At 34.9% G+C, this 230,387-nt stretch overlaps 4 protein-coding genes, 1 long non-coding RNA gene and 1 other non-coding gene across 8 annotated transcripts; 3 read left to right on the top strand and 3 right to left on the bottom strand.

Annotated features, from left to right (window-relative positions):
* Positions 1–8,118: 8,118 nt before the first annotated feature.
* LOC111505742 (juvenile hormone esterase) lies at positions 8,119–69,789 on the bottom strand. Of its 3 annotated transcripts, none has more exons than XM_074185166.1 (10): positions 69,665–69,789; positions 48,682–48,822; positions 47,281–47,409; positions 41,763–42,093; positions 38,842–39,038; positions 30,578–30,755; positions 27,725–27,888; positions 17,259–17,391; positions 16,974–17,103; positions 8,119–8,363 (listed from the first exon to the last, which is right to left on the bottom strand). In XM_074185166.1, the coding sequence occupies exons 1-10, from the start codon at positions 69,743–69,745 to the stop codon at positions 8,168–8,170; spliced, it is 1,680 nt and encodes a 559-aa protein (XP_074041267.1). In that variant the 5' UTR covers positions 69,746–69,789; the 3' UTR covers positions 8,119–8,167. The 3 variants fall into 3 exon arrangements, with proteins under 3 accessions (XP_074041267.1, XP_074041259.1, XP_074041277.1); XM_074185158.1 differs by lacking the exon at positions 69,665–69,789 and adding an exon at positions 53,161–53,309; XM_074185176.1 differs by lacking the exon at positions 69,665–69,789 and adding an exon at positions 52,312–52,341.
* A 13,994-nt stretch (positions 69,790–83,783) lies between these two features.
* LOC141486681 (uncharacterized) lies at positions 83,784–87,935 on the bottom strand. The gene is made up of 3 exons (XR_012467984.1): positions 84,251–87,935; positions 83,925–84,131; positions 83,784–83,866 (listed from the first exon to the last, which is right to left on the bottom strand). It is a non-coding gene; the product is annotated as an uncharacterized lncRNA (long non-coding RNA).
* Positions 87,936–90,642: 2,707 nt separating this feature from the next.
* On the top strand, positions 90,643–127,428 carry LOC111512923 (trypsin-1-like). The gene is made up of 7 exons (XM_074185148.1): positions 90,643–90,796; positions 90,894–90,955; positions 96,603–96,694; positions 114,477–114,615; positions 114,992–115,105; positions 125,387–125,542; positions 127,195–127,428. The coding sequence occupies exons 1-7, from the start codon at positions 90,745–90,747 to the stop codon at positions 127,333–127,335; spliced, it is 756 nt and encodes a 251-aa protein (XP_074041249.1). The 5' UTR covers positions 90,643–90,744; the 3' UTR covers positions 127,336–127,428.
* LOC111512925 (U6 spliceosomal RNA) lies at positions 115,135–115,237 on the top strand. The gene has a single exon (XR_002723140.2). It is a non-coding gene; the product is annotated as a U6 spliceosomal RNA (small nuclear RNA).
* A 4,221-nt stretch (positions 127,429–131,649) lies between the features above and the next one.
* Positions 131,650–166,426, bottom strand: LOC141486691 (uncharacterized). The gene is made up of 3 exons (XM_074185142.1): positions 165,801–166,426; positions 133,560–133,737; positions 131,650–132,089 (listed from the first exon to the last, which is right to left on the bottom strand). The coding sequence occupies exons 1-3, from the start codon at positions 166,035–166,037 to the stop codon at positions 131,977–131,979; spliced, it is 528 nt and encodes a 175-aa protein (XP_074041243.1). The 5' UTR covers positions 166,038–166,426; the 3' UTR covers positions 131,650–131,976.
* A 31,188-nt stretch (positions 166,427–197,614) lies between these two features.
* Positions 197,615–229,833, top strand: LOC111515140 (trypsin-3). The gene is made up of 7 exons (XM_074185137.1): positions 197,615–197,771; positions 197,853–197,914; positions 206,144–206,235; positions 215,124–215,262; positions 215,678–215,791; positions 226,089–226,244; positions 229,592–229,833. Exons 1-7 carry the CDS (start codon positions 197,720–197,722, stop codon positions 229,730–229,732), a joined length of 756 nt encoding a protein of 251 aa, XP_074041238.1. The 5' UTR covers positions 197,615–197,719; the 3' UTR covers positions 229,733–229,833.
* The last annotated feature ends 554 nt before the right edge of the window (positions 229,834–230,387 follow it).

Genomic DNA, 230,387 nt, shown 5'->3' with positions numbered 1-230,387 from the left:
GCAAGCATTTTGTATACGTTGTAACTTCTGTTTGTTATATTGCGACAAAAAATTGTAATACACCGAACAACAATACTTGATATGGGGGTAAATAAGAGTTTTAAATAACCAGAGTTTCATTTCTTCTAATAACTGATACTTGAATTTATATAGCGATTTGAGTTTGAAGAATGATACTTTGAAAATGTTTGTCACATGTTCATGGAAAGACAAAGAGCTATATATGGTTATGCCAAGATTTTTAGCACTGTCTACCCAGTCAATGTCTGCGTTATCGAGAGTGAGCCTAAATTTACACTGAGTTTCTACTATTTGTTTTTGAGACCCTATGCATAATGCCAAAGTTTCATTTGGATTGATTTTCAGTCCATGATTCTTCGAGTATAGGAATGTTTTGTGCAAATCTGTGTTTATATTGGCCACGCAACTTTCTGTATCGGTGTTATGGGAAGACAAATATAACTGTATATCATCTGCGTATAGATGTACTTGACAATGTGATAAGGAAGTGGTGTAATCAAAAATGAGTTCCCTGCGGTACATCTAAGATTGTTTCTTTTAGGAATGACCATGAGTAATCATCCAGTTTGACCCTCTGTGATCGGCCTGTGAAATAGCTGGTCATTCATTTAAGAGAAATGTCATTGAATCCTATGAACTTGAGCTTGCTGATGAGTAAATCGAAATTAAGTAAATCGAAAGCTTTACTTTGATCAAGTAGTACTAAAATGGTGACTTTTGATTGATCTCTGAATCTCGCAAGATCGTCGATTACTTTCAAGAGGGCAGTCTGTGTTCCGTGTTTTTTGCGAAACCCAGACTGCTCGTAAGGGAGTATTCCATTTTCTTCAAGGAAAGCTTTCAGTTGACGGGAAATATTTTTCTCAAATATTTTAGAGAATGAGGGTAGAATGCTGATAGGGCGTAGGTCACTGAACGTGGTAGGTGCATTCTTTTTCGGAATTGGAATTATATTAGCAACCTTCCAAACACCTGGAAAAATACCCTGTCTGAAGGATTCGTTGAAAATATGTTTACCTTCATCAATACAGTGTGGTATCACTGAAGAAATCATCTTGATATTTAAATTATCAATACCTAAAGCATTAGATTTTATTTTTTTGATAGCAGTCAAAATATCATCACATATATCGGTGAGGGAAAAGTTCATAGGAGCGTTCAATTTATTATTATTATAGAATGAAAGAGTGTCATTATTTACTTTTCAATGTCCAGCCACGTTTGAAAAATAGTCATTGATTTCTTATAAATGAAATCTACCAGTGGCTTTTAGACAAAAGTGTTTTTTGCTTCTCAATTAATACTATAAATACTGATGATAGAGTTCCGGGAGGTAAGACGTTTTTTTTGAAATTTATTTCTATGTAAGGATCTTTTTTCAAATATTAAATATCTTTAATACTTTCCGAGATATTTGCAAAAAAACAAACATCAAATTTTTTTACTCAATTGTTCATATATTTTGGAATTTTTTCGAGCCCCTTTTGAAATTTTTCAAAAAGTCGGTCATTCCGAATCGAATGGGCCCTGGATCATAGTTTTCGGCGCCCTTCGACAGAAGTTCCAAAAAAAAGACCCAGACTACTAGTATTGTGAATTCACATATCATTAACAACGTTGCGGAAAAGTGGGACTTGAGAAATATTGGGCGAAATGCATAAACGTGAGGAAATGCTATTACTCTATATTCATCTTTTTCTTTCAGCTATACGATATGTATGTTTGTTAAAAGAAGTCAAATCGAGGCATTCACTTACTTTTATGCATAACTAACATTGTTCATACTTCCATTTAATTTATATCATTATCATTATTCAATTCGAATTGGAATCAATTAGTTCATTATTGCTTTAGGTTAGGTTTCTCAAAACACAAATATATTTATTTTTTTCATTACTTACTTCCGATTTCGAATAAAATCAGATAATAATCCGAATAGACTAAACATAATTGTTGCAGATCTATTGAAAACACTTTTTCTCTACCAGACAAACATGCTATCTCTCGACGCCCGTTTCTTTTCCATTGAAAATTTTGAGTTAGTCATTGGTTCAGTCCATTCATATGATTACCTACAATTCCACCACAACCCTTTCCTCAATGAAACAATTCAAACATTGTTCTTTCGAAGATTTATTTACTGAACATCTACTATCCTATTACCCATCAAAAAAGCAAAGTTTGATTTGGTACGAAAATAATTGGAAATGAAACGGAACAATTCGAAATTTTTGGTGTTAACAGGTCTTTTATCAATTTTTATCAACCCTATTCGTACCCCCAGGCTGAAAATTTTAAAAGTTTTGTCCGTTTCCATGAGTCTACTTTGAACTGTAATATCTCAGTTAATACACATTGAATTCATTCAAAATGAGCGCAGTTTGAATCAGTGCACTGTTGCCAACGTAAAATAACTCGAATAATTCCGTCAGCTTGACAATTGTGTGCTCGAGATTCGATGAAGTCGACGAATGACGTTTTTGTCTGGTCCTGATTGACGAAAATTTTATCGGTGAGAAAGTTATCGGAGTGCTTCAAAAGATTGTAGTAGGTTGGAGAGAGGATTAATTCGTAGTTTTCGGACGGTAATTTGTGAAACGTGCGAACGAGCGTTGTCATGTAGCAGAATCGGAACTCTTCTATTGACCAGTGCCGGTTGCTGCCGACGCAATTTTCGGTAAATTTCGTCGATTTTCTGCTGTGATGGTTTGGCCCGGTTGCAGAAATTCATAGTGAATCACACCAACCGCCGACCACCATACGGTAACCATGGTCTTTTTGGTGGGGAAGTGCCTGAGTGGCTCATCGGTGACCAACTACTGTCCTGAACCTTCCCTGTTTTAGAGGATACACTCCGAAACATGTGATGATGGTTCAATCGTTAATAAATGTCTATTAAAATTCTCAATTTTTTTTTGTTGGTTTAATTGAAAAATCTTGTTAGATATTCAGACTGTATTTTGGCAAAGATGTTTTATGACTGCTATATGGTAAGTATACAGTTTTTCCGAAGTTTATTGAAAATAATCTTTTGTCGAATCTGCCGTTGATTTTCCATAGAGCATTTTCAATGTTCAATTTGAGATTGTACCAATCATTGAGTTTGTAACGAAACACAGTGTCATCCGCGAAACTGATTATTTGACCGATTGTTTTCTATTCAAATAGGTTGTTCAAGTAAATAACAAATACATATATAATATTCAGAAGTGAATTGAAACATTTCTCATCTAATCAGAATCACCTTTTCACATAATAAATATACATTTGTTATAAAAATTGTGAGCACATGTCATTTCAACACCCAGTAACTCGGAAACTGATCATACGATTGAAATTCATTTTCAATCATTGGAACGGACACACTTAAAGACCGGTTTTAGGCTGTTTAGCCTCTCGTCAGTGCAAGGTAGTGTCCATCATCTACATGAAGTCGATTATTTCCCATAATTGAAAATCAATCTCCTCGAACTAAACCAAAGCGAACGACAAACAACATATTTGTTATCGCCCCGCCGCCCGTGAATGATGTTGCCAACCGCATATTCGAATCGCTCAATTCCTTGTATAAGGAAAAAACTTCACATATAGTAAAGGGGCATACTAGAAAACTGGCTATAAATCAAATAATGTTGAATAACAATTCGTTCGGGCCAGTCTCAACTCACCTACACTGTAGGTTAAAGGACTGGAACCAATCAGAAAAAACTACTTTCCTGGCCAATTCCACGAAGGGCGTTGGATTATGTCCGACAGGTGTCAGATGAGAAATCATCGACTTCACTACTTTGCACTAACGAGAGGCCAAATAGTCCAAAACCGGTTTGCAAGTTGTTTTTAGGGATAGAACACAAGCACTACAGAAAAACAGTTGAGGCGCCCTCAACGATGCCTGTAAAGTTTGAGGTACACTGACTTGAACCTCAAAACGATGAGCAGCTACAGTCCGCTGACATGTACCGCTCTTGGTGTATACAGGGTGTAACTGAATAAGTGTAAAACATTTTAGGAGGTGATTCCTCATCGACAAAAAGATAGGATCTTTCATATGAAGAAACTTCATTGGAGCATCCTTTGTTGAGAAACAGCCCCTTAAAGGGGGTACATAAAATTTGTATAACAAATTTTTTTCACAAGCACTGAGAAAGTTACAATATTGAAATTAAGCTGACGTTTTGTACTAACGAAAACACACTTAGCCAGTGATTTATTTGGTTCACCCCATGATTGTAAGGGGTGGAAAACGCAAACCCTAAAATTTATTTCCAATGCAACTTTCAGTCTCATTATTCGTTTACGATTTGAAAATTTATTTCCGATAGCCTGTTTCATTCTAAACAAAAAATGTCTCTAGGGTTTTTTGCCCAAAATAAATCATTTTACGAACAACTACAGAGATACATCGTCATGAATGCGAACTGGATTTATTTTGTAGTTAGTACCTGCATTGAACGATTAAAGAGTAATGAACAAAACTAATTCATCAATAACAAAACACACAACATGTAGAAATCATAGTAAATGTTCAACATATCTACCTTCAGACATTACGCATGCGTCTAGACGTCGGCGCATTGAGCTACGTATTCGCTTTAATATTCCTGGAGTCTCCCTGATTACCCTGCACGCATGCGGTTTTTTAAGTCCTCCACATCGCGAACAGGAATACGATAAACCAAATGCTGTAAATGGCCCCAAATAGAGAAATCGAGAGGATTGAGATCCGAGGATCGAGCGGGCCAGTTCTGTGGTCCTCCTCGACCTATCCACTGATTTGCAAATGTTTCAGTTAAATGTTGACCTGCTACTTAACTAAAATGGGCGGGAGCCCCATCATGCATGAAAAACATATCCCTTCTGACGCCCAAAGGAACTTCCTCCAGCAGTACTGGATGCACTTCTCTTTAAAAATGAACGTATGCCTCACCATTCAATCAAAGAGGTAGAAAATGAGGCCCAATTACTACGAGCCACACGTTGAGAGAAAACTGTTCTTGATGGTTTGTTTCGACAATAGCGTGAGGGTTTTCATCAGCCCATATGTGGTAATTATGAAAATTAATAATCTTGTCCCGAGAAAACTACATTCGTCTGTGAATTCTATCGTCTTCAGAAAGTCACAATTTCTTCTAATCATTTCCAGCATCCAATTGCAAAATTCAAGTCTCACGGTAACAGTGCCTGTACTCGTTGCAGATGGTAATGGTATAAGAGTTGTTCCTTTAAAATTCGAAATACCGTCATATGATCAACATTTAGCTGTAAAGCAATCTTTCTAGTACAGGTAGTAGGTTGTTCTTCAATCAAATTAAGTACTGCTTCCTCAAGCTGTGGTGTTCGACTTCTCGATGGCGACCACAATCCTGCGTTCTTTTGTCGAATGAACCATATTCTCGTAATCGTTGATGAAGTCGAGCAAATATTCTATGTGAAGGATGTTGCCGTTGAGAATACATTTCAGCATATCTAGAAGCTTCCAACCCATTCCCCTGTTACAGACCGTAAACGTAATGCATATCAGCCATTTCCTCATTTGTGTATGCCATTTTATTAAAAAGTGAATTATTAAAGTAACAAATTGAGAACTGAACAACAACACCCAATTGATATCAATTCCATTTCGAAAATTCACAAACTGACAGCGTCATACCAATTTAATTGTCACTATCGCTAATAGCGACCTACTAGATAGATTAGTTTCGTATTTTCGCATTTATTACGATGTTTCTCTGTAGTGGTTCCTAAAATAATTTTTTGCTGCGAACTGGTTTATTTTGGGCAAAATACCCTAGAGACATTTTTTGTTTAGAATGAAACAGGCTATCGGAAATACATTTTTAAATGGTGAACAAATAATAAGACAAAAAGTTACATTGGAAAAAAATTTTAGGGGTTGCGTTTTCCACCCCTTACAATCATGGGGTAAACCAAATAAATTCCTGGCAAGTGTCTTTTAGGTAGTACAAAACGTCAGGTCAATTTCAATATTGTAACTTTTTTAGTGCTTGGAGGAATCACCTCCTTATATGTTTTACATTTATTTAGTTACACCCTGTATAGTGCTCCAAGCTTTTGAGAAGCAGCCTTTGTAATTCCAGCGACATGATTGTGCCAAGACATATTCGTGTCCATTTCAACTCCCAACAAACTTATCGAAGCAGAAAGCTGAATTGTCTGATCTGACATTATTATATCCGGTTCGGAGATATTTATCTTCTTGAAGAAAACTGATGCCTGGGTTTTTGTGGCATTGAATTGTACCTGATTACTCTCACCCCAATTCGAAATGACTTCTACATCCTCAATAAGATATGCAAACCCCCGCTGTCCTGGAATCCAAATGGAATGACGAAACAAGTGTGCTGTCGTCAGCAAAGCAATATTTTTCTGATTAATTCGACCATTACTTGTTGTTGATATATAGTAATTTCATAAACTACACCTCACGATTTGATCTCCACAAACTAAGTAGATATCAAAACGTTAAGTTTATTTCATGATATTAGCAAAGCAAAATATTGGATTCTTGGTTTTTTTTCCAATAAGTGGTTGATGTACAATAAACGTAGGTTTGGAGATATTTTGGATCCATGGGGAATACCAGCGTTGATAGTGTTCCCCAAGGAAGCTGGAGAGCCATATACAGAAATGATCCGACAAGCCATGGCATCGAAGTTTGACCAGCAAACCCTCATGCCACACACGGTCAAAGGCCTTAGAAATATTAAGCGCAACAGCTCTTGAGCCTCCATGTTTGTCGATTGTGTTATTCCAAATATGGGTGATATACGACAGAAGGTCGCCTGTTGATCTTTGTTTCCGGAAGCCATATTGATGATCGTTCAAGATGTTGAAGCCTTCCAAATATTTGAGGATAAGGTGGTTTACGACTTTCTTCATGAGTGGGGTATAGTTATTTGGAAACATTTTCTTGCCTTTTTTGGGAATAGGCTGAACACGAGCAATTTTCCAACAAGAAGGAGAAACCTCTTTCTTGTAAGATAAAGTCTGCAAAATACATCAGTGCCAGACGCCTTAGTGATATTGATCTGTTTCAGAATTCGCCTGTCGATGCTGTCGAAAAGTAATTTCTGGCAATGTGGATTATAGTGTGGGAATAGTGGGTGGTGCCTTTTCCAGAAAATCGACAGTTGAGTGAAACGTAAATTGTTCAGCTAGTACATTTGCTTTTTCTATGGCTGTTGTTGCAATTGAACCATCCTCTTGTGTTAGTGGTGGAATTGTGGATTTTGTAAAGTTCTGACTTTAGCTTCAGCTATCGACCAGAAGGATCTAGACCCGTTGGGACTGGCAAGCAGTTAATCCCTAATTCTCTGATTGTTAAGTTCTTTGCTTTCAATTATCATAAGTTTGCAGCTATTGCGAGCATTAACAGACCTAGACCGGTTTTCGGCACTAAGATTTTTGCGCCACTGTCGGTAGGCAAGATTTTTGGAGGTGACAGCTTGTTTGCAATTATTGTTAAATCAAGGTTTGGGGTTAGATGGTCGTTTCATTGAATAAGAAATATATGCATCCATAGATGATAGAATAACTTCCGTGACTTCAGAACCACAAGTTGATGGATCATTAGAGCTGAAACAAACATCTAGCCAGGAGAAATTCCGGAAATGGTCTTGTTGAATTGCCAACATCATATGCAGGAATTACTTCTGTAAAGAATCCTGCACTGACAGCTGTCGGATATAATCCAACCCTATTTTTTTGTCTGTTTTTTATCGGAAATTAAAAAAATGTTTAGTCCATACGAATTCAATCTAAACAGCTGAATAAAAGAGTAATGTACCGGGTCTGATGAATTCACTAGTTGATACCATATAAAATCTCTCATATAAACATAATTATTAGACCTCGTATGAATTTCTTACCTTCACTCGGACTATGCCATCTGGTTACTTACTTATCTGGTTAATTGGTTCGGTAACTATTTAGTTTATATTCGAATCGACTTCGTAATGTACTATATATATTCTTGTTCATTTCTTACGGTTAACAAATCAATTGATTGATTTATGGGTTATGAGTAGTAGGAGAAAATTGTCGAAGACGCTTTCCAAAAGTCAATGAGACCTGAGATTGATAAGTTTGAAATATTTAATTGATTCCATAAAATCGTATAACAATATCAATAAGTATCGTAAGGTGGTTGGCCATATTTTCCGTATATTTCTTTTTCATAAAACTTCATGTTATCGTGGAAAGGGTTTATTCCAATCTCCAAATTTGCACTGATATTCAAGTAAACAAGACTATTTGAAATTGATGAAGACAATGGCCAAATTACATTTTGAAGCACCGAATCATTTTGATGAGTTGGATTTCTGAAAAAAAAAATAAATGAATAAATTTCTAGCAATGAAACTTGCGCTACTCATTCTAGGAATTCCACATATAACCAAACAGTTCAATTTACAGTTGTAATATTTAAAACACTGAAACAACTTGGAGAGAATATATTTTTAAACAAACGGTTTTACTAATAACAGAGCTTTGCTAATCAAATAGTAGTACACTTTGAAAACGATGCAAATTCAAGATGACCGCAGCTTCAAAATGGGGAATACATATTACCTTGTACCTGAGGCACTAAATGAACTGAATAGAATGAGAAGAATTGAGTAACAAAACTAGGAACTAAAAACATGACAATGGAATAAGAAAAAAAAATTTATGTTGAACAGTTTTTATAAAAGAAAAAGATACCAGTGATGTACTGAAAACTAAAGAATAATTCGAGAGGTCATAGATAGCAGTCATCAAACCACTCTCCTCAACAATCCATGTTAATGACCAGATAAAAAAATCGTTGGGTATAGAATTTTCATATTTACTCAGGTTGCACTACATCCAACTATTTCATTATTTTTGTATCTGATAAATATCGTAAAGTGCTGAGGAGAGTGGTGTGATTCCTGCTATCTAGGACCTTCCTAATTATTTTTTAGCTTTTAATACATTATCTACATCATTATTTCTTTCAATAAAACCGTTCAACATGAAATTTTTTTACTTATTTGATTTGTAGTTTAGATATATTTTGATAATGCTTGTTATCCAGAATACAGTGATAAAAATTTAACATCGACATTATTCAATGCTTTCAAGTGGCTTATCAAGTTACGCGTCATTAAAAACCGTGCGTAACATCATGAAATATGTGTGATTGTCGAAACAATGTTTTGGAGCAAAAAAATTAATGTAAATGGTTTGAATAATATTTGTTCAGAATGAGAATATTTTATGAAAGCAGACTCAAGTGATTCAACACAAATGGACTGGATGGATATCTTTCGAATACTTTCACCATCAACGCTGGTATTTCCCAGGAATTCGTTTTGTCTCTAACCCTCTTTTTACTGTATATCAAGGACTCATTAGTATAAACCAAAAATCTAATTTATTTCTTTACTGACATCACACTTGTCTCGTTATTACATTTGAATTCGGGGACATCGTCTGCGGATGCACATCTTCACCGGCAGCAGCAGGTTGAATATCTTAATGAGGATCTAGAAGTAATTTTGAATTGGGGTGAAAATAACCAGATTCAATTCAATGTCACAAAAACCCAGGCATCGGTTTTCTCCAGAAAAATAAATTTTTGCGAACCGGATATAATAATGTCAGGTCAGACAATTCCGCTTTCTGCTTCGATAAGTTTGTTGGGGGTTAAAATGGACACCACTATGTCTTGACACAATCATGTCGCTAGAATTGCAAAACCTGCTTCTCAATAGATTTGGAACACTGATTTGGAACACTGTTCCAAATCAGAAAACTCTACACAACTCAGCAACTTCTGATGGTTTATAAAGCTCAGATCTGACATTTTTTGGAGTATTGTTTTCATGTACGGAGCTCCGCCCCCAAACATACTCTGAAGCTGCTGGATTTCAATCAGTAAAGATCCATCCGTCTGATTGGAAACCCGAACATCACTTGAACCTTGATAGTCTGGAACATTGGAGAGCGGTTGAAGATTTGTTTCTCTTCTACAGATACTTTCCTGGGAAGTGTTCAAGTGACATATAAGTGTCATAAGTGGCATAAGTGGCATATTTGACTCCATCAAGAGCGGTATATATCAGAAATACGTGACGGACTGTGGCTGGTCATCGTTTTGAGGTTCAACGCAGTACACCTAGAACTTCATTTTTCAAGAACTCTCTCATTGGGAGAACGGCGTTTATATGGAATCTCCAGCGATCCGAATCCAATGTGAATCACTACTAGATATATGATGGAATTGGCCGATACTTGATGAAAATCCATTACAATCGTACTCAAAAAACACTTCATTGTGAGATTTTCACCAAAAAGTTTTTACAAAAACGCAACACGTGTTTCGCCATACAATGGCTCCTTCGGGCGTGTCTACTACTTTAGCAGATGCACCTGATCTCAAGATCAGGGTGTAGTGAATGCATTATTTCCCCTGAGGCCTTCTATAATCAGAACATACATTCCAACGGAGTTCGCAAAATAAATCCCGATATTTGAACATTCATCTCCTGCTTCCGGACAATATACCCTTCCCCCGGAACAGACATTTTTCCACAGGCCAACAATTCCGTGAATATATTCTTCATGACCAGTGCGCAATTCATTTCGTTTAGACACTCGAAGTTCTCAACAGGAAGCTTTGAACTGTGCTTGTGCCATAGTGCTATAAAACTATTCCACCGGTTCAGTCATTGGAGAATTATTCACAATAAGTGGGGACTCAAAAAAGTAGGAATATTTGACGGGATACTTCTCGCTTAACTCTCTCGGGCTCAACAGCACTCAAAGTGTGACGGATACATCCCAGCTCAGATATAATTTGCCGTCCTCTGTTTCGAAAATGATGAAACAGCAGAGCACATACTTTGTGCCTTCTCACTCCGGACCAAATCAGGTTTTCGGAATTTAACAGTGTCGCCCTCTTACCATCCGACCTGAAAGACTTATAAACTAATCGGCTTCGTCAAGAAGTTGGGTTTATTTGGTCGAGTGTGAATAGGTGTGAGCCACAATAAACCCTTGCGGATTGCGATAGATAGTTGAATAGACCCACTTTCATTGAACTATCCTGACCTATTATTTTCCTTACGTTCAGCTGGCGGCATTGACACGGGTTGCTTTTCTCTATAGGCGCCTGGATTCCCGGTCTTGTTTTGTCACCACTTGCTGCGGTAAGTGGTCGCGCAACACACCGAACACCCCAGACTAAGGATGGCTATTCTTATTTTCTTATATTTCTGAATTATTTTCAATACAATGAATATTTGGAAGGGTAAAATCGCAGAAGTAGGAATTTCTCATAATAGATTTAGTTAAGAACGCCGGTGAGCTGCTTAGAAGAAGTTTATTCTATGATTTTCACTATAAAGGGTTTTACAAAACCGCGTTACTTTACATTACTAAAAGTTACTTCTAAATTACAACCATTTTATACTCTAACATATTACTCGTATGCCTACTTTCTGATCAATGAATCTACCTGTAAAAGTCAGGTATGAATTAATTACCTATAATGATGAATTTCACGAAAGTACCGTAAATATAATTAACTATTTTTACTTGGAAAAGAACCGATTCAATAATGGCAAATTATTCAATTCAGTTTGATCGCGAATAAGATATTTAGGGTTTTTCAATTTTTTATTGCCATACTCTCCAACAGGTTAAGTTTCATACCTTTCTTCTGGAAATGGTGGGGCTCGTATTCATGGTTGAACTCTTGTCCCTCTATGATTAAATGAGTGGCATGTGTGGAATTCATTTTTCCATTCTGGAAACTATTTATCTGTTCCTTTATGCGGGATTTGAACTTTCTTTCAGTTTGACCTATATAAAACTTCGGAGATGACCCACATGACATGGTAGAAACAAACGTGCCAAGTCTCTTGAAGAAAGTATCTATAGAAGAATGTATCTATAGGAGAGAGACAAATCTCCAACCTTTCTTCGATGTCCCAGGCTATCTGTTCTGTCTGTTTAAATATGTCTGCTATCAAGGTTAAACGTAATGTCCGCGTCTCCTATCAGGACGAAACTGCACAAACGTTCGTAACAAATACAAGTGGTAAAAAACAGAAAGTTTTGTCCCTCATTTTTCATCATTCCTTTCTGTGGAAGATTTCCATATTTTTTCGTATGAAGATGGAGAAGCAGGAAGCCAAAACCCTTTTTCCCAAAAAAATAATTTTTTCTTAAAAATATAACCCCCTTTCAATTCAATGAATTTCTATGACTGGAAATCAAATAAACGATGAATGTCATCACGTACTGTCATTGATGATATAAATAGATATAACTCATTCGTGACATCAAGTCGACATATTATGATGTTATCCAAATAACTGATGAAAATGTAATGAGGAAAATGACTCATTCCGAAACATCGGAAGTCCGCCATTCAGAATGTCAATTTTCCAATGTGGTAAATTCGAATACCACCTGCCACTTGTGAGAATTGTACAAAAAACTGAATGTTATTTTCTTTTCTTGTTTTTCTTACGTTGGAAAATTTTTCAGAATTCGAGGTCGATTCTCAGACATTCGATATAATGTAAGTGTATGCGTCTTATTTAACACATTAAATGTTATTATTATACAAGAACGTTATGTATGTATGTGAAATTTCACCTCTTTCATATACTTCATTGTATAGCAATCCTGTGAATGATATCTGATTGAATTCCATAACGAAAGTTTGGAGTACGAACTGAACAGGAAAAATAATTTTTTCGTATAATTAATGGAATAAACGACTTACCTTAAGAAGGTTCAATCCAAATTATATGAACATGTTTTTTTGCAATATATAACACACTGTGGTATATTTTGGTTCCACGATCGTGTCACAACATTTTAAAGATAAGTTTTTTTCTTCAATATATATCTCACCAGCCCGTTTCTTGCCTAATCTGCCTCGCTTGACTCATTATTCGTAGAAAAAATATCGCAAACTGGATTGTGGGAGACCTATAAATCATTCCTAGGGTGGGAAGCTATATATTGGAGAACAAACATGTTCATATAATTTGGAATGAACTTCTTTAAGGTAAGTCGTTTAATCCATTTATTATATTTCACATGTTTGTTCTCCAATATATAACACACTGTAGCTGTTGAAAGTATCTAGCGATCTTTCAGAAAGTGTTTACCCAGTAATTTCAGACACAATTTTATATTTGCAAAATATTTATTTCCAATATATAACAGTGATGGGTAAATAACAATATCATTCTAAAAAATATTAAAGAAAACATTTGGATTTTCCTATATATAAATACTTACTCTTATATTACTAAGGAAATTATATCATTAGCAAAATTCGATTTACCACTTCTATCACAGAATTTGTTGAATATTTTCGATTTTTCTGCCAAACCAGCAGTTTTCTAATTGTCTCTTTATCTGTTCCAACACGAACAGCTGCAGAATTTGCGGCATGTCGGGTTGAATGGCTTTTGAAAATATTAAATGTCTATGCAACTTTTCTCTAGAACACTTTTAATCCCTTTTAATCCACCTACTTACGGTTTGTGATGAAGCATTGTGATAATCTTATGTGTTAGAAAAAGCATTTCATTTTCTTCCCTGGTTCTAAATGGTTTAGTTATTTGTAAATAATGTAATACGGTAGGAAGTTCATGTTTCTAGTTGCAATAGTGGTGTACTAATTTTCAAGACACTGGATATCAGAATTTCTTTGTTTTCATAAAATTGTATATCTGATATTTTGATTTTTGTTAAAGTCTGAACTCTTGCAGCTGAAGTTAATGCCATAAGCATTCAGAGCTTGAAGAAAACGTCTACTAGGGTGAGTTTAGGTAAGGGATATAATTTCTCAAAATATAACAGAACTTGACTGGATCCCAAGTATACGAGTACTTAGGAAAAACTGGCCTAATTTTAAAGACCCCTTTCAAAAATCTTCGTATAATTTTTCCATCTGTTTCCGAAAAAAAGAAAAGTAAAGATAGGGCTGAGCGATGAGTATTTAACGTTGGGTAAGATGCTCTTTTAATGAGTTCATTCGGTAAAAATTCCAAAACGTGCTTAACAGATGGTTTGAATTTATCAATTTCTGAAGATTTTGTAAATTGCCACCACTTTGAAAATGATGAATTTTAACAACATTTGAGAAGAATAATCGCCTCCCTTGTTTTTCAGAGCCAGATATTTTTGCTTTTCTAAATTGTTTGTATGCGTTAACCCATATGTGATAGCTGCACAGACCGATACGAGTTTGTCTATCAAGTGCGCCAACTCACGGATGTGACATATTGTCCTATTTTTATAATGACAGAGGGTTTTCATTTATTTCATTTTTTGTAGATATGGACATATCAAATGAGTTGAAAATAAAACCAAAAAACTGGCACTCCCTGGATGGCGTCAAACAACTTTTCTTAAAACTTATTACAAATCCCAATTGTTATAAAAGATTTTTTTGTAAATTTTGTAGTTAGGCATTCTTCATATGTTTTACCCAAAATAAGTAAATCGTCAAGATAACTGATTGATATTATTTTGTTCAACCTTAATGTCTGAATCATAGGCTTTAAAATTTTTTTGAATGAATAATCCAAAACTTGAACAGTAAAATTCGTACATCTCTTTATTGAATATGAATCATAGATATTTTCGATGTGTTTCAGATATCGGAATTGAAAAATAATTTAGAACTACTCTGTGATTTTATAATTTGAAGGGCGGTGGTGAAATGAATTCATTCAGATTTTTGAGGTTTAAAATAAATCTGAATGAACCATTAGGTTTTCTCCTCAAGAAAAAAGTTAATAAAGGAATAAATTGACATTTTTTTCAATTTACATTTTCTGATAACACCTTTTTGAAAAACTTTCTTCATTTCAGAAATTATCAGTTTTTGTTCATCTTTTGGTACAATTCGTTTATATGGATAACATATTTTGTGTAGGTATGTTCAAGGATAAGATTTTATAACCCTGAATACAATTCAAAATGAAATTGCTATTAGTTATAAATTCTTTATAAAAAAAATTTAGCCGCCCCGCAATTTGTCCTAACCTGGAGGTTTATTCGTTGAGATGTCGATGGGTTTTCTCCTTCTGTATTCCAGAAGTGTAGTGTGGCTGAACTCTCTTGATCTTTTTCTTTGTTTGAAGTTCTGGCGCCTTGAGTTTGAATTATTTTTATTTCTTCATTTTCAATTACTTTTTAGGCCATTTGTGATAATACAGGAGATATGGCGAACCACCTGCGCATGCTCATGGAGTGTATAGCGTCTGCTACTAGCTTGGAAGCGTCTGCGAGTTTTTTTGTATCTTCGCTGGACTCGTTTTCTTTCAGTTAGTTGGTGAGTATTTCTTCCATGGCGCAAAGGCCTCTATCCAAGGTATTTTGAATTTTAAATAGGTAGGTATACGTCCTTTTCTGACTTTCTGACAGTAGTGCGTCTACTTCAGCATTAGTCTCCGGAGCCCTAAGAAGATCAAAATCAGAAAGGATTTTGTATGTTTCAAATAACCTCTTTATATGATATTTGTCCACCTCTTTTGTTAAATAAGGGGTCCATTTCCAAATAATTTCTTCTTGCAAAGGTGGCCCATGTGGTTCATTCAGGAAAGATTCAACTCCTAACACGTTGGTTGCAGTTGTTTGAAAAATTGGTGGACTTGAAATAGAGCTAGGGTGCTCTTTCTGATATATATCGGTTTCTACCTGTATTATTGGAGAACCCTCGCCCTGTTAGTTCCATTACTTTTTCGTCGAGAAAGTCAACATGGACTATGACATCTCGGGGATACGGTTTCTATCGAGCAAATAACTGTTCAGTTGAAAAGAAGAGTCTTACGGCTGGCTTATCACTATGCTGCTGGAAATGAACTCAAATTGTTGATTAACCGTTTACTATTTTGAAAATATTTTGTTTCCCTTGCCTCAGGAGGTACGTAACATGTCACACAATATGTCACATTTCCTCACAAGATTCACATAAAGTAGAATCAACGCGTTACTCCTGCTATGATAGCTTAGAATGAGAAAAAAATTGTCAAATGGTTCACTTCTGAACTTGAACTATCACTGTCCATAAGCTTCAATAGTTTTCTTAGAATTTGTTTTCGTTTGGCTCTCTTCATTGATTTCGGCATTTTCCGTTAACAGATGTGAACACTTTCGCACAACAAAGAATGAGTCAAGCGAGGCAGAGCAGGCAAGAAACGGGCTGATGAGACATATAAAATTGGAGAAAAAAACGTATCTTAAAAATGTTGTGACACGATCGTGGAACGAGAATATACTACAGTGTGTTATATATTGGAGAATAAATATATGAAATATAACTCAATGTTAAATAAAAGTAGTTGTTAAAGTATGTTATCCTGAAAATTCTACATATATGTTGTTCAAATTATGGTAGATTTTTTTGAGCGTATACGGAACATCTGAAGTATATACAATTTACAACTGCGATTCATTTGAGAATCTGTGATTAACGAACAGTTCTTGTAATGTAATTACCCAAAGAACATTTCATAATATAATGAATAATTTCTAGAAAGTGAGAAAGTAGATGATTTTTTTACATCCATTGGAATATACCGAACTTTGTGAAAACACTCTCCGTTTCAGTTGTTTCGCTGGAACTACGATTTTTTTCTTCTTCCTACAGATTATGTTCTGAGGTGACTAGTGATGATGTGAATTTGATTTTCTCCAAGTTTCCGAACCTACTTTTCCCACTGAAATCTTCTTGCACTACATATTTGATTTCGTAAAATCTATAGATCATTCATTTTGAGTTTCTCTAAAAGAACATATTAACATACGTATTCATCAAATCTATCTGCCGTCAAAAGTATATTGATTATACTTTTTCTATCCCGATAATGTACGAAAATTCATTTCTTCGATGAAGAACTACTTTTCTTATGTTTATTGTTAACGGTTCTTACCCATATTTAGCAAAGTTCGTCCATAATTTGATAATTCTGTTGCTCGTTAATTTGTCACTTTCAGAAATGTTATTAATTCTTGTTGGAAACCCTCTGAATATATATCCGAGGTCTTCAGTATGACGTACTCCTAAAATGAATTTCATTTATTATGCTGCATGAAAGAATGCTGGTTGTCAGTTCGTGAACTGCGGACATATTTGTCTTACATTTATCACTTGAGGAAAATAATAAAAAGTGACATTGAACATCTGTGTGATTGATATTATTTCATTATTGCCTCACCTGGAACTGTCCGTTGTTCTACACCACCTAGACGTCCTTCATAGGAAAATACATAAAAATATACAGGGGAATATTTTGCCATATTCCCTGCTGTTCTAAGAACCGGTCTATTGAATTGATCATCACTGATGAACTGTAATGAAAGTTAGTAATAATATACTTGTGTTATTTCTGTCAACTGATATCGGGTTAATTATGGACCAGAATTTGGATATGTAAATATGTAAATCGACTTTATACTCCTATGTAAATATGATAATGAGATTGTTCAAGAGTATAATATTTCTTTTGAGATTGTTAATGGTAAACTCCCATTTTATTCTGCTAAAATTTCAAGTTCTCACATTATAGAGATTTTATCGAGTGTGCATGATATAAATCAAAATATATATATATATATATATATATATATATATATATATATTCTGGCTATGGGCCTCATCGGCGCGGTGCAGCCAAGTATGAAAATGAGCAACACTTGTTTGCCGAAAGCAGGAAACAACACATACACATACATATCAAAAGCAAGTGTGATTCACATAAAAATTTACGGAGGCTTTTCTGAAACAAAACTGAGACGCTGTTGAAATATATGTCAACTCAAATGTTCAGAAATTACAAGTTCATTCAAAAATTCCACGCTGATCTTAACATTCAGAAGTAGAGAAAAGACAAAATTTCACTACTTGAGGATGAATATTTTTACCATGACCTCGTTCTCTGACCTTTTATTAGTTTTTAATGAACTGATGTCTACTGGAGGTCCTTGCCGATTGTTGGACGAACTGGAACGAAACCACCCTTATGTCACTCATGATTTCTTCCCAACCTGAAATGAAGTATGGTTTTGATAGTTTGATTAGCAGTTTGGCTTGATTGATTGGATCACGGGGAATCAGACTTTTTCATTCTGTGCCGAATTCAAGTTCACTTACTTCAATTCGAAGTAGTGGAATGGAACTTTTCACTATTTTGTTTTTTTCTCTACCTCCACAATAACATTATCACCATGTCACTTATACACACACAGATGGCAGATGGCCTTTCCTCACACTCTCACTTTACTCACTTCAGGGGCGTATAAAATCAATGAAGTAATCCAGAAGCATCCATTTCCATTATCAAACCATAGGGAAACAGAGATAATAAAAACTATACAACAAAAAAATGAGAAAAAAAATCTTGTTCTCACGAAAGCTGATAAATTGACTGCCATCGTTATACTTGCAGGAGAAACATATATTCAGATAATCGAATCAGACATTCATAATAAAAATCTTACTGTCATCAAGAAAGACCCAACGAGAAATAGTCAAAATGAACTTAAAAAATCCCCTTCAGACACTGAACTCATTTTTACTGAATAAAAAAATTGAAAAATCACCAACCATGAACCCCCCTTGCCCTAATAAGAACATATAAAGAAGAAGAACCCCGTAAGACCAGTACAGCTTGTCAACTATAGGAAGAGCTTTCTGAATTCCGTTATGGTCCCGCCCACTAGATGAGTGTTCGTTAGAAGATTATAGTAGCGAGAGAGAGAAAGAGAGAAAGAGAGAGAGAGATACTTCTCAAGTCTCTGCTTGGATTTGACAAGTTGTAGTTTCTTTTATAAACAGTCCGGTAAAAGAACTAGGAATGCGTCTTAACAAGTTGTTATTAATAACAATATTAATAACTTCGTCCCACGTCACAGCATTAAAAATTCACTGACTTGAGGTGAGGTTGAGTTAGGTCAAGAGTGAGTGGGTCTATTCGACCCTCCACCGCAACCCGCAAGGGTTTATTGTGGCTCACACCTATTCACACTCGACCAAATAAACTCAGCTTCGTACGAAGCCGATTATTTTGTATGGTGAGTGGTCCTTCAGGTCAGATGGAAAGAGTTCGGCTCTGCTGAACTCTAAAAACCGGATTCGGTCCCCAGCGGGGCAGGCACAAAGTATGTACTCTGCTGTTTCATCGTTTACCAAACAGAGGCAACACGCACTGTCATCCGACAGTCCGAGTCTCTGCATATGATAATTCATATGATAGTGACTTGTGAGAGGGCATGTTCATTCCTACTGTAGAGTCACAACTTTTTGGTATCAAGATTCGAAGGGTGAGTAAACGCCTTGGAGTGAGCCAATCCCGGAAGATTCAGCCAGAAGTCCATGAATCTACTTGCCATCCAGGTGTTCACTCTTTGTTTGGAAAGCCTAAAGCGATGCCAATTACAATTTCTGGTATGATGAAGATGCTTGCAGCACCCTCCTTTACAAAGGAGTCAGCAGCTTCATTGCCTTCCAAGCCAGTATGGCCAGGAATCTAGACCAGAGACAATCTGTTGAGTCTTTCTATCGAGGATTGTCGTTTTGGCAATATATATATATATATATATATATATATATATATATATATATATATATATATATATATATATATATATATATATATATATATATATAAATAGAGATATTATCTAGTGTGCAAGATACAAATCAAAAATGAAACAATTCGTGGACACAACACTCCAAAAAAGGGGGGCAAACCGCGGACACGTGTTTCTGGCTATGGGCCTCATCGGCGCGGTGCAGCCAAGTATGAAAATGAGCAACACTTGTTTGCCGAAAGCAGGAAACAACACATACACACTCGACAAAATCTCTATTTGTATTTATATCCTGGACCCGGATGTCACACAGGTAGCTATAGCTGCCTACGTGGTCATGTTAGATGTAGCCTGGGAATTCTAGGTCTTTTAACTGGAATCAAAAATGTGCGGTTCGCTTCTGTTGTTGACTCCGTGCGTATAGTGGACACACATGTATACATATACAGGGTGTCCCTGGACTTCCTCTTTTCCTCTCGGGAATGTATAGATGGGGTCAAAATATCACCAGTACTTCATATAACTTTTTTTCCTAAAAGTCTTCGTAACCAAGTTACGGGCCCTCGAAGTTACAAAATGAAAAAGGTTTTTCTTTGATAACTTTTCAAGTGAATATTCAAAATGATCCAAATTTTGGTAATTGACTAAACAAATGAATTCCGTCGATGAGCTTTCATGCAGGAGTCACTTGTTTTGCTACAAAGTCAGGAACGGACTACCCCCGATGGTCCACACCCCAAAACTTTGAAATGACAGATATTTTTCAATATTTTTCAACAAAATAAGGTTACTTGGACAATTTTATGAATAAAAGTACTCGTGTGGAAAGTCGATCGGAGCAACGAGTCTTGATAAAAATGTAGTTCTACTCGACGACATCAAACCCGCTCGTCCACCATTATTTGAAATGAATAATTATCAAAGCAAAAATAATAATGATAACGTTAATTCAACAACATTTATAACAGGAATAATACAAAGTATGCTAAAATGAAGTCGTAAACAAAAAGTACAGTACCTATATGGAAGTTTAAGTCACAATTGTGATAGCAGATATTTTTTTAAAAAAAATATCAAGTTCTGTAGATTCGTGGTGTTTTTAAACTAACAAGCTACTCTACTATGAAATATCGAATTCATTCCATATTTTGTATGTACATAATACGTGTGGAATAATCACGTTTCGTGTTGATCAGTTATCTGAATCTCATGAAACTCAACATTCGAATGTTTCAAATTCTTCTTCACAGCTAAACTGTTGAGGAGTTTCACTGATAATTATAATTTTATGGGAGAAATTCTTTAACACGAATCTAAATTTAGCTGAAAAAACGCACATCGGAAAAAATATTTACTATACTAATAAAAAGCAAACGAATGAACTACAAAAACGGCTGCACATGATCAGGTGAAAAATATCCAGGGAATAATTTGTTCCATTTCTTTCACAGATGTTGACAAAAAAACCTTTTAGAAAGTTTTCATAAAAAATGAGAAACTGGAATGCGATTTTGTTTTGTTGAGTGGTGCGTTGTCATATGACTATCATTGTATTGTCAATATTCTATAGGATATTTTGAATTTTTTTGATATGGTCGAACAGTTCACATTCAATGAGTATGCAGATATGCATGTATTTTATGGACGAGCATTTTGTAATGCTGCAGAAGCTCGTCGTCTGTATTCCGAGCATTTTCCCAATCGAACGGTACCGTCAAGAGAAACATTCGAGCGTGTCGATCGCAGCTTGAGGGAGACAGGTATGTAATAATTGATAATTAATTTGAGCACGTTGTTTTATTTCGATATTATTGTAGGTACAGTTTTGCCAAAACGAGGTGGTGAGGGCGCTCCTAGGACTGTACGTACCATTGTATTGGAGGAAAATATTTTGGAAGCCGTCGCTGATGATCCTTCAATGAGCATCAGAAATCTATCAGAACAGTTCCATACTTCCAAGTCCACTATTCATAGAATAATTAGGGAACAACTGCTCCACCCATTTCACATCCAGAAGGTACATGCCATGACACCTCAAGATTTTCCAGCACGACTGGAATATGCCAATTGGTTCATGGATAGGCAAAGAGAGGATATGACTTTTATTAATCGAGTTTTATTCACTGATGAAGCAGGTTTCAGTAGAGATGGAGTTATCAACTCTCATAATCTCCATATATGGGCCGAAGAAAATCCCCATGGGATATTGCAAACCGAACACCAACGGAAATTCAACGTGAATGTTTGGGCTGGTATCATAGGAAACCATCTTATAGGACCATTCGTTCTACAGGACCGATTGAATGAAGAACGTTATTTGGAGTTCATTCAGAACGATTTGAATGGACTTTTGGAACATGTTCCATTGCAAACCCGAAGAGATATGTGGTTTATGCATGATGGCGCTCCTCCTCATTTTAATTTTATTGTGCGTGACCATCTGATCCATATTTTCCACAATAGATGGATTGGTAGAGGTGGGCCATATTCATGGCCATCGCGGTCTCCGGATTCAAATTTATTGGATTTCTTTCTGTGGGGGCATCTAAAAAGCCTTGTTTACGCTACACCTATTCACACAAGAGATGCATTGTTGAATAGAATAACATTACATTGTGAAGCCATACGAAACGACCCTGGAATGCTATTTCAAGTACAGAGAGGGTGTCTTCGCAGACTAAGAAAATGTATAGAGAGAGAAGGTGGTCATATCGAGCAGTTTCTGTAGCGGATTTTTCATTTCTGTTTGCTCTTGAGGCTCTTGAGTTTCGTTAGTTAAACGTGTTTGCATTATAAAAATTCGTTATGAACATTTTACCTATCATTTCCATTTTCCTTAAAAACTAATATTTTCGAATAATGGTAGACATCTCAGGATAAATGTTGTTGAATTAACGTTATCATTATTATTTCTGCTTTGATAATTATTCATTTCAAATAATGGTGGACGAGCGGGTTTGATGTCGTCGAGTGAAACTACATTTTTATCAAGACTCGTTGCTCCGATCGACTTTCCACACGAGTACTTTTATTCATTAAATTGTCCAAGTAACCTTAATTTGTTGAAAAATATTGAAAAATATCTGTCATTTCAAAGTTTTGGGGTGTGGACCATCGGGGGTAGTCCGTTCCTGACTTTGTAGCAAAACAACTGACTCCTGCATGAAAGCTCATCGAAGGAATTCATTTGTTTAGTCAATTACCAAAATTTGAATGATTTTGAATATTCACTTGAAAAGTTATCAAAGAAAAACATTTTTCATTTTGTAAATTCGAGGGCCCGTTACTTGGTAACGAAGGATTTTAGGAGAAAAAGTTATATGAAGTACTGGTGATATTTTGACCCCATCTATACATTCCCGAGAGGAAAAGAGGAAGTCCAAGGACACCCTGTATATGTATACATTGTATATATTGTATATATATTATATATATGTATATATATATATATATATATATATATATATATATATATATATATATATATATATATATATATATATATATATATATATATATATATATATATATATATATATATATATAAACATAGCATATCGGACATAGCACTCATGAAAGTGGCAAACCATAGACACGTGTTTCGGGCTTTTGGCCCATCATCAGTATGGTGCAGCCAAGTGTAAGGATGGGCAACACTTGGTTACCAAAAGATAGAAATACAAATGCACGGAGCCACCAACAGGAACCAACCGCACATTTGTGGTTTCAGTTGATAGATCTCGTGTTCACAAGAAAACTATCAAAATCACCACGGAGGCTGCTATAGCTACCTGCGTGACATCCGGGTCCAGGAAATTATACAAATATGAAAGTTATTGAGTGTCTTGATATAGAAACACAAGTTAATATCGGACATAGCACTCATGAAAGTGGCAAACCATAGACACGTGTTTCGGGCTTTTGGCCCATCATCAGTATGGTGTAGCCAAGTGTAAGGATGGGCAACACTTGGTTACCAAAAGATAGAAATACAAATGCACTGAGCCACCAACAGGAACCAACCGCACATTTGTGGTTTCAGTTGATAGATCTCGTGTTCCTGTTGGTGGTTCCGTGCATTTGTATTTCTATCTTTTGGTAACCAAGTGTTGCCCATCCTTACACTTGGCTGCACCATACTGATGATGGGCCAAAAGCCCGAAACACGTGTCTATGGTTTGCCACTTTCATGAGTGCTATGTCCGATATTAACTTGTGTTTCTATATCAAGACACTCAATAACTTTCATATTTGTATAATTTCCTGGACCCGGATGTCACGCAGGTAGCTATAGCAGCCTCCGTGGTGATTTTGATAGTTTTCTTGTTAACACGAGATCTATCAACTGAAACCACAAATGTGCGGTTGGTTCCTGTTGGTGGCTCCGTGCATTTGTATTTCTATCTTTTGGTAACCAAGTGTTGCCCATCCTTACACTTGGCTGCACCATACTGATGATGGGCCAAAAGCCCGAAACACGTGTCTATGGTTTGCCACTTTCATGAGTGCTATGTCCGATATTAACTTGTGTTTCTATATCAAGACACTCAATAACTTTCATATTTATATATATATATATATATATATATATATATATATATATATATATATATATATATATATCGAGCTGATCGAGCTATCATCATCAAGGCTCTACTCAATGTGTCAACCTTTTGTTTGTCCTTTTATGCGGTCCAAATGCCTTAGTGTAGGTACTTCAGGTACTTAAGTTGAATTTGCCTGTATTTGGGTTACATCAGGTAATATTCTTTACGTTGGATCTTCTCTAGGTTTACTGTTTCTAGAAGTGTGTATTGTTTTGAATAATATATTAAATGTTAGGTCTTGGTTTCATAAGTAAAAGCATGGGATTTTGCTGCCGTAGCTGTTCATAAATATGTCTGCTAAAGCCCATTGATAAACCTGAATTATGTTTATTGAATTCCTTGTTGAACTGTGAGTAATTCTGATTTGGGCATTCACCGAAAGCTGTCGAAATTTCAAAAGAAGTGATATGGTCTACTTTGGACAGATCTAATATATCTAAAATGAGAGGCTTACATTTGTTGTACGATATGTTGCAGAACACACTCTTTACATCGAATGAAACTGAAATTGGATTATGTGGCGTAGTTTGGTTACTTATTTCTTCCACTAAAGTCAGTGGGTAGCTTGGTATATCCTCCAAAGCACAATGGACTTTGTTCACAGTTGGTGCCTGAGGGAGCAGATGTCTGTCAACTTCAGCAAAACTGTAATACTCTCTTTCACCAGAAGGAGAAAATTGGACGATCTAACACCTTTTCTAAATGGTGAGGTCATTCCATTTGGAATAGTGGTGAAATATCTTGGCATTGTCCTTGATGAAAAACTCACCTGGAACCGTGTTAGGAATCACACGTTAAAAGGTAAGACCTCGTTAGTCCTTAGCTCGCACAAGTTTCTCAACTTCTGAGAGTTGTCGTTCGTATGGGGGCGGCAGTTGATTAACGGTAAAACAGATTTTTTTTTAAACTCTCACTTGGACAAAGTTTTACACTAAGCCATACTGTCTCTATGGACATGTCGAAGGATTTGTGTTGAAACTTAGTATTCAGGTCAGACCAATGATCAATTGTCTGTTGGCCGAAGGCTTCACAGAAAATGGCCCAGGCGAAGCTCTCTTGCTTACAGGGACAGGCATGTCTAGCCATCAGTGGTGCCATCATTACGACACCGTCAGCGGCCATGGAGATCCTTCTAGATCTAACTCATCTCCATATTTTTCTGGAGAGAGAGGCTAGATGAACTACATATAGACTTGTGGACATTTGCCAATTGCACGAATCAATTTAATGCAGAGTTTCAACAGACTGTTGGTTGACATTGAAAGTCACAGCATTCTGGAAATCACCTCTGATTATGCCTACAACTGTCAACTATGAGCTGCCTTATAAAGTAGTGTCCTCGAGTAGAGAGGACTGGATCCTCAGAGAGAAGGACATATTAAGAGCATCTGTGAAGCATATTGCTTCACAGATGGTTCAAAAACACCTTCCGGTTCTGGTGCAGGTGTTTTCAGTCGCAGATCCTATGCAACTATATTTTCGCTGAAATACAGTTGCATAGGCAACCTGCCTATACAACTGTATTTCAAGCGGAAAATCACGGTATTGAGTGTGCTGAAAGATTTGAAAAATCCAAACACATACACAAGTCAATAAAAATAGCTTGGCTCCTACCGAGCAACGTTTAAATTGTAGGAAATTGCCAAAAACGACAATCCTCGATAGAAAGACTCAACAGATTGTCTCTGGTCTGGATTCCTGGCCATACTGGCTTGGAAGGCAATGAAGCTGCTGACTCCTTTGTAAAGGAGGGTGCTGCAAGCATCTTCATCATACCAGAAATTTTAATTGGCATCGCTTTAGGCTTTCCAAACAAAGAGTGAACACCTGGATGGCAAGAAGATTCATGGACTTCTGGCTGACTCACTCCAAGGCGTTTACTTACCCTTCGAATCTTGATACCAAAAAGTTGTGACTCTACAGTAGGAATGAACTACGATGTCTAACATGCCCTCTCACAAGTCACTGTCATTTGAATCATCATATGCAGAGACTCGGACTGTCGGATGACAGTGCGTGTTGCCTCTGTTTGGTAAACGATGAAACAGCAGAGTACATACTTTGTGCCTGCCCCGCTGGGGACCGAATCAGGTTTTTAGAGTTCAGCAGAGTCGAACTCTTACCATCTGACCTGAAGGACCACTCACCATACAAAATAATCGGACCCACTCACTTTCGACTTAACTTAACCTCACCTCAAGTCAGTGAATTTTCAATGCTGTGACGTGGGACGAAGTTATTAATATTGTTATCAATAACAACTTGTTAAGACGCATTCCTAGTTCTTTCACCGGACTGTTTATAAAAGAAACTACAACTTGTCAAATCCAAGCAGAGACTTGAGAAGTATCTCTCTCTCTCTTTCTCTCTCTCTCTCTCTCTCTCTCTCTCGCTACTATAATCTTCTAACGAACACTCATCTAGTGGGCGGGACCATAACGGAATTCAGAAAGCTCTTCCTATAGTTGACAAGCTGTACTGGTCTTACGGGGTTCTTCTTCTTTATATGTTCCTATTAGGGCAAGAGGGGTTCATGGTTGGTGATTTTTCAATTTTTTTCTTCAGTAAAAATGAGTTCAGTGTCTGGAGAGGATTTTTTAAGTTCATTTTGACTATTTCTCGTTGGGTCTTTCTTGATGACAGTAAGATTTTTATTATGAATGTCTGATTCGATTATCTGAATATATGTTTCTCCTGCAAGTATAACGATGGCAGTCAATTTATCAGCTTTCGTGAGAACAAGATTTTTTTTTCTCATTTTTTTGTTGTATAGTTTTTATTATCTCTGTTTCCCTATGGTTTGATAATGCAAATGGATGGTTCTGAATTACTTCATTGATTTTATACGCCCCTGAAGTGAGTGAAGTGAGAGTGTGAGGAAAGGCCATCTGCCATCTATGTGTGTATAAGTGACATGGTGATAATGTTATTGTGGAGGTAGAGAAAAAAACAAAATAGTGAAAAGTTCCATTCCACTACTTCAAATTGAAGTAAGTGAATTTGAATTCTGCACAGAATGAAAAAGTCTGATTCCCCGTGATCCAATCAATCAAGCCAAACTGCTAATCAAACTATCAAAACCATACTTCATTTCAGGTTGGGAAGAAATCATGAGTGACATAAGGGTGGTTTCGTTCCAGTTCGTCCAACAATCGGCAAGGACCTCCAGTAGACATCAGTTCATTAAAAACTAATAAAAGGTCGGAGAACGAGGTCATGGTAAATTAATTCATCCTCAAGTAGTGAAATTTTGTCTTTACTCTACTTCTGAATGTTAAGATCAGCGTGGAATTTTTGAATGAACTTGTAATTTCTGAACATTTGGGTTGACATATGTTTCAACAGCGTCTCAGTTTTGTTTCAGAAAAGCCTCCGTAAATTTTTATGTGAATCACACTTGCTTTTGATAATTACATCGAACTTCCATACTTGGTGTGAACCTGAGCTAGCTCTCAAAGATTTTTTTTAATTCAGAAGTTACTTACTTTGATAACGGACTCAGTTTGTATGCTCAACGGAAATATGTTGAAGTAACGCGTTTTTATAGCCAATGCAGCTATTCTTCGATCCAGAAGATATTTTGTGAGATCCTCTGGGGCAAGAAGCTCAAACTGTATGTCATATTTCAATAAATACAATCGAATCAGTGCTGAAAATAAAATTTTATGTTATAGATCATGTATTCATTCGTTATTACCGAAAAAAAAGGAGCGAAGCTAAAAACATCAGCAGAAGCTGAGAGTGAATCTGAAAACTTAAGGAGATATACGTGGAGTAGAGTTATTCATGTTGAGAATATGATGTGATTCAACTTTGAAATTTCAGCGTCTGAAACCAGGAGCAAGTTTCTTTAAGAATTCGCAAACTTGGACATCAAGAACATTACAATAACGATTATTTTTCAGGATTTTAGAACACTCATTTCTGGAAAAATTCAAAATTAAGTTGTACTGAATTGGAAGTCAATGCTTCTTATCTATGAATATTCAAATAACAGTATGTTGATCTAATAAATCAAAATATTCATTTATACTTGCAAGTAACATGAATATAGTCTTTTTGGGATGAACTTTCCAGTTTGCACTTTAATATACTTCAGCAGATTCTCTATAGATTTATCTTTGTTCATTTTTCAGATTATGAAAGTTTGTAAACCCAAAAAAAGTAGGAAATATTGAGTTCTCCACAAAAAAATGTTTTTCACGTTATGGGCCATAATGTGTTGGGGACTTTAAAATCTTAGAAAATCTGTATCAAAAACTGTTGAACTCTCGCAATAGTTTGAATTTTTTTTGTAGATGTAGAGATAATAAAATAATTTTTAGGAACCTCCGATTGACAATTACTCATAATGGTTCACAATGTAGAGGAATTTTGGAAATAACTGGTCATGTATTGGTCAGAGAAAGAATACAGTTTCATCGTCACAATATAATAGTATTTGGAAATTAAATTATTAGTTGAGAATAATATATGATTCAACATCTTCTTCCGTCTGATCATAATTACATCTATGATTGCATTCATGGATGCATGCACGGAAAAACGCTGGAAAATTATCTTTCAGAGGAATAAATATGAAGAAAAAACTTGAATTACTGAAAGAATTGAATTTGGCAGTTGCCCCAAAAATAGTTCCAACTTTAGATCTAATTACCGTTATAGAATCCATAGCTCATAATTCACCTACAGAAATTGCTGGTGATATCAAATCAGATCGCAAAACCGTTTTTTCTCGATCATATCGAATCAAAAGTAATTTTGAAGAATTTCAAAATATTGAACCCAACTATCTCAGATCTGACAGTAGTATTGAAATTCTTCCCGCAGATAATAGTAATGCAACAGTTATAATGGACTCCCATGAATACGAAAACAAATTAGGACTTTATCCAAACACAAAAATATTCTTATAGAAATAGAACGTGAGCATTTGATTCAGTGACGAATGTAATTTTTTTCTCAAACGGAGATGTCAACCGCCAAAATGTTTGATATCGGTCAGATATAAACCTACATTTCTCAATCTGAAATATGAACAAAGTTGTATGAATAGAAAATCTCTTAATTCAATTTTGTTATTATTTATTTCATTTTATTTGCTTTGTAGCTCCTGACAGTAAAACGTATGTTAAAAGAAATACAGCTTTTCAAAATTGTGATGAAAGTTTCAAAGTGAATTTTGGGTTTTGCAAAAAAGATTTTTTCCGAAACGTCTAACATTCAAGAAAGCTAAGTATGAAAAACTTATTTTTTTCAAGTGAGTTTTTGAAATTTATGAAAACGACAGGTTGCTAAATAATTTGATTCCTCAGTGGTTTATATTACGTAATGACTTTTCGAAATGAACTTTCAGTTTGCCCGTCATTACTCTTCAACAGATTCTCTTTGTTTTTTCAGATTGTGGAAGGTTCAATACCAAAACATCAGTAAGAAATATTGTGTCCTCCGCAAAAACATTCTTTCAGAAAATAAACCCATATAGTTTTCGAGAAGGTCACATCCAAACTCCTGAACAGACATATTGTAGGGAGAATCTGACTGGCAATTTATACTTTAAAATTTTCCAAAAATTCTTTCACTGACGGATTCAAGATATGTTGCCGACAATGAACATGATTTCAAAAATCCAGTTGTTTTTCAACATAATGGTGCGTTCCCACCCTTTTTTTGGTTTTGTTGGGATTTGGTTGGATCAGACATACCCAGCCAAGTGGATTGGCGAACGCGGCCCACTGGAATGGCCTGCTCGTTCACTAGATTTTACTCCTTCCGAAACTTTTCTTCGCGGCTATAATAAATCGAGAGTTTATGTTACACAACCTGGGTTCTAGTATTACCCCAAAAACATTCTGAAATGTTAGAATTTCAGAATGTTGCAGATGAGTTCAAAAATAGACTGTTTCACTGTCAGGTGGTTCAAAGCAATCGTTTGTTGCCTTCGGAATGAACACTTATAGATCGAAAAAAATGTGAATGATTTATTTATCCTTCCGAAAAGTATATACTTCAAAAAATCTAATATGGGAGTTACGAAGTACTAAGTCCCAAATTCAAACACCAATAGTGAGAAAATCACATCGATGTACTTGCATATTTATATTCAGGAGGAATGAAAGATTTTACTGCTAGGTCAATGTTTATATAATATTAGTTTGATATCAAGTTTGGCAGTTTCATTTCTTGAATCTTTCAAGGAATATGTGGTACTTTACCTTTTTAACTTCCTGTAAATGAATTATATAGACTATTGATTGATAGGATAACGATCTACTAACTCAAAAAGATGAAAAATATTATAACACGAATAATAGAACGAGTAAAAATCATTGTTTCACCTGGTATCGATCCTGTTGCAGCTCCTTCATTCGAGTTCACTCCTATTATTGTAGGAACATGATCGAAATAACCTTCAGATAAACCTTTCTCACTATAGTTGTAAAAGAAAGCGCCATTGTGATATGGTTCTATGACTGGACCAAATTGTATTCCTGCTAGCGGATTCTCTAAGGCTATCTGAAATAAACAAATGAGTTGTTCAATGTAGCTTATTTTGATATGGGTACAACATATATTTGGATTCTTATCATATATATGTTAGACGTGCTGAGTTGAAAAAACAGATAGAAATTTAGAGCAAGTATATATTCATATTCAAATAAATGTGATGGGTTCTAATGAGAAGTGAAGTTGAATACGTTGAGCCGTGAAAACATTTGAATTATAAAACATATTGTTGATGTACGATGAGAAAAACCACTCACAAACGTGTTTAATATAGACGGATTGTTACACATTCGCAGAAGTTTTCCTTTTGGAACTGCGTATAGTTTGTGAGTGAAAATATCAAGTATCAAAGACCAACTCATCTGAAGTAAGATACAATTCAGCATACGGACTTGCAGTGGTGGAATGGAGTCGGTCTAGAAGAATTAACGATTTGGGAGTAAGACACACCTGGAGAGAATATGAAATGAGAGAGTATTATTTTCAGAATCAGGAATAATTGAAGCTGGTTGCTCGTTACGTGATATAACACAGAGGGTTAGTATACTCACGAGGATAGGCAATGGTGCATTTATGCGATAATCGAGGCTCCATAGAAAAACTGAGACATCTTCTATTATTGAATAGAACTGGCCGATACTTGATGAAAATCCATATTAAAAAACCAATCAATACAGTTTATTGTATGATTTTCACTATTTTTTATAGTTTTTTAATATGTTATATTTGTTTTAATATGTTATATTTTTTTAATATTTATTTACTTCAAGTCTTTCCATATAGCGTATGTTTCTCCAGTGAATACCGTGCTCTCTCTTGGTAGTTTGTACAAAGCTTGAAAACCTGCGATAGTGAAAGCTGATCCGACTCCGTCTATGGTCTTGGATGCATCTGTGCAGAGGAAATTGAAGTCTGCATATTTTTCTAGAAGATGATGAAATTCTGCATTGATCATTCCGTGGTTCATCTGACTTTTATCATATTGTGAAAGAGTATGGTCAATTTTGATTTTGGGGATCCTCCAGGGTGGTAGGTCTCTGGAGATGTTAACTAGATAAATACCGGTTCAGTCTCTCATAAAAGGGAATCTTGGCCCTCTTCTTCTTTTCAAAGACAATTCGAAATCTATTCGCAATTACGTTATGGTGGACAGGTTTTTGCGGAAATGATAATATAGAGGAGGCGTATGTTAGAGTTAACAATTGCCTCCTTGAGGATATTGATGACTCACTCGCTTCGCAGTGAATGCTGGTAGTTGGACTTGTGCAGTGAACTCCGAGTGCAATTCTAATGGCGTTGTTGCTGATTACATCGAGATTTTTCACTACCGATTTCTTGGAAGAGTTATACACTATAGATCCGTGATCCAATTTTGAAAGCATTGAAGATTTATAGATAAGCATGAGTGTAGCGGAGTCCGATCCCCAGTTTCTTGAGGCGATTGTATTCATAAGGTTCAGACCGTTCTGACAGGATTTTTTTAAATGTTGGATGTGAGATTTCCAGTCGAGTCTATGGTCGAATATCAGTCCCAAAAATTTAATGCTTTCTACGTACTCAATATATTCTCCAAACATCATCAGTTGAGGTGGGTGTTTTTTAGGTCTTTTCGATAAGTGTACACATTTTCTCTTTTCAAGTGATATTCGATGGCCTGAAGATGACGACCATTCCTCTAGATTGATCATGAATCTCTGTAGATTGTTATGTATTGAGAGTATTGAGTCTTGCTTTGAGAGGTTTTGAACATTTGTCAGTAATATTGTACATGGCTATAAGAAATAAAGTGACACTTAGTGAAGAACCCTGTGGAATCCCATTCTCCTGAATTTTGGAGGAAGACAACGCCCCATTGGCTCTGACACGGAATTCGCGGATTTTTAGGAAGTTTGCAATGAAACGCATAATGTTTCCTCCAAATGACCACTTCTGTAGGGTGTCTAGGATTGAGTACCGCCATACAGTATCATATGCTCTTGTGATGTCGAATAGTTTGCTGATGCTAGCATCATCGCACAACCAATAGAAATCGGTCTATATCCTTCCAGTGATGATTTGGGTTTACCTATTTTATATATGGGTATTATCACTGATTCTGCCCATCTCTGAGGGAATACGTGTTCATTCCAGATGCGATTGTATATCCTCAAAAGAATATCAGTAGCGTTTTCTGGTAACATACGTATGAATATTATAGGAATGTCATCAGGTCCAGGAGATGAGTTCTTAGTACAACTGAGGCAATCGAGGAGTTCATTGAGTGTAATTGAGCAGTTCAGTAAATCATGTTCCATATTTTGATATGTTATGTCTGTTTTTTCGTCATTCCTTTTTTTCAGTAATGAAGGCAGAGGTATAATTATTGTCACTTGAGTGCTGGTTATAGGTTGATGCTAGTACCTCTGCAATATCTTGTGGTGAGGTTGAAATTGTGTCGTTTATGTTATTTAAGTTACTTATGTGATTGTGAATATATTTTCCTGAAACTTTCTTGATCATATTCCAGACATCTCCTATAGGGGTTGTATTATTGATACCAGACACAAATTTTTTCCATGACTTGAGTCTGCTTTTTTTCATGATATACCTAGATCTTGCTCTCTGTCTTTTGAATTCTATTTGGTTTTGAGGCGTTCTGTGTCTTTTATAGGTAAATGCTTTCTTGGTCTGCTTGATAGCTTGGTTGCACTCGAAATTCCACCAAGGTGGTGTGGGATTATTTCGGATAGTTCCAGTTTTTCCATTGCATATTTCTGCTATGTCAGTTATGATCTGTGAGAATTGTTTGATCATTTCATCTATGCCAAGCGAAAACAATTCATTTTCTTCCAAGCCTGATATTCGTGATTCAAGGGTTGTACTAAATTGGGCCCAGTCTGCGTTATTGAAGGACCATTTTGAAGAAGGTGTGGACAATGGATGTGATATGATAGTGATCGCTACCATATAACTCGTTAAGAACATCCCATTCAAGCGACATGGACAATATTGCCTCGCAAATTGAAAGGTCAATAGCTGATGATTCGCCATTGCTTATATTGAAGCGAGTATTCCACCCTTCATTCAGCAAATTGAGGTTCAAATTATTCATGATGGTTTCAATTTTCTTTCCCTTTGTTGTGGTTCTTTTTGATCCCCAGATATGCTGATGTGAATTGAAGTCTCCAAATATCAAGCGGGGTGTGGGGATTTGATTGAAAAGGTCTGTAATGACATCAATGTCTGGATCCTGGTTTGGTGGTATATAAATATTACATATATGTATAGTTTTTCCGGTCCGTCTATTGACACTGCAACTACTTCTATGTCAGTTGTCAGTAGGATAGCTTGTGCTACCAAAGAATTCCTCACGTAAATGGCTACTCCGCCGCTGGCGTGTTGACTATCAGGTCTGTTTTTATAGTAGCAAGTATAGTTGGATAATTTGTGTACTGTATCATTCCGAAAATGAGTTTCTTGTAAACATAAAATTGATGGGTTATATTTTCATAGAATAATTTTCAACATTTCTATTTGGGTATAATACCCATTAAGATTCCATTGTATTATTGAATTGAATTTACGGTTTTTGATGTTCAAAAGGTTTCTTGGGATGTGTTGCTGTCCTCTATGTCACTTATTAGCTCAGATTGTAATTGTTTCTTTATTCTATTCTTTTGTGCATCTTGTTTTAATTTTTCGTTCAGTTAGAAGAGGGTAAATATTATGTAACTGATTTAGGAGGCCGGTAATATCTGATGTGTATTGTTTTGCAACGCTCAGCGAGTCAGCAGAGCCATGGATGTTTTCAAAAAAGTTCTTCATTTCTTCATAGGTCAATACATATTGCTAGGATTGGTCTTCAAACATCGGTTTGATGGGACCTAGTAGTTTTTCTATCGGTTGCTTCTCGCCTGTACTCATTCTAACTTTTTTATTTTGGTGTTCTACAATGGGTTTGACAAAATACACTTTTTCATCAGTTGTAATCGGTTCTGGGGTGGTAATTTCGTGTGTTGAAGACGAAGCTGTCATTACGTCATCATCTCGTGTGAGGTTTTGTGTGATATTCTGATCGGTAGTGGTGACGATTTGACATTGTGTTGCCAAATGCCCCTCTTGCTTACATTTGAAACATAACTTGTCAATGGATAGGTAAATACGGTAGGGAGTTTGATCGTATGTGATGATAACGGACTGAGGAATTGTTGAGTGATTAATTGGAGAAATGAAGGTTTGTTTGCAAAAGCTCAATATGTGCTTATATTCCGGATTAGAAGTCCCTTTTCTGAGGAAAGTGGAACTAACGTCAGTCCTATTTTATGGAGTTCATCTGCTAATACTTCATGGGAAATTGTGGGACACACATTGGATATAAGTAATTTTTCATTCGGTGTGATTAGTCTTCTGACGATGTGAATTTCTTGATCTATGGTGATTTTTCCTTCGTTTTTATTCATGAACTTGTCTACGATTTCTTCACTTGATAAGTATACACAGATTCTATTATTGGCAATTCTCGAGAAAAATAAAATATTTCTTGAATGAACAACATTTCCTAAAGTTATGAGGTAGTCCTCCAGTTTCAGGTTTTTGAAGGCAGTGAACAGAATTCCTTGTTTTTTAGAAGAGTGCTTGATGGTGTTCATTTGACTCACTATGGATGAGAATAGTCTGTTACTGGTACTTAGGGAATTGCTGTAGTCAGAAATGCCCAAATTAGTTTCTTCATTCATGATTGAGAGATTAATATCGAAACAGCCTCAGTGCGCCACTGCACATTTGCGCCAAGAGCACTGATAAGGCCTTGTATTTGGTCTTGAGTACAATTACGATTCCTGCTTCGCTTATATTCATAAGGATATTTGAAAACTTATAACAATAGACTCACAGGAATGCAGACGATGTCCTATGTTTGGAACTGATAGATGTTTCACACAAATTTGTTAACTTTTAATGTCGACGTAAAAATAAAAATTTCGGAGACTGATTATAAGTACACGTACTTGTTACTATGTCAGGGCCGAACTCTTTGTGAAATATTGCATTCACAGGTTTTGCAATTTCACGCTCTGAATCACTCCCGTAGAACCCATGTACTCCTTGAGATAAACGATTCGGTATTCTCCACAGCGGTAGTGAAACGTTCATATTTGGAACCCATGGGACAAAGTTATATTTGCCAATATAGTTGTTTTTGTATTTGTCTTTGGTTACGTGCAATTTCCGTAGATAATCAAGTTATCTTCGAAAATTTCACGTAAAAGAGATTCAAAATCTCTTTTACATTGCATGGCGAACAATGTTCCAAAATGTCAATAAATTGGTTATTTCAGATCTCACAGAAGAGCTGGACACATATATTACTCCTCTTTCTAGAGTATCTGCTATTCCTAATAGCAATGAAAATAATAGTAATGGTAATAAAAATTCATCACTAGTACATCATGTCAGAAGTTCAAGCCTCTATTGAATAGAAAGGTGTCAAGAGATTTCGAATATATGCGAAGGAGAATGGGCTTGTTTCATGCTATGGAAAATGATACTGGTTTGCTTATAGACTGATCGAGTTAGGGGTGTATTATACTTATCAAGCCTAATCGGTCTCAAGATCTCTTTATATTTTCAGAAAAAAGAATAATTCGAAAAGCAAGAATTTGAACTGGCCGCGTGTCTGTTGACCAATAAAATTGATCGTGTCTAGAGCGGAGTTGTCAAGTGTATTGGTTTTCAATACCCAACCACAGATCTGATGATCCAATTTGACAGACGCCATTTTTGTTGTTATTGTTGTCAACTTGGTGTGAAAACAACTGTTGAAATTATCTAATTGAAGAACATTTTTTTGTGAAAGGTAGCTCTCGGCGGATGCCTATTTTGCTGCATATTCCGTGTCATCAGATTACATTCCGAAAAATATTTTTTCAGGTTATTTTTGGATTGAATTTCACGATTACTACCTTGGCCAAGCTAAAATAAAAATTATATCAAAACTATCCATCCTTCGATAAAATACAAAGTCTGAAATGAATGTTATATAAATAAAAGGGACCTACTAAATATACCACCTACCGTTTCAATTTTTCATTCTTTCATGAGTTTAGTTTGTGTGTTTTAAAAGTGTTTTAGAGATATATTTGAATATTAATATGGTGCATTCTTGTGCTGATTTCAATTGTGCAGAAAGGCACAAAAAAACAGAAAGCGCATAGATTTATAGATGAGTTATTACATATAATGAGTTCAAGTTCCCAAAGGATAAAATGATGACAAAAAAAATGGGTGAGAGTATTGAAAACACAGAACTACAAATCCTTCTACTCTTCCAAGACTTTATAGAAATCATTTAAAAAGTGACTATAAATGAAAGGGGGACGAAAATATTGAATTTGATGACAGGGTTTTTTATTTCAACTTCAAGTATTCTCCACAGGAAGTATTATTTGGAGTTAATCCTGTTACTGAAAGTATGAAACAAAATTAATTGAATTGTATCATATGATTAATGGTATTATTACCTCAGAAGCTTTTGTTGGATCAGTTCGAGTACAATCATATCTATCTATACTTGACCTCATTCAACTTTCCTCTCAAGTTTTGAAAGATTCAACAGATTACCCAAGCGAGCCTATAATGCTTGAATTTAGTAGCAATATTAGAAAGAGGTATGTATGTAGGAATCTTTTTTTCATAATAAATTGTAGTTGTACAGATTGAGGATTGTAGAATAAATTGAATTTTTGAAATGATTCTATAATCCAGTTTGCTATATTTTTTGATTATCATAACTGTATATTATTAAATGATGCATGAAATTATAGTTTAGGTGAATATTTTGTGATCTGTTGACTTTGTGTACTGATGTTAGATATATAACTCATTTACAAACATGATTTTTCGTGTACATTTCATTCCATGTAGAGAATTTGTCAATAATTGGAACGATAACGGGTTCATATACACTTCCATAATTAAATTGATAATTATAGGCTTCGTAAATTTTACGATTTGGCAATGTCGATTATTTTTATTGTTCCTATTGGTCAATCGAACAAGAAGCGGGAATAGGGCCGTGACGTCATCGCCCTACCACATTCGATTTTCAATAATTGATTACAGAAAAACTACTGTACTCAGAGATCTGAAACAAAGTGCACTGTTTTTCAATTTAAATTTCTATCAAGTTAACTGAAAACCAAAAATGTTGAAACAAGCCCGTTACATAAAAATTATTGGATAAAAAGTCCAGTGCCGAATATTCTATGAGTTATTTGAAAGAAATAATAGAGAAAACTGGGAAAAAATAAACAAATAGTATGAAATCTAAAGAAATAAACTTTAAACGTTCAAGTCAGTCTCGAATATACCTACACAGTAGGTTGAATGGACTGACTCCTACCAGAAAACAACTCCTTTCCTGGCTAATACCACGAAGGGCGTTGGATTATATCCGACAGGCGTCAGTGCAACGCCCTTAGTAGTATTAGCCAGGGGAGTAGTTGTTTTCTGATAGGCGTCAGTCCATTCAACCTACTGTGTAGGTATATTAGAGACTTGCTTGAACGTTTAAAGTTCATTTCTTTAGATTTGTTTACTGCCAGTCTTCAAGCATAGCCCACTGACTAATAAGAAAATAGTATGAATTATGAAAATATAACAGTTGTATTCATAAAGAAAACAAATTATTGTAGCCTGAAATGAAAATGAATTGAATATTGAGTTGAATACGTAGAATCTCAATTGAATGCGAATAATGAGAATTGAATAAAGACCAAATGAAGATAAACAATGAAATAGTGGGAAAAAAATTTCCAGGTTAACCTTAAATCCAGTAGATTACTGAAATAAAATCGTGAACCATTATTTTCGAAAATTCACCTCATTCTCCACAAGACTCATAAGTTTTTTGTGAACCATCAAAAAATAACTAATATACCACTTTCGTATGATTTCTCCATTAACTGTTCGATGAGATTTTCTAGTGAAGATTTCTACTGGTTGAGTGGCCTTCTTCACCAAGATAAATTGAATTTTGAAGAATATCGAAAATGTGATACATGAGTATAATGCCATCAACCTATCGAATATATTTCGAGAAGATTATCGAATAACTTACTCTCGACGCTATTCCAATGGAAACTTGTTGTAAAGTTTTGTAGTCAACTTTCCTCAGCCCTTCAAGTATCTTACTTGTGTTCCATGAATCTACATGGAAAAATCTTGCAATGTCATGGGCTGTTCTTTTAGCTCTTCTGTGTAGTGCCCAGAGACATAAAGAAGTTCCACTTTGCAGAATGGCCCTGTTATATGCTCCTGGAAATAATATTATAAATATTTTCAGTACTCCCAGATACTATTCAGTGATTATTCACAATGTTGTTCAAAAATTTCTAGATATAAATATTTGAAGTAAGTAATAGGATGATAAATAGTGATCACAACCGTTCTGAATTAACTAGCGATACAAATTACTTCAGAAACAGAGGAAACAATACAGATGAGATATATTATGGAATTTGTCGATACTAGATAAAAATTCATAACTTTTTCAGTTTTCATTGAGAGATTTACAGAATCGTTCCACGTGTTTCGATATAAAATAGCTTTCTCAAGTGTTTTCATGTATGAAACCATTCCCATTTATAGATAGATAGCACTTCATTTCTAACAGGTACACCCAATTACAGGAAATGTTAAAAAACGTATACTGAAAACAATAACATTCTATTCAATTGAATTCACATATTACATATTCAATTGACATGTTACAAAAGGTATTAATACTATAAATGAAATGATATAATTAGATTCAATTGACATATTATACATGAATCAGCCTTCACAATGTTGACATAAAAAGTTGAAAATTATATAAAAAAAACTATAAATAAAAGGTTCTATATAAGATTCAATCCTTAATAATGTTCAAAAAGTTTCCATTAATGCCACACATGTTACATACTAAATTAAAATTATAACATATTAAATCAACTACTGCTTTGAGATTCACATTATTTGTTCCACTACTCTGACATGGAAATGTTTTCTCGTATCTCGAGTTGAGGCGTGCTTCAGATACCTTACTCTGTATGATTTGAAGTGCTTTTTCTACAGTAACGTTGATGTAAATGGTTTCCACGTCGAAACAGATTGATTGATTCTGCTCTGTGACTTCGATTGATCCTAGTAATTCGACAAAATGCCTTGAATTTTTCACAAAAGATGAAGTTTCTCTTTGTAGTGGTTGTATTATGGAAAGTAAAAATCTCAACAAGTTTTGAGTAGCTGAATCTCTGGAGCTAATGATCGGTCTACGAGCTTACATGAGATAGAAATGATAATTTCCAATAGATATACACTACACTTGGAGCCCTTGTCACCAGATGAATGACAAATCCTTCTACATAACAAAATAAAAAATCAGCTGGGTCGGACGAAATCCCGAACTTTCTTATAAAGTTATCACTGCCTCATATTATCCTTCCGATGACTTATTTGGTAAATTTGTCATTCGAAACAGGACACTTCCCACAAATGTTGAAAATAGGAAAAATTATCCCAATTCAGAAAAGGAACGATACTCGACAGCTCATCAATTATCGACCAGTTACTGTTCCAAGTAGCTTTTCCAAAATATTAAAATATGCTTTTCTTGATAGATTAGAGAACTTCTTGAACAAATTTAAAATTGTAAGCGAACAACAACATGGTTTCCGCCCTGGTATGTCTACCAACACGGCTATACAGTCTTTTGATTCAGAAATATTGAAATTCATTGAGGCCGGCGAGTGTCCGGTGGGTATTTTTTGTGATCTTAGTCGAACGTTCGACTGTGTCGTTCATACAAAGCTAGATAAACTGCATTCTTACGGATTGAGGGGTGTTTCTCAAGATTGGATAGCATCATTTTTGAGAAATCGTGTGCAATATGTGAGCATGAAGTATAAAAATCATAATAAAGTAGAAAATGTATCATCTTCAAACTTAGAAGTCAATGTAGGTGTCCCGCAAGGATCTATTTTAGGCCCATTACTATTTCTTCTCTACGTTAATGAAATCGATACAATATTTCCTATGATGAAATTAACATTATATGCTGATGATATATCATTGATTATTTCTAACAAATCTAACAATATCTTACAAAATGAATGCGAATTTATATAGAGTCTTTGATAAAGTGATTTTGGTCAAATAAATTATCATTCAATCCAGACAAAACAACTATTGAAATTTTTCAGGCAGCCCAACAACACAATGAGGACTTCAAAATCAAACTATCTAGTCAAGAAATTGTAACCAGTGATACTGTGAAATTCCTAGGTATTGAACTAAACAAAAATCTTAAATTCAAAACACATTGCGAATCATCAATATCTAACCTTAATTCATTTTATTACTTGATCTACAATATGAAGACTATTCTAACTCATGCACAATTAATGAACTTCTTTTGATTTTATTTCAATTGGTAAATTTGCAATTTTTTGCTTGATTTTTATTTTATTGTTATATCATTTCACGGTTGTTTCCGCTTAATATAGTTGTACTCTTTAGCTATTAATTTTGATTTCTAATTTTATTTGTTTTTTCAGAGTTTTCAAATCATAATATATCATATCAAACAATGGAAGTCCAAAGTAATGAAATTTATGAAACGCATTATTTCTTTTTTCAATTTTATTCAAGACTGGTGACCATAATTATTATGACCCTCTTTGGTTTATGGAATCAGCCATCTTGTAAAAATCTCAAACGAACAATTTCACATATCCAAAGTTATTCTAACTTCTACTTTTCAATCTACCTTAGCGAGATCTACGAAGAATGTTGAAATGTACAAATTTTTTTCAAAACCGAAATTGAGCATTCTTTAGGATGAATATTACTGTAGTTTTTTTCCGACACCAAACCGTTATTTTTAGCACCTTGACACGTGTTTCAATCACCACGTGTCGAGGTATTATAATAACGGTTTGGTGTTAGGGAAAAACAAAAACCAAACAATTTGTATCTGGAAAACAAAGTTATACATACCTCTTGCACAAGTAGATTGTAGTTGGTAAGAGACTGAAGCAGATCCAGCGCTTTCCCCAAAAATGGTTATTCTATTAGGATCGCCGCCAAAGCGATCGATATTATGTTTTACCCATTTCAGTGCTAGACATTGATCTTTGAGGCCTATGTTTCCAGGAGCTACTTCGTCGAGAGTACTAATGAATCCAAAAACTCCCACGCGATAATTGAACGATGCGTAAACCACGTCGGCTTCAAGTAACCAATCAGGTGGGTATTGAGAATAAGATGAATTTCCAAGGACGAATGATCCACCGTAAATGAACACCATAACTGCTTTTTTTTGAGTCAGCTGCAATAAATGAAAATATTTTACATGCAATGAAAAACTGAAAATGAAGTTTCTGTAATTCAGAATGAATAAAGTGACTTATTCAATATTGAATTGATTCATTTTGCAATAAATCCCATTATAATATTGAATCTTTTGACACTTCTGACCAGTATTATTCCCGATAATTTTAGATAACAATACTATTCAAAGAGATCATTTTTCGATATATCAAAACCAATTCAATATATTTCAAAACCATTAAACATACAAACATCAATATCAAAAACAAGCAATTATGTGTAAATGAATGAAATAATGAATATTGGATAGTTGTAGGATAGTTGTTTTCAAAACGATTCACTGGAGTAGACTCACGCTAGGCAAATATAGCCTGTTTTGTGATGTCTAAATCAGCATGGCATTTGTACAATTGTATATCTTATGTAATTGTAATCAAATGGCAAGTGAAGTTTACTTACATTTTCATATGAATATAGACAGAGGATAAGAGAGAGAATTAATTAAAAATTAGGGTCAAATGAGATTTGTTAATTTGAAATATTTCGATTGGGGTATATCCGCTTGGTGTGGTATTATTGTTAATTTTCAGTAGTGTATACAGTGATACACAAAATACAGTGTTGTCCACTAAGTGTGCAACATATGGGGAAATTTTTTGTTATCGATTACTCAGAAAATTTCTTTCTCGACAAAAGTTGGTACATGTTCCAAAACTTTACCAAGTGTACCTGAAATGACTTTATGACAAACACCATACAGGATAGGCCATAGAAATATAAAGTTCGTTCAATATGTAAGAATATGTATCATACGGGGGTAATTCAAAATTTTCCAAAAGGAAACAAAATTCGAATAGCAGGCCATGACTACGTATCTGAACATAACTTTCAATTCTAACAACTTTTCCCTTCAACATATTTCTATATTTTTGGAATGAGGGTACTTTACTCTTGAACGAACTTTATATTTCTATGGCCTATCCTGTATGGTGTTTGTTATGAAGCCATTTCTGGTACACTTGGTATAGTTATGGAACATGCACCAATTTTTGTCAGTAATGAAATATTCTGAGAAATCGATGATAAAAAAGTTTCCCATTTGTTGCAGACTCAGTGGACCACACTGTATACAATTATAAGTATTTATTTCAGTATAAAGTGATTATGTACATACTTTTTCGCCTCTTTTTTGAATAGTTTGAAGGGTGTTATATCTTTTATATTTTTAGGTAGGATGTTGAATATTTCTAGACCATGAAAGAAAAAAGAATTCTGGGTGACCGTTTTATTGAAGAAATACATTTTCACGTTCTGGTTCATTTTTGATCAAGTTTCTCTTGCATGTTTCTACGTGAAATCCGCTCGTTCATGGAACATTCTTATTAGGCAGTGATAAGTGTATAATGAATGAATGAATATTTAACTTGTTGGTTTATTGATAAAACTCTCTTGTTGAAAAGAGTCTATTTTCTTGTAGATGATTTTCAATAGCATGTTTTGAACGGTTTGTGATGGGCTGATAGCATTTTTGAAGGTTGCACCCCAAGCAAGAATACAATATTTTATTAGAAATTCGACAAGAGAGGTATAAAGTATGACACGTAGTTCATAAGAAGTGTTTCATAAGAAGTGTGCCTTAATACTCTGAGCCTTTTTGTAACAATGTTGATATGTTCCGTCCATTTTAGGTGCTGATCTAATATAACTCCTAGGTATTTTATAGATGTGGTTTGTTCTATAGTCTGACATTCACAAGTATTTTGATTAACACAGTGCGATATATGCATTTTTTTTGTAATTTGTGGGTTGATCAGGAAGGGTGGGGGAAAAGGTCAGATACTTCATCTCCTTCACATTAAGTGATAGTTTAGTACTATTCAACAACATGTATATTTAATTTGTTTCTACTGTCTCTCTTATTTATGGTATGGTATGACGCTCGTAGAGAATGTTTGATTGATGACGTTTTTGATTTCGTGAGAAATATTTTCATCCTTCAGTGTTTCAACTTCTGATGTGTGGGGAATTTCAGAAAAAAAATATAATGACGTTGGTGTGGAAATCAGAACGTATCTCCTCGTTAAAATTCAGTTCGTTAATTTTGAGGTTTTATACTAAAATTACTCCCTTTGCTACTTCGACTTTGAGTTGACATTATATACTTTATGACAAAATGGATATAAACCTCTGGTGTGATTATATGATCTTTTTTCCATTTGAAATGTTTGCTCTGGTGGTCGAGAAGGACTACATCAGGCTTTTTAGCTTGCATGAGCCTGAGGGTGGAGAACGAATAGTTCCAATAAATTCGGCACTTCTCGTTCCCCACAACGGATTCCATATCCCTTGGAGCGTAGGGCAACACCGGTGTCTCGTCAATACCGTGAGAGTGCCGTAGATGGTAATATAGCACTCTTAGGGCCGCGTTATGTCGATGGATATAGGCCGAGACTGCATACACAGGACATGCTGATAGCAAGTGCATTAGGGTCTCGAGCGCCTCGTGGCAGGCCCTGCACCTTGTGTAAGGAACCTTTATACCCACTACGCAACTGCGGTAGACCAAGATGTTGGAGACACCATTTTGGCAAGTCATGATGAGCCCCTCAGTTTCCGACTTCAGCCCACTCGACCTGAGGAAAGCGAAAGTCAGGAACTTTGGTGAGCTAAGGCCTTCAATGTTATTGAAGAAGACCCCATGCATTTGCTGATCCTTGTGTTTTCGCAGAAGTGAGGTGATCTCTGCGGCTTTCATTTGAGCTTATTGCTGAACGGGTTTCAACTCGGTGACAGAGTTGTGGTCACCTCGTTCAGTGTCGAAGACTAAATCGAATTCATCAGCTACTCGGACAGCTCCCTACTCTCTCATGGTCACTGACCATGCAGAGAGGGGGATCCGAGTTCCTGACGACTATACGGTTTATATCCAGTACCATTCTGTCATGTGGTCACTCCAAACTCAAAAGTCCACGGCCTCCCTGTTATCAGGGGAAGTGGGACGGGCGATTTTGGATGCAAACTCCTGTAGAGATGCATCACTTTCCGGGTCTTTACCTTGAGTTGACACAGCTTCTCCCGAGTCCACTTCACTACTCCGAACGAGTAGAGTAAGATTGGAATGGCAAGCATATTTGTTGCAGCAACTTTGTTCTTTCCCGACAGTTCCGATGACAAGATCTATCAAAGTTTGTGCTGATACTTGCCACGGAAGGAGTTCTTCACTGCTGTAACCTCTTGTGAGTGGCGTTGTTCCACCTCGAGGTAAGTATACTCTCTCCGGCATCCAAATGGTGTAGGTTGCTTCCATCTACGAGCTGCACATCTTCTCCGTAGTCCCCGTATCGTCCTCTTTTGAGATGGACCATTTCACATTTGTCTATCCCGAATTTCATACTCTTCCACCACCCTCAAGGACTGATGGAGATCCTTCTCTCCAGAGGCATAACGTTTAAGATCATCCATATAAAACAAATGGGTGACCTTGTGCCTCCGGTTTCCTGGGGTGCCACAGTTATACCCTCGAGTATTTCTGAGCGCAACGGATAATGGCAATTTTGAGATGCAGAAGAGAAGGGGACTGAGAGAATCACCCTGAAATTCACCCCTTCTGAAAGTGACCCACCCTGTTTGGACTCTTGCTTGACCGGATGTTATGGTGAAGCTAGTTCGCCAAAGTGGTATCAGTTGTTATGCATCTCACTATTTTGTCGGGTACCGCAAGGCATCTGAGCAAATGCAAGTTTATTATTATTATTAATAAAGCTCATGGAACCTCAAACATCTATTCATATTCATCATTCAATAGTGAGAGTATTTGTGAAACTGTAGGTAAGTTTCATCTTAGAGTATACTGAGTTGAAAGACACTTCGGTGATACTTTGCTCTGCTACATAAATTAAAATTATATCTTGTTTTTATATAAAAATGTGAACTAATTCGTATCAATATTATTATTGTCATCGTTCGAACAAATTATAAAGAATCTCAGGATCCTTGAAGCTTTTTATCCGATGAAGTATCCGCCATAAATATGAACCAGTTTGTTGCTTCTTCATAAGGGATTCAGTATATCCTTTTTAACGGCATAGTGATAGACTGTATGATTGACTTCATAATCATACCAACTTGTTTAGTCAGTTATTCTCAGGTGTTTTTCTACTATCCTTATTATTTTATGGATTAAGTGTATCCTTTCTAATGAAAAACCGGTCATATTTAGTCTATACTCGAAAGGATCTCAGAAGTTATTCAAATTACCTACAAAATATTCTTCCATATTTCGAAAGCTTCAACATCTTGAGCGTTCATTGACATGGTTTCAATAAACAAAGATGAACTGGAGATCGTTTTTCAAATATCAGACATTTTTTAATCGAAGCAAAGGCCGGGGCTGTTTCTTTTTATATTTTCAAAGTATTTTTTTGAACAAAAAATGAAGAGAGGTTGACTTCAGAAGTGAAATGGAATGATTTGAGAGCTAGGAGGCCATGACATCATATTCTGATAACCCATATAAATTGAACAAGTTTTCGAAATAACATGTTTCTGTTTCAAATCATCTAAAAGAACAATTCGCTCAGGCCAGTCTCAACTCCCTACACTGTAGGTGTAGACACCTGACACCTATCAGAAAACAACTGCTCCCCTGGCTAATACCACAAAGGGCGTTGAATTATATCCTACAGGTGTCAGTGCAGGATTTTCCACTGAAGTTTTAGGTGTCAGTCTATTAATCTACAGTGTAGGGAGTTGAGACTGGCCTGAACGAATTTTTATTTTAAATGATCTGATTTAAGACAGTCTATATGACTATAGACTATAAGTGAAATGTTTCTGTTTCTCAACTCTCAGATCAAGTGCTGATTTTTCATTCTCTCTGTGAAAATGAAAATGAAAGGATTTGATGTAAATTTTGTAGGTCAGAAATAAATTTTTTTTTTGACAAATTGATAATTTAAAGTTTTTCAATTATGAGGAACACTATATTTCACTCTGTATGCCAGAAATATTAACTCAGAAAGTTTTTCAGGAAAGCTTGAAGAGTAGTTATGTAGATATTCCTTTATCTGGTTCATCAAACTTTTCAACGAGATATAAAATAAAAATTTTGTTTTATAGTTACATGCCCAACATTCTACTCATTGAAAAGTAATCAACAGAATCAGCACTATGTCAGATTACTTACCGATGTTGTATATACATTTATGTAAAGACAATCTTCTGAACCAGTTATATCAAGTGTGCCTTGTACACATTCCGGTTTTTCTTTAGTAGCGTCTAGTATACCACTCCAATTAGAATTTTTTTCCGGCGGCTGAAATGAAAATAATAATAATAATAAATGGTCTTAATTGCACGGGGCGGAATTTAGCAAAGCGCTATTTTTCCACTCAACCACGTTTGAAAAAAAAAAAGAAATATTACCAAAAATAAATGCCAATTTCAGGACAATAGTAAAATGAAATACAAATGTTTATGTTTGGATCACTGTTGACTGAGCAATACAGTTTTAAGTTTACTTTTGAATAGCGGTATTGATGAGTTTTTGAAAAATTCACTGAATTAGTTATACATTGTTACAGCATGATACGTGAAGGGTCGTTCATAGATAGTACTGTTATGATTCGGAATTTCAGAATTACCGTGAAATCTAAGGTTTCTTGAGTGTACCTGATGTCTGGGAAGAGTTTATTTATCAAAATAGGGGGTTGTTATTTTTCTATCACTTTGTGAATGAAACCGGCGAAATGCAATTCTCTTCTGTTTTCCATTTTCGACCAATTCAATTGAGAGATTGAATCGATCACATGATCTCTGTAATTCAAGCTAAATATTAGTCTATTGCAGGCGTTCTGTACTTCTGAATTCTTGCAGAAGTTATGGATTCGATACAAATGCCATAGACGACATCGCAATAATTAAACATATATAGAAGCAGTACGTCTGAAAGGGTAATTTTGAGAGAACTAAGGTAGTGTCAGTTTTAGAGTACCGAACGATCTTTGAATGAGAGAATTGACTTGATGAACAAATCTGAGGTTGTGGTCTATATGAAGTCCTGAACATTTTATTTTGTCGAATAATTCCACAGGATGTCAATCAATATACAAATCGATATTATCTATGACCCTCTCACGATCTATGACTCTTCCAAAAATTATTAAAGATGATTCGCTAGGATAAAGGTTAGGACAGTGTTGCTGTGAAATCTGAACAAGATTTTTTATATCATCATTGAACGATGTTTCGTGATCAATAAGCTGATTTACTTTTTACTTTATCGGAGTAGTATAAGTTAGTGTCGTCTGCATATGTACATTGAATAACTTAAGAACCTTGGAGAAGTCAAATGTGTAGATGATTTAGAGTAGCGGGGCGTGAAAGAACTTTTCACGGGATTTGATTTTCTTCAGAAAATATTATCAGAATGATTCATTTATGGAACCGAGAAAGTAGCGAAATAGCTATTTCAATAATTCCATGACCGTTTGATACCTGAATTGTGTTTTGATATCTTATGCTAACAGTGTTATTACTTCCCTGAAGATTATTTTCTTCTGTATATCTTCATTCAGAAAATACTCACACTGAATCTCAAATTGCCCAAAGGTGGTTTTGCATAAGGTATTCCCTGGAATGTTATATATGGTTTCTTCAAGTCAACTGTTTCATCATGACGGCCACGAATTTTACCATCTTCAATTGTCACGATGGGGTCTCCCTCACTCTGAAAAAAATAATGATTGTCTACGGAAAAGCTACTGTGATAGCAAAACATGTGATATATTTTTGAAAATGAAGTTTGTGAAAATCAAATCGTAAGGTGAATTTCATGAATTTACTATAGATCTTCAGCAAGTGACGGCTAAATCAATCGGACAAAAAGTAACCATCGTGTGGAATTGAATGCATTCAATATATTTTTTCAATCTATTCAAAGAAGACAAGGATTTGAAGAAAAGAAATTGGAGTGAAAATACGAGAAAAAAAATCAGAAATGAGCACAGCAGGTAATTCTCATCAATGGGTATAACCTTTCATGTTTTCTGGTTGAACTTTATTTTCCGTCTCATTATCAGATGATAGTAGCTGACAAAACACTAATCAATAAATATTACTAGAGTTTTTCCCAACACCACACCTTCATTTCAACACTTCGACACGTGTTTCGACCACTAAATGAGCATCTTCAAGAGGCAGGTCAAACTACCTTCGTCTTGAAGATGATCACTTGGTGATCGAAACACGTTCGAAGTGTAGAAATAACGGTTTGGTTACCGCCAGTAATATTCATTACTACACCAAAGGTTCCAAACAGTGCATCACAAGTAGACCACTATTTGTTAGAATAGTTACAAAAGTTATTTCACATATTTTGTTTGTTTTGTAAATGTAGGCCAATATGAATCAGGGCGGAGAAGAGACTATAATTGAAGCTATAAAAACGTTTGATAGTAGAATAATTGACATAGACCAAAACATTTTCATTCTGAGAACCACCATCGAAAGAAATGTTGATATTACTGCAAATAAAAAACTTTTCTAAAACTATTTGCACAGAGTGGATTGTAAACAGAACATATCCTGAAATAGAAAATTGCAGTATCGAAAAGATTGGGTCTGTCGGCACAATGCTCAAAATAAAGAAAACAAAACAAGCAGCGTTAGGAAAAGAAACAGGAACTGCGGTGCCAAATTCTTTATTGAGGTTAAAAATAAAAACAAATTTTCTAGATGCAGGGATCCCTTGCTCAAGGAAGGCTTAAACACCATTGTAGAAGTAAGTTTGTTTGAAGTTGTAATATTATAACAACAATGATAATTTACTAACTTTTAGTTTCATCTTACGCATCGCCACAGAGTTACGATGGCAAAAGCCCATAGCTATCTAAGAGTAAGCGCGTCTACAAAAGATCAATTTTTGAAGTACTTCAGTGAAGAATTGACTCCTAGCGAATCCAAAAATTTCCATAAGTCGACACTAATGGCTGCCACTTCAAGTGATAAAATATGTGAAACTCTTGCCAATACCCAAGTAAATCATATTTGGAACGATCAATTCATCATTTGTATGAACAATGGAGGTACATACACTGAGAGAAATTTTTTGCTCCGATAGAGATATTTTTTACAGCACTGAAACCGTGATATATAGCAGAGTGGTTATCAGCCACGAAAAAGTAGTTATTCAATATCAGTAAAATTTGATACTTTTAGCAAAAAAAATGTCAGCAGCAGTTACTTTTCAAACAGAATTTTCTCAGTATATTTCTGTTAAAATTTGTTTCCAATTACAACTTTTATAAATATTCAACTCATCTCTGTAAAGAAAAATATAGTGAAAGAACAAGCGAAAGCGTTTTTGAATAGCTGATGGAGAAGAAGGCACATTTTGAAGAGAATGGAACAAGACGCTTATAAGCGAAGAGTCGTTTTGCTATCTTGTGGTAACGCCCTTAATGCTAAGAAAATCGATACTATCGAAAATATTGAGTCGTTTGCCAATATCTGCACAAGCGTTTGTCATGTGAAAAAAACGAGAAAGATAAAAGTCCAACCTACTTCTATTGCACGCCGGGCAAATAGAAGTTTACATGCTGGCCCTAGAGCAATACAGGCAGGTAGGCCTTCAAAGTTGAAAGTTTTGAGAAACAAAAAGAAGAGATTGAAAATGACGAGATCATTAAGCAAAAATATTGAGCTCAATCAACCAAGTGCTATCGGTCATGGAAGTAAACCTTAAAATGTGCTACCTGTATACATATTTCCGCATTTATTCATATTTATTAAATAAGTGTTCATTAAGTACCTATTACACAATGTTACCTATTATCAGAATGTATGTTTATGACACATTAAATTAATATTATACAATACAAATTATTACCCAGCTTGTTTTTATTACTTTTAGAAAAATCCTACTACCACTATGATCTACTGTCAGTTTCATTTGGAGTTATTTTCGAGAACTTGTTCACGCTTGGAAAATGAAACTCAAAGAAGAATTGCACCAAAATCAATGAGAGAAATGAAAATAATGAAAAATGATTCATGAAGATCAAAAAATAATTCAATGACATTTCGGTTTCTTTATATATGTTCTATAAGTTTTGTTTGATTTTTTTATTATGATTTCAAAATATTAAAGAACGATACTGATGAATCTTAAGTGACAATCAAATTTTTATGGGACTAAATCTCACGTTTCAATAACTATTAATTGAATTACTAAATTATTACGAGATATTTATATTTATATTATAGATATTTTTCCAAATCATATAAACAAAAAAATTCCTTTTAAGTACTTTCAGAAACTGGTTACATGAAGAATAACCTATGAATTGACACTATTTTGTATCTATATGGAAGCTGTGAAACGAAGTTTTTAAAATTTATGAACTGGAAAAAATTTAAGTTTTCATTTGTAGTTGACAATTCACTTCAACTTCGATGGAATGTGGATTTTTCACTTTTGATAAAATTTTTGCAAATCACATCTTCATTATTAACCTGATAATCCTAAAATTAGAACAACGATCAGTACTAAATACATCTTATTAAAAGTAAAAACTAATACTTTTTCCAAAAACAATGAAGAAAATCGGCGAATTGATAATAATTAATTGAACTACAAATAATCAGCTTTTTCTGATGTATTAGTATGGACATAATCCAACCAGAAATGAAAGAAAAGTGGTGGAGCTTCTGGATTCAAGATGGACTTCAAAGCAATTAGTTTTTCAATATGGATTTTCATCAAGTATCGGCCAGTTCTATTCAACAATTGAAAATTCTTCTGATGCATCAGAGGATGATTACTCTTTCATCATATAGGTCAAGGTCAGTGAAAAATAATGGATTTCATGTTCAATTGACTGAATTGAAAGTGATTTATTTTTGGACAGATCAATTTTTGAGAAGTAAATGTTTTGGCTCTCTAATTCTCCATCTTCATACAAAAAATATGGGAGTCTTCCAAAAAAGGAGAAGAGCAATTACTTTCAAAGAATCAACTCTATACAAAGATGGGTACATCATGCAAAAAAGTAACTTCCAGACACACACTGAAAGAAAAACGAATCTAAAAACACTTACTTTCAAAATGAACTTTTCTTTTTTTATCCAGTTTGTATTTAAAACATTCGTTATGAATTCGAATCAGGTGTCATTCACAGAATTGCCACACAATATGAAAAAGATGAAATTCACTCACATGGAACACTGTCATCCTCAATGGCGTATATCGATGTTTCAGAATAAGACTCTGGCCTTATTGCATTTTCAACACCAACCTGAATAATATTTCAAGACGAAGCACTCAATCAATTCGTAAAATTACGACTAACTGTCATGAATGACCCGAATCTACTAATGTCATCTATGAGAATACCTAATGACATTCATTCGCTCCTTTGATTAAATCCCAGCCGTAGAAATCTTGTTTCATTTGAAAGAGGTATATTTTTAGGATAAATTGATTTTTTGGAAAGAATTGAAGAAGTAATAACAACACAACAATAATAGCCCTCGTTTCTGATATAAGGTTTTGACATTTTGTCTCCATTATTTCAAAATCATAATGAGACAAATAATAATATCTCCAGAAGACATAATGTTCTGGAAAATACATTTTCAACTTTGACCCAGTGGAGTGGCTCAGTTTGAGCATAAAAAAAATCTAGAGCAGAAGAAAAATATCGTAATATTTTAGATTTGGAAAAAAAATCACAAAGAGATTATCCTAATTTCCAGTAGGTGGAACGACTTTAGATATGTGACATTGGTAATTTGGTTTAGGTGTCGGGTTTTTCTCAGATTCTATGTTTGTATTTGCAAATCAGCATAAGAACAAAACAAGTATCTGTTTTCTAAGTGGTAGATAGTAGATGAAATAAAAACCTTAAAAATGTCAACAAAGTTTTTTTTACTCCAAAAATGACTTATATTCAATATTTTCGATAGTTTTCACTTGGCCAAGATAATTCAAACAGATTCACAACCAGTCATTGATTAATTTTTATCAGTCTCCCATTTTTTTATACAAATTTGACATGTGACTTACCGACCTATCCCTAATATTGATGGATGATTTTTGCAAACTATTTACGATACATGTGACCAGTATGATAGTTTTCATGTACATTTTATTCATTTATTGTAAACAAATAGTAACATTGGTTTTTATATAAGAAAGCAATCTTATCAGTATATATTAGCATAGGATTCTGAAAAATATTATTTCTGAATATTTCACACCATACTCACTGGCTGTCAACAAAAAGGAATCCAAGATTTTTAGAAACATATCAATACATTGAAAGCATACCACAATAAACTGTTTTGAAGAAAACAGATAGTGAAACCTCGTCACAAATTCAAATTGAAATTCTAGTGCAGGGTGAAAATAAAGTTTATATATAGTAAAAAATAACTATGAGAAATGTTAATGATGTCAATTCTGAGCACGTACACATAAAATCAGAAAATCAGAAGTTGTTCTCTTCGACGATCTCGTCGATTATTGCTGCTTACTTAAATGTTTATGCTTCTCTCGCTTAGTTGGTGGAAGGTGAATGTTACAATGAACATTTTCATTAATATACTCCTGATATGAATTTAAAATTGAACTATGAAGAAGTTACCGTTGAAAGTTCGCAGAAGTATTTCATAATTTTTATACGTTACATAACCAGGGCTGTGTTTGTAACTATCTGCTATTTGCCAAATTTGCCTACATGGAAATAAAAGCCATGAAGACTTAGAGATAACTAACTGCGGCTGTTTAAACAGATAATGGTCACATACATAGTAACAAGTGAGAAAGTGAGGTCAATGACATCTCCCGTTACGAAGACCTCATCTATAGGATCGACAGAGAACTCAAGCTCTGAATATAAAAGATAAAGATTAACGATGCTCCCCAAAGCAGTCAGTGACAACATATCTTCGTCACTGCTTGAGAAAGCCATGTTGTAGTTCACAAAATCAACATACTGGTCAATAAGGGGTATTATCTTAAAGTTATGCACCGCCTGCGAAAAGCAATACGAAGAAAACGTGTGGTATTGTGGAAACACAATCATGGCTTTTGCATCAGGATAATGCGCCTGCTCACTTATAATTGCCTAAAGGTAATATGGCAATGTGATGCACTATTTGGAACCTTTGGTGTAGTAATGAATATTAATGGAGTTTTTCCCAACACCAAACCGTTATTTCAACACCTCAATACGTGTTTCGATCACCAAGTGATCATCTTCAAGAGAAAGATCTTCCTCGATTATAGGGAGCAGAATCAGTAAAATCAATACATTGGTGAAAGGAATTTCTAAGCCAGTGGTGCACATTTCCCAAGACTAGGTCTAAGCAGCACCCTATCTAGCGTCTCACTTTCCGGAGGTCACCTATGAAACTCTGCAATCCAAGAAGACGATGGATACAACAATTTGGGCAGAAGATGCCATACAACGTTTTTATTTCGAAAAAAATTCCACACGGCAACAATTTGACCGTATGTAGAAGCTTGAACTAGGCTATTACATCCTAATATTCAATGTCTAACAGAACGGAGCTTCTAGGACTATTTCTTGAACAAATTCATTTCAGTGTTATTTGCTTTAGTGATCATTGGCTGAACGAATCCAAACCTAAAAATGATTCATCTGTCTAATTACAAACTGCAATAATTTTTCTGCAGGACCAAAATAATACACGGGAATGTATGTATATTATCTGGAAATAAACTGTCGAATCTTAAACTCGCAGAACTTTTTTGTGGAAATACATGCTGAATTTTGTGGCATTGTGTTGAAACCTCTTAATATAGCTATTGTCGTGGTGTACAGGTCTTGCAGCCATGGCAAGTTTGAAACTTTCATTACCAAATTCACTGACATGATGGACTTTGTGACAGGTATATACACTAATATAGTTGGGGCAGGAGATTTCAATATAGACTTGAATGAAGACTTTCGCACTTTCAAATTTGAAATGAAGTCATAATTTCCTACGATCTCAAAATAATATTCGATGACATCGTTCATCTATATATAATGAACTGTGAGGGACCCAAGTGACTGCCTTGAGGTACTCCAGAAGGACAAGGAAACAATCTGGATTCAAATCCATTCACTATAAATTTTTGTTTGCGATTTGTTATACAGGGTGTCCCTGGACTTCCTCTTTTCCTCTCGGGAATGTATAGATGGGGTCAAAATATCACCAGTACTTCATATAACTTTTTTTCCTAAAAGTCTTCGTAACCAAGTTACGGGCCCTCGAATTTACAAAATGAAAAATGTTTTTCTTTGATAACTTTTCAAGTGAATATTCAAAATCATCCAAATTTTGGTAATTGACTAAACAAATGAATTCCGTCGATGAGCTTTCATGCAGGAGTCAGTTGTTTTGCTACAAAGTCAGGAACGGACTACCCCCGATGGTCCACACCCCAAAACTTTGAAATGACAGATATTTTTCAATATTTTTCAACAAAATAAGGTTACTTGGACAATTTTATGAATAAAAGTACTCGTGTGGAAAGTCGATCGGAGCAACGAGTCTTGATAAAAATGTAGTTCTACTCGACGACATCAAACCCGCTTGTCCACCATTATTTGAAATGAATAATTATCAAAGCAGAAATAATAATGATAACGTTAATTCAACAACATTTATAACAGGAATAATACAAAGTATGCTAAAATGAAGTCGTAAACAAAAAGTACAGTACCTATATGGAAGTTTAAGTCACAATTGTGATAGCAGATATTTTTTCAAAAGAAATATCAAGTTCTGTAGATTCGTGGTGTTTTTAAACTAACAAGCTACTCTACTATGAAATATCAAATTCATTCCATATTTTGTATGTACATAATACGTGTGGAATAATCACGTTTCGTGTTGATCAGTTATCTGAGTCTCATGAAACTCAACATTCGAATGTTTCAAATTCTTCTTCACAGCTAAACTGTTGAGGAGTTTCACTGATAATTATAATTTCATGGGAGAAATTCTTTAACACGAATCTAAATTTAGCTGAAAAAACGCACATCGGAAAAAATATTTACTATACTAATAAAAAGCAAACGAATGAACTACAAAAACGGCTGCACATGATCAGGTGAAAAATATCCAGGGAATAATTATGTTCCATTTCTTTCACAGATGTTGACAAAAAAACCTTTTAGAAAGTTTTGATAAAAAATGAGAAACTGGAATGCGATTTTGTTTTGTTGAGTGGTGCGTTGTCATATGACTATCATTGTATTGTCAATATTCTATAGGATATTTTGAATTTTTTTGATATGGCCGAACAGTTTACATTCAATGAATATGCAGATATGCATGTATTTTATGGACGAGCATTTTGTAATGCTGCAGAAGCTCGTCATCTCTATTCCGAGCATTTTCCCAATCGAACGGTACCGTCAAGAGAAACATTCGAGCGTGTCGATCGCAGCTTGAGGGAGACAGGTATGTAATAATTATTGATAATTAATTTGAGCACGTTGTTTTATTTCGATATTATTGTAGGTACAGTTTTGCCAAAACGAGGTGGTGAGGGCGCTCCTAGGACTGTACGTACCGTTGTATTGGAGGAAAATATTTTGGAAGCCGTCGCTGATGATCCTTCAATGAGCATCAGAAATCTATCAGAACAGTTCCATACATCCAAGTCCACTATTCATAGAATAATTAGGGAGCAACTGCTCCACCCATTTCACATCCAGAAGGTACATGCCATGACACCTCAAGATTTTCCAGCATGACTGGAATATGCCAATTGGTTCATGGATAGGCAAAGAGAGGATATGACTTTTATTAATCGAGTTTTATTCACTGATGAAGCAGGTTTCAGTAGAGATGGAGTTATTAACTCTCATAATCTCCATATATGGGCCAAAGAAAATCCCCATGGGATATTGTAAACCAAACACCAACGGAAATTCAACGTGAATGTTTGAGCTGGTATCATAGGACCATTCGTTCTACAGGACCGATTGAATGGAGAACGTTATTTGGAGTTCATTCAGAACGATTTGAATGGACTTTTGGAACATGTTCCATTGCAAACCCGAAGAGATATGTGGTTTATGCATGATGGCGCTCCTCCTCATTTTAGTTTGATTGTGCGTGACCATCTGAACCATATTTTCCACAATAGATGGATTGGTAGAGGTGGGCCATATTCATGGCCATCGCGGTCTCCGGATTCAAATCCATTGGATTTCTTTTTGTGGGGGCATCTAAAAAGCCTTTTTTACGCTACACCTATTCACACAAGAGATGCATTGTTGAATAGAATAACATTACATTGTGAAGCCATACGAAACGACCTGGAATGCTATTTCAAGTACAGAGAGGGTGTCTTTGCAGACTAAGAAAATGTATAGAGAGAGAAGGTGGTCATATCGAGCAGTTTCTGTAGCGGATTTTTCATTTCTGTTTGCTCTTGAGGCTCTTGAGTTTCGTTAGTTAAACGTGTTTGCATTATAAAAATTCGTTATGAACATTTTACCTATCATTTCCATTTTCCTTAAAAACTAATATTTTCGAATAATGGTAGACATTTCAGGATAAATGTTGTTGAATTAACGTTATCATTATTATTTCTGCTTTGATAATTATTCATTTCAAGTAATGGTGGACGAGCGGGTTTGATGTCGTCGAGTGAAACTACATTTTTATCAAGACTCGTTGCTCCGATCGACTTTCCACATGAGTACTTTTATTCATAAAATTGTCCAAGTAACCTTAATTTGTTGAAAAATATTGAAAAATATCTGTCATTTCAAAGTTTTGGGGTGTGGACCACCGGGGGTAGTCCGTTCCTGACTTTGTAGCAAAACAACTGACTCCTGCATGAAAGCTCATCGAAGGAATTCATTTGTTTAGTCAATTACCAAAATTTGGATGATTTTGAATATTCACTTGAAAAGTTATCAAAGAAAAACATTTTTCATTTTGTAACTTCGAGGGCCCGTTACTTGGTAACGGAGGATTTTAGGAAAAAAAGTTATATGAAGTACTGGTGATATTTTGACCCCATCTATGCATTCCCGAGAGGAAAAGAGGAAGTCCAGGGACACCCTGTATACGACTGAATCCACTTTGATACATTTTCGCTTACCCCACTATAGTTAGTTTGTTCATCAGGGTAGGGCAGTGTTTCTCAAAGTGTGCGCCGCGGCGCTCTGGGGCGCCGTGGAACCTTTACTATGGCGCCGTGGGCCACGGGTTAGTCTCGAAATACAACGTTTCACAACATAGATAACTGAGAGTAAAGGTTATACGTCGGTAGCGACGGTACCGGTTCAGACAGCCACCTACCTACTTTTATTAATTAAAAATATAAGGGAGCCGTGAATTCAAAAAGTTCGAGAAGCAATGGGGTAGGGTGATCTACCCTATCGAACGCTTTACTGAAGTCGGTATAGGTATATTAAATCAATCTGTAAACCACTCTTCATATTTTCTCTTAGGTGACCAGAATAAACAGTTAAATTGGTTTCTGTTGATCTTTTGGGGCAAAAACCATGTTGTTCATTGAATTTTTGCTTCATATAATATAATATCATAAATTTTTTTTTCCAAAAGTTTACCAAACGTAGATAGCTTGCTGATGGGCCTGTAGTTTTTGAAATTTGATTTGTCACCTGATTTGTGAGCTACATGAGCTATTTTCCACAATTTAGGTAATGTAAATGCGAGTGATACCTAGATTATCAAGTACTTGGTTTTGGGTTACTTTTGTGACTCGTATGAGAGTATCAGATAATGATAATGTAAGAGTTTTTGGTTGAGTACATACGGATTCAAAAAAATCTGCAAATGAATTACATGTATCACTGCCGTTGCTGGCAGAGGAGTTGATGTAATTGACCTCATTGGAAATGTACACAGTTATTTTCCTTTTGTTAGATAACAATTTTCAAAACTTTCTGTAATTGTTTGGTATTTCGAATTCAAGTATATCTATGTAGTCATAGTAATCCTACCGTATCAAATCTTTTGCGCGTTTTCTCAAATTTTTAAAACAATTATAGTCCTAATGGTTTTGATATATCTTAAATTTTTTGTGATAGTCTTTTTTCTGTTTCATTGTTTCAATAGTTTCTTTTTAAACCTATGTTGAATATAAACAGTGCATTGATTTTTTATTATTCAAATTGAAACCATGAAATTATAAAACAACAACAAAAATTAATGGGCGCTCCGGGGCGACTTCATTGATGCCAGTGGCGCATTTGCTTTTTCAGCTGCAGGAAAATCCGGAAAAACCTGCAGCACCACGTCATCTGGAGATCTTGATCTGCCAATGTCCTCTCTCATAAAACAAAATGTAGGGTGTCTCCAGAGGCTCCAATAAATTCAATACATCGTCAGAACACTTAGTGACATGACTATCGTCAAACTTAAACCAGTCCGTTTCGTCTTTGACCAATGCGTAATAATGACCAGATTCAACGCCAGAACCAGTGAAAAATGACTGCATGAAGATTATGAAAGTGGTCTGCTAGATTGAAGTATTCATCTATTTCAAACCTTCGTAAGAGTTTTCTGCTTTCGTCAGAGGTTGAGTCATGTTTGAAGATCATCAGTGTTATTATTAGATTGACAGGTGCCTCACCTATACTTATTTTCTTATAACAGTCACTTAGATTGGCGCATGTTTGGCAATACAATCGATCATCACCTCTTAAAAGTTTCATTTTCATATAATTAACAATAAGCTTTGCACGGACTGGTTATTAGTCATATTAGGAAACGTTAGTTGAAGTTCCAGAAATCCACATACGTTTTTGCCACCTCTTTAACATTTACTACAAAGTACACAAGTTAGAATTTTTTCAGCAAAATATTTACAAACACAAGACGAGATAGACTGTATGGAATCATTCAATCCAGAGCGATCAGGAGTATTGATTCTGCTATTGTTTTGCTCACGAATAGATTCGTAAGGAAGAACATTTTTCACAGAATCTGCATAAGAACCATTTCTCAAGCTGCAATCGATCTTTTCAAGTGATGCAGGGTTACGTAGAGCGATCGATTCGCCTCTTGCTTCATGGAGCTCTTCCACTGGAAGAGAATCAGAACCACAAGAACTTCAACTCATATTTGGGGGTCAAGAATAACCTGAATCCATTAACTGCACTAAAAAAGAAGAAAGTGGATCAATCACTTGCGAATTAACTTTGGTAGGAGACTAATGAATATCCACATATCTCAGCTTGTTTCGAAGAGATTTCAGTTCCGTACTGAAATAAGGCGATGCATGATCTCATCAAAATTATGTGAGGGAGGAATAGTTCTAAGGACAGAAGAAGCATTACTACGTTGAAAAGCAATACTAATTCTTTCATATCAAAAAAGAGGTAAAATGGTGATGTTTCGTTGCTTGGCCTATTCTCCTTCCGAGTTCATGAACGAATAACATTGACTCCGGCCCATAAACACCAACAATCCCAACCGCTAATGGATGGAACAGATAGTTGTTATCAAGATTTTGGTATTTTTTTCGTTTCAATTTTTTGCCAGAAAATAATGCTGCGGTTCCAGCAGACTTTGAACATTCGGCTAGATGGGAAACCGCGACCGTGTCAACGCAAGTGAAGTCCCATATCGCAGGTTTACCGTATTTCCAGACATACCATCTGGTCGACTGGTTCCTAAGGGTTCTAGAATTGCAGAAACATCCGCTGACACCATAGCTTGTTTCAATATGTCCTTCACCTGGTGATGTCATGATGTACGCCCTGCACTTCTCCTGCAGCTCAAACCATGTGTACCTTTCTCATCAACTATAATACCGCAAACACAAGTATGAGGCACACAAATAGATAAACCCATCCTAAGTCCTACTGCTAAAATTAAAAATTCATTGTCTAATAGTGTTCCAAGAGATGTAACAATATGTAGGGAATCTGCTGTCAGATCCAATGACTGGAATATTTTCATCAATAATTTCATTCAATTCCCTGTAGAAGACATAAACTGTGGATTATCAACCCCTTATTTCTCTTCCAATCGGTATTAATCAACAGTTCATGTAATTTTTCAAAATTTGCTTTGTTAAAGTTCTTGTTGGATTCAAGTGAATTTCTTAATGATTCAACCTCATACTCAAATGTGATATTTAGTGAAGGATGGTGCTGAGAGTCCTCTGGCACCAATAGATCATCGGAATGTTCAACGGATTTAATGTGATTTTCGTTTGATAACACAAGATCTTACAGTTTGTTGTTTCTATTATAAAGTTGCATTGAATTGCATGAGTTGAAGATAAGAGAAGGAGTCTATCAGTTCAACATATTTCTTTTCAAAATCCCAAGGCTCCAAGTATGAATAATTTTTTAGGAATCCATTTTACATCAGACATGTTGAAACCACCTAAGATAATCAGGCCTCCCTTCAAGTTACTAGACTAGGAACTCAAAGTAATATTCAAAAACTTCAACAAAGTCTCATAGAAACTGATTTGGATTTTTCCTCAAATACAGTAGAAAATACAGCAAACTCCTTTGCAGGTTATCTCACTAATAAACACTTTACACACTTTGGTATGTAAACACTTTCCAGAAAAGAAACAGAAAATGGTGAGAAAATCACCTGTACATTTTTTTAATTATCATGTTCAGGCCATGAAAGTTATCTCAGATTGCACAGGCACTAATGTAGACAAGCTTACTCTTCCTTTGGAAAATAAAACACGATTCAATGAGGATTTAGAAAAAACTGCTTCACAGTTAACAGGTCTCAAACTCTGTGATTCATCTATGGCGTTTGGTAATGTCTCCCATGAGATGCTGCTTGCAAAGCTTGAACACTTTGGGGAAAGGGTTTCCCACCGAACCTCATAAGGTCCTATTTGACCAACCGTCAACAAGTGGTATCGATCAACGGAACCACTTCGATATATTGATCATGACGTGCCACAGGGATCCGTTCTTGGGCCACTGTTGTACACCATTTCTGTCAATGACATATTCCATTACTTTCTTGATGATACTTCATTAATTAATTCGCACTATCGTCGACTACTGCATCTTATGCTGAACTGTGGTTTACGACAAATGAATTCAAAATGAATAATGATAAAATACAGCACATCATATTTCCTCTAATAACAATATTTCGGAAGGATTCACTGTTAAACTTCTGGGGATAACTCACGATGATGAATTGAAGTGAAATAGTCACATAAACCATTTTTGCAATAATCTGCCTAGCCAACTATTTTTGCTACGTAGGCTGAAAAATATTGTGGAAAAAGATGTGATATTGATTACAAACCACTGTTTTTTTCATTCGGATATATGCTATGGTACCATTTTAAGGGGAAATTCTAGTCAGGGATCAGGAGTATTCAAGTTGCAAAAGAGGGCATTGAGAATAATCGAAGGTACGCGTTACGACCAACCTTGTAGGCCACTTCTCATCAGAAACCAAATGATGTCACCTCCTTGAATCTATATACATCAAACTCTTATTGAATTGCACAGAAATAGGGCAAATCTAAAGTCGAACTTAGACTTCCACAACTATCCCACCCGAAATGATATAAAATTGCAATGCCCATAGTCGGTCATGTGTTCCACACAGTCAAGGTTCCACATTTTTTACTTATGTCTATATATTTTTCCATCTACATTCATATGTGTACTGTTACTGTCTATCTTGTGATATCTCTCAAATTTGACCTGCTACTCGTGTAAGTAGTTCATTCATTATGTAGTCGATAAAGTTTACTTCACTTTACTTTACTAATATTTTGGCCAAGAACAAAACCGTAATCATGCTTCAGCCACCATATTCATCAGATTTGGCCCCCGTGACTTCTTTCTGTTTTCAAAATTGAAGAGACCCATAAAAGAAATGCGTTTTGAGGCAACTGATGAGTTAAAAACCGAATCGCTGAGAGAGTTCCAAGATATATCAAAAAGTCAATATCAAAACTGCTTCGAAGATTGGTGTATTATAGATATTTGTGTATTATAGATATCTGAGGGGGACTTCTTTGATGGGAACGGAATAGAAATTGATGAATAAATAAATATTTCTTGAGAAAAATTGAAAACCATTTAACTTCTTGAACAAACCTCGTACACAAACGATATAGCGCTAATAGTCATATCAAATATTGGGTGTTAACTAAATCAGTTGATGAAAGATGAAGCAAAGGTTTCGATAATAATGAAGGATTTTCACTTTCCACTTCAACAATAAAAGTTACTTTTAATAACTATCGATTTATTTTCTGGAGTTGTTTACACGAAGGAAATGAACTTAATGAGTTTTATCAGTCTATCAAGAATATATTACCTATTACGAGTACAGATTAAAATAATTATGCATATCTTGACATTGTCTTTGATGTTTGATATGAGACAATTGTTCATGAGTTAGAAAGTAGAACAATCATTTATGATACCATTATTACTTTGTCATTCAACTTACTGTCCCGTTAATCAACATTTTATAACAATGAATATTATCAAATATAATAATAATGGAAAAGAAAGTAAATGATTCTATCGGTAATCTATGAAGTATTGCAATAATTTCAACAACTAGTTTTCAGAATCAACTGACCGACACTTGATGAAAATCCATTATAACGTATTCAAAAAATTGACTTCGATGTGGGATATCTATTATGAATTTATTGAATGCGGCAATAATAAAAATTATATTCAGAAAGAAAATATAGAGAATCGACTGAGAAGAATGATATATATTTATATATATATATATAGCCCTATATATATATATATATATATATATATATATATATATATATATATATATATATATATTAATATATATATATATATATATATATATATATATATATATATATATATATATATATATATATATTAATATATATATATATATATATATATATATATATATATATATATATATATATATAGGGCTATTTCGTTTCTGTACATGGGGATCTCGTAAACGATAAGAGAGTGTCGGTTGAATTATGGCAAAGTGGCGTATTTTAGAGACATATTCAATGATGTGAAGAAATCGAATATAGCTCTTTTGGTTCTGGATTTATACAGGAAAAACAAAAAAATCCCAAATTATTTTTTTGCCTATATCTTCTTTATTCGCAGTCATATTGGAAGTCTGTCCACATTTTGCTATTGGCACTTGATGTGTGCTCTCAGAATATATTCATGAATCTTTTATACAGGTTGTCATCTGACTTGGGCCACCCCCATCTTTGAATTTTTAAATACGGACCTGTATTTTTTGTTGTAGTTTTTGTATCGTAGACGTTCACTTCATACTGAGAAATTGAATTCAATTTTATATTTCGGGATTTTTTGGTAATATTCGATTATAATTGTGTGAATTATTCCCTTTCAAATTACGGCCCTGGAAATTGGTTGACTGAGTTGAATAAAAACACAATAGCAACTTTCACGTCTCCGTACCGTAGAGTTTTACGAGAGTTTTTTTTTTTTTCATTTTTAGGTACCTATTCATATTTTTTCCATTGTTCTGAGCGTTTTCCACAATGAACTTCGAATAAGAATCATATCTACAACAAAAATATATTATACATGTTTTGATGAGCAGAAAAAAAAATGGTAGCAATAATAACATTCGAAACGAACACTATAATTATTGAATATTACTGGAGTTTTTTCCCAACACCAAATCGTTATTTTTTTTTTATTTTTAACACCTCGACACGTGTTTCGATCACCAAGTGATCATCTTCATAGAGGAAAATTAAAACAGTTTTAATCTTCCTCTTTGAAGATGATCACTTGGTGATCGAAACACGTGTCGAGGTGTTAAAAATAACGATTTGGTGTTGGGAAAAAACTCCAGAAATATTAATTACTACACCAAAGGTTCCAAACAGTGCATCATAAGTACTATAATTATAATGAAAATTGAAATGAAATAAGTAATTTATATACATAAAAAAATTAATTGTGCAATACATGTTCGAATTGGAGTCCTTCCATATCGAGACAAATAATGGAACAATAAGATTGTTTGCAAGATCACCAGATCTTACTATTTTGGACTATTTTCTATGGGGGACATTGAAAAATAGGATTTACGCTGGCAGAGAGATAGAAAATGTGGAAGACTCGAGATTGAGGATTTTGGATGATTTCGCAAGAATGCAGCTAATAAGTGTATTAGGGGCAATAAATAATCGGAAAAACCGAGTTTAAAAATGTCTCGAAATGGAAGGACTCCACTTCGAACATTTATTGCGCCAATAATTTTTTTGGGTTTTACTTCATTTCAATTTTCATTACAATTATTATAGTGTTCGTTTCGAATGTTATTATTGCTATCATTTCTTTTTCTGCTTATTGAAACACATTTGATATATTTTTGATGTAGATATGTTCAACAACAATTTTTACTATATGTGTTCTATTAGAAAAGTAACTTTTGAATAACTCATAGGCATTTCACCGTATTCCCATATTTCCAAGTGTTTCTAGAAGCAGTTTATGATCGACTGTGTCGAATGCTTTCGACAGGTCGATGAAAACACACAGGCATGGTTTATTCTCATTTAGTGCGGAGGATACTTTAGATGTCACAGCCAATATCGCGTCTTGGGTGGATACGTTTTCCTTAAATCCATACTGATGTTCAGATATCAATTTATATTTAGAGACGTAAGTCGTGAGTCTTTTCTTGGGTATCTTTTTGAATATTTTGGACAGATGGGTGATGAGTGATATTGGTCTATAATTTGTTATTTCGATCAACTGCACAATAAAAAGTAAAAACATGTTCAATTTTACATAATTTTTTTGCGATTCTAGCAAATATTCTCTAAAAAACAATTTGTTAGCCTTATATCACTGTTGCCGAATTTCATCACAACGATCTTCGCTCACAATTTGGACTGTTAGCCTAATATCAGTATTGTAGTATCGTATTATAATTAAGTGTGAATAAAGACATATTATTATTATTATTATTATAAATGCTCATTTCCAATAATAACGAAAATCGAAATGAGTACCTACTAATCAGAGGTTTTGAATTTTAACTTCAAGTAACTATGAATGGACTGTCCCATTGCTTGATGAAAATCAGTAACACTATCCATGATGATAATAATCAAACTGTTATCACAAACATTTTCTATTTCTAGACGTAGTTTCCTCGGTACGAAACACAGCGGGGCCAGAAATATAAACATTCATTACATTCTTCCACATCTATTTTTAATCTCGATATGCGCATTTGTTGAAGAAATTCACATTTCCCTCTCTTTTTTTCATTTCCTGAATACTTTTCAACGATTGACTACTTCTCAGGTTCACTTTTCATGACCAGTCTCACCAACATTAAACCCATAGTGATTAATTATTATTGTACTACTCCATTACTACCCCCATTTCTAATTAGAGCCCCAGACTCTCTTTTTCTTCCATGTATTAGTTCATATCTCGAACGGATTGTTAATGAGTGTTCAAAGAGAAAATTCGAGTTACACAAAAAGTATCTCATGGGAGAAAAATACCTGCATACTTGTATCACGGTCTCACTAACCCCGTAGTTGAGAAGGTATTGATTACTCTTTCAAGTTCTCCATAGAATCATGAAATATAGTGCCGACAGAGAAACTACCGGAGGGTTAGTTCCGTTTTTATAGATTTACGTGGACTTACACCAGAAATTTTAGGGGTTCCACCTCGCAATTGGAGATAGTCATCTATGAACTTGCATGAACTTTTATTTATTTTGATACTCTAAAGTTTGTCTCAGAATCTACTCATCGTAGGATGTACGATACTTCAGATATTCCAAGGTCAAAGATCAAAAAATCGATTTTCCACATATTTATTGCAAATACCTCATTCATCATAATTACTGTAGAGGACCACCAACATGCCGTAATTGTAAATTGTTTGATGATGAGATAGGTTACGTCCAATTAAAATGACGAGTTAATTTATATCTTCTTCTATTATAACAGCAGTTTTTTGATGACTAGATTCATCAATATCTGTTTCAATAATGAAAACATCCGCATCATCTCTGCATGCCCTTTTTTCTTGTTTCAAAATAGAGGGCCCGCTCTGCCCTCTATCTTGAAAGGGTTCAATATATATATAAAAATATATACACAAAAGTTGTAGATAATTTGATCCTATATAATATTTATAATGAATACATAGCATTAAACCCATAAGAAACTAGATATTTTCAATAAATGAAGAGAAGAGAAATGGAACTTTCTGTTTTTTACCACTTTATTTGTAACTAACGATACTGCAGTGTCGTCCTATACGAACATTTTCAAACGTATGTAATGAACTAACAATGATTCATTACATTAGTCATTATAAAATACCCCTGTAGGTACTAATAGAGGTAGATACTTGGCTTGATTGTGTACCTACCTGAATTTACAGTTCACAATGCGGATCTGTCAATTAAAAAACCGGCGAGTAAACTAAATCGATTTGATCATTTAACAGGTTGCACACGCAATGTTTATGCTTGTGAATTTTTAAGGATTCTGAATAATTGAGTTAGTAACCCTTCCTTGCATAGTGCAAAAATTCCGTGTCGTTTAGATTCGGAAACTTGTGGTATCATGCCAAGGAATGGTTTGCAATCGTCGAATCATTTTTTCCTAGACTGAAGGACCTTTCACGTTCAGCATACCGTTTTTGGAAATTTCGGCCACATTGTCCCACATAAACACTATAACACTCCGGACACTTAAGCTTATAAACTGCAGATTTCTCCAACTTGTCCACCTTATCTTTGGCATTGAAAACAAAATGAGATAACCTGGCATGTGGTCTGAATGCCACTTCCACATTTTTTTTTCTAAAGAAACCCGCAATTATATCTGTTCTTTTTCTAAAATATGTTAGCGTTATCCATTTCTTGATTTCTGGTTTTTGACCTGAGGGTATATTAATGTGTAAGTAAATTTCCAGCTTTGTTTCCTGACTAACTTCTGGATAGTAGCGTTGAAACCATTATTATGACCCATCTGTGTAATTATAATCAATTTCCCTAGCTAGATTGTTGGCAGACAAAGGCAGTGAGAATGCTCTGTGCAACATTGAATTGTAGGCGGGTTTCTTCAGAAAAAACAATGTGGAACTGGCATTCAGCCAGGTTATCTCATTTCCTTTTCAATGCCAAAAATAAGGTGGACAAGTTGGAGAAATCTGCAGTTTATAAGCTTAAGTATCCGGAGTGTAATAGTGTTTATGTGGGACAATGTGGCCGAAATTTCCAAAAACGGTATGCTGAACATGAAAAGTCCTTCAGACTAGGAAAAAATGATTCGACGTTCATTCAATTATTCAGAATCCTTGGAAATTCATAAGCATAAACATTGCGGGTGCAACATGTTGAATGATCAAATCGATTTAGTTTACTCGCTGGTTTTCAAATTGGCAGATCCGCATTATGAACTGTGAATTCAGGTACTCAATTGAGCCAAGTACCTCTGTTAGTACCTACAGGGGTGATATATAATGACTAATGTAAGGAATCGTTGTTAGTTTATTGTATAAGTTTGAAAATGTCCGTATAGGATAAAAACTGTAGTAAAGTTAGTTATAAATGAAAGTGGTAAAAAACGTAGAAAGTTTCATTTCTCTTTTCTTCATTATGATTTTCCACCACGTAGTAACAGCTACATCCATCAATTTATTTTTGCAGTAAATGTGTGAAAAATCGATTTTTTGACCTTTGTCCTTGGAATATCTGAAGTCGCGGACACCCTACGCTGAGCTTCGAGTTCCTGAGGATGTCGGCAAAGCGGTTGGCTCATGAATTGCAATTTTGTCCGAAATTTTGGACATGAAGCACGTGGCAGTGAAGTTCGTTCCAAAATTGCTTAATTTTGACCCAAAAAAAACATCGCATGAGCATCGCTGAGGAATTGTTGAATGACTTCAACGGCGATCCCTATTTGCCTAAATGGGTAATAACGAGTGACCAATCATGGGTATCATGACATCGAAACCAAATTCCCATCGACCCAACGGAAGAGCCCAGGAGAGCTCGTGCGGTCAATAAGGAGTATCATCTTGAGGTTATGCGCTGCTTGCGAGACGCAATACGAAGAGACCCAAGAAAGAGAGCTCAAGGACATACCAAATAGTGCATATCTGCGTGGGACTACTTTATAGGGGAAAAATAGAAATTGATGAATAGGTAAATATTTTTTTGAAACAATCAAAATTCACCTTATTTTCTGAATAGTCAGTAACTTTCACAAGTATATAAAAGTCAGTCATCTCAATTATGGAATATATAAATGAAGTCTAAAGAAAAGAACTTTAAACGTCCGCCTGCCAGTCTCGGATATACCTACACAGTAGGTTCAATGGACTGACGCCCTTCGTGGTATTAGCCAGGAAGACTGGCTTGAACGTTTAAAGTTCATTTCTTTAGATTTGTTTACTGCCAGTCTGCAAGTCATAGCCCACTGACTGATAAGAAAGATATAAATGAAAGCTTGTTTCTGAGAACTTTTTTTTACTATACATTCATCCATACTCGATTTAAATTCTACTCACTTGATCATTTTCAATATTGGCAGGTGATTTTTGGAGAATAGTCGCTAGAGACGCGAACAACAGAAATATTTTCGGATGCATTCCACTTTACTCATCTGTTATGAATATTGGCGAACCATTGTTTCTATATGAGGAAGCATTTTTATCAATCCATATCAGCGTAGCTTTCAAGGAAAAAGTATTTATTTATGAATAGTTACGACATTATACCGGTTGTCAGGAAAAAATTGAAAATTTCCAGAAACGTATTCATCTATTTAGGAAATCCACAACCGACCCCGAAGACTGAGAGAAAAAGGCAAGACAAAATTTATTGATATAAATTCTATTTTCGAGATGAATCTATGTAATTCCAAATTAGTCCGGCTTTTTGTTTCCAAAATGATGAATAACAACATCATGACATGTCCATAACACTTTTCTCTTGGGACACAAAGACCCAATTTCCGCCGTTGTATAAACACAAAACCTATATTCACTTTTCAGTGAATACCATACTCAAAATGTTTCGAAAATTTTGAGTATGTTTTAAAGCAGAGATTCTGAAACTTATTTTGTAAAGCCAACTCGAAGAAGTAATTATTTTTTAGCGCCCCCTAATTTTTTTAATTTATAACATCCTAAGAATCACAATCGCAGCCATTATTGTAATAATTGAATTATGTGTGTCATGTGAAAATAAGACTTCCTGATGGAAGTAATGTGAAACACCATTTTATAATATTAGAAAAAAATTTATTCATGTTATTAAAACAAACATTTCGATTTGAATTTTGAAACTAATACAATGTGAAGGATGAATTTGATGATTTTTAACAAGTTTGTTAATATTAGGCTGGAATTAACTCAAAAACAGCCGTAAGTCACCGCGTTCGGTAATCTGCAACCGATTTCTCTTTTTAGTTAGCAACGTTGCCATAGCACTAAATTCACGTTCACACAAAAACGATGATGGGAATGCTATCACAAATCTTTGAAAGATGGACCACAAACCAGGGTACCATTGCGGGGTTTGATATTATTCTTGTATAAGAGTAATTTGGCTACAAAAGCAGCAATGATATTTTTTGTTTTAATCAAATTCAAGTTGTCACCTTGAAGTTGGAGAATGACATCATTAAATAATTCATACAGGTCTGTCAAGCAGGCAATATCATTCTTTGAAGTGATGAGGTTGTCGTACAATTGTTTGTTTTTGTTTTTCAAGAACTCTATTACAGAGTCAAATAGATTGTAGAATCGAGTCAGACAGTTACCTCTTGATAACCAACGCACTTCTGTGTGAAATAGCAATCGGTTGAAATCTTCATTATTAGCAACACAAAGCTGATTGAATATTCTGTCATTTAAAGAGCTGTATCGGATTCAATTGAGAGAGGCGTTCACTCAAATTTTTCGCAGCCAGATGTTGCCTATGAATGATGCAATGTACAGCGAGCACATCTGGAATTTTATTTTTTCAGTACGCTACGAAGCTTTTATGAAGTCCTGTCATAGCCGGAGCGCAATCCGTAGTAGATGGAATTTCTTTCTCATCACAACATTTTTCCAGTGTATTATATATAGTTTCCCTTTTTTTATCAGTCTCTAAATTTCTGGCAAATTGTAGTTCTTGATATATTTTCTCATTTTTAATAAACCTCACGAATGACAACAACAATGCTTCACTGGTTGGTAAAGTGGATTCATCTAACTGAATTGAGAATTTAGATGATTGTACAATGACTTTTCAATGTTTTCAGCCATCTCATCAATTCGTGTTTGCACGGAACTATTGCTCAAAGGAATTTTGGGATAATATCTGCCGCTGGTTTATGAAGCACAGTAGTTATTACTTCTTTTATTGAATCTTCTCCAATAGTGTGAGGTCCGTTGTCGTCTTGCTTAGAAGCCGCTGAACAAAGTTTTGACACAGTTGGCTGAGTCATATTTATTAGAATATATAAATATAAATATCTACTACAAAAATGTCAAGTTAGTTATATCATCAAAGTACTTAGGTATTCACATAGATAGCTTTCTCAGATGGAATGTTCAAGTACATAATTTGAAAAATAAATTGAGAGGACTTCCATACAGGTTTCGCCAGCTCCAAAATATACTAACCCTTAACAAATTGACAACATTATAACAGGCACTTGTAGAATCTCTTCTACAATAAGATATAATTGGTTAGGGTGGTATAAGTGCAACTGCACTCGATCCAGTAGAAAAAATACAGAAATATATTTTGAAAATTATACATAACAAAAGCTTTCGTTATCCAACAGAACAGCTCAATGGAAAATTGAAAATTTTAGATTCAAGGCAACTGTTTTCTAAAACAATCATCACATTTCTCTCTGAAAAATAGAAATTACTTGAAAAACTTACCCCACAATCGAATAACACGATCACAAGACTCTACATCTGTGCACATACCAAGAGCAAATAAAACAATTGGTCAAAGATGCTTCTCCTATATTGGAGCTAAACTTCTAAATAATATTTCTGTATCAGTCAAAACACCTAATGATATTGGTCTGATGAAAAAACGCATATTTCTTGTTTTTTAATTTTCTTTTCTTCTTAATTTTTTATAATTTCCTTTCATAAGCTCATTAGACAATTCAAAAATTAATTATATCCACAATAACAGGTTGTAAACTGATCATTTTCATAAGACGAAACAAAGAAAAACATTTGTTTCCACAGACAGGTTTCACGTGAACAGTTGTGGCAGTCGTTTCAATTTGTTCAATATCTTTGAATATAATTAGGATACCTTCATGCTTTTCAATAATCAATGTAATAATTCTAAGAAGATTTGGCAAATAAATTTCGGATTTATTCACAATATGATCTTTCGAAATACTAGCCCACACCTTGATTTTGTTGAAGTTGCTGCGCAAGTGGCCCTTCAAACGAATGAAGATTCAGTTTCTGAAATAGATAAGTTTCGCTTCAGTATCAACAATTGTGTATTCACTTTTATTTCAAATAACTGGGAGTAGTAATGGATCGGCAAATGAATTTAAACATACTCGTAAGCCCTGATATACAGAGGGCGGACGCACCGATTAAGAGAACCCTGATAGCTAGAGACTCCAATCCTTCTATGAAAAATGAATTATTGATCTATGAATTACTGATAATGATAAATGACTGCCCAGTGTTTTGCAGCCTCGAGAAAACTCCACTTCAAAGGCTCGAAAGTATTTCGCAGCGTCAGCAATTGTGACAGATACACTTTTACCAGAGATTTACTGGAACTTGCACATCATAACCAGTCTCATAAACATGTGGAGCTGATATATATGAGGCTCTGGAACTCTTTGAAGAAAGAGGCGAATAGCCTGAATCGGAAATTGCAACACAATTCAAACATCACAGCATGCAACTTACACACACAAACAACATGCATCGTCTACCACACGATCACAAGCACACAATCTTAACCCCGATTATTGTACCCACTTTCCCGGAAGTCTTCCATACACGACATCATTTAAAACCATCCAAGCTCTGAATCTGACTGTGCATTGTCGTAGAAAGCCTTAGATTCCCAACACATACATGAGCATTTAGGCAAGAGGTATGTGGCTGACCACCAAATATATTGATGAACCTGGGGTTGGAAATGAGCTACCTTTAACACCAACGAGAGTGCTCTCCGCCAGGCAACCTCTGGCAAGTCGAGGGAACACTTCGGCCAATGACAACGGATAGCCCCGTTTGAACAAAATAAAATGTATTTTTTGTATATATGTGGTTACTATGGAGAGTGATACTAGGATCGAGGGCTGTTGAATGAAGTAGACGTGTTCGCACTGTGCTGCTATTTTTTTATTAAAATTCCAAGAAATCGTGCAGATAAGAATTTCAAAAGTTGTGTAATAATAGTGTGAATGACAAACTACGCAATATCATGGATATGGAAATTTAGCTGTTGTGTGAACTCAGTCGTATTTTATCTATTATGGGTTCTCGAAGCAAGAAGGGCGATGATGATCTACAATCAGCAGTCAAAACTTTGGTGACAAAATTGTGTACATCGGATGAATTACTAGCTCAGTTGATGACTATAATCACTGAAACAATCAGCAATAAAGTTGCTAATGAAATCGAATTATTGAAAAGTGAAAATTTAAAATTCTCCTCAATTATAAGAGACCAAGAGCTTTTTATCAATTCACTTGTCAATAAACAAGAAAGATACGATCAGCTATTCAGAACGAAGAATATAATACTATATGGAGTGAAGGAAGGTGAAAATGAAGACTGCTCACTGACTGTTTTGGATATTTGCAGAAAGAATATGAGCCTGGATATACCCCCTACTTTTTTGGATTCGTGTCATAGGTTAGGAAAATTCACCAACGAAAATCGACTTATAATAGTGAAATTTTCCTGTAATGAATATAGAAAGGTCAAGAGCAAAAAGTCTTCGAAACAAACTGGCCTTATGATAAAAAGAGTTATGGTATCAGGGTGATTTATAAACCTCATGATCAATCTGGGAATGATTTTATTGATGAGTTTGAAAATTCCCTGGGATCTATAATCCTAACTGTTGATTAAATGATTAGTATCAGTGATTTCAATATGAATTTTCTTGATGAAAACGCCGTCTTTAGTAAACTTAATAATATTTTAGATGTTTTTGATTTAACACAGATTATGGATGAGCCAACAAGGAAAACAGACACTTCAAGAGACTATTTCGTCAGTTCAGACTTCCATTGTCTAATATAATATAAATTGATTTGAAATCCCTGAAAAAAAAATTAAAAAAGATTTACCGAAAATAACAATTTTATTGAAGAGAAAAACTGAAATTACAAAGAAATAACATACAAGCTACAACCAAATGAAATACAAAATAAAAAATTGAAATAATAATAAAAGCTGAAAATTCAAAAATGTTATTAACAAAAATTGAAAAATAAAAATCAAAAATTAAGAGATTCCAAACCAAGTTACGTGACGACGTTTCGATTGTTAGTATCCACAATCGTCTTCGTGTGATAACTGGTATTTTCCTTTCTGAAGCACCTCTTCGATCTTCTGTTCGTAGAGATCAGTATCCATCACAACGAACAGAAGATCGAAGGGGTGCTTCAGAAAGGAAAATACCAGTTATCACCCGAAGATGATTGTGGATACTAACAATCGAAACGTCGGGACGTAACTTGGTTTGGAATCTTTCAATTTTTATTATTCAATTGTTTTTAATTTTCATCTTTCATTGATATTTCAATTTTTGTTTTTTTTGTTATAGTTTATTTCTTTGTTATTTCAGGTTTTTGTTTAATAAAATTAATGTGGTTAATTTTTTTCGGTTAATCTTTTTTAATTTTTTTTTCGGGGATTTCAAATCAATTTATATTATATTAGACAATGGAAGTCTGAACTAATGAAATTCACCACGAAACATTGTCAACCACCTTTAAACACATCAGAGACTCTTCTTGGTTACATTATACTTAGAAAAGAGCATTTGATTAAGAAGGGGGCAATAGAACATAGAATTTCTGAACATTTCATAGTCTATTGTAAACTCAATTTGAAAAGGGTTACTGTCCCAAAGATGTGTACCTATCGATGTTACAAAAATTTTGAAGAGGAGTTGTTCTTTGACGAGTTGAGAAATATATCATTCTTCCGTATATTTGATCAAGATAATGTGGATGAAAAAGTATCATACTTGGTGAGTTGTTCAATAAATTCATTCGATAGACATGCTCCAATAGCATGCTCCAGAATGACGAGAAGAGAAGCCCCATGGGTAGCATTTACAAAAAAACAAAGTATACGCGAGAGGAATAAAGCATTGAGGAAATTTAAGCATACAAAATCACCAGCCCATCTACAATTTTATAAGGATTTGGAAAATTATACAAATCAAGCTATAATAAGAGAAAAAAGGGCTTATTTTCTTCATCAATTCAATAACTCTACGTAAAAGAAAATGAGGCAGACACTCAAAGAATCCTAATGGGATTAATAATTTCCTAGTAAATTCTATTCCAAATGTTGCTTCTCCTGATCATCTTCTGGATTATTATAGGCTAAACAACATTGTACCACCTAGTTTTGAGTTCAAAAAAACAGATGATACTTTCGTATATGGGAATATATGTGAAATTAAATGAAATGCAATGGGTTGTGATGGGTTGAATGTTACGCTGATCAAACTATGTTGTCCTCTTATTGCTTTGTATATCACACATATTATACATTTTTGCCTGATAAATAGTGTCATTCCGCTAGTTTGGAAGAAGGCTCTAGTAAAGGTTCTACCCAAAATTCAACAACCTGCAGAATACAAAGATCTTAGATTTTTAGTCCTTTCAGACTTCAGTAGAGCATTTGACACTATAAGCACAGACTTGCTACTTAACATTTTGGGCTATATAGGTTTTTCCGATATGGCAACTTTTTCTTTACGAAATTATTCAAGTAAGAGGGAGCTGTGTGTAGAAATTGAAATGATCCAATTTGAATATTCGACACTGAAATCAGGGGTACCTCAGGGCTCTATTCTGGGCCCGTTGCCAATTTTTTTTCTATAGTAACTCTCAATTGGATCAAATCTCGGAAGTTATGCAAGATTCACGTCTATACAGATGACACCAAAATCTATTACAGTTTTCCTCCCCGACCAGTAGATAATGCTTGTGAAATTATAAATCAGGAATCAGGAACCTTCATTGATTCAGCTTCCGATGAAATTGTGAAACATTAGTTTTGTCAAGTTTCAATTATGCGGATTCGTTATATGGTCCAAATCTGACTCTCGTTTACAGTACAAAAATTCAGAAAGTATAAAACTCTTGTTTGATACTGATACAATGCATAAACAAGTTTCAAAAAATATCACACAAATTGCTTGAAATCGAATGGTTTCATATGGAACTCAGAAGAATTCACCATGCAACTTCATCATATCTTCAAATTATCCTAACAATGAATTCCCATATATATATATATATATATATATATATATATATATATATATATATATATATATATATATATATATATATATATATATATATCTATTGTTATGTTTTTTAGAGATGTGATGTTGATAATTAATAATGAATAATTTGTTTTTGTATTAGTTTTTTTTATTTGAATTTTATTTTTAGAGTTTTGATTTTCTATAAGCATGCAGCGCCCTCTCTCTCTACAGGTAGAGTTCTTGGAAAGGTTTTGTTTGTTTTCAAAAATATTGTGCCAAATAAATTTTCAAAAAGGATAATAAATATAATTTGGAATTCCAAAATTATGGCACTAATACAATCAACCTTAACCTACCTACACCTGCGAAAAATATCTCAAATTTTAAATCATGAACAGAATTACACCACAAAGTACCACTCTATAATAATTGCTGTTCTGTGGTATAACCTTGTTGAAATTAAAATGCTACAACGTTCTCTGCCTTATGACAGATTACTAAAATGGCTGCTCATTGAATGTTTATAAATTGATCATTAATATCAATTTTACAAATGGTTATCGTTCTCAATGTGTTTTAAAATGATGAATGAATGTTCAGTGAGTTTTCAAACACTGAGAAATTGAAGTGTCTCTCCTAGATTCCTTCTATCAGCAAACAGGTTCAGTGATGGCGGTTTGAGTTTTATGAATGGTTTCTAAATACCTTGAATTTTTCCTTTTTGGTGTAGTGAATTGATCTGGATGTTTCTTCTTTCTACTCCAATTTTTCCAATTGATACTATGGTAAGTTTAATTGTCTGCTTTCCACTATATATTTTTATTTATAATTGAATCTGTATGTATTTTAATAAGTTTGATTTATCAATCTTCTCGTTCCAGCGTTGATCATCGACTCCTTTAGCTTCCCCTTTCAACAAACTCCCCATCTCCTTGGCAACCAATTTTCGAAAATTCTAGATGCTGTCAAAACCTTCTGGTTTATAAATTTTGGCACTTCATTCAAACTACACTTAGTTTATTTACCATTTGTACTCATAAACAAACTCTAATATCTAATATTTACAATATTGGTTGTTTTATAACAATTCATGTTCTGTATTTTACAAAATTAATTTTTGAAATTTGCCTTTGGCAAAATTCATGAGCTCCTCTCCAATTCTCTCACCTAGTAGGCTAGACAATATTTTAGCTACATGGTTTTTTCATATACTGAGTGTTTCTTCTTTCACAAATTGAAACTCTTTCACAATATTGATTTGGATAATTTGAATAAATTGTAATGTTGTTTTGTTTTCTACTATTGATCTAAATGGTTTTATCAATTTGTTTTTGTGTTTCAGGAAAATATATATCTGGTGATTGATCTTTTCAATACTGGATTGTGACATTTGAATTTCAATGGAAACCAACTAAGGAATGGTTTAGTTGTTACATTGTGTGCTTAACCATTTTACTGAGAACAAAAGATAAGAAATTTCTAACTGAGGTAACGTATCTAACCTATATTTTAAATGAACAAACTTATTGATTAGTCTCATTGGTCAAGAAGATTCTTATAAATAATAAATATAATAGCAATATATATATATATATATATATATATATATATATATATATATATATATATATATATATATATATATATGTATATATATATATATATATATATATATATATATATATATATATATATATGTAATCTCCATATAACAAGTTTTAAGTCAAATTATAAAAATTTCCTACTTGAAAAATAAAAGTCAGTTTTATCATAACTTGCTCTCCTGTGTTCTCTTGCAACCTTACTATAGCTATTAATGTAATTTATATATTCTATATATATATATATATATATATATATTATATACTACTACCAATTATCATTGAGGAAAAATATATAGAGTTAAGTGAAAGAACATATTCCTGATGAAGTAAATGATTGCTCCATTGGAGGAAATGAACTTCGCTCTTTATTTTATAACTATTTTAAAAAACATATTTTAGTATAGATGTATGTGGAAAATAATAAAGACCTATTATTATTATTATCATTATTATCATTATTATCATACATTGAGACTCCCATTACCCTTATTTGAATTAGAACTGTGACCAAATAGATAATAATTTTTTTTTAAATATATTTCGATTAGAACTAACATTATTCGAAAAAATTTCCTTCCGATTCATCATATCGCTGAAGTACCTACAGAAGAGTCGAAGTTATCTTGATCAGAAATATAAATGATTTTTTGCTTCTGACTCACTACAAAATTCGGAGAATAAAACTGTTATTGTCTCCAGATACGATGAGCAACTGTTCTCACAAAAGTTTCATGTCAATCTGACCCCAAATCGCAATTGCTAACAATTTACACCTACCATTGCAAGTTCAACTTCAAATTTTTCAGTTACTGACCCTGTCTGTAGAAACTTTTTCATCAGATCTGATACACATCCACTGTTCTGATAGTGAAAATCCTACAATGTGTAAACAATTGCTAGTACGCACTTCCTACGTCGATAATCAAATATTTTTTAACCTTTTCATACAGTTCATGAAAGTTTTGAGAGTAGTGTGTGGAAAAATATCTGTACTGTTGCTTTTTGTTTATTGTTTATTGAGCGTTCAACAACGCTCATCCTTATTTTTCGAGAACATATCACTGAATTTCGAGTTTAAACTGAAAATTTCCACTTCAAATCTGAATTTTGTGTTTGAAGATAAAAATCAAAGACTTCAGTCGACATTTCTAGAGTAAAATAGAAATTTCCAGTTTGAAGTCAATAATTCGAGAAAATAAAAATTTTGAGTTTCACAGTTGAAATTTTCAAGAAACAAATGATAAGATATATGAAATCCACCACACTTTTGTATGCACACGTGTTCAAACAACAATCTTTCGAATTATTTCCATACTTATTTTTCAAATGGATTTTAACACTCCTTTTAGACGCACAAAAATAAAGTTTACATATCTATTTAACTGATGAACCTAGTTGTTAGCATACAATAATTATTTTCTGTCAGCAATGGAATGTACTTCAAAATTCATCATTGAAGATTTACCTAACACTATATATAATTTATCAGGTTATAGTGCACTCTGAAGTCCACAAACTCTTTATTTCCATTACTTTCCACCCGCTATGAGATTTTTCTATGTTTCTCATGAAAGTATAGAATTTCCTAAAGTCTTATAAATATTTTTCATCGATTTTTTTTTCAGTGATTGAGGTTTCTGTACTAGGACTAGGGTATTGAATGTGAGTGACTGAAGAGTATTATTAGTGATGCTTTTATTTTATTTTGACTGAAGAAAAACTTTCCAAATGGTCGGTAATTTGGGACACTTCATCTCGTGAAAAAATGTTTGTGCTGAACTATTTTGATAAACATTTACTCCGCCTTACATAGATCCACTGCCAAAATAATTTCATTTCATCAAGAAGCTGAAATAACTTAGTATATACTTATTTTCCTGTCCACAGAAATGTGTGACCTAGAACAACTTATATGGGGGATGATTTTCAACGACTTTTCTAAGAAGCAAACACATATCAATTCTCTTCGGCTTCAAAACAGGCCCTGGTAACCAACAAGGGTCATTTGATAACTGAGATGAACCCTCTGGTTGATATCTTATGAAATTTGAAGTGAAATTTTTCTCGAATATGTTGCAAACGTTTGCCCATCAACATTCATTCAACGATGTAGCATTTATTATCACAAACAAATTTTCAGATAGCTGGTTCCAGTAAGTGATTATTTCGAACACACCACCAAAGCCGATCAGTTGAGGTGACCTGGAAAATCATGAATTTTGTCAATATCTATTGAAGACATATTCATTTATTAAATTCTCGAAAATGCAAGAGATTCGTTCTCATTCTTAATGTCTCCAGAGTTAACCGTTACGAAATGGGATGTAATGGTATCAGTGTGTGCGAATAATACTGGTCGTAGTCGTTCATTTTTATTTGATTTTTTTTTCGCATTCTCTAATGCTTCAACATATTTCTTCAATAATATTCCAAACAGAGAACTTCAATAGTTGTAGTCTTCACGACCGGAGATAGCTATGTCAAAGCTATTTCAGAGTTTGAGTTTTTTTGGCCGTGGTCTGCAGGTTTTTATGCCTGATGTTTCGTCTTCTACTGCGGCAGACATCATCAGATGCGATGAGGTAACAGTCGAAGTGCTCGAGTTGTTCTGAATTCAGAAAATTCAATGTTAGTATTAATTTTTGGTTCACCAACCAGTTCATCAACGTATTTCCAGTGGGATGGTATTTATTACGAATAAACGGATGGTATCGTAATGGGCAGTCCATTGAGTGTGGTGGTTCCGTGGGTTGGGCTACCTATCCGGCGCGTCTCCAGGTGGTGGGTAGGGGAACGACCAGGGGACTGGTGGTCCTGTCCGGGAAGCCAATGTAGTCTTACAGAAGGAGTTGCCGGACTCCTGGTCAGTGGCAGAATGGTAACGGAATGAGTAGGGTGACGGGAAATAACCCCCCCCCCCAAAACCCTTTGCAAAGAATGCCACCGTGGATCAGCCTATCCAAGCTAAGGTGTAAAGAATCGTGCCGATAGCTGAATGGCCGCAGGGTGATAAGCGGTTACGAACGATCCCCTTGGGGAATTGGGCGAAACCTCATTGTAATCAACCTACCTCTGATAATGCGGGGCTCTACCAGAGGTCACCAAGTCTTCCCTTGCTACTCGTGGGAACACACATGAATGAAACAACACAAGAATAGAAACAACAAAAACCAATCCCGAGGCTGGACATAAGTGCTCACCTCAATCATAGGCGGTGTTCACTTAACACTCAACCATTAATCTGTTTCTCCGTACCGGTGAGTCCTAGGAAGCTAAAATTTGGTATATAGGTGCTTCTTAGGCCTTAGATGCGCACTAGATAAGGATTCTCAAATATTCCAACTGGGTCCCCCCGTAGGAGTGAAGGAGGAGTGTTTACATATGAAAATTCTGTATGTAGCTTTGTTTCATGTTGTAGATAAGCAATAAGGAAAGATTTTTTGATATTCCAACTGGGGAGCCCCCCACTGGGGATAACTAGGGCGCGTTTACATTTGAAGACTACCTTTTCATCACTATTTCTTCGTACCGTTTTATTTTCGGATGCTGAAATTTTGTATGTATGTTCGTTTTATGTTGTAGAGTCCAATATGGAAGGATTTTTATGAATTCTAACTGAAGCTCCCCTACTGAAGATGAAAGGGCACGTATACATAAAAAAATCGTCAAGACTTCACGACCTTTGATATTTGGCGCACCCAGTATTGGCTGTTTGATATTCTGATTATTGAAAAATAAATGAAATGACTTGTCAAGATTTCGAAACAAGAATTGTCAGATCAGAAGTTTTTAAGAATTTCTGCATTTCCGAGAAGTTATTAGAGTCTTTATAAATACTTAATTCCATTTGTATCCTTTTCAATTCGTATTCTTTATCGGGTAGGTGCTGTTTTACGAATTTTCTAACATTTGGCGACCGTGACAGGACATGGAAAAACTTTTGAAAAGTTCAGATGCTCACCGAACTTCGTTCACACGAATCTATACCGAAACGGTTCGACTGATGGAAAATTTAAATATGGATATAGCTGAAGTAATGAGGAATGTTGAGCTGTTAGCCGACTTTGTGGCTACGTTACGTGGATGACACCTTCGTCATCTGGAAACATGGAAGAAACGCCCTGAACCGTTTCCTAAACCACTTGAACGCCCAACACCATAACATAAAATTCACCATGGAGATTGAGCAGGATCAACGGATAGCTGTCTTAGGTGTACTAGTAGAACGATGTGGTACCAGACTAACCTACAAAGTGTTTCGAAAACTTCCACACACAGATAGATATTCGCATGCACAATCGAACCACCATCCTACCCAAAAGATAGGAGTCATCTCCACTCTAATGGAACAAGCTCGGAGAATATGTGAACCATAACATCTGGAGAGGGAAATGAAACACCTTGAAGTGACCTTGAGATCGAATGAATACAGTGACTCCGGGATCAGGAAAGCCATGAAACCGAAGAGCACCACGGTTCAAAAAGCGAAAAAGGATCAGATGGTTGCACGCGCATATCTACCGTTTATCCCTAGGGTCACGTACAAAATTTGGAAACTATTGAATAAACACGACATCGAAACAGTCTTCAAACCCACGAGGAAGATACAACAAAGCCTCGAGTCGGCTAAAGACAAAAGAGACCCATTATCAGCAGCAGGGGTTTATCGCATACCGTGCACTTGTGGAAAGGTATATATCGGAACCACCAAACGATCCATGGAAACAAGACTGAAAGAGCGGACAAGTCAGCTGTGGCAGAACACGCATTTAGTGAAGGAGACCACGTAATTTTGTTTGAAATCACAGAACTAATTGCACCCAAACAGGGATACTATAGCCGACTGGTACGGGAGGCAATAGAGATCCACATACACACGGGGAATTCGAGAATAACAAACTGAATGACAACAGGCAGCGAAATTGTTAATGTTCCAGGTTCAAGTAAAGATACAAGTGTAGGTACAATTACAGGTACAAGTACAGGTACAAGTACAGGTACAAATAGAGCTGATTAAATGACAAGGCATAACTACGCTTCACGAAGCCTAAAAGTTAGTCATCGGACAGCAAGCCATCATGGTTGAACCTCTGAAGAAGCTAGTCACTCGCGCCAGCGAAACGTCAGGAAGAAATTTCAAAAATACATGGCTTTAAAACTCGAAAAACCGTGACACTGAAAACCTCAGCGGCGAAAGTCTAAACCATTTTGTCAGATGTTATACATGTTCGGAATTCGGGCATGTTGCTCGACGATGTTCTGAATGTGAAGGTAACCATGTACGATCAAATAGCGATACCCAATGAGAAGTACTTGTGATATACTGTTTGGAACCTTTGGTGTAGTAATGAATATTACTGGAGTTTTTTTCCAACACCAAATCGTTATTTTTACACCTCGACACGTGTTTCGATCACCAAGTGATCATCTTCAAGAGGAAGATAAAACTGAGTTTTATCACATATATTTGATACTAAAGATGGTCCAATTGAAATTTTGATAGTGTTACGTTTCAATTTAGCACTAGATCAAACTGCTCTTATGTGACCTTTCAAAACACTAAGTTACCTTTTAAGATCTTTATTCAAAGGATATTAACAATGTAATTAACATCATAGTAATGGGAATCTGCCGTTCCATAGAAAACTATACCTGAAATGTACAAGAATATATGTATGCTCCCTGACTAACTGCTTTGACCAGTACTTACACATTCTCCTATTGCCAATCGACGTTGGAGATCCGAATATTCCTCGCTAGGTTGAAATAGTTGTTATTGTTTGTTTCTCAGTTTACTTCGCTTATCATTTTTCAGCCGTTGTCTGCCTTATTCTCTATACCTTCCCAAGAATATTTCTTGCAGAGATTGTTATTCATCACTTCCAGAAGGTTTACTGACATATTAGAGCCATATCGCCTGAAAAACAATACTAGTTAGCTCTGGTTTCTGAATACTGTTTGATATTTTCGATAAATATTCTGCATAATATGAATGTTCAAATATTCGTACTGAATGGGTAAGATGTGACGACTTACCTTGTATGTTTCTATTCCATCGCATGAATAAGGATTGGTAAATAGTTGAAAATAGGTTGGAACAATATTTTTGTAAACATTCTAATACAAGGTTAAGAGACAGCTGTTGGTTGACATCCGCCGAACTTTCGTAGTGTCGTTCCGACGAACTACACCGAACTAGTTCTACAGTTGTTCACGGGTGGAGGATTGATCGGTTACTCAAGTTGTCAAGGGTTGTTTTAGGGTTGCATTGCTTTGAGAAGGAGTTTTGATGGGTCATGGACTTGTTGATATTGTCTCAAGTGGCTGTGGAGGAATTGATAGATGTATGATGTTGTGCACAGCGCCCCCTTGGTGCTTGTAGTGTAGATTGGACGCACTGTGGCTACAACTGGTTAGATGTCGGATGTGGCAGTCTCTGAGTATTCGGAATTTGGCCTTCGATGAGCTTGGTTCGGAGTTCAAGGGTACCATCGGACTGATTGTAGGATATATATGGTTGTATTTGTGCCATCCTTCACGGGGATTATTTCTACAAGTCAGGATTGTATAGTGGAAGACTGATTGGTCATTTTGGTGTGGATATTTGCAGTCTGAAACTTAAGCTCTTTTGAGGATTTCTGGTGGTTACCGAACTCGTGCCAGGTGGAAGGATTTCCGAAATTAGATTCATAAGAAACAGAAGGCCCTTAGTCACTCATCAAGTCCCAGTAGGACTTCCGTGCAGGGCACCGCACACGAAGAAACGTATAGAAAACCCCTTGGCCAGGGGTTTTTCCTGTTTTTCCTGTTTTCCTGTTTTCCTGTTTTCCGGTTTTCTTGTTTTTCTGTTTTCCTGTTTTCCTTTTTTTCTTCTTCAAGGGTTTTTTTTTCTATTTTCTTCTTGGGTCTTATTTGGTGATCCATTACTGGTCCAGCTTGTCGTGCCCTACAGGGTGATCTCTCTTGGTGGTGCTACAGGGTGATCCATCTCCGCCGTACTACAAGGTGATCCATCTCCGCCATACTACAGGGTGATCCACCTCCGTCGAACTATGGGGTAGCCTAACACAATATACCGGGTGGCACAAAAGGAGCACGCAAGTTATAATTGATTTATTTGAATATTCGTGCTATACTGAGTTATTTAAATGATTGTTTGCCCCTCTGTTTATTGATACCTGTTGATATAGTGTTTGTTTATCGTTTATTGATAAAGAGTTTGTTTATTGATACCTGATTGATATAGATATTTGTGAAACGGAAATTGAAGTATTTTCGTCCTTTCACGATTGCTGCTTGACACCGTGTAGATCAGGTCTCTTAGAGACCATTTCGTGCTGAATTTTTGGGAGATATGATGTCTCACTTGTATTAGAGTTGATATGGAATTGAAGAAGTGATACACTTGGAATGAATTCAGAATTTTTGAAAGATTTTGATCTGAAGAAATTCACTAAAAGAGTTATTTTTATCAACAGCTCACAAGATTCCTGATCCCATTGCTACAAAAAAAATGTGTATTTTAAAAATTGGTTTTGTAATGCAGTAGTTCTTGAAGATAATGAAGAACAATTTCTGTATTGGGTTGAAAAATTACCTTCTTTGGGAAAAATGAAAATACATGGATAAATCTACATGCTACAAGAAAAAACTTGCATATACCTCTGTTATTTTTCTCAAAACTTAATCATCGCAAGGTGTTAATCTACAATTGGTTCAGGTTGGAAATAGAGTACCACCAATGAAAGATATAGCAATTCCCAACTTGAGTTATTGTGAGCCACCATTGGTGTCAGATTGTTGAATTCTGTTTTGGATTCTATAGTTGATAAAATGAACTTAGATATATTCTGTTGGACAGACCCAACTACTATTCTTGCTTGTTTTCGTCGAGAGGATATCTGGAAGCTATCCGTCTGGAATAGAATTCAAGATATCCGGAAATCTACATCAAAATAATTCTGGTATCATATCACATGAATCCGGCTGATCTTCCATCGAAAGGTTGTTTGTTGAATCGAATATTATTGGAGAAGTGGTGGGAGGGTCCGGACTGGTTGTGAAAAAGAAATGATTGGTCAGAACATAATTTTGAATCATACAAAGAGAAGATTGTCCTGGAAAGAAAGGAATCAGCAGATATGTTGTTGAATATAGCAACAGATTTTTCTATATTCTATAGGTATTTTTCCAAATAAAAACAAAATCTGAATATGATATGTTGAATTTTCAGGTTTGTTTATAATAGTCCAAATCCAACTCGGAAAAGATTAGGACATCTTTCTACCGAGGAATTGAATAACGCTGAGCTGCATTTGATGAAAATAATTCGGAGTGATTTTTTTAATGGAGTTGAAAAGGAACGGATTCAAAGTCTATACCCTTTTTGGGATGAAGAAGGTGTTATCAGAATAGAAACTAAAATCACTGAACGTGATGATTCATATGATTTTCTGTATCCTATTCCAAATTGAGAAAATTATTCTTCATTTCCATCAGCAGACCTGTCATGCTGGAGTACCAGTTGTACTTTGTGAAATCAGAGAATATTTCTGGATTCTAAGCGGAAGAAGAGTTGAAAAAAAAGTATTGAATACATGTATGAGATTAAGGAGATTTAATCTACATTCTTTGAATGTTTCGAATACAGCACTACCTATAGATCGAGTGAGAGATGATGCTATTTGTAAAGTTGTCGGGATAGATTGAACTGGTCATATTTTCTTGCAATCTAAAGAGGAAGTTTAGATTTGTCTTTTCTTCGGCCTGTCGGTAGCTGGACGGTTCAAGGTGGGTGCTTTGTTTACTCAGTCAATCGGCCGTTGTGTGAGTCGATGGTTCGAGTTGAAGGCTGAACGCTTGATTTTCACTTGCTATCGTCCAACCCGTGTTATAAATCACACGTTAAGAGGTGAGACCCTCAGAAGTCGCACAAGTTTCGACTTCTGAGGGTTGTCGTTCGTAGAGGGGCGATAGCTGGTTAATGGAAAAAACATATTTTAAACAACATGCGCAATCTACAAGGCAGTACATTTAGATACTTGTTACATCGTTTCCAACTGAAATTTTCATATTCGCTCTGAGACGATTTATAGCACGAAGGGTGCAATCATCTACAATTTATCCTGATAATGGCAGAAAATTTATAGGCTCTGTAAATTATTTGGAAAAATTGGATTGGAATAAAATGTTAGCAATTAGTGACATACAGAGAATCAAATGGAAATTCAAACCACTAGCGACAGCATGGTGAGGCGGTTGGTGTTATTAAGAAAACAATTGGGAAAAGCTGATGTGACTTATGGAGAACGTTTTTTAGTGGTATGCAAGTGTGAAGCAGTGATAAACGCAAGACCTTTGACTTATCTTGCAGAGAATAATAGTGATATGGTGCCAATAACACCATCGATATTCATGCAGGTTTTAAAAGAAACTGGAACTCCTTATTTAGGCAACAAAAATGCTGATTCTACTAGAAGTCACTGGAAATGTTTGCAGAAGCTGAGAGAAATCTTGAGAAGGAGTTTTAGAAAAAAACATCTAAGCCAGCTAATAATAATAAGTTTAATAATAAGAAGTTTAATAATAATAATAACTATTCTCAGTACAAGACATACTAACCTATCCTAACAAATGGCAGAATTCAACATCTATACACACACAAAGCATTCGTTTATAACAATTTTTCGAAGAATATCAGATAAAAATTTCAAAAAATCATTTTCATGTAGCTTCTACCCATAAAAAACCGATCTCAAGTTTTTCATTGAATTCTCAAGTTTACTAACATAGGGCAGTTCTATATTATTTTTTTTTAATGACTCACTGAATTAGACTCACGCTAGGCTATTATAGCCTGTTTTGTGATGTTTAAATCAGAATGTCAGTCGTACAATTGTATGTCTTATGTAATTGTATTCAGATGGCATATGCAGTTCACTTACATTATTTATCATTTTAAAATTCCAAAATTAGCATTCGAAAGAGACTGGACAATTTGAACATTTCGATTGGGGTATAACCTAACCTCAAACTTGGTGTGGTATTAATGTAAGTTTCCGGTAGTGTATGCGAAGAGCCTAGAAACACAATATATAGGAACAATTAAAGGTAAGTATTATTACATTATAAAATTGCAAATTTTTCTGGATGATTATATACATACTTTTTTGCTTCTTTTTTGAATCGTTTGAAGGATGTAATATCTTTTATATTTTTTGGTAAGATGTTAAATATTTTTGGAACATGAAAGAAGAAAGAATTTTGGGTGACTGTTTTGTTGAAGAATTCAATTTTTACGTCCTGGTTCATTTTTGAACGAGTTTCTCTTGAATGTGTCTGCGCAAAATCTGCTCGTTTATAGAACATTCTTATTAGGCAGTGATAAGCGTATAGCGAATGAATATTTAACATGTTGTTTTCTCGATATAACTCTCTTGTTGAAAATAGTTTATTTTTTTCAAAGATGATTTTTAATAGAATGTTTTGGGCAGTTTGTAACGGGCTAATAGCATTTTTGAATATTGCACCCCAAGCAGGAATACAATATTTTATTATAGATTCGACGAGAGAGTTATAGAGTATTATAAGATTTTTTTTTGATAGTATGTCACGTAGTTCATGAAATGTGTGCATTAATACTCTGAGCCTTTTTGTAACAAAGTTGATATGTTCTGTCCATTTTAGGTGCTGATATAGTATAACTACGAGGTATTTTATAGATGTGGTATGTTCTATGGTCTGACAGTTACAACTACCTTGATTATCACAGAGCGGTATATGCATTTTCATTTCGTAGTTTTTGGGTTGATCACGAAGTGTAGGGGAGAAGGTTAGATACTTTGTCTTATTTACATTCAGTGATAGTTGAGAATTATTCAACCACATGTATATTTTTTGTGAATTTGTTTCTACTGTCTCCCTTATTTCATTCCAAGATGTTCCCGTAAAAATTAGAGCAGTATCGTCGGCATAGCATATTATATCACCTTCGAAAATGTTAATTTCTGTTATACTGTTAATGTAAATGAGAAAAAGTATTGGCCTCAAAACTGTCCCCTGTGGTATACCAATTTGTACAATCAGTTCGTCACTTATTTTATTTCCAATTTTCACTCGTTGGATTCGATTTGATAGGTAGTTATTCAATAATTGAAAACAAGAAAAGAAGTGAAAGCAGGTGATTTAGTATTCATCGAAAACGAAAAATGGCAAGAATAGACTTGTGAGATTCAACGATTGTATCCTTTGGAGCTGGATAGTCAAGGAGATGAACTCTTGAAACTTGAATCCACAAGTGACAGAAAAAAAGGAGAGAACATAAAGTTCTGAGGCAAGTTGAACATACAGAAACCCAAATGAAATATCTGTTTGAAAAAATCTGTTTTTTCCGTCAACCAGCTGTCGCACCCCTACGAACGACATGCCTTCCCTAGGTCTACGGAAATAAAGATTTTTTGATTTTGAATTTGAACCCTCAGAAGTCGAAACTTGTGCGAGCTAAGGATTAACGAGGTCTTACCTTTTAAAGTGTGATTCCTAACACGGGTTGGACGATAGCAAGTGAAGATCGATCGTTCAGACTAGGGCTTGAACTACCGACCAACACGGCAGTCAATTCCAGTGAGTGAACAAAGCACCCACGCTGAACCGCTTGGCTACCGACCGACTATAAGAAAATAGTTCATCCACCCAATAGACTGACCTATTGAAATTTTCAAATTCGAGTTTTGAGTCTTGTTCCATATTGACTCGAAAAGTAGGAGTGTATTGAAAATCGTCAAAACTCTACGATCTTTGATAGTTGGAGCACCCAGTATTGGCTGTTTAGTGTTCGATCAATAAGAAATGAATGACTTGTCAAATTTTGGTACAAAAATTATCATTTCCGAAAAGTTATTAGAGTCTTTAGAAACAGTTCATTTCATTTGTATCCTTTTCGAAACGAATTCTTCAGCAGGTAAGTGCTGTTTTACTAATTTCATAGCACCTTTTCATCTCTGTTTCTCCGTTTTGCTATATTTTTGAAGGCTGAAATTTTGTATGTAGGTTCGTTATCTATTCCAAATATTCCAAGCCAGGCGCGGGGAGAAAGGCGCGTCCATAAAACAAAATAATTTTTTTATCACTGTTTTTCCCTGCCCTAAAATTTCCGGTGAGTACATTTATATTTAATATCAGCAACCGTGCGGAGCCCGAGCGGGTCGCAAGATAATATATAAGACAATCAACAACTAAGTTCTCCGTTTCAGAGTAGCGGCTCAAATTTTTTTAGCAACTCATTCAATTTCTATACTACATCATGAGTAAAAATCGCAATTCAAGTGATATCAGATGAAGCATGAAAAACGTATTTTTTTCAACATGTTTGCAACCAAGATTCTATCTCGAATACTTGAAATAGATTTTTATGATAACAGTCCTATCATTTCTATATGATATGATTGTGTATAAATTTCGAATTCGTGATAAAAATGACATTAGAATTCTGGGAATAGCAACCCAATCGATCACAAACCATTTTCATTAAAATGTACTTTAAACTAGGTTGTATTGTTTTGATTTTCTTTGTTTCAGCTAACAGTAAGAACCTTTTTCAATTTTTCATTTCAAACACACCACCTGTGTGAAACCTGTGTGAAATCAAGGTGCTGCACTAAAATTGTTTTTTTTTTTTCAGGTGCTTCCAATCTAAAAATCATAGGAGGCGATCCGGCAGATATCAAAGACTATCCATACATAGTAAGTAATTTTATTTTGATCAACTTTTTTGTCTTTCCAAATGGAGTTTGAATTAGTTTCATCATTAACGAGGTATATGTTTAAAATAATAGCTTATAATGATAACCAAGTTGATCAATAGCACACTTTGAATGACTGTGATTTAGAACAATGACCACTAAAACATTCTCGTCAATGAGCAAGGGCGTCGCCAGCTTATGACTAAAGGGGGGGCAATGGGGTAATATTATGGAGGATAAAAAATATGAACGCCTGGTACAGTCGAAAGCATGAAGCGTTACATTTTGGAAGTCTTTGCCTCGATGGCGATTGTAATAGGAACGGTTCTGATATCAATGTATAAAACTTCACAAGCCCTCGACAGCACAATAACTAAATCAAACTTTTAAACACGGTAATAATTATTCAATTTAACAAAAATAATATTTAATTGAAATATAATCAGCGGGGATTTTCTGCAAAACTTTCAACCACTTTATCATTCAAATTATTTAGGTTTTTATTTATTATAGCTCTGTGTACACTCATTATGGCCAGACCATTAAGGCAATCTTCTGCCATTGTGCTTCTTAGACATGTTTTCAATCTTCTGAGGCTGCTAAAGCATTGCTCTACTGTACAGGTAGGTAAAGCGATCAAAATTTTCAATGCTTTTTTCGTTCCGTGAAAGAAGGAATTTGTTTCTTTCAGGACATGAACAACTGTAAGATTTGTTACATTAAGCCTATCATACCACAATTGCTGCCAAAGTTCGATTTCATTCTTTATGTTTGGTAAATCATGAAACTGGGCAATATATTCACAAGTATGTTTCAGACTCTCAGTTGTCATCTTTTGCAAGCAATGATCGCGTGTTTTCTTCAGCAAAACGTACTTTAAGGGAGATGATAATTGAATCCAAGTATGGTATTACTAAAGACATCTTCCAGTATTCTGGAGGGCTTCATGCTGGATCATTTCTTCTATGACGTTATTTCTCCGTAATACATGGCATGTAATGTCCTCCTCCAATCCGCAACAGCAGTACCTTCCTTTATAATCTCGTCTGTAACTTCTTCCGAATTTTCACGGTGGTTTTTAATTAAAAGTGAAATCCTTTTAACGTGTTCCGAGGCTTTGACCACGTCCAAGACTACCAACATAATCCCGATAATGAATGAAATTCTGGAAGTAGCCGCATGCAGTTGGAAGGCACTTTTCCGAGTTGCACTATTTCCTTCCTGAGATGATGTTTGTGAAGCTTCCAGAATTATTGGAATATTTTTTGTAAAAACTCTGATGTTTTTGTGTTTCTCACTCCATCTTGTCTCGCAAAGTCTGGAAATATTAGGTTTCAACTCACTTCTCAAAACTGATTCACGAAAAAAATGTATAGTATATTTGGTGGTTCCATGGCATTTCTAATTTCAGGAAGTGAATTTAGATCATTGATAACGAGATTCAGTTTGTGGGACGAGCAATGAAAGTAGAGGGCTTTGGTGTACTATTTGCGGAAAATCGCTTGTACCCCTCCGTCTTTTCCTGACATCGTTGAACAACCATCAAAACCAACGAATTTATTTATATTCAGATCTTCTTTTGTCAAAAACTCATCTATGCTATGTGCAATCGATTTCGCATTCAAATCTTTTAGCTCAATGAATCCGACAAACATTTCTTGGACTTCCTGTGTTTCTTCATCAAAATATTGCATCCCAATCGATAGTTGTTCAGTGCCAGAAATATCAACTGTTTCGTCTGCTAGCCTAATATGTGCTGTCTTGTTGTGTGTCTTGATAAAGAAACAGAAGTTAATATCGGACATAGCACTCATGAAAGTGGCAAATCATAGACACGTGTTTCGGGCTTTTGATCCATCATCAGTATGGTGCAGCCAAGTGTAAGAATGGGCAACACTTGGTTACCAAAAGATAGAAATACAAATGCACGGAGCCACCAACAGGAGCCAACCGCACATTTGTGGTTTCAGTTGATAGATCTTGTGTTTACAAGAAAACTATCAAAAGCACCACGGAGGCAGCTATAGCTACCTATCAAGACACTCAATAACTTTCATATTTGTATAATTTCCTGGACCCGGATGTCACGCAGGTAGCTTTAGCTGCCTCCGTGGTGATTTTGATAGTTTTCTTGTAAACACAAGATCTATCAACTGAAACCACAAATGTGCGGTTGGCTCCTGTTGGTGGCTCCGTGCATTTGTATTTCTATCTTTTGGTAACCAAGTGTTGCCCATCCTTACACTTGGCTGCACCATACTGATGATGGGCCAAAATCCCGAAACACGTGTCTATGGTTTGCCACTTTCATGAGTGCTATGTCCGATATTAACTTCTGTTTCAATATCAAGACACTCAATATCTTTCATATTTGTATATATACATACATATATATATATATATATATATATATATATATATATATATATATATATATATATATATATATATATATATATATATATATATATATATTTTGATACATACATTTTATGGTATATATATATATATATATATATATATATATATATATATATATATATAGTCCGCATCAAATGGGATTTTTTTTTGTTCATCTCTTCAAGCAACTTTTGATATCTCCATCAGGTTGTGCTTTAAAAATGATGGCAAATAACATGCATATGACCGATCAAGTGATTTTTCTTCCCTGTCAAATTTGACATTTTTTCCAAAAAATGTTCAGAAAAGCAGTTATTGCTCGAAATTTCGAAAATCGGTGAAAAGAAAAGATGATTGTTTTTTCATTTTTTACTCATATACCAATTTTTAGCTCTCTAGTACAAATTTAGTTTTTTTACAGATTTTCGAAAATTTTACATTTGCCGATTTCTCAAATTTAGCCAAACCTCAACAAAGTTAGTGCTTTATGCCTAACTTATCTTTCCAACGCATTTTTATTACCAATTGCAATTCTAAATACAACTTATTTCGCAAAAATTACAGTTTTTAAAAACAGATAAATATTTCACTTTATTTCTACTTTTTCCGAAATAGCTTGATACATGAGCATAATTAAAAAACAATATCAATGAAAAGTCAATAATTTATTCTTTACTGCACTTTTCAAACAGTTAAACTTTGATTTACTAATTACGAAAAATTACAACGCAATTAAACTAAGGGAAGGAATTATACGAAAGTAATTTCACATTTACTAAATATCTTTTATGAGGTATGAATGAACAAAATTACTTCAGAAATCAATTTAGATTTTGTTGCCTAGAAAACTAGACCGTAAAAAATTCTAACAAACATCTGTTAAAATAAAGTTATAATTTGAATTAAGAACACTAAATCAAATCGGAACATATGCCTAAACCATGTGAATATCAATAGAAATACAAAATAAAAAGTCACATTTCGGTGTGCCTTCCACCACGTTCAATGCAATCAATTGTCCTTTTTAAAACATCTCTAACTGCATTCTTTATACTACGGGGTTTCGTGCTTACAACACATTCTCGAATAACTGCCTCTAAATTGTTTATATCTCGAAAAGGTCTTTGCTTATACACCTTTTGTTTTAAGTAACCCCACAAGAAGAAATCTAGTGGGGTTATCAGGAGATCTAGGCGGCCAAAAGTGTTCCATATTGCGACTGATTACTTTGCCCCTAAATATTTCCAAAAGACGCTCTTTAACCACCCTTGTAGTATGAATAGGTGCACCATCACACTGACATCACACAACATTTCTTACTTGAAGGGGCATATTATCCAAAACTTCAGATAGTTCGGTATTCACAAAGTGTAGGTAGTCCGCAGACTTTAAATTATGTCTTAAAAAGTATGGTCCTATAATGTGATCGTTCAATATGCCACACCATACATTCGTCTTAAACGAATATTGATGTCGACATTCGATTACGAAATGTAGGTTTTCTTTTGCCCACCACCTGCAGTTTTGCGAGCTCACAACGCCATTTGAAGAGAAGGTCGCTTCATCTGTCCATAAAATTTGATGAGGAAAATGATAATTTTCTTCATTTTCCCCTTGAAAGCAAAAAGAAAAATACAAGCGCATATCGAAGTCCTTTTCTTTTAATGTATTGATAAATTTCGGTTTATAAAGCGTAAATTTATTTTTGTGTAAAATACGTCGTACACTCTCTCAGTTAACATCTGTTCTATCTGCAATATCTTGAATACTTGTTTTTTTATATTCTACGACATCCAAACATATTTTAAATTCCACTTCTTCAGTATGTCTAGAAGGCTGATGTGCTTTTCTAAAATTACTCTTAACCGAGCCAGTATATTTAAACTTAGCTATTATCCTACTAACTGTTGACTGATGAATATTTCTTGCAGGATGTCTGACATTGAAAATATCAGCTACTTGCCGGTGACCGCTATTCTCGCCGCATATTAAAACGATTTCAATTTTCTCTTGAAGATTCAGCATTTTTAACAACACACTAGACAACGAATAAACTATTTTAAATCTAAGACTGATAAACACTATTTTGAGTTATTCAACAAATGTCATATGACAATAAAATATTTTGCTTATTCAGTTCAATTGTTTCCGCAGTACCCTTAGTTTAATTTTGTTGTAATTTTTCGTAATTAGTAAATCAAAGTTTAACAGTTTGAAAAGTGCAGTAAAGAATAAATTATTGACTTTTCATTGATATTATTTTTTAATTATGCTTATGTATCAAGCTATTTCGCAAAATGTAGAAATAAAGTGAAATATTTATCTGTTTTTAAAAACTGTATCAATTTTGCATCATTTTTGTCAGAATTTTTTCTGGTGTTTTAAATGGCAATTGGTAATAAAAATGCGTTGGAAAGATAAGTTAGGCATAAAGCACTAACTTTGTTGAGGTTTGGCTGAATTTGAGAAATCGGCAAATGTAAAATTTTCGAAAAACTGTAAAAAAACTAAATTTGTACTAGAGAGCTAAAAATTGATATATGGGTAAAAAATGAAAAAACAATCATCTTTTCTCCTTACCGATTTTCGAAATTTCGAGCAATAACTGCTTTTCTGAACATTTTTTGGAAAAAATGTCAAATTTGGCAGGGAAGAAAAATCACTTGATCGGTCATATGCATGTCATTTGGCATCATTTTTAAAGCACAACCTAATGGAGATATCAAAAGTTGCTTGAAGAGATGAACAAAAAAAAACCCAATAGATGCAGACTTTATGTGTGACACTGTATATATCCTTGAAAAAAGTATCCACGTTTTTCACGGGGACCGGGGAAAAAAGTAATTTCATGAAAAGTTACATTTTGTTACCTGTCATCAGAGATAATATGTCAAACTTTTTTCCCGTCACAGGTAAAATAGTTTTTTGATCTCCTTAAGACATCAACTTGGTTGGTAATACGTGCGTTGAGGAGAGTATTGCATTTCTGGTGATTCGAAATATCCCCGAAAATAAAGGAACATATCACAATAATTTTACTTCCAGCATGATGATGACTTCGAATTTACCACGTAAGATTTTATTCTACCTCTATTGCAATAGTGGTAATGAATCAAAATGTTCTTGATGAAATTCCGTGAATCAATTGAATTATTATTAAATGACAGATTTCATTTTCGTTTCAATATTAACTTATTTTGACGATTACCTAGACTGGTTGAGACTAATATATTTTACATCTCTTCCAGGTGAACTTGCATTATAATGATAACTTTTGGTGTGACGGCTCTATTTTGGATGAATACACCATTCTTACTGCAGCACATTGTGTTTTTGAATCGTAAGTAATATACAAACCTGTTGGCATATCTATCTGTAGCATCTGTAAAATTCCACTTAAATGGAACACTGTCATCCTCACTGTCCAATGTTTCGCTGTATGACACTTGCCTAATCAGTTCTTCAGTAGCATATACGGATAACAATTTAAGAAAAAAATACTCAATTCGTTCATAATTACGACATTTTTATCACGGAATGGGTTGAATCCACCCATGTCATCGATGACAGTACGTAAATAACATTCATTTGCTTATTTGATGTAATCTCAGCCAGAGGAATCTTGTTTGAATTGAAATGGTATATTTTTTAGGAGAGATGAACTTTTGGAAAAGAAAGAAAAATTAAAAAATTAATTTGAATAAGTGATTGTAATATAAGTAAAAAGATTATTTCGTCTATAACCATTCATATGAATATCTTCGATTCAACTAGTAAACTGTACTTGATATTCCCATCAGTCATGTACCCATTGGTCCCTCTCAAGGCCAATGATCAGCCAAAAGGGTAGGGGAGCTGGTCTCCAAACCTGAACGAAATGAAGATGGATTTCGGCTGTACTTGATATTCGAACTAAATTTTCACTTCATATCTTCTACCGATCCCAGTTTCCAAAATAATTTGGAACCTCTGCCGTAGAACTGTTTTAGTTGTTTGAAGGTGACGGTGGTTGACAATGTTAAGTGGTGCATTTCATTGGTTCGGACTTCCATTGTCTAATATAATATAAATTTATTTGAAATCTCTGAAAAATTCTATGAAAAATTGAACGATTGTGGATATTAACAATCGAATCATCGTGAAGTAACTTGGCTTGGAATCTTTCAATTTTTAATTTTCATTTCTTGTTAATAATTTTTAATTTTCATCCTGTGTTGATAGTTCAATTTTTTGATTTCTTGATTGTTGCTTGTATTTTTTTTGTCATTGTAATTCCAGTTTTTTTGTTCAATATAATAGTTTTTTTCAGCTAATCTTTTCGATTTTTTATAGATCCTTCCAGGGATTTTGAATCAATTTATATCATACTAGACAATGGAAGTCCGAACCAATAAAATGTCTTAGTTGTAGTCATCTCCTGATGATGCTTACATGATTAGCGAAACGTACGTCGAGACACAATTTTTGTTTTTTGTTTTGGTCAGCAAAAGTGTTTTCGATAGATGTCTGAAAACATAAATCATCGTAACAAATTTCAGAATAGCATTCAATATTTATTAGTTACGCTCGTTTCTTGTTATTATAAATTATTGCACCAGACACATCTACAAATGTTACGGTGACTCGTCGGAAAAGGTATACAAATAAATTATTTATTACACATGAACGAAGTGATCAAATCATTGTCAGAATTCAACCAAATGTATCCTGAATTAACACCAATGAACTAGATGAAGTTTGTTAGGTTACAAAATGATTTTCTTAATTATGACCTAAAAATTCTAGGAAACAACTTTATGAAAAAATCAGGCATTTCTTGGTGGAAAGTGAGATATTCTGGGCTATAACATGTGAAAGTACAGAAAATAACAGAATAAGGATGAATAAAAATAACAAAATTGTGAAAAAAATATCACATTTTCACAATAAATGTTGGAATTGTTGTCCGTTACATTCTAAACATTTTGAAATGTTTATTTGTACGCGACTTGTAGTTGCTTTTTCAATTTCATGGGGATCCAGATCTTCATTACACCGCACTAATTGCCGTCGCAAATCTTCTTTGGTAGGCATTGTACACCCTTTCTTTCGAAACATCCCATGAAAAAATTCAAGTGACATGATATCGGGTGATCTCGGTGGTCAATCCCACGGCCCTAAACGCCTAAACCAACGATCGTCAAACATTTCGTAAAGATTCCTGGAAACTTCCTGGGTAAAATGAGCTGCGCTACATCCAGTTGAGATCACGAATTCCTTTATTCCTCTGAAGGCAAATTTTCGAGGAAATCACTACCAGTCGTCCTTAATATTTGGAGATAACTCTTTGCATTAAGGTATTTTGAACTCCCGAAATCTTTTGTCTCCCAGTACCTATCCTAACAACTACTCACGCTCACTCAATTTCTTACCGGAATCCCCATAGTGGCAGATCTGAATCAAAACGTCACTGATTTCGAGATCAGCTTTCTAAATCGATACCAGTTGGTTCAATGGATGTGTCAGCAATGTATGGGGTATCAGCGCAATCGATGGAAGCAGAACCGAGAAAAACTATCGAAAGGAGCATGGGAGCATTAGTTTTCATAAACAACGATCTTGAATTTCATTAGTTTCGACTTCTATCCTCTAATATGATTCTACTATGATTCGAAATCAGTAAAAGAACGAATAAAATTAGAATAAATAGCTGAAATATCAATTTTATTAAGCAATAAAACCTGAAATGAAAATACAATAAAACGAATCAAACAATCAAGATACACAATGAAAATGACTATCGAGTAAAAATAAATGAAGACGAATGAAAATGAAAATAAGCAAAAAATTAAAAATGAATTGAAAAAAATTTCAAACCAAGTTACTTCACGACGTTACAATTGTTAGTATCCATAATCGTCTTAGGATGGTGACTAGACTATTCCTCCAAGAGATGACTATTCACAGGTCATTCGAGCGCTTTCACCTATCCCCTCTTCTCTCTCTCATTCGGCTTCAGTGGTTTAGCGGGAGTTGAACGTTTGACCGATTTCCGTTTGATAACAGGTTTCCATATGTTACGTATCCTTACGCTTGTTTGGCTGAATGCTTCGTTGGACAACATACATGCACTTTCTTCGAACTTCCTCTCAAACCAATGTTCATGTGGATGATCTCAGCTTGTGACCACTTGATGTTATGTTGATGTTTCTCCTTGCTGTGTGTTTTTTTGTACTCGACAATACGGATTCTAAAGGGCCTCTTAGTTTCACCGATATAGGATTTGCCGCACTCACAAGGTATCCAATGAATACAATTCTTGGAATCGCCCCCGTGAAGCTGCTACGGATGGTGTTTCCGGATATGAAGCAGATTCTGATGTTGCACTTGAACCCAATTCTTCCTTCCCTTTCCGATAATCCTCTGTCGTAGGAAAGAACAAGCAATGGTTGTGAGAGTTTCCCTTCTTCGCGATGTTCTTACTGTCTTCTAGCCAAAGTCTGTTTCAACATTACTTTAAGTAACCATTCCGCTAAAGATATTTGTTGATGATGTCTATTTTCTTCTCGAGAACTTCCTTCGAATGCATGATCCACCAAATTCTTGATGATTCCTCTTTCTATAGATTGACGGTGGTTGGATTCGTGATTCAGATACTATCCTGTGAGAGTGAGTTTTCGGTATACAGATGTTTCCCACTTAGTGAGTGGTTTTTCAAGAAAGAGAAGCCGTCACAACCAGTACTTGTAACTCCCTACATCAGAGGATTGTCAAAAAGCATAAGAAGAATTGAGTTCAATTTGTAACCCCCCAAATTATGAAAATGCAACTTGGATATTTTAAAATGTTGGGCTGCCAACACTTGTAGCTGATAGGCTACACAGTTTGATAGAGAAAGGTATAACAAAGAGAAAGGTATAACTTGTACCTAGCTTGGATAGGAGGGCAAAATGAATATAGAAAACAATCAACAATTCTATTTCCTTGGTTGACAATATAGCTGAAAGCCGGAAATATATATATATATATATATATATATATATATATATATATATATATATATATATATATATATGTATATAAGATAAATAGATTAGTACTTTCTGATCATTCCCATATTGATTTCAATTTAAGAGCCACCGGTATACAGATGTTTCAGCCTATTGGGCATCGTCAGTACCGGGCAGGCGGTCCTCGATTGAAGACAAAATGAGAAAAACCAAGAAAGTACTTGATGAAAATAGCTGCGTAAACGCAAGCGAAACATAAGTAGAACCACCTATTGGTGTGACACCCAAGTCAAATTGAAATCAATATGGGATGATCAAAGAGTACTTATCTATTTTATTTTTAATTTTTATGGAATTATTTTCCAGCAGCTTGACTGCAATAACCTTTCTAGATTTCATATATATATATATATATATATATATATATATATATATATATATATATATATATATATATATATATATATATATATATATATATATATATATAGATGTTGATATATATTCACATATATACAAATATAACAAATAACTGAGTATACTAGAATGATAATGAAATTCAGAATATTCACAGTTGTTACTGATTTAATTTCGCTGTGCTTGTAGGGAATACCTGGGGTGGCTGATGTCTCGTAGTTGATCCTTAAGAGGATTGCAGAGACTTGTAACCATCTGAACTGGCTGAAGATGGATTTAGACCTCACGTTGGAGTGCCTCTTATTATCAGTTCTTCACCGAGTACCCAGTTTCTCGATATCCGGCGAAGCAATGAAATGAATCAGATACAGTCATACAATGATGGGGGAACAAAAGATATCTTAGAATCTGAATACTATATTCTGAATTTTAATAAACAAAATTCCAATAAAAATTCAGTTACATCAAAATGTAATGAATATTTTAAACTACAAAAATAATAGTTTAATACTAATCAAATATTTCAACGTCAGACTGAAAATTATTAAAAACAAATTGACAACTAATCCAAGGAAATATCAAAAGTGAGGTACTAAATACAAATAGGCAATGATCTTTGATAAATTGTCAATATACCTCAAGGGTAATGAGAAAATAAATATATTGATATTAATCAATGAAGGGTGGCAAATCCTTCTGATAAAAAAGGCCAGATAAATAACGAAAGCCAAAGTGCATATACAGGGTGATTAAAAAGTACTTTGACAAACTTCAGAAGGTGATTCCTCACAATATTCTAATATGAATTGTCCAAATAAATAAAAATCCGGAAACGCTTCGTTTCCAAGATACAGGATGTTGAAGTTTTATTTTTATTTTCGTTTTTTTCAAATAACTCTTGAAATACTGAACTCAATCAAACGAAACTTGGTAATAGGAGGTTTTTGAGGTGTCGAATTCGAACCTGTTGTTCTTATTGCTCTTACTCGTAGGGGGCGCCACCTACACGTCTTTTTCTTTTTTAAAGATTCATAACTTTTTTAGGCGTACTTCTAGCACATTTTTCAGTAAAAAAATCGATTCCTCTACATTTCTATGTAAATAAGCTACCCTTGTTAATAGTCGCTGTTTTCTAAATATTTGGACTTGAAACTTTCAAGTCGATTATTTGAAAATCGATGCATGTTGAAGTTATCACGAATATTTTGCATTTTTCACAAGAATGCTTTGGAAATAAATTTGACGTTTGTGAGTAGTTTTGGTAATTACATATTTTGTGACAGTTAGACGTTTTGTTGAAGTTTCCGTAAGTAGAAGTAGAAAACACTTATTTTGAAAAAATGGATTATTTAAACAATAATGCTCATTTAGCCGATATGCATTTCGTTTATGGCCTTGCAGATGGCAATGCGCGCGAAGCAAGACGTATTCACCAGGAGCGATTTCCTAATTGAATACTGCCTTCAGCTCCAACATTTGCTAGTCTCCACCATCGTTTGGCAGAAACAGGTAGCTTTAAGAGGGCAGTTGATATAATTGGAAGACCACGAGCAGTCCGAACCCCAGAATTGGAAGAAGCTGTTTTGCGTAACGCTCTCGAGAAGAATCCAGAAACAAGCACAAGAGTAATTGCTGAAGCTGTCAATTCTACTCAGTCCACAGTTTGGAGAATTATCCACGATCAACAGTTTTATCCATACCATATTCGAAGGGTACAAGCTCTTTTGCCACGAGACTTTCCCCAACGCATTACTATGTGTCAATAGTTTTTGAGAAAATTGGCTGGAAATCCTCAATATTTAAGATATGTACTCTTCACGGACGAGGCAAACTTCTCCCGAAATGCTACCACAAACTTTCATAACAACCATGTTTGGGCTCTCAAAAATCCGCACGCAGTTAGTGAAAGGCATTATCAGTATCAATTTTCTGTAAATGTATGGGCGACAATAATTGATAATTACTTGATAGGTCCTTTCTTTCTTCCGCTACGACTGAATGGCGCAACTTACAGACACTTTTTAGAAAAGGAATTGCCGGGACTACTTCAGAATGTACCATTGGAAATTCGTATCCGCATGTGGTTTTTGTGTGATGGGGCTCCGGCCCATTTTAGCGTTGTAGCCAGGGAATTCCTCAACACAGTCTATCCAAATCGATGGATCGGTAGGAGTGTGGAAGAACCTAACCAGGCGTGGGCACCAAGGTCCCCAGATCTGAACCCGATAGATTTTTATTTTTGGGGACATTTGAAGTCACTAGTTTATAAGACTCCAGTAGTGAACGAGGAAGATCTAAGAAACCGAATAGTAGACGCCTGTGAAACAATAAGAAACACACCAATAATTTTTGAGCGGGTACGAGATTCAATGACGACTGACTGTCTGTATCTTCGGTGAATGTGTACACTTCCAAAAATTTATTTGAATACAATTTAGTTTCGTTTATTTTAGTTCATTCTACATATTCAAAATTTCCTGAAATGAAATGTTGACATTTCTTGCAAATTTTATTAAAACAAATACTGATTATGCACCCTTGACACAAAAATAACGATTTCGCTTAAGGATGTCATAGATAGATAGATAGATAGATAGATATTTATTCATGCCATTACACAAAGTGTTTTTACATACGTCAAATCAATAATTTGATAAACTCAAAAGAACACACACATACATGTACACCAGACACACATAACTTATGTAGGTATATACACATTTACATGTACATAAATAGAATTACACTATTAATTATTAAATTATTAGATACACCATAGGGTAACAGTAACATTACATCCATCAGACTTCGTGAGATGTACATACTTATCTTTTTGAATATAAAAAGAAATCAAAGTATTCTTCGAATGAGTAAAAACTTTCTGCAATAAAAATTTTTTTGATTTTAATTTTGAATTGACTCATATTCAGGGCTACGTCTTTTAGATCAGTGGGAAGAGCATTGTAAAATTTTATTGCCAGCTATCTGAAAGAGTGCTTAGTTTTGGTTATTCTTGGTTTAGGCAATCTAAAATCCATTCTCGTTCTAGTGGGGTATTTATGTATTTCTTCATTTCTAATCATATTGCCTTTGGAGATTTCCTTCCTCATGTAGATTAAGCATTCATATATAAAACAGGAAGGAAGTGTTAAAATTCCAAGTTGTTTAAAAATTGGTTTACAATGTTCATTGAAACTTTTCCCAGCCATTATCCTGAGTACTTTTTTTGTAGGGTAAATATTTTAGCTGAGTGACTCGAAGATCCCCATATTATCAAAGCGTACGTCATTGTTGAATGGAATAATGAAAAATATGATATCCTCAAATATTCTTCCGTTAGTTTGCTTTTCAGCTATCTTATAATATATGTGGCAGTTGAGAGACGTTTTGAAAGATACTTGATATGATATGAAAAATTCAAGCTGTTGTCAAGGTGTACACCGAGTAATTTTTCTGGATCTTCTTCTCTTTGTTCAACCAGCGTAAAGTTGAGATTCAGAGTTTTGTCAGAGTTGAGGGAAAGGTAGTTACTCTTATTCCACATCCGGATGAGTTCATCAGAATCTATTATAAGGTCTCCTAATGACCGACTGTTTGTGTCACAATGTATTATTGATACATCGTCAGCATAACCAAAAGGGTGAATAGAGGTGCTCAGGCTCTGTATATTGAACATCATATCATTGACATAAATAATAAAAAGAATGGGACCTAGTACAGATCCTTGTGGTACTCCGTGCTCCATGGCTACAAAATCGGATACTTCATTTCCCAGTGCACTCTGGCTTTCCTATTTACAAGGTATGACTTGAATAAATTCAGTTGTCCACCTCTAATCCCGTAGTATTCAAGTTTTCCAGCCATAATCTTATGATTTACCGTATCGAAGGCACGTGAAAGGTCATAGAACTTCGCGTTACAGTATTCTTGTGTTTCGAAAGACTCCAATACTTTATCACAAACATCACCTAGGGCAGTAATTGTGGATTTTCCAGATCGATAACCGTACTGAAAGTTGGTAAGTAACTCATTTTTTCAAAGAATTCCACTAGTCTAATTTTTAATACTATCTCAAAAATTTTTGCTAGGATGGGTATTATAGAGATGGGACGATAGCTATTAGCATCATCATGGTTACCTTTTTTAAATATTGGAGATATCTGGGAGAGTTTGAAAACTTCCGGAAAGGTGTTATGCTCAATACAAAAATTAATTAGATGTGTTAAGGGCTCAATGATAAAATCACTGATCAGTTTTATAATTATACTGTTCAATTCAAACACATCTTTGGCAGACGAGGTTTTTAGAAGGAACGTACCCAACAGTAATGACCTCTTCAAACGAGTAAAACGTCAAATTCATTTCCAAAGCATTCTTGTGAAAAAAGCAAAATATTCGTAATAACTTCAACATGTATCAATTATCAAACAATCGACTTGAAGTTTTCAAGTCCAAATATTTAAAAAACGGTTGCTTACAGCGACTAGTAACAAGGATAGCTTATTTACGTAGATATGATAGAGGAATCGATTTTTTTACTGAAAAATGTGCTAGAAGTACGCCCAAAAAATTTATGAATCTTTAATAAAGAAAAAGACGTGTAGGTGGCGCCCCCTACGAGTAAGAGCAATAAGAACATCAGGTTCGAATTCGACACCTCAGAAACCTCCTGTTACCAAGATTCGTTTAATTAAGTTCAGTATTCAAAAAGTTATTTGAAAAAAACGAAAATAAAAATAAAACTTTAACATCCTGTATCTTGGAAACGAAGCGTTTCTGGACATTTATTTATTTGGACAATTCATATTAGAATATTGTGAGGAATCACCTCCTGAAGTTTGTCAAAGTACTTTTGAATCACACTGTAGAAAGAAAAAATGATATCTGGTTGACCTTGTAAGATGAAGTTAATTCAGATACAGTTGACTGATTGAGTATTCTTAATGAGATTATTCTCAAAACAAATTTGAACCTAAGGATATAATTTAATAAGTCAAATACTAGGTAACAAGTCAGGCCAGAGAAACAAATTCTCTCAAGTTCGCATTTATTTCTCAGAAAGAAATTAATTTGACCAAAAATAGATCAGACAGAAAATAAATGCTTACCTGAGGAATTGTAATCAACTCCAATTCTCCTGTCCACTTCCAAACGTCCTAGGAATGATGATAATCTCACTACAGCAACAGGTAGCTCGAGAATTGTATTTCACAGGAATAAATTACCAATTATCTGGTATCTGAAATTGAACTAAGGGTAGATACTGATTTTTACAATTTAAAGGTGAACGAGGTATGCAAAGCAGATACTTCACTAACTGCAGGTATTTAGTGCAAAATTCAATTTTGTGAAAAAAACATCACCACTGTAATTTCATGTGATCTAGAGGAAACTCTGTGATCTCACTGTATATAGACGATGACTTGAAATTACGATAATAAAAGAGAAATTAATCGTCTAACTTAAAAAAATGTATGATGCAAATTTCTTCCTAGAACAATTCTAGCCGAAAATACATTAAGGAATAGTTGATTTAGTGAACTAACAATGTTCACACGACTCTAAATTTCATCGATGACTGAATGAAAGCCAGCATAAGACGAATTGAAAGTTATAACCTCCAATCACATGCAGCTTAATTATCACAAATTAATCAATTAAACGGATTTCTATTACTAAATAGCAAAATCCAGGAAAAGGTAAAAGATATACTCAAACAGATCTCATCAAATTTACTATGAAAAAAGATAATATGGAACAAAAGGTCAAAACGTACCAGATATCAACCGTTCTCGCCAAACGCTAGAAAGAAAGAGGTTTTTCTCTGGCGGAGACTATTATACCGTTTACGGAATATAAAGGTGATCGAAATTGTGGTGATTAAACTATTGGTATTACAAATAACATTAGGAATATATGAATGTAACAAAATATTCGTTACAAATTACAATATCAAAACCTGCTTCAGGTCCGGACTTGAATATTTTGCTTGATTTCATTTCCATCTCTTTTCATTTATTTTTACTTTCTAGTTATTCTCGTTTTGTATCTTGATTATTTCATCCGTTTTATTGTATTCAGGTTTTATTGCTGGATATAACTGATATTTCAGCTTTTCATTTTAACTTTGCTTTTTCTTTAATTTATTTTAATCAAAGTAGAATCATATCAGACAATGGAAGTCCGAAATAATGAAATTCAGCATGAAACATTGTCAACCAATTCCAAACAAACAACGATCTTATCAAATCAACACAATGACAGGTGGGTCGAGTATTGGCATTGAATCCCAGCTCCAATGGAATTACCAGGGTTGTTTTCATTGATTTTATTGAAACATTACCCGGCTTCAAGAAGTGGGATTTTCTGAAAAAATGCCTACCATCTATCATCGGTCAAAAGAAAGACTCTTCAAGGCAGAGAGTATGTTCTGCTCCCTCAGTATATTGTAGCATCCGTCTCATGTCTGTTCGTTCACTAAGTGTTATCGGAATGATCTTCTTTATGCATCCATCAAAGTTTGTGTTTTCAAACATGAAGTTTGGAAACATCTACTTCCCTTTCCTAATATCACATCAGTAGATGAACAAGGCGGATTCTGGCCCACTTGGGAGTGGGGGGAAACGTCATCGAAATCGCTACGATACTCGTTCCATGCAGCGGCCCCCTTGGTACTCCACCTAACCTATCGGCCCCCTTGGTACTCCACCTAACCTATCAGCTTCCTTCAATCCCGATAATATTGAATGTTTGGTGGTCATACAATCGGGATAATAATGAAAATATGGATAACGGGTGTTGGTCATAGAGCATCAAATACGTCTACAAAGCGTTAAAACGTTGTTTTTTTCTATTTCCAGGCCCCTTGTATTCAACGGATTCGAAATGATAAACAATAAATATTGTCATCTATGGTGTATCGCAACAAACATCCTCCAGAGGGCGCAACTAGTGAATTTAATGGAATCCTTCGTTACACACTAGCGACACACACTTAACTTCAGTAGATAGAAGCGTTCCGCAGCTGAGTTTTGTCTTTCTGTTACAGATATTTGGAAAATTTGAAGAAATTCAAACATTTTTCTGCAGAAAAATGCCGCTCTCCACTGACTTGGTATACTATATCTTCTATTTTTTGGGGTTCCACCTTCTGCTTCAATAAGTTTTTTGAGGTTCAAATGGATACTAATATGTCTTGGAATAATCATGTCGCTGGAATTAACGAAATTGCACGCATCATTCGATACCTAACAAAGCATACCAGAACTTATAGTCACCGTAAGATCTCCTTTGGTATCTTCTAAACATTCCAGTTTTGAGTGAATGAGTCATGTCAAATGCGACGATCCAACTATTATTAACGGAAATATGGTTCAGTGCCCTTTTGCTTGCCTCTTTTGTTTTTTCTTTGATATGCTGCACGTGACGATGCGACTTTTATTAATGAAGGAGCAGGTTAGTGCACTTCTGCCATGTTTCGCCATCTTTGTTTTTTCTCTGTCGATGAATTCTGCATTCGTTTCCATTTCATTTGATGTGCTGTACGTTGAGAACAAATCATTATTAACGAAAATACGGCTCATTGCCCTTCTGACATATTACGTTGTCTTTGTTTTTTTCTCTGTCGATGAATTCTGCGTTTTTTTCTTTTTCAGTCAATGTACTGCACGTTGAGATTCAATTGTCATTAACGGAGGTGTGGCTTCGTTCCTTTCTGACATGTTGCGTCATCTTTGTTGTTTTTTCTTTGTCGATAACATTCTGCATTCGTTTCTCTTTCATTTGACGTGCTGTAAGCGAAGATTTGATTATTATCAGCGAATATACAACTTAGTGCCCTTCTGACAGTTGCTCCATTTTTTTTTCTAATAACTCATTCATTTCCACAAATCCTCACACATTTTCTACCACGCCACCACCTCCTACGCTGACTACGTCACTTTCAAAATTTTAATATTTTATCATTATTATTATCATTTATCGACCCACATTCCCCAGTTCAATATCATCTTACACAATTGTTAGACCGATATTTGATTCCTCCATTCTGATTGGCTGACCGACACCACTCTGTAACACAAGTTGAGTTTTAATGTTTTATCACTATTATTATTATTATTCGACCCACATTCTTTAGTTCAATTCCATCTAGAGCCATCATTCTACTGATATTTGATTTTTTCAGTCTGATTGGCTTACGACACCACTCTGTACCAGAAGTTAGGCTGATTGTTCCTCAAGGTTCGGTTCAGGAGTCTGAAAATTCGCAAAACGAACCTTCATACGACAAAGCGTGGACTTTAGTCATCTCCTGATGATGCTTACTTGGTAAGCGAAACGGGTTAAGTGTTTAATGACTGTCATATTGAAATAGGAAAAAAAATGACAATAACGACGAAACGATAACGAATAAAGGCACGTAAACTGTTCGAAAACGCACGCAAAACCGTCGAACGCAAAACTTTTGAATACTTCACTTTCCCCAATTTCGAACATTAATTCTACAATACGACTCAGCATTATTTCTGCCGAAATTCGATAGAGAAGGGTTATGGGGGGTTCCAAACGACGTATTTCAAATATTGATTCACTCTGTATGTATGCGTTTATATTTCGTAGAATTTTCAATACGAGTTTCACCACACTATGGCAAAATTTCCAACATGTGTGGGCTATTATTTCTGCAAACTGTAACTCACTTTTCAAATGTAACTGAAAAAATGAATCGCAAACGTGTTATAATTTCTATATATTTTGAGGTAATAATATTTAATATCGAACGAATAGTCATAAAGAAAATTATTTGCATTGTATTCCGAAAGCTTTGGACACCGAATGAATTTCTTAATACCTGTTGATGATCTTGACCTTCCCTAATATTTACAAACGTTCATGCTTCATGCTGAAGTTGTAACTTTGCCCCGGTCACCGTACTACGACAAAATGTTTGATGTGCATTCATGCAACTGTATTTGAAGATAGTTTTATATTCCTATATATATATATATATATATATATATATATATATATATATATATATATATATATATATATATATATATATATATATATATATATATATATATATATATATATATATTATAATCGTATCAATTTTGATGACTATGAACTTGGAATAACGAAAGATGGAATTGTGAATACTGTGTGTTTTTGTTTCAGAATATCGAAGTTGAGGTTGAAATATCTTTCAATTCATGTATTCACTTGAATGGATTTGAATTATTTCATGACGATTTTTCATATTTGTCTGTATCGTTACTTTGTTATGTTTATATGTACATGAACTCAGAACTCCGAACAATTGAAACTCAGGTTATCTACACATAATAGACTCGCCCGGTATCTATATCAAAGGATGCTATTTTGAATGGGAATTTCGAAAAAACTACAATACGAAATGAATTTTCAAATATCACACTTGAAATTTTATGTCAAATGTCAATCATCTATAATAATGTCCTGAATAAAATTCAAGATATAAAATGCCACTTTTTGTTATATAGACCCAACAAATCAGAATTTAAAATGACAGACAAACTTATTTGCTTCATTTCTTTCTAAAATGTCCTGTTTTTGTCAACCTAGTATCTTTCAATATGATGTTTCTTCATCTCTATAAAATCTGGTATATAATTTTTTGTTATTGCATATTTTTGACAACTTTCCCTGTATAAGATAAGTTTTCATTTTCAAAAAAAGATGTGTGTGATATGTATTTTATTTATTTTGGTAGTATATTATAAAGCCATTTATATAAAATATCAACGTTATTGATACTGCAGCTGAACAAATTTTCTTTGGAATGACCCACACAGAACGGCGTGTTTTTCTTGAATTTTGGAACACACCACGATTAATCTTCAAAGTCTTCCAAATTCACTACGGTTGTGTATATATTGAATAGGTGCAGTTTGTCCAACAAATCACTGAATATCGACAAATTCTAGCCTCATAATGTGCAACTATAGACTGAAAAAAAATGGAAACTGCTGAGATTTGAAACTCGTTCTGGAAAGGTTGCTATGACGGTTTTGAATGTTGTTGTTGAGATGACTCTGACTGATACTGCACACGTTGATGATGTATCATTCTGAAATAAATTCGATTTTCAGAACAAACATACACTAAAAAAAACTTTCGTCAACAGAGAGGATAATGTCTTTCATGAAGTGATTGCTACCCTTAAATGAAAATAAAAAAAATCAAGTTCCATTCAAAATAATGAATTTGAAACACATATTATACACGTACTAAATGAACAAAAAATATTGAAAACACTACTTTATGCAGATCATATCTATGAATGAGAATTTTAAAGCCGAAAGAAAAATACTGTATACAACCACAAACTCTCTGCATATTGAATGGAGAAAAAATTGGAAACAGTACTAACCTTAATTTCGTACAATTTCAAATGAAACAACACGATTCGGTTTTCCAATGTCCATCAACCCTTTGAACACAATAGCGTATTTTCCTGATGAAAATTCTTCTAAGTGAGGACGATACGCCTCCGTCACTCGGTGGGGCAGAAATGATACTTTATCTCCCAAATCTAACAGGACCGCCTCACCAAATTTTCCTTTCACGATTTTGGCAGTGAACATCCTCTGCGGCATCTCCACAGGCAAATCTGCTACTTTGATACTTGGCTTTCTCTTCACGACCGAACTTGCATTCAACTTTTGTAAATCCATCTGTGAAAAATAAAAAATGTTTATGTTTTGATTCACAATATATGCGAATACTATTTCAAACAAACCACGACATGTAAAACATTTGACTGAAATCATCCAATATATATATATATATATATATATATATATATATATATATATATATATATATATCGAAAAAAATTTTGGAAATCAAATGATTCAACAATTCTCACCAATTTTCAATTAAATTACATTTGAATAAATTCATCTGAGGAAAGAGTCAAACCTAAAACACTTACTTTCAAATAGAATCGGTGCACTTGTCACTGGTATCACTTTCAACGGATGAAACTAACTCATTTCGCCATGCATAACATATTTATAGTAAAATGAGTGATGACATATTTTAAAATGAAACAAAGAGCCTTTGTTTCGTCACTTTGAGAACTGCGTATCTCCGGATGCAGATTCGACATTGGCAGTGATCAATGTCACCTTGGGTATGAATATAAAAATTAGTGATGACATATTCTGAAATGAAACAAAAGAAAATTAAAGAGTCTTTGTTAGATGCCTATTCAGCATTGACATTGATCCATGTCACCTTGGATTTGAATAGCGCAACGAACACACGAATTCTGCTTTTTTTCCCCATTTCATTTGAAATACTACATGTGATGATGCGACTATTATTAGTGAAGATACAACTTTTTGCCTTTTGGCATCGTCTCCGTTTTTTTCTGTTGATGAATTCTGCATTTGTTTCCCTTTCATTTGATGTGCTGCACGTTGAGATCCAACTATCATTAACAAATATGTTGCTTAGTGTCACTCTGACATACTGCGCCATATTTTTTTTCTCTGTCGATGAATTTTGCATTTCTTTTCCTTTCATTTGACGTGCTGTACGTGACGATTCGACAATTATTAACGAAAATGTGGCTTTGTGCCCTTCTGACATGTTGCGTCAGATTTGCTTTTTGTCTGTCGATGAATTCTGCATTCGTTTCCCTTTCATTTGATGTGTTATCATCAATGAAGATGTGGGTTAGTGGCCTTCTGACATGTTGCACCATATTTGTTTTTTCGTTGTTGATGAATTCTGCAATTCTTTCTTTTTGATTTGACATGATGTACGTGACGATCCAAAGTTTTTTCAATGATTCTCTTTGCAATTCTTCCTATGCTGTTTCACATTAGGCGCTCGATATTATATTTTTCATAGTCTACACATTAAATCAATTGAAATGAGTACCCACATCGACCTGTTGCGACTAGTATAGCGAAAATAGGTTACGAGGTCTTTTTGGCTTCGTAAAATGATTAACTATTTTTTTTGACATCTAAACGAATCCATTCATGTTGAAATCATCGAAATCGGAGGATCGGAAGTGGAAACCGAAAGTGGTCGTTTTTGGATGGATTCGAAATCTTTTCACCCTAAGGAATCCAAATATATCATATGTTTCAGTATACAATGATTTTTTCATTTTTTTTGTCAATAAATTCTGCGTTTTGCATCAAGCTTCTGCAATTGGAATAAACTTATGATTGTTCATAACCCAACATTTTTTAATTACAAGTTTGTTGAATTTGCAATTCTTCCTATGTTAATTCACATTAGGAGTTGGATATTATATTCATTACGCCATATTAATTTTTTCTCTGTCGATGAATTCTGCATTTCTTATCCTTTCATTTGACGTGCTGTATGCGACGATCCGATCATTATTAGTGAATATACAATTTAGTGCCCTTCTGACAGTAGCGCTATTATTTTTTGTAATAACTCATTCATTTCCACAAATCCTCACACACGCCACCAGCTTCCACGCTGACTACGTCACTTTCAAGCTTTTAATGTTTTATCACTATTATTATTCGACCCTCATTCTCCAGTTCAATTTCATCTAGCACAATCAATCGAGCGATATTTGATTTCTAACTAACTTGGTCTAAAGCGCACGAAGAACGGTCAAAAACGCACGAAAAACGATGGAAAACGCACGAAAAACGAATGTATTTTGACGCACCCTCTACACTTCGACGCCATGTTTGTTTTCAATTATGTATTTTGAGATACCTTGTAACATTGAGGGATCACACTTTGAAACGATACAGCCTCATTGATCTGTAATGTTTTTTCTTAAATCTGATTCATTATTATTAATATATCACTTTCGCGCTTTCAATTTTCATCGAGTCGTTCACGATTAATTCCTAAACCGGCAACACTACATTGCCCCATAAACAATGATTTATTGTACAACTAGCAACGCCGAACCTGCCATACTGGCATGTATTGACATTTGACAGATGCAGCCTTATGAGTCTAGTGTTTACAGTGTCCTTCTTCAACCAATAGATAGTTCAGCTAGTGACTCATAGATGACTCTGTGTGTTCTATAACTTTTGTTGTGTTCCTATACTTTCGTATCGATGAATCGAGCGCTTATCTTTGTGTGGTTCTGATAACAGGACATGAAACAATTCTGTACGATAAATTATCCAAATGAATCTCTCAATATCCTATACGCAAAGCCACGTAAATTTGTGCTGACAGCTTGTGCTGACAGCTGTACTGACAGCATGTACTCTTATTACTTTTCAATAAACCAAAACTAGATATACTTCTTGCCAGTAGAATATTTCAGTCATTTCCTAATGATTACTGAAATTTCAATTTCACTAATTTCATATACGCAAAGAGTGTAGTTTAACAGCAGTTGGTACTTGTGACAAACCAATTCAAAGTAAATTTGTCGTGGTCTGCTGGTTGATATGACTGAATTCCGTCCATGATTGTGGTTGGCATTATCAATGGTGATGAGGCAATGAAAGGAGTGATCTTGCTGTTATGATAGCAGATAATGCTTAATCCCCTTTGAAAATCTCTACCGTAGTTGAATATGGAACGTCAAACAATGGCCAACAAACCGAAAAAATTGCATATATCATTATTAGCATGCACTCATCAACGTAATTGTCATTTTAGCTGAAAGACGGATGAAAATAAATAAAACATTTTAAATTATAGGCAAGCACCTGAGGATTATTTTATCGCATATGGAAACACAAATGTTAGCTCAGGTAATAAAATGCAGATCGCCAGAGTAACATATCATGCAAACTTCATCTACCTACCACCCTATACATACGACATAGCAATAATCAAGGTAAGAAATATTCTACCAGTTGATTGATATTAGTAATCATTCTTCAAGAAGTCAAAATAACAATAGAATTTGATGGGTTTAGGAAAGTTTGGGCTACACTGTATGTCTATATAAAATGATGGAGATATTTTAAATTTGCTCTGATGCCACAGATTTTGAACATGTTAGCCATGTTTACTTCTCTTCTGTTTACTTGATATATCGAATTATCCTCTGTAACTTGAGTGTCTACGCTCGAATTTTCACAAAATTTCAATTAATTTGAAAAGTAAATTGTAAAATAATATAATATTGTTTAAAAACCTAGGTTTTCAAAAGTATAAGGAGATTGCATAAGAAATATCAACTAAATTAGGTAATATCTATGTATTCACAGCTCACTGAACCAATTTCATTCGGAGAGACTGCTCAGCCCGTGAAGCTACCCAAACCACACGAGAGCACACCAGCCAACAAAACAGCTTCATTAGCAGGTTGGGGTACTATAACAGTGAGTATTTCGTTATTAGTTCACAATCTGTTTACATTACACATATACTAAAATTGGAACGATACAGAAAAGATTAGCATGGCCCCCGCGCGCAAGGATGACACGCAACATCGTGAAGCGCTACACTTTTTTTCAATTACATCACAGACAATAAGGGGTAACACATGGACCAGGTATTTCAACCAGAGGTCTATCATAAGGGTCTCCAATTAGCCCAATACTATTTAACATTTATTTGACATCTCTTTTTGATAGAATACCAACACATAGTGAAATTATAACATATGCGAATCATAGTAAAAGGGGATAATACAGAAAATATAATTTGGAAAATGAATCAAACAGTGGACATAATAAATGAATGGATGATTGAAAATGAATTAGAAATGCATATAAACAAAAGCAAAACAATGTGGTTTAATTCAGGGAGACGATAACAGAACACAACAAATGTTACAATAGGGAATGAATATTTGAAAAATGTATCAGAAATTGAATATTTCATCAGTTCGGACTTCCATTGTCTGATATAATATAAATTGATTCGAAAACCCTGAAAAACCAATTAAAAAATTAGTAAGATTAACCGACAACAACAATTTTATTAAACGAAAAACTGAAATTACAAAGAATAACATACAAGCAACAATCAAATAAATAAAAATTGGAATAATAATGAAAGCTGAAAAAATAAATATTCAAAATTATTATTAACAAAAAATGAAAATAAAAAGTAGTTAGTTAGTTAGTATTAGTTATTAGTTAGTTAGTAGCCACAACAGTAGAACAAAACGCATGCTGTGAACCACAACGCAAGTTCAAAGTCATAGGTCATACGAAGATAATTCTATGCTCAGTTTTTCAAAAAAGAATATTGATTTTCAACACAAATAAATTTTTACCGATTCGCGACATTTCTGTCTAACGAAAGAAGTCCATTTTCAAATCAATACCAATTGAAAAATACGTTTATTTAAATAACATATAAATAAAGATACAAGTGACTAAAAAGATGAGAAGTAAACGTAACACGTCACGAAAGCATCGCTTGTGTGACAGGCATAGCTATAATAAATAATTTGAGAAATACAATAATACAATTCAGTTTCAATAATTTCATAACGAATAAGAATAAGTATAGTAGTAACTACATATACATATATACACATACATACATACATGAACACATATACACACACATATATATGTGCACATATCCAATGCATGTATAATAGGTAGATGCACAATCTATTTTTTACGTATTTTCATAAAAGGGAAAGAGTGCAAGTGCATTTATGTATGAAACAAAGTATGTATCTCAGTACGGGGTATAGAGATATTATATCTTTTCATTTGTTTTTTTGACTGCATATATGTTTTTGATGTTTTTCATTATATCCGGTAGATTGCTGTATAGTTTCAAGCTCTGATATCTGTAACTTTTCTACCCAATATTCATATCAATAAATGGTATTCGTATTTTGTGGTCTCTACTTCTTGTATGAGGTATGATCTATTTTATGTAATATATGCTTATTTTTTGAAACCTTACGTTGCTATAATGAAAGAAAAATTGTATTGTGTTCAATATTTCTGTTCGTTGGTGAAGATCATTCGATGGATGGGTTCTCTTTTTGTTGTATATGATTTCTTAAAGACGCTTTTGAGTTATTAGTATTTTGTTCATGTTTGTTCTACCTCTTGACCCCCATGCCATAATTTCATTAGATATATGTGACTAGATAAGAGCAAAATATATCGTCCTCAAAGTTTATTCGTCAAGTAGAATTCTCAGTGTTATAAATCTATATATCAGAGATTGGAGATTTTGACTACGTAATCAATATGAAATTTCAATTCCAAATTGGAGTCTAAGAAAATTCTCAAGTACTTTATATAAGGAACCGGTTTTATTTCAAAAAGGTTTGCAATATTCAAATTTTCTGATGGGGCAGAGTTTATATTATTTGTATATATGTGTGTATATTTGTAAGTGATGAGTTTTTTAATGCTCGAAAGATCTTGTTCTTGTGCTAATAGAAGATGGCAGTGTCATCGACATATGTAAAAAAGTTTCCCGTGGTTCGTTTTCGGAACAAATCATTCAGATAGATGTTGAATAATATTGGTCTCAAAATAGTGCTTTGCGGTACACCATTTCAATATAAGAATATAGGCTTTCACGGCCGAATTGATTGAATAGAACGAATTCAGGGATACTAGGCCGTGGTCGAATGGAACCTAAATTACCAAACATTTTTATTGCTACTACGGCAGACCTCATCAGTGGTATGTGCGTTTACTGCGCGGGCGAAAGTTATATTTCAAGGTATCAGTAACGATTGGTTGGCGGTTGGCTAGCTATGTGTTCACTGGTATATATACTTCCGTAGGGTGATGGTGGCCCCACGGTCGACCATTTCTTCGACTTTTTGAAATAAACTTGAGCCATACGTTTGTGCCCTAACTGAACTTGATTTGTTTCCGCTATGTTGACTTGTTCAAATATTGGGTTTTCAAAAATCATTTCGTTACAAAGGTTTGATAGTTTTACACCTGAGGAAGCCAGAGTTTCTACATAAAGAAAAACTTATTTATTTCATTGTCAAACATCACCCTGAAGTTTATCATGTCAGTGCTTCCACTGAAAATGAATCCTTGTCAACTTTGGGAACATATCGAATTTCAAGTTAACGCAATTTTTGACGTACTTCTCAACTGCATAAACTTCAATAGAATCCACGCTTTATCAATACAACCGAGTCATCACCAATTTGGATGGAGTTTGAATGAGGTAGATATTGAAGATCGATGAACCATTCAGGATGAAAAGTCATATGTTTGGAAGCTGCGTTATCTGCAAGCCAAACATCTTCATATCCCTCTATGCATATACTCCTTTCTTCTGCACTGAACGCTTGGAATTTCTGCTCTTGTTTATTTTTCTCCGTTCTTATTTTTGACGATAACCTTTCCCGACATTCTGCCTTCATATGACCTATTTTCGATAATGACAACAAAATGGTATGAATTTCTTTCTATATTTGAGACTATTCTTCAGAATCAATTCTTGTTTAAGAACTAGAACCAGGCTCATTTATGTGGACGGCAGCTAAGGCAGAAGACATTTCATCAGTTTGGGCAAATGTAATTCTTCTTTCAGTAATCTTGATGCATGATTATCGGATGTCTGCTTGTTCTCCTCAAATGAATCCCAAATTGTGATAAATAGTCCGTATTTAGGAAATAAGCCACTGGTAACTTCAGTCGTTCTACCATCTTCTTCATTGTCGTTGCCGAATTAAATATTTCAGAGCAGCAGAAAATTACTTCAATGACAGTATCACTGATCTATGATATTTTCAGTTAACCATCAGTTAACCAGTTAGGTGATCTAATAATTTTTCTGAAGAAAAGTTGGTTGGGTAACAGAATCAATTTTTTCTTAAAAAAAACAACTTGTTTTCTTTCCAACGTTTCGAGTCTATTTGAATTCTTCTTCAGGGCTCGAAAGGTAGTTTCTTCACGTTTATTTCATCTAACGATTTTTAAAATAGTAACATTAACACGTAGAAACTTCTTTTCTAGTCCTGAAGAAGCATTTGAATAAATTCGAAACGTTGGCAAGCAAACAATTATTTTTTTAAGAAAAAAATTATTCTGTTACTCAACCGACCTTTCTTCAGATATTTTCAATATTTAGGAAAATTTTTATACAATTTGTTGTAATTTGTAGAAAATCGAACTGTAAATTATACTGAACCAAGTTATAGTTATCAACTTCGAAATGATACATTATCAACACCATAACACACTCAATCAAAGATCATTTCCAAGCAATCATTAAAAATAAAATATATTACATGAAATGAACATGGATTTCTTCAATAGTACTTATCACAAGAAATGTGATAAGTACTAATATGAATGGGGGTGGATCGAAAATGAACAACTTCGTTTTGATAGAATGGAAAATTCAATATCATCGTCGGTCATTTCATTTTATTTAGATCCTTAAAAACTTCTCACTCTCGATGCAAGTCCATATGGGTTAGGTCCTAAGATAAGTCAAAAAAATTAACCAACAGAATTTGCGTCTGTTTCTTCAACTGACGCCCAAGATAGGTACTGAATGTTCATCAATAGAGATAGAGATAGATAGAGCTTTATTCAACCACGTTACGTATAAATACATTCATGGCAGGTCACAGTACATAAAGAGAAACATTGCGATAAAAATAAAATGTTAAACACATAAAAGGAATACATATAAATAACACAATAAAATTATTGTTTGAAAATAATTATTGGCTGACCAATATTGATGACGGCTTCGAATTTGTTGAATTCCAATGATTTCACTGATTCATCGAGAGTGTTGTACAAATTTAGGTTCAGAGAATTTTTATTGTTAATAGCTAGTCTATGTCGTTGGGGATTCAACATCTCTGAAGATCTTGTGTTATACTGATGTATATCGGAGTGTTTTTTGAATTTATTTTTAAATTTTAATGTATCTCTAACAAAACGATGTATATGTATAATGAAGGCACTGGCATGATACCAAGCTGAACAAAGTGTTGATGACAGTGATCTTTGTATCCTATATTTGCTAAAATACGAATGGCTTTTTTCTTATATCGAAATACCATTATGGCATTACTTGAGTTGCCCCAAAGTAGAATACCGTATGAGAGTATAGAATGAAATAAAGAGAAGTAAGATATTTTCAATACGTTTAGATTGGTAACTGGTTTGAGTTGTCTTAAAACAAATAAAACTTTAGAGAACTTTCGAAGTACATAATCTACGTGGCTGGACCAGTTTAACCGACCGTCGATAGAGTTTTACTTCCATTTAATTTGAGTTTATACTTTGTGAACCAGCTTTTGACTAAGTTTTTGTTCTCGTCAACAGTACGAATCAAATCGATGTGTGACTTATCCGATTCCACAAGTGTGGTGTCATCGGCAAATAAAATACATTTTGTTGGTGTAATACTTTGACATAAGTCGTTTATGTACACAATAAATAAAAAATGTCCAAGTAATGAACCCTGAGGTACTCCATGTTGTATCGGTTTGATGTCGGATTTGATATTATTGAGATCAATACACTGAAATCTGTTTTCAAGATAGGAGCTGAGGAGACTCAAAATAGTACCTCTTGAACCATAATGCAAACGCTTTGGTCAAGTCGCATAAAGTCAAGGAAGTGTGCTTGCACTGATCAAGACCCTCCACTATGTCATTCACCATCTTGTAAATAGCCTGAGTTGTGGATTTGTTTTTCCGAAATCCATATTGAGATTCACTAAAATACAACCTCGTTTCAAAGTAGGAGTATAATTGCTCTTTTCGATGATTTTTCCAATTATGGAGACAATACTAATTGGACGATAGTTGTCTAAAAATGATTTATTACATTTTTCAAACAAAGGAAAAACTCTGGATATTTTGAGTATGTCTGGAAAAACGCCTTCCTTGAAGATTTGAATAATGAGGTTCGTTATTGGCATGAATATTTGTTCAGCAATAGCTTTCATTAAATACCCATTCAGATCATGTATGTCACGTGAACTAGAATTTCCCAAGTTATTGATAATACTCAGTATTTCCTGTGGGCATACTGGTTCTAAAAATGATGAATCTACAGGAGAATGAAAATTCCTGAAGTCACAGTCTTTTACAGAAACTACTTGTGGAAAAGATTTTATCGTATCTACAGCTACAGTACAAAAGTGATCAATGAAATCATTTCCAGAAAATTCTGTTTTAGTTTGACCTTCACTGTATATTTTATTTCTTTCTGAGTTAATTATATCCCAGCAAGCTTTTGAAGTATTTGAAGAGTTTTTAATATATTCGTCGTAGGCGTGTTTTTTAAGATTTATTATTTCATTATGACATTTCTTTTTGAAGTGTTTATGAACTTCAATATCTTGCGGGCTGCCTGACATTTCGGAAATAATTTTAACAGCTTCGAGACAGCTTCTCATCAATTTAAGTTCTTCATTGTACCAACTGATTTTAAAACGGCCATTTTCACGGTGTTTTGATTTTTTCAACATGGGAAATGATTCTCGCATAACATTTTGTAGATTATTAATAAAATTTTCACAGTTTGTAGCTGTATCGTGATTAGCACACTGAATCACGTTCCAATTTACTACTGATAGTGATGCTTTCAAATTACTCAAGCCTTGTTGTGTGAAGCACATTCTGGATATTTCACATTGTTCTGTATCCATTGATGTTTCTATGGTCAGAGATAAAAATTGACCTTTATGGTCAGACATATACGGCTCCAGAACACCTAGATTAGAAATGTGGCCGGTAAGATTTGTTACGATGTTGTCAATACAAGTTTTTGATAATCTAGTAATTCTGGTATAGTCTGAAATTATTATATCCAATCCAAATGATTGAAGCATACATTTCAAATTAAATAGTGACGTTGAATTCACAAGAAAATCTATATTTGAGTCTCCAATCAAGACAACTTTTTTGTTTTGTTTCAATAAACTGGTCAATAAACCTTCTAGATTATTCATAAATATATTCAACTCACCTAAGCATGACCTGTAAAGAGTAATTATGTGAAAATTTGAGTGATTCAAATACACTCCACAAAATTCTGAGTGTAGTTCATCATTGAAATTTTCCAAATTCGAAACGGTAACATTTAAATTATCTCTACAATATATCGCAACACCTCTATGTTGATGCGAGTCCCTACAAAAACTAGACGTCAAATTATAATTTGGTATATTAATCGTAGTTAAATTGTCTAATTTTTGCCAATGCTCCGATAAACAGACTACATCAAAGTTGGAATAAACCAAAAAAGCGCATAAATCATGCACCTTATTTGAAACACATTGAATATTTATATGGAATATCTGTAAATTATTTTCAACAATAGTATCAACATCTTCAGTTTTCATGGTTGTGGATCCGCCTCCTCTTGTACCTTTGGCGACATCCTCCTTTTCCTAAAAAACCTGGATACTAAGGCTCCACTAGGCCATATTTCTTGTCTCCATGCTTTTGAAAATTTCTCTTGTTTTATGATTATCTTCATAGAAGCATATAGTTCAGGATATTTAGATGCATGATTTTCACAAATCATTTGTGGAAAATTTTTCACAAGAATTTTCTTTAGGTCCTCAGGCATTGTGGATGGATCCAGCCTCGTTACATGCAGTGAAGTATATTTGGCGACTGTGCTAATTCCAGTATCTTCATAATTTCGCCCCACAACAAATCGTCTATTTTTTCGAGGGTTCTGTCTTGGTAAAACTCTTATCTACTCACCTTCTTCCTTGTTTGTAAGATCCTGAATCTCCTTCATTTTATTTGTTGACAGAGCATCTAAAATTGCTGTTTCAACTTCGCTAGAGCTAAAAGTCCTTTGTTGTGGAATATTTCCTGACTGTATGAAAGACTTTGCACTTACGCTAGTTGAGGGATAAATTTGTAATGTTTCTGTGTTTATGGTGTCCTGTAATATAACAGATTTTTGTTCTCCCATCATAGATATGCCTGCCCTCTGTGGCTCGGTAAAAGGAGGTTGATTGAACGTTTTCGTTATTTTATTTTTATTCTGTGATATATTGTTTAATTTTCTGCCATCCATAGATTGACTAGTTTTGGTTTCACTTCCTTGTTGCCAAATTTTTTCCAGGTTTTTAACTTTTTCTAGCAATAATTCGTTGTTTTGCTTCAACACATTGTTTTTGTCACTAACTTCATTCAAACGTTTTTTAAATACAAAATTTCCATTTCACCTCTCTGTTTATCTAGGTAATGAAGTGCAGGTGAATCATTTCCTACAGTAACCTCACTTTCACAGCAAACTATTATATTATTATCAAATAACACAACCATTTTCTTTTTTTCAGCACAGCTTTTGTGATATACTGATACACAATTTTTGCATTCCAATACTGCACATGATTTACCACAACACTTCATTTTTGATTTTTCTAAATTTTCATTTCCTTTATCTCTATCATCGATAACGACCGAATCACCCGCCATTTGATAATATCTTTGTATACGAAAATTGTGCAAAATATCTTGATAAATTATAGTCAACAATTGTTCAAACATTGGCGTTATTATTTACAAAAAATCAGAAACAAATCGAATTGCTACAAATACCAAAGATCAAAAGCGTTGCATTCATGATCTGTCAGCAGACCTATTTCGACCTGCCATAAATCTCATCAGTGGCACTATAGTTCGGGTTGCATTCACAACTCAAAAACTCACTCTGTACTGAGTAGGACACTGCTGAGTAGGAAGTAGTGGGACTACAACTCCACTAACGAACTCTCCTTTTATGTAAGCGGTAGAAGACAGTAGATTACAATAATTGTATGTGATAAAAAAACACAACGAAGGTTGCCAAAATTATCGAAGCTTCCATGTAAATACGAGTTTGATTCATAAACCAGTACTATTGTGAATTAGGGTTTGATCGTTGCGCTGGCACACAACCACATGACACACACTAAACTAATGTGGGATGTTCATCTGACCCTTGCTAAATTTCCGTATTATAGAATACACGTGTTGGCTAACGGTACGGCACATTATTGGCAACCCACCTGTAATACTATAGGACTACTTGATCAATTATTAACACTACAAGTGGGTAGGTAATGGGTAGGTAGGTAGATAGGTAATTATATTTAACATATCGAATGTAACACGATGTAACATAATGTATACAGAACACATAAAATATGGAACCAATAAAGCAATTCGATGATATGAAAAATAAAAATTAAAAAATTCAGAAAATTCATTCATATATATCTTCAACTGAGCCTTGAATGAATATAAAGTAACAGAATATTTAATGTGGCATGGTAATTGAAAAACACGATTTCATAGATTGCTTTGTTCTTGTCCTGGAAATGTGGAATTGATTGGTGGTTCTTGTGTTGTAGTCATGAATTTGATTATTGTACGTAATAAAGGAATCGAAATATTTTGGTAATGAATTTCTGGTTATTTTATAAATAAATATCAAACTTGAGGAATACCAGTCTATCTACCACATCATAGCACTTGAGGGCACTCAGCTTGCATTGAATGCGTGTGTATCTATTACATTTAAGATGATTCTTAAATCTCGATTTTGCAGTTTCTGTAACCTCTGTATATTGTTTTCATCTGAAAGATAAAGCAGAGTGAAACAATAATCAAAATAGGGCTGTATAATAGTTCTGTATATTATTATTTTCGAAAACATGGAAACTTTCGATGAAATCCTGGGAAAAAAAATTGCTTTTCTAATATCTTCTTAAAAATGTTGTCACAGTGTGCATTGAGTGTTTCGTTTGAATATATTTCAATTTCTTTCAACAATCGATTCATGCGCTCCACTTTTTCCACAGCGTCATGTCCATAGCATGCAAGTAACGTGTCATCTCCAAATGAATTTAAAAAATCATAACCTTATATATATAATTCACATCATTCAGGTAAATTATAAACAGCAGTGGTCCCAGGACACTCCCTTGGGGTACACCTATATTGTTTGAAATTTCATTTGAGAAACATTTTCCCACTCTAGTTATTTGTGACCTACCATTGAGATCATTTTTGAACCAACTTAAAGCTGTTCCATCGATTTCATAATATCTCAGTTCACGAAGTAATATTTGCCTATCGATATTTTCAAATGCCCTCTTGAAATCAAAGAACACTGCTACTATAAATTTATCGCTATCGATTTCATTCTTCCATTTTGAAATTGTTAATTGAAGGGCAGTCTCACACGAGTGGTGTTCTCTAAATCCGAATTGATTTCCTATAAACAGGTTATTTTCAGTAAAGTACCCAGTAATTTGTTCATGTTCAACAATTTCCAATACTTTCTCAATAATCGGCAAAATATTTATTGCTCTGAAATCTGACATTTCAACTGCATTATTTATTTTTGGGATGGAAATAACTGTACTTTTTTTCCAACATATTTGGAAAGTTACCGGACGACATTGATGTTTGTATTAAGTTTAGGAGATGAAATCCAAGTGTAAAAAATGTTGATTTCAAAAATGTAGCAGACATTACTCCTTTAGCATTGCCTTTATTTTTGAGAGAAAAATTAATTGACTTCAGCTTACTTATATCAATCTTCTCGAATTCAACAAATCTCGTTTCTATATTATTTATATTTTGAGGAGACCATTGTGTTACACTAACAACAGTATTGGAGAGTATAAATATGACTACAATCATAAATATATCATAACTTTTTTTGCAGGCATTTAGTTCTACACAAAATCTGCGTTCGGTGAACCTCACCATTTTCACTGATGAAGAGTGCGTGGACAGTTACCATGATATCGAAGAAGGTGGAGTTAATCCTGAGACTGAACTATGTGCTGGAGTTCCAGAAGGTGGAAAGGGGCCATGCCATGTTAGTATCCAGTGAAAATACTATCAAAAATATAAGCAAGTTTGATCGTCTAGGATTTCATTAATTCAGGCATATATTGAATGGGGCAAGGTATAAATGTCGGACAAAATTTATATGAAAAGGTATCATTTGAGTTACTTTCACAACCCAACGGTGTGTTATCACTTGCAGCAAAGAGGCTGCTTTCGACTCTTTGTCCAAATGAAAGTATTTTAATTCTTTATACAAAGATTTTCATTACATAGAATTTGAATAACTGGTTGCGGAGTTATTGGTGTATGAATTGAAGACTAGCAAAAATCGACTTGGTAATCATAGGTTACACAAAGTGTTCGATATGTGAAAGAAAGAAACTGAAAATGACAAAAAAAACTTACTTATCTCTGTTTTTATCTCGATACAGGATTTTTTTGTGATCGATTATAGAGATAAGAATTCACACCGTGTAACTCTAGTAATATAGAGTATTGCGTTAGCTTGACTGACATCTGTCACTATTCACCCTATCGACTGAACAATCACCGTCAAGCCTCTTTTCGTCATTTACAACCTCATGCGGAATAATTGTTACTTTCCAAATATATGGAAGCTGTCGAAGGTATGCCTTATCTTTGCAACTGGCAAGAATTCGGAAATAGTAAATTATAGATCGATTTTCATGATATTAGTGTACTCAAAATTAGTTGAAATGATTTTATCGGACTTCATTTATAAGCAAGTAAGAAACACAATTTCCGAATTCCAACATGGTTTTGTGAAGTGTCGTGGCACTGCATCAAATCTTTGTTTTTTTACACAATATGTTTCTACAAACTGGACCAACGTAAACAAGTTGATGTGGTGTTTACAGACTTTAGCCAAGCATTTGATCACATCAGTGATTTCACAACAGTTGCTCAAGAAATTATCCAGCTTTGGCATTTCGAAGAGCCTTCAATATCTGCTGAAATCATATCTTAGTGATAGAAAATTATTTGTGGAATACGAAGAAATTGAATCGTTTATATTTAATGCAACTTCCAGGGTTCCTCAAGATTCAAACTTGGGTCCACTATTATTCATTCTGTTTGTTAATGACATTTCTGATAGTATCAAATCTGAAAAACTTCTTTTTGCCGATGATATGAAGATACTCTGATAGTGTATCATTACAAAACGATATCACTGAGTTACATGAAACACGTGTTGTGGTGTTAAAATGATGATTTAGTGTTGGGAAAAAGTTCCAGTAACATTTATTTCTTTGTGGAGGAATTGGAATCCGCGGCTTCCAGTTACGACTTTTTTATAGCAACATTGTTAGATCCTAGAGATCCTACTTCAGTTTCTCTATACAAAAATGCAATTCTCATTATAACGACGGAATGACAGTAATCAGAGCTGAAACAATAATAAACGGTACAGCGGTGTCAGCAGCAAACAACCAATGTGAAAAGTTCTGCTAACTCTGCTGACTCGAAATCGTCGAAGTCGTTATCTCCAAAGTTCTGTTTCTGGTGAGAACATCTACTCACCATATGATATAGATATTGAGAGTTAGGGAGCAATAAATATAATGAGTTTGTTCAACACTTACTGATATGACCATAACCATATATTTTTCAATAGGACATTTGGATGTCTCGTGCTATTCATATATGTACTCATTTCAGGGTGATTCAGGAGGGCCTCTTGTTATTGACGGTGTTCAATATGGAATTGTGTCGTATTCCAAAGGATGTGCTGTAGAAGGGTATCCCGGAGTATTTACCAAGGTTTCAGGATACCTCGACTGGATCGAAAAACATAGATGAAGAGAATGAAATGGCAGAGATATACTCTAGACTTGCATATATGATTATAATGGTTCTATATGATTGTTGAATTTAAAATAAATGAAAAAATATCTTGAATGTAAAAATAATGGAATAAAAAGCATTTGGCCATTCACTTCTCCATTTTCATAAAAATGTGGAAAACATCTGAAAAGAATAATGAAATTGAGTTCAAAATGATATCTTTACAAATAACTGTAGATCATGGGCAAAATTTTCAGAAAAAACTGAAAGTCTTTTTGAAACAATTACTTTCTCATGAACATTGAATTACAAAGGAATCACTTTTTCACATTCAATATGTTTTTACTTCAGACATTCATTGTGGAATTCAAATAGGTTTCATTCACAAGAACGCTGCACAACATGATATAATAAAAGAACATTCATATACATTTCCACTCATATGAAAATGTATTGAACGTAAAATTGACTGAAGTTTTGATTCCTGAAAAATATTTTTGTTTCGCTTTCCAGATTGAGTAATATTTATTCCAATTTTTATTTTTTCATTTGAAAATAAAGTGAGTGTGTGGAGAGACTGTCTTTATTGAACTTTTAAATACCAATACACCCAGAATAACGGATTTTTTTTTATTTTCGAAATGGGAAGTCTAAAATATCATGGTTTGCAATTCTGAAAATATAACTTTGTTTTGTTCAATAATTTTAACATCTCTGATTTGTTCTTTGTACATCCATTCGATTTTGCTCTGCTTGGTAGTTGAACTTGAACGTTTAGCCTGAACTTGGTAACTTGGGCATAACGTTACCTGTATAAATATGTAAATACTACGACCAAAGATTTCTTTATTTTTCATTCGATTAACATCATATATTGCTGAGGAGAGTGGGGTGATGACTACTACCTAGGACCTTCCGAATCATTTTTTGGTTTTGAGGACATTATCTACATTATTCTTTTTTTTAACATTCAACATAAATCATTTCTTTAACTATTTCATATTCAACTTTTCAGTTTCTGATTCAAGCCCTGTCATTTGATACCCATACTGAGGTAGTGGTAGAAAAATATGTAATCCACCATTTTGTAGCTGAGACCAACTTGAATTTGCATCTTTTTCAAAGTAGTTTCTTGAGAAGGTTGTGGAAAAGTGTGATTCCGAATTCATCAAATTCTATTGTCATCAAATCTAAATGTGTGTTTCAAATATCAGATGAATCTGTCAGCAGGACAGATTACTAAATTTGACCGAAACAATCAAACAAACGGGGCAAGCTGAATGAAACAGTTCAATAAAAAGTATTACTTTTTTGTCCGATGAAACCACTTGAATGGATTCACCATATCGTATAGAAGTCATAGACATTTTTTCAATGTAATAACTTTTTTCCATAACCAATGACGTTATACGTCTCAGCTCTAAAACTTCACTTTGTTGAATCAGTTGAATCAGTTGGCAAAATCAATCTTTTCAATGTCGATCCAAATTAACCATTTCCAGAAAATTGTGTAATAACGATTTGAGAATATGAAATATGCGCATCTCTATGACAATGACAACGACTACGTTTACTCTTGTATTGGTAGATACTTGTTGCTGTCATTTTCGAACTCAAGAAATACTCATCACCTATCCAAATACTTCAGGTTATCTAAACTGAATGTGAAAGCAAGAAACTCCGATCGTTATTGAAAATTATCAGGAAAGAAGTGAATGTCGTTTAGGGTCATTATTGGTCATATGACGTGCATATCGCTCAAGGTTATGTGTCGTCTAGTGGTAGGGGGGCGGCCAGGGGCGTCATTATCAGTCTACTCCTATTCAAAAGTCAATTTCGAAATGTCATACATATTTTCCGACATATCCATATCAGCATGAAATAACAGCATTCGATTGTGAGTAATTTTCAAAAATAAAACTGAGTTTAATTAATTAAATTGCCGTCAACTTGCCTTTTACCATAATTTGGTGAATCCAATAATATTGCTCGTTGTTTGAGAAAGAAATACTTGGACATGACATCTAGAACAAATGATGATTCGAGCAAATTAAATGAAAAGACAAAATTTCAAAGTCGGATGGATCAAGGGTATATGAGTTGATTTGTGGTTCTTACCCAAAACTTCATAATTACCAAACAGAATCTTTTCGCAGAGAATAAAATACCATAATTTACCTAAACTAATGTGACATCATCAGTCATTGAGTAGCTGGAATATTGAAGATTTGAATCTTTTTATTGATCAGAACACTAGTCACTTGAAATTCAGTTAGTATGAATTTACCTGAGAAAGCTATTGTATAGCAAAACACGTGATTTGGATTCTGTCTTCATGTGTCTAAGTGAGTATAGGTATAATAAAACTGCAGCAATACTAGCAGAAATAAAAATACAGTTTTTGGAGTGAATACAGGTCTAGTGACAATACTTCAGTTACTCTTATTATCAAATCAGTTGGTGCAGTAAAACTTGCAGTAATTCCATTTTTTCACAATGAGTGCTAGAAATAGAAAGGGTGAAGACGAACTGCAGACAACTATCAAAAACCTGGTAACTAAGCTTTGCAGCTCCGAAGAATTTATCAATAGTATTACGACAACAATATCTGAAGAAATTACTACAAGATCAAGACGAATTTCTGAAAAATATTAACTATAAATTGAAGAGACATGAGCAGGCATACAGAGGCAAAAATGTTGGGATTCATGGTGTGAAAGAGGTGTGACTGTACTGCGAATATCATGGAAATAATAAAAATAATGAAACTGGATATTACTAAAACTGATATTGATCAGTGCTATAGAATTGTAACACCAACAGCAAATAAAAATCGTGTAGTATTCGTGAGGTTCAGAAAATCCTGCATCAAAATCCTCATATATAAAAATAAAAGAACGTTGAAGAGAACTGGCATCACTGTGAAAGAAGACCTTACTAATGAACAGATGAAAATTTCCAATACGGCTCTCACCAAGGTAGGAAAAAATGGACGAGTATGGACAAACTATGGAAGAATATTCATCAAGCTCCATAATAAAGGAGAAATTTGTAAGATCAATACTGAGGAAGATTTAAACGATATATAATACGTATCATTTGTGAATTTGCTTTTTTTTCTATTTATGACAATCATATATTTTTCCCAAGCGAGATCATGTTCCTTATTTATATCATTAAAGTGTTTCAATATCATCTGTGATATCATCATTCTGCAAACACCCTAACTGATATGTCACACTTGTGCAAGTGAGTTTCACCCAAGCTCCCTATTCAATCTTGAGATTTTTTTTCATTTTTTTTTATTTGTTTATTTATCAATGGGAAATTTCTCCTACTTTTTTGTGAATATAAAATATCCACGTTAATTATAATTCACATATATTTTTATCACCTGTTTCTGGTTAAACACTATGAATATGAAAACAATGGAAATAGCTAGTCTGAATTTCAGATCTTTGGTACCCTCAAACTGTTAATATATGATCAATCTTTTGATCTAGTATTGATTTGCGAATCCTGGCTTAGCAATCAAATAACTGATACTGTTGTCAATATGCAGGAATATACATTATATAGGGCCGATAGAGGGGAGGTGTCTGTATCTATTGCAAAAATGAATTGAAAAATCAGCTGATCAGCACGCCCACAGGCCAGTCTAGCTATGAACAACTGTTATTAAAGATAGATAGAAAAAAAACATTGCTGTTGGAGTAGTATACAGGCCTCCCCGTCAAGATATTAATGAACTCATGGAGGAATTTGAAAATACCTTCGGCTTAATTTCCCCAATTACTCATAAATTAATATGCATAGGAAATTTGAATATCAATATGTTAGATGTGAATTATTCGAATGTGGAGAGGTTCTCATCTATTCTGGAATCATTCAATATGTATCAAGTTGTGGATAGTCCAACTAGAATAACCGAAACAACATCTCTTCTAGATGTAATAATCACTAGTACCAAAGAGGCATCAGAGTGGGGGGTAAATGACACCAGTGGAATTTCTGACCACATGCTTGTCTATTGCGAGATAAAAATACACAGCGGGAAACGGGGAGTTAAATTTCATACATACAGAAGTTTCAAACACTTTGATGAACAACTCTTTCAAAATGACCTTATTAATATACCATTCTTTAGAATATATGACAGTTCACACTTAGTGAAGACAGTTTAAGGTCAAGTGGTAGAACACGTCATCAATTATATCCTCGCTGAATGAATTGAACTTCGCCTTTTATTTCCAATATTTTATTTATGGGTGAAAATTATGAGAAATATGTACTTTTTTTTCGAAATAATAAAGAACATTATTATTATTATTATTAAACTGTGCAGTGAAAATGTCATAATAAAGTGTCATTCGAATATGACATTGAATTGAATTGATGAATGAACAGTTTTTGTCAATTCAGAAAATAGTGTCCGTGTATCATGAGAACAAAGCCACAAAATTGAACGAGTCCAAAAAAGAGTAAAATTATTGAACTATTTTTTATTCGATTACACATACTACTAACTTCTCTTAAATTACATCATCACAATATGCTAATGATGATGACGACTGAAACATAATTGTTACAATTGTATAAGTTGAAACTATTTGAAGTTGCAAAATTGAATTACGTAATTTTGCCGTGATAGTTCTTTCACATATACTTGATATATCCTATTCTTCGACCCAGAAAATATTTTGTGAGATCCTCTGGGGCAAGAAGCTTAAACTGTATGTCATATTTCAATGAATACAATCGAATCAGTGCTGAAAATAAAATTGTTTGTTACATATCATATATTCATTCATTATTACCGAAAAAAAAGAGAGTTAAGCTAAAAACATCAGCAGAAGCTGAGAGTAAATCTGAAAACATAAAGAGATAAACGTGGAGTAGAGTTATTCATTTGACTTTTGCAGAGTTCACGACAGAGTAGAATATGATGTGATTCAACTTTGAAATTTCAGCGTCTGTGACCAGGAGCAAGTTTTCTTGAGAATTCGCAAACTTGAACATCAAGAACATCACAACAATGATTATTTTTCAGAATTTTCGAAGACTATTTCTGGAAAAATTCAAAATTGAGTTTTACTAAATTGGAAGTCAATGCTTTCTATCGATTAATGTCTACATGCCAGCATATTGACCTAATAAATCAAAATAATCATTTATACTTGCAAGTCATATGAAAATTGCCTTTTCGGGGTGAACTTTCCAGTTTGTCTTTCATTGAAGTTTAGCAGATTCTCTATAGATTCAGCTTCGTTTATTTTTCAGATCTTGAAAGGTTGTAAACCCAAAAGAAGTAGGAAGTACTGAGTCCTCCACAAAATAATGTCTTTCACGGTATGGGCCACAATGTGTCAGGGACCATGTAGATTGGTGAGCGCGGCCCATTGGAATGATCTGCGCGTTAACTATAGATTTCACTACTTCCGAAACTTTTCTTCGAGGCTATATCAAATCGAGAGTTAATGTTACGCAACCTGGGTGCTATAATTACTCCTGAAACATTCCGAAATGTTAGAATTCCAGAATGTTGGAGATGAGTTCAAAAGTAGACTGTTTTACTATTAAGTGGTTCGAAGCGTTCGTTTATTTCATGCCTTCGGAATGAACACTTATCGATTGCAGAAAATGTAACTAATTTATTTCTCTTCTCGAAGGACATATACTTCAAAAAAACCTCAGAAATCAAAACTTGTGACAGGTAAGGACTAACGAGGTCTTACCTCTTAACATGTGATTTCTAACACGGGTTGGATGATAGAAAGTGAAAATCGAGTGTTCAGCGTGAGGCTTGAACCATCGACTCACACATCGGCCGATTGACTGAGTGAACAAAGCACCCACGTTGAAACGCCTGGCTACCGACCGAAATACACAATGGCAATGTGAAAATCATATAGATAACTTTCTTTGACATCAATGATATAGCGGACATTTTTATTGACAGAAAATTACTTCGATATACTTCCATATTTATATTCATGAGGAATGAAATATTTTACTGCTGAGTCAATGTTTATATAATATTGAACTTTAGTTCGATATCAGGTTTGACAGTTTCATTTCTTGAATCTTTCAAGGAATATATGGTACTCCATCTGTTTAGCGTTTCCTCTTAATAAATTATGTAGACTCTCAATCGATGAAATATCGATCTACTAACTCAAAAAGATGAAAAATATTATTATAATTCGAATCAAAGAACTAGTAAAAATAATTGTTTTCACCTGGTATCGATCCTGTTGCAGCTCCTTCATTCGAATTCACTCCTATTATTGTAGGAACATGATTGAAATAACCTTCAGATAAACCTCTTTCACTATAGTTGTAAAAGAAAGCACCATTGTGATATGGTTCTATGACAGGACCAAATTGTATTCCTGCTAGTGGATTCTTTAAGGCTATCTGAAATAAACAAATGAGTTGTTCAATGGAGCTTAATTTGATAAGGGTTCAATATATTTTTGGATTCATTCATATATATGTTCGCTCGATGTGCCAAGTTAAAAAAACAGGTAAAAATTTGGAGCAGATATTGTAGTCGTTAACAAACATAAAATGAGTAACGTTCAAGCTTTCGAAAAGAGATTATTCCTAATGAAAAGTGAGGTTAAATACGATAAGCCGTAAGAACTTTTGAATTATAAAACATATCATTGATGTATTATGAGAAGAACAACTCACAAACTTGTTCAATATATGCTACAATTCGCATACGTTTTTCATTTGAAACTTCTTATAGTTTGTGAGTAAAAATATCAAGTAATAAGGAACAACTCGTCAGGAGTAAGATGAGATTCAGCATACGGACTTGCCGTGATGGAATAAAGGTAGACTAGAAGAATTAACGAATTGGGAGTAGGACACACCTGAAGAGAGGATAAAATGAGAGAGTATTATTTTCAGAATCAGGAATAACTAAAACTGGTGGCGGAGTTTTCATAATGATATTTTTCTCTCCAGATATTAAGTGGCTCAATAGGTGATATTACTGATCAAAAAGGATTAATACACTCACGAGGATAGATGTTAGTGCATTTCAGCGATAATCGGAGCTCCATAGAAAAATTGAGGCATCTTCTATCCAACATTTTTTTTTCTGAGATGACACTGAGATGACGCGTACATAAGAGAATGGATACAAATATAAGAAGTGTTTTGGTCACACCATAACAAGAGTTCAGCACCTGTTACCCCCTGTGAAGTAGAACAAAGTCGAGCTTATTTTGAGTTTCAATTAGGTTAGGTTAGGTCCACCGCAACCAGCAAGGGTTTATTGTGGTTCACACCTCTTCACACCTGGTCTTTCAAGTCAGATGGTGAGAGTACGGCTAAATCTAAAAACCTGATCTGGTCCCCAACGGGGGAGGCACAAAGTATATGCTCTGCTGTTTCATCGTTAATGAGGTAGTCGAATAGTCAAGGTGCGACAACCTTCCCATATGACGGTTTTTACATGTCAGCTCTACACCTGACGATGTCTTAGATTCAACCGTGCAGGGCTTTTTGGCCTCTGGTTTTGGTGAATCATCACTTGAGCGCAAACGTGTGCTAACCTGCTCATGGGGGGTTTGTTCCTCCACCTGAGATAGCTTCTGCGTACGCTGCTCAAGAATTTGGTGCAAGGTGGTTTCATTAGGTACCCCGCTCTTGAGGAGACGACTCAGTTGTTTCCTAGCTGCACCACCAAATATTTTTTTAAGTTTCAGTTTTTGGATCAGGAATAGGAGGGTTGAGAAGCTCTCGCTCCTGAAATAAATTTATAAGGAGGTCAGTTGGAGTCGTAAACTCAACTATCCATTTCCTCTGTAGACTGGCTCCTGGTCTATATTTTCAGGAAACTCAGTTGAAAGCGTAAGCTCAACATCCATCTCCTCTACAGACTCAGTGTCAGAAAAAAAAGTTCCACGCGTAGCCAGGACATGAAGGTCAATCACGGCAGAGCCCCACATCACCGTAACAAGACGATGCTACGACGAGAGGGCACCCGGTATCTTGAAGGTTCCGTAGAGACAGCTGATAGGCTCAGTGACATTCATCCTCTCGGCACGGATACACACACCTCAGGATCAAGCTATCGTTGGGATGTCATTCAGTTGGGAAATAACAGAACCAAAAGTTATTTTGTCATTCCCGTATCCAGCAGGGCTGCGTGAAAGCAGGCATCCGGTGGCCGGTTAGCTCAACCCCCACATCCCAAGCCAATGCACTCGCCACAAACAGCATACACAGTGGTTCAGGTAGGAAAAGATGAACAAGGACAGCCAACTCGTCTGAGTTTCAATTACTGGACATTGAAAAGATCACACTGTGCAGTTTTTCTTAACCCACCGACCAACACGGCAGTCAATTTGAGTGAGTGAACAGACCATCCACGTCGAACCGCCTCGCTACCGACCGTATAAGAATTGAATGAAGATAAAATGAAGATTAACGATGAAATTGTGAAAAAGACGCGTACAACATGGCGGACAAACCAGACAAAGTTATTTTCAGTGAGTTGAATAAATTGACAAAAAGTGAATTACTCAATTTGTTTGTGTACAAAATAGTGCCTACAAGTAATATCGATAGTGTTACAGTTGAAAATTATATAAAAGATTATTGCGAGCCGAAACACTCGGAGGAATCAGAAATTTTCCATGACTCAAGCAGTAACCTAAACTCAAAGTTAGAGTGTAGTCATATTTGCTGTGTTGGTGTGAACGTAGAATGGAAAGCAGTAAGTCGTGAAAAAGACATTTCACGTAGTCTTGTAGGACATTTAGAGAAACAAATACATGATCACAAAATAATTATCAACTTATCATCAGCAGATCATAACTCCTCATCTCAGCAGAAGACATCTAGCGACAAAAATACAAACGACAAATTGATTAGTGGTATTTCAGCACAGGAAACATTAACACAACATAATGACAGAAATGGTGCGCCATCTGGCAGTAGATTATTCGCTGATACTTTAAAAACAGTCAGCACCGGGCAAAACAACCATCAGAGCAGAAAAGACTTGACAAAAAACCAAATTGAATTGTGCAGACGAACGCAAAACATCGCCTGGGCAAGGGAATCAAACGTATAAAAGCAGACGTAAACATAATATTATCATTGGAAGAAACAGAACGAACGACATCAAGACCGTACCAAAACTGGGATATCTTCACGTATTCAGACTCTCTGCAAACGAAACGGAAAGTACTCTTTCAACATTTCTAAAAAAATCAACACCACAGATCAACTTCACTTGTGAGAAATTGGAGCGAAAAGATAACACGTCTGCTTCATTTAAAGTAAGCTTTTCTCTCTCAAATGTGAACGAAGTATATAACCCTGACATTTGGCCTGAGAAGTGTGCCGTTCAACGGTTTACTTTCTTGAAAAATTTCACAAAACCGGCCTTGCCGAATCAACGCATGTGAATAACACTGATGGTCTTAGTGAGAGTGAAACACTCAGTGCATTGAATATCAACATACAATGTCTGTCCAACAAAATTGATTTCGTTGAACACTTCATAGCGAATTATAATTTCACATTTCTGTTGATTTGCGAGCACTGGTATAAGGACACTGACTCAGACAATATATTCATTGCAGATTACAAACCTCTAACCCACTTCTCTCGTACGGGGCACAATAATGTTGGTGTTTTCATCTTTGTTAAAAATACAATATTTTCTGAATGTATACTTATTGAAGTCATCAAATCTTCAAGCATCGAAATGATAATCGAATGCTGCGCATTGTCAAATATGAAAGAATATTACGGTGTAAACATCTATAGTAAACCTTCTAATGGTCCGAATGATACAGAGCTGTTTTTTACACAGTTTTCCAAGCTTCTGAACTAAGCATTGAAAAAATTCAAATTTGTAATTATTGGTGGCGATTTGAATATTGACCAATTCAGTAACACACTCAGTGCAAAAATGTTGTCTGATGTATTGACTTCGTTTGGAATTACATCATTGATCACAGAATTCACAAGAGTTTATACTACCATCGCGTATACCAGTTAAACCACAATAAATTATAGAATTGCCAACATACCACATATTTTACAAATATCCAACTTCGATCCAGGGCTGTCAAATCATTATTGCCAGTACTCCGTTAAGACTTCATCATCTTTCGACGAAGTGAGTGTGTTCAACAATGTATGAAAATTTTCATGTTTCCTTACAATTGACATCCAAATGATCCTACGTACAAATAAAACACTAATACAAATGATTACTACTAATGCTTTCAACAGAAAAACACACGCACACAATTGCTAACAGCTGTAGATATGGCACTGAATAACTCACTCACGAACAATTTCTAACTGATGCAGCTTCTTCTAATGATTCCATATGAATGAATGAATGAAAATCGTATATTACAAATTTTACAGGTATCTACAATTTTTGTGTGTGTGTGTGTTTGTGTAGGACCCTGCTATAGGCTTATGTCTCTTCAAGGTGAGTGAGTTGTGTGTGTGTTGTGTTTTGTGTTGGTGTTTGTGTTGTGTTGTTTTTGTGTTCCAGTTTTCTTCATTGTTTTCAAGTTAATCCATGTGGTAGTCCGGGTTCGTTGCGGTGGTCAATGGCCCAGATGTTGGGACTCGGTACTGGTTTTTTGGGCCGGGGTTGTGTTTGTTTCGGTTCTTTCCGGGACGCTGCTACAGGTATCCGCTATCTGTTTCCCAGTGGAAAATCCTCTAGGATGTCCTGGATCGGCTCCGGTGGGTCTTCCATTGCTCCTAGGAGTCTGGCTGGGGGAAAGGGGAGCTTTTTCCTGGGTTTCCTTCGGGATCCTCCACGGGGGGTCCATGGCGATGTGAGCGTGTCGATGGCATCGGTGTTGTTGCTGCTCATCGTCCTGGTCACATATCGTCCTTGGAGTTCCTGAAATCTTTGGTTGATTGGTGTAGTATTTATGAGGTTGTATAAGTGTAGGGAAGGGTATCGGTAGTGCAGTTTGTTTATGTTGCGTAGAATTCTTCTTTCTGTCGTAAGGATGCGGTGGGACAGTCTCGGAGAAAGCGTACAGTATATTATTGCTTTGTAGTCAAGGACTGGTCTTATATAGGTTTTATAGGTATGAAGCAGAGTTCTACAGTCGCATCCCCCAAGCTTTCCTCTCAGAGCCTTTAGTAGGTTAGCTCTCTTCCGGACTTTGTCCAGTGTCTCTCTCAGGTCGATTTCCCAGTTGAGGGTCCTCGTGAAGGTGACACCCAAGTAGGAAACCGAGTCTTGGAGTATGAGGTTTTCCCCCAAAAGTCTGAGATTTATGTTGTCCGGGTTTAGTTTGGGACGGGTAGAAGTGTTAGAATGTCGGAAGAGAATTGTTTGGGTTTTTGTGGGGTTTTGTGGTCATATGGAACGTGACCTTAGCCTCCATCTTGTGTACACGCCGTTCAATCTTCCGAACCGCAAGGCCGGGATTTAGTCCTTCCAATTCGGAAAGCGATTAGACGACGTTATACACGGCGGAGTTGATTTGCTAGATGACAGTCTCTTCTGTTAGAACACTATGAACCTCCTCATCCAAACAAGCCAGTTCTTGTGGCTTCAGGGGCCTAGTTCTGTGGAGCGCCCTGCGTGTTCTGATTGTCGTCTCCATTAGTTGTATGGTGCGAGTCTCCTCTCCAGCCGTGCCAACGGGTGGTAAAATTGCAACTTCTACCATTTCGTTAGCAGGCTGGGGAGGAGTTATATAGCCCTGCCGCCAAAGATATGATACGTAATTCCTAAGATTTTGGGCGGAAAAGGCGGCATGAACCGGATGTGTTTCACACCACATTATTATTATTATTATATAAATATTTGAAGTTGGTAATAGGATGATAAATAGTCACCACAACTGTTCTGAACGAAAAATTCATTTGGGTTAACCAGCGATACAAAATGATGATATCATAGCTATCGTATGTGGATATATGTTCACAGTTTCAGTTGTTTAGCATGTTTGGTTTTCTGGTGAGAGGCATGAAAGTTAGAAGTGTTTTGCCTGTTCGGAGATTTTGTGCTATCGAAAAAAAAGATGAAGAATTTGTATCAACTTTTATTTGAAGGTGGTTGACAATGTTTTGTGGTGCATTTTATCATCAGAGGAACACGATCGACATCAGCCAAACGGTCAGCTCCCTCTAAGACCGATGAAGAGGAGAGAGGGAAGAGGGGATAGGTGAAATTTGTCGATTGACCTATAAATAGTCAGATCTTGGTCCAGTCATCGCCCTCCATTAGTCAGGGAAGCTAAGGATTATACTGTAGACGACCCCTCCCGATATAGAAGGCTCCGACACTCTGTCGAATGAGGCCCCTACGTCTTCCGTTCAAAGATGAACAATGTTTTCATCCAACTCACCCCAGTCAGGTAGGGGTACACCGTGAAGGACGGTACTGATGTCTGAGGACATTCATGCCGCCATACCATCAACACTCACCATCAGTTATGACACGTTTGTCCTTCTGGAAAACATCAGTCTGAAGGGTAAGGGAGCCAGGCTCCAACCTGTTCGAAATCGAAACAATCGAAACGTCGTGAAATAACTTGGCTTGGAATCGTTCAGTTTTTAATTTTCTTTTCTGTTTAATAATTTTTCTTTTTCATTTCTTGTTAATAGATCAGTTTTCATTTGTTGCTTGCATTCTATTTTATGGTAAAATCAGTTTTGTTGCTTACTATAATTGTTATTTTTTAGCTAATCTTTTAAGTTTTTATAGATTCTTTCAGAGATTTCAAATCAATTTATATATCATATTAGACAATAACTAATCAAATGCAATTTGTATCAATATACTAATGTGATTGAGTATTCAAAAATACATGAAATGTGTACAGTGGTGTATGGTGATTGTACTCTGAGTCAAAAGAAACTCACGAGTGGTACAAGCTTTTACGAAATGTCGAGAAGATGTGAATGACGACGCTCGTCCTGGACGCTCCAGCACATCAACAACCGATGAAAATGTTCAGGAAGTGAAAAAAAAAGTTATGTAGAATCGTTGAATCACTATTAGAGTAGTTGAATCATGCCATGCAATTTTTCCGGAAGTTTTGGACATAAAACGTGTGGCAGCAAAATTCGCTTCAAAATTGTGGAATTCCTACCGAAAAAACCGTCGCATCAGCATCGCTCAAGAATTGAATGACGTCAACGGCAATCCAAATTTGCTCAAGAGTGTCATAAATGATGACGAATTATGAGTATATGGTTACGACATCGAACCCTAAGGCTGATCGTCCCAATGAAAGAGCCCAGGAGAGCCAACACCAAAAAGAAGCACGCAAAGTTAGATGAAATATCAAGGTTTTGCTCACTGTTATTTCATTCATGGCCATACTGTATTCACCAGATTTGGCCACCTGTGACTTTTTTCTGTAACTGAAATTGAAGAGACCCATGACAGGACGGCGTTTTGCGAAGATTGAGGAGATAAAATCCGAAACGATGAGAGATCTCAAGGACATACTAAAAAGTGCATATCTGCTTCGAGGATTGGAGAAAACGCTGACACAAATTTATTATATCTGAGAGAAACTACTATGGAGGGGACAAATTAAAAAGTATTGAATAATTATTTAATTATTAAATATCCAGTGAGAATATTACAATGAAGTGAGTGTTACCTGAATATGGATAAGAAGAACCGTGTTACCAAAAATTGTTCATTGGAAATTGCTTTTTTGAAGTGACGAAATGATTCTTTCAATAGAAAATTCTTTGCTGCGGAAATGAATACTATCAGCAATGATAACAATTTATGACGATTCCAATATGGCGAAAATAGGAAATAGTGTAACACACAGAAGCTCATTTGTGTAGTGAATTCTAACGAAATTAATCATATTTCTAACACATTAGGGAACTCAGATAATAATAGTATGTCAAGATTGATTAGGATGAAATTTGGGGAAATTGTTCCTTGAATCAAAAAACTTAATTTCCAAAACATTGAGAGTTGCTATTGGAAAGTATAAAAAAATCGACTCCAGCTTTTCTAATTCCGAAAACATAAAATGGAAAATATCAAGAATTGAATATAGGCTTTCTTTTGGTCAACTATGAATCAATAAACAAGAACCTGTATTTCTGGTGACAATTTTTTATTTTCAATATCCATTTCATATTCAAAAATTCAATTTCCTTGGATGATATGGTATAAGTTATCATTTTTGTCCATTTCTGGCCTAATATGAGTCATTCGAAGCATGCATATACCTATTGCATATTGAAAAATTATTCACTTTGTAAAATATACCATTTTTCTGAATGGAAAAAGAAATGGCTGATGGTGAGGTTGACTGATTCTGAATGTAGAGAGAAGGAAAAGTATTCAGCACAATGGACTTTTGAGAAATAGTGAAAAATTAAAAATTGAACTTTCTATGTTTTACCACTTTTATTCTTAAGTATCGCTACTGCAGTTTCATCCAATATGGACATTTTCAAACTGAATTGTTTCATTCAATTTTCATGATGACTTTCTACCGCGTACTAATGGCTACATCAATCAATTTATTTTCGAGAAACGATTTGAGTTCTGAACCAGGTTCACCATCTGGATTGTTTTCATTTTTTTACATTTCTGCCTATATCGTGAGTTGATATCAATTCCCTCAATTCGAATAAAATCACTCATCAATTTTCAATATCTCACTATTCAAAAAAAAGTGTGGTTGCTTCAACGTCCTGGACATGAAATGCATTGTTTGAAGGTGTTTGACGATGTTTCATGATGAATTTCATTGGTTCGAACTAACATTATCTAATAAGATATAATATGATTTGAAATCCCCGAAAGAACAAATGAAATTGACACTTCAAATTGATTGCTGAAAATAACAATTATTTCAAGCAGAAATGAAATTAAATTACAATTAAATTAAACAATTAAAATGTAATAAAAATCAAAAGTTTTCAAGCTAAGTTACTTCATGACGCTTCGATTAGTATCCACAATCTCGTTTTTGGGTAATGACTGGACTATTTCTCCGAGAGATAACTATTTATAGGTCATCCGATTGCTTTCACCTATCCCGTCTTTCCTCTCTACGCTTCACCAGCTTAGCGAAAGATGACCTTTTGGAGGGAGATGATCGTTTTTCGTTTGATTATGAGTTTCCATATTTTGCATGTCTTCATCATAGCTTGGCTGAATGCGTCGTTGGACAACATATATACAACTTCTTCGAACTTACTCTTGAACTAACGTTCCTCCCTGTGGTTGATCTCGGCTTGAGACCACTTGATGTTATGTTGATGAGTCCAAACATGCTCTGTTATTACCAATATGCTGGTTTTCCCTCACTTTGTGTGTTTCTTATGCTCGGCAAATATCGGAATTGCAGTCCGTCCGTGTTTGGTGACCTGGTTTTCGTGAGGATGCTATGGATGGTGTTTCCGAATCTGAAGCAGGTTCTAAAGTTGTACTTGGACCCAATCATTTTTATCCTCTCCGACAATCCTTTGATGTTAGGAAGTGCAAGCACTGGTTGTGATGGCTTCTCTTTATTGCAAGGCTCTTGCTGTTTTCTAGCCAGAGTCTGTTCCACCATCACTTTGGAGTAACCATTTCGTTGAAGATTTTCTTGATGATGCCTAGTTCCTTTTCGAGACCTTCCTTCGTATAACAGAGACCGAAAGCACGGTCTACTAGAGTCTTGATAATTTTTTTGGTGGTAGATTGATGATAGTTGGATTCATGATTCGGATACTGTTCTCATACTGATGATGTGCTTCAGAAAGGTGTCTAGTTCTGTATTTCCTTGGTTACTGATCATGAATCTGCCGTCAACGAATCTCATCCAGGCTTCTTCATTGGCCAGATTTCAAACCACTCGATGTGTATGTTGGCTGTAACTGGCTATAAGAAGAATTCGTCCATCAGTTGAAAATAGCAGTAAGTTTCAGGTCCTCGTCTTCAGGTAGCTTCCTCTGTATGATTTTAAGTGCTTCTTCGACAGTAACGTTGATGTGAAGGCTTTCCACGTCGAAACAGATTGATCGATTCTGTTCTGTGACTTCGATTGCATCTAATAATTCGACAAAATGCCTTGATGTTTTTGCAAAACATGAAGTTTTTCCTTGTAATGGTTGTATTATCGAAAGTGAAAATCTGAATAAGTTTTGAGTAGCTGAATCTCTGAAGCTAATCATCGGTCTGAGCGGAACAGCCTCCTTGTGGATTTTGGGTAGTCCATACAAGTGAGGTAGGTACAACACGTACAACTTTCTTTCAATTGATTCGGTAGGGTCCCGTACAATCTTCGTGTGTTGTCCCTTATGAAGAATGTCTTCGATCTTCTGTTCGTAGAAATCAGTAGCTTTTCATGTATATTTATGGTGTTATCTCTAGGTAGGCCGTTCAGAGCTCTTCGTTTTGTATTGCTGATGTTAGATGTTGGAACTGGATCGAGACCCATTCCAACGTTGTGAAGTAACTGGGCTTGAAATCTTTTGATTTTTATTTCATTTCAATTGTTAAATTTTCAATTTTTTGCTTTATTTTTATTTTATTGTTATGTTCTTTCAGGAATTTCAAATCATATTAGACAATGGAATTCCGAACAGATGAAATTCATGAAATGCATTATTTCATTCTTTGATTTTATTCGAGACTGGTGACCATAATTATTATCTCATTATTACCTTCTTTGGTTTATGGAATCACTTCTCTTGTGGAAATCGCAAACAAATAAAATGGGATGATTTGAAAAACAATTTTTTCATATCCAAAGTAGTAGTTAAAATTACTACTTTTCATCTACCTCAGAGAGATCTATGAAAAATGTTGAAATGTATACAATTTTTTTCTAAACCCGAATTGATCATTCTTTGGGATGAATATTACTGGAGTTTTTTCCCGACACCAAACCGTTATTTTTAACACTTCGACACGTGTTTCAATTACCAAGTGATCATCTTTGAGACCTAAATTTCCAGGTGCTACTTCGTCGAGAGTACTGATGAATCCGAAAATTCCCACGCAATAGTTGAACGATACGTAAACCACGTCGGCTTCGAGTAACCAATCGGGTGGGTATTGAGAATGAGATGAATTTCCAAGGGTGAATGATCCACCGTAAATAAATAACATAATTGATTTTTTTTAGTTAACTGTAATGAATGATAATATTTGACATTCAATGTAGAACTGAAAATAGAGTTTCTGTAATTCAGAATGGAATTAGTGACTCACTCAATATTGAATCGATTTATTTTGCGATAAATCTCATGATGATATTGAACTTTTTTACGCTTTTGATCAAAATTATTAGCGAAAGTTGTGTGACCGAACAAAATCTCTATGATGAATAATTTCAGAATCAAAATACTGAATTGAATATATAGGGAAGTGTTTTATAAAAATACTGTCCAAAGAGATCATTTTTTGATCCGTTTCGTGAGAAATATTCTTATTTTTCAATGTTTCAACTTTTGAACTATGGGAATTGAAGTTCAGAAAAAAAATAATTTCAATAATGACGTTGATGTGAAAATCATAACGTATCTCCGTGTTATATATCAATTCATCAATTTTGAGGTTTTATGGTTAAATTATTCAGTATGCCACTTTGACTTTATGAGTTGACATCATATACTATTCCATTTGGAATATTTTGTGACGAAAATTTGACCGATGGTATTCTTGATGAAGAGATGATAGAGAGATCCAATTAATTCCAGCATTCCTGATCACTCGTTAAGTGACATAACACGATTACATTTCATTGTTTACATTCAAAAGTAAATTTATGTAGTGAAATATATCCACATAACGGCTCATAAATTGAAGATCTAAATGAGTATTTTCAAATTTGGGGTTGACGTATGTAGTACATGAATAGTTATTCCAAACTGCACTAACTCAAATATTAATTCCTTTAATCATTTTGTGTTTTACGATTATCACAATCACGATTTTCTATTCGAAAATACGAGGCAAATGAATATACAGGGTGTAACGAAAATGTAGGTCATAAATTAAACCACATATTATTGGATCAAAAATGACTCGATTGGATATAACCTAACTCAATGCAAATGTGAACACAAAAAAACTCACAGTCCATGGAAAGTACAAAATGAAAATCGATTTTTTCTAATACACCATGAACTGCTTGATATGTTGTAATGGCTTTCTTATCGTTGAAGCATATTTTTTATATAGCACCAAAAATTTTTTTGAGCCCATAAAAATTTTAGGAGGGTATTGAATCCCTAAAATGCCCAAACTTCCATGAGCGTCAGAATTATATTAATAGTGTGACACCATCAGTTTAATACATTATTTTTGAATCTTTTGAGTATGTAGCAATTTTCGAAAAGCCAGTTTTTATCGAAAGGCAGGGTCTTTTCATCATCCTTTAAAAATTATTGCGCATTTAATGACTGTTGAGAAAAATGAAACTTTTTGTTGCAATGGTTCATAATTTTGCAAAAATGGCCGATATGCAATTCTGAGTAAGTTTGGTCAGGTCAAAACAAGGTTTCATATAATTATCTGTTATTCTGGCAATAAAAGCTGAATGCCAAGGAAATAGATCAGTAGCTGCCAGGTGTTGTATGGAAATATATCCCAATCGGAATACACCAAAAACACGATTATTTATTTTCCTTAATCGTTGTTTACTGGAGACGGGTACTTTGCTGGTACCCAAAAATAGATACAATCGATGAAAATATTTTGAAATTTCTGAAAAAAAAAAATAAAAGCAATTCAAGGGACATAGCTGCTTAAGAATTAACGGAATATTTTTTCGGTCTGTACCCTGGACGTTGGATTGAAAGTGGTCCTGATGCACCTGTTTCTAGGACATGAAAGACGACGTGTATTCTATTGGAATGACTGGCAAACTAGAACTCAGACATCGAATCGATCAAAAAATTTTGTCTTCATTTTCAAAACGGTGCCAAATGTGTTTCAGGAAAATGGTGGCCATTCCAAAATATCTTTTTTGGAAATACCACTCATTTGTACAATATATCTTTTTTTAATTTCTCAACATTTTTCCGCATCTCGATAAGAACTGGCTTTTCGAAAAAGTGCTAGGTTGCAAAAAATTCAATAATGATGTTGATTCAAAAAACTTCATGTAATTATCAAAACAAGAAAGACATTGGCAGTATCCACCGGCTTTCACTACGGAGTCTGGTAGTTGAAAATTGCTGAATCCAGTCGCTGAGTAGAAATAAAACGATTCAAGGAGCGTTTCAATGCTGCAAAATTGCAGAATCGAATCATTGCACCATCTACCAAAATATGTACAAAGGAAGATTGGTTTTTCATTGCATCGAAAGTTTTTGACAAAACAAAAACAATAAAACAATAAAATGAAAGAAAATATTTTTAACAATGACACGAGTTCACGTCTGCTGGTTCAGATGAAATGAAATTCTATCATTCAATATACAAACAGTATATTGAATGATAGATTACGAATAAACTATAACTGTGGACCCTCTAACAGCATTTGGAATAATATATTACAGGTAAGCTCAAACATTGGTTTTTCGAAAGTTCAAACTGAGTAGCATTATGGAGAAAGACATACTCGTACAGCAAACCAAATCAAATAATTTTTGGTTCAGCGAAATAATCCTGGAGAGAAAATTCAAAAGAAACTGAACCACTGTAGAATACAATTCACGGAAAGTGGAAGTGACAGAAATCAACAACAAAAATCGAGTAAACAATTACAGTGACCAAGTCAAATATAGCTAAACGTAGAAACAGCGTTGCATCAAGAAATAGAAGAGTTGAAATAGAACTACTATGCAATAAAAAACAAACTGGAACAGGAGATGTTGAACCTCCAGCTAGCTCTAACTAGCACAACAAAAATCGAAGAAACAATTACAGTGAACAAGTGAAATACGGCTAAACGTAGAAACAGCGTTGCATCACAAAATAGAAGAGTTGAAATAGAACCACTATGTTATAAAAAACAAACTGGAACAGGAGATGTTGAACCTCCAGCTAGCTTTGAATTTAGCAAATTCAGAGAACAGTTAGCAGCGAATCCGATATTGAATATGAGCCAAGGCATGAAATAATGTACAGAGAAAAAACAATTTCAACAAAAAACAAAGATAATTACAACAACGCATGTTCTGAAAGTGCTGGAACACGGCAAGGTAAGAGATGTCGAATTCGTCGAATGCTCCTCCTCGTATATGAAACATTTCGACTAGACAATCCTTACCAAAGGACTTACCGAGTATTTTTCGAGAATCCATCAAATTGGTCAAGTTTTAATTACCAATACAGAAATTCAACAATGGCATGCAACTTTACTGACGAGGAAAATAATTGTCATCAAAAATATTCGAAAGGAAAGATGTAAAAATATTAAGTATTTCCCTACTTATACTAGCTCAAGATGTGAATGAAATTATAAACTAACCTAAAACCAGATTTGGACGATCCGAGTATGTAATTTCAATGCTATTGGACAACATTGAAAAATTCAGGCAAATTCAATAAAAAAAATTAATTGAATTATCATTTGGAAGATAATCATTTTATCACTGAAATTACGAATAAGTTTCCAATTATTTATGAACTTTCATAACCTTAAATCAAATCCTAATTAAAACCCTTCCCGCTTTCACATCACAATGGTTGAACAGCAAATGAAATTGTTCAAATTCGAATTAATCTAGAGTTAGTTGGAATGTTACTTTGACAACGACAAATAGGAAACGTTTTTGCTGCAACAGGAAGTTTCAAGATATTCGAAGACATTTCAATAGATGACAGGTGGTCTCTCATAACAAAAAAAATGTTTTTTTGTTCAACACATCAGTGTAATATTGTTTTTCGGCCATTTCTTGGAGAAAGTAGAACTTTTCCGGCCAAGTCCGGGAAGTACGGGCCATTGTTGTCATTGTAAATATGAAAATCTTCATAGGTATGGTTTTGATAAAAGCAGTTGATCATAACAATAACAGAAAAATATCGACTGTCATGTAATTGATCTAATAAACCACATAGAAGACATGTTGCTGTTGAAAATATGAGATTTAAAAACACTTATTGAGATAACTTCTGTTCTGATTAGGCAAGAAACGCTACTGTCATATAGGCAATTCCAAACTCCACATGAAAGATCGAAATTAATTAATTAAAGGAAAATTTTCGATTGAGCCTCTTGGTTTCCACAAATTTGGGAATCTCGGAATGGAAATCGCAGAGTTTTTAAATTTACCCGATCTTCAAAATCATGCAGGCTATGGCATTTGTTACCTTTCAGCGAAGTTATTTGCTGAAAATGGTGGACACATAAGAATTTTTAAGGGACACCTTGGCTGTGAATCTACCAATGTTGCTGAAAAATAAATAGAAAATTCACTTACAAACATAATCAAAATTCTCAAGACCATTCAAAAATTATCAGTTGAAAATAATCAGTGTGGGACGAAAACGAAAACTAAACAAAATTCAATACAAATAAGAACTGAAAAACTGAAACGTTCGAAATGTTGTTCTACTGAGGAATATAATGAAGAAATGTGTCTCATTGATTCGTTATACTACATGTTTGATGAAAACATTTTTTCGGACGCAATTATAAAATATGTGAAAATGATGAATGTATGCAAGGTTTTTCACATCATGCCTTTCACCGACCTTTTTTTGAGTATTTTGACCTTCGAATGTTCAGCCACGCTTTGACTACTGTTCGTGTATTATATATCTATTCAATCAAAATAAATTGTCTCGACTCCAAAAACTTCAGATTCGTGGTATGAGGATCATTTTGAAGTGCCGTGGAGATACCCCTATTATTATGCCTGATGTTTCAAATTGGCAATCCGTTATCCAAAGACTGTTATATTTCACAACAATTTTCGTATACAAAATATTGAACAATGTATGACCATCGTATTTTGAACGGTAAATTGTCTTTCATCATGGTATTCACCACCACTTCACTCGAAATAATAATAATTTATATATAAACAAAACAAAAAAATAAAAACACCATGAGTTCTTTGTTTTGATCGGTTCATGAAATTACCAAATGTAATTAAAAATAGCCCATCTCTAAACAGGTTTAAAAACGAACTGAAGAAATTTGTTTTCAATGTACAAATATGATATGTAGTATGTGTTTGTTACCTGTGTAACTACAATTTTCTTTCTTGAGATATTATCATGCCTATCTTATTGATCGACGACTTCAGAATGTATTCATTTAATGTTGGTCATATATTATAAATCATTCCAATTTGTAACAAAAATGTAACAAACATATTAGAAATGTATGTAAATAAGGGTTTTCCTATCTAAAATGAAGATTATCATTTTTTTTTAACCGTAGTTTGCGCTGGTCAGGCCCGATACATTCGGGATGACGCACCAGCATTATCAATCAATAGCCACTCCTCACACCGTGGGGTAAGTAATCATTAAATCCGAAAATCATGTGCCCTGAGTAAGCGCAGTGAGTCAATAATGACAGCCTTCTGCATCGGTCCGGCTAAGACTTCTACCTCAGTGCGTCAAACCGGTACTTATTATTTTAAGATTCCAGAGTAGTGATATGGCATCATGCCACCAAGGACATTAATCAGAACAACCATCTTAACAGAGTAGTCTGGATAGAGTCTGCGGAGTTCGAAGAGAAAATCTCTTTATTTTATCCGTTGTTCCTCCTCTTTTCGGATGATATTCGTTTCGCCAGGAGCTGAAAACTCCACGACAAATATTGTCTTGCTCTGGTGGTCGAGAAGGAGTACATCAGGCGTATCAGCTTGTATAAGCCTGAGGATGGAAAACGAATAGTTCCCATAAATTCAGCACATCTCGTTCCCCACAGCGGATTCTATATCCCCCGGAGCGTAGGGCAACACGTAGGGCAATGGTTCAGTTATTAATCCAGAAAAGTTACTACATGAAATGTTCTATTTCTCATAACTTGTATGAAGTTCTACATTACAATTTTCATGTATTTTCAAATTTCGGGGGATAAAAATACCCAGAAAAAGTGGACACAAAATCTTATTCTTTCTAGGAAAATATGACTTCCGGTCAACCTCCTCTGTAAATCAAATGAACGCAATGACAATGTAATTCCTGAAAAATAATGACTCAACTGATACAAATAATTGACACATTGCAAATGTGTCAATAATAATTTTCACATTATTTCATGTTATAATGGTAAAGAAACTGAAATCTGTGTTTTGTTGGATGCTGTTTCAACTATCATTCCGATGAGGATTTATTCAACATTTAGAATCTGAATCTAGAGTGGATAGTTTTACTACCAAAGAGAAAAATGAATCATGCTCTCAGTTACATCATGTAGGAACAACAAAAATTGTATTGAATGAAAGTAATTTTTTGTGGAGGAAAATCAGTATTTTATTGACCTTTTTCGTTTTTTTCACCTTCCACAATCTGAAAAATATGAAAATTATAATGGAAATCTTCTTACAGGTGTAGAAACTTTACCCCGATATGTCACTGCGTGAAATCAAAGTATTTTTAACAAAGAAAAATGTTCTATTTATCAGTAAGTTGTCATCAGTGTTACTATCTTCATTCGTGTTTGAAGACCGTCGTAGTTTGGAACTGCATCTTAACGTCGCCAGCACGAGTGGATGGCTTCATTACTGATTAGTCTATTCAACCTAATTTACATTTTCTCCGATGTTCATACAGCTTCGTACCCATGAATATTGTGGTGGTACCGATATAAACTTTTCTGCAAGTGCAAGGTATACGACAGCTGATAGTGGATCTTTTTTTTCTTCCGCAGATCAAAGGCTTTGTTTCATTTTCCTGGTGGGCTTGAACACTGTTTTCATTTCATGCTTCCCTAAGGTTTTTTCGATTCTGTCTGTAACCCTAGGGATGTACGGTAGAAATGCACGTGCAACCATTTGAGTTTCCTCCCTATTTTGACTTCTGGAAGCCTTCAGTTTCATGGCCTTGTTGATGTCGGTTACACTGCATCCATTCAATCTTGAAGCCACTTGAAGCTGCTACAAATCTTCTTGTAGGTGTTCCGGTTCACATATTGTATGGGTACGTTTCGTTAGGGTGTTGATAAATTCCCGCTTCTGACTTGAATGGTGGTTCAAAAATGCATGCACGGCAGGTATCGAAAAATCCTAAGAAAGCATAAAATAAAAACAGTGTTCAAGCCCAACAGGAAAATACACGGAAGACTAAAATCTCAAAAGTTTATATCGGTAGTACCAAAAGATCCATGGGCACAAGGCTGAATAAATGTTGGAGAAACTGTAGATTAGGTCGATTAGACAAATCAACAGTAGCGGAACACGCGCAAAGTGAAGAAGATCACACGATTCTGTTTTGGAATGTGACTTATGTTAATGTTGTTGATTGACTTCTGAAACATTGGATGTAGTACAAGGTGTTCCTCGATATCAGTCTGTTGTTATTTTGCCATTATCCATATTTTCCTTCAAGACGGGTAGCCAAGTACGATCTATTTCTAAGGAACCGTTCGAAACAGAGGAAACAGAGAGTATGTGTGAACGATTATTTTTCATTATATATAACTAATCACACAGGACTGTCACAAGGTAGTGTGCTTGGTTCCCTATTATTCATTCTGTATCTGAATGATATTCAATTATTTACAGACTGTGAGTTCATCAACTTATTTGCAGATGATACTTTGGCCTGTACTGGAGTAAATTTAGAAAAAACTGTTGGCAGAATGAATAAAGTTCTAGAGAAAGTAGAAAAATATTTGAAAACCAATAAAATGAAACTTAACATTAGAAAAACAAAAGCAATGATAATTATTACTAAATTCAAATATAATCAAATATAAATAAATATAAAAATTGAAGATGAACGTATAGAAATAGTAAAATCAGTGAAGTATTTGGGATTTCAACTTGATAATTGCTTATCATCTGACGACCACTTCAAATATATTGAAGAAAAGATTGCAAAAAATAATATTTTTTCTCAAGAATCGCCAATAACTTATCAACAGATACAAAAATTATGGTATATAAATCGATAATCCAACCCCATTTTGACTACTGCGCATCTATTTTATTCTCTTTCAATTTGAACAAAGTGCAACAAATACAATAACTAAAAAATCGAGGAATGAAAATAATTTCAAAATGTAAAAGGTATACATAGGTATACATCTGCTCTACAATGGCTCTCAGTATCCAAAAGATGATTCTGTTGTTCCATGGTTTTCATTTATAATAAATGATCCCACCATACTTGCTATCATTAATAATTCTCAATAAGGACATTCATCACCATTCTACTAAGCACAACAGCCACATTCATATAAATAGAACAAATGCAAGAAATAGTATGAGCAATTCATTTCAGATAAATCATTTCAATGATTTACCTGATTCAATTGAATCTACTCTATCATTAAAGATTTTCAAGAGCGAACTGTTAAAATATATTTATGATGGAAATTGAAAAATTTCTTTTTGTTCAGTTGAAATTATGTACGTATATAATTTTCATGCAGTCATTGTTCACTATGGTTCTGGCGTTGAATTTGGTCATTATTATGCCTTGGTCAAAGAAGAAACGGACTGTTTTAAGTTTGAGGATAGTCGTGTCACGAAGTGTTCTGGCGATGCATTGAATTTATTGGAGCCTCTGGAGACACCCTACATTTTGTTTTATGAGAGAGGACATTGTTAGAACAAGATCTTCAGATGATGTGGTGCTGCAGGTTTTTCCGGGTTTTTCTGCAGCTGAAAAAGCAAATGCGCCACTGGAATCAATGAAGTCGCCCCGGAGCGCCAATTAATTTTTATTGTCGTATTTATTTTATTTTTATCGTTGTTTTAACACATTGTAATAATATATCAGATTACTATTAAATAAAATTGTATTATTTATATAAATTTTGTTGATTATATTATATTTTAAGTTAGCTAACCTGTATATTAGAGAATCCTAATTCAATAAATGAATTAAAAAAAATACACTCTTCTCAAGATATGAGAATATACGTTGATTTTTTCAGTTTACGTCTCTCAGAATGAGGTTCATCAACAATCTGTCTTGTCTTGTTGCAAAAATTATCTTATTTCATCAAACACTGGGCGTCAAAAAATTGCGCACAATCAAGTTGTTTCAATAAAAAATGCCCTGCTACAAATCATTATCGGACAGGACAATTAACATCTGCTGGTTGGAAACAATTTGATTCATAGACCATGAAATGGACCAGCAGTAGGTGAATCAAATGGTGTACGATATCAAATTCAATTTGTCAAGTTCAAGCCTTTGATAGAAGAATGTTTCTTCCATGATACATTCAGAATATACATTTTTCATTTCATTATTTTTTTGTGCGAAATCCTGTCTTCCATAAAAACCATGATGGCAAATTCATAGGTGATGAACTTTGAGGTCTCGTAGCCCGTAGTTTTATGGGGAACATGCGAATATTTTATTTTTTATAGAAAAACTGAAATATCTCGTGAATGACTGATTTTTGATATAGGGAATGTTTCATGAGAATGAGTCAAAATCATCTCGGAATTTTCGAACAAATTCAACATACAGGGTGAGTTTCGGCCCATTTTCATATCTTGAGATTCAGTCATCGTCATTTGTTTAAATCTGTTCAAAATCTGTTTTTCCGTTAATCAGCTCTCGAGAAAAATATCTCGGGCGGGAATCGCCGTGCGCCGTGAGTCGGGCGCACTACCACCGCGGCCAATTACACAACTCCACCAACTCCTTGTATAATATTTTCAAACTGATACTCCTATAAGACGATGAATTGAATTTTTTTGATGAATTTGTAATAGGTGATTTATGTAATCTATCAAACTCAAATCTTATGAGAGAATCACTCAAAAGCCTAGGTTTTTAAGTAAACAAATTAATATGTTGGAAACGGTTCGAATTTAGTTTAGGGTATGACATAAACTCGAATTATGCCAGGTATTCAAAAAATACAGGATGTAATTAAAAAAGTTGGTACCAACATTTGACATAACCGGAAGTGTGAAAGACTTCATTATTTTCATTCGATGAAGCATATTGAAAAACCCACATTTTTCAATTTGCAGGATATGAATTTTATTTCCCAAAATACGGCCAACCGACGTTATATAGTTATAGCCTGCCTGAGGTTGGGAAAGAGGAAAGAGTTTGACGATATGATGGAGTAAATTTCTGTGTATTACGATTTCTATCTTGTACATTATGATGCATTAGGTGTCCCCTTATGAATTGACACTATTTTGTATCTATATGGAAGCTGGGTATTTTATAAAGTTTTCAAAATTACCTATGAACTGAAAAAAAATGAAATTTTTGATTTGAAGATGACAATTCACTTCTACTTCGATGGAATGTGAATTTTTCAATTTTGATAATATTTTTGCAAATCACATGAATATTATCTCTCATAATCCTTTAATTGAAACAACAATCAGTACTAAATATATCTTATCAAAAGTAAAAACTAATACGACATTTTTCAAAAAACAATGAAGGAAAACAGGGAATTGATAATAATCAATTGAACTACAAATAATCAGCTTTTCTGATGTATTAGTATGGACATGATACAATCAGAAATGAATGAAAGGTGGTGGAGCTTCATGATTGTAGTAACATTGGTTTTTATATAAGATAGCAATCTTATCAGTATATATTAGCATAGGATTCTGGGAAATATTATTTCTGAATATTTCACACCATACTCACTGGCTGTCAACTGGCTGTTCACTAGTTCACAGCCAATTCACGACTGTAATGCCAATGCAGGTCTTTGTTAATTTTCTGTCCCTAAATGCGAAAATGATAGTAAAAATTTCCTAACATGTGAGATTTTTGAGTTATGATATTTTTCACAAAAATTTTATAATCACGACAATCCAAATTTGCTTTTCCCCTAAATTGAGGAAACACAGCGGCTCTGCCCAGTATTCAAATCTGCTTCCGCTATATATATATGAGACTTGTGACGCCGCTTCTCGAACTTTCCACCGTCGATACTCGAAGTTTTCAGAAAATACCAGAAATACGGAACCGCTACAAAAGTAGCAGGCAAACGGTCTTCTTTGCCTTTTGCAGTTCCAATGATTTGACGAGAAACAACAAATCATCACAACGACTGTTACTTTTGCATGACAAATATATCTGGTTTTTCAAGAAATGTGTAAGAAAAAGAAGGTCCTTATTTTCCCGAGAGTAAAGGAAGAACACCCCATTTAATCGAACACCTGAATTGAAGGATCTAGTTCGGGACCTCCACTTGTCCAAAGAGAATGCTGAAGTATCAGGGTTTAGATTACAACAATGGAATTTGCTAGCCTCTAAAACCAAAGTTACAATATTTAGGAACCATAACCATAATCTATTCTCGTTTTCAACTATGCAGGATAAAATGAGTGTTTGTGTATATCCAAATGGTGTGACGAAAAAATTAGGATTTGCACATAACCCGGATGAATGGCGTTTATTTATAGATTCGTCTAAAACAAGTTCAAAAGCCGTTCTGCTCCATAATGGTAACAAAACACCCTCTATTCCTCTTGCAGAGGAAGACTGCAGTCGCAGTCAGGATGCTTTGAACTCTAATGTTTAGCTATTATAATATTAGTCGCAATTTTTTCTTATTTGTTAGCTACTTATCGCTGCTTACTCAAATATTTATGCTTCTTCCTCTTAGTTGGTGGAAGGTGAATGTTACAATGAAGATTTTCATTACTATACTCCTGATGTGAATTTAAAATTGAACTATGAAGAAGTTACCGTTGAAAGTTCACACAAGTATTTCATACTTTTTATACATTACATAACCAGGGTTGTGTTTGTAATTATCTGCTGTTTGCCATATTTGCTTACATGCAATAAAAGCCATGAAGACTTAGAGATAACTAACTGCGGCTCTTTGAACAGATAATGGTCACATACTTAGTAACAAGAGAGAAATTAAGGTCGATGACATCTCCCGTTACCAAGACGCCATCTATAGGATCGACAGAGATCTTAAACTCTGAATATAAAATATAAAAATAAGCGATGCTCCCCAAGGCAGTCAATGGCAAGGCCAAGCTTTGACATCGACCAACGTCGCATATCGATTAACTCATGCAATGCAATTTTGAGTATAAAGCGTGTGGCACCGAAGTTCGTAAATGGTTATAACATCGAAACGAACGTCCAATCGTCCCAATTAAAGCGTCTAGGAAAGTCAAGACCACCAAAAAAAAGCACGCCAAAATATATGTATCTTGAGCCCAATTCACCCAGAACGGACGTCTGGCAGATACGAGGCGCAAACCTTTGTCCCTTTCGTGTCTCTCCTATGGAAACAAGTGGTCCAATGTTCACAGAACTGACGCGGCTCGGGCGGTCGCCCACCCGCCCTCGCTCCGTCTCTTTGCCGCCTCTCGTTATTTCAACAACTCGACACGTGTTTCGATCACCAAGTGATCATCTTCAAGGGGAAAATCTTCCTCGATTATAGGGAGCAGAACCAGTAAAACCAATACATCGGTGAAAGGTGTTCCTAAGCCAGCGGTGCACATTTCCCAAGACTCGATCTAAGCAGCGTCTCACTTTTCGGAGGTCACCTATGAAACTCTGCAATCCAAACAACCAGAGAAATACTCTTCATATCGGGACGATGGATCCAACAATTTGGCCAGAAGATGCTCTCATACAACGTTTTCATTCCGGAGAAAATTCCACACGGCAGTCGGATTCCACAGAACAGTCGGATATGAATCCTTGGATCAGTCGCGGAAGTCTGTCCAACTGCTCACTGGGCATGGGAACTTCCCGGAATACCTGGCAAGATTTAACCTGGGCCCGGAGATTCCCTGCTCCTGTGAGTATGGGTAGCCTGAAACAGCAGAGCACGTAATTGATAGATGTATGAACGGGGACAGAATTGGATGGCGAGAATGGAAGGCGAGGACGGAAGGGATGAATGGCAAAATCATGTTGAGAGATACAAATTGAAAAAAGGATGAATGGAAAGGATGAAGGATGAATGTCTGATTAATGCTGGAGTAGCTATAATATTTTGAGTTTATTTTATCTTTGTTTTTGCTATTTAAGTATGATTAGTGTTTAAGTTCATGATTGATGTTATATGTAATTGTTTTTGGGAAATAAAAGAAAAAAAGGGTCTTCTACCCTGCTGATTCATCTCTCCGTATGGCAGTCGCCTTGCAACAGTGGTACGGGGAGGGTGTGAGTTCGGAGGAGTAGGGGTTCCCTTGGACCACTGTTATTCACCGTTTCTGTCAATGACATATTCCATCACTTGCTTGATGATACTTCGTTAATTAATTCGCGCTATAGTTGATTACTGCATCTTAAGCCGAACTGTAGTTAACGACAAATGAATTCGAAATGAACAAATAATAAGACACACCACATCATATTCCCCTCTAATGAAAACATTTACAATGGATCCACTGTTAAACTTCTGAATTAAAGTGAAATAGTCACATAAACCATCTTTTCAATAAAGTGTCTAGCCAACTATTTTTGCTGCGTAAACTGAAAAATATTGTGGACAAAGATGGGATATTGATTATAAACCACTCTCTTTTTCATTCGCGTATAAGCTATGGTACCATTTCATGGGGAAATTCTAGTCAGGCATCAGGAGTATTCGAATTGCAAAAGACGGCATTGAGAATAATCGAAGGTACGCGCTATGACCAACCTTGTAGGCCACTTTTCATCAAAAACCAAATAATGTCACTTCCTTGCATCTATATACATCAAACCCTTATTGAATTGCACAAAAATAGGGAAAATCTAAAGTTGAACTCAGAATTCCACAACTATCCCACCCGAAATAATAGACAGGTGAGGCCAAACAGGTTCACGCTGTAAATATCTACCTCCAACTCTCCCAAGTTAAATTCAATAGAAGAATATATGAACTCCACAATTCACTAGTTCTTTGCTATAATAATATAAAATTGCATATACAGGGTGTCCCTGGACTTCCTCTTTTCCTCTCGGGAATGTATAGAAGGGGTCAAAATATCACCAGTACTTCATATAACTTTTTTTTCTAAAAGTCTTCGTAACCAAGTTACGGGCCCTCGAAGTTACAAAATGAAAAATGTTTTTCTTTGATAACTTTTCAAGTGAATGTTCAAAATCATCCAAATTTTGGTAATTGACTAAACAAATGAATTCCGTCGATGAGCTTTTATGCAGGAGTCAGTTGTTTTGCTACAAAGTCAGGAACGGACTACCCCCGATGGTCCACACCCCAAAACTTTGAAATGACAGATATTTTTCAATATTTTTCAACAAAATAAGGTTACTTGGACAATTTTATGAATGAAAGTACTCGTGTGGAAAGTCGATCGGAGCAACGAGTCTTGATAAAAATGTAGTTCTACTCGACGACATCAAACCCGCTCGTCCACCATTATTTGAAATGAATAATTATCAAAGCAGAATAATTATCAAAGCAGATAACGTTAATTCAACAACATTTATAACAGGAATAATACAAAGTATGCTAAAATGAAGTCGTAAACAAAAAGTACAGTACCTATATGGAAGTTTAAGTCACAATTGTGATAGCAGATATTTTTTCAAAAGAAATATCGAGTTCTGTAGATTCGTGGTGTTTTCAAACTAACAAGCTACTCTACTATGAAATATCGAATTCATTCCATATTTTGTATGTACATAATACGTGTGGAATAATCACGTTTCGTGTTGATCAGTTATCTGAATCTCATGAAACTCAACATTCGAATGTTTCAAATTCTACTTCACAGCTAAACTGTTGAGGAGTTTCACTCATAATTATAATTTTATAGGAGAAATTCTTTAACACGAATCTAAATTTAGGTGAAAAAACGCACATCGGAAAAAATATTTACTAAACTAATAAAAAGCAAACGAATGAACTACAAAAACGGCTGCACATGATCAGGTGAAAAATATCCAGGGAATAATTATGTTCCATTTCTTTCACAGATGTTGACAAAAAAACCTTTTAGAAAGTTTTGATAAAAAATGAGAAACTGGAATGCGATTTTGTTTTGTTGAGTGGTGCGTTGTCATATGACTATCATTGTATTTTCAATATTCTATAGGATATTTTGAATTTTTTTGATATGGCCGAACAGTTTACATTCAAAGAATATGCAGATATGCATGTATTTTATGGACGAGCATTTTGTAATGCTGCAGAAGCTCGTCGTCTGTATTCCGAGCATTTTCCCAATCGAACGGTACCGTCAAGAGAAACATTCGAGCGTGTCGATCGCAGCTTGAGGGAGACAGGTATGTAATAATTGATAATTAATTTGAGCACGTTGTTTTATTTCGATATTATTGTAGGTACAGTTTTGCCAAAACGAGGTGGTGAGGGCGCTCCTAGGACTGTACGTACCGTTGTATTGGAGGAAAACATTTTGGAAGCCGTCGCTGATGATCCTTCAATGAGCATCAGAAATCTATCAGAACAGTTCCATACATCCAAGTCCACTATTCATAGAATAATTAGGGAACAACTGCTCTACCCATTTCACATCCAGAAAGTACATGCCATGACACCTCAAGATTTTCCAGCACGACTGGAATATGCCAATTGGTTCATGGATAGGCAAAGAGAGGATATGACTTTTATTAATCGAGTTTTATTCACTGATGAAGCAGGTTTCAGTAGAGATGGAGTTATCAACTCTCATAATCTCCATATATGGGCCGAAGAAAATCACCGTGGGATATTGCAAACCAAACACCAACGGAAATTCAACGTGAATGTTTGGGCTGGTATCATAGGAAACCATCTCATAGGACCATTCGTTCTACAGGACCGATTGAATGGAGAACGTTATTTGGAATTCATTCAGAACGATTTGAATAGACTTTTGGAACATGTTCCATTGCAAACCCGAAGAAATATGTGGTTTATGCATGATGGCACTCCTCCTCATTTTAGTTTGATTGTGCGTGACCATCTGAACCATATTTTCCACAATAGATGGATTGGTAGAGGTGGGCCATATTCATGGCCATCGCGGTCTCCGGATTTAAATCCATTGGATTTCTTTCTGTGGGGGCATCTAAAAAGCCTTGTTTATGCTACACCTATTCACACAAGAGATGCATTGTTGAATAGAATAACATTACATTGTGAAGCCATACGAAACGACCCTGGAATGCTATTTCAACTACAGAGAGGGTGTCTTCGCAGACTAAGAAAATGTATAGAGAGAGAAGGTGGTCATATCGAGCAGTTTCTGTAGCGGATTTTTCATTTCTGTTTGCTCTTGAGGCTCTTGAGTTTCGTTAGTTAAACGTGTTTGCATTATAAAAATTCGTTATGAACATTTTACCTATCATTTCCATTTTCCTTAAAAACTAATATTTTCGAATAATGGTAGACATCTCAGGATAAATGTTGTTGAATTAACGTTATCATTATTATTTCTGCTTTGATAATTATTCATTTCAAATAATGGTGGACGAGCGGGTTTGATGTCGTCGAGTGAAACTACATTTTTATCAAGACTCGTTGCTCCGATGGACTTTCCACACGAGTACTTTTATTCATAAAATTGTCCAAGTAACCTCAATTTGTTGAAAAATATCTGTCATTTCAAAGTTTTGGGGTGTGGACCATCGGGGGTAGTCCGTTCCTGACTTTGTAGCAAAACAACTGACTCCTGCATGAAAGCTCATCGAAGGAATTCATTTGTTTAGTCAATTACCAAAATTTGGATGATTTTGAATATTCACTTGAAAAGTTATCAACGAAAAACATTTTTCATTTTGTAACTTCGAGGGCCCGTTACTTGGTAACGAAGGATTTTAGGAAAAAAAATTATATGAAGTACTGGTGATATTTCCACCCCATCTATACATTCCCGAGAGGAAAAGAGAAAGTCCAGGGACACCCTGTATATATATATATATATATATATATATATATATATATATATATATATATATATATATATATATATATATATATATATATATACAAATAGATATTTTATCGAGGCCAATAGCCAGAAACACGTGTCCGCGGTTTGCCCCCCTGTTTGGAGTGTTGTTTCCATATTTCATTTTATATATATATATATATATATATATATATATATATATTATATATATATATATATATATATATATATATATATATATATATATATATATATATATATTCCCTCTACATTTATATGTGTATTGTTACTGTTTATCTTGTGATACCGCTCAAATTTGACCTGCTACTCGAGTAGTTTACCCATTTTGTAGTCAACAAAGTTTACTTCACTTTACTCTACTAATATTTCAGTCAAGAACAACTCCGTAATCATGCCTCAGCTACCGTATTCATCAGATTTGCCCCCCTGCAACTTTTTTCTGTTTTCAAGATTGAAGAGACCCATGAAAGAACCGCGTTTTGAGACAATTGAGAAGTTGAAAACCGAATCGCTGAAAGAGCCCAAAGACATATCAAAAAGTACATATCAGAACTGCTTCGAGGTGAAAACGCTGACACAAGTGAATTATAGATATCTGAGGAGGACTACTTTGACGGGAACGGAATAGAAATTGATAAATAAATAAATATTTTTTGAGAAAAATTGAAATCCATTTCATTTCTTAACGATATAGCGCTGATGGTCATAAACTTTCATTTGTGAAATTATAAAACAACGATAAAAATGAAATTGGCGCTCCGGGTCGACTTCATTGATTCCAGTGGCGCATTTGCTTTTTCAGCTGCAGGAAAACCCGGATAAACCTGCAGCACCACATCATCGGAAGATCTTGATCTGCCATTGTCCTCTCTCTAATGAAACAAAATGTAGGGTGTCTCCAGAGGGGTGTCTCGCCAGAACACTTCGTGACACGACTATCGTCGTATCACGAAGATTGAGTCTTGTTTGAAGATCATGATAGTCATATCAAATATTGTTTCGAAAAAATACAACAGTGTGGTTAACTAAGTCAGTTGATGAAAGATGAAGCAAAGGTTTCCAAAATAATGAAAGGTTTTCACTTTCTATTTCAACAATACTCAAATATTTTTATCAAGTATCGAATTATTTTCTGGAGTTGTTTACACGAAGGAAATGAACTCAATGAGTTTTATCATTCTATCAAGAATATATTATCTATTACGAGTACATATTGAAATAATTATGCATATCTTGACATTGTCTTTCATGTTTGATATGAGACAATTGTTCATGAGTTAGAGTAGAATAATCATTTATGATACCATTATCACTTTGTCATTCAACTTATCGTCCCAATAATCATTTTGTTATAACATTGAATTAACAAATATAATAATGGAAAAAAAAATTAATGTTTCTATCGTTAATCTATGAAGTATTGCAATAATTTCAATTAGATGTTGAATGTTATGACTTTCATTGTTTTGAAGAAGAAACATTAAATTTATTGCACAACAGATGAATCCTTTTACAGGAAAGATTGACTTATTAAGGATTTGACAAATTAGGAAATCAATTCACATATATGATCGAACTGAGAAAAGAGATAACATATTAAATTGTTATTATTTGTGGAAAACATGAAATGAAGGCAGTAAGCTGGATGATGGTTTGTTCAATTTTGGATAATATGGTCTTCAGTGAATCGAAATTAATATCGCATTGACTGCAGTGGGTATTATAATTTTCACACGTCAAATTTATAGGAGACACTTTTCCAAGGTTGGATCTAGTAAAAGCGATATAGAAAGTGATCTGTCCACGTGTAGTAGCTTGAAGTACGTTGAAGTGAATTTGTTCTAGTAAAGAGGGTGCATCAATGGAACAATGCAAAATTTTGTGTAACATAATAATACTTGATGAAATTCTACGTTATTTCAAGGAAGGCAGACCGAATCTTTGAAGTAATGTGAAGTCAGTTTCTCTAGAAGGTACACGCCATCAGTTCTAAATGCAAGAAACTTCAGAAAACGCCTTTGCACATTTTCCAAAGTTTCCTCATGTACATTATAGAGAGAACACCAAATCAAAGTAGCATACTCTAACTTGGAGCGAACGAGAAATATATAAAGTATGGTTAATGCAGTGATATTGGTGAATGATTAACAGTTCTGCAGAACAAAGCCAAGCATTTTTCTAGCCGATGCCGCAACAGTATTGGTGTGACCAACAAATGTCAACCTGCCGTCGAACTTCACGCCTACATCTTTGACAGCTTCTTCGCGAAGGAGTATTTCATCCTCGAAAGTATAAAAATACTCAATAATATTGGCATTACCTGTAAAAGAGCAATTTTTGCACTTTTTAACAGTCGATACCAATTTATTGATTTGACACCAGTTATCTATCCGGTCTAATTGTGACTGGAGGTGAAAGCAGCTCTCTAATCTTGTGATAGATGAAAAGATCTTCAATTCTTCTGCAAAAAGTAAGTTTCCACACGGAAGCTTGAAGATGGGATTATTTATGAAGATGAGGAAAAGCAGGGGTCCCAGATTGGAGGCTTGTGGCACACCAGATGGTGATAAGTATCGTGCAGACCCGAATCTATTATAAAAAATAACATTGGTTCTCTGATCCCAATAAGAGCGTAAATGTTTCACTAGTGAGTGATTTGAACCCATTTGAGCTATTTTCTCTAGTAAGATAGTGTGACTAATTCTGTCGAAGTCTTTTTCAAAAGCTGTGTATATAATGTCAACTTGCTTTTTTCTGTCCATTACGTTTATCAAAAACTGCTTGACACTGCAGAAATTCGAGACAGTGGATTTAGTTGCAAGCTGGTTTGCAGAGATCAGGGATTTGACTCGTGGCATTAACTGATCATACACATATATCTCAAAGGCCTTCGCGAAGTTACACAAAATAGATATTGGTCCGTAGTTCTCAATATTCTCTGGGTTTTCAGATTTGAGAATGGGGCAGATTTTTTATTGTTTCCATCGTTCAGGAAAATGAGATTTGCTTAGTATTGTGTTGAATATTTTTGACAATGAATAATCAAACCTTTGCAAAGTCCTTCACTAGGAAGCTGGTAATAAGGTCATATCCAGAAGTCATTTTATTGGATAATTTCCTGAGTGAATGTATTGATTATGCCTCTGTGAAAGGTGATATGAGAATTTTTTCTTTCGTTCATAATATCAGAGTTGGATTCAAGAATTGTACGGTGGTGCTGCTAAAGAACGCAGCAAAACTGTTTACTGTCATAAAAGGGGCATTTAGGATAGTGTCTGCCATAAATAATCTATTGGGTATACTGAAAGATTATGGGATAATTGTGAACATTGAATTCAACAGAATGTAGGAATCGAATCACTTTTGAAAAAGCTATTGTGTTGGCAAAACATGTGATATATTTTTCAAATAAAGTTTGTGGAGATCGAGTCGTGAGGTGTAGTTTATGAGAATGTTGGTAGTTATTTCAAGCTACTTTTATTTGGTTTTTTATGTAACTTCTGATACAAGAGAAATCTTGGAAAAATCTGCTGTTGCCAGTTTTTTATAGCGTGACAAATATACGATTTCTCCTTATGAAAATTCATAAGGAGAGAAGGGTGATATTGATCCTCATCGACTAAATTGAAAGTTTCGTTATTAATATATTAAAGTTATTAATTTCGAAAAGCATATCGCTGATCACTAAATCTAGATGTCTCTCGAAGGTGTTCAGGATACAGTTACATTGAGTTATATTTGTAAAGTCTAGAATATTAAAATAAATTTGAACTGTGTTATTATGTACATTACTAATAGATATGTTTAGAACATTGCTATATCAATGATAATATTTTGTTGGAGGGCCACTATTTGTTCGAGTTATTTCATGAAAAATAATAGATTCTTGTTTTTCACTTTGGGGGGATATAAAGAACATACACATGAATCAAGAAGTGATCAAACAGGCACTTGCACCCAACGACATCGATCAGTGGTATCAGACTTTCCAATTCTCTCAAGTCTAGGAAAATCGTGTTGAGCTTGGATTTGGCAGGACACCACCCCCAAGAGGAATTCAAGTATCTTCAAAAGTTTCTGTCACTCTGGAAGTTTTGTCTCCACCAAAGCAATAAAGTCTCATTCAGCAAGTGTCACATTCGGGTAAAACCTCTTAATCTTTGTGTTCAAACCTCTGATATTTTGTAAGTAGATATTTTTAGGTGATGTAGATCTGTTGGGCACACTTAGTTTGTCAAAATGATGTTTGGAACCCCTTTTATATACTTCATTGCTGGGTTATCAACAATCTTTCTATTTAGCTCATCCTTGAGAGCTTTATAATGCGAAATTTGGCATGGGGTGCGATCAAAAGATATATTGATTTCAGAGAATTCATTATTATTTCTGAGATTTCTTGCTTTGCGCATTAATCCTTGAACTAATCTTTCGTCCTCAAGTCTAATTTCAACTGGACACGAAGGTGACTTTATAGCTACGAATCTAACTAATCTCACAAGATTTATAATAGCAAAGTTTGTATCAGGCATTGAATTACTCAAAATAGACAGTACCTTAATTTTGTTCTGCTCCTGGCGTTCACTGAAGGAGCTTTCACTCTCAAGATTTTTAACTTTGAGAAGTATCAAATTTTTCCTCCTTACTTGCCTTTCTGACACTTCCTGAACTACCACTTCAAAGTTGGTGATATTATTTCCAAATTGCTTATTACCTAATGTCGATTTCAACTCAGCAACTTCCTTCTTCGAGGAAATGATGATAGATTTCAGTTCATTCAACATGCTATCCATATCTGTACAGCCTAAGCAAGCCCAAGAGAAACTCTGAGATGGTTAGATCAACGCACTGGTGGAAGAAATGTTTATTGCACAGAACACATTTGACAACCTTATGTTATTTCACCGATTTATCACAACATGACCAGGTAGGATTCGTCATATCCGAAAGCTGGTTTCGGCTGAGAAACTGTGCAACAGTACCATATATTTCGAAAGATTTGTTTACTAGTTCAACAGCTTAGGTTAGAATACATAGATTTAAAATTGGCTCGCCTGATATTAATGAGGCCTGATTTTGGTCGGAACAGTCGCAGAATGAGTCCCACTGATGATAGTTTACCAGAGGTTCTCAAACTTATTTTGTCTACCGCCCACTTCGAGAATTAATTATTTTTTAACACCCCCCAAATTTTTTCACTTCACTACATCTTGAGAATCACAATCGCGGTCATTATTTTAATAATTAAATTATGTGTGTTATGTGAAAATGAGAATTTCTGATAAGGGTAATGTAAAACATCATTTTGTAATATTAGGAAAACTTTTATTCACAGGCTCCAATTTACTCAAAAAAACAGCCGTAAGTCACCGCGTTCGGTAGTCTGCAACCGATTTCTCTTTTTAGTTAGCAATTTCGCCACAACACTAAATCCACGTTCACACAAATACGATGATGGGAATGCTATCGAAAATCGTTGAACGGTGGACCACAATCCAGGATATATTTGCGGGATTGGCTTTTGTAGACAAAATTCTTGGTATCCATTTTTCAATTTTATTTTCATTTCCTCGTTCGCTATCAGTTATATGAGTTCTTCTTTCACCTAGGGTGATACTAATGTTTTGACATTTGAAAAAAGACCCAACACCCAGTCCAGTATTTCCAATTTTAAAATATCCTGGAATCGTTCTGCGAAATCACTGTGAAGGAGGCATTAAACTAGCAAGTCGTCGTTGTTGAAGGATACTGCTGACAAACTAGAGAAATTGCGAAACTCACGTCTGCTGATATAATTCTTGTATAAGAGCAATTTGGCTACAAGAGCAGCAATGACATTTTTTGTTTTAATCAAATTCAATTCGTCACTTTGAAGTTGGAGATTGACATCATTAAATAATTCATACAGGTCTGTCAATTACGCAATATCATTCTTTGAAGTGATGAGGTTGTCATGCAATTTTTTGTCTTTATTTTCTAAGACCTCTATTACAGTGTCAAATAGATAGATTGATAGATAGAATAGATTGTGAAACCAAGTCAGCCAGTTACCTCTTGATAACCAACGCACTTCTATATGAAATAGCAATCGGTTGAAATATTCATCATTAGCAACATACAGCTGATTAAATAATCTGTCATTTCAAGAGCTCTTTCGGATATTATTGACTGCTTTAATGAAATAGTGCAGTGATTGACAGAGGGGCTTACTAAAATTTTTCGCAACCAAATGTTGTCTAAGAATGACGCAATGTACAGCGAACACATCTGGAATTTAATTTTTCAAGTACGCTATGAAGCCTTTGTGACGTCCTGTCATAGTCGGAGCGCCATCCGTAGTAGCTGATATAATATTCTTGAGTGGAATTTCTTTCTCATGACAAAATTTTTCCAGTGTATTATATATGGTTTCTCCTTTTATATCCGTCTCTAAATTTCTGGCAAACAGTAGTTCTTGATATATTTTCTCATTTTTAATAAACCTCACGGATAACAACACAATGCTTCACTGGTTGGTAAAGTGGAATCATCTAACTGAATTGAGAATTTAGAAGTCTTCAGAAGATTGCACAATGACTCTTCAATGTTTTCAGCCATCTAATCAATTCGTCTTTGTACGGAACTATTGCTCGAAGAAATTTTTCGGATATCTGCCGCTGGTTTATGAGGCACAGAAGTTTTGACACAATTGGCTGAGCTGAATGTTTCTTTTCCAGTTCTTGAAAAGAAGTCACACTTTTGTCTTTTTTGTCTGAATGCATTTTATTCAAATGATCTTGTAGTCTTGAAAGTTTCATCGCTTCATTCAGCAACAGTCCTTTCAAATTTCAATTATGCAGATGTGCTCTTTGGTCCATGTTTAACTAGTCAATATAAATCAAAACTTCAAAAAGTTCGAAATTCTTGCTTGAGGTTGAACTATGGCATAAGAAGACGTCAAAGACGTCAAACTCAAAACTGTTAACTGGTTGAATATAAGTAATAGAAGAGTTCTTCATTCTGCAGTACTCTTTCATAATGCCATACTGACCAAAACCCAAACATATCTGCATAGAAAAATTACTCAACAGAATTATGTTCACAACCTCAATGTAAGAAATAATAGTTTAACACCTCCTAGTTTTCGACTTGAACTTTTCAGACGCAGTTTCAAATATCAAGTTTGCGCAATCTATAATAGTATTCCCGAAATAATCAAAAAGACTGGGCTTCAGCGATTTCAAATTGGATTTAAGAAATATTTATTAGAAATTTAGTGATCTATTTTATTATTATTCAGTACAGATTACAGAGCAACAGATTATTTTATAATAATGCTCTAATAACACCGTAGCGACTTTTTGAGCAATTAAGGTTAAGGTTAATCAAGAGCAATTTATCGTTATCAAAATTGAACTTCGCCTTTTGTTTCCAACTTATTCATATTTTTGTTCATACTGTTCATTAAATGTTGAACCTTATCAGTTATAAACAATAAAGACATTTATTATTATTATTATAATAATATATTATTATAATATTATATAATATATAAATCATAATGAAGTTGGAAGTTAGGTATCTTTCAGATTTGTGTAAAAATAAAATATATGACGATTTGACGTTTGATTTCAAATTATGTGTGCATGAGATGTTATATAGATCTTCAATAAGAAGTTTTTGAGCTTCCAAACATTAAATAAAAGTGGTCCAAAAATGAAACCTTGTGGAACTCCCTAATTTGGAAGATTTCGACGTTTTTTGTATAAAGATGACAAAGTATACAGCCAAAATCTTTCAATGTTCCACATTCGGTGTTCAGAACTGTGGATTTGTTGTGATACACTGCTGATACACCGAGTTCGATATTCCGAAAAGTTTTTCATGAGATCTTTGACAAATTTATCCAAACCAAAGTGACGATGTTTACTACATAGAAAACTGCGGTCTGAGGTATTGAAAGCTTTGCTGAAATCTAATAAAAACTGGACATGTGATATAATTTTTATCGACTGATTCTTTATAGAGGGGAGAGCAGAAGTAGTAGTATGTCGGGAACGAAATCAAAATTGAACGTTAGTTATGATAATGTTAAAACTTATAAGCTCAATTATCTGATTTTTGAAAATTGATTCAAGCGTTTTAGACATGGAAAGTTACACTTGGACAAGGGAATCACAAGTGCACGTGCCCAAAGGAAAGGAAAGCTTGATGATGGAACACATGAATTCAGTATGAAAGTGATGTATTTCAACAAGTATGTTTCCACCAATCGAATATGCGTGAAATCATTCGAAGAAGAACGGCCATGGGAAACCTCTTGTCCCCCTTCCTGGCAGACCTGTTCATGAGCAGATTCGGAAAGAAAACCAAAAAAAAGTCAAAGTATTCTCCTAGGATTTGGCTAAGGTATGTGGAGATATTTTCGCGATATTCGATATCAAAAATTCGAATATTGAGGAATTTGTTCTCTTTCAAAATAATAGATGTCCATCGATTAAATTCACATATGAGTTAGAAAATAAGGGGCAACTACCATAAATAAATAATTTGAAGTTCTTCTCTAGTTCTCTCATATTTCTAGTGTGTTTCGTTCTTCTTTTGCATCTTTCCTATCCTCGTCACCCCAGATCGCTTTCTATTTGTCCAACCCTACATGCTTTGTCATATTTGTCATTATTGTCTCCCAATCTGTAAACGAAAATATTATCATTTTCTCTTTGAGGACAGATATGGAGTTTCTAAGTTCTTAAATTTCTTTTTCATGAACTATCTTCATGTTCAAAATTCCAGTTTTGTATTCATAATTTTGCATTTTTATTTCGGACTCGTGTAGTATATTCAAATCTGTTTAAAATCTGTTTTTCCGTTAACCAGCTGTCGCACTCCTATGACCGACAACCCTCGAAAGTCGAAACTTGTGTGAGCTAAGGATTAACGAGGTCTTACCTTCCAACGTGTCCTTTTATAACAGCAGTTTTTTGAAGTTTAGAATCATCAATAGCTGTTTCAATAATAAGAACATTCACATCATCTCTGTCCTGTTTTGTTGTGATATTAGCAGCTTGTAATTTTCCAATGAGCATATTAATTAGCTTTTTTATCATTTCGATTCGATAGAAATTTATATTGAGTGATAGGTACAACCATGGTTTCGCCAAAACGTACTTCCTATGTTTTCGAAAGGGCAGCAGTTTTTAATCAGGACTACATCCGGACCTTTTCTCTATTCCGAAAATGGTTCAATATATGAAAAAATGTATACACAAAAATTGTAGAGGATTTGATATATTTATAATGAAAACAAATAGCATCAAGCCCATAAGAAACGAGATATTTGCAATTGTGAAAGATCAATATTATGACTTTGACCTTGGAATATCTATAGTCGCGGACACCATAGGCTGAGGTTTGAGTTCCTAAAACACGCTGGCACAAAAGTATTATATCTGAGAGGAAAAATAGGAAGTGATGAATAAATAAATATTTAAAAAAAAAATCAAAATTCACCCTATTTTTTGAACAGTTAGTATCTTTCACAAGTATATGAAATCCAGTCATGGAACATATAAATGAAAGTATGTTTCTGAAAACTATTTTCCACTATTCATTCATCTATACTCGATTTAAGTTCTACTCACTTGATCATTTTCAATATTTGCAGGTGATTTTTGGAAAATACTCGTTAGAGACGCGAACAATAGAAATATTTTCGGATGCATTCCACTTTACTCATTTGTTATGAATAATGGCGTACCGTCGTTTCTATATGAGGAAGCAGTTTTATCAATACATATCAGCGTAACTTTCATGGAAAAGGTAGTTATTTATGAATAGTTACGACACTATACCGGCTATCTGGAAAAAAATTGAAAATTTTCAGAAACGTATTCATCTATTCAGGCAAATCACAACTCTGAGAGAACTCTGAGAGAAAAAGGCAAGACGAAAATGTAATAATAATCGACGGCGATTCTATGTAGTTTCGATCCAGTCTGGTATATATTTTTCTGCAAACATGAAAGAAGCGTTTGATTTCCGTTTCCAAAATAATGAATAACATCATAATGACATTTCCATAACACCTTGACGCAAAAAGATCCAATTTCCGACGTTGTATAAACACAAAACCTGCATGGTATCCACTTCTCAGACACTAGGTACAAAATTTTGAAAATTTTTAGTATGTTGTGAAGCACCATATTAATGTCAAAAAATATGCTCAAAAGTCTACACTCATGTGTAATAACTGCCATTGCGGTAGTTAACGAAAAATATAATTTTATTCATAATGATCGGGGTCAGTCACTTGGATTTTCGATATAGATATTTGTCCAACAGAGTAAGCGTTGAATTTGATTTATGATTGGTGATCTTTGGCGGCTTCATGAATGCTTTTGTTTCGTTCAAAGTAGACTAAACAAACGTATCCTCTTGATAAGTTATAATGCTGGGAACGCAAAAATGCAAGCTAAGTGTTTGCATTTCAGCTTCGTGGACAGGAAGTTCGGCCATATCTGAGTAGGTGGGTCCAAAAATTTATTTAAAATAAAAATTGACCAATATAGGCCTTTAGTAGGAAGGGTTATGGAAAAATTCGGGAATATTAAACATAGATGAGACCAATCAGGGGACAGTACAAGTGAGGATGTTACGGACAATTTTTCGGACTTGAAAATACTAATTAGTCGGTTAATTGGGACCGGGGCGATCGGACCGTTGAGAAAGTCGGTCGCGAAAGTAGATTGTTATAGAGAAGTGGCTGAAGTCAGTGAAAAGTCAGTTGCGAAAATATTCCTTTGCGATCGAGAGTTATTTGGGAGAGTCGCGAAAGGGAGTTGCGAAAGTCAGTTGCGGAAGAGGGTCGCGACAAAAACTTTCCGAAAAGGGATTTTGCGATAGTGGAATTACGGTAAACTGCGGGCAGTGAGTTGATTATGGTGTTGCTTCTGGTGGCACTTACAACAGATGTGTATTTCACACGGATACCGTACCAGAGAGGGAGAACAGAACTCAGTATAGTATCGTGAGTCGATTTCGATTTTTTACTAACACCCATGTCGGTTTAGAGACAGATGATGTCATTTTAATTTCGTAATAGTTGTCTTATTTTTGTTGCGTCTTGGGGACAATATAAGAAGGGCAATAAAATACTATACCCCTTTCATATGTGTAAAAGCAATTAGTACACACGGGCCAGGCAATTTCAAATAATCATTTCAGAATTTCCACAAAACTCGAGTAGAGTAATTCAGGTTTCCATGTAAGTTGGAATTCTACCTTATGAGAGAATATATATATATATATATATATATATATATATATATATATATATATATATATATACATATTTATATATATATATATACAGATAGAGATTTTATCGAGTGTGTATGATACAAATCAAGAACGAAATAATTCGTGGACACAACACTCAAAAAAAAAGGGGGGCAAACCGCGGACACGTGTTTCTGGCTATTGGCCTCATCAGCGCGGTGCAGCCAAGTGTAAAGATACGCACTCCGTGCGTATGTGTTGTTTCCTGCTTTCGGCAAACAAGTGTTGCCCATCTTTACACTTGGCTGCACCGCGCTGATGAGGCCAATAGCCAGAAACACGTGTCCGCGGTTTGCCCCCCTTTTTTTTTGAGTGTTGTGTCCACGAATTATTTCGTTCTTGATTTATATATATATATATATATATATATATATATATATATATATATATATATATATATATATATATATATATATAAATATATATGTATATGTATATATATATATATTTATATAACATTTCGCAAGTTGATAAAGATATATTTTCTTTTTTGACAATCAGCTATTTGAGACGTGCTTTCTTGTAAACTTTTGATCATACTTTTCGAACATTTTTGCTAATTTTTTTGTTAGACTTTCATGTTATATTTGCCTAATCTGAAGCTTGTTGTTTTTTCGAGCAAGTCCCGCACCATTTCAGGGTAGTTGAAAGGCCTTCAGCCTTAAGTATTAGTCTCCTGCCTCGTTCCGGAGTGGAAAACCATCTCAAAAAGGTACACGGTGTAGTAAGGATTCCGAAAGACCGACCCTCGTGCGTTCGGCACGAACCCTACAGCTTTTTCGGACCTGCCTTAATATTAAAAATCTTATGCGAAGAAATCTGCATCTGGTGACAGCCGCTGCCAAATTTCATTTCAGAAAATGAATGTATCAGAAATGAGCATTTATCACACTGAAAACTGTCGGTATATTCAATAATGATATATAAAACCGTATATGAATACAATACATATACGTTTATATTACACATGTCATTCACTTGCATTAATACCTTTACTATATTTATATCATACACAATCTTGCAATTCGAAAAAGTTTTGGTCATTATTTGATAAATAAACTCTACTGTGACTCAAACCTACGCCCTAGCGTGAACCTACGAGATGCTGAACAAACTAAACTATAGAGCTCTGTATCAGAAAAACTCCTATCGTTTGGAGAATGGAAAAAGAATCTACTCATCCAAAACTTTGGGTAAAAAGTATATAACAAAATTGTACACAGTATGAAATATTATATAGAAATTTTTAATAAGAAACCTGACAGTTTATAAAATATATGACTTGGTGAGTGAGAATTGATATTTTTTTTATTTTGAAAATGTTTTTCCCATCGATTGATAGTGACATTGGATGATTTAGGTGCGTATTGAATCTAATTTCTATTTGTATATTTATGATGATGCAAAATTCAAAAATGTATCATGGATTTCGGGAAATAATGAATACAGTATATTGAAAGAACTATGGTACTATGTATGGTGTATGAAAAATGAGAAAGATAATTCTTCCTAACTACTGAGAAATACCTTAATATGTATGATTCAAACATGGAATTTTGGAATTATTGGCAAAATTGAAGTCGTTATTTCGGGAATGAAGTCGAAATTTCTAATTTAAAGTCGAATTTTCAGATTAAAGTCGAATTTTTGAAATCGAAGTCAGAATTTTGGGTGTTAGGTCTTCATTTCGGATTTGAATGTATGAACAAGTGATTGAATGAATAGTCATTTCACTACACTATGCAAATATTCACGTATGTTTTCCATTCTTCCGAAACTATTAGATATTGAAAACTTCGTAGATGTTCTGTGAACATCTACGAAGTTTTCAATGAATGTGCAGGTGAACATGTGCGATTAAATAGCGAAACACAATGAGAAGGTTCAACATTTCCAGATGGATTCAGAAAACATTGAGACATGAGAAAGTTCATCCAATTTCAATGAGGTATTTTAGCAAACTTCAGTTGTCAGAATTTGTGAAATGGGCAAATCACGTTTTGTCAGAGTTATCATAAATTCCGGTTCTCATCGTTCATATATTTCAAAACTCTTGCTTTAGAAATGGCACATGGACAGAAGAAAACTATACATGCTCTTTTTGGAAGAGTTCGTTCCGAAGTTATTATTTGTAATGTTCTTCGTTTGATAAGAAATTGTTTCTTATGTATGTGTTCACATCGAGACTGTAAACTATACTGCTTTTGCAATGTTGTCAGACTGTTCTCAAAATATTTATTTCTACATACATTACATCGCTATAAGGTCACGCTACAAGATGTCACTGTGAAATATGTACGTCAGTTTGAAGCTCTTAATCAAACTGTTATCTGTAGTCAAATTATGTCGATTTGGAAAGATCTTTGGATGTTAGAACTCACTGAGTTCGGAATTTCTATATCTAATACTGAAGATGGTCCAATTGAAATTTTGATAGGCGCAGATATTACAGGGAAACTATCAACTGGAAACCAACATATCTTAAGGAGAGATTTAGTTGCAATGGCAATGAAACTTGGTTGGACCCTGATGGATAAAATATCTAGTAAATTGTCTGATATTCCTGAATCTTCATCGTTGATAGCTACTTCTTCATTATGTTCGAACGATATATCTAGTTTGTGAAGTGTAGATGTTTTAGGGATTGCAGATCCTAATGAAAGGCAAAGAAATAAAAAATATGAGACCGATATATTGAGAACATTTTCCAAAACTATTTCTATAAATGATGAGGGTCGTTATGAAGTTGAGTTAATGTGGATGGATGGGCATCCATCACCACCAAATAATTTTCACTCTGCAAAACGACGTCTAGATAATCTCATGAAAAAATTGAAAAACGATGGATGTTATAACGATTATAATGCGGTGTTTAAAGAATGGCTACAAGAAAAGATTATAGAGAAGGTTCCTATTGTATAATATGATTCTGGTAGTTATTTTTCGCCACATCATCATGTAATGAATTGAACAGTTCGTCAACAAAATTATGTTCTGTTTTTGATGGCTCTGCCAAAAAAATCCTTCTTTAATTCACTGTTTCGAAAAAAGAGTTGATCTGATTGAATTTATTTCTTCTATATTGATTGGTTTCAGACTTGAAAATATTGGGATAATTGTTGATATCCGGAAGGATTTTTCACAAATTAGTCTAAAAAACGAGAACAGACATTTTTTGAAGTCTGTATGGTACGATGAAGAGGGTAATTTTCAGAAATATCGACATGCCAGGGTAGTCTTTGTATCATCTTGTAGTCCGTTCATGCTTGCTGCAGTTATTCATTTTCATCTCGAATCATTCCTCAAACATCGGATTGAAAATTTTCCGATATCCGATATCTCCAAACTAAAAAGCAGTTTTCATGTTGATAACTGCGTATCAAGTATGAGCAGTGTGGAAGAATTAAATCAATTAATTTCAGATTCTACTCAAGTTATGTCAATTGGCAAATTTGATCTGCGCGACTGGGAATTCTCTCTTGAAGAACATACCAATTCTGAATTTTTGGGAGATGATGTATCACTTGTACTAGGATAGTAGGAGATTTGAGCCGGTTCTAAGCCTCCCTCCACCACTATGACGTATTATTTGCTTTTTTATTGGTTGTTGTTTGGTGAAGTCAAGGTGATGTGACCTTGAAAGGTGTGGTGTATGGATCGTTCAGAATTTTTTTCCCGGTTCTAATCCTCTCCCCACCAATATGACGTGTTATTTGCTTTTTTTTTGTTGTGCAGTGAAATCAAGGCGTTGTGACCTTGAAGTGTCTGGTGCATGGATCGTTCAGGTTTTTTTTTTTCATATGAGATTTTGTGTGTGTATGTGTGTGTGTAAGAGAATGCACGGTACAGGGTTTCATCATGTGCTTGTTTGTCTATGTACGAACATACGTCTGCATACTTCGAAGATCCTCCAAGTAATGAATGCTCCATCGGTGTGAGGGCACCAAGTTAGTAGTAGAGTGACGTCACAGCAATAACCTTTCAACGGCTAGAGAGCGACATGTTCACTCCACGACGTGTGGCAGAGTAATGCGTATTCATCGGTCTGCTCTCACCTCCCTCGATGTAGTGAAGGATGTGACGTAACGCATCGCCCCAGACTCGCCATCAATGGTGACACGCAGGCGGGCGACGACTGTGCTAACGTCTGTCCTCTCCGAGAGCGCCACGACAACTACTTGTTCGTATCGCTCTCGAAGCAGTGAATGATGTGACGTAACGCATCGCCCTACCCTCGCTATTGATGGTGACACGCAGGCGGGCGAGGACTGTGCAAACGTCTGCCCTCTCCGAGAGCGCAACGACCACTGCTTGCTCGTACCGGCAACTGTTATCGCATCAAGTTGGGAGATGGGCTTGGCTGTGACGTAAGACATCTCTAGTGGATGCATCGATGTGTCCTTACCTACCCTCACTCTCGACGGTGATGCGCAGGCAGCGTGGACTATGGTATTTAAGAAGCGGGGGAGTGTTTGTTATGTCAGTTTGCATCGAGTGAGTTAGTGAGAACATATCATAAAAAATGTATTCTTGTGAATGTGGTAAATCTTTTAGTCGTAGTGACAACCTTCGTCGTCATTAGCTCCAGAGTTGCCAAGGAGGTCCATCAGTGAAACGAGTGAGATTAGATGACGCTGCAGCACCTATTTACACATGTAATTGTTGTAATGTGATGATTCCATTGACTCAAGTGAATTCTCACAATAGAACTCTACAACATAAGAATAATACATGTGTTCAATTCAGTGATGGTGTTCAAATTATAAAGAGCGCCTTCAAACGTCGGATTGCGACATACAGGGTGCAGAGTTCCATTGTTTCCACCGATTACATGTTATTCTTTAATGAAATCAGGCAGAAAGTTATAGAATTATTGGAATCGGCCATCAGGGTTCACAAAATCATCAAAGTGAATATGGAAGTATTTGGGAGTTATATTCTACAAACACAAGACCTGAAGGAAACTAAATCATTCAATTCACAGAATAGAACAGTTGATCAATCTACTGATTTGAATTCCTTATTTGATGGATTTCGAAATGGGATTATCGCTCAAACTACAGAATTCCAGGAACGTGATTCAGGTAAGCATTTCTACCAAGTTTTAATTGGATGGATTGATAATTTTGTTTTGTATTCAAGGTTGGACTTGTGAAAAAATCATGTTTCTGGAGTTGAACGTTAATAAATACAGCCCGCTCAGTGGATGTTCATATGTGAAGCTGCCTGAATGTATCGAGCGTAGGAAGGCCGAGGTTAATGTCCGTAATGAAGATCAGCATTGTTTTGCATGGGCTATCACTTCAGCACTACATCCTGCAATCGATAGAATGTCAGAAGTTTCATCGTATCCACATTTCAGTACAGTCATAGATGTAACAGGTATGAATTTTCCGGTAAAGTTGAAGGATATTGTGAAATTTGAAGACAAGAATGATATTTCAGTTATTGTGTACGGTTTATAAAGTAAATTCGAGAAGGGTAAAATAATGTATGAAATAATTGAACCATTACGTTACTCTCAGAGAAGACTTAGAAGACATGTCAATTTGTTACTTATCACAGATGATTTCGGTAATAATCATTATTGTTGGATCAAAGATCTTTCAAGATTAGTTTCAAGCCAATTATCGGCTCATGAACATAAGAAATATTTTTGTGATGGCTGTTTATTATATTTTTCTAATGAACAATTACTATTACGTCATAAGATAAATGATTGTAATCACTTGAGTACTACAACACCATCAAACAATTTCAAAGTCAATAAATATGGGAAAACGGTACCTGAAAATATACTAACTTTTGAAAACTTTGAGAAACAAATGAAGGTACCATTTGTAGTGTATTCCGATTTTGAATCAGTACTGAAGCCGATTCAAACCACTAAACCAAATCCTGAATACTCGTATTCGATCAAGACATTCAAACATGAGCCTTATTCATTTGCTTATTTGATTGAATGTTCATACAATGATGATTTATCAAAATTTGTTTCGTATAGGGGTGTGGATGCAGCCCAGAAATTCGTTAGCAAAATCGAAGATGATTTGAAAAATATTTTTGTGAAAATCATCTCAGGTTTCCTATTCCTATGGATGTACAAACTCCTGAGGAAGAGGAACAGTTTGCTTCTGCCACAAATTGTGGCATTTGTTCTGAACAATTTAATGATGACGAAGTCAAAGTGAGGGATCATTGTCACCTCACAGGAAAAAAAAGGTCCCCTGCTGCTCATTCATCTTGAAATTTGAATTTTAAATTACCAAATTTCATTCCTATAATTTTTCACAATCTGAGTGGATATGATTGTCATTTATTCATAAAGGAATTGTATAAAAACAAAGATAAAGTGGATGTCATCCCACAAGCTAATGAGGAATATATATCTTTCACAAAACATCTCTTTACACACTCCTATACGGATGAAGATGGTAGGGTGAAGAAGAATTATTTGAAAATGAGATTCATTGATAGTTTCAGATTCATGCCCAGTTCTTTGGAGAATTTAGGTGCAAATTTAACATCTGATCAGTGTATCGAGATGCGCAAAAATTTCCCACAAATTGAAAATTTCAATTTGATGAGAAAGAAAGGTGTATTTCCCTATAGTTTTGTTGATGACATCGAAAAACTGAATCATCCAAGACTTCCAACCAAAAATCAATTTTATGATAATCTCAATAATTGTGAACATATATCAGATAATGATTATGGGAGAGCTCAACTTGTTTGGAATTTATTCGAATGTCAGGATTTGGGTGAATACTCTGATTTATATTTAAAGTCAGATGTGTTACTTTATGTGACATTTTTGAAAACTTTAGAAATATATCTGTTGATAAATATAAATTGGATCCGGCACTATACTTCACTGCACCCGGATTATCATGGGATGTCGTGTTGAAATATACTAATATTGAATTGGAATTACTAACTGATATTGATATGGTTCACTTCTTTCAAAAAGGTATTCGTGGTGGAATAAGAAAATGTAGTGAAAGGAAACATTAAGCAAACAATAATTTTTTACCGGATTATAATCCAAATGAACCATCTTCATTCATTTCATATCCGGATGCAACAAATCTATATGGTCATAGCATGTCGCAACCATTACCAACAGGTGAATTTTCATGGTTAGCACCTCATGAAATTCTCAATCTTGATATAATGAATGTGGATATTGATAGTCTTTATGGATATGTATTGGAAGTGGATATACATTATCCCCAAGAACTTCATCATGAACATTCCGATTTACCATTCTTAGTTGAACGTTTTATACTTCCATATGCAAAATCGAAAGTTCCCAAATTATTTCCAAATTTAAACGACAAAAGAAAATATATTGTTCACTATAGAAATTTACAGTAAGCTGTCAATCATGGTTTGATAGTGATGAACACACATAGAGTATTGAGGTTTAAGCAATCATGTTGGATGAAGCCTTATATAGATTTGAATACTGAAATGCGTAATAGGTCTAATAACAAATCTGAAAAAGATTTCTACAAACTAATGAATAATGCAGTCTATGGAAAAACAATGGAAAACGTAGACAATAGAATTGATGTTAGACTCATTACACATTGGGAAAATAAAAGAACTATAGGTGCTTGTTGTCTCATATCGCGACCAAATTTTAAAAAATGCTCTATTTTTACAGGAAAGTCTGTTGCCATTCAATTGGCTAGAGTAAAAGTTCATCATGATAAACCACTATATTTAGGATTTTCCATTCTAGAATTATCTAAAACAGTATGATTTTTTCTATGGATGTATCAAACAATAGTTTGGAGAAGATGCGTCCTTACTCTACACTGATACCGACTCCCGTATTCTCAAAGTGAATACAGACAATTTCTATGAATTTATCAAAAATAATATAAATAAGTTCGATACATCTAATTATAAAATAGGAAACCTATTCAATATTCCAGTGACAAAGTCAGTTCTGGGTAATTTCAAAGGTGAATTCCCAAATGATCCAATAATCAGCTTTTACGGTACAGGTGCTAAAGCGTATTACGTGAAATCTGTTGATGGTGAACTGAAGAAGGCCAAAGGTTTGAAACGACCTGTTATAAAGAATGAATTGACATGTGAAGACTATGAAAAAATCATTGAAGAGGGAGGTATGATATTCAGGAAGATGAACTCGTTCAGAAGCGTATTGCATGATATTTACACTGAATTGAAAAATAAAGTCGCTTTATCGTATCATGACGACAAGAGATTCATCATTCCGAATACCACTCGAACTCTTCCATGGGGTCATACCGATATAGAGTTTTATCGAAATGATCCTAATGATAACATTCGTTGGGTGTCTGAAATCGTTCATTCATTCTCAAGAGAGCGCCTTAGACCAACTAATCAATTTGTTGACTGTAGAGATATAATTGAATTATAATTCGAAGTATTATTGCTTCAAACCGGAACATTCTTATTTGTGATTATTTGTGATTATTGTATATGTATCACTTTTACCAAGTTACTTAGATGAATAAAAAATGATAAAAATATTATTTGTTTCATTTCTATTTTCCTAACCAATTACTGTAAAGTATATAGCATGATGTAAATGAAAGAAATATCAGTTTGAAAGAATCATCGTAGAGTGCACAATGTCTAAAACAATCGATAAGTTTGCTAGAAAAATAAAATTGGGTGGTAATGTCATTCGAGGTCCTCCCGGGATTGGTTTTAAATTAACAAAAGATGGTCATTATGACATGCAAAGAAAAATATTGAAAAATACAAGCGAACCAATTGACAAGAGTGATTGTGTAACTGTATCATATCTTGAGGGGGAAATTAACGGAACAAAGGAGGTTATACTTCTAGCCCTACAAGCTGCAATACAATCCACAATAGGCAATATTGCTCGCGATGCCCGTCAAGCATTTGACGACAAAATTGCAGAGGCTCGGATAACTTTCACTCGTAAATTTGACAAACTTACAAATGATGTAGACATAAAAATGTCTGACATAGCAGCGTCTACAAATAAAAAATTTGATGCTATGTCAAACATAACAGCGACTACAATGAAAAAGTATGATGTACTGGAAAAGAGAGTTGAAGTTTTGGAGAAAAGCCATGAAGTCAGGCTATCAGGTGGACTGGGATATCCAACACTGGGCGTGGCCCGTCAGGGCCACGCCTCCCCGTCGCCACTCACTTTTCAGAGAGCCCGCCCCCCTTCCCTAAGCCCCGCCCCGCCCCCAACACCCAACACTTGCGCATGCACACCCCTACCCTCAACGCGCGTGCGCGCTCCCACCATTTTCCCACCACTCGCGCATTGATGTCGATACCCTCCGGAGAGCATTCCACAACATTCAGTACGACAAGTCATCTCATCGAGAGCAGTCCACTCCAGTATAGCGCAGTACCTTCCAGTGACCAAATTGAATTTTGAGTAAGTTAACAATGTTATTTTTTTATATCACCTAACTTTGTATTATTTTTCATTTTCAGAATGGCAACCAATACCCAGGAGACAAATAATGCTGTGGCATCCATCATGCTGGTGTCCAGTGCCCAGGAGAAGGCAGCCACTTCGGGGCCGGTGACCAGTGACCGCGAGTTAGGAGCAGATCTACCAGCCCTGACTTATTCGAGGAGGAGGAGGAAGTCAGGGCTGTGAAGAAGGTTTGCCAACGACCTGCAGCGAGGCTTGGTCCTATTCCTAAGTACCGAGCTACTTGCAATAGGACTAATCCTTATGCAGGTAGTTGGTCGACCTCTCGTAAGAGGGCCTCTACACCACCTGCAGCAGCACTGGAAACTCCGAGGGCGTCTTTTCCGGAGTAAGTCATATTGACTCCGTTGGCGGCGCCACTACCACCGCTGCCAGCGACACCGGCGGATCCTGAGGTGTTGGTGCCACAAGTGCGACAGCCTATCGGAGAGGTGAGTGAAAAGATGAATACTTTTCTACAGAGGTGCAAAGAAATAGAACATGCTGCCCGATCTAGTGAGGCCGCGTTGGCTAACATGAACCGCCTAAAGGGTGAAAAGGTTAAGCGACGTAGGGAATTAGAGAAAGAAATGGCCGAACTAGATCGTGATATTGCATCTCTGGAGGAAAGGTGTGAAGCGGCAACCTTTTCGATAGAGCTACACAAAAGGTTATGTGATATTATGGACTCTTTTTTGTAGGTTAAGTATAAATATAAGATTAGTTTTAAGATAGTTAGGAATATTTAATTAAGGTAGTTTTAGGTTTATATTTGTTAAGTTTATATTAAATAAGGGAAAAGGAAGTGAAATAAAGGGTGTACATTGTTTTTTGGTTTGGTACACATTGAACAATGCGATGGTTGGAGCATTTTTCTTCACTTCCTCATATTATTATTAATTTTTTTTTATTTCAATTCAAAGTTCTTCTAGACATATACCTCATATCAATTTTGGTGTTCTCTAATCACTTGTAAATAATTTCATGTGAAGAAAATTTAAAAATAAAAAAAAATAGACATATTTCAAAATGAAATCGGCAAGTATATTTCATTTGTATTTTATTCATTCAAGTATCTCTTTCATTGAATATGTCATATGTCACTTTGCAATTTACCCCTACTCAATCCCCACTCCTCTCCCACTCCCTCTCAAAAGTATAAAAGTAGAAATCATCTGATGAAACATTCAGTTGATCAGCTAGCATCGAGATGGAACCTGATTCAACTACTGAGCCCTATAGTGTCCCGGAGCCTCAGATGCCTTACTATGCATCTATACAGGAAGGATTCGTGGACTCCACAACGGCACCTCATGACATTCCCTCCAAATTCATGAATAATGACTACAGGGTGCAGGTTCAGAATGTCACTGGGAGTGATGAAGCTGACCTATCGGACGGGGATTATCCGGATCCCAACCAATGGAATGACGAATGGGGTGACCCACCGCCTGGAGACACCACAGATGATGACGATGACGACGACGACGACGATGACGCTGTCGACATCAGACTTCTACTATCCCCAATCCTTATCGAGGACAGTCCTCCACCATCTCCCATCCTAATTGACGACGAAGATGTCCTAAATTCCGACGACGATATGTAATCGTTTCCCTGTTTCTCCCACCCTTTCCTTTCTTTGCCTTTCCTTACCTTCCACGGAGTACACACTTTTTGGTTGGTGTACACGAGGCACTGCGAGGTGGGGGTGGTGTCTTCCTCCCTCTCTCTTATTAGTTTTTTCATAATAATCACTTAGAATTTCTCATAATAATCGCTCAGAATTTCATGAAGATCGTCATTCTTAATATTTTCGAATCTCAAACACTGTTCTACATTTGCACTTCACCCCCTCCGTTTTATTTCTTCTAATATAAATATAGTATCAATCCCAGTTCTATATCATTCTTCCACAATGTCGAGTACAGGACCCATTCAAGTACATGAAATAGATTCAACGTCTGATCATTTGAGTACAACCTTCGCTCAATTTCTGCAGCGAATCTATGATCTTCCTGATAATTTCGCAGAACGAGTAGAACAAGGTATTCAGGAGGACATAGATGCAGAGTTTGAGATGGCTGTTGACGATAACAATCTAGATGATTATGCGGATGATGTGATTAGTGTATCATCTGATTCAGATGATTATGACGACGACGACATCATGAGTATAACATCTGATTCAGATGACTATGAGGATGATATCATTAGAATATCATCTGATTCAGATGACGAAACCATAATTATTGTTTCTGATGGTGAGGAGCGTTAGTCCATATCATTGCATGGGTTAATAAAAAAACAGCCCTTTTCAGGGCTACAATTAAAGACTGAAACAATAAAAAATAGCTCTTTTCAGAGCTATCATTATACTTTCAAACAGAAACAGGTTCATACCATTGTTAACATTATATTAACATTATAGTCTCAAACAAAATGTATGTATGTAAAAGTATTCATCATTATATGCATACAATGATTGACAAAATGCCAACTTCAACTTTCATTTAAAGTAGTACTCATCATATGCATATATATTCAATGACTATAAAATTCCAAATTTCGACTTTTCAGTCAAAGTAGTAATTTATTTGTCATATAATGTATAGATATTCAAAGACTAACAAATTTCCAACTTAGACTTTTTATTAGTCAAAGTATTCATTTGTCATATAATCTATGAATACTAATACAACTAACTACTGTTTGTGTGAATAATGTAGCCCTGAAAAGGGCTGTTGTTTTTTTTTTGACCAATAGGTCCAGGGTTATTCTGCCACAGGTTTCACATTATTGCAAATTACGCAAGCTGATACTCTCGTGAAATTCGTAAGCGGTCTTTCACATGCCTCACACCAATATTGACCCATCTCCATCATAGAGACCCTATCGTGGATATTAACGTGTTGATACCAGCCACCGTTATTGTTCCTCATTGAATAAAATCGGAAACAGCACCAACATTACTTTTTTATGCTGCCATCAATCGTTTCGATCTGCACAAGCGCATTCATCACTCAATAAAAATCGGCAGGATCTTCTAAGGTATCGGTGATGTTGAGCATTCGGTGACCGATTCTCAAAGCGCTATCACCTTCAGATGAGTCTGCTACAACCCCTTCATCTTCACCTTCACCATCCACGACTAGCTCAACGACCATGTTTTCATCTTCATCGCTCTCAGCCTCAATTTCAACTTCGTTGACTTCAAGGTCAATCTCCACTTCATCAACTCCAACACCTTCTTCAACTCCAACACCTTCTTCAACTATCACTTCCTCTAGCGGAATGTTGACATCCTCATCATCTGTCTCGTCTATCCAATTATAAGTATCAATAGCAGATATTCTGTTTAATGCAGCAACTATTTTTTGAGTATTCATCTTAACGTTTTCTCACAGATGCAGAGTGAATGAATGAACTCTAGGTTTGCAAGTCGACTTATATAGGTAGTGGTGGTAGTGCGACTCCCACTTGACTTGTTTAGAGTGGAAGAGAAGGAGAAGTTATCCCACTATCCTTTCACATGATGTTGATTTGAGATCGTCGGAATAGGAGAGAGCATTCAGAGTTTCTGTAAGTCATCTCTCAATATTTCTAATCGAATTAGTAAAATGCCGTTTCCAAAAGAGTGGAATGAAAAACCAAAAGTGTGTGTCTACCCAATGATGATTGCAGGGGCTATTTGTGCTACTTTTGCCAAATAAGTAGACCTAAGGATTCAATCAAACCATGTACTGGTATGTGTAGTGATTGTGTGTCGCGGACTCAACTATCGCCTCCTTCTCATCCGCCGAAGCGAACAAAATCGGATTATCGTCAACAACAGTTACAGTCTCTGAAGTGTTCCGAACCTATAATATTTAATAATATAGGTATCTGTAGAAATATTTGTGGTACCTGTGCTGCCGTTCCAGCTCCACTGCAACGTTGTTTGCGTTGTGATACATATTCCATGAATTGTTGGAATCATGTATGCAATACATGTAGAAGTACTTGGGATCTGTGTGAGAAGGTTGGTCAACTCTACCCAAATATATATATATATATATATATATATATATATCTTGAGCTTATTTGTATTATTTTCTCACATTTAAAAATACATGCATGCAACACAAAGTTTTCCTCTTAAATGACTAAGATTGTTACATGCGTGAATAGTTTAGTGAAAGAGCGCATGTGCCAGTTGATGAAAGAGCGCATGCGCTAGTTTATTTTCTTCTATAAATTGTGAGGTCTCAGTAACATCATCACCTTTCCTATCCACATTCTATTGCTATCACATATCATTCCTCAGACCTTAATAATCATTAGCATGAGCTCTATGCCGCTATTGATTGCTGAAGATGGTTCACCACGACCACGACTGCAAAGTTAACGACTTCGTTAACTTTGCAGATGTGCCGGAACCAAATGAGCAAATTATTATTGAAAATCCTATCGTTTCGCAATTATCATCACTCAAACACTCTTCATCTACCATTCCTCTTGGTGTTGATAAGAAAAATAGAACAATCAAGAGGAAAGTTACTAATGCATCTTCATCGATTGTCACTGACTTTAAAGGAAAGAAAGAATCCAAAAATGTTGTGCGACTGAAAAAACCCGCAACGAAAAGTGACAGATCGAAGAGGAAGCCGAAAGGTACTCCTAAAGAAATGGAGAGTGATTTGGAAGCTGAACCGCTATCTTCTTTCAGTCCACTCCATCGGTTTGTAGAAATGAAAAGGAAAGCAAGATGCCGTCTTGTAAAGGCACAGATGACTATTGCTGAACTTGAAAAGAGTGAGCGAGCTATTAATGCTAATAATGAAACTCTTGAAGCATTAGATGCCACGATTGCATTAGCGAATGTTGAATTGGCTAGAATGTCTAAAGATGCTGATGAACTCCGTTCAAAAATTGGTAGAGATAATCAATTCCATCAACGTTCGAGAATGCAAGCTCAGGCTGAGCTTGAGGAGTCGACTGAGCTTTATGAGACGGCATTATCAGTGAGAGATAATTGGCAAAAAGAGTTGGATACTGCATTTCAAAGTGACGGTGATTAGTTTTGAGAATGATGATGTGTTTTCAATATCGTGAGTTGAAAAATATAAGTGGAAATGGAGTATACAATTAATTTGGTTTGGTATACACAGAACGTTGCGAATGGCTGGGGCAACGTTTACCGCTGCAACATTTTCAATTCACATACTTATAATTGAAATGAAAACAATAATGAACTTTAATATTACTTTATTCATAAATACACCATTAGATACATTTAAACCATATTTGATTCATCAATCCAAGAATTTTGTTCGCTAGGAAGGCCTAACTACTTTACATATACTTTATTTTTTCTTCTCTTCAACACCTTTTCAATCAGATATACGTCAGGATTCTCGGTTCGTAATAACTCTTCTTCGTAAAAACATCCTCTAATCGATTTTTCATTCATATCTTCAAGATTATAAGTCGTTGGGGTGGTTTTATTAATTTCAACAATCTTGAAGAGCTCCGTGGTAAAATTCGCAGTGTAAGACTTTTCAAAAATATTTTTGTATTTGCTTATACGTACAATATCATTCAATTGGAATTTGGGTTTACTTTGTTTTCCTCCAATTCCATTGATACCTTTGAATTTCAATTTTGTTGTTGAATATACATTGATGAGTGCCATACCTATTGTATGATGAACTTTATTGTTATATCTACTAGTTATAATTGGAAGAATATCAAGCCATTTGTGGTGACCTCTCATCGAAAATGCCTTTATTGTACGAATCACTCTTTCTGCTATAGCTGCCTTCTTTGTGCTGAATGTTGAATAATGATTGATTTTATATTCTCGCATGAGAGATGAGAAGCTTCTATTGAAAAATTCTTTCCCTTGATCGCTTCAGTCCACAAATATTTTGAGTAACAATCAATCACTACAAGTATATATCGGTATACTTTATTACTTTTTTCATAAGGTTTTAGTTCAACTAGATCTATTTGCCATAGATCTGCAAAACTTTTGATGGTGGTTATTCTCCTACGAAAATCACGTCTTGCAGGTCTATGTAATTCATTAACAACTTGTCGTTTGATATCACTTATTTCATTCGTCATTCTATTTCAATATGATTAAAGAGGAAAAAAATGATAATGTTACTGCACTGAATGATGATGTAACAGTTACAGTGATCATCACTTACAGATATATTAATATATTAAATATTAATATATTATATATACATATATATATAATATATATATATATATATATATATATATATATATATATATATATATATATATATATATATATATATATATATATATATATACTGGGTGTCAACGAATCTATTAGACAAGCCATAATTTCTAGACTATTAGGAGAATTGAAATGAGATTTGGTATAGTTGAATGGTATGTGGAGAGGAATGTTTTCACATATTTTTCACTTTCCGGTCACTTTCAGTTTCAGCGGAAATGGCTCCGGTTCTGAATTTTTAAATGGAACACCCTGTATATTGTAACATTTTTGGATTTCTGAGACAATTCTGGATCAGAAACTGACATTTCCGGAAGTTTTTCAGCCTACTTGATTTTTTCAGAGTCACTTTTAAAATTGCATCTAGGTGGCCATGATCGGACGTAAACTAATCTATGGACCTCAGGTGATATCAGAAAATTGCAATAGCGGAGTTTTAGTGACTAGTGTGTTGAATATGAATGAGACAAGTTTACAAAATAACATTTTCGTGTCTAACTATTATTTTTCAAATGGCGACCATTTTTTGACAAGCAATTTCCGAAAAAAGGATTTTTTGACGAATCTAACGTTACTAATTTATTTGCGATTGGATCAACAAATTCAACAAATTTAACTAATAATTTCAGCGATGCACTTAGATTTTTTGCAATATCCTAAGTTCTTGAAAATTCCACTATAGTAAATTTTCAAAGTGCATCCCTCCTTGTTCAAGACACATTTCAGCTCGTTCAATTGTTTCTCTCAACACGTTTTGTAACATTTGAGGCGATATACTTCTAAATGCCTGTTGAATCCTTTCTTCTAAGATTTCGAGAGTGGCTGGGGCTGTTGCATAGTAGACCCTTTCTTTTACATATCCCCAAATGAAGAAATCTAACACAGTCAGATCCAGTGAGCGGGCAGGCCACCGTACTGGACCGTTGGTTGCAATAACTCTATTATTAAAATGCTCTATTAAAAAATCAAGTACGTCTCTGCTATTATGGGGTGGTGCTCCATCTTGCTGGAAGTAAATTTGCCGTAAAACTTCTAAAGGCATATCATTAAGATGATCCTCGATTTCATTTTGAAGAAAACCCAAGTATCTAACCCCTGTTAACTGACCTTGAAACAATATTGGACCAATTATTCTGTTTCCAACGATACCAGCCCAGACATTGACGCCAAACCTTTCTTGAAAATTGCCCTCTCTCATTGCATGTTGATTTTGTTGGGCCCAGTACCGACAATTCTGCTTATTAAACATGCCATTATTTGTAAACCGTGATTTGTCGGAAAATAGAATGAAGTTGATAAAATTTGGGTTAACTCTATGATTTTGAAGCAACGAATCACAAAATACTACTCTTCTATTGCCGTCGTCAGCATACAAATGTTGATGTAACTGATATTTAAATGCTCGATATCCGTGCTTTTTCAGTATTTTTCTTGCTGATTCGTGAGTTATCTGCATTTCTCTACTAATTTCTCTTGAAGAAACCGTTTTGTCAACTTCTACCATAGCAAGAACGTTAATCTCAGTCTCCTCATTTATGACAAACCTCTGTTCTGCGTCTCGATTTCCCTCTTGCCTAAAACGACTCTCAACATAGGGAAAATACTAATGAGATGGGTGTTGCCGATTGGGATATCTCTGAGCATACAACTCAGCAGCTTTCCTTGAATTTCTGTGGCATTCTCCAAACAATAACAAGATATCCACTTTTTCACTCCGAGTATACATTATTTCGACGAAAAATTGAACTGAAATTAACGAAAATCAAGAGAAACTTCTACTTTCTGCTCATAAAGCTTATGTCACTGTCATAACCTAGGTGAGCGTTTTGTTCTCCAAAGTGGACTTGATGGAAATAACCGCAAAATATTATGCATCATTCCTATCCATGGCACCCTTGACAAAAGTAAATGAATTTGTATCGAGTATTTTCCTCAGTAATATTTAATTTATGTTCTTATTTGTAATCCAATCGCAAATAAATTAGTATCGTTAGATTTGTCAAAAAATCCTTTTTTCGGAAAGTGCTTGTCAAAAAATGGTCGCCGTTTGAAAAATAATAGTTAGACACGAAAATGTTATTTTGTAAACTTGTCTCTTTCATATTCAGCACACTAGTCACTAAAACTCCGCTATTGCAATTTTCTGATATCACCTGAGGTCCATAGATTAGTTTACGTCCGATCATGGCCACCTAGATGCAATTTCAAAAGTGACTCTGAAAAAATCAAGTAGGCTGAAAAACTTCCGGAAATGTCAGTTTCTGATCCAGAATTGTCTCAGAAATCCAAAAATGTTACAATATACAGGGTGTTCCATTTAAAAATTCAGAACCGGAGCCATTTCCGCTGAAACCGGAAGTGACCGGAAAGTGAATAATATGTGAAAACTCTCCTCTCCACATACCATTCATCTGTACCAAATCTTGTTTTGATACACCTAATAGTCTAGAAGTTATGACTTGTCTAATAGATTCGTTGACACCCGGTATATATTATATCTTCTTCACGTAATTCTTCAATTATTGAAATTATTTCATTATCATGTCCGGTATGTCCAGCTGACTTTGAAGCTACCAATAGTCGTAGGCGAGCAACTAACTCTTTCGGTGAATTCCAGTACACATAATTCACAGATTTAGAATTATATATTTTCTCCATTTTCACTCGTTTGAGTGCTCCACCAATTTTACTTCTACTTCTTATTGGATATTGTCGTGAGTCTAATAGAGGTTTGATAACTTCACGAAATTTTTTAGAATTTGTATTTTTAAAATCATTCTTCAGATGATATTGTTCATATGGAGCATTCGTTATTTTCAATATTTTGGAATATACTTGACGAGTTTCTTTATTATCAACATCTTGTGGATTCTTCAAAAAGATCATATCATACAATTCTGGACTACCTGCGCATTCATATTTTTTCACTTTATTAACATCCCAAAAAGAAATATTTCCATCTTTGAAATGCACCACTAGACTTCCCATTTTCAGCTTTTGTGTAATAGGATCCATACGTACGCCAAATGTTCCATCATATGCTGGATTTCTAGATTTTACATTATTCAAATGTTTCATCAAAACATCTTCACCACTTTCATTCATATCAGGTGAGGTGTCAGGATCCGAGGAATCGATGTGGGACGATGATGGTGTTTCGAATAGAGTTGTTCTCATATCGTCTTGAAGTGTGCTCGTGTCACTATTCACAGATGATACACTAGCAAAAGATTGTTTTTTTCCTATTGGAGTACTCATGGGATAATTTGAAGTAGATTGAACAGTTCCATGATTTGGTGATAACACTGGTGATTTAGAGGTAGCGTTTGATGATAAAACATTCAATGGTTTCGTTATGGGCTCATATAATCTTTCAAGTGTCGTACGATTTTCAATATTATCATTCTTGATAGAGTTGAATTTCTGCCTGACAGCTTCTGTTGTCTCTGCTAGTTGACGTTTCAAATTCATTTCATTGTTTTTATTTTCAGAATACTTTTTTGTATTCATAATGCCCTGTTTTAAATTATAGCTTAATTCGCTGATGAAGTGACCTCTACAATATTCAGTGATCGAATAAGTTTCAAAAACAAGATCATGGGTATATAAAACTATCGAATCCTTTGCGATATCTACCTTCATCTATTTTTCTATCCTTATCAATGACTAGAAATCCATATTGGTCCTCCCAGCATTTAACACACATCAATTGGAATTGTTTGAATGTTACATCGGGTGAAACATGATCTGAATAAATGTGATGTGAATTCGTCTCATCTTGTTTGAACATTATAATGAAATTGGTATTGTCACGCACTAACTGTTTGGGTACCCGTGAATATGTCTGTGTTAGATAAAAACAATCAACATCCTTATGACGTCCCATACAGAAATATGATCTAATAATATCTTGCTTTTCACATATCACATCATCGAAAATGAAATCAGAATTAGGCTTAGCGTCGGAGGGTTCCACTATTTCTGCATTATTGCTGAATGTATAAAAACCTAATCCTTTTATAGGTTTCAAAACACTTCGCAAGTACTGATATTTAGGTTGATTGAGTGATTTCGAATAGAGATACACATTTCTAAATCTCAGTCCTTGTGGATGTGTTAATAGTGATATCATTGCATTCGTCTTTCCACAATTTGAAGGTCCTATAACGAGTCCTCGAACTGATGATGGAAGTAGTGGACCATGTCTGAATACCCTTTGTCCATTCAATCCACACCCAAATTTCTCATCTAGATTATCTACAGCAAACTTTTCTTTCTGTTTTACAATGCGCATCGTGCCGTGGTTGGAGACTATATAAATGTTATTAGCTTATTCATTTCAATGTGTACCATCAAACGATACGGACGTATTGAAAGTGATCGTAAAATTAAAAGAGGTTGTGGTTTTGTTAATGATTTAATAAACAAACTTCCTTTCGAATTACATCTACCCGGAGGTTATCAATACTGTGGACCGGGTACAAAATTGAAACAACGTTTAGCTCGTAACGACCCTGGAATCAATAAATTAGATATTGAATGCAAAAAAACACGATTTTCAATATTCTAAGCATCCATCCGATCTTGCAGCAAGACATTTAGCCGACAAAGAACTTGAATAAAGCGCTTGGGATAGGGTTAAATCGAAGGACGCGAGTATAGGGGAAAGAGCAGCTGCATTACTTGTCATCAACATTATGAAAGCGAAAAGACATATGGGCATGGGTTGTAGTACCAATAAGGAAAAATGTAAGAGGAAACAAACGAAAAAAAATAAAATTAGAAAAGTTGCATTTGGTGCTGGGATAGTCCATAAAGTGCGAAATGTATTGAAGAGAGCTGGCGGGAATCAATTTGTGACGAATAATAGCAAAAAAGCGATCACTGTGGCATTGCAGGCAGCACGTAAATACCTCAAAGCTACCGGTGGAAAGAAGAAAATCCGCACACCACGCATAATTCCTGTTCCCAAGATCGGTGGACTTTTACCAATGATACCAATTTTTGCTGAACTATCCGCACTAGGAAGTTTGGCGGGAGCCACCGTTGGTATTACCAAGGCCGTGAATTCGGCAAAAGCCAGCAGAACGGCTTTAATGGAAGCCAATCGTCACAATAAAACCATGGAGGCTGTAGCATTAGGCAAACGCGGAAGTGGAATATATCTCAAACCATACCGTAAAGGTTTAGGACTATATTTAAAACCATACAAAGCCACAAACAAAACAAAAAACTAATTGAACCCCTACCTCAGAGGCCTCTTACGGATCTCGATCTCAGTTATGCACAAAAAATGAAAATTCCACATTTTCGTGGTGTTTTTATGCGTGATAGATTACCATCTTCAGGTCCAAAACAAAACGAGACAGCTATTGTTAATTAGGATGGAATAAGTGGACCAGGAACACATTGGGTGGCATATAAAAAATGTGGGAAAGAAGTCGCATATTTCGATAGTTTTGGAGATCTACCCCCACCATTGGAATTGACTCGATTCTTTCAAAAATGTTCGAATGTAAAAATCAAATATAACTATGATCGACAACAGAAATTTAATACAGTTTTCTGTGGTACTTGTGCTCTCTAAATTATTTTCCAAATAAAAATGGATTCAACACCAAAACTGGATCGGGAGGCTATCAAGGGAATGGGGTTTTCACTTAGAATGTTTTCAAAATATGGTACCTTGAAAAAAATGGATAAAGTGATGCTTGCAAATATGCCTAAGGAAGTGATACTTGCATGTGTTGCATATGTTTGGGAAAAGTTGCCTAAGCATCGATATAATGAAACATAGATATTGTTATGAGCACCACCACGATCAAAATTCAGATTCGGATGTTAATGATGGTCCTATACCTCGAAAGTCTATGTGTTGTATTTGTAATATAGAGGATGTGAATATTGGTATCAATAAAAATGTTACTTATTACAATACAACATATTCCAAAAAGTGTAAATTGTCTCAAATGTGCTGTTGCTGTGTACAATAATAAATTGAAATGTGTTTCAAAATATTCATCAGTCATGTCACGAAAGTTCGAGCTACAAGCTGTCGGGACAAGTGTCTTGAGTGCGGATTTTTTTCCACCAATTGAATTGGATAGGAACAGTCGTTATGGATTAGGACTTTTGGGATTCTATGGATGCAATACAATCAATAATATAACTGAAGCTAATAACTTAGTTAGTTTTAGAATCTGTAATAACAACTCATCGATACCCCAAAAGTTGACAATTGAAATTCAATGTTGTGCTTACGAAATAGAAGAGATCAATGCTGTCATACAGAAACATATCATGTTCAGATTGTTCCATGATAAAAAAACCAAATGATGCCGTTGCAGATGATATTTTCTATCTACACGCCAATAATAATACATTCAAATGTGAAATGCGATCCAAATATGAAATTGATCTGACACATCCAAATTCTATAGCAGAAATGATGGGGTTCGCTCATGGAATATTCCCACCAAATCAGATACATAAATCATCATTACCAATAAACATTACAACTGTGAGACTTATCCGCTTAGATTGCAATATAATATCTGGTTCATATATAAATGGTGAAGAATCCCACATTTTTTTCTCATTCGATATTGATGTTGAACCCGGCTACAATCTTACTAAAGAACCACACAGTATTATATATATGCCTGTCAGTTCAGAAGGTCGTCAATTGATTCACAACATTACAGTGCGTATTTTGGATGAAAAAAATAACCTTATTGATTTTGGAAGTGAAGAAGAGATTTTCATTATTTTGGAAATGAAGATAATCGATTAACTGTTGTTATGGGTTTCATTTATAATAGACAAAATCGCATTGAACAATCCCAAACGAGTTGCACTATCAAAAAGAAAGGTGTGCATAAAAAGAAGCTCATATGAAAAAAAATCTGAACGATCCATGCACCAGACACTTCAAGGTCACAACGCCTTGACTTCACTGCACAACAAAAAAAGCAAATAACACGTCATATTGGTGGGGGGAGGATTAGAACCGGGAAAAAATTTCTGAACGATCCATACACCACACCCTTCAAGGTCACATCACCTTGACTTCACCAAACAACAACCAATAAAAAAGCAATTAATACGTCATAGTGGTGGGGGGAGGCTTAGAACCGGCTCCTACTTAGGATTGATATGGAATAGGATGAGTGACACATTTGGAATGAATGATGTAAAGATAATCACTAAAAGAGTTATTTTATCAACTGCTCACAATATTTTTGATCCCATTGGATTCATTTGTCTAGTGCGAATATTTTCTCGTATTTGCAACAAAAAATCTGCTATTCAAACATTCGATAGGATGCAGTGGTTCCTGAAAATATTAAAGAATATACAAGAAAAGCTAGCATTTATTTTGGGATCAAGTAAAGAGGCATATGCCTCTGTTATTTTTTTCAGAACTGAATCATCACACGGTGTTAATTTACAATTGGTTCAAGCTAATAGATATAACAATTCCAAACATTGAGTTGTTGGGAGCCACCATTGGTTTTTGATTGTTAAATTCTGTTTTGGATTCTATGGTTCATGAAATGAACTTAGAAATGTTCTGTTGAACAGACTCAATGTTCTTGCTTGGATTCATCCGTCTGGAATAGAATTCAAGATATCCGGAAATCTACTTCAAAATCATTCCGGTATCATGTACCTGGTTACATGAATCTGGCTGATCTTTCATCGAGAGGTTATTTGTCAAAACAACTAGTATTGCTGAAGTGGTGAAAGGGTCCAACCTGGTTGAGAAATAGAAATTATTGACCAGAGCAGAATTTTGAATTTAACGAATAGGAGATTGTCCAGGAAAGAAAAACTCTCGAAAAACTCAATAGAGTTTTTCGAGAGTTTTTTTTTTTTTATTTTAGGTACCTATTAATATTTTTTTTCATTGCTCTGAGCGTTTTCTACAATTAACTTTGAAAAAGAAAACCTTTTATGATTATTTGAAATATATCTATGTATTTTAATAAGCAGAAAAAAAAAATGATAGCAATAATAACATCCGAAATGAACACTATAATTATAATGAAAATTAAATGAAGTAATTTATATAGGTAACCAAAAAAATTATTGGCGCAATAAATGTTCGAATTGGAGTCCTTCCATTTCGAGACATTTTCAATCTCGGATTTTCGTATCGCCCTTAATACACTTATTTGCTGCATTGTTGCGAAATCATTCAAAATCCTCAATATCGAGTCTTCCACATTTTCAATGTCCCCCATAGAAAATAGTTTAAAATAGTAATATCCGGTGATCTTGTAGACCATCTTATTGTCCCATTATTTGTCTCGAAATGGAAGGACTCCAATTCGGACATTTATTGCACAATTAATTTTTTTGTGTATATAAATTACTTACTTCATTTCGGATGTTATTATTGCTACCATTTTTTTTCCGCTCATCAAAACACATATAATTTATTTTTGTTGTAGATATATTTCAGATAATCAACCAATTTCCAGGACCGTAATTCGAAAGGGAATAATTCACACAATTATATAATCGAATATTACTGAAAAATCACGAAATATAAAATTGAATTCAATTTCTCAGTATGAAGTGAACGTCTGCGATCGAAAAACTACATAAAAAAATACAGGTCCGTATTTAAACATTCAAAGATGGAGGTGGCCCCAAGTCAGATGACACCCTGTATGAAAGATTAATGGATATATTCTGAGAGCCCACATCAAGTGCCAATAGCAAAATGTGTACAGATGCCTATATCTTCTTTATTCGCAGATGTCTGCGAATTTTTTGTTTTTCCTGTATATCTTCAGAACCAAAAGAGCTATATTCAATTTCTTCACATCATTGAATAGGTCTCTGAAATAGGCAACTTTGCCATGATTTAACCGATACTCTATCTCTTATCGTTTACGAGATCTCCATGTACAGAAATGAATTTGTATATTGTTGATATGCAATAAAAAATATATTGATATATTCCAAGCCAGCGCAGGGTAGGAAGGCGCGTCCATAAAACAAAATTATTTTTCCATCACTGTTTCTCCATGCCTTCAAATTTCCGGTGAGTTAATTTAAATTTATTATCAACATTACACCCGTACGGAGCCGGAGCGGGTCGCAAGTTTATATATGAGACAATGAACAACCAAGTTATCCGTTTCAGAGTAGTGGCTAAAATTATTTTAGAAACTCATTCAATGTCTATACTACATCATCAATAAAAATCGCAATTCAAGTGATATCAGAATTTAGCATGAAAATCATACTTTTTTTAACTTGTTTGCAACCAAGATCCTAACTCGAATATTCGACATATATTTTTATGATAACAGTCCTATCATTTCTATATGATATGATTGTGTATAAATTTCGAATTCGAGATAAAAATGACTCTACTATTCTGGGAATAGCAACCCAATCAATCACAAATCATTTTCATCAAAATGTACTTCGAAATAGGTTGTATTCTCTTGATTTCATTTGTTTCAGCTAACAGTAAGAACCTTTTTCAATTTTTCATTTCAAACACACCACCTGTGTGAATCAAGGTGTTGCACTATAATTGTTTTTTTCCAGCTGCTTCCAATCTTAAAATCATGGGAGGCGAACCGGCAGATATCAAAGACCATCCATACATAGTGAGTACCTAATTTTATTTTGATCAACTTCTTCGTCTCTCTAAATGTAGTTTGAATTATTTTCATCATTAACGAGGTATATGTTTAAAAAGATAGCTTATAATGATAACCTAGTTGGTCGAAGCACCCTTTGAATGATTGTGGTTTTGAACAATGAGCATTTACAGCGACGGCTCGTGCATTGGAGAACAGGGGAGGCTTACGTCATATAGACTATATACACACAGAAAAGCCCGCCGGAGGCGCGAAAATGTTTATGTTGTTGCACGCTTTGCTTAATACTAAAGTTAGGGCATGAGCATGACAATGCGTAAAAAGTGCATGAGGATCTATGGACTTTATTTTAGTTTGTAGACCTTTTAAATGCCCGGCCATGACCGCAGCCCCATCATAGGTTTGCGCAATTAACTTTTGCCTAAAATCATAGGTGTCACACGTACGAATTAAAAATTTAAACAAATCGTCAGCTGTGCGCGCAGATTAAACATCATGAAAACCCATAAAACGTTCTACCACATTACCATCTCTGACATATCTAAAAACGATTGAAAGTTGTGATGTACAGGTAATATCGGTAGTTTCATCAATTTCCCATGCAAAAAAAGAAACACTTTCAATCTCCTTGCTTATATTTTTATTATTAATATATGCCACAGTGTCTATAATAAGCTCATTTTGGATGGTTTTAAAGGTGCCCGAAAGAACGCTACCATTTGAAAAAGTGCCAAATTGTGAATCATATTTGCCCCATAACACGAGGTAAATTTTTCAAATCGGAGTATCCTATTTCAGACCACGTTTGGTATTCGGTTTGTATGGAAATTAAAAAACAGGGCCAACAAAAAAGTTTTTCTCGTTTAATGGAACCGGTTAACCAATCGCATTTATCGCACCAACTATTATTAAATCCTAGATTTTGTCGATTATCTGACGATTTAATTGAAATCAAATTTGGTTGAGGCCTTCTCAGAGTTTTAATATAGTAAAATTTATTATCATAAAATGAAGACTTAAAATTATTTGTCCGCAACCAATCGACTATATCGTCAGATTTTTTAAATTTCTTTCAACTTATCCATAATAAATGGAAAAAAAACTTACCGAAAAGTGAAAACCTGAAAACACCTTGGAATCAAAAAGAAACAGTTCAAAAACACATTAAAAATATTACCAAAAAGCACTGCTATACAACACTGCTATGGTCGGGTCACAGATCGTTATATTTGTTGATGTCAAATGTCACTTGAACTTGAATGTTGTTATTGATTGGTACTACATATGTAGACTGTCAACCTGTCAACTGTCATTTGTCTACCTCAATTTTGATATTTTTACATGGTCGGCATTTTTCCTCTTCAATGAACAACAGGTGGTTTTCAAAATGAAATATCATTTTATGATGTGAAATATTGCTGAACATGCTAACAGCATGTGTATTAGGATCTCATATGCCTCACGGCAGGCCCTACACCTTCTGTCGGGAATCTCTATAACCATCAAGCAACTGCGATAGACTGAGGTGCTGAGGCTCCATCCTGGCAGGCCTTGATGAAACCCTCAGTTTCTGTTATGTATTTCGCGTAAAAAAAAACACTTCCGGCGCTTACAACTACACATATATTTCCTAGTTAAATTTTAAACAACAACTGAACTACGTCTTCCACGAGTTGGTATAAAAAATGTTTATATTTTTATACAGATATATATATATATATATATATATATATATATATATATATATATATATATATATATATATATATTGATTTCAATTTAAGAGCCACCGGTATACAGCTGTTTCAGCCTATTGGGCATCGTCAGTACCGGGCAGGCGGTCCTCGTTTGAAGACAAAATGAGAAAAACCAAGAAAGTACTTGATAAAAATAGCTGCGTAAACGCAAGCGAAACATAAGTGGAACCACTATGTTGACGAATCAAATGTAATACAGTCAAATTAATGGAAAAGAAAACAAGAGAGTTTCGGATATAGCTTAATTATAAAAAGAGCAGTAGACGAAAGTTGGAACAAAAATGGCTTAAGGAAAGTGTAAACAATATAATTTTTTTTCAATTTGTTGTGAAATAAGGATAATTTAGTACAAGAGAATCGTTTTACGTCATAAATCAATCATGAAATATAGGGCAAGCGCGATCATCAAAATCAGGAAAGTATAACTTGTGTTGATATGATAATGGCATGCCTCAGATTTCCACAGAAAAATTTGACAGAACGAGTTTGTGAAAGAAATTATTTTGAATAGCCTTAACTTGATATCAATCATAGTATGTATTTTTTATATCGACCAATCGATGTGTTGGAATTCTTGATTTTGAAGTCAACCATAATTTCAGCTTCTTCTTGAACAGAGATAATGTGTTTAGTTCTTTCAGTTCATTTGGTAGATCGTTGTATATCTTTGGCCCAAGAAAGATGCTAGATCTCTGGGATATAGTTTTAGTCACATGTGGAACTAAAATGTTAAATTTTTTTGACCTTGTGGAGTAGGAATAATCTAGAAATATTTTGCTCCGATTTTTTTTCTGGTCAACAGCAAGTGTTAAATGAAATATTTGTTATACATCTAATATATTGCCAAGCTTGTAAAGGTCATCTGATGGGTAGGTAATAGAGTGACTACAGCATTCGTGCGGTGCTACCAGCAAGTACCGCTTAAGTTTGAGGCATGTACGATTACTCTTTAAGTTGTCGTGAAAGATTTCCTGTTTTGGAGCTAGTTGATAGTGTTTTGGAAACTTTTTCGTAAGAACGTAGTGACTGCCAAGGTACGTACTGATTTTATTCATTAATAATTTGTGAAACTAACACTAATATTGAGTGTTTTAATCAGCCGTTTTATGCTTCCACGAGTGTGTGATATTAGAAATAAGGTAATGTTTTCGGAGAGTCCCATTTGCCTTAATCGTACCTCTAATGGTTTCACAAATTGTACCAATACGATTTTGGAGCCCATTAAATACCATGATAGATATTCGTCATTTTTTGTGTGTGACTACTAATATATTGCTGGGATTACTTTGTTTTAAAAAAAAATAAAGTAGCGTACTTGATTGTAACACAATTTTTGTGTTTCAGAATGGCAAAACGAAAGTATGGAACGTGGAATGAAGATGATATGAAAAGAGCTCTAGCTGCTTATAGGAACGGACATTTTAATTAGTGCTGTAGACAGTACGAAATTCCAAAACAGACACTTAAGCATCATTTTAGACAGTAAAAATATAAAGGCTAATGTAGGTACCAAAGCTATGGGACGTCACCCTATATTACCACCCGATGTAGAGCAACAGCTTGTAGACCATCTAGAAAAACTAGAAGAGTGTTTCTTTGGCCTCACAATAACGGACGTGCGTAGACTCGCATTTCAAATTGTTGTTAGAAATGGTATCCCTCACGCATTTAATGAGAAGAAACAGATCGCTGGTAAAAAATGGTATCACAACTTCATGAAACATCACAAGGACATCTCCCTTCGTGAGCCTCAGGCTACATCCTTGGCAAGGGCACAAGTATTTTCTAAAGACAATGTCAAAGAATTCTTTGACATTTTGAAAAATACTATTGATGAAAATAAAATTTATGCAACTACTATTTTTAACATTGACGAGACAGGCGTAAGCACCGTATAAAACAAATATCAGAAGGTGATAGCTGAGAAGGGGAAACGTGCTGTAGGATCGATATCTAGGGTAGAAAGAGATGTCAATACAACTGTTGTGTGCTGTTCAAGTGCAGCAGGCATGTATATTCCACCCCTGATTATTTTGAAAAGAATGAGTGGGTGTAATCAATTGATGGTTGGAGCTCCACCTGGAAGTTTAGTTGATGTGTCAGAGAGAGGATGGATAAGTTCAGATCTGTTCGTGAAGTGGCTTCGTCATTTTATTGATATTGTAAAGCCAAACAAAGAAAGAAAAGTTCTTCTCCTTCTTGTTGGCCATTCTACTCATTCTAAGAACTTAGAAGCATTAGTAATCGCTCGAGATGCTGGAGTAATTATGCTGCAATCACCAGGACACACAACGCACCGTCTGCAGCCATTAGATATGTCAATTTTCAAGCCTTCCAAAAGTTACTTTGCCCAAGCGGTAGAAAAATGGCTGCGAACAAATCCTGGCTTGAGAGTCACTCAATACCAGATTTCACAATTAGTAATTGAAGCATATGGTAAGGCTACGACGATTGAGAATTCGTGTAATGAATTCAAATGTAGTGGTGTGTGGCCCGTTGACTCCTCCATCTTCAAATAGTCAGACTTTTTTCCTGTAGAATATCTTAACACAATTAGATCAGAATCGAGAAAACAGTGAATGTTCAGATCAAGAGAAAACTTGCTTGGGTGAAAATCAGACTCTTGATATTGAAGTAACCTCACCTAACAGGCCAACAAGTTTAACTTCAAAACTGAATGTTTCGATCGAAGAAATCAAATTATCTAAGAACAATTCGTTCAGGCCAGTCTCAACTCCCTACACAGTAGGTTAGTGGACTGACACCTATCAGAAAACAACTACTTCCCTGGCTAATACCACGAAGGGCGTTGGATTATATCCAACAGGTTTCAGTGTAGGATTCTTCACAGAAGTTATTCTTGCATATGCTGTTGGCGATACAACTACCGCAATAGATTTTCAATTATTGGAACACACTTGCAGACCGATTTCGGGCTGTTTGGCCACTCGGCAGTGTGTTCCAATAATTGAAAATCTATTGCGGCAGTTGTATCGCCAATAGCATATGCAAGAATAATTTCTGTGAAGAATTCTGCACTGACACCTGTTAGATATAATCCAACGCCCTTCGTGGTATTAGCCAGGGGAGTAGTTGTTTTCTGATAGGTGTCAGTCCATTAACCTACTGTGTAGGGAGTTGAGACTGGCCTGAACGAATTGTTCTTAGATAATTTGATTTATAGCCAGTCTTCAAGTATTCCCACTGACTATATGTGAAAGTTTTCTTTCCTTATACGAGGAATTGGGCAAATTTTGGATATGCAGTTGGTTACCTTGTTCACAGGCAGATGGGGTGACGACAAACCTGTTGTTTGTTGTATGCTTCAGCTTAGTTCGAGGAATGATACTCTGGCAGAATTCGATTTTCAATTATCGGAAATCATCGACTTTATGTTGATGATATACACTACCTTGCACTGACGAGTGGCCAAACAGCCCGAAACCGGTCTGCAAGTGTGTTCCAATAATTGAAAATCTATTGTGGCAGTTGTATCGCCAACAGCATATGCAGGAATAACTTCTGTGAAGAATCCTGCACTGACACCTGTTGGATATAATACAACGCCCTTCGTGGTATTAGCTAGGGAAGTAGTTGTTTTCTGATAGGTGTCAGTCCATTAACCTACTGTGTAGGGAGTTGAGACTGGCCTGAACGAGTTGTTCTTAGATAATTTGATTTATAGCCAGTCTTCAAGTATGCCCACTGACTATATGTGAAAGATCGAAGAAATGTTTACACTTCCAAAACCACCCAAAAAGAGAAATGGATCTAAACTCAGATCTAATTCAAAAGTGCAGTAGCCCCTACAAAAATGAAATTAAAGTATGTCACGAGCTGAAATTGGCTAAAGAGAAGGTCAAAGAGCTCCAGATGAAAATACGGCCTTTATCTGAAGAGATGAAAGTGACCTAGACACCGATAAAAAAAAACAAAAGAAGGCTGTCGTTTAAAGAACAGATCCAAATCTAGTAATCTTAAACCAAGCTGGAATTTCTACCCAGAGTGACATCATCATTGAAATCGAACCTGAAGATCGGTTTTGCTCGGTTTGTGAGGAAAATTCAATCGAGGGAATGGTGCAGTGCATGCTTTGTGATAAATGGGTTCACGAAAGTTGTGTCGGCTCAAAGGCAAAAATCAAGAAATTTGTTTGCTCAAATTGTATCTAGTTCTTGATAATACACAGACCAAGAGAAACACTTTGTATCTAAGAAGTATAAGAAAATACTGCATTGAATAAAAGTTTCTTCAACCATTCTTGCCATTTCATTGTTTCATTCACTTCATTTTCAACTTTATCCAAGGTGGTACGATTTAGAAAGTTGGAGGTACGATTTGGGCAACTGGTTTTTTAAATCGTACGGATTGCATCGCTTTACAAAAAGTGATTCATCTTAGTCTAATATCACCATATCAGATACTAAAATTTAGATTTACCTTAGGGTTACGGTATTTTTGCACAGGTTCCCTATAAGGTGTTAAAAATAAAATGTGAAAAGAGGTACGATTTAGGCAAGTACACAGATACAGTGCGATATGCGAAGTGATCAAGTAAGGCAATAGACATTCAAATAATCGTTGAAGTTTTAGTTGAAGTGTTTGTTGTATTGAAGTGTAATAAATTTAAGTTCAATTAATTACTGTAGTCAATTATTGATCAACCCACGGGGAAAAACATAACAATATGCATGCAACAACATTAGAGATCAAATGAATACTAGAAGAATTATTTCAGATGTACAAAATTTTAACTGACAACATCAACTGTGAGGAGATTTTATCTTTAATTAATTTGAATGTCAACAGACAGACCAGAGTCAGTACCAAAACATTTGAAATGCCTTTCCGCTCCACAAACTATGGTTTTTTTTCTCTCCTGTCACTCGAATGCTCAGAAATGGGAATACGTATCAACAGGTCGATATCTTTAACAGATCCAGTAATGCCATCAAAATTGAACTAAGTCGCATTATTTCCTGAAAAATTTTTAATTATTCTGTATGAATAATATATCTTGATTATAATATCTTTAGTTTCGTTCAAGATTCCACAAACTTTTTTTATAACAGAATTGTACTGTGATTTTATTACTTTGTTATTATATTGTGTTTTGTATTGTATTATGTATTAATCATCTTTAATTCAGTTTAATATTTCACACACTTTTTTCTATAACAAATTGTAATTGGGACTACCCCTTGAATGAAACTAATAAATAAAAATGAATGAATGAATAAATTTATTTTGATGATAACCTATTGAACTTGTCCATTGATCTCACATGAAATCATGAAAAATAAAAGATAAGAATGTAAAATTATCGGGTTTCGTTTGGGTGATGAATGCGTATTTATATCAACATGACTCCCTCCCAAAAAAGAACACGCATCTGAAAAATCCGAAAATTGGAACGGATGGAATTTCTCAGGCTTTGGAGAAACAGAATGTCCTCATTTATTCATTACATCAATTTCTGTTTTACTTCTAAGTGGTAGAAATGTACCCAATTTTCATTCACCATCACAACACGGCTCAGTTCTGATTTTTTCAAAGCAAGTACATATTGAAAGCGATTCGATTATTTTTTACGCTTCTGGCCAATTTTGAGACATTTGAAAATCCATTTAGAGGATACTTTTTTCCATTTCGAATCGATGTAAACTATAAAACTACATCAATTTTCACAGGGCAATAAAGTTTGCAATCGGATATTTCATGATCGCATATGAAGGACATTGACAGCCTAGAGTACTGAAATGCTCACCTTTCAATTGTTTCAAATGCAGGTATTTGATGATTGCTGCATTTCCACAATTCGCTTGAGATATTTTTTTTTCAAATAACATCGCGCAACTCTGGTTTAACTTTGTAACGTGAAATTTCACACTGACAGTATTAATGTTGATGTAATGTAAAAAGTTTCATTCGTGGAACTGGTATATCAATAAATCGTCGTTATTGAAATAAAACGTAAAACTGAAACATCTGGTGTAGAATAAATCCAAAACAAGTACATCTCTCAATCACCAGAACTGCAATACTTTTCTTGATGCGGGTTTCATCAACCAAGTTGTGATCTTTAGAAGAAGGAGAAAATAGTTTTTTTATCTCCTGAAGACATCAACTCAGTTGGTGAAACGTGCGTCGAGGAGAGTATTGCATTTCTGGTGATTTGAAAAGATGCTTGTTTTGGATCCTCGTCATTCATAAAATCTGTAAGTCACACAAATCCCAGGATATGAAGGAACATATCACAATGATTTTATTTCCTGCATAATCGTGACTTCGAGTTTACCACATAAGATTTTATTCTACCTCAATTGCAGTAGTGGTAATGAATCAAAAAGTTCACGATGAAATATCGTGAATCAATTGAATTATCAATAAGTAACATATTTCATTTCCGTTTCAATATTCACTTATTTTGATGATGACCTAGACTGGTTGAGACTAATATATTCTACATCTCTTCCAGGTGAGCTTGTATTATTTTGGTTACTTTTGGTGTGACGGGTCTATTTTGGATGAATACACCATTCTTACTGCAGCACATTGTGTTTTTAGATCGTAAGTAATATACAAATCTGTTGGAATATCCATCTGTACTCAATTCATGTGGCACAATGATAGAAAAATTGAAATGGTATATTTTTAGGAGAGATTAATTTTTAGGAAAGTAATTGGCCTTCCACTTTTATATCTTGATACAAAAAATGTGGGGAACCTTTCAAAGAAAAAAAGGAAGGAATAAATTTTAAAAATTTAACTCTATACAAAGATGTAATGATGCAAAGAAGTAGGTTACTTTCAGACACTAACTGGAAAAAAAAGCTCTGTCGAAACAGCTATTCACATACAAATATTGAATTACAGGAAAGAAAATTACTTTTAGAACAAATACTTTTATATGAAAGATGAATTATACGAAAAATACTTTCCTCTATTCCTTTTGTGTTCCAAACATGGATCAGATATCATTCACAGGATTCCAACACGATATAATCAATGAAAGAAGTGAAATTCCACTTACATGGAACACTGTCATCCTCACTGCTGATGTTTCCAATGTTTCGCCGTATGACACTTGCCTTATCGACCCTTCAGTAGCAAATATGGATAACAATATAAGAAAAAACTCAATTCCTTCATAATTATGATTTTTTTATTACGGAATGGGTTGAATCCACCAATGGTATCGATGACAGTACGTAAATAACATTAATTCGCTTATTTGATTAAATCCCAGCCATAGGAATCTTGTTTGAATTGGAATGGTATATTTTAGGAGAGATTAATGTTTAGGAAAGAAAGCGTCTTTCCAAAAATTAAAGAATGAATTTGAAAAAATGATTGTAATATACATCTAATATAGCTACATCATTGCGTCTATAACCATTCACATGGATATCTTCGATTCAAATAGTTTTGCAAACTGTACTTTATATTCGAACTCAATTTTCACTTCATGTTTTCTTCTGATCCCAGTTTCCAAAGTCATTTAGAATATCTGCCGTAGAACTTGTCTTAGTTGTAGTCATCTCCTGATTATGCTAACATGGTTAGCGAAACGTACGCCGATACAGTATTTTTTGTTCTGGTCAGCAAAAGTGTTTTCGATAGATATTTGAGAACATAATTCATCAGAAGAAATATCTGAGTAAAATTCAATATCTACGAATTACTCTAAAAGGTATTGCTGCAGCATATTTGAAAAAAATAACAAATATAGAAGAGTAGACAGTGGCGTGAACTATGTTTTACGACGAATGGAACAATTTCAAAAATTTTGATTCATGACCAATAAATCATAATGAGCACATTATTATCTCCGGGAACTATTCAGGAGGTTTCATAATTTAGATTCACTGTAGATTTTGTACGAATTATGGGATACTGAAAACTTGAACCGATAATCATCAATGCACTGCTGAAGAAATCACAATGGAAAAATCTCAAGTTACGGTCGTTGATTCAATACTGTTTCTTGTTATTATAAACTAGTACTATGTTGCTGTATGGCTGCTGTTCCAATGTTGTGACAGAATCAGAATCAACGACCTTAGGCGTGCGCAGAGTTATAGAACAGTGTTTTCAACAGCTTTCTACAGCGCCATCTAGTGGCGAGTAACAGAAAAATTGATATCCTAAAAACCTTCTCTATGAAAAATTACTTATACATGTCAAGTTTCATCACGATCGGTTGAGCAATGTAGAAGTTTATCACTTACCAACCAACAAACATCCATTTTTATATATAAGATTGTGTTAACTAGTTTAGTGATCCAATATTTTTTCTAAAAAAGAGGTTGGGTAACAGGATCAATTTTTTCTCAAAAAAAAAAATTGTATTCTTGCCGACGTTTCGAATTTAATTAAATTCTTCTTCATGGCCCGAAAAGTAGTTTTTTCGTGTTGATCATAATACTATTTTCAAAATCATCAGACATATTTGATACGTATTTGAAAAATAAAAATAAAAAACACATTGCAAACAACAAATTTTCGAGACAACACCAACACAAAACGAAATGAAACGAACATCTGTTTAAGAAAATCTGTTTTTCCGTCAACTAGCTGTCGCACCCCTACGAACGACAACCCTCAGAAGTCGACACTTGTGCGAGCAAATGATTAACGAGGTCTTACCTTTTAACGTGTGATTCCTAACACGGGTTGGACGATATCAAGTGAAGATCGATCGTTCAGACTAGGGCTTGAACCACCGACCAACACGGCAGTCGATTCGAGTGAGTGAGTGGCTACCGACCCACCATGAATGCAAATATCGATTATTCAAACGAAGTTCTTATGAAATTATTTATTGCACATGACAAAGTGATCCAGAACTTGCAGAAAATTTAACTGAATGTATTCTGAATTGACACCAATGATTGAGAGGAAGTTTGTGAAGTTACGAAATAATATCCTCAAAGTTTCTAGAGAACATATGTACCAAAATCAGACATTTCTAGGTTGAAAGTAAAATTTTCTGGGCACATGTGAAAATACAGAAAATAACAGAATTAGGATGATTGAGAAAACAAAATTAAAAAAAAATATCACATTTCCACAATAAAAGTTGCAAACGTGGTCCATTAGATTCTAAACATCTGGGGTTCCAGATCTTCAATACGCCGCACTATTCGCCGTCGCAGTTCTTCTTTGGTAGGTACTAAAGTACTCTACACCCTTTCTCTCAAAACACCCCATAAAATAGTCAAGTGTCGTGGGATCGGTGGATCTCGGTGGCCAATTAAAAGGCTCTAAATGCCTGAACCAACAATCGTCAAACATTTCGTGAAGTTTCCAGTGAACTTTCTGGGTGGAATGAGCTGGCGATCCGTCCAGTTGAAACCACAAATTCCTATATTCCTCTAAACGCAAATTTTCGAAAAAATCTATATCAATCGTCCCTAATATTTGAAGATATGTCTCTGCATTTAGTGAGTCTTCATAAATAAATAAGCTAATTTTATTGTTCTTCAAAATACAGTGGAATACGATCAGCCCAAAAATGTTTATTCCTTTTATTAAAAATGCTTTTCCTCGTAAATTTCTATACGTCGCTTCAAATTATTTTTGACAGAAATTCCAGATCTTCCTGTAAATGCATTCTACGTTCAAAGTCTTCTGCTTTGAGAGCTTGTACTTTGGTGAATTTAAACGGGTGCATTCCGTAATTTTTCAAAATCGTTGTACTGAAGCATGTGATACACCCAAATATTTTTCTGCACTGCGAATGGAAGCTTCTGGATATGCATAAAAATATGTCAAAACGAATATATTCAGTTTGTCCGAACTGTTCGATCTCAAAAACTTACTATCGAAATCATTATGTTTTTTAAGTAAATCTTAATTTTTCAATATTTAGCCTAGAGTTGCCAGCTCTAAAATTTGTACACCAAAACAGATTGTTTTATGGCATTATTTTTATTTTATGTATTGTTAAATAATATTGTTTAAGTTATTCAATTTTTCATTATTCCTAATCGGGGTTTTCCAGTTAGTTCTCAAATTTAAGGGTCTTTTCTAATCCACTTATTCTCATGAAATTCAATATTTTTGAATATCTTTTCTCAAGCAACCCGTACATTCAAGTCCACGAGTATTTCACGCAAATATTGTAAGCTACAAATATAATAGCTAGATTTTCAATTCTTTGTTCCTTGTATCCCTTATCTTGGGAATTACCCGCTACTATGATATCTCCTACCTATGTTAATACACACCTTTGTTCATCCCTACAGTAACGAAATCTGAAACCCCTTCTCTAGCTACCGATGTGGAACATTGCCATTTTGTTGAGTAAGTAAGAATACAGTTAAAATAAATCTTGTCTTGTCCACAGTAATTCTTGTAATTCTTTGTGCATTCAGCATTCACATTCACGATAAAATATTCGTGGGTCAAAACACAAACTTTCATCAAAATATTTACTTTTCATGAATTAAAAATACTGATGTACTTAAGTTCAATTAGGGCTATGTTTTGGACCATATTTAGCAGACGTTGGGGTGTTCTAAGTTACTAGGACTTTTTGGAAGTGGCGACGCCGCAGTAAATTTCAATCATTGAAACACACTTGTAGACCAGTTTTGAGCAGTTTGGAACTCAAGTTAGCTATGATTTCCCATACTGAATATCGAATTCCTTCACAATATCATTACTCTAACTAGGCTGAAGCGAACGACAAGCAACATGTTTGTCATTGCCTCATCTGTCTGTGTACGAGGTAACTAACCGCATATCCAAATTTGCCCAAACTCCTTGTATAAGGAAACAAAACTGAAGATGAAGTAAGTGGGCATACTTGAAGACTGACTATAAATCAAAGTATCTACAAGAACAATACGTTCAGGCAGTCTCAACTTCCCTACACTGTAGGTTGATGGACCGACACTTATTTAGAAACAAATACTCCTCTGGCTAGAGCCTTAATGGGCATTGGATTATATCCGACAGGTGTCAGTGAAGGATTATTCGCTCAAGTTATTCCTGCATATGCTGTTGGTGATACAACTGCCGGAATCGATTTTCAATTATTGGAACAAACTTGCAGACCGTTTTCGGGCTGTTTGGCCACTCGTCAGTGCAAGGTAGTGTCAGTCATCAACATAAAGTCTGACCTGAACAAATTGTTATTTATAGCCAGTCTTCAAGTATGCCCATTCACTTTATGTACAACGAGTTGTCTCTGTATCCTCGTTCTTTATATACATAATCCTCTGGAAATTCAAGTGGAGACCATGATACAAAATTTGGCCAATGAAACGGTAGTATACTCAACTCTCCTCATTCATAATATGAATCCCCGTGGAATTTTGTGATTTATGAGTTTCTGATATAACTCGAACCTAGATCTTTCCCAATCTTTCAATCTCTCCTCTATAGACCCAGGTTCATTATATCATAAAAATGAAAAATCTGCCAATTATATTTCAAGAACTATCGTAGCCTCTTTCAGTGTTGTCAAGTCAAATCAAGACTGAAGGATGTCAAGGTAGAGGTTTGTCACTCAGCCATTAGTATGGAGCAGTGTCACACATGTATTCTGTGACTTACATGGAAACATAATTGAGCACCTAATTGATTTCAAGTTCTATTCATCCATCGGCACTGAACTGAGTCCTCCTTCTAGTTGCCTTTTATCAGAGGCAATATATATTGATTCGAACCCTGTGATAATGCTGTGAGCGAAACATTTTTTGTGAGGGGGTGACAGCTGATTGACAGAAAAACTAATTTTGATTTTAATTTCAATTCTGGGGCATTAAAATAAGGTGAGGAAACAAATCATATTAACATGAGTCTCTGGACGATTTGAAAAAATCCACCAAAATTCATTCTAATCAATAAGTGAGAAGCCAAATACTATGCCTTGAATATGATACGATATGAAGACAACCTGATATACCAAAACTTTCCCTTCATATTGAACGCCACATTTGTGACAAGCTGCTCTCGAATATAACTTTATTCACCAAGTGCAGACGACTTCATTTGCCAAAAATATAATTGTCTCCTGAATCTATACTTCACGATTATTAATGAGAACTGAAATAATAACCAGTTCAAAATTGAATTTTCCTTAGATAAAAATCTGACAGTTTGTACTGTAAGTACTTTTTTGATACACAAGAACTAGATATACTTCTCGCCAGTAAAATATTTCAGTCATCTCCTATTGATGACTGAAATTTGAATATAGATAATTTCATGTATAGTATTTCCAATACCAATTGGAACAGCACAGAGAAGGAATCACCGCCTCGACATAGACGTCGGCATATTATTTTTCAGTGGTAGTTTTTCAGTTACTTATTCTTACAATCATAGCAATTGATCACCTCATGAAAAAGTAATCTCAACTAAATTTTTCCACCATGGGTAATTATGAAAAATTTCGAAATTTAAGGTAGTTGATTTCCGAGTCGAAAACTCGACTCTCGTCAAACATATATTTACAAAATAATAGAGGCCAACAAAATTGCTAGAAAAATCAAAATTCTTCTTCATTATATTGGGATGAGGTGGAATCATCATCGGGTTGAATAACGATCGTATTTATGGAACTTTGCACATAATATTTGTTCTCTTCTTTTATAACGTGGGCCACACAATTCTTCCACACATCACTATTACCTACTTCATTCACCACTCGCCTTATATTGTCAAGCACCACAGCATTCAAAGTCGGTGACTGATTACATTTCCGCAAGCTTTCTTTCATTGTAGCCCAAACCATTTCAATTGGATTGAACACACAATAATAATAATAATATTTATTTCACTTGTTGAACAGTATGAAAGCTTGTTTGAAGGTGATTGACAATGTTTCATGATGAATTTCACTAGCTCGGACTTTCATTGTCTACTATATATTTTATTTCAGGTTAATTTTGGTTAATATAATTATTATTTTCAGCTATTCATTTTTAATTCTTCTTTTTTAGTTGTTTCAGGGATTTCAAATCATTTTATATAGTAGACAATGGAAGGCTGAACTAGTGAAATTCAGTCTGAAAGCATTACAATAAACATTTACATACCGTAACAAGAAAGACATCCATGTATATCTAAAAAAAAAATATAAGTATATAAATATAAAACAACAGAACATGACAGATATTAAACTGTACATATGGAGGTAATCAACAGTTTTTTTTATCGAGAGTAACTAATGAAATTCGTCAACGGTGTAGCAGTTTCTTAAGATAAGATATTTTTTCAATTGTCTTTGGAAAATGCAGATGTTCATTGAGTCCTTAATAGAAACATCTAGCTTGTTATACAATTTGGGTCCAATAGTATGGAGGCAAACATGTTTCACACGTGTTTCACACATCGAATCAATAATATACTCTTTTTTGAAATTACGTTATTTTATGGTCACCAGTAAGTAATACCTTTTTCGTTGGAATCTTTTCGGGTATATCCATGACATGATTTCGCATGGAATCAACAATATCTGCTTTTTTTGTGTTATTGTTTGGTATTGTAGTCAATAACCGAGAGAACAATAACCGAGTTTGCAAAAATATTTGAAAAAAGCTGCTCACTGAACCAGGTTTCGAATAAAGCCGTAGTCATATCTTCGTGGTAATCAGCAGACAAATCTTTCATATTTTTGGCCGACAGAAGCTAAGCGTTAGGTAAGAAACCACTTTCATTCCCGGCATGCAAAATTATAATACGTTTTCCCCTTGAAGATGGTGTGTTCAAAGCACAACACTTGGTTTCGTCTACCCAGCCATATTTGACAATATCATAGGTGTCAAACCAAGTTTCGTCGAGGTAGATTATATGTCTGCTGGAGTCTCGATAGCTTTTCATTCGCCTCATATATTCTTGTCGGAGTTGAACAATGCGTGTCGATTCCATTATGACCATCCGATTGTTCAATTTTTTTATATTTGAAACCACAAGACAATAAGACACCTCGTAGAGTTTCTAAAGATTTGTAATTGTAATCGAGATAGTCGAGTAATTCATTCCAAATCATTTCCAAGGTTGGTACTTCATTTTTTTGGTATATACCATGAATTGTTCACCGAATCACATCTTTTGTAGCACCATGAACGTTCGCGAATTTTGTATTCCTTTGTTTTCGTTTCATTGCATGGTCAATGACATCCCCTATTTTACTGACTCGGAGAACTGTCGAACGAAATAGTTTCGTTAACTCGGATATTCTATTCACAATAACATTCTGTGAAGTGTGACAGTTTTTCTTCTTCAAGCATTCATTAATATTTAAAATTATTCGCTGAACTTGAACATGTAAGTCCTTATTTTCAAATTCCGGATCCCTGTCGATTGACACAGATTCCTCACACGTAATGTTATCATTTGTTTCAAAAGGTCTCCAGAAAGCCATATTGATGAAAGTACCCAAAAACACTAAGATTTTCACAAAAATCGGTTTAAACGATGAGATTGAAACCTTTGGTGTAAAAGTTGAAAACTTTCTTCAGAGATCAATTACCCTAACACCAAACTGATATTTTGGCACTCGACGCGCGTTTCGTTAACAGGGTTAGTATCTTCAGGAGAAGCAAATCGATACTGAATCTAAAGACAAGGGTTAGCTGTTTATATACCTAAAGTTTTTTGGTACGATGTGGACTTTGTTTGTTAAATGATGATTATCCTAATTGATTTTTCGGTGATTACCTAGTGGAACCACTACCTGCAATTTAATTTGTCCGCTTTTTAATCTATTGTTGACAAATTAATTTGCAGGTAGTGGTTCCACTAGTTAATTACCAAAAAATCAATTAGGATAATCATCATTTAACAAACAAAGTCCACATCGTACCAAAAAACTTTAGGTATATAAACAGCTAACCCTTGTCTTCAGATTCAGTATCAATTTTCTTCTCCTGAAGATGCCAACTTTGTTAGCGAAACGCGCGTCAAGTGCAAAAATATCAGTTTGGTGTTAGGGTAATTGATCTCTAGAAAAAGTTTTTAAAAATCGGTTTGCAAAACCACTAACCACCTCACCTAACCCTACGAACACACGGCACTGAGAAAGAAATATTATGAAACGGACGAAAAATTAGTATTCAGTAGTATTGGGAATGGATAGACTATACACAAAGAGTGTAGGTAAAGTTTCACCGCTGTAGGTACTTATGTCAAACCATTTCAAAGTATATTTGTCGTGGTCTGTTAGTTTTTATGACTGAATTCCGTCTATAGCTGTGGTGGGCATTATCAATAGTGATAGGGCAATGGAAGAAGTGATCTAGTTGTTATGATAGTAGATAATGCTTTATCGCCTTTGATAATTTCTACCGTAGTTGAAGATCAAACGTCAGACAACGGCCAACAAACCAAAAAAGTTGCATATATCACTAGCATATATCATATCATGAGCATACATTCATCAACATTGATTGTCATTTTAGTTGAGAGACCGATGAAAATAAATAGAACATTTTGAATTATAGGCAATTACCTGAGGATTATTTTATCTCATATGGAAACACAAATGTTAGCTCAGGTAATAAAATGCAGGTCACCAGAGTGACATATCATGCAAACTTCCTCTACCAACCACCCTGGACATACGACATAGCAATAATCAAGGTAAGAAATATTGTACCATTTGATTAATATCAGTAGTCGTTCTTCAAGAAGTTGTCAAACTAACAATAGTATTCGATTGGTTTAGGAAAGTTTGGGCTACACTGTTTTTATAACTATATAAAATAATGGAGATATTCAAATTTTCTCTGTTATCACAGATTTTGACCTGAATGAAACATGTTAGCCAGGTTTACTTTCATTCTGTTTACTTGATATATACGAATTACCCTTTGCAACTTGAGTATCTATGCTTGAACCGTTTGATCAATATGCTAATAACGTTCACAAAATTTCAGTTTGTTCGATTGAAGAGTAACTTGTAAAATGATATGTTGTTTAACAACCTAGGATTTGGAATGTATGATAATTGCATAAGAAATATCAACAAAATTAGGTAATATCTGTGTATTTACAGCTCACTGAACCAATTTCATTCGGAGACACTGCTCAGCCCTTGAAGCTACCCAAATCACACGAGAGCACACCAGCCAACAAAACAGCTTCATTAGCAGGTTGGGGCGAAGACGATGTGAGTATTTCATTATTAGTTCTGAATCTGTTTTCAGTACACAGTTTGAAGTACACAGACATTAAGTAATTGATAATCTTAAAACAACAATAATGAAGTATATTGAATCATTTCAATTATAAAATTTATTGGGAATAATTTTCCGCCAACCTACATTTTTGAAGAAAAAAATCAAGTTTTGATCAATTTCAATATTCTATCCTACACTGTTATTGAATTCTCTTTTGGAACTCAATTTGTGCGTAGAAGTAGCAATGAAAACTTGATATTTGAAAAAAATCTAATGAAGTATTTTAAAACAAATAGTTTCAATATAAGAACATAAGCTTTCAAGCCAAACATCTCCATATACCTCTAGCACATATTCCTTCCTTCTCGACTGAACGCTTGAAATTTCTGCTATTATTTAATTTTCTCCGTTCTAGTTATTTTTGACAACCTTTCCCGACATTCTGTTTTCATATGACAAAGACAACAAAATTGTATTGATTTCTTTCTGAACTGGGGCTATTCTTCAGAATCAATTCTTATTCAAGAACTAGAACCAGATTCATTTATGTTGACGGCAACAAAGGCAGAAGACATTTCATCACTTTGGGCAGATGTGATTCTTCAGTAATCTTGCGGCGTGGTTTGCGAAAGTCTGCTTGTTTTCCACGAATGAATCCTAAGATGCGATAAATGGTACATATTCAGAAGGTGAGCTACCGGTAACTTTAGTGGTTCTACCAATATCTTCAACTTCTTTTCCAACGTCACGAAGAGCTTGTGACATTGACTCAATTCTACTGATATGTTGGGCAATACTATCAGTACTGGTCACTTGATAGTTGAAAAACTTCTACTTGAGTGCTACTTCATTGATTGCTAATCGTTGTTCAGAGACTGATTTTATTCTTGATTTTATTTATGGTTTGCACTTGCTCAGAAGCATCGCTCGAGCATTCATTTCTTGCCTTCTTATATAACTTTGGGGTCCAAATTTTCGTCAGGGCGTTGGGATTTTTCGATGAATAGACCTGACAGACCTTCAGCTTCAAATATGATTTTCATTGAATAACTGGAAGTTTCTGCCTTCGAATGTTTGGATATTGAAGTTTTTCATCTCCGTCATCGTCGTTGCTGAATTGAAATCTTCTATCTTTCGATTACAATGACACTGATGTACGATATTTTCATTATTTAGGAAAATTCTTACATAATTTATTGTAACTGGTAATTATTCGAACTGTAAACTCTACTAAACCAGGTTCCAATCACCAATATCGAAAGATATATTTGATATTCTTATAAACCATGCCCTAAATAAAATAACGCCAGCCGCCAATGGTAGCCATGAACCAATTGTGACATAGCTAAGAGCGTGCGAATGTACGATATTCGCTGCCGCTTTAGATGTAGCGAGAATAATGCTACCGATTTCCATGGAATTCCGGCTAATTTTCTACCGCATTCTATTACGAATTGCTAGCCACGAGCATATCAACACAGTCAAGTGGAAGTTACAGTACGGTACGCGAAGCGATCTAGTTAGGCGATAGACATTCAAATAATAGTTGAAGTTTCAATTGAAGTGTTTTGTATTCAAAGTGAAATGAAGTTAAGTTTGATTATTGTTCAGTGTAGTCAATTCTTGGACAACCCACGGGAAAAAACATAACATTTGGTGTCGGAAGTGGAATAATTGATTGAAATGTTTCTGTTTTATGGTGAAAACAGGGAATGAAAACAGAAATGAAAATTTCTATGTTTTATACCACTTTTAATTGTAACTAACGTTACTGCAGTTTCGTCCTATATGGAAAAGTTTGGGAAAATATTTGAGGCTTTGCAAGCGAGCCTGGCGGAGAATGAAAAACGCAGAAGAGAGGAAGATGAACGAAGTAAAGAGAAAGAACAATTACGCCAAAATGAAGATTGTAAATTACTACTAAGTATTCAAGAAAAGTAGAAAAAAGTCATGTACGTTCATTTATTGGAAGATATAAAATCTTCCCAAGTGAGTAAAGAAAAGGTACAGGAATATTTTCAGGAAACAAAGAAAGGATTGGAAAAAGAAGGAGTCGACAAAAAGTTTGAAGAGATTTTCCGGGAACTTCGGAAAGAATTACCGGAACCAAAAAGGATTACTGTGGAAAAATGCAAATCGAAAACGACATCTTTCCCTTTTAACAGTAGTTCTATTAAAACTTCAACTTTCCATGGCGAATCTTCATGGTCAATTTATCGTAGACAATTTAAGGCCGCTGCGGAAAATAATGGGTAGGGAAATGAGGAGAAAACAACAGCTCTCATACTGGCACTACGAGGAAAGGCCTCCGGAATTCTGCAAAATATTTCAGTGAATAGGCAGAAGAATTATGAAGCAGTCGTATCACCTTTGGAGGTCAGATATGGTAGTGACCAACTTCAACAAGTCTACCAAGCTCAACTGAAGGTGAGAACTCGAAGCCAATCAGGAAGTTTGCTAGAGTTTGGGGCTGAAGTCGCAAGGTTAGTAAGACTCGCCTACCCGGGCGCACCGGATATCTTCACCCACTGGATTAGTGTCCATAGTTTCATCGACGGGGTTCGTAACATAAAGCAGCAGCAGTCATTGAGGATGGCACGTCATAAAAATTAAATGAAGCCATCATTTTGCCCTAGAATTTGAAACTGCCAAAAATGCTTCGCGACAAAAACGATAAGTTTTAAGGTAAGGGCCGTCAATGAAAATGAAGACGAAGGAACAGATCGACTCATGGTAGATCTAGAAGAAATTTTTAAGAAATGAGGCAAGAGGATGGCGTAAATGTTATAACTGCGGCGGAGGAGGACATTTTAGATGGGACTGTCGAACTTGTTCAACATCTGACGAAAAAAGAGACAGGCGTTCGGGATCACCCGAACTAGAGCATTGAGGTTCGGAAAACACAATCCAGCCAGTGTTAGGGGGTACATTGGCTGCTGCATCCCAAGCCCCCAGGTATTCGATTTCCATGATCGGACGCAACAGTGACAGCTTAATTGTCTACGGTTTCTGATTGATCATCAGTGCCTTTCCACCAGCGATACGGGAGTAACAAGGTCAGTAATGAAAGCCGACATTTCCAACTGAAGCAGTTTGAAGAAATTATCAGTAGTATCTGATAGATTGATAGATTGACAGTCTATGGAGAAACTGAAGTGAGACCGAGGCTTGGAAATTGCGGAATAGAAACTGACTGATGTGCTCTTCGAAAAAGCGTCCGAAAACAAGCAAAGAGAAAAGTTGAAGCAGTACCTCAGTGCATGCCTTTTCGAGAGAATCGCAGTCGACATTTCTGAAGTAGTAGCCTTACCCAACCAAGAAGCTGAAACGGTGATAAAATCCCTATCGCAGAACATAATTGCCGGACAAGAAGTACCCTATGAATTGACAACTCTGTTGGGAATAAAAAAGACAAGAACAACTGCTCTTCACCCACAATTCGATAGAATGGTCGTGAGGCATAATCACACCATCAATAACTACCTTTCGATGTTTTCTCCGAAAACCAATGGGAGTGGGATGTATTGGTTCCTCTTTTTTTATTGGCATACAGGATATCCCAACATGATGCGACAGGTTACACACCATCCATGTCGTTAACTGGTCGGGAACTAAAGCTTCCGATAGATACTGTGTGTGGCAGTCATTCCGATGAATCTCAAGAGGTACCTCTTTCAGAATATGTGAATGACCTGAAGGACAGACTAGAAATTGTACACGAATTTGCCAGAATCAAATTACAGACAGTATGAAAACAAGATTTGTAAAAAAGTCACTGCCAGTGAGTTCCAAGGAGGGCGATGCAGTGCGGCCCCACCAATCCCAACGTCGAAAAGGTTTGTGTCCCAACATTTAGAGACCATGGCAAGGACCTCACTTGGTAACCAAAAAGATAAACTATCCGGTGTACAGAATCCATTTGTCAGCCAGAAGTAAGCCTAAAGTTGTTCACATAAAGAGGCTGAGTCCTTACATGGTTCGTGATGTTCCCTCTTGGAATATTTTTTGGGAAGAACAACCTCACGGAAGGGGTTAGTGTTGTAAATCATGCCCTAAAGGAAATAACGCTGGTAGCGTTAGCTGGTAGCTGGTAGCTATAAACCAATTGTGACGTAGCTAAGAGCGCGCGAATGTATGATGTTCGCTTCCACTCTAGATGTGATTTCGATGTAATCCGGCAAATTTTCTACCGCATTCGATTACGATACAATTCGATTCGATTACAATAAACACTCACGAGTTGCGGTGGAGGGTCGAATACACCTACTCAGTTCAGACCTAACCTAACCTAACGATACATAAACGATAGCCAAGAGCACATCGACACAGTCAAGTGGTAGTTACAGTGCGATATGCGAAGCGATTCTAGTAAGGCGATAGAAATTTAAATGATAGTTGAAGTGTTTGTTGTATTTAAAGTGAAATAAAGTTAAGTTTGATCGTTGTTCAGTGTAGTCAATTATTGGTCAACCCACGGGAAAAAACGTAACAATATATTAACAACAACAAAACGCATTCAATCAACAGTCATTTCCAAGCAATCAATTGAAACAAAATGTATCGAATGAAGTGAATATATATTTGTTCAACAGAACTTATCACAAAAAAGCCATGTTTTGTGAATCTTGTTAGGTGAAAAATATTAATTGGTGTGGATTGAAAATAAACAACTTCGTTTTGATAGAATGAAACATTCAGTATCATCGTCGGTCATTTCATCTTATTTAGATCTTTATTTTAGATCCTTATTCAGATCCTTGTGGAATTGGCCGCGGTGGTAGTGCGCCCGACTCACGGTCGGAAGATCGTGGGTTCGATTCCCGCCTCGACCAGATATTTTTCTCGAGAGAATTTATCTGGTTGAAGCTGGAATGATTCTGCAATCGTGTTAGGAATGACACGTTAAAAGGTAAGACCTCGTTAGTCCTTAGCTCGCACAAGTTTACAACTTTTGAGAGTTGTCGTTCGTATGGGGACGATAGCTGATTAACGGAAAAACAGATTTTAAACAGAAACAGATTTAAAACAGATTTTTAAACAGAAAAGCCTGTCAATCTCTCAGTCGATGCAAGTCCATATGGGTTGATAGCATGGAAAGTTCAATAGCATCGTCTGTCACTTTATTTTATTTAAGGAAGAAAAAAATGGTAGGAAATCATTATGATTTTCTACCATATAGTAACGGTTACATCCATCAATTCATTATCTCATTCAGATCCTGCAAAGCATCTCACTCTCTCACTCCATAGGTGATATGATAGGCCAGGAAAAATAATAAATAGAATTCACGTCTATTTCTTCAACTGTCGCTCAAGAAAGGTACAATCATATTGAAAAAAAGCTATTCAGCTTTGTTTTTGGTTATGAGCGATCCAATGTTCACTTTTCCGGTAGATGTTTCGCCTTTGAGATGAATCACAGACCAATAATGGGTTTATTGAAAAACCATGTAGATGAAATGTCACCTTGGATACAAAGATTAGCTATTCTCTTATCAAGTTATCACTTCACCCTTCATGTGCCAGGAAATTCTCTCGAAGTTTCTGACATCTCAAGTGGAGATCCAACACTCGATTAAGTATGTACAATATACTACTCTACAAGTCACTTCTGAATTTCATTCAATATCTTTGTATACGAAAATTGTGAGGAACACCTTGATGAAATTGAAGTCAACAATTCTTCAAACCTTGGCGTTTTTATTTAGAAAAAATCAGAAACAAATCGAATTCTTACAAATACCAAAGATCAAAAGCGTTGCATTCATGATCCACCACCAGACTTCATAAGTGGCACTATTGTTCGAGTTATACCGGGTGTCAACGAATCTATTAGACAAGTCATAATTTCTAGACTATTAGGAGAATTGAAATAAGATTTGGTATAGTTGAATGGTATGTGGAGAGAAATGTTTTCACATATTTTTCACTTTCCGGTCACTTTCGGTTTCAGCGGAAATGGCTCCGGTTCTGAATTTCTAAATGGAACACCCTGTATATTGTAACATTTTTGGATTTCTGAGACAATTCTGGATCAGAAACTGACATTTCCGGAAGTTTTTCAGCCTACTTGATTTTTTCAGAGTCACTTTTAAAATTGCATCTAGGTGGCCATGCTCGGACGTAAACTAATCTATGGACCTCAGGTGATATCAGAAAATTGCAATAGCGGAGTTTTAGTGACTGGTGTGTTGAATATGAATGAGAAAAGTTTACAAAATAACATTTTCGTGTCTAACTATTATTTTTCAAATGGCGACCATTTTTTGACAAGCAATTTCCGAAAAAAAGATTTTTTGACGAATCTAACGTTACTAATTTATTTGCGATTGGATCAACAAATTTAACAAATTTAACTAATAATTTCAGCGATGCACTTAGATTTTTTGCAATATCCTAAGTTCTTGAAAATTCCACTATAGTAAATTTCCAAAGTGCATCCCTCCTTGTTCAAGACACATTTCAGCTCGTTCAATTGTTTCCCTCAACACGTTTTGTAACATTTGAGGCGATATACTTCTAAATGCCTGTTGAATCCTTTCTTCTAAGATTTCGAGAGTGGCTGGGGCTGTTGCATAGTAGACCCTTTCTTTTACATATCCCCAAATGAAGGAATCTAACACAGTCAGATCCGGTGAGCGGGCAGGCCACCGTACTGGACCGTTGGTTGCAATAACTCTATTATTAAAATGCTCTATTAAAAAATCAAGTACGTCTCTGCTATTATGGGGTGGTGCTCCATCTTGCTGGAAGTAAATTTGCCGTAAAACTTCTAAAGGCATATCATTAAGATGATCCTCGATTTCATTTTGAAGAAAACCCAAGTATCTAACCCCTGTTAACTGACCTTGGAACAATATTGGACCAATTATTCTGTTTCCAACGATACCAGCCCAGACATTGACGCCAAACCTTTCTTGAAAATTGCCCTCTCTCATTGCATGTTGATTTTGTTGGGCCCAGTACCGACAATTCTGCTTATTAAACATGCCATTATTTGTAAACCGTGATTCGTCGGAAAATAGAATGAAGTTGATAAAATTTGGGTTAACTCTATGATTTTGAAGCAACCAATCGCAAAATACTACTCTTCTATTTCCGTCGTCAGCATACAAATGTTGATGTAACTGATATTTAAATGCTCGATATCCGTGCTTTTTCAGTATTTTTCTTGCTGATTCGTGACTTATCTGCATTTCTCTACTAATTTCTCTTAAAGAAACCGTTTTGTCAACTTCTACCATAGCAAGAACGTTAATCTCAGTCTCCTCATTTATGAAAAACCTCTGTTCTGCGTCTCGATTTCCCTCTTGCCTCTCTCTCTCAACATAGGGAAAATACTGATGAGATGAGTGTTGCCGATTGGGATATCTCTGAGCATACAACTCAGCAGCTTTCCTTGAATTTCTGTGGCATTCTCCAAACAATAACAACATATCCACTTTTTCACTTTGAGTATACATTATTTCGACGAAAAATTAAACTAAAATTAACGAAAATCAAGAGAAACTTCTACTTTCTGCTCATAAAGCTTATGTCACTGTCATAACATAGGTGAGCGTTTTGTTCTCCAAAGTGGACTTGATGGAAATAACCGCAAAATATTATGCATCAATCCTATCCATGGCACCCTTGACAAAAGTAAATGAATTTGTATCGAGTATTTTCCTCAGTAATATTTAATTTATGTTCTTATTTGTAATCCAATCGCAAATAAATTAGTATCGTTAGATTTGTCAAAAAATCCTTTTTTCGGAAAGTACTTGTCAAAAAATGGTCGCCATTTAAAAAATAATAGTTAGACACGAAAATGTTATTTTGTAAACTTGTCTCATTCATATTCAACACACTAGTCACTAAAACTCCGCTATTGCAATTTTCTGATATCACCTGAGGTCCATAGATTAGTTTACGTCCGATCATGGCCACCTAGATGCAATTTTAAAAGTGACTCTGAAAAAGTCAAGTAGGCTGAAAAACTTCCGAAAATGTCAGTTTCTGATCCAGAATTGTTTCAGAAATCCAAAAATGTTACAATATACATGGTGTTCCATTTAAAAATTCAGAACCGGAGCCATTTCCGCTGAAACCGGAAGTGACTGGAAAGTGAAAAATATGTGAAAACTCTCCTCTCCACATACCATTTATCTGTACCAAATCTCGTTTTGATACACCTAATAGTCTAGAAGTTATGACTTGTCTAATAGATTCGTTGACACCCGGTATTCAAAACTCACTCTGTACTGAGTAGGACACTTCTAAGTAAGAGGTAGTGGGACTACAACTCCACTAACGAACTCCCCTTATATGTAAGCGGTAGAAGACAGTAAATTACAATAACTGTATGTGGTAAAAAATCACAACAAACATTCTAAAAATTATCACCAGTACCACCCAGTAATGTTGTGAATACGGTTTTGGTCGTTGCGCCGGCACTCAAAATATGACACACACCAAGCTACTTTTTCATGTGGGATGCTTATTCGACCCTTGCAAAATTTTCATATTACAGAATATACGTGTTGGCCAACGGTACGGCACATTATTGGCAATTCACCTGTGATAGAATAGGACCCCAGTATAGAACGACCTTCACGGAGCTGGTTAACGGATGAGAAGATTTTATATTAAATATATCAATTAAATATGTCAACAAATAAATTGCAAGTTGGTTGACTGGAAAATTTCAGTCCAGAATATGATTAATTAACAATTTCATTTTTTAACATTTCACTATTAACATTCCATACCAATCGAAACTATGAAGCCTCTAGAATATGCAAATGATAGATTGAATAATTTTTTCCCGTCACGTCACTTGGGTAGGCAGGTGTGAACAGGTAAATAAAGTTAATTTGAAAAATGTATTTCATTATTTCATTACAAACACGGTGGTATAGAGGGTTCTATCGCATGCGATAGAAGAGGATTCCAAGCCAAGTTTCTTTTTCGATTGTTACGTTATAGGTCATTCGAGTACTTTCCCTTATCCTCTGTTTCCGTTTCACCAGTTTCGCTGAAGATGACTGTGTTGCGTATCTCTATGCTAGCTTGGCAACATGTATACGGCTTCTTTTTATTTCCTCCTAAACTAGTGTTACTCCCTGTGTATGATCTCAATTTGGGACCCCTCGATGTTATGTTGATGGGTCCAAACATGCCCTGCTATTCCCGATTTGATGGTTTCCCCTAGCTGTGTGTGTGTGTTTCTTGTGCTTGGCAAATCGAACTTTCAAAGGCTTCCTATAGTTTCACCGATATAAGATTTTCAGAGGATACCCCGTGTGTGCGGAAAATCCCCTATCAGTGAAACTAGGAGGTCATTGAAAGTTCGCATTGTAGAGCACAAGAAACACACACAGCGAGGGGAAACTATCAAATCAGGAATAGCAGAGCATATTTCGACACATCAACATAAAATCGAGTGGTCCCAAAGTTAGATCATACTCATCAGGGAGGAACACTAGTTTAGGAGGACAATTCAAGAAGCCGCATAAATGTTATTCAACAATGTATTTAACCAAGTTAGATATGCAACATCTGTAATCCCATAATCAAGGGAAAAATGGCCAACTACCGCCAAACGGTTATCCCCTGCTAAACCGGTGAAGCGGAAAGAAGATAGAGGAAAAAGGAGATAACTGAGACTACTCGAATGACCCATAAATAGTCATGTTTTGGAGGAATTATTCCAGTCATCACCTGACAACGATTGTGGATACTAACAATCGAAACGTCGTGAAATGACTTTGCTTGGAATCTCTAATGTTTTATTTTTTGTTTAATTGTTCTATTTTTCTTGTATTCTTGAAATAAAAATACTAGCAATCGAGCAAAGACTCCTATTTCATATGAAGTATTTAACTTTTCACCTGATCACTCTGGAAACGGTGGGTTGAAGCGGTTTTAGTCTTTTTTTTTCATTTTTCAACCGTTCTGTAAACACTTCGGAGGTTTTTCTGTCGGCAACACGTTTTTTTATTATCCTTTTTTTCAGGTGTTTTCGGTACAGTATTCAACACCAATGAAAAACCCATTATATTCAGTATAAACTTGTCATGGTTTTGTGAAAGTCTGCTAATAAAATATCATTCAAATACGTTTATGATGAATTTTTATTAAGTATCGGTCGAAGCTTTATTCTCACTTGTAAACATCAAGTGATTTCAAATTTAAAACTAACTGAATTTCTAGAAGTTTCTCAATATGCAAAAATCATTTAATATTCACTTCTCTGAAATAATTAATGAGTACCATCATAAATATTACTAAATAACTTTTTTCGCAGATATCTCCTAAATCACAAATTCTGCGTGCGGTGAACCTCACCATTTCCACTGATGAAGAGTGCGTGGACAGTTACCGAAATGTCGATGGAGGTGGACTTAATCCTAAGACTGAACTATGTGCTGGAGTTCCAGAAGGTGGAAAGGGGCCGTGCCATGTTAGTATCCAGTGAAAATATTATTAAAGATATAAGCAAGTTAGATCATCTATGATTGAAATACAAAAAATAAGATTTCATTTGTGCAGACACATACTGAATGGGGCAGGACATGAATGTTTGACAAAATTTATATGAAAAGGAATCACTTGAGCTATTTTCACATAAAAAATCCAACGGTGTGTTATCACTTGCAGCGAAGAGGCCGTTATCAATTCTTTCTTCGAATGAATATATTTCAATTCTCTATACAACGACTTTCATTGGAGTTTGGATAAATGGTTGCGGAGTTATTGGTGTATGAATTGGCGACTAACAAATATGATAATTAGTAACTTTGCGATCAAAATGGATTGAAACAATTCCCGACTGGGTAATCACAGGTTACATAAAGTGATTGATGTGTGAAAGAAAGAAATTGGAAATGAACCGTATCTACAAATGAATTGAACAAACGTATTTGACGAAAAAAGCGTACTTATCTCTGTTTTTATCTCGATTCAGAATTTTTTTTGTTATCGTTTATATATATAAGAATTCACACCGTGTAACCCCAGTAACTTAGAGTATTGCGTTAGCTTGACATCTGTCACTATTGACCCTACTGACTAAACATCCAACGTCAAGAAATATCTCAGAAGACATAAGTTTCAGCCATACGAACTGATGATAAACTGAACATAAGTAACTTCGCAACCGATTATCGAAATTAAAAAAAGTGAAGGTCCATTTTAATTAATCATTACGCGTTTGACAGCAGGTAGGTAATAGCTCATTTAGAATACACGTGTATTTTAAATTGTTGGCGGCCACTTCCATAAGAAATTTTCAAAAATGAAGAGGTATGTAACATTTACTCTGATAAATATGATCTCAAGAATACATTCAATTGTCCAAAAGCTAAAATCAGTGAATTTTACCTCCCAATTCACTGTGAAGTCGAAGTAAAAATAATATTTCCAGTGTAATGAATGTAGCTATATCCGTGTATCAACAACCATTCGTTTTGATTATGAGCTGTTCTTCAATATGACGTAAAAATTCAAAATGAGTGATAACAATTAAGAAATTTGTGCTACTCCACCAGATATTACCGAGCAAGCAAATATTGCGATGAATAATTTACTGCCAGCAAAATCAAGAGAAAAATACAAATATAATTTCGAAAATTTTATGAGTTGGAGAGAGAAAAAAAAGCATAACTTCGTTTTCCGAAAACGTTCTCGTTTATTTCGAAGATTCAGCAAAAACTTTGAAATCATCGTCATTATGGGCAATCAATGCTGAGTAGTACACTGAATATCAAGAAACATCTTGGCATCAGCAAATATTCCAAAATACGTGCATATCGGAAACGCAAACCTGATAATTATAAACTGAAAAAATCGTCGACGCTCACCAACGAACAAATAAATAACAAATAAACCAGCCAACAGCCAATCATATTTCATTTGCCAGACGCTTTTAAAGTAAAGCCTACTTCCGTAAATTCTATGAACTATAACAGCCAAGCAAAAGGATTTGAAAATATTTTACAGACCAAAAAATACGTTTTCGCATTTGTATTTGTCAGTATTATGTTATTTAAAACTGTTCACATTTATTTATTTACTCACAAAGTGAATATCAATTATGTTTAGTACTCATATCACTCATATCATATCATACAACAATCGGTAATCGCCAGAGGTAACGCGTGTATAAAATGCATATATTTTTTCTATAACCCGAAGTCAAATCCCACTGCTGAAAGATTTTTCACCTGAATGATACATTAGTAATATTTCTCGGATGGTAGTAAAAAAACGAAATGATATAATAATTAAAATTCATTTCTAGGTTGCCATGAATGTTGCTATTTCTGTAGCATGCCGAAAAAAAGAACTGAGAGATATGCAAGTATATCATATTAATGATATAAGCCAAGAAGTATACATCAAAGTATCGGGCACAAAAACTGAAACCGAAGGGTCATTTGTTGTTTCTGGCAATTTCTTCAATATTGGGAAATAGAAAATGCACTCGTCAGGTTGTTGGACTCAATAAGTTGGGTGACCTACCAAAAATTATTGTCAAATTTTTACATTTGGAAAATCCAGAAACATATACTGTACTTCAGAAGATCATCTGCAATCATCCTAGTTGATGGACTTAATGGCATTGAACATCATGGTGGCTGGAAAAGACCATGGCTGAAAGTTATGTACATAATTCTATGACATCCATGAGAAACACATCAAATGTACTCATAAATAGTATTGAAAACATTTGTTTCAAATTCTCAACAAAACGGAATAAGACCGTCTTCCTCCAACATTGATGGCGAAATAATTGTAATAATGTAGCTATGAATGTACATTAATATCTCATTCACTATGAATGTACATTTATCACTCGTTAAAAAAATGAAAATTTCAGCGGCATGTAATATCACACTATCTACTTTTCAGTCAGAAAGTACTCAAAATGGATTGTCTTTCAGAAAAATGTCCAACTCTGATATCTTGCCTTGTTCGACAGTGACAGAGGGGAAAATACTGTTTACGTCCGCACTCTATAACGGTCCAGTCACAATATTCCGTGTCAATATGACAGACGTTTGGATTTATTTCATGAATTGGAAAACTTGTTATACAATGCTTACCAAGCTCATGGCAAGTCCTTTGAGTTGTCTTTCATTTTTTTTGAGTCCGGTTGAGGGCGTGTTCAGTGCAAATGATTTGGTTGTAGTGGATTGCGCTTGTAGTCAAGAGTGGTTTTGAGACATATTGTTAGCTGATGATGATTGAATCGAGATATCAAACCTTGAATTATCGAACAGAGATCAAAAATAATTTCAAAAATTATTTTGTATGATTACAGGGGTTTTGATACATGTCACTTCCAATGATTCCTCAAGTGATTACTTCTCGAAGGGTATTGACTATTTTGTGTTGGAAAATTGGTATCCGCTGCTCAGCTAGGACTTTTTTTCTAGTGACATTGTCAGATCCTACAAATCCTACTTATTTTCTCAATACGAAAATGCAATACTCATCATAAAAACGAAATTACAGTAACTAAAAAGCTGAAACAATAATAAACGGTGCAGCGGTGTCAGCAGCAAACAACCAATGTGAAAAGTTCTGCTAACTCTGCTGACTCGAAATCTTGGAAGTCGTTATCTCCAATGTTCTCATTTTGGTGAGAACACCATATAACATAGATATTGAGAGTTAGAGTGCAGTACATATAATGAGTGTTTTCAACACCTACTAATATGATATTGACCATATATTTCTCAATAATACATTGGAATGTTTTGTACCATCTTCAAAAAATAACTTTTATATATGTACTTATTTTAGGGCGATTCAGGAGGACCTCTTGTTATTGACGGCGTTCAATATGGAATTGTATCATATTCCAAAGGATGTGTTGAAAAAGGATATCCCGCAGTATTCACGAAAGTTTCAGGATACCTCGACTGGATTGAAAAACATAGATGAAATGAATGGAATGGCAGAGATATATTCTAGACTTGCATATATGAATATAATATTTCTGAACGATTGTTGAATTCAAAATAAATAAAAACAAATCTTTTGAATGAGTGAAATAATGGGATAGAAAGCGTTTGTCTTTTCACTACAACGTCTTGATGAAATATGCGGAAAACTTTCGAAGAAATTAATTAAGAATTTGACTTCAAAATAATATCTTTACAAATAATTGCAGATCATGTGCCAAATTTCCAGAATCAAATTGGAATGAGAAGTCTTCTTGTAACAATTACCTAATTTCTCATAAACATTGTATTAGACAGGAATCACTTTTTCCTATCCAATCAGTTTTTACTCCAGACATTCCTTATGGAGTCGAAACAGGTTTCATGGTATGAAGAAAGGACATTAATATACATTTCCACTCACATGAAAATCTATCATACTTGAAGTGTACTGAAGTTATGACCCCTGAAAAATATTTTTGCTTAAATTTTCTGATTAGATAATATTTATTCCAAATATTTTTTTTCATTTGAAGGCACTGTAAGTGTGTCGAGGAACTGCTTATATTGAGATTTTTTTTTGATATCAAAATATCCAGAATAATAAATTTTCAATATCATTCTCTGTCAAATCGGAACTATTCTGAGTGACAGAC

Source organism: Leptinotarsa decemlineata, unplaced genomic scaffold, assembly GCF_025532065.1.
Source record: "Leptinotarsa decemlineata unplaced genomic scaffold, Ldec_3_MD MMD2_P_RNA_scaffold_2, whole genome shotgun sequence".
Taxonomy (NCBI): Eukaryota; Metazoa; Arthropoda; class Insecta; order Coleoptera; family Chrysomelidae; genus Leptinotarsa; species Leptinotarsa decemlineata.
The sequence above is the reverse complement of the archived record's forward strand: the minus strand, read 5'-3'. Positions and strand labels throughout refer to the sequence as shown.

Excerpts from the sequence above, each read along its gene's own strand:
- LOC111505742 (XM_074185158.1), bottom strand. The coding sequence starts at position 53,250 with ATGAATAAAATGTACATGAAAACTATCATACTGGTCACATGTATCGTA. Across the intron at positions 48,823-53,160 it reads TCAATATTAGGGATAGGTCG|AGTGAGGGAGACCCCATCGT; the intron begins GTAAGTCACATG and ends TATTTTTTTCAG. Across the intron at positions 39,039-41,762 it reads ACAATCTACTTGTGCAAGAG|GAGCATATAACAGGGCCATT; the intron begins GTATGTATAACT and ends TATTATTTCCAG.
- LOC111512923 (XM_074185148.1), top strand. The coding sequence starts at position 90,745 with ATGTACTTTAAACTAGGTTGTATTGTTTTGATTTTCTTTGTTTCAGCT. Across the intron at positions 96,695-114,476 it reads GCACATTGTGTTTTTGAATC|GCAAGCACCTGAGGATTATT; the intron begins GTAAGTAATATA and ends TTTAAATTATAG. Across the intron at positions 125,543-127,194 it reads GTGGAAAGGGGCCATGCCAT|GGTGATTCAGGAGGGCCTCT; the intron begins GTTAGTATCCAG and ends TACTCATTTCAG.
- LOC141486691 (XM_074185142.1), bottom strand. The coding sequence starts at position 166,037 with ATGGATAGCATGTTGAATGAACTGAAATCTATCATCATTTCCTCGAAG. Across the intron at positions 133,738-165,800 it reads AGGAGCAGAACAAAATTAAG|ATAGCCTTAAAGAATCCACT; the intron begins GTACTGTCTATT and ends TGTTTATTTCAG. Across the intron at positions 132,090-133,559 it reads TGCAACAGGATCGATACCAG|CACTGATTCGATTGTATTCA; the intron begins GTGAAAACAATT and ends TTTTATTTTCAG.
- LOC111515140 (XM_074185137.1), top strand. The coding sequence starts at position 197,720 with ATGTACTTCGAAATAGGTTGTATTCTCTTGATTTCATTTGTTTCAGCT. Across the intron at positions 197,772-197,852 it reads TTCATTTGTTTCAGCTAACA|CTGCTTCCAATCTTAAAATC; the intron begins GTAAGAACCTTT and ends GTTTTTTTCCAG. Across the intron at positions 197,915-206,143 it reads TCAAAGACCATCCATACATA|GTGAGCTTGTATTATTTTGG; the intron begins GTGAGTACCTAA and ends CATCTCTTCCAG.